Genomic DNA, 247,172 nt, shown 5'->3' with positions numbered 1-247,172 from the left:
CGGTTCAGCTCTGCCCGTTTTTTCTCTTCCCCATCCCCATCCTGGGGTGACTTCCTGGTTTCCTCCTGTCCAGAAAGCTGGTGTCTTGCCTTAAATAGCCATTTCCCGGTGCTGGGAAATGGGGCAACGTGAGCTGGCCCCGACGAGGCAATGACTGTGCTAGAGAGGACGAGGCGGGGGGATCCCTAACACAGCACCTAGACTGGCAGGTGGAGGGGAGAAAGGGTACGTGGCCTGCTGGGATCGGAATGTCCAGGTCTCTGCTTCCAACCCAGGGGGAGGCAGGAGCCACCAAACCCCATCCCCATGTTTGGGCCAATCAGGAGCCGGTGGGGAAAGGCACACGCCTCGGTCCCCATGCCAGCAGGAAAAGGCCAGCCTGTCCTCCGCCTCCTGCTGCAGACGGAAGAGCTGGGGACCAGCATGGTTTGCATGCCCTGGTAGGAACTGCGCTGAGACCCAGCAAACTCATTTAATTACGGGCCACTAAGTTTATGGTCGGAGCTCCCTGTCAGCCAGCGAGCGGCTGGGTGCAGCTCACCCAGGCCCCTCCTGCGCTGGTGTAACAACAGCCGCATCCTGTTAAACTTCACTTCCTGTCTCCGAAACGGACATTTACCCCCGCGTTTCGCCCGGCTCGCAGCAGCTAGTGCATTTGAGCACTTGGCTGTTTATAGGCCAGGCCCTCCGATGGTGGAAATCAGCCATAGCGCCACGGGAGCCAAGGGGGGGGGGGGGGGTCAGCAGTGCTCCATGAACCCTCATCAGGTCCCACACGTGGAGGCTCTGACTCCAGCACGCGTCTAGTCTGCAGCTTCGCGCTGAGTGTAACCGCAATGTTTGGGGCCTGCGAACCCGCCCTTTAAAGGCAAACGAACACGACAGCCAGTTTTGTATGAGTGCTGGGGGGGCAGAATTAAAACAGCAGTCCCCCTACTCCCTCCGTCTCCCACTTCCACAGGCAGAAGGCCATAAGAAACCTGCAAAGCCCAGAAAAAAAACATTGTCTCCACCGGCAGGGTTTGTGCAGGCTTGTACCAGAACAGCAGCTGTGGATGTCTTTCTTGTTGTGCTTCTCTCCAGGCAGCGTTAATTACCACCACAGACTTTGTTCTCTAGCAGCTGACAAATTTAGCACATGGGTGACAGCCTTATGGCTGAGCTGCAGAGAAAAACAACTCCTCCGTGGCACACGCCTGGCATGAAAGACTCCAAGCAGGTGGAGAAAGCAGCTTCTAGCGTAGCATGTGGCAAGGTGACGTGCGGCGAGCCTCAGGGGTTGTGGGACTGCGCGCTCAGCCAAGGCAGGGGGTGTTATTGCTAATAGGACAGACCTGCTGCCAGTGCAACTCAGTGTAACGAATGAGTTATTGTGGAATCCCCAGTCATGACCATAGAGCGGATTGTGCAAGGCGCTGTACATTATTCATTAGGTGTACTACAGTATCACCACTCATGGCCTGGGACACTCTGCACTGAGTGCTGTGCAGACATAGGCCCTCCAAGGTGACCCAGAGAGCCGTGCTGCTTCAGGGCCCGCTGAGGATCTGGCCCATGACATGAACACAACCAGACTGTCGGCCCTGCTAATGCTGGTGAGTCTCTTCCACTGTCTCTGAATGGTTGATAGCTGTTCATAGAGCCATGGGGCTCATTTCCCATGCTGTTAAACAAGCAGAACGTTTGGGTTTTTTTGGACTTGTCGGAGCAGATCAGGCTGGGGGGGTCTGTCCTGCCCATTCCAGCTGCTTCTGGGGAAGGTGCAGGGTCGCTGACAGAAGCCAGAGATGGGATGTTTTGCTACAGGGGAATGATCTCCCGCCTGCCCTGGGTTAGAAGCTGGCTCTTGCCATGGAGCTGCTGGAAGATTTAGGAACAGGTTCGACCAAAGTTGTCTCCAGCTTCTGCAGCGAGGACATCCCCACTAGCGTTGTCGGAAACGGGAAGCCTCTGGCATTCGTAAGGGCGTCTCCCCCCAACGCCTGGTTCCAGAGCTGCAGACCATGAGGTCGTTCTCTTCACCAGCTGGGCTCCCACGCTAAGGATTCTGCCCTTGTGGTTGCTGACCTGAGCTGGAGCTAACCCGAGCACGTGTGAGGAAGCCTCGTCCAGTGAGATCTGCAGCAGCAGCTGGCCGGAGGCACACCAGAACGTCCGGCTCTGACCCACACGCTGAGAGCCTGATTTCCACTTCACTCCTTCCACGCGCTCGCAGCAGCAAGAGGGAGGAGAATGAAGGTGGCGTTAGGCCACCTTTGCACGCCCTGTTTTCCAGGGCCCAGGGTGAGTCAGAGAATCACAGACGATGGGGGGTGGAAGGGGCCTCAGGCGGTATCTGGGCCACCCGCTGCTCAAAGCAGGACCAACCCCGACTAAGCCAAGTAAGTTACACTTTGGTTCCCGTGCCCCCCTACGGGCTCTTGGACGCTGAGATGTGCTGAGGAGCAGCGTGCCATCCGTCCCTGCCAGCAGGGGCAGGCTGGGGGTGGAGCCTTTAGGCCCACTCTGCCCCTGCCGGGGGGTTGCCAAAGGGCTCTTTCCACCCACTTTAAGGTCCCTTTGTGTGGCGGCCAGAGGCTCACAGAGAATCAGGCTGTGCGTCATCTGAGCTCCCCCCTCCCCCCTGTGACACATTGCAGAGGGTTTACACGGGCTCAAAGAGCACTGCTCAGCCGCCTGCCTGCCACAGCTGGGATGTAAATAATTCCTGGGTTCATTCGGGGCCGGGTTGTGGTCATGGCTATAAGCCCTTTTCTGATCGCAGCTGAACCAGCTGTGTGCTTTTCAATGGGCTCCTTGCGTTGGTGAAGAGCCGGCGCTTTGCACAGCCGGCACCGCTGGGAAAAGGGGCTATTTTCAAGTCGAGTTTCTAACTGCTGTTGTAGATCTCCCCCCCGGCGTGGGTGGCAGGAACGGGCTTGCGTCATTGCAAGCCCTGGGTATCGCTGCACTATAATTATTTTCAGTAAAGACTTTGGGGGTGGAGGGAACAATGTACGCTATGTAAGGAAGTAATCCTTCCCCACACATCACCACAGAGCGCTGAGCGCTCAGGGCCATGCTGTCCTCTCCACCTGGGGATGGTTTTTAAAACACACTTCCCAGAGGAGTAAGAAAGGGCAAGTTGGTAAAGTTGGGTCAAAAAAAAAATGCAAAAAAACCTCTGATCCTATTTCTAAAGTGCCGCCGCCCCCTCGCTCCCAGCTGTGCCCATTTGCTGCAAAATTATTCATGATGCACTCGCACAATACGTACCAACAGCCACAGTGAAATCGCCTTCCTGACACCAGGGGTGGCTTTTATACCCAGGGATTCTATAATCTTTGCTCCCATGTAAATATCGAAGTGATCAGCTCTTTGCTCTGCTCTGCAAGGGTGCAACACGTTTCACTTTACTTACTAAAAAAGCAGGAAGCAGGAGACCTGCTGGAGTCACACTGATTGTGAGAGATTGCAGCTTCTGTTTAAAAGATTGTATGTTCACTAGCCATTGTCTCCACTAGACTTATTATGCAGAGGGGAGTGCGGTTTTGTAGCAGTGCTGGTACCGCACTCTCTCTCGAGTGAGTTTTGTCTCTGTTCCAGTTACCTAGTAGATTGAACACATCAATCACCTCACCCCCTGGCCTTAGCAATCCTGCTGGTGTCAGTTTTTTATTGCGTGCAGCAATTTGTCCTGCCTCTGAAGAATCAGCAGCTAGGTAAAGCGTGAAACATTGGAGTCTGAGATTTTCCCCAAGTGTCTAAGGCTGTGTCTCACGCTGGGGGCTATCCCGGCATAGCTGGGCTGCCACAAACCCGGCGGCTTGATGCCGCCTACGCCAACAAAAGGGGTTTGTCCCCAGGCGTAGGAACATGCCCTCCCCAAGCTGTAGTAGGCAGGCCGACGGACACGTTCGTCCACCAGCCTCGCTCTGTCTGCACCGAGGTAAGGTTGGCACCGCTGCCTTGCTCAGCAGTGTAGCTAGGGGCATGTCTACACTCCAGCTCTTGCGCCGTGGCACCGTAGCGTAGACATTTCCTGCCGCGCGGGAGGAGGTTTTTCCATCGGTGTGGTCGATCCACCTCGCGCCGAGGCAGTAGCTGCATTAATGGAACAATTCTTCCTTCGACCCCACTGCATTTCCAGTGGGGCTTTGGTCAGCCTAACGAGGCCGCGCACAGGTTCACAGCCCCGAGTGCTGCAGCTAGGTCGCTCTAAGTGTGTGTCGAGCAGACCGCAGTGACTGAGGGCTGGACTGCACCCAGCCGCTGTCGCACTTTAACTGCACCTGCCTACAGCAGGCGTAGCCCATGCAGCAGAGTGTAAAGGTGCTTCTCACAGCAGCGCTCTACAGCGGATGGAGACTAAGCCCTAATGGTACCCGGCCCCTTTACACGGGGACAGCGAGCTCCATGCTGAGGACTGTGCTGATAGAACCATGCTGGTAAAAAATCACACACCCCACCTGACCTAGTTCTGCTGTTCGGGAGCCTGCAGCGCAGCGACCGTACACATCTCACTGACCTGCACTTCGGCTTGTGCTCCTAGGGCCCTGTAGGGAATCCAGCCAGGGCCCCCACATGGGGGAGGGAGGGAGGAAAAGGGTACACTTTACCAGGGCCCTGAGGCCCTGGGGGGCCTGGCCCAGGCTGGAACCCCTATGGGACGTGTGTGGGAGGGGGTCCATATTACAAGTTTGTACTGGGCCTGAGACAATTATGCCTGGTCCCTGAATCCAGCTAGTCCAGGGGAATGACCCACAAAGCACATGCTGAACTTTAAGTACATATTTAAATCAGCCGGACGTCAAAGGGACTTGCGTACATGAGGAAGGCAGCATTGCCTAATGGGTGGAGCACAGAACTGGGAGCCAGGGTTCCTGGGCTCTGCCACTGGCCTGCAGGGTGCCCTTGCTGTGCCTCAGCTTCCCCACCTGTAAAATGGGGATAATGCAGCTGCCCTCCTGTGTGGAGCTCTGGGAGGGTGAGAAGTGCTAGAGGAGAGGGGGTGGTGGCATTAATAGTGCTTTGCTGAACCAAAGCCACGGGTGGCCTCCATGAGCCTCCTTGTGTGCCCAGGGGGTGAGGGACTGGACGCTCCCTGTGAATCGGGGCAGAGGGACAGGAAGGGGAGCTACTGAGACTGGGAGGGAGGCATAAGAACGGCCAGACTGGGTCAGAGCCATGGTCCATCCAGCCCAGCGTCCTGTCCTCCGACAGTGGCCAGTGCCAGGTGCTTCAGAGGGAATGAACAGAACAGGCAGTCGAGTGACCCAGCCCGTTGCCCACTCCCAGCTTCTGGGAACCAGCTCCAGGCCGGGAAGGGGCTTTCCAGTTGTTCCTACAGCCACTTCCCCTGTGGCTGGGGCCCAGGGAGTCTCACCTGCTCGCCCAGTGCCTGCTGCAGCCTGTCCGCTGCATCCCCCTCTCACCTCCACAACGTCCCCCGCCCAGGCGCATGAGTGCGGGGTGGGACAGAGCTGGGTTGCGGTCTTGCCTCTGCAGGATACTGGGGGGGGGTCATGAAAATACTGGGGGGTGGAAACATAGATCCACCCCCCAGTATTCCCACAGTTCATGGAATGAAAGGATTGGGTTGAGGTTGCCTTTGTTTATTGATTGTTCAGGACTTTGACACCCTAATGCCCAGGTGGTTTCTGAGCGGGAGTAAATCACTGAAAAAAAAAAAAAAAACACCTTTGCTTTCAGCTCACCCCAAATCTCGCCCCCTCCTGCCCCGCAGTCCAGTCCAGGCAGCGCTCGCCGTGTCCTGCCGCTGAGACGATCTGATCCTTTTTCCTGTTTTCCTGGAAAGCCGTTCCTGCGGTTTGTGTAGTGGGATTTTGTGGCCATTTGTAACTGGCCCTGGCTGAGAGCCAGATGAAGAAATGATCGTTCCGTTTTAAAGAACACTGGCTCTGGCCCAGGAGCAGCCTGCAACACGAGCGGAATCACTTCCCGACAGCTCGGCTTCCGAAGGGGCAGGAAGTGGAGATGAGGGAAGAGTCCTGGAGCTGGAATCCCCTGACTCCAGTACACCTCCCCCACCCACAGGAGCCGCATGCCCTGCAGCCTTCACCGTGTTTATCCCCCCAATGCCTCTGTGAAGTATAACCCCGGCCCTGGCCGAGCAGCAGCACTTGGCGTCAGCGCCCAGGCCGGTCTCTCTCACCAGCAGAAGTTGGTCTCACAACAGCTATTATCTGCCCCGCCGGGTCTCTCTGACGTGGCCAAGGTTGCAGAGGGAATCCGCGGCACAACAGGGAACTAAGCCGAGTTCTAGGTCTCACCCCAACCACGGCCCCAGGGGGCTGGATTCCACCACTAATCAGGCCACGTGTGTTCATCCTTTAAAGACGTGAGCCGAAGTAATCTCCTCTTTCTGAACTGCCAGTCCCTGGGCTCTCAGGGCCAGATTCTCAGCTGGGGTACGTAGAGGTCCCTCCATCAAAATCAACGGCGTGACACCAGCTGACATCTAAATGGAAACAGCTTCCCCGCCAGCGAATGCATTTCCCTCACTATACATTCTTTCTGCAGTTTGCATTTTAATTCGTCTAATTCCTCCCTGGCGCAGAGAAATCAGTGCCTGGCTTGGGCTCCACTCAGTGCCACTTCCGAGATGATTGTAGAAGAGCAAAGCCATCGACTGCCCCTATGCACAGGGGTGCATTTAGCCCAAAACGCGCAGAACTCTGGGGTCAGGTCCAACGAGCTAAAATTGTGGCCACAGAAAGAACAAACCGAGTGCGGAGGGAGGGAGAAATCATCTCCCAGCCCACGCTAGCCTCAAGACAGTGGCCAGTGGACAAGAGTCACCATTGCTAAATCAGCCGCAGCAGGAGGGACAGCTGGATTCTGAGCCAGGGTAAACAGATGTCGCTCCATCAAAATCAACAGTGCAACCCCAGTTTACACAGTTCAGTATCTGACCCTTCAATGTTAAAAGCGCCACATTCTTTTCTAAGTTGTCTCCTATAAAAGTGCCTAGGGACTTCCCCCTCTGGCACCAAGACCTCTGTACTCCACAGCAGATATAGAGTTTCTTTAATTTTATAATCCTCAAAGGAGCCTGTCTTTGCCATCCTCTCACTTCCTTCCACTTTGCAACATTTCTTGTAAGAACACCCAGGACTGCACCACTCTGGAAATCTCTCTCTTGACCCTAGCAGAGCTCTGGCTTTGATCCAGTCGGGTTTAGCTAGTACTGCTTATCCTTCCCTCCCCTAGCAAAAAAGCATTACTAGAACCTGTGTGTGATGGAGAGTGGGCGGAGGACTTGTTGGGAAATGTACAAAGTAGACAGATTGGAGTAAATTTTCTGTAGAGCTCAGAGCCTGATTTCCAAGTCCATCTGTGGCCACATTTTCCAAAGAGTTCCACTCCCCATGTGCTGAGTGCTTTTGGAAACCTCGCCACTGTTTTGGTGCCTAAACGGGAGCAGAGTTTTCTTGAAAATTCTGCCCTGATGACGGGTGCTGGGCCCTTGCCAGCCTGGTCCTGAGCGCTGCAAACTTTGGTCCGCACGCACAGACTAATGGAGGAGAAACACGGAAAAAGCCACCTCTGTCTGTAAGTGCACAGGCCCACACAGGTCCGGCTCCAATGCAAAAGGGTTACAGAACAGATGCCAACGAGCTCTTTGCTAAGAGAATCCTGGAGATTAGAAGAAGGTAAAGACTGGTGAGGTTCACATTTACACCGATCCTCGGCAATCAGAGCAGGGTCCCTGTTAACTATGCATTACCAGGCCATGGCAAGGGAGCTCTGCAATATGCTAATGGAGCAGCTGACACACGGGCACTGAACCAGGCACCTCCAGCACTAAGCAGGCGCCACGGGAGCTTGCCCTAAAGAACCAGGGCTCCGGTGCTCAGAGCCCCTGGGGCTTGGCAGAGAGGGCGACCTGTGACACACACTCCCCAGTGAGTTACACTACAGTTAAACATACTAAATCCATCCCGTCATAAGTCCGGAAACCCCTGGGCTCCGCACACTGCACATCAGAAGCTTCTCAATCCATGCAGCACTGCCCTGACGCATGCATTGCGCTTGAACTTTGATTTGGACGGAGTTAAGCACCTGATTAAAATTAGCCACAAATCCAAATGCTTTGCGGAATGGGAGCCTTAACAGTTAGCAGGAGCAGCAGCGGCACCAAGTGGCTTCAATAAGAAACAGAACAAACAGGACTGGCCAGTCTGGGTCGCACCCAACGTCCATCCAGACCAGTGTTCCTTATCCTGCAGTGGGCAGGGCCAGCTGCTGCACAGGAAGGGAGAAGAACCCCCCCAATAGCAGATGGGGGTAACCTGCTCCCCCCACACACACATTAGGTCTCACCCTGGGTCTCTAAGAATGAGATTGGCTGAAACCCTGAAGCCCAAGGTTCAAAATCCCCCCCAAGATCTGTATAGTTACATAGGAGAACTCTGGATACTCTTCCTATACTTTCACACTTCCAATTCCCCTTCGAATCTTGCTAATATCCCCTTGCCCTTCCATGACAAGACATGGGAGAACCAAAGCTCCCAATCTCCCCTCTCTACCCCATTCATTATTTTATCACATCCCCTTTATCACATCCCCTCTTACTGATCTCCTTTCCAAGGTCAATGATTCTCAGCTTTTCACTCTTTTCAGAGGGGGGTTTTCCAGGCAAAAGCATGGACCAGCCTTTCCTCAGGGTTTTCACTGGTTTGAGAAGCCCATCGGCAGAATAAACCGAGCCCACAGTCACTGCCCAGAGACAGGCCAATAATGCCCCTAACATGAGCTTCTCCAGTAATCACTAGAGCACCCAGTCAAGGAACACCTGAATTCACTGCTTCTTGGCTTCCCGTTAGGGTCCTGATACGGAAAAGTACGTGACTTTAAGCATACGCTTAAGTGAAGTCAACAGAATTTCAGCGCATGCTTAAGTACTGTGTTGAATAGGGATGTGATTGCTCATGGGTGATGTTCTCAAAAGCAGCTAAGCTCCTAAGTCACTTTGTCCTAGCTCCTCTAAGGTATTTAGACACTTCACACCCTTTGATTTCAAGACTCTTTTTGCCACTTGTAAGCCACTGAAGCAGCACTAGCTCTCTGCACAGGAATGGATTGAACTAGCGGTGAATAAGGGAGGCCTGGCTTCATATCTCCTGATAGAAACCAACACGTCACATCAAAACTAGAAAGGGACGCACAACGTAGAGTCTTTCCACACACAACTACAGTAAGGCAGTTTTATTCTAAAGTGCAACCATTATACTCACTCAAGAAAGAAAACCGAAAGCACACCACCACCTCATCGTCTTAACCCAGATCTCTTCCCTGCATTATCACCACATTTAAGTGTTTCCAGAAAGGAAAAAACATTGCAGTTTTCATCAAAAGTCACAACCTGGCACATAAAGTTTTAATTTGTGTGTGTGAGGAAACAGCGCCACACTGCAAAAATAAATATATTATTTACACATATAAATATATCTAGATAATAAATTTGTACAAGAAAACCCCATAGGTACTATTTTAAGTGACAAATTAATTGAGAATTGACAATTTTCTGAAATACATAACAAGCGAATGAAGGAGAGAACGTCTCTACTCAAAAACTGCAAACCTTTAGTGCAATAAAAAAATGAGGTTACATTGATGAATATTGATCTAAAAATATTCTTAAACCCTGAAAAATTCTTTGTTTCATTTTGAGCTGCTTTTTTTTTTTTTTTTTTAAAGCATTGGCAGAATCTGCATGTCCAGCTCTTGTCTGTAGCAAGGATTGCTGCGGCCACAGGTGCAAGTTAATATCTGAATAAAGCTAGTATTTTATTCTCCTTAACATCTTTTATTTGTTCTTTAACATCTGGAGTTATGTCAAGTGTTTCTGGATTCTGCATTTGCCCCATAAAAAGGCACTAAAAAGAGCCACATTGTAGTCATCTCCTCAACCGTCAACCCAGATTAGACCAGAGCAGATCGCTGTTGGCCAGGATACCCTGGGGTCCGAACAAGCAGCCCCCCTCAGTCACACACGCTGCTAGCCTGGGGCAGCCAGGAGCAAGCTTAACATTCAAACTCTTATTTTCCCGCCCCTCATTCCAGCTTTGCCACAAACTTCACCTCTTCAAAAACAAGGGGTTCATTTTCTCTTCCCGAGTTGCTCGCACAAACCAAAGGCGGGATCGCGCTGTCATTTTACAGAACACAACAGTGCTAGAGGAAGGGAAAAGGCAACAACTGGACTGAGCCAATGCTTCTTTTGTACCTCCACTCAGACTCCAGTGTAGCATTGTCCTCCTGCCCACCCAAGCAGATGCTGTCCGGTTAACAGCAAAAAGTCCTTGCTGGAGATTTAAGGAAGTCATCATATTTCCTAGAAAACAAAACAAAAAGAGCCTAATTAAATGATGTCCTTTAAACCTACAGTTACGGTTTCCCCCTTTGAGCTCTGTGGATGAGAAGTGCTGGGTAGGAGGTATTCGTTGTTATTACAAAGTACATGTGTTATAGCAGCATGTGGAGACCCAAGGGGAGACTGCTGCGGTCGTGCCGGTAAAACGTAGGGCAAGAGGCACTCACTCCCTGTCCCAAAGAGCTCAGAGTCTAACTATGCACCGGGCAGGAAACAGAGGCCCAGAGAGGCAACTCACCCAAGGCCACCCAGAACGCAGAGCTCCTGACTCGCCAGCCAGTACTCTATCTACTGGACCACGCAGCGCCCAGCCGGCTCTTGTTAAAGACGCATTGAGAGTGCAGAGAGAGTCAGAGCTGCAGGATGGATAAGCTTCAGTGTTCAACCTCCAAACTATTTGAGATCAGGGCGGAGTGGGGAGGGATTCACCCTAGAACCGGTGCTACTGGGGGAGCTTGACACGCTTGACTACAATCAACCACTTCCCTCTTGCTAGTTTGAGCCCCCTGTCCTGCTCCCTGTCAACTCTGTACCTTTGCTAACCTAACACAGGCTAACGCTGCAGCAGGAAACAAAGGCAGAAGAGAGAAAAGCCAGTGAGAAACGAGTGACAAAAAACGGACGCCGGTCACATGTTCAAATACCTGGCTGCAGACATGTCCAGCTGTAGCAGGTGTGCGTTCAGTTTTTACTTGAAAGCAATTCCTTCCTGCCTCACAACACACATACACACACAGGGCAGGGTTCATCTCCTTCAGCAGGGCCGGACACATGCACACGCACCCTGCAAAAGGGTAAATTTCACCCTCTACGCACAAGCGTCGCTGTAACCAAAAGCTGCCTGCAGTGACGCACACAAACAATTCACAACTTCCACTCCACTTCACTACAGAGAATTACACTGGATCAGATCTGTGGCTCTGCTGCACAGTTTGCATGATCAAAGACTCTGGAAGGGGTGGGGAGAGGTTAATTTTCAAATAGGATGTTGAGTTTCAGACAAAGCTGTTCCTTTTTTTAAACAAATTAATAACGTAAAAATGACCTTTTTACAGTTTTCTGCTGGGCCATGGCCATGCGCAGTTTGTCTCCACAGTTAGGGCAACGGGAATATGATTTCCCACTTTTCTTTGGGATATTCCAGCAGCTGAAGCATCGTATCCTGTACTTTTTGTACCTGGGGCGGAGAGGAAATCAGTTGGTTTAGTTAATTATATTTTTAGCAAAAAGTGGAATCATCCTTCCCTCCTTCCCCCCAGTCTTTTGAAATGTTTGCTTAGAAGATGGATATTTAGAGGGGAATTTATTTAGGAAAATGCCTTGGGCCAAGATTTTTGGAAATAGGGCCCAGATTCTGAAAGGTATTTAGGTGCCTTGAAATCAAGAGGAGTTAGGAACCTTGGAGAATCCGGGTCTGGGTGCCTAATGTTAGTGGCATTGCCAGCCCCACGTGCTCAAAACCATGAGTCAGACCCACCAAAAAAATTGAAGCGTTAGCTTAAAATCACAGAGAAAAAGAATAAAATGTTGATTTCTTTTTAATTGCTTTCCAGCTTCAAAGCCTTTATGAGGGACAAGGGTCACACTTTCAAGCTTTTCTCTGTGACCATTTTTTAAAGTTTCAAGCTTTTTTCTGAACCATTTTTCAAAAACTAAAAGTTTTGTGTAATCACATGACGCTGGGAGCTGGAGCTTCCAGAAAACACCCAATATCACAAGGTTCCCGATAAGATCACAAGAGCCGGCCCTATTGATTCAGATACCTAAATAAGAGCTTGGCTTCCCTGCCATCTTACCCCAGGCACTTACTTGGTTATCACCCAAATGTGGCTTCATTTTCAAAATTGCTGCCGTGGTGGGAATTGCTGCATGCTCAGAACTTGAAAACAAGCCGCTCATTTAGGTGCCTGAATATGAATTTAAGCCTCGATCCTGCAAGACTTACCCACGTATTTAATTTTGCACAGACCTTGGCCTGGCCCTTTGTGCACAGTTTCAGAAAGCAGCTAGCGGTACTACGTCACAGGTACCTGATGCCACAAGCATTGCAGAGTGGGGTCCCATCCTCAGCAATCCTCCACAGGGGGGTTTTCTTTGTCTGGCAGGAAGCACAACACTTACTACCTAAAGAAAAGACAAAGCATCAGACAAGGGCTGTGTGGTGGTTTTATTTCATAGTGTCATGGAGTTTAAGGCCAGAAGGGATCATGCCTTGAGTGCAGGGGACTGGACTAGATGACCTGTTGACATCCCTTCCAGTCCTACACTTCTATCTGACCTCCTATCTGGCACAGGCCATTACATTTTACCCATTTACCCCTGCATTGGGCCCAATAACTTGTGTTTGGCTAAAACATCTTCCAGAAAGGCCTCCAGCCTGCATACAAAGACCTCAAGAAGTGGAGAATCTACCACTTCCCCTGGTCGCTTGTTCCAGTGCTTAATCACCCTCCTTGTTAAAAATTCATGCCTAATTTCTAGTGTGCGTTATGTCACAACAGGACAAACAGCACTGGGGTGTATTAAAAACACAATTCCCAGGTATTCTAAACCAAGGGAAGGGCTTTGATATCTATTTTCTTTCTGGTGGAGAAATATGTTTTTAGTCTGTGGTGTAGTTGAAGAAAAGAAAAGAAAAGAAAAGGTCACAATAGATACTGTACTGTTGCAACTTTATTTTGTCATAGCTTTTCATATCAACTGTATCTCCAAAACTAATCATAGAATTAAATAACATGAATACAAAACTAGTGTTCCATCCTACAAGTACTTATTATGCTTACAACCATGAGCATTTGCTGTTGAAATGAAGGGAAATGAAGGGAACTGTTCACAGTAGTAAGCACTACACCTAGTAGTAAGTATATGTGAGAGGAAGCCCGTAAATGATAAAAGCCCAGATCCTCAGCTGGCATAAATCAGCAGCAGACTGCCTAAGGAGATTGTGGAAACTCCCTCGCTGGACGTTTTCAAAAGAGGGCTGGACAGCCATCGGTCTTGGATGGTTTAGACACACCAAATCCTGCATCTTGGCCGGGGGTTAGACTAGATCAGTGTTTCTCAACCATTTTGATACCAGGGGCTGGCTTCCTATACTGTGCCAGGGAGATCTCAGGGACCGGTGCTGGTTCACGGACTGGTCGTTGAGAAACACTGGACTAAGATGACCCTTGCAGTCCCTTCTAACTCTATGATTCTATGGCTGCCCCTAGTAGCTATGACTGATTTCTACCAGCTAGGATCTGGCTAGAGAGGAATTCAAGTGGAGTGTAGATCTTCTGCTGGACTCTGCATGGGACTGAATTTCTCCTACCAAGAGGAGAAGCAGGCCAATATCTGTATGCAAAGCTGGCCCAATCGTTTCAGAATGTTACCATTTGATAGTTCAAGTTTTTGTTTCTGAAAAGCAACCTACTCTGGACAGAGCGGGAGTCTTGATCCTCCTCAGAACTGCTGGCTCTGCAAAACGCTCTTGTTAAAGAGCTGTGACTTGGATTTGGTTTACGGCTTCTTTTCCCATACATCGCTCTGTAGACAGATTAGATGAGACAAATCTTACCAGGTTTCACACGACTTTCAGATAAAAATAAACAAACAAACAAACCAAAGAGCAAAAACCAGTGGAACATCATTTAAAAATCTTTCTTCCTTCCAAACAAAAATGAGTTACCAAGTTTCCAACCTTCTGCTTGTTGGGCAATCATGGATTCCTAGCAAAGTGGGCACAAAATGCTCCCAGACAGGGATGTGCACAGGAAAAAACCAGACCCCTTTTGGAGTGACACATTCTGTGCCCCCCTCTGTGGCCCCGGAGCCAGAGGAGCTTGTCCCGACCATTGTGGCCTTGTGGTCGGAGGAGTTCTGTGCCCCTGCTGATTATTTTGGGGGGGAGGGGGACATGCACGCACGTCCCTGCTCCCAGATCAACATGTAGTGTTTTACAGCCACGTTACACTGGTGTGAATGACAGTACAAGGTGCAGGACAGAGGAGCTGCAATAATGGATCTGACCCACGGTCTGCCTACAGCACAACAGATTCATAGATGATAAAGCCAGAAGGGACCATTGTGATCATCCAATTCCCCAGCATTCAAAGGCTGGGGAGGAAGCTGAGGGGAGATGGCAGGAACTGGGGCTGTGGTTTATCTAAGGTTTGGAGAAGACACAGACTCACATGTGAGAAACATGCAACAGTCATAAACCACGGACCCCTGCCCCCTTTGGTGTGACTCACGCCTTCCTCTTGCGTTCACCACTCTAGGAGAGTGATTGTGCACCACAACAGAGGTGATGAGAGAGCGCTCCCTAGGGAGATCTAGGGTGTGCAGGGGTGGATGGCTAAATAAGGTGTGTATCCAGGGAGGGAGGGTAACTGGTGTGCATGGGGATAGCTATATCGATGTGTATGGGGATAGCCAGCTAGGTTATGAGGATAGCTAGCTAGTAACTAGCTAAACAAGCGGTGAGCCCGGGATAACTAGCTAGATCCTGGGTGTGTAGGGCTAGTTTAATGGTATAATGGGTGCGTCTGGGGTTAGTTTAGACAGACAGACCGATAGACAGACCGAGCGCTAGCTGCCCACGCTGTCAGAGGAGCCCATACCTGCTGTAGCGGTGGCTGATGAGAAGCTGGTGCCCACCCGAGCCGCCTTGGCAAAGACACAGGCGCATGCGGAGGGTCACCCCCTGGAAAGCTGGGTCCCGGGGCTCAGCGCCCCGGCTGGGAGCCGGCTGCTTGCGGGGATTTCTCCTCCTGCAGCCCGGCTCAGGCGCCCCCAGCTCCCAGCCGCGCCCCTCCTGCCCGGCTGCTCCCGCCTGCCTGGAGAGGTCGCCAGCGAAGTGCGCGGGGAGGGCGCAGGGGGAACCTGCCCTAGGCTCGGCGGGGGCCGCCGCCCCGGCCACCAGATGCGAGCAGTGCAGGCTGATGAGACTCAGGGCGTCCATGGGGCTACAGGTGCCCAGCGAGGCGAGCGAGCTGGCGCCGGGCAGGGGCTGCGGGGCGCTGCGCCCTAGGCGCACGGCGGGCCCCGGCGGCTGCTGCTGCTGCGCCCTGGGCGCACGGATCGGCTCCTCGCGGCCCCCCGGCGCCCGGGGCAGGCGCTGGGCGGACTCCTGCAGGAAGCTCAGGGCGCTGCTGTCGGGCCCCTGCAGGCAGCAGGCCATGCTGGGCGGGGGCTCCGGCCGGGGGCGCCCCGCGGGCCTGCGGGGAGGAGAGCACGAGCAGTTATGGGCAGCTCCCCTCCCCCCTCGGGCGCAGATCCCCCCTCAACCTCGGGGCAGCGCCCCTCCCCCCAGCTGTGACTCACCCCCCCCGCCCTGCCCATTCCCAGGGGGCAGCTCCCCCTCAGCCCCCCACTGACCTCCTCCTCCCCGCCCCTAGGCTCAGCTCCCCGGCCCGGGGCAACCCCCCCCCCGGCCCGTGCCGCGGCCTCGGGATCCCGCCCGCTGCCCCCGGCCAATGACAGCTGGAGGCTGCGGCTCGCGAGCTGCCCGCCCAAAACAGCCCCGAGCTCGCGCCCGGCTCGCGGGCAGGTGCGCGGGGCGGCTCCGCGTCTCTCCTCCCTTCGGGGGCGGCCGCATGCGGCGGATCCCGCTGCCCGCAGCCCGGCGGACAGTGCACGGCGCTGATCCGGAGTTCACTGTCCATGCGGCTGATCCGGATCCCCGCATTCCTGGGGCTGACCTGGCTCCCCCTCCCGGGCTGGCCGGGGCTGAGCTGCCGGGCTCCGGCTCCAGGCAGGGCGGGAAGAGCAGCTGCTGCAGGAGGGAGAAGTCCGGGGGGTGCCCGTCCAGGAACAGCTCCCCCTCCATGGCCGGGCCGGGCCGGGCCTCGCTGCGGGGCAAGGACGCAGCCCCGCCGGGGGGAGGGGCTGATGTCCCGGGGGGGGCCTTAACCGGACACACCTGGGCAGCCAGGGCCTCGCCCTATAACAGGCTGGAGGGCAGGGGCCACCCAGGGCTCCTGCAGCAGGAGGGACGGAGCGTGCCCGGGTCGGGGGGCTGTTTGCCCTCCCCTCTCTCAGGGGGGTGATGGGCCTGGCCTGGGTGGGGCAGGAGGAGGTATGTCTAGTTGCGCTGGCACCTGGGGGTGGGGAGTTAATGTCTATCTGCCCTGGTAGTTGGGGGGCTGCCCCACTCTGCAGGGGGTTTGTCCGTCTGCCCCTTACATTGGAGCAGGGGCCCTTGCCCTGAACCTCCTGAGACCCCCCAGGACGGCTCTGCGGGGTGATGACCCCAAAGCTGCTCCCCTTGTAGTGAAGGGCTGGGGAGCCCTCCCTGCTGCCCAGGCTGGGTGGGGAAGATATGGCCACCCCATGCCCTGCTGCGGATGGAGCCTGCAGTGAGAGCTGCCTCTGGGTGATTCTGTCCCTGCCCCTCCACCCTTCCCTTTCCCTTGAGTGGGGCAGCCCCACACATAACCTGACAGGTGAGTGAATGCATCATGTGTGCCCCACAGTGGGGCTGGGTGGGGGGTGGACTGAGGACTCCCTTTCCTGCGTCCTGCTGTGGTTCTACAAAAAGTTAACTCGCTCAGCTTTGCCTCCCCTTCCCAAAGCTGCTGGGGGGGGGGGAGCAGCCCCGCCCAGGAGGGGGGTTTGATACAGCTCAGCTACTGGGAGCAGGCCTGGCTGGGCCAGCGAAGCCTGGGAGCCCCCCCGGGTGCAAGGTGCTGCCCAGGGAAGAGGGTCATGGCAGGGCTCTGAGGAGGGGGAGGTGACCAAGTGGAAAGCGAGGGGGTGGGGGCTCTGCCAGTGGGGCGCTGGGCCAGTCCCTGTGTCACCAGGCCCCCATTCCCCTCCTGTCTAGGGACGAGATCTGGGCTGTGCCCAGCAGGATGGGGCCCTGGCTTTGTGTGTGGTCCATGGGCCTTGCCATAATGGACTGACCAAGCCCGGGGAGCAGCTGCTGTGGCTGGGTTTTGGTTTCTCTGCAGGCTCTAGGGTGTGCATGGGGGGGCTGGTCAAGGGGAATCCCAGGGACTGGCCTCTAGCACCTGTTCCCATCCTGTGCTGGGGAGCCTTGGGGGCTGAGCAGCTCCAGCGAGTGGTCCTGGGGCCTAGGCTAGCTCCTGCTGGGTGACCCGCCTTCGGCTCAGGAATCACACTCCATGGAGCGAGCAGGTCGGGTCTCAACTGGCTCCTCTCAGCTGTCCCACTGTGCCACGCTACCTTTCATTCCAGGTACCAGGGTGTTCCCCCCACAGGCCACGTCTCTACGCAGAACAGCCGGGATGCTGGCCCAGCTGCCACACAGCTACGGGGGCTGGAACAGTCCCACTCTGCCCACACACAAGGAAAAAGTGACGCTGTGAAAATGCCAACAAGGTAAAAGGCTTCAGGTCTGACCTCCCATGCCGCCCCCCCACCCCACCCCCCCACGGGGGACTCTTCACAGCTGCCTAGAACCCTCCAGCTGCCCCCCCTCCCCCCCCCGGCTTTCCAGCCCTTCCGATGGTGGCAGAGAAGAACCCACTTAGACCAGCTACACACCTCTACTGGGGGGGCCCTGGGTTGTGCTTTAATAAATCAATGGGCAGGGCCCTGCACCACTCCAATGGAGCCACCTCTGGGGTGGGACATAGCAGCTGTTTGTCAGCCAGACAGCAATCGTTCAGCGGGGGGGGGGGGAGGCAGTGTCCTCTGTGCAGGGAGGTAAGTGTGAAGTGCTGGACGGGGTGTGGCTGGCAAAGCTGCTTTCCAACGAGCTCTGACCCCCTGGAGCTGGGGTGCCTGGTAGCACAGGTTCCCGGCAGCACCCTGCTAAATCGCTGAGTCTAGCACCGCTGTGAGAGGAGGAGTGCGGCAGCCACTTGTCGTGTGGCTCTCCCCAGTGCCAGCCTGGCAGCTCCTGCACGGCCAAGGGGGTCCCGGGAGGCTGGGTGTGGCAAGATGTGCTGCATCAGCGGGCAACCCTCATCTTCCCTGGCTGACACATTCAGCCCCCGCCACGGTACCAGCCAGGGCTGCAGAGGGGTCCAGGTGCTGAAGCTGCCTGGCCTGGAAGAGCCGCAGCCCCTCAGCCTGCAGTGCTGGTACCCACAGGGTGAATCTCTTGCCAGTGACCTGCCAGCAAGCCCGCAGGGGCCCCCTGCTCCCTCTTGCCCCGCTGTGGACAGGCACAGGTCGCAGGCCCCCATTATACAAATGGCAGCTTTAATAATGAAATGAGGCTGGGGAGGGACCAGTGTCCCCCATCCTCTAGTTACAGCACGACACGTCAAAGGTGCTGCCTTGCTCCCTGCTGTCACAGGGCAGAGAGAAGACGCCAAGGCCCCCGGTGTGTTAAAGCACGTGAGGAGAAACCGTCCCCTCCAGGCAGGGAGAAGGCAGAGTGCCCCCCACAGCCTGCCCTCCTTCCACTCCTGGCCCGGCTGCCGAGTTTGTTCACCACCAAACACAGGCTCCATGAACAGAACAAGTGCTGCCCTCGCCCTGCACCCTCCTCTGTTCCCCGCTGTCTCTGGGGCTGGGAGAGGCACAGCTGGGGTGGATGGGGGTGGTGGTCTAGCATCTGTGTTGCTGCCATTCCTCATCTCCCCTCTCAGGCGGGGGGCTATGGTGAGACCAGCTGCTGTAGGAAACTCCTTCACCCCTAAGGACTATAATGATTGACACCCCTTCTGCCCCCCACCCCCTGCAACCTCTCTCTGCCATCAGCAGTGCAGCAGGCCCTCAGGGGGAGCCTTCATGGCCCAGTCCCCCTGCTTTGGGCTCTGTAAGGCCCAGCCCCAGAGCTAGGGGCGTCCCAGAGGCTCCTCCGGCCTTCAGTGGGGCTTGGGAACGTGGCCGTCCACGTAGAAGTTCCTGGTGACTTTGGGCAGGGTGAACTCTGCCCCCTCCAGCTCTGGGGTGAGGAGGATCTGGCAGCCGAGCCGGGAGTTCTCCTGCAGCTGCGGGGCCATGTCCAGCATGTCTTCCTCCCTAGGAGAAAACAAGAGTCCAGGGGGACAACCACAGACTTAGCTGGCTCACTGCAATTGCCAGGCTGAGTGCAGGAGAGTGTTTCACTGAAATGTAGCCACTGCTGGGGAGGAGGGCAGCAGCCGCCCAGCTGTGCTACATGGCATTGCAAAGAGCAAGAAGGGGCTTGGGCTAAAACACTGGGATAGGCCCCAGTACCCCTGGGTTCGAGTCCCAACTTTGGTAATTCCCGCTGTGACCTGGAGGAAGGCCCGGAGTGGGGGGAACCTCGGTCAGGGTTTGTGCAGCACACACACATAGCGTTGGGCTCTTGCAGAATCCTGGCCTCCCGAGGGGGGTGGGGGCAGCAGGGCTGAGGTGCCCAGAGGCTGTTACCTTTCGTCAGGCACGGGGAGCTTGTCCACAAACTCCTGGCTCACGTAGACGTGGCAGGTGGAGCACGCCAGGGAGGCTTCGCAGGCACCTGGGAACACAACAGAGGGGAGGGTCAGGGTGCAGGTGGCCCCTGCAGGGCCCCCAGGGAAAGGGGGGAGCCCAGCTTTGGGCCTGTAAATTGAGGGCAGTTTTCCCCAGGGAAGAAACAGGATCCTGCATGTGTCCATCACCTTTAATGCCTCCCGCTAACTGCTCCTCCCCCCTGCCCAGCTCGGGGACACCCCCCAGCAGCCTGATGGCCTCAGATGCCCCGCTCAGCCCCACCTCTCCAAACGGACCCACTCTAGCTTCTCGTGCCTCCCTCTCATCCTCGGTCTCAGCTCCTGTTGGCTCTGAGACGGAAGAGGCGCTGGAGCTCCAGGGAAGGGGAGATAAAAGCACATCCTGGAGCTTTGACCCAGCCCTGCTCTGGCCTGGAGAGGCCAGAAGCCTTCCTGGCACCGCACCACCCCAAACCCTGGCAATTCCTCTGGGGACTCAGCAAACCCCCTGAAACACGGCGAGGAGAAAAGGGGAGATGGAAAAGGGGGGGAGGGAGCAATGAAGCATTTACAAGTGTTCCCACGGCCAGATCAGACGCTGGAAGCAGCCAAGGCCCCGGGCCTCTCTGGCTCACACCAGCCCATGGCGCTGTCTGCAGCCCCAATTGTGTACCACCAGCCCGCAGAGCGGCACAGACCTTCCAGTTCGATGCCATGCCTCTGGGCCAGGCGCAGCACGTCCTCCCCCACGCGGCCCTGCACGGGGACCCGGCGCCCCGAACGGTCAACGAAAACCACGTTCACCCTGGAGGAGGGAAGGGGGTTGGGAAACACAGTCAGACACAGCGACCACCTGGAAGCCGCAGAGGGTGGCTAGGGCTCAGCCGGACGGGGAGCAGGGCGGGTGGCAGGTGCAGCAGAACTCCAAGTCTCCGGGCACACGGTTATCCTACTGCTTCTCCCTCCCGCTGCAGCCCCTTCCACCAGGGGATCGACAGTCATTAGCTCCATGCCCCGCACAGCACCTGCCAGCCACGGGTGGTACAGTGCTGTGCAGAGGAAGGCCAGTCAGTATCACCCTGGTCATGTGACAGATGGGGAAACTGAGGCACAAAGCCAGAGACTCGCCCAAGGTCAGTGGCCAAGCCAGGAACAAAGCCCAGGTCTCCTGAATCTCAGTCCAGTGCCCTACCCACTTGCCATGCTGCCTCTTGTAGGGCTATAGAGCCCCCCCAGACCCCATTCTCTGAGCCCCCCCACAGAGGGACAGGAGCAGCATCTAGAAGAATTATTTGGATACACCTGGGCTCGCATCCCCGGCAGGTCTGATGCTCATTTTACTGACACAGCACAAAGAGAGGAAGTGACTCGCCAGACACACAGGGACTCGGTGTCAGCTCGGGGACAAGAACCCAGGTATCCTGCACCCCAGGGCTGTGCTCAGCCCACTACCACCCCAGGCTGCACATCCTTCTGGGCCGTGTCCGGCAGACTCCGAAAACAGAGACTGTCTTGGCTGAAAAGGCAGCCTGAATCCTGCAGCGTGGCGGCTGCGAAGAGAAGCCGAGTTCAGTTCCAGGTACTCACACGTCGCCCGTCGGCTCTGCCGCGCTGCCCTCGTCTTCTGCCTGGAACGACACTGGGGAAAACGTGTTGCAGCTCAGCGCGTGTCACGCAGCCCCAGCCTTGCAGCCCAGCCTGCGCGGGCCAGGGGCTGGCACGCACACGGGGCCATCGCCGCGCGCTGGGATGGCCAGCTTCGCACCCCAGAAGGTGGGGAGAAGGGCTGGGATCAGGGATTGTTCTCACCCTCCCTGCGTCCCCCAGCGCGCCCCGTTCACACCAGGACGGTGCGACGTGCACAGCGGCGGAGCAGGCCGGGCTGCAGGGCTGAAATCCACGGCAGTTAAGAACCGGGTTTCCTGTCGTACCCCCCCCGGTGCCAGGAGTCCGGCGGGTCTCAGCCCAGTTCGCAGGGTCCAAGCCAGCCCCCAGCTCCGTGGCTCTCGCTGCCCCCCGCCCCACGGCAGCTCGGCCCAGGCCAGAGACTGAGCCGGCTTCTCGCCGGGGCCGGGGGCCACGGGCTCTGGGGGGGCGGGGATCCCTCTTCCACCCCCCCCCCGGCGCGGGGGTGCCGGGACCCCTCCTCTACCGCCCCAGCCCCCTCCAAGGGTTTGCTCCCCCCGGGGGTTCCCCGGCCCGCCCACCTGCCGTGCGGAAGCCCCGCGCCGGGCGGAGCCGCAGCCCCCCGGCCGCCCCCAGCAGCAGCCGCCGCATCACGTTCGTGCCACCGGCGGCCACGGAGGCCGCCATGACAGGCGTCACGTGACGTGGCCGGGTCAGAGGTCACCGGGGGGCGGCGCCAGGAGGAGCGGATGGGAGGGAGGCGGGGGGGGAGACGTTGGGAGTGGGCGGGGGCGGGGTGCAGACGGGGGCGTCACGGTCGGTGCGGGGGGGCGGGGTGCAGACGGGGGGGCTGGGTCGGTGTGGGGGGGGCCGGGGTGCAGACGGGGGGGCTGGGTCGGTGTGGGGGGGCGGGGTGCAGACGGGGGGGGATTAGTGCGGGGGGGGGGCGCTGGGTCGGTGCGCCATGGCCGGGGGCCGCGTGCTCATTACAGCCCAACCCCTGGCGCGCTGAGCCCCGGCCCCCTGCCCAGCCCCTGCAGCCCGTGCCCGCGGGGGGGGGGGCAGCCCCCAGGCTGGGCGTGCAGGGCCCCGGCTTGGTCCGTGTCGGTCTGAGCCGGCCGCGCTGGCTTGCACCCGGCCCCGGCCGGCCCCTGGCTCCCAGCCCCACAGGAGCCCGGCCCCCGTGCGCGGAGACCCTGGCGCCGCACAGAGCTGGGGCTGCCTGGCCCTGGGCACACCTGCCCCCCCTTCCAGGGTGGAAGCTGAGGCACAAGCTCCCATGTGAGGCCCGCGGAGATCAGCACCGGAGAGCTCAGCCTCACCCCGCCTGTTCACAGCTGGGAACTGGGCCCACAGAGGGGGAGCAGGGCTGGGCATGGGGAGATGGGGGGCAGGGCTCTAACCACTAGCGGGCCCTGCCCCCCCCGTGCTGCAGTTCGCACAGGTTCACGGGGCTGACCTCGTTGCTGTCCCGCCCTGGGAAGCTGGCCCCATGGTTTAGGTCCATGAGGGGGCTGCCCTGGGCCAGCTGGGTGGAGCCACCTGGAGACCCGCACAGCTGCACCTGGGCAGGAGGCAGCCAGGTAACCAGCCGCGGGGAGGCTCCAGCAGCCGCGGGGAGGCTCCAGCAGCTGTCTCCACGAGCTGGCCGCAGGCACAAGCATCAGCAGGCCCCATTGGCATGTAGCAGTTAGTGGGAGAAGGCTTGTGCTGCTACTTCCCCCCCAGCTGTTCCAGGGGGTCTGTCCATGCCAACTGCAGGCGGCAGGCAGGAGGGCCAGACTTCCCTCACATCCTGGCTCTGGTTTCCCCAAAGAACGCACAGGGCAGGGGCAGCTGCATGAATCCACTGAGACACCCCCCCCCCACTTCCAGGGGGCAAGCTCCCCTCTTTAGTTTCCACTGCTGTCTGCCACCCCCACCTTGTCTTTTCAGGCAGCCGCTCCCTTTCTAATGAAATGCACCCCCACAACCACTCTGGGGTCTGCCCCAGCCATGTGGTTGCAATGTGTGTTGGTTTATCCTTGCCTCCCCCCGGGTTATCTATGTAGAGTGCAAGCTCACACTTTCTATGCAGTAGCTTTCAGCCCACGGGGGCCAGTTCTTGGTGGGGCCTAGACCCCCCCACCACTGAACATTACTAAGGATGAACTCAGGCTCAGGGAGGTCGTTACCATTTCTCTCTTTACTTAAAAAAAGTCACTTCAGCAAACAAAACACTCACATGGAGCCGTGGTCCCAGCTGAACCGTGATTCAGGCCGGAGCCCACGACCTGCTACCCATGTCCTATGCCATGTTCACACCTCTCCCAGCAACAAGCAAGGGGGCAGAGGTGGGGAAAGAGACTCAAGGCAAGGATGAAGTAAAAAGGAGAAAAAATGCCCAGCCAATGAAATGGGGGGGAAAAAAGAAATCACAAGCTGAGGGGCGGAAGGGAACTGGGTTTGACAGAAAACCAACACACCCCGGTGGACATGATCTATGGCTTTACACAAGGCGGCCTGTAGTATTAAGAGGGGATCGCTATCAGTGTAGCAAAGGGGGTGGCAGTGGGCCTGTGCTGCTCTGAGGTTGTAGGGTGCAGCATTGGAGTGATGGGGTTTGTGAATCAGCAGGACTGGTAGATCAGTGAAGCCTATATGGACACAAAGTTTACAGGTCTAACTCTTAGCTGGCTGGACACACGGTGCCTGTGTGATGAGATGCTGGTGTCACTGTGCTTTGCCCAGGGCCAAGAGAGACACGATTCAATCCAGCCTGCCTGGCTCACAGCCCACCCTCTTTTAGTGGGCTTGGTCAACGGCTCCTGCAGCTCAAAGTGGAAAGTGGCTCATTGCAGAAGCATTCAGAGAACAACACTTTTTTACGGCAAGTATAAAAAGGGGCCCAGGCATGATAGAAATATAGCTTTACTTTGGGAAGGCAACGTCCAGCTCTCGAGGGCTTGGAAGTCCCACAAATACAGCAAGCCAGACAGCATCTACAGTAGAAACATGGTAGCAACTTTATAAACTCCAAATCAAGAGAAGGAGGAGCGTCTCTATACAAACAGACCTGCAAATCCTCCCTAGGGAAAGCAGCTTATCATCCACCCCTCGCTGAAGGCCAGCACAGCACCATTCCCAATCACTGGACACTGGCTTGCTTTGCAAATCTGCAGCCTGCTTGACAATCTTGGCAGGTTAGCAGCTCACTAGCTACATGTAAAGCATTCTGTTCTCAGCAGCACACGGAGCTAAGGGCTTGACACCCAAAGCAGCTGGCTTCCATCAGCTCAGCTGCATGTCAGGCTGGATTAAAAATGCAGCTGGAGAGAGGGTGCGAACAGCTGGATGTCTAGTTCCACACAAAACCCAAGTGTGGCCTCGTACTGAACATCTCTATATATACACCATAATCCAAGCCCACGCTTGGTCCACAGCGGAGGAGAGGCAGATATGCTTCCTGGGAAGCAGTGTCCAGAACTTGCCTGGCTGCCGGGGAAGCAGGTCTGTTTGCTGGCTCCCGTCGCAAGACTCAGTAAAATAGAAATCAAGGGAAATATCTGACCCCTCCTTGCCCCTCAAAAGAAACTTCTAGAACAAAAGTTCATGCCCAGGAAGGAGGAAAAAAAAAAACAAAACAAAAAAAAAAAACAAGGAATGACCAGGCTCAGCGACTTTACAATGGACCAAGATTCCTGCTCCTAGCTAGTTAAAAAAGGAAATAAAAACCAAAGCATGAATTAAAAAGGCAACTTACAAATCTCCTCAAAACCAAAAAAAGTGTAAAATGTCAGCATCTGAAGTGTTTAAAAAAACAGGCAGGAGTCAAGCCCCCAAGCTCAGTGTGAGCCTCCCGGTAACACTGCATCCCAGACGCAGCTCTGAAGGCTTTGAGCAGGATGAGACCGGATCCAGGCAGATCCCTCTGTGTCCCACAGCATAACCAGAACTCTATGTGCGTCCAAATCGCTATTCCCCCAGCTCATCACCTCTGCACCTCCAGTTAATGTTACAGGGACAAGAGGGCACCTGCTGGCATCCAGTTACATTCCTCTCTGAAGCAGTGGTTTAAGGCAGGGAACATGCATCTCCTTAGGATTTGCTGTCCTTACTCAGGACTATTTGTAGGTAGGAAACATGATTCCCAGTTCCTGCAATCAGAATACAGCATGACTCCAGCAGACTCCTCCCCATGGGCCCCGAAATGCAGGGAGGTACTGAGAGCAGCAGAGACAGGGACCCAGGGTCAGCTGTGTTCTCACCCGCAAAGGCATGTTTTCCAAGCACTTGCCTCTGCTCCAGCACTTATGCTGCTCGCGATGCAGAGAGGGGCTGGTTCTGGAACGGGTGGTAATTGGAAGAGCCCATCCTCTGACAGGAAGCCCGTGGTGCTTCCCGCCCCGTGTTCCACCCTGCTCAAAGTCTTTCACAAACACTTAAAAACCTCAAAATCAAGACTAACATTAAAAAAAGTTTGTACAAGATTTACACGCAGAGGGGAATGATAGTGCTTCAGCAGGGAGGGGGTTAAAATATCCTCTTCCGCTTCAGGTAGGAGTCTGCATAGTGCCCCCCCAGGCCCTGAGAATGCTGTCCCACGTAGCCGCCCTCCGGGCTGGGCTCAGGGGATGGCAGCAGGTGGGAGAAGGCCCGTTTCTGGCCACCGATTGGAGTCTGGAAAAGACGGGGGAGGAGAGCATCAGGGACTGGCAGAGCACCCAAAGGGCTGGCAGCAGGTCGGCACCAAAGCTCTGCCTTGTGCTCAGAGCTACTCACCTTTGAGTGGGAGCCATGGGAGTGGCTGTTTGGTCCTAAGCCCAGGATACCGTCCCCGATGCCCAGAGGTGGCATCCCAACTGCCTGGAAGAGAGAGGAGTCGCCGCTGATGCCGTGTAACAGCAGCGTGCGTGGCCTGCAAGGCCCTGCAGTTCCGCTGGGTCTCAACACAGCCGCCTGCCATTCACGGAAGGGCCCCATCAAACACCAGTTCCTACCTCACACAGCTCTTCCCATCTCCCCCCGGAAGGGAACAAGGCTGCAGCTGCTTCTCCTGGCATGAGACTCTAGGGCTAGATTGCTGCATTCAGTGCCATGAATCGAAGGAATGAGCCCATTCTCCACCTTTGGGAGCTGGACCAGTGAGTCTCTCCGGAAGGGCTGGGCTTCAAATACCTGGCCATTTCTAATCATCACTGGCTGAAACGTCACCCCAGTGACCCCCAACCTGGGACCTTACCTAAATGCACTTAGTGCTCTAGCTCTGCCGTCCCCAAGCAAGCATGTCTCAGCCTCTGGCTGGCTCGCCCCATTTCCTCACAGGGTTAGGGGAAGCTAAGGCCTGGCCTTTTCTATTTTAAACTAAGACACCAGCACACGTCCATTGTAAAACCCAGGTTGTGCGAGAAGCCACCACAGCTGGGATCTCAGCTCACGTTCCCCACCAGGAATCACCAAACCTGCCTGTGTGGATCTTTGAGCCACTCTGACTCAGTGGAAGCCCGAGCGAGCTGCTGCCCGTTGCTTTGCTCCCCTGGAAACCAGAAGCACAGCCACCCGCCCCCCCACTGAAGTGATGCCTCACTTTGCTCAGGTGGCTTTGTTTAAGCCCGGCTTGAAGGCCACTGGTGAAGTAGGAGGTTGGGGACCCTGAGTAGAAGGGCGGCAGGGGGGGCCTCAAGCTGCTCCGCTCAAATCCGGGAGAGGACGACATCTGGAAGACAAGTGGCTCCACGTCACAAGCTGGACTGAGGCTCGGGTCAGCCCCCTGGAGGCAGAGCCTCCGCGCTCTGGAGCATGGAAACCGATCAACGGGTATGTGTCCACATTGCAATCAGAGACCCACGGCAGGCCCAGGTCAGCTGACTTGGGCTGTGGGACTGAAAACTGCAGTGCAGGCATTTGGGCTGGGCCCGGAAACCCCGTGATGGGGGAGGGTCTCAGAGCCTGGGCTCCAGCCGCAGCTCACTGCAATTTTCAGCCCCGCAGCCTGAGTCAACTGAGTTGGACTCGGCCCCTCGGGGTTCTTTACTGCAGTGGTACGTGCCCACTGAGAGCAAATTCTCTTTGGTACAAAGGCCATGAAACCCCCTCTTGCCCAGGGAATGGGGGCTACTGGGAGGGATCCTGAAGATCCTCCTTGAAACAGGCCCACAGGATTCATGGAAAAGCTAGAACATGGTCCGCAAAGGCCTCATCTAGGTCAGCACATGCAGGCATGAGGCTAGGTGCTGGTCTAACATACTGGAAGTCTAAGGCAGGGGGTACTGGAACCCCTAAGCTGGTGAAGTGAACACCCCTTCCCCCTGGCCGGCTGTAACTAGACTGTCAGTTACATTCCAGCCTGTCCCATCCACCCTGGACTTTTCAGCACATTTGCTGGAAGCACTGGCCAACGCGACCTGCCGCCGCCCCGTTAACACCCTAGTGGGACACGGCGAGAAGTTATTCTCTAAGCAGGGAGCAGACGTGTGTCTCAGCTTTCCCGGCCAGCCCTAGGAATTGTTTCTCCATTTAGCAGCTTGCACCCACTGAGGAGATCCACAAAGAAGGCCCTTGTTACTGATCCCTCTCAGCCACTGGAGCTATGAGCAGCCATGGACTCGTGGGACAGGCAACTGCCTGGTGCCTTTGAGGCAGAGGGGATAAAGATCAGCCGTGTAAAGGTGCTGGGAGGAGAAACAAAGCTATGCAGAGCTGCAGGACTCATGCCCCAAAGCACACATTGCCAGTGACTGGTGGGAGGAGCTTAGGATGGAATGCTCCTCCCATACCCCACAACCAGCCAATCCATGGAGCCCCTTTGGACCAGGCCACACCCCCAGAGAGGAAATGAGCAGCAAGCCAGAAGGGTGAAGAGCGGGAGAAGTGGGAAGGCAGAGACTGAAAGAGCAGATGGGACCTGGGTGAACCCTGCACACAGAGCCGAGTATGCGAGAGCTGCCAGTGCAGGCCAGTGCCCGGTAACCTAGACACAGGGAATCCAGCCGGTCACAGTCAGAACAGCTCCACGGCTCAGCCCCTTCCAAGCCGGTTAGAGCCGCTGAACACCAGCAGTGATTACCTTGTGCCTGCTGTGTACAAATCCGCCCAGGATGGGCCCAGCGTGGTCCCTCGACTGGGGATACATTCGGGATCCCAAGTCCTTCCAAGAGAAAGGAAAGAGAGCGCACGGCTCTTACACAGCCACTTCCATGAGCGATGTAACGCACGGCCCACCCGACCGCGTTGACAGGCAGGGAGGGGTTATTGTCTAAAGCAGACAAACAGGAGGCAGGGCACCTGGGTTCTGTTCCCTGCTCTGCTGCTTTAATACCCAGAGGACTCAGCTTGTCCCTGTGGAAGCCTGGGCTGGTGGCTCTTTCCTGTCCAAGGTACTTACCGGCTGATAGTCAAAAGCATAGTTGTCCCCTGCCAGCCCGGGGGAGGGCAGTGACGGGTCAGGCTGTGGAATTCTGGGATTGGAAACGTTCCCAAGCACTCCCGTCTTCAGATTAAACGCTTTATTGGCACCACCTGCAGATAGAGCATTACTCATTAACACCAGGGCAGCTAGCCAAGGGCAGGGCTGGGCTGCACTGGCTGTCTCATTACCCAACAGCACCGTTCTGCCCAGCCCTTCGCCCCCAGGGAGGGGCAGCTCTCCTTGGAAACTCTCAGCCCTAGGGATTCCCTTCCCCAGGATGCCCCATGCCTGCCCAGGGACAGTCCTGGAGAGTACCGTCACCCCAGCTTCGGAGAAGGGAGCTAGGCCTGTGGGGCGCTTGCAGTGCCCTGGGCACAGAGCCTGGCTTCGCTTTAGTGAGCTACACAAGGCAAAACCAAAGTCGTTTGTCCCTCCATCCTGCCATCCGCTGAGTTTAATCCCGAAGCTCAAGAGTCCCCGCTGTGGCGGGGACACGGCTGGATCTCCAACATACCCCTGAGGCAGTGCAGCACGGAGAGTCCCGGCTCTGACGCCGCCCGCCCCGGTGCCCTAGGCCAGTGACTTCACGTCTGAAGAGGGGATCCCTGACCCCAGGTCAGCAGATAGGACACGCAAACCAGCCAGTAAGCAAAGCCTGGCTCCCCCCCGCCCCATTCAAAGGGAGTCTCGGGAAGCTGGCCTCTGCCTGAAGACGCAAGCGGTAGGTGCCAGGCTGGCCTGGTAACTGCACTGGAGGCTCCTGCTGACAATCCCCCCTCCTCTTGTGCAAAGAAGGGGCTGAGCTGCAGTAGGAGTCTAGCCTCCCTCCCCCAGGTTTGCAGCCAGGGCTCTTCCTGTGCTAGACACCGTCTGGTCCCAGCACACACAGACCCCTGCCCAGCTCCAGCCTGTTTTCAGGGCACGCTTAGCTGAAGGGCTATGCTGACATCCACGCTGTCCCTACCGGCAATTTAAGGGGCAGCTCCCACCCCGGCTCACCTCCAAGGCTATTTGCAGGAAGAAGACTGTGCAGGTTTAAATAAGGGTTGAGAGGAATCTTGAAGTCTTTGGGTGGCTCTCCCAGCAGCGAGACCTAGGAGAGAAGGAGTCCCAGGGATTACGCCTGCCTGACTGCGTGCCCCAAGGCAGGCTGCCCAGAGGTGAGTCAGGAGGATGGGAAGAAGCACAAGCCGGTTGCTTTGCCAGGGCAGAAGAGGCTGGAAGTGCTGCACACTTAAGGACGCACTGACCAGATGAGGGAGATGTGCTTGTGCTCGGTGGGGCCAAGCCAGCAGGCTCTAGACACTGCTGCTCTGCTTACCCCAGATAAAGGAGGCCCGTTCTCCATCTGCTTCGGTTTCTGAAGTCCGCTGGCTGCAGATCCCAGGATGGAGGTACTGAGGCCTGGCAGGGTTGGTGGGGTCCCAGGAGATGAGGCCAGCTGGGGCACCTGTGTCCCCATCGCCGAGTTCTCTCTATCTGCTCCCACTGGTCCCAAGAAGGATGCCAGGGGAACGCTCGCGGAAGGCAAGATTGGTGACTTCACATGCCCCTGTGTCATGTCAGCAGGCAGAGACCCACCTGCGGAGAGGAGATGGCACCGCTTTACAGACAGCCACCCAGCCACGTGCCGGAGCTCTCACCCTCCCCTTCGCCCACATGGGCCTGCCTCTGAGCTGGAGAACAGCTCTGTCCATGCCCACACACCTGCTGCTGGGCGTGGATAAGTCTCCTCCGCAGGCTCATACGGATGGCTCCTACTCCAGAGGGTGTGAATACAAACACCCGATAAATCTTCACACACCATGCTTTCCTAAAGGGCTCTGCCCTCCGCCAGGATTAGCTGGGACCAGCTTCCCTTATCACTGCCACACAGGCAGAGCCGCCAACATGCCTGGGATTTAGACCCCAACTTCTCCCATGTCCCTGAAGCCAGTGCCAGCTGAGCAATCTGCAGTGACACGCACAGCAACTATTTCTCCATGGGACAGGTGGCCTGGTGAACCAGCAGCGCCCAGGGGGCAGGCAGACACCTGTTCTGCCACCTGTGGTGGAACTGCAAACCTCCGTGTCTGGGATGGGGCACTGTGCAGAGAACAGAAGCTGTCCTCGCGTGAGTCGCTGTAGCTCTGCCCAGCGCACAGCACGTGCTGCAGGAATCACGACTCCTGATCAATTGTCTCGCGCCACAAACCCACAGCGTTACCTGAGGAGAGTTCTCCCAGCAGCGAGTTTCCAGGCTGAGCCGGCGGGGTCGCCAACCCCAAGGCACTGTGCTGTAGCGAGCTGAGAGGACAGTCCCCCAAGATCCCAGGCTTCTGCAAACAAGAGGCAGGTTCAGGCCCAGGCGGAAGACACAGCAGGAAAGGCCGTTAGTATCAAAGGCCAGTGGCGCAGCCAAGCGGTGAGAGCATTGCAAGAAGCGAAGCCAAGCCAATGGGTGCCTACAGTGCGCTCAGCTCTTCGCACGTCTGGACGAGCAGTTAATGCACAGCAAGCGGGCGCATAATCTGCAGGATGCCAACCTGGCACTGCGCACGAGTTCCTAGAGCCCTCTGACATGCACCAGTCCCAAAACAGTCGATCCAAGCGCACCGTGGCAGAGTCCACGTGTATGGTCTGTGCACTGCGGAGCTACACCCCAGCTTGCCGCCCACTGACCGTGCATCTAGAAAGGCCCCTTCATGTGCACGGAAACAATCTGCGTCCACGACATCACCAGTCAGGTGGGCAGGGTGAATCAGCCCGTCGCCCTCCCCAGGGGAGAGGGACATTTCTGAAGAGCAGCAGGGGGGGGAGGCTGGGTCACGCCCCAATGCTGATTGCACCTGGGTGCCCTCATGCTAAGGAAGTCCTGCTATTGCGGTACAAGCGCACCCCTCCCAGATACAGGGGTGTAGAGAAGGTGGGTTCAGACACATTAGGGCAGAGCTTTGAACATTTTCAGATGGTGAGCTTGGGAGCTTCCCCCAGGAAAGGAAGAGAAGACCGAAGATCTGGCAATCTTTGCATGCTCAGGGACCGAGGAAACTGGGTTTGAAAGCTCAGCTCGCACTCGAGTGGTCTAAACGCGGCACATGCACATGGAGGATTCACAACACAGCTTGTTAGTTTCAGCTCAGTGCAATGTGGCAAAAGCACAGAGAGGAATACACCACAGCCGCTGCTGCTCTTTCCAGAGCGCTATCTGCATTCCAAAGCTCGCCCTGGAGGGGCTGACAGGGAGACTGGGGCTGCAGCAATTGCGTGGATCTTTACACAGACAAACCACGGAAAATAGAAAACCAGCTATTCCCACGCAAGTGCAGACCACTCACTTCACTGCTAGAATGAGGGGTGAGTCCTGCGCTGGAGCCGAGTTACTAACAAAGGGAGATGTTAACTTAGTCCAACAGAACTGGCGCTGCACGGCCCAAACGCGCCAGCCACAGGACACACCTGTGCCACTTATTCCACATCCCGGAACTCACTGTGCTTAAGCTGAATGCAGCGTGGGCCTGGTCCCCACACCCTCTGCCACTGGCAGAAGCCCAGCGTAGGGACCAGCACACGCCATTTGCTAAGCCTTAGCTCAAGGTAGGGAGGTATCTAGAACACTCTGGAGGGTTCTATCAAGCCCAATGGAGATGCTCAGATTATATGGGGCTGGGTTGTGACCCGTTACATGCCCACTCCAGAACCTCCTTACAGCCCTACACGGGGTACTTGAATCCAGGTGCATAGAGTGAAGAGGGCCACAGCCCTGCTTATTCTTTCCCCAAAACATGTGGGAGGGAGGGGAATGGCTGGAGACCTCACTACCCCCTAAATCATGGGGAGAGCTGAAGCAATGTCCTGCTGTTCTAGGCCTGGCTCCTGCTCCTGCAGAAACCCATGGACCAGCAGTAACCATCTCCCAGGAACAAGAAGATAGGAGAAATTGTGACACGGGAGCATCTGCCTCCTAGGGTGGTGCAGCAGACACACTGTTCCTTGCTCTGCATGTCACAATCGAGCCCTAAATGACACCAGACAAGGACCAAGGATGCACCTGGCACTGCGGTTTCACACCACACACACACACACACACACACACACACAGGACGCCCCCTACCACTCACATGGAATATGGCTTGGTTTTCCTTGTTCTGCAGCAGCTGTGTCCAGACTTGGTTCTGCAGTAACAGGGAGTTCCCAAGCAATGCCTTCTGGGGCAGAAAGCAAAGCAAGAAAGAGCAGAAAGACAGATCACTGAATAGACCCGGGAGGTGAAAGGAGCAGACGTTAGCGAACATCTAGAGTCAACATTTAACCAGCCTCCAACTGCTCAGATTTATACCAGCCACTCTGGGGAGGTGGAGAACGCCGTTCAGAGGCAAAGCCGGTTACATCAGGGTTAAGAGAGAGCAAGACAAACAGGGACAGTAAGAAGTGCAGCAGGTGCAATACACAGCTCCACTGACTGAGACGGCAAAGACTTCGGTTCAGTTAAGTCCAGCATTTGAAGAGGAGGTCACTGAGTGCTTGTCCCCAACCAGAGACAGCGGAGTCAGGCCCTGGGAATAGCTGGGCACACGAGAACCACAGCACACGGACATGAGTGGCCATTTCTGAAAGCATGCCTGGTACTCAGCTTGGTTCCCCACAGAAGGCATCTTTAAAATGGTGGGGAAGGGGGGCAGGTTTCTCCCCAGTTTCTACCTGCAGCTGGATGTAGCTGGAAGAGGAAGGATAACCTTGTGGTTAAAGCACTGCTCGGCGCTACTCCTGACTGCAGCAGGCTGCAGGTGCATTCTTAAACAAGCCAATTGGCGCCTTAGCGCCCAGTCTACAATACTTCCCCCCTCCTAGAGGGGCTGTAAAGACAGACTTGCTAGTGTCTTCCAGGTGCTCAATTGTGCTAGTGACTGGAGCTTTACAAATACATAGACGCAAGCAAAGGAAGTTATTAAGTCCGACGCAGAGTAGCTTCCCCGCAGTTCCGTGAGTGTCCTGCCTGAGTACCTGCTGTGCTTGGGTTTGGTTCTGCAGAGCTAGCTGAAGAAGGGCTGCGGAGAGGGCTGGGTTGGTCATGAGCGGCATGGATGGGGGGGCACCAAGGATTCCTGGAAAGAAAGAGGAAGAGACCATTCTGAGAGCACAGCTTGCACTGGCCGAGCAGAGCCTTGCATGGAGGGGGTCTGGCTGCAGGCAACTAGCCACTGTCCACACTGGGGGACAGTATCTTATTACCAGACTCTGCCCCCTCACTCAGCTCCTGTGCCTGTCTGCACTCAGACCTCTGCCTTGCTCTGCGTGTGACTCTGCCGCCTCCGCACAGCCAGGCCCTTGGCTGGTTGTTTGTAAAGCACTGTGCAAATACAAACAGGAAGTCATCTGTCTGCTGCTTCAGCAGCAGAGCTGATAATCGGAGTGGACCCACACTGGGGCTAACTGAGACACCGATAAAACCTGAACAGGTCTGGGCGCGGCTGGGCTCCTGCAGCTCCATATGAGGACGTGGTGCGGTGTGGCTGGATGCTGACCAGCCTCTCTGGAGCAGATCACAAGCCTGGACTTGCTATTGACCAGTTGAAGAGGCTGGGCCTCAATCCAGCGCTCTGCTCCCAACCACGGTCGGTCATTTCCTTACAAAGGAGCAGCGTAGTTATACAGCTATAGAGCGACTGTGACCATTGGTACAAAACAACCTGCTCCCACGGTTAGTCTGACTCATATCTAACTGCCTGGGGAGCTTTGGGCGTCCCTCATAGTAACTGACAGGCACAGGACCTGCAGAGCTCCAACTAACTACAACAGCTACATCAGGCCCGTTGCACCTCCTAAGAAAGCCAGTTACTCATTCTTACCCTGTTTTCCACCAGCAGCTCCGTGAAGCAGGGGGTTGAGTAGAAGCTGGATCGAAGCAGGGTTCCCCAGGCTGTTAAGAATCTGAAGGAAGTTTGGCTCTGGAAGAAGCCCTTTCCCACGGTTAAGTGCCTTAAAAAAAGTTTTCCACGTCAGAGTCTGAATCTCTCTCATTATTTCATTATGGCAGTGCTTAGAGACCCCAAGCAGGGCTGTAAACACAATGCCAGACTGACAAAGGGGTTTAGGCACCTGAAGATGCAGATACGTGCCTAGTGGGATTTACAAATACGCCCAAGTGAGTTATGCACCTGATCCCATTGATTTTCAACTGGAAATCAGGTTCCTTGCCTGGTAAACCCCACAGGCCCTATCGGCATCTGCAGGCGGCCCAATACCTTTGTCAGCCTGGCTCCAGGGGACCAGAAATTTGTTCTGAAAAGTGATTTGAAGGAGCTTTAAAGTCCTGAAAACGTCAGCCGAGGCGAAGGAATCTGAATTACAGTCGCACTCCACAATGAAACGGATATCTGGTGGTGACTGGGATCTGGGACCGAATGCCACTATGCTCTGAACAGAGACGGCACATCCCAAAATCAGATACTCTGTTGCCCCAGCGACCCAGTTACTAGCCCACTGTCTTTATGAACCTGACCCTGGATCCAGCTCTCAAGAAGACCAGCGCCCATTTTCTGTACAACTCCAGCACGGACACCAGCCTCACATCCCAGAGCCACCAGCGATTGATCACCTGGGAGCTCAAGCATCCCACTCAGCAGTACTTCCCCCGTGTTCTGGTGAGGATAGTTAAACCCCAGCCACTAATTCCTAGTGCAGACAGGAACCCTCCTGTATGGAGCAGCAACCATGGCAGTCACAGCTGTCACTACCCAACCTCCCCTCTCTGCCAAGAGGCACGTGTCTCTTAGTATCTGAAATGGCACAGGACATGGAGTATTTGTAACACGGAAGTTGCAGGACGCTGGACCAGAGGGAAAGTGGGACATTCTGCTTGCTAGAGAGGAACTGAAATTGCAGCGCTCAGGCCATTTTATAGTTCATGGATTAAGTGCAGAGAGATGGAGCAGACGTCCCGTCCCGTCCCCTACATGGGTGGAATGTGAGTATCAAGCCTCTTCATGCTGAACAGCCTGTTGGTTTCTGTAGCGACAAAACTGCCACATTAGATTTTGCTGCTGTAAACAGCAACTCCCACGTGAGCAGTAAGTTGATTCATGTCCTGTTCCCTTCAGCCCAGCTGAACGCTAGCAGTATCTACATGGGCTTCACACACAAGCTAACCCTTGTAACCAACACTAGATGCCCACAAACAGTAGCTGCAGGCTACAGAAGGAAGCTCTGTGAGCAATCAGAGTTGTTGGAACAGGGCCCTGTGCCAGGGATCTGAACCGGAACAGCCTGTTCTAGGCTAGAGAGCTGGTCTTGGAAAGGTGCAAGGAGCCGCCTCAGGGGCTCTGGACGGAGATGTGAACAGACTGCAGGACAATGAGGTTTGCCTAAGCAGGGCTGCATTGTGAACCTTACCGTCGCCTGTGCTGCTATCAGTGCAGCCAGCATGCTGCGGCCAGGAGGCCCTGGGGCACAGAAGGAGACGCGGACGTGGTTCCCAGCAAGTGGCAGGCCATCCGTGGCCTGCTGGACCATTTCTGCCATCTCTGCTGACTCATACTCCAGGACTGCAAAGCCTTTCAGCTGGCTGTCCTGACCATACGCCAGCTACACAAAACAAAGCCATGAAAAGGAGGCTTAGCACAATAGGGAGAGAGGACACTGGCTGCTAGCACATAAAGCCACAGAGGCAGAGAGGTGCTATGTGCTGGTCTAGGCGGACTGGGCTTTCAGATCCTTCAGGCTGTGAATTTTTCCAATCCACATTCACACGACTCCAGTTGGAAACTGACCGTGGCCGGAGCTCAGGCCTGGACACAGAGCTTACGACGGGCTCGAATGGAGCTCAGAGCCCTGGGTTGCGAACGGGAGCCTGCCAGCATGTCACCCCCTTCTGCAGGCAGCAGGAGACACCATGTAACCCAGGCACCTCAGGGGTTCAGGGTGGGATTTTCAAAGGGACTCGAGTACCTAACTGCCTTAAGCTGCTTTGAAAATCCCAGCTTTTAAATCCCATTCCTGCCTCACAGAGCCAGGCTCTGCAGTTTAAACTGCAAAGTTCTTCGCTTCACAATCTTTTCGGTTCCTTAACTCAGGGAGTCTCAGATCATTCCTTCCATGACAGGGAAGGGAAGAGAGCTGGAGGCGGAGCAGAATGGCACTTTCCCAACAACATGTGGAAGCAGACACGAGACTGATGGCACAAGGACAAGTCATTTCTACACTGGTCTCAGGGAGCCACAAGGCATTTTCTAGTGGGACACCCTACGGGGCACTTTCAGGACCTACCCAGACACATTGACACGTGTCGTCTTCCTAGTGAAAGGCAAATGCCTGAATCTTTCTATCACTGAAAGACCTAGGTAGGAGGGAGCCTTCATTAATCTTGGCTAGTTTACCCAGATAGTGGCCACCCCAGTTCAAGATGCAACCTAGCCCACTGAGGCTGGTCCCAGCAACCTGGAGGAAGCCTTGCAAAGGCAGCGCTAAGGTGCTGGGGTACAGACCGTGTCTTCCATCTAACGCCAGGTCTGCACTGGAGATCTTTTGCTGGTACACTAATGTCCACTGGGAGGGATTTTTGGACATTTTTATTCTAGCAAAAGCCCTGGCGCACACGCAGTCATACCAGAAAAAGGGCTGTTGCCAGTATCGCTTCTTTCACTGGGAGAAGCGGTGTAAGTGAGACTGGCAAACGCTCTCTCGCCAGCCTACACTGGGTCTCTCCCAAGAGGCTTTGCTAGAATAACCGCTCTGGCAAGGCTTTTCTAGGCCTCATCCTGCCCTGCCTGCTGTACGGTGCCAGGTCTCCACAACACTGTATGGATACGGCATCATGTACACACAGGAAACCCCCGGTGTGGAGCTCACTCACCTGGCAGAAGGTGGGGGCACAAAAAGTCGAGAAGACCTGCCTCAGCTCCTCCAGCTCATTGTAGTTGTGGGGTAATTTGTCCACACACAAGCACTTGGAATGAATGAGGTCTAGAGTCAGCTGGCTGGCATCGGTCCAGTGAACGTACAGAGTCCGGGTCCCCAGCTGCTTGCCCAGCAGGTCAGATTTTGCTCTGGCAGCTGAATCCTTTTTCATGTACTCGACAAAGCCATAGCCTTTGGAGTGGCCTGTCTTCTCACTGTACACCAAGAAGCAGCGCTCCAGGTTTCCAAAGGGCCGAACCAGCTCCTCAAACTGCTGCTGTGTGTACAGCTGGGGGAGGTTGGCGATGCACAGAAGGGCATCTGTGGGCTGCAGCTGCACAGAGATCTCCTTGTCCCGGAGCTTGCTCAGGTGGAATTTGTTGATGGCCGACTCAGCCTGCTCCCCATTCAGCAAGGTGACGAATGCTGCAAGCAAGGAGTCACCCAAATCGGAGAGTTATGGCAAGAAACCCTGCAAGCCGGCAGCAAGCACCCAGCTAGTGCATCACACCTTCCATGCCATTCACACACCAGCTCCAGAACCACACAACGTTGTCTTGTACCCAGACATCTAAAGTCACTAAACCACTGAGAGGAGAGGGATAGACTGCACACTGTTAGAGCATCTAGGTTATTGAGAAGGGCTCACTTCCCCATGAGGCAGTCAATTAAGGCCCAGACAGACAGCTGGCTCACAGAGTGTACTGGCACAGCAGACATTTTGCTCAGAAGATGGATCATGCACTCTGCTTTCTATCAGCTTTTAGGACAAGACAGAAGTCTTGGTCAAAGCACTGGAACATTGTAAACAACATTAACAGAAGATAATTACATCAGAGAATTCTAAGACTTTTCCCAGCAGGAAGGTAGAGGCTCATGCAGGGGGTCACACGGTCCCAGACGCTAGCATTCCATGCTCCTAACTCTCGTGGCTAACGGCCCAAGAGGGTGGAGACTGGGACCATCTCTCCAGTGATTGCTAGCGATGCCCAATACGGAATGGCAGTGAGGGGCTCAAACTATTTGTTCCAACCTCCACCCGGACACTCAGATGGAGGGGTGAATGGCCCAGCATAACAGCCACCTCATGCAACTCCACAAGCTTTTTCCATCCATGAGAACCTTTAGCTATACAGGCTGTGAGAGTGCCAGAGAGACAGAGTAGCTGAAAAGCCCTGCCTTGCAGACTCTTCAAGGCGAGTCAGGAGCTCACTGGATTGAGACGCCCCTAGTTCAGCACTACATAGAGGAAGCATTCCTGTGGGTTCCATAAAGCAACGCAACCCATGAGGCCTGGGGCTTTCAACCACCAGCCATCTCACTAATAGACCCAATGTGTGCAACTGAAGAAAGACCCTACACAAAGACAGAGTGTTCACAGCACTGCCAGAGAACAAGCCTGGCAAGCTGTGTTTACACGGAGGTAGATTAGCCCTCAGACAAAGCAAACCCACATTTTACCACGTCCCCCTCCAGAACACCAAGCAACAGAGAAGCTGCCCTAAGGTCCTGGGGTTGGGAAAAGGACACATTCACTCACCCAGGAGCTGAGCCAGAGCTGATTACTGGCATACGTTTGTTAGATTAGTCTCAGTCTGAGAAGATTCAACATTCAAACAAAACATCCCCTTCGTAAGAGACTAGCTCTCTACAAGAGAAGCTTTACTCACCAGTCCCTTTGTATTTGTCCACAAAACAGTATTTAAGTTCATAGTCGCTCAGCAGATCATGAACCTCCTGCATAAACAAAGTCAAAGAGAAATCAGCTTCCGTGGAGAGAAGGCATGTTACTTCTTGCATTTAAACAGCCCAAAAGCAAAGCATCACTTTCCCTCCATTCCCCAGGTCCCGTCTGGGAGCAGACAATCTGCCATGAGACAGAGAGATAAGGTATTAGGCATGTAGTACTGTCAGGACGTGTATCACTAACCAGGTAAACCTCATTGCTCAATTCAGAACGGGTTGAAATCTGGCTTGCAAGTGGTGCTCCAACAGAAAACGAAGGAACAGAGTATTTGGAGCCAGTCAGGATTGCCCAAGGACCATAATTAGCTAGTGGGAAAAAGCAGTGGGGTCCACCCCCCTGCCCCACACACACAGCAGAGCCAGGGAGAACAGAGTCCATCTCAGTGGCAGGGCTGATCACAAAAACAAAGATTAAAACCCCTACATAACAGGATCATTCCCACATTTCAACAGAGCTAAAAGACTTGGCATTTCCTGCCTCTGAAACACTTGGGCAGGGATGGGTTACAGCCCTGAGTAAACAAGGCCCAATGGAGCATGTCTCAAATGGCTCCAAGCCAGCCAGCTTTCCACAGAACCGGTTTCAAACAGCTCCCTCTGGTTTCATGGGAAGACTGAGGCCAAGGCAAGTCCTTGCTGCTGCTACTTAAGTCCTGTGAAAGCCAGGGCTGGTTGGGGAGCAGCCCTGGGAGCTGGGTTTTGTTGTGGAAGGAGCGGTTGGCATTAGTTGACATGTCATCTGTACAGCGAGTGGATCCGAGTCACTGGGAGGCACAAAAACCGATCCAACCCATCAAATGAAAAGATGATGCACAAACTGTGGGAAATCCTGCTACTGATGCCAATCCGTTTAAGAGAACAAACTGGCATGCGAGCAGCAGCTTGTTAAATACACACACTAACTGCAGCTTCTAAAACTGACTTCTAGGCAAAAGACAGCCTCAGACGACACATTCCAAGACCTCCCGATGAGCAAGTTTGTTTCTCAGGCCCCTAAGTACTGGAAAAGAAAGCAGCAGCGGAGCTGGTAGGCCTGAACATACACCCGCAAAGCCCTGCAGCCGACGTGCACCGAGCACTCACTGTGGCTGTTGTCTGCGCCCCGGAGGAACATCCCATGCCTATGATGCAGCATTTGTACTCTCTGAGGGGCACAATCTCATCAACACAAGCACCAGGCAGCCTATTTCCCAACAAGAATGTTGGGTGTTTTGCTGGAGCACTGTCCTGAAGTTACGCACACTTCTCCTTTCAGATAAGCATCTTCAAACCAGTGAGTTATTACAGCTGCCACAGGCACACTTTAGGCAAGACTTTGCCCTTCTCTAGCAGCTCTCATCTAAGCATCGCAAGTGACTTATAAACCTTGAGCCGCTCAGTCCCCGCCAGCAGGTGGTTCTCTTTATGCTTCCCTTTCTCCAGCTGTACAATAAAGAGATGACGTAAGTGGCCCTAGGTGACATGGCAAGTCCATGGTAGAGCTAGAAACAGAACCCAGAAATCCTGACACTGGCTCCCTGTCCCTGTCAGGAGTGGGGCTCCCTCAAATGAAACCCACATGCAGAAGTGGGTGAGTGTGAGCCTGTTTGCAGTGCTACCTTTCGCAAAAGAGACCTAAGCTGCCAGAGACATTCCAGAAACAGCAATGGATGCTGCCCTTCCAATGCAAGCCTACCGATCTGCAGGAGGGACTGCTGCTTGCTCAGTCTTTTGTGATACCTTTTACAAGTGCTTCTGGAAAGCCAGGCCACACCACTTTGAAGGCAATGGACAGCATTAGGAAGTCAAGTGATCCAGCGGAACAATGAGAGCAGGTCATGGGATCAAACCATTACCTGATGAGCTGATTCTGTGGAATGACAATAGAACTGTGTTCACAAGGATTTCCTGCACAGTCCCATTGTCCTTCCTAACAGCCAGGTCACCTCATCCTGGGAATAGGAACGTTAGCCGTGCTGAAAAGAGGACAAGCAAGCGAGGTGCTTTTATGGCAGAGGGCCCTGGGTTGCTTCTTATGCAGGAGACAGGCTACAGAGAACGAAAGGCTAAAGTTGTGTGAGATTTTGGAGCATTCGCTGAGTTCTGGGGGTTTTGCACCAACTTGAAATTCAGACCAATTTCCATGGAAGACCTATGACTGTGGAACAGTTCACTGTTTTGCATCGAAGTAATGCAACATCTCCAGTTTTGCCATGAAACGAGGCGCTTTTAACCAAGTTTCTCTTGGTATTTGACGATTCACTTGAAGCAGCTAGGCAGGTCATGACCCCATGAAATCCAACTGTTTGCACAAGCCTCTGAGAAGCAAAGTCAGATTCCCTATCCCCTCAACAGGATTGGGAAAGGGCAATCTGATTAGGTGAGAACTGCACCTCCTTCACAGTCCTTGGGAATCAGTCACAGCTGAATAAATCGAAACTAAGCAGCAACTAAGTTACGAGAAACACACTTGTCTACAAAGAAATATTCTATGCCACACAGGCATAGCCTGCACTATAGATCTAATTTCTTGTCTATAAAGTGAGAAAGAAAAGGCGAGTATAACTCGGGAGACATGAGTGGACTGCAGAAAGGCAGCCTACCACCAGATCAGAAGCAAACAGACTTGGAGACACAGTATAAAAACCCATTGCTACTGAGTCCCAAACAGAGTCCCTGTGGACTATTTAACTTTAGCAACAATTGTAACCCTTTAGCCACTATGATACCTTTAATGACCCAGAGTTTGAATGCTGGCTAACTTCCCCACAAGCACTGGGCAAGTCACTTCACCTGTCTGCACCCCACCTGTAAAACAGGGGAACAGCACTTACTACCTCCTGGAGTGGAGCTGGGGGTCGAGAGGGTTAGCGTGTTTATAAAGTGTTTTGAAGCCGCAAAGTCCAACTTTTGTGGGTGTGGAGGGAGCCAAGAGGTCAAACTCACGTCTCAGCCAAGAACCAAAGATGAGAGACAAGCCAACCAGGGCAGGATCAGCAAACAGCATAAACAGCCCCTTCTAATGTTGTGTCATCCAGGAGTTGTTTAAAGGCAAGATTCTAATCGCTGCATGAGACAGCAACTGAAGTTGCACAGATTAAACCAACAAGGAAGTAGGTAACAGCCACCTGAACATGCAGATGACCCTGGTTAGGAGTCAGGGATCAGAGCTGGGCACTGGGGAAAGGAGACACTTGTCACAGCCTTCAAACTCCCGACAACTTCAGAAAGTCCCTGACCCGCCGTTACAGCTGAGGAGCTGTTGGGCCAGTTCTGGATAAGATAAAGCGTCACCCATTTCTGGCTGTTAGACCCCAGCCCCCTCCTTGAATCCAACATCTCCCTCCCACAGCCGCACGATCACAGCCACAAGCAGCCTCGCCCCCGCCTAATGTTCAGTGAGCCCCGTGCCTGGCACCTGGCTGGCCCTACCTGCAGCCCAGCCCCCACATCCCTGGGAACCACCAACCCCAGCCTAGCCTGCTCTCCCCACCCCAACTAACGGGCAGTCGCGTCACCCCTCCCCCGCTTGGTCACGGTCACGGCCCAGCCCAGCCGAACACCAGGCCCGCGGCCCGGCCCGGCCCCACAGCCTCCTCCAGGGGCCGCGCTGGCGACGTTCGCGCTCCCCGGCCCCGCCCGCGGTGGGTCGCGCCCCTCCCGGCCCCCGTAGCTGGTTGGTCACCCCGCCGGGCAGCCCCGTCTCCCCCGCGGCCCCCCCGTACCTGGTTGGTCACGTCCCCGGGCAGCCCCCGGATCAGGACCTTGCGGCGGTTGCGGAACTGGCGCGAGCTCCGCTCCAGGCGGCTCCGCACCTCGGCCGGGTCCAGCGAGGGCAGCTCCTCCTCGGGGGCTCGGCCTAGGCCAGCCTCAGACTCCGGCTCCGGCCCGGGGGGCTCCGGGCTGGGAACCGACGCGGCGCCTGATACAGACGCCGCCGCCATCTTGGGAACCATCCGCCTCCTGAGACCATAGAGAGGAGGCGGACCGGGGAAAGAGCGGCACCAATCTACCGCCTCGCTATTGGGCCATTGTAACCCCGCCCATCCACCAGCATCCCTCACGCCCACTGGCCGGAGGGAGACTATCCCGTTAGCCCATTGCCCCCTCCCACCAGCATCCACACATCCCATTGGTCGATAAGAGCCCACCAACACTAGCATCGCGCTGATTGATTGGCCAGGATACTACGAGGGTCAGCCTTGAGGCGCTGCCTGGCCTGGCCGGCCCCGCCCCAGTGACCCGTCCGTGACCCCCCCTCACGCAGTCCCCTCAACCCCCGAGCAGAAGAACTGAGCCCCACTGCTCGGGGGGGAGGGGGGCGGGGCGGGGGCAGCTGCCCCCTTCTCCCGGCGGAGCCCCGCCCCTCGGCCAGGCTGTGTCCGCTGCAGGCGGCTCGCCCCCCGCCCCGTGACCGAGCCGCGCCCGGCCGGCGGTACAAACACCGCCTCTTCCCCGCCCCCGGCAGAGGCGCCGGCCGCCCATTGGCCGCGGCAGAGGGGAGGCCGAGCGAGGCTGCCCGCCAGGCCGGCGCACGGCCAGGTAAGAACACGGGCCAGGCAGGCCGCGGCCGAGCAGCACCGAGCCCCGGCCCCGGCCCCGCCCCGCTGCACGGGAGGATCGGTGTGCGCGGCACGCAGGGAGCGGCGCTTGGCGGATGGGCCCTGCCCCGGTCAGTTTAGGTCATAGTTATTTTGAGTAAAGGCAGGGCCCTACACCGCCATCACGGCTGTGCCCTTCCCTGACCGCCCCTAGAAACAACCCTGGCACGGGGGGCTGAGGGGGAAAGTGGGGGTGAGGAGAGCGGCAGGGCAGGGCAGGGTCCCCCCGCCCCCCACTGCCTGCAGAGGCAGGGAGCTGGGTGCCAGGGCTGGGAGCTCTGAGTCTGGGAGCCACCCACCGCACCGTGGGGCCCGTGGCTTAGAGCTCCGGGCAGCTCTGTCACCCATGGTGGTGGCTGAGTTCACTGGACCATTAATGTTGATTTCCAATAAGTCTTGGCGCACTGGAGAAGTTCCAAAACACTGGAAGAAAACAAGCGTTGCACCACTTCCAAAAAGGGTGAATGGGGTGAGCTGGGTAATTACATGCCTAGCAGCCCACTGTCAATTCCAAGCAAGATAATGGAGCAGCTGCTATAGGACTCAATTAATATAGAACTAAAAGGAGGGCAGTAGACTTAACATCACTCAACGTAGGTTTGTGGAAAACAGATCCTGCCAGATTACCTTGATATCTTTTTCTTGATGAGATGACAAGGTTGGTTGATAAAGGTAACAGTATTGATGTAATATACTTAGATTGCTCTAGACTTGGTACCACACAACATTTTGATTAAGAAACTAGAACAATATAAAATGAACATGTCTCACATTAAGTGCATTAAAAGCTGGTTAGCTGATAGGTCGTACAATGTAACTAAATGGGAATCATCAGCAAGCAGATGTTTCCAGTGAGGTCACACAGGGATCGGTGCTTGGCCCTATGCTAACATTTTTATCAATGACCTGGAAGAAAACATAAAACCACTGATAAAGTTTGCAGCTGACAGAAAAATTGGGGGGAGTGGTAAATAACGAAGAGGACTGGGTCACTGGTTCAAAGCAATGTAGATTGCTTGGGAAAATGGTTAAGCGAACAACATGTACTAAGAAAGCTAAATGTAAATGTATACAGCTAGGAACAAACAAAAAATGTAGGCCCTACTTACAGGATGGGGGACTATCCTGAGAAGCAATAGACTCAATGAGATTTGGGAAGCATGGTGAAGAAAGTCAGCTCCCAGTGTCACTCTCTGGCCAAAAGAGCTCATGCACTCTTGGCTGCATAAATGGGAATGTGGAGTAGGAGTACAGAAACTATTTTACCTTTGTATTTGGCACTGGTACAACTGCTGCTGGAACACTGTGTCCAGTTCTGGTGCCCACAATTCAAGAAGGATGTTGATAAATTTGAGTGGGTTCAGAGAAGAGCCGTGAGAATAATTAGAGGGTTAGAAAACATGCCTTATAGTGATAGGTTTAGCTCCTTAAGTCAAACCTATTCATCTTAACAAAGAGAAGGTTAAGAGGTGACTTGATTACAGTCTGTAAGTATCTACATGGGGAACAAATATTTAAGAATGGGCTCTTCATTCTTCCAGAGAAAGGTATAACAATCCAATGTCTGGAAGTTAAAGCTAGACAAATTCAGATTGGAATTAAAGTTTAAAAATTTTACAGTGAGAGTAATTAACCATTGGAACACTTTACCAGGCGTCATGGTGGATCATCCATCAGTGACCATTTTAAAATCAAGATTGAAGTTATTTTAAGAGATCTGCTCTAAGAATTATTTGGGGGAAGGTCTACGGGCAGTGCAGCTTTGGAATTTATGAATTTCCTCTCAATCCCATTTCTTCCAGCACTGGACAGATTTTGTGGGGTTAAAGACCCTTGCAAAACACAAGTCTCTCAGCCCCAAAGGTACAATACAGGACACAGCGAATGCAGCAAACCAGCAGCCCTAGATTTGTACAAATAAAATCCCCCACTAAAGACAGTCCCTTCATTATGTTCATGTACAGCACCTAGCACAATGGGGCTGGATCCATAGTTAGGGCCTCTAAGTGCCAACATAATACAAGTATTAAATCACTCCACCAAGAGCCTGCCCTTCTTCAACCATCTGTTATGGAAGCTGATCTATCTTACAAGCCTGTGCATGCAGAGCAGCAGCATTTTTAAAGAGACTCAGTACTTTACAGAGTAATTTATTTGAAGAAAATTTCAGGTATGGTACCAGCTACAGTTTTTTTTATACTAGCATTGCTAGATTAGCACAGAGACCAGTGATGTTCACATGAGATAAACATCTCTAGCTGTCCAATAGAAAAAAGTCTATGTACACACAGCAGCTTTGGACAGAAGCAAGGAAGCTGCAGCTTGTTAAATCACCCATGCTTCCGAGGTGAGAGAGAGGGAGTCACAGCTCCGGCACAACTGCAAGATGCAAGGCACGTTGCTGAAGTCCATTTTTGCTTTGAAGGTCTACACACAGACCATGGCGAAGGATGGCTCAATGCGACAGGCAGCGTGGCTCACTGTGGAGATTATTTCACCGACATTTACATAGCAGACAACAATAAATAAAGGGTGGGGAAATCAACTCTTACAGGTTAACAGCATCATTTTAGAACAGTAAATACAAGGCCTCCTTCTTTAGAGTGACTTTTGCTGAGTCAGGCAAAATTATCCTCTTTCCTTTACAAAAACATTGCACTTTTTCTAAACACACAGTTCTCCTCTCAACCCTTTTATTTACTTCGAACCAAGCCAACAAACTGGTCAGATGACAAGATTCCTCACCAATTGTCCAGTGAATGGGTCAGGGAAGAGGTGTGTATGTGGAAACACAGTGGCAAGATACAAGGGCAAGACGAGGTATGTTACAAATACTAAAGGAAGATTTCCTCACATAGCAGCTTCCTAGAAAAGCAGAGGTCAGGTGACCGCAGCTGTCCAATGTGGTAGCAGGCCGGCGATGTCCAATCTGTAGCCCTCAAGGGCCACTGCGTTATGAAAATGGATCTTTGATCCTGAATTGGAAGTGCATTCTCTGGCTGTGTCCAGTGATTTTTAGACTGAAGCGCTGGCCCGTTACTATGGGAGACCACAGGGGGAGCTACCTCCCCAGCAGCAGGTCTGATGTAAGCCAGGCATCCTTGGAGCTGCTGACATCCCTTCCCTGCTGCAGCCACGCAGCAGCTCTGCTGGGAGGGAAGGAATCAAGAGCAGCTCTGGCTGCTCCAATGCCTGCATCCTTCCGAGGCTGCGAGCACCTCAGGTGAGCAGGATCGGAGCTGGCATGACTATTTCCCTAGGTGCAGGCACTGTATCGACTTTGGCTCCTTGACCTTGTTGAAATCTGTTCAGCTCTGAAGCTGGGCCCCAGGTACTATCACCTGCTGTCTAGCCTGTGGCTACGAGACAGGAGCTTGAGGCTTAGGGGACTCCCAGAATCGCATCTGAGAGAAGAAGCAGTGGAGACACCCAACTACGAACATTTCTTTAGTAATTAAGTGCCACAAATATTTGCTTGCTCAAAGCCATCTTTCCTGGTGAGATGAGATGACCAACAGACCCCGAATGTTCTGCAGAGTCGGGGGGCTGGGTACAGCCCACAGCCTTTTCCTTAGGAACACGCACTCCAGGCCACTAACAGTGAGGGCTAAAGGCATGCTGGTAGAGTGGATGTTTGCAGCGCACAGATCCAAGTCTTCATTCAGTCAAGGCTTGAGCCAGCCCTCCACTCGGTTTTGAAACGCCGCCAAAGGGGGCGATGCAGACGTCTCTGCAGCGCATGGAGAATGAATCTGAGACAACCAAGACGAGCGCGCACGTGTGCACACCAAGTTTATGGAGCAGTCAGTCCCTGTTTATGAAGGGGGCATTCGAATGGATGCTGTTTGCGCTGCTTCTCTAGGCACGGCCCCACCACCAGGGCTGAAGAGCTCACGGGTTTTTTCAGGACAAGCCTGGCTAGCGCTGGCAGCTGCTCGGTGAGCTGTAGTTACCAGAGGACAAGGGTGAAGGCTGGGATTTGGTGAGCAGATAAAGGCATTTCTTGACTTGCGATCCAGAGGTGGTTTAAGGCCCGCAGACTCCACGCCCCCTGACCACATGATCTAATTCACAGTGTTGGCCCCTGGGAGAGGAGAGGCGGGAGAAGCCTTTGGTTGGCGTGTGGCCGGGGGCAGCAGCGTGAGTGGCATTGGTCCGTCCCTTTGCAGCACACAGCCACGGGGGCACCACGGCATCCGAGAGACGCAAGGGGATATAGGAGCTGCCTGTGCAGGGTGGTTGCCAGGGAACTGGGGCAGTAGCCAACACATGCTCCTTCTGGGCCCCAAGCTGCCCTGACAGTGGGGGAGAGGGCAAGGAGCTCCCCTTGTTACCCACTCACTTTGTGGGGTGACAGCCGAGGCTGCAGGAGTGGCTCGAAGGCTACTCCGGAACAAATGAAAGGCCTTTGAGCGAAGAGTCTCCAAAGCCCATGGGCAGATGCTGTGGAGCGAGAGGGGGGCTGTGCTGAGAAAGCCAGGCCCAGCAGACAGAGCCAAGAGGTGGAATCTCCATCCTTGGGGGTTTTTAAGGCCCGGCTTGACAAAGCCCTGGCTGGGATGGTTTAGTTGGGGTTGGTCCTGCTCTGAGCAGGGGGCTGCACTAGATGACCTCCTGAGGTCCCTTCCATCCCTAATCTTCTAGGATTGTAAGAGGGCAGCACCCAGCCTGCCTGCACCTGCCGCCAGGCTGCAAGCAGCAGTGCCTTTCGATGGGAAGCGTCTCTCCTCTCGAGAAGAGATGGGAGCAGAGGGGGGCATAAGCAGCCACACGGGGGGTTATAAAGGAAGCCAGCCACTGTCCCGGGGGCACAGCACCTCTGCCCATGCTCAGGGGTGGCCAGCGGAAGCAGGCACTGTGGTGCTTTATGGTACAAACCGGGCAGGAGCCGGAGAAGCTGGAGGATGGGCCAGAGCTCTCCCCAGTTCAGAGACAAAAGGTGTGGGACAGGCCCAAGACAGGCACGTTCCCCTGAGCTGCAAAAGCAACACGGAGCGCAGCATGCTGAGCGCGCCTGTCTGGCTGGAGGCGAGAGCAGGAGCGAGCCCAGTGTATCCTTTTTAATGATGCTTCAAGCTCTCGCTCAGCTGCTGTCTTAACAATGCGCCCTCCTCCTCCCCTTGCCCAGCTCCAGCTCCCTGCAAAGGCTTTCGGAGTTCCCGATGGTGACCCGGGATGCGGCACATTAGGCTCCAAGATACAACATCCGCCCCTTCACTGCACACCGTGCTCTGGCTGCACTGCTTTGACACGTGCCTCCGATGCCAAGGTCCAGAGGGTCAATGAGATGTGCTAGGAAGGCAGTTTGCCCTGCTTGGTAGGTAGCCCCGCAGCTTCTTCAGACTGCACTGTCCAGAAGGAAAGCCTTCCTTGTGCCGAAATCCACTTGGCTGGAGAGACTCCGAATCCAGCCAAAGCAGCAGGTCCAGATTTCAGATGTGGCAACAGAAGCTTCGTCATCCACCTCGACTTACATGGGGCTTATGGCGCTGGAGGTCTGCTGGAGGTTCCACGCAGCAGCAGGCACAGAGGCAGCAGGCAGCAAAGTCCCAACTGCCCCAGCATCTCACAGCAGATCTCTCTGTCAGAGGGTTTCCAGCTACCAAGTCTGGCTGCTCCACCATCAAGGCGTGGAGCTGAACAAGGCCGTGGTCCTTCCCCGAGCACGTTCCCCAGCGTCCCATTCAACACACGCTGAAGACCGAGGGAGCCTGAGCCTTGTATTTCTCGTGGAAGGTCTTCAGGACAGGGACGAGGTTCTTGAATGCTGGGCGGAAGGAAGCTTCGGCTTCCCAGCAGGTTTTCATTAAGCGGTAGATCTGCAGGGGGAAAGAACAATTAAAGGCAGGCTGGGCACAAACCAAACCCAGGTCTCCAAGCAGCTGTCCCCTGCCCTGAGCCAGAAGGCAGCCAGGAAGACACAAGTTGGCAGGCAGCAGCGGAACCACGCTCTTACTGACACGCACCATCCGCTGCGCTGAAGCCTATCAAAATCATCCCAGGTAGCAGGAACCAGCCTGGCTCATCTGCTAGCTAAGGGTTCTCTCTGCCGATGGCCACGGGCGTTGGAGGATATCGCCCCTGCACACGGCAGGGCAACATGCTGGTGAGACATCAAGCTTGCGGAGTCTGAGTGGAATCCCAGCCCCAGCAGTCTGGGACAGAGCTCTCACGGACTTCAGCCGGGCACTGGGTGTAGGGGAAAGGTCAGGCTGTTGCTTCCGTCCATGGTCAGAGTGAAGGCAGTCAGCACCTAGCCAGGATCTCTGGCTGTGAAGTCCCCGTTAGGTAGGCAGAGAGACTGCCTCACGAGGTCAGGCCCTGACTTGCACAGTTCTGAGCATCGAGGACCTGCCCAGGCCCAGCACTTTACAGTTGTGGCGCTCTCCCTGGCATCGTGGGGGACATGGAGTCAGTTCTGCCTCCCTGCGCTCCTGCAGCTCCAGTGGATGCTGCACTTCCTGTCCTGAGATGCTCAGCAGCTGTCACGTCCCACACGAGAGGTGGATGCGTTCCAGGCGCGGAAGAGGCAATCCCTGTCTAGTCTGTGAAGCACTTGGGGTCCCGCTGGGCTGAACAGGTATAGCACAGCGAGCGATTATTAACGGGCACCACTCTGAGCGGAGTACAAGGGCGCCAGCTCACCTCGCAAGGACAGTCCTTGGGGCTCGGGAGCCTCCTCCCCCGGTCCAGCAGCTCGATCAGCCTCAGCACCGTCATCTGCCCCTGAGTGGCGCCGATCATCTCGAGGAATTTCTGAGAGAGGGAAGGAGACCAAAGCCGGTTGGGGGGAGGGTCACGCCTGTTACTTGTTCAGCAAACTTGAACACAAGGAGCTACCTGGGGCAGGAGAGGGCCCCCCCCAGGTCAGTCCTCTCCCCTCCCCAGCGTGGAACTCACCACGGGTGGGCTCTGGCTGGAGTCACAGCGCGTCAGGAGCTCGTAGAGAGTGACCCCGAAGGACCAGACGTCGGAGGCGTAGTAGAACTTGCACTCCTTCAGGCATTCCATGGCGTACCTGCGGGGCCGGGCGGGGGACACGGGCACATCAAGCTACAGCCGCCACCACAGGGCATCAGCAACAAGGGACCCACAGCCAGGACATGACAAGAATCCCTCCAAATGGCACTCGAGCGCAGAGGGGCTCACAACGGAGACTCCGCACCATGGCACCGCACGATGTCTCTGAGCCACAGGCCAGACCCTGCAGGCCGGAGGACAGGATCCCCTTCCTCGGGGCCTCCCAGCCACGCCCTTGGAGTGGCAGAGAAGGAAGCTGGGAGTGGGACCCTCTCACGCACATTCGGCGGCAATGTCTGAGCAGACTTGCTCTGGAAGTCGCCGAGGGAGGTGGCGGCACAGATGCTGGTTATCCATGGCCATGCTTCAGACAGACTTGCTGGCCAGGGGATCCCCTCAGCGCCCACAGCCTCCAGGTGTTACTGAATTTGCTTTTTCACCACGGCTCTCACATGCCATGTGCGATTGTACAACGTAGCCTGAGGCCACTCACCTGTGGGTGGCTCACAAAGATTACAGGTCCCAGCGTGCAATGGTCCAACTCGAGCCATGCTGGGACCGGTAGTTTAATCCGGCCAACCCTCTCCATCAACAAGAGGCGGCTGGCTAGTCCGCTCTGCACAATGCACCGGGGTGGCTAGCAAGCTACCGGCGCTGCCCTCCAAGAGAAAGCATGGGGAGCCCCCAAAGCATTCCTGTTTGCCCACTTACCAGAAGACAGGGCTGTCTCCGTCCTCACAGACCCGGTAATATTCGTGCCCTTCGGGGATGGCTTTGGCCAGTCCGAAGTCACCGATCTTCACCACATTCTCGTTCTCCAGCAGCACATTCCTGGCGGCCAGGTCCCTGTGGATGTAGTGCAGGGAGTGCAGGTAAGCCATGCCCTGCGGAGAACAAACGTGGTTATCCCCATTCTGCAGCCAGGAACATGAAGCGTATGGAGAGATGGGGACTGGCCCAAGTCACATGGAAAGTCTGACAGAACTGGGGGTAGAAGCCAGGAGTCCCAGCTCCCAGGCTCCCCCTGCTGTAACCACTAGACCCCACTTCTTCCTCTTAACACTGCACATTCGTTTCCCCGGCACCCCCACCACAACTCCGGAGTAGCAAAGACATGGTGTAGCCCCTTCTCCCCAGGGCAGTGACAGCGTCAGCACCGGTCCCCCAGGCACTGCCTTGCTTGCCCCGTGTGGTTACCTCACAGATTTGCTGGGCAAAGAGGAGGACGTGAGCCAGGCCGACGTTGTGCTTGGGTAGGTAATCCCGCAGGCTGCCCAGGGGCACGTACTCCATGATGAGCTGCACGATCTTCTCCCCTGGAAGAGGAGCCGGACATGAGCAATGCACTCAGCTGGAGGAGCTGCTGCAGGCGGTAGAGCAGAGAGGCACGGCCGAGGGGAACCCGGCCACCTTCTGACTCCCCGCCTCAGTCCTACCAGAGGCTGAGCGCCCCCCGCGAGGCTGCGACGTCACGCCTGACGTCCCACGCTCCGGCAGAGCGACAGCTGCAGCCCTGACGCCACCCGCGTGCAGCTGTGCCCAGGCCATGCTGCGGCCTTTGTCAGGAGTGCTTGGGCACAGCTGCCGGCTGGCTGCCAGCTGCAAGAGTGCTGCTCTGACCTGGGTATTCGCCCGTGATGCTTAACGCCTGCAGCACAGGTGGGTCAGTCTGCAGAGGGCGGGGTGCCCGTAGCGCACATCCCTGGATTGTTTGAGCTCTACCCGGCTGGGGAGGGAGCCCGTACAGCTGCTCTCAGCCAGGCGGAGATGGGGAAGACAATGCTCTCTTGCAATCCTCCCCCAAGTGGCGCCCCCCAGGGGCAGCCGGGCTGTACCTTGCTCGCTGCAGCAACCCTTGTACTTGACGACGTTTTCGTGGTACAAGGTCTTGAGGATCTCGATCTCCCTCTTCCAGTTGGTGAGAAGCTGCTGGCTGCAGCCTGACTTCAGCGACTTCACGGCCACCATCTCGCCGGTGCCGTCGTTGGTGGGGTCGTAACAGCACAGGCTCACTTTGCCAAAGTGCCCCTGGGAGAGATGGGAACAGGGCTCTGAGATCCTGCCCCGGAGCAGGGAGTGGCCTCTGGGGGGACACACTAGCTGCTAGACAGAAAGCATGCTAGGTGAAATGTCCTCTGCCAGAACCGAGCCTGGGATCCAGACTGTGCCCAAGCACTGCTAGCATCACGTCCACAGCAGTGCCCAGCGAGCGCAGCTAGCCAGAGGTGGGCGTAAGCCCCATGCTGGGCTGGAAATGAACAGGAACAGCCAGGGAATCCCAGCTTCCCAGTGACAGGTCAGCACAGAGCGGGCCTAAAACTCCACGATGAATCAGGCCGGAGCAGACCCGTGGCCTGTCTCACCAGCTGTGGTGCAAGAAACCTCCCAGACAGCAATCCCGCCCTAACCTGGCTGCAGGGGAAGCGTTTTCCCCGCCCGGGACCTTAGCCAGCAGCGCTCTCTCTCAAGCAGGAGGATTTACACCTGCCTTCCACATAGTCTGTCCTCAGCCTCCATGTAAAACCTCTGATCCTTTGCCCAGCTCTCTAAGCCACTGCAGCGCTCGGGGGATGTGGCCACTTCTACCTCCCTTTGTCAATGCCTTGTCACGGGGTCTTGAAACCAGGGGCGCAGGTTGCTATGGATGCAATTTACCTCCCCAAGTTCTCGGATCTTCTTCAGGTAGCGTTTCTGAAAGACGGTGGGGTCAGACACCAGGAAGTCGGGACTCACCGAGGTGACATCAGTGAGGTCTGGAATGCAAGGAGAAGAGCTGTGTGGCTGACGGGACTGGCACAAGCCATGCGCCAAGGTGACGCTTCGCTCAGGAGCCACCTCTTCCAGCCAGCTGAGGAGCAGCAAAGGGAGCTGCGTCGTGGCCAGAAGAATGCGGGGCACCGGGTGCAAGGCAGCTTCTGGGATTCAGAGAGACACCCACACGCGTGGCCTCAGCCCAGGGTAACTGCACCTGGCTGGCTGGGCCCCACGGGGAGGCAGGTTTGTTTTGCCTGGGTCGCCCCGCCCACCAAATGCCAGGAAGGAGAAGAGAGCAGATGCCAGCATGGCTGCAATTCCAGGGGTGCCCTGACAGAGCGGAAAAGCCACCCAGAGCCAGGAAGTCTCCCTCTGTCTGTTTCCAGCCCCCACTTAAAGCAGCAGCGGGTACTCACTGCCAGCTGGTGGGGGGGAAGAGGCCTTACTGTGCGGCTGTAGCTGGGTGAGGTCCCGCAGGATGGTCCGGAAAGAGGGCCGCTCGCTGGGGGAGTACTTCAGGCACTGGCTGATCAGGGCGGCTAGCTCCTTGCAGGACGGCTCAGGCAGGCGATGCTTCTTCTCATAGAAACGCTCTTTCTGCAGGGAAGATCCCATTTAGCTCTCCCAGGCTGAGCAAGCCGCACCCTGGCTGCGATGAGCCGTACACAGCCACACAACAACCTGCAGCCCCACCAAGCAGTGGGCCTGCCCCCTCCAGAACACATAGCCCTCCGGTCTGCTGGAAGGACGTGGGGTGCTTTCAGCGCACTCCCGGGCCTCAGCAGACGGTTTTTGCTGCAGCCCCCCGGCTCCCAGAGGAGCACTGGGCTGCCACAGAACAGACTGGCCTCTTCCCAAAGAGGTTCAGGACCATGGATATTCAGACCGCTAGGCACATCCCATTCCCACTGTCATGCCGGCCTCAGCAGGAAAGCTAGAGCGTCTCCTGCCACGCCGGCTATTGTTCTGCCCTGCCGGATGGCAGCTTGCGGGCATAGCTGGATCATTACTTGGGGAGGGGGAGCGCCAGGCACCCAGGTGCTGGTGTTACCTCAGAGGGGGTGCGCTCCTTCAGCGGGACATCCGCGTCGAAGCAGATCTCCAGTAGGGTGGTGCCAAAGCTCCACTTGTCGGCTGCGGTGCTGAGACTGCCGACATCCTGGACACACTCGGGAGCGATCCAGGGGATCCGGTCCACTCGCTCTTTGGGGAAGAGGGAGGGATCAGTTGGGGCTGATGCGGGGACGCTGCCTGAGCAGGGCATGTCCCAGCAGGAGGTGACCGCACATGCCACCAGCAGCTCATTCTAGGAGCTCTGGCTTAGGGAGGTGAGTGGGAAAACCCGCTGCGTAGGCAGCGTTGGAGCTCAGGGAAGGGATGAGCACCAAGGAGTCAGGCAGCCCACTCCTGCTGTACGTGGAGGCCAGGATACACGCTCAATAGGAGTTCAGACAAAGTCACACGTGCAGCTCTGGCATGACGAGCTCCAGTGCCCAGCCCTGCTCGGGGGAGTGGGTTGGCAGGTGAGGCTCCTGGTTAGGCAACTCGCCGTTCCTGGGAGAGGACAAAGCCAACACCGACCAAAGAGAAGAAGCCCCACGAGCAGGGCCTGATAGCCAGAGTCACCCATGGGCGTCGCCCTCACCACTCTGTGCTCAGACCCTGCCACATCTCACGAGCACAGAACAGCCGAGCTGCAGGCTGGCCCTCCCCTTTGCATCAGTGCAGACCCCAGTGCCACGGTGCAACACTAGGGGGTGCTGTGCCAGCAGGGGCGGAGTCAGTGCCATCCCCAGTGCCCCGCCAGTGGCCAGGGTGCTATGCTACAAGCAGTGGAGTCGGTGGCTCTGCCCTGGGTGTTGGCGCTGATCTCAGTGCCCCAGCCCGGTGCTCAGGACTCTGACTAAAACATCCTGGCCACAGCTGATCCCGAGGCTCTTTTGGCCCCAGCGACCTGGCCAAACCCTAGCATGGATGGTCACATTCTGCATCCAGTTCTCCCAACCGTTTCCACAGAAAAACTATTCCTCCGCGTCCTGCCCTCAGCTGGTGTGGAGTGTTGCAGCTCAGCAGCAGACACAGCAACTCACTGAGCAGCTGGGGTGTTCGGCGAAGTCTGCAAAGCGCTCGAGGACCCTTGGGCGGGAAGGGGCTGCAGAAGGGCATCGCCTTCCGTTTGTTTAGGGGATCCATGCCAGAGCGGCTGACTCACGCAGCTCCGCTCAGGGAGCGCACAAGGCAAGCCTGGCGAAACGCGGCCACTCACTCAGCACAGCTGGTGCGCAATTCACACTAGTCACCTGCGCCATGCTGCAGAGCACGGCACGAAAGCAACACCTGCCTCCGGGAGACGAGGCGCGCTGGGCTCTCCCCCTTCATGGGGACAAGCCGGACATCTCAAGGGAGGGCGCTGTGAGCTAGGCCAGGTACCTTCTCGGGAGAGCACCGTGAAGCTGACCCCAGGGTCGCTCAGCTTCACGAAGGGCAGCGACCCGTCCTCCAGCCCCTTCCGGGCCAGCAGGATGTTCTTAGCACACACGTTGCCATGCACCAGGTTTTTGTCCTCCTATAAAACCAAAAGGAGATGTGAGGAGCCCTGGCGCTTCCAGATACTCCCACGAACTCTGCAGCGTCTCAAGAGCATGCATGGGAAGAGGATATTAGGACTCCTGGGTCCTCGTCACAGCTCCCACTTCCGTGCCCATCCCCTGCTGTGAAACAGACGGGAGCAGAAGGCTGAACTAGCCGTGGCGCAGCTCTCCGCTCGCCGAGTCTTGCCACCCACAGCCTCTGTGAGCATCTGTGGAGCTCGTGAGCGGCGGGCGGCTTTCCTAGATCAGGGACTGCGGGTCAGGTGCTGCCCGAGAACGCCTCACAATGTTTCAAGCCCAGCTGTGCACATTGGGGAAGGGGCTGGGCCGGGCCTCAAGAGCCTGGGTTCAATCCCTAGCCCTGCCACGGTCCTGCTGCATTACCTGGGGGGAGTCACTTGCCAGCTCTGTGCGGAGAGGTGCTGGCAGTGAGGGAGAGGATTTGAGACCCTACACAGATCAAGCTGAAGCTGGCACCCAGTCGCATGCTGGGAGATGGCACTCCCCGGGGGGCTGGGGCGAAAGGGGCCTAAACATGCCCACACTTCTCTGGAGCAGCCTCAGACGAACACTTCCTGTGGCGCACCCACGCCAGGGGCACATTCCAGCGACAGCGCGAGCCCAGTTCCCAACCACAGCTTCTCACCAAGTAGCTCAGGGCACTGGCCAGCTGCTTGGCCACAGTGATCTTCCAGCTGACCGTCACCCGGCCTTTCTCCTTCCGCAGCAAGACATCCAGAGGGCCGTGCTCGACGAACTCCTCCACCATGATATCTGAGAGGGCAGAAGAGGACGTTCCTTACAGCCTGGCTCGTTGGCACTGGAGGGCGAGACACCGCCACAGGCTAGGGGCACAGCTTAGAGGATGCTCAGGATTGAGACATGCTGGCAAGTCGCAGCCGGATCAGCTGGTGCTGAGAGGAGGCCCCTGCAGGGGCAGGACGGGGAGGCATTCAGGGTGACTGCTGCCCTCTCAGCGCTTCCCTGAGGGACTGGACAGGCAATTGGGGAGTGAGGTGAGGACACGCGCTGGGGCGCCATTACTCACTCTCGGAGCCCCGCACACAGACGCCGTGCACAAAGGCCAGGTGGAGGTGCGAGACCTGGCTCATGAGGCTGGCCGTCTCGAAGAATGCCTGCGGAGAGAAGCGGGGAAGTCACGGGAACACAGGCCCCAGGACACCAGCCGCCTCAGACCAGCGAAGCAAAGCGTGGGGGGCAGCTCACAAGCTGCTGCGAGCTGGTTTGGGGTGGCGCTTTCGCTGGCAGGGCTGGCACATGGCCATTTCGCCCCTCCGCACCCAGCCTCCGATCCACACCCAGGGCTGGCTCCCCACATTCAGATCCCCTCTTCCTCCCGGGGTCCCAAGGCTCATAGGCTGAGTACCCCCTTTCCAGCCCCTCCTCACCCCAAACCGTCCCCTGGCTCTGGCACTAGCTCGAGGCGCCCAGGCAGGGCTCCGGTCTCTCCGTCCGCACAACATCGCTGCAGAGCTCCGTCCATAGCCCGGCCCTGAGCCGCTGGAGGTGACCAAGCTCCGGCAAGCTGGGGTCAGCCTGGAGGCAGCTGGTGCCCAACTGCTCCCCCCACGCCCCTCCCATCCCAAGGGCTCGGCTCACCAGGGCGATGTCCCTATGGCTGGGGTCCAGGACCTTGAGCACCACGTGCATTTCGCGGCTGTTGTTGTTCTGCTCGGTGGAGAAGTACTCGGCCTCGTCATCCCCGCTGGCGCCCCCACACACGTGCAGCACGCCCTCGTAGATGTTGGTGCGCGTGCCCTGGCCCAGGTGAGCTCTCTGCAAGGGGAGGCGGCAGGGAGGGGTCACTCGGCGCCACAGGGAGAGCCCAGCTCCTGCCCCCCAATGGGAGGTCGTGCCACAGGTGGAAGCTCCCCTGGGGGGAGCACGGGGCCTGAGCCCCTCTCCTGACAGGGTCGCTGGACCAGGCCCAGAAACGCTCCCAGGTGCCCCCATTGCCCTGGCTTTCAGCTTCTCCTCCAGGACACCGCCCTGCCCCGCAAACGCCCGCGCTCTCTGGGCTCGCTCCAGCCTCCCCCCAGGCACCCGTCAGGGAGGCCAACCTGGGTCATCTCATTTTTCCGGATCTGGTGGAAGCTGAGCTGGGTCAGGCTGAGGATCTGCCTGGTGCTGTCCTTCACCTTCCGGGTGATGATCAGGTCTGAAAGCTCTGGGGAGAGAGGCCATGGGAAGAGGTCAGACACACCACCAGCCTTGAAACAAACCGTTTTGGAGACTCTGCTCTGGATTTAGGTCACTGACTCTGCACGTGGGCATTCTGGGCTGCTGCCAGAGTGCCATGCCCCAAACCAGTGGTGGGCTAGGGCCGCGCAGCTCATACCTCCTGGCTTCGGAGGACAGCATCTCCTCACGGTGAAGGTCTCGTCTCCAGACCTGAGCGTGCAGCCTTTGAGACCATCCATCAGCTCCCGCACGGTGGGGAACTCCCTCTCCCAGCCCTCCAGCATGAAGGAGTCACCTCGTTTCTGGATCCGGAACTGCCTGTACTTGGGGGCAGCCTGCATCCCGGGACCCTGCGGCGGAGGGAGGGACAGAGACACTCCGATGTGAGTGGGCAGCCCGCTGTCCAGGGCTCTGGGAACCCCAGCCCCGCTCAGCGCACACATACCACACGCACAGACCCTGCCTAAGAACCGCCAGTGACCTGCAGCTTCTCCCTTCCTAGTCGCGTGCTGCACCGTGCTCCAGGCAGGGGTGGTCATGCCCCCATGGCTACCCAGCGTCTCCCCACCGCACGCAGGCCAGACCGCTGGCTGCCTAGATTTCATCGCACGTGGGGAGGGTTGCACTTCCCCCAGCTCACCTCTCACAGCTGAGCTGGTCAAATCCCAGGCTCACCTGCCTGGCGTGGGAACTGCCCCACTCAGCAGGGCGCTGGGATTTCAGACAGCAAGTGTGCGAGTCTCTGCCGCGACTGCCCTGCGCCAGTCGTTCAAGCGCAGCCGAGAAAGGGAAGGAAGTGGCAGCCCGGCTCCGGCGCTTTGCTCCATACCTAGGTCAGCGTCAGCTCAGAAGAGAGCTCTCCCCCACAGCAGCAGAGGGACAGAAGGGCAGCCTGAACATGCCCTGCAGGTTACAAGGCAGGCTGAGGCTCTGTACCAGCTGCAGCCTTCCTCCCGGGGCTCCTGGCACTTGGCCTGCGTTCCTAAAACGCCTGCACAGAGGGTGGTGCCACATCAGGTTTGGAGGTTCAAGGGAAACGGAGTGTTTCTGCGGAAAGGCCTGTCCCAACCAGCAGGGGAGTTCCCAGCTGGCCCTGCCTTCATGGCAGCTGCTTGCTGGGACATGTGTGTTCTTGAGTGAGCCTGGGATTAATGAGATTTTCAGCCAAGACCTAAGGAACGGAGATGCTGCCTGGGCAGCAAGGCAAAAGGAGCTGGACTCCAATTGGCCTTGGGTCCCTCAGGGTCCTTGGAAAATCTCTGGGCTCACCCTCGTGTCTGCTCTACGTCTCCCTTTGCCCCACTGTTGTGTTCTGTGCCTGTCAGTTACCACTCTCCACCCCAGAGGTGGCTGCACATCAGCAGAGCCACATGTGCATGGAGGGGGAGATGGGTTGGGCTTCGTGGTGTGTCTGGAGCTGCATGGATCAGAAACAGAGAGAGCCAGAGAGCGGGTCTGCTGCGAGCCAGCACCACCACTAGGCCGAGCAGCTTCAAAGCCACATTCTCTGCCGGCTCCATACACTCCACCCCACAGTGGCAGAGCTACAACACGCAAGCCTGGCTCCCCTCTCGGACGCTGTTGCACCCCCAACACCGGCCTCACCTGGCTTCGGTCCCTCTTCACCACCGACAGGATCATCCTGTTGAAGTCGATGACGCTCCAGCGGATGATGTACAACCCGTCCTGCTCCTCCCGCTTCAGCTTGGCGAAGACAAACTCCTCCCTGGAGGAGGGAAAGGGGTCAGGTGGGCCCAGGTCTCTTGGAGCCCCCAGCTCCCCACGTGGCAGCAGGCGCTACTTACTGCATTGGCCCATGGATGCTGTTCAGGACACTCATCACCAGCCGCGGCGGGGCCACCGCGTGGCACAGGTAGTGGCTGGAGTCAGCCGTGAGCCTATAGTACCCGTCCACCAGTGACACCAGGGACAGGGCGGTTTCGTTCGACGGGAGAACCAGCTCCTGGGGGAAAAGAGCCAGGACACGTCACTACAGGATGGCCGAGAGGTTGCCTCGGTCTCGTCCCCCCTTCACCCGCCCAGCTCAGATTCTTGAACCAGCCAACGGTTCAAGGATCAACCCCAGAGAGCTCAACACACGGCCCTGGAACCGCCAGCGGCCGGGCACATCGCTAACAGCAGCGCACGTGAGTTAGCGGGAACTGGGACTGCGCTAGTGAGAAAGCCCTGAGATTCTGGTACTGACTGTCCGCTCGGCACATGACCCACGGCTTCCTTAGGTCCCCACCCCGGCGCCCCCCCGTCTATAGGGCAGAACATCCTGGAGATGGCTGGAGCTAGTAGCTGTTCCTTAGTCTGCCATCTCCCCGGGGCTGACTGTGCTGCGAAGGGGCAGGGCGATGGAAGGAGAAATACTCCCACTCACTCACACCATCTCGGATCTCAAAGCGCTTGACAGACATTCAGGGATTAAACCCTCACAGCCCTCCCGTTACCAGGGAATAGATGCTGCAGGATGGGCTTGGCTAAGCCCACACAAGGCGGAGCTGGGGATGAAACCTAGTTCCCTGCTCTAACCACTAGACCCCACTCAGAGCCAGGGACAGAACCAGATGTCCTAGATCCCAGGCCCCCACTAGACCCACTTCCTTCTCACACAGCCAGAGGAGCACAGCTCCTGCTCGAGACCCTGCTCACCAGGCACTTGTTGTCTTGGCGGTTGATGCTGACTTTGCAGTCCTTGATGACAATGTGTGTGATCTCCTGGAAGTCACAGAAACACACCCAGCTGGGCTCGCTCCTCTCCACCGGCTGACACAGCCCTTTGGGCTCCAGCTCTTTGGTCCTGGTCTTCCTCCCAAAATAACCCCTGTGCGTGTGGCTTCCTGCACTCTGCGGAAGCAAAGCAAAGTAGGGTCACAGCTCCGGCCCTCCACGCAGCCGGGCAGCACTGCCTGGTCTTTAGGGCAGGCGGAGAGGTGGCCAGGCCTGTCCTGCATTCTCCCGCCGACTTCCAGCCATGGCACTAGCACAGGTGAGAGTTCCTCCTCTCTGACGGCGGTTCCAGGCTCAGTCGTCAGCTCCTGCCCGCGAGCAGCGAGCCCTTCACACACCACAACATGCTCAGCTCCCCACCTGGCTTTCTACCCACTTCAGCTCCGACTCAGCCTTAGCAGATTTCTGATGCTGCACGCCCCTGGAAAACTGGGGCTCCCATCTTCATCCAGGGGCAGCACCGTCAGCTCCAGCCGCCACCAGCATCCTGCCCGAGCTGAGGCAAGACACTCAGAGCGTGCCATTTTCAGGGCAAACTCACACCACTTCCCAGGGCTAGCAACATGCTGTGTGAGCTGAGAAAGTCCCTGGGGTTAGCAGCGCTTAGGAACAGAACAACGGCCCGACTGGGTCAGACCCATGGTCCATCCAGCCCGGCATCCTGTCCTCCGACAGTGGCCCAGGGCCAGGTACTTCAGGGAATGAACAGAACAGGCAACTGAGTGACCCAGCGCATCGGCCATTCCCAGCCTCTGGCAAAGAGCCTATCCTGCCCTCGCTGGGCCTGTCCTCTGGAACGTATCCAGCTCTTCCCTGAGCCCCCTGATGGTCTTGGCTCTTACAGCGTCCTCGGGCTTGCGTGGCCCTGAACACAGCAAGCCTCAGACACTGGACCAATGCCCCCTTCATTCATGCCCTCTCTGCCCTGCCTGCAAGGCTGGGCTACTCCTGTGCCTTTGGAGACGGGTTTCCCAGGCGCCTACCGTTGACAATCACGCCCTGCCTCTTGCCTACCAGTAGCTCTCATAGGATGTCAGTCCCTTTACCCTCATTTTACCGATGGGGAAACTGAGGCACAGAGCAGGGACATGACTCACCCTAGGTCACGCAGCAGGCCAGTGGCAGCACCAGGAACAGAACCCAGGTCTCCTGAGTCCCAGCCCTGTGCTCTATCCACTAGGCCACAGTGCCTCTGAGTGAGAGGCAGCTCAGGCCTAGCCAGAATGGGGATCCCCCCACACACCCATCTGCATAGTGCCAGGTAGGTTCTTGTAGGAGCCAGAGGCCCCCGATGGCAGGGGAGCCGGGCACAAGCCTACCTCGATGGGGACGGGCCGCCACTGAATCCCGTCTGTGCCGGTGACCATGACCTCGTGGGTGGGGGGCCTGTCCCTGGGAGCCAAGGTGCAGGGCTCCTCCAGCTGCGTGTGCCCTCCGTTGACGTAGAGCAGCACCTTCTCCCCCTCGGAGGCAGTCTCCAAGGACAGGACCGGGAAGAGCTCGCTCCCAAAGCGGGGCGCCAGGTTCTCCAGGGTGGCCAGGTACTTGTACATGACGTCCTGCTCCGTCAGCTTCCCGGCACTGACCGTGTGCCGCTGGAAGCGCTGCACGAACTTCTTGAAGACGTTCCTCATGCGGAACTTGGTCAGGTAGTTGTTCTGCTGGATCTGCCGGCAGAAGGAGCGTGGGATGCAGCCCTTGAAGCTGCAAGAGACCCAGGGGAAGGAACAGCCCCCAGGAAGGTTAGCACTCCTGTTTACACAGAAGGTGGAGCAAACAGCCAAGTAGAGCATGCAGGAGGGATTCATGCAATGCCGTCCCACCACGGAGTCCAGTATCCTTCGCAGCACGGTGCGTCTGAGGCCCTACCCCCACCCTGGGTGCCGGGGGCTCGCTGGAGGAGAGCGCAGCCTGTGCACTGTATATCTAGCTGTGTTCGAGGGGAAGCAGTGCAATGTGAACGTGCGCTCTCCTTTCACCTCTGGGTTCAATTCCAGGCAGACACCTCCTGAATGGACAAGTGCCACGCTGGGCTCAGCTCCCACCCCCCAGAAACGAGCTCCAAGAAACATCTTATTTTAAGAGCTGTGTGAGGCAAGGTCTGCCCCAGAAGGGGCTGCAATTCAGCCTCCACACGAGCTGAACTGCACTGCACTGCCTGGAAAGGAGGTGGAAAGCGCAGCCCTGAAGCCCGTCCACCCAGCAATCACCTGGTTTTTTTGGCTACTTCCTCGAGAGAGACTCCCCGTTTGATGGCTATGTGAGAGAGGTGAAGGACGGCCATGCCTAAGCTCTCGTTCTTAAATCGGTGGATCTCCTGCTCGGTTTGAAGGTCTTTCAGAGATGCAACGTCATTAATGAACTCAAATTTCCCCTGCAAAGGGGACAACAAAAAGAGGGTTTTCCAAAGAGAAAAGGGGACTCAAATCACACGTGCAGATTTCACTGTCTTCCTCATGAGGCTTAAAGAGAGAGCCCTTCTGTCGGCTCCTACGGCTGTAGTGTATGCAGAGTAACTTTAAATTAAATGAGGCAAAACCTTAAAGATTTTCTTCGGTCTCGGAAAGGCTGCAGACCCTCCTGCTTCTGGGCACGAGCCCTGACCTCCAACTCTCAGGACATTTCCCTGCGGCTAGAGGGGAGGGGAGCCCTGCGCTGGGCCCATCTGGCAATTTCCACATCATTGTTTAAACCTTTCCCAAGCCCACAGCGTGGCGGCAAGGCGTCCTCCTGCCACTGAATGATGTCAGGCGAGTGCCAGCTCGGGGTATGGGGAAGCGAGAAAGCCTCCTGCCACTGCGCCGGGAAGCCAGCCCTGAGTCCCACTGTGTCCCTTGTCCGTTCTGTTCTACACAGGTTCCCATCCTGCGCTTGTCACTGCTGTAGCCGAGTATCATGGGGTCCAGTGATAAGCACTGATGACAGCTGCGCTCATCCCTGGGGAGACAAGGGCCTATTTGGAGACCTGTCCCTCTGTTTCCCAGTCTGTTAAAGCACTGGACCCACCCAGGGTTAACAGCTTGCCGTGAGGACATCTAACCATTGGGAAGCCAGCCCTCCTTAGTGGCAAACATCCCAATCATAGCACCATTCCAGGCCTGCTCACGCAGGCCTGCACCCCACCTGCTCAAAGAGATACTCGAAGGACGACCTGTCCAGCAGCGCGCCGCCCTGCAGCTTGTCCTCAGGGGAGTCGCTCTGCCGGGGAACGTTTCGGTAAACGGCCGGCTCCTTGTCACTCATCCCGTGCCAGTTCCGGAAGTAGTACCTGCAGGAGACAGTCACAGACAGCCTGTGGGAGGTGGAAATGGCCACAGCGAGCCCAGTGGGCACCTTCTGGAAGTAACATGGAGCCAGTGGCCCCAGCGGTTTCAGCAGCTGCCAGACCGATGGCTACAAAATCCTCCTGCTTCTGCTTCACATTCTGGTGCTCCTGTCTGAGTGAGTCCCCACCAAGCTGCCCCGAGTGGTAGGCAGGAGTCACTGGCAAGCTTTTTCCCCGTACGTCGCACAGCTGCAGGGCTCAGCTCTGATGGTCACTCCATAGCAGCAGCCAGCATTTCACTAGTGCATCTCAAAGTGCTTCACGGGGGAGGCCAGTATCATTACCACCATTTACAGATGGGGAAACTGAGGCAAAGGGTGGCGAAGTGACTTGTGCAAAGTCAGCCAGCAGGCCAGTGGCAGGCCTGGGAATAGAACTCAGGTCTCCTGAGTCCCAGTCCAATGCGCTATCCACGAGATCACACTGCCACCCCTCTGCTAAGGCTCTTTCCACATCAAAGAAAAAGAAACCAACCATTGAACACCTCCCGGTTTGCGAAGGTCAGGGACTGGCAACAGAGCCAAGCTGACAGGTGCCCGCTAGAGTTAAGCGCTGGCGCAAAGCAGCAAAGCTTCAGAGATTGACACCAGCAAGGACCTGCCCCTGCAGCCTCACCAGTGCAGCAGGGGAGCGCAGCAAGGAATGCGGGCCCTCCAGGTGCAGCGTGGCGTAGCATGGCCAGGCAAGTGTCTGCCTGAACAGCGCTGAGGCCTTGGCCCCTGCTGCTGGTATCCTACAGCTGCTGCTGTCTGTGCGGGGGCAGACTACAGGCCGCTCCCTTGGGGACTGCCGTGGCCTGGGGCACGGTCACAGGAATGCCTGCCCACGTCCCAGCTGGGAAGCGTATGAGCTGCGTCCCTCCAAGGTGCAGGTGGTTTTTCTCCCGCAGTGTCCATGCCAATGCAGTGGGCTGGGCTGGGCTGGGAGTGCCCCTACTGCAGCAGAGACACAGCCGGGACAGCAGCAGGGCAAGCCTTCCGGTCCATTTCCCCCCTTCTGCCAGCAAGGCCCGCCCTGGCCTGGAGGCGGAGTTCAGACTTCCTGGCCCATTCAGCAGAGACAAGCAAGGGGGGCAAAGCTGCGCCAGCCGGCCATGAGGAACAAGACCCTGCCCAAACCACTGAATGGGAGCGGCTCTCAGGTGTCACGGACCCGACTCCAACCAGAGCCTCGGAGGGAGAACAAGCCTGCATCCTCCGCCAAATGCCCCCAATCCTGGGCACCTCCCACGCAGATTTCCAGGCTGTTTGAGAGGCTGGAGGTTTCCAGGGGCGTGTTTTATGTCCAGAGGAACTTGCCGGACTACACTGACCCCTCAGGTGCAGCTGGCCTCCTGCAAGGGAATGCCCTTCACTGGCCTTGCACTCACTTTGCTGAGAGCACCTCCCTCCCTCTAGCCCCAGTGCCCAGCGTCACATCTACCACGCTCACACTGCCCTGGGGGAGCACAGAAAGGAGATGGTTTACATCAGCTGATGTTTGCACATGCTATTGGAATCAGAGGTCCCAGCCAGAGCAGATACGCCTCTGGGAGCTGAGGACTCCTGGGTTGTACTGACTCAAGCACCTTGGGGCAGGCTGCACCGCTCCTGTGCCTCTGTTTCCCTGCCTATAAAGTGTCGAGAACACTGATCTCCACCAGGGCAAGTTATCACCGTGCAGCACGCTTGCTCGCACAGGCAGTCACTCGGGGAGGCATCGCTGGCATTCAGCGCAAGTTGTCCCGGAGCCAGGCAAGCAGAAATCAGTACAGGGATGCTGTGCCAAGAGCAGTTCAGCATGGACGCCAGGACTCCTGAGCCGTTAAACAGCAACGGAATCAAGCAGCTGCCAGCGCAGCAAGCTACCGTCACAGCCTTACCCCCGCCAAACACCTCTGCACAGACGTCTCTGCACACAGGTGTTTGCAGGAGCCAGGCTCCTGGCAGCACAGAGGCGCCATCTCACTTGTATTGTCCAGCACCCAGCACAGTGAGGCTCTGATCCAAGACGGGTGCGTTAGGGGAAGGAAGCCTGTGGCATAGTGGTTTGCACCCAGAAGCCTGCTCGTGCTGGTGGTGAACAGATGCACAGGGCCAGTCTCTGCCCCAGACAGCTCACTGTCTCAAAGGAAAGATGCAGCAGCCGGGCTGGAGGGAGGCAACCACAGTCAAAGCACACTGTGCCAAGACTGGCTGCACGCACAATGTGGTCAGAGCGCTGTTAGCTCACCAACTCTCTCACGCACGCTCGTGGCTAGAGAGGTGTCCGGTCTCCCCTGCACAGTGCTCACGCTATGGAAAGAACATTTCGTATTGCACCCAGGACGAGGAGCCCACGGTGCTGAGCCCACACACCCATATTGGAGAGAGTCAGTATGGAAACAGTTCAGAGACAAACGCTGGCCAAAGCGAGTTTCTGTCTCCACTGCCTGGTCCTCCCCGGAACCCTCAAAGCCACAGCTCTGTCTGCAGCAACGAGCGCAGAGCTATTTTGGTGCTCGCAGACACGCGGGATTTCCTGCAGCCGCATTCAGCAGCGTTTGGCTTAGCCACCCCCCCTGACGGAGCGAAGAGCGTGACAGAGCTGCACCTAGCTGTGTCTCGGAGGGGAAGGAAACAGAGTGCTGCTGCTGCGGGGACGCGAGCCTTCCAACACGAGCCATTGGTAACCTAAGGGCCAACGGGACCCTTTCCATCTACTTTACCGGCCCTTGGATCAGGCTGTCCATTGTAATGTGCTCTCAGAGCCAGTGTCCAGGTGGCCATGCTTGGCCCAGCCCAGGGGCTCAGCTGCCAGAGACCTATGCTCTATCTGCACCAGACCGCACCCATCCTCACCTTTGGTAGAGATTGGGCCTATAGCGACTACGGGGTGCTGCTTACAGCAACACAAGACTACCTATCCCAGCATGCTTTGCCCCATCTCGAGCGGAGCTAAGCACACTGGGACATGTAGTCTTTGCAGGCATTGCCTCTGCGCTGAAGAGGAGGTTGACAACATGCTGCCTTTTAGAAGCCCAGGGTCCACATGCCAGTGCCAGGGTGATGCGTGCGGCCAAAGCCCTGCACAGACAGACAGACGCTTTGGCCACTGCCGATTTACAGGCAGTCAGACAGAGGGACTTCAACTAGTCAGTCTATTTCTAGGCAGCACCGGCCGCAGCGCTCGGCTCACCCGACAGGTGACCCCTTGGCCGCAGCGCTCGGCTCACCCGACAGGTGACCCCCTGGCCGCAGCGCTCGGCTCACCCGACAGGTGACCCCCTGGCCGCAGCGCTCCATACGAGATGTCTACAGCCAAACATTCCACTTTCTAATTAGAAGCACAAGTCACCAAAGAGGAGGCTCACATGACCTAATAAAATCCCAAAGCAAACAGGTTGGTGATCGCCCCTCACGTTTGCCTTTACTCTGACTCAGAGGCTGTGACAAGCAGCACTGAAGCCATTAACTGCAGCACGCTGCCAGCATGGACATCCGTCTCTTCCTTTGCTCATTGCCAGGGGATTTCAGAGCCTCACAGAGGCAATATGACTAAGCAAAGCTGGCGAATGGCTGCAAGTCACAGACGGGTCTTTTCATACCCAGAGACCTAGATCAACATGCTGCCCCGTGTCACAGGTAGAAGGCAGGTGGCCCTCAGCTCATTTCCCTGCGGACCTTTGTCCACGTCACCAGCACTATGTAATGACGGGACTGGTGGATTCTGCTCAGGACAAGCCTGAGTCCGGACTAGCCGGAGCAGAGCTGAGTGTGGGAAGCACAGACCGGAACAGCAGGGGATGTGGGTCAGGATTGAGGGGCACACGGGGTCCTGTGAATGGGAGATTCCACTGCACTTCCACCCCGCACAGCTCTTGGCACTACAGTCAGGCAGCGAGACTGACTGACAGCCTCTCACTTTCCCAGAGCTGCTGCCCAGTCGCTATCTGACCTGACGCCAACCTTTACCCAGGTTTCTTCATTGCTTCTGCTCGCCTCCCTCACCCGGTAACCAGACAAACCAGCAAGCAATGCCTCACTCCCCAGCATGAGTGTTCCCATGAAAACTCCCGGCATGTTAGCCCACACCACCACTCAGCTGCTGGCCATGGGGCCCTGCAGCCGGCAGAAGCGGGGAGCCATCCGTGACCCAAGGCAGCGATTCTCACCTCATGCGCAAGAGCAGATTCAGGTTGGTGTCTTTGCTGATTTCAAACACATGGTTGGGAGGGAACCAGATCCTGGTTTGCATGTCATAGAGAGCGAAGAGGCTGTAGCAGAGTGGCGTGATCCCTGTGGGAGACAAGAGAATTCCTGTGCAATGGTAGGGGTGCATTTCCCCACTGCCCCTGCTCTAAATCGCATGGGCTATAAGTGCTGAAAAGCGGCTCCTTTCACTGCCTTGCCTGGACGCTGTTTCCCAGTTCTCTCCTCCCTGTTACAGGATTTTACTGGTAACACCGATGTTCACTGAGTGCCAGCAGCAGGATTAGTGCCTGATGCTGCGGGACCGAAGATCTAGGTCCAATTTCCACAATGCAGGAATGGAATTAGCTGTCTATGAGCCACAGAGATACCAGGCTACGACTCATGCATTTAAAGGGACTTGTTAAAACTAACCTGCTTTTAAAAATAATCCTCATACCTAGCGTTTAAACAGCAGATCTCAAAGGGCTTTACCGAGCAGGCCAGTATCATTGGCCGTGTTTTATAGATGGGGAAACTGAGGCACAGGGAGGGGCAGTGACTTGCCCACCATCATCCAGCAGGCCAGTGGCAGAGCCAGGAATAAAACCCAATTAAAGCAGCGTAAGGGGTGGTGGGGGGAGGGTTTAACTGCATTAAGCAGAAGCCCCCACGATGGGAAATACTAATCCAGCCTGATTGGTCAGTTTACCGCATACAGGAATAAAGGGTGTTTCCAGCAAACCCGGGGTTAAAAAGCACATCACCTGCTCCCCTTCCCCTGTGGAGTGTGACATGGCCTCGCACAGACTCTGCTCGACTGAACCAGGCCTCCAGCGACATCCCCAGAGTCAGTAGCTCACCAGGGAAAGTCCCTGGAGAGAGGCAGAGGGTTTATTCGGTGACAATGCCAATGAGTCAGAGGCCATGTCACGGCTCTAGCTAGTCATCTCCACTAAATCAGCCTTCCAGTAACCAGCCGACAGCCGAGCATCGGGGACGCGACGCTCATCCTCACCCCAGGAAGGCCAGACACGCAGGAGATAGAGCCAACAGCCCTGACTGTTCAGAGCTACAGCGCTAAAGGAGACACAGCTGCTCAGGGGAGGTGAACTCTAAACAACACGCAGCAAGGGGGGCAGGGCGGCCTGGGCGGGTCAGGATCTTAGCGTGTTTGGCCTCTAGGTACCAGCTCCTGGCCAGGGACTGGCTGGCTCAGAGCAGGGAGGTGATCAGGGCCCTTTCACCTCTAGGGCCCCAGGCAGGGGAAGTGGCTGGACCAGGGAACTGGATATGTGGCCTCCAGCTCCACGGCACCAGCCCATGTGATTCATCCACATTCTGCAGGACCCGGTCCAATCCCCAGGGCACGAAGTTCTGTCGTCACAGACAGCACCAACCAGCGCCCATTACCAGAGAAGCCAAGGGCCGTGGTGGAGGCTGTTCTCCCCCTCACCCGCTGCCCAAGGCGCACCCACCCTGAGGGGCAGAGTGAGAGTGCAGGGCTGGCAATCCAGCCCTTTTCCCCAGAGCCGAACTGACAGTTTGGGGGCTGCGAGGAACGGAGAGGGGCCAGAATACAGCTCCTTGCAAGTAGAGTGGCTGTCCGGGGAGAAGCAGGCGCTTTAGAAGGCAGCACGGGTGTATTTAAGTACAATGCCCCTGCCGTGAGGAGCGGGCCCCAGCACTGACTGTGCACTTAGAGAGCTGCTGCCGCCCGCATGGCCGGGGGAGCAAGCAGTTGTACCCAGCAACACACAGCGTTTCCAGGGAACATGCCAGGGCTCCCTGGCCGGCCGGCCGTGCGGCTCTCTTCACACAGGGCAGAGGACGGCCAGCAGAGCAGGCTACAGCTAGCAGCCCGGGGTCACACGAGCTCATTGCTCTTGGTATCACGGGGGCGGCAGGGAAGAACAGGCTTCGGATCGCACCCCACCCGGCGGCAGCAGACGGGGCGGGGCGGGGCGGGGCAGGCAGAGAAAAGGGTTCCAACAATCCCCAGGAAGCTACGACGGGCGCTCCTGGAACGTCCACGCAGGCTGCCAACGCCACCGGAAGCAGAGGGATTCTGCCGCTTTGGGTCTGAAGTGAGAGACTGTGGCGCCAAGCCCCAGCTCAGGCCCCCTGCCCCCATCCCTGAGGCAGCGCTGGGCGGGCACCCTCCCGGGCACAGCTGGAGCCCGTCAGTCGCCCAGGGACACGCCAGGCCCCGCAGGCTGTCAGTGCTCACCGATTTTCTGGGCAATGTCAATGCAGATCTCCTCTGCGCTCAGCACCCCCTGGGTGTAGGCCTGGCACCGCTCCGCCTCGCCGCTCCAGTGGAGATAGACCTTCAGGCCCCCGCCCGCCAAGAAGCAGCAGCCCTCCATGTCCGACTCACTGTGCTTCACCGCGCACTGGCACAGAGACATCTCGCCGGTGCCTGTGGCTCCTGCCTGAAGGGAGAGAGGGGGAGGGAAGCGTTTGTGAGGGAAGGGTGGGCTGGTCTCCGGTCGGACTCGGGGCCAGGATGCAGGGGGCTCTGGCTCCTACAGCATCAAAGGAACATTGCTGCCTCGGCCGCCCAGTGAGATGCGTGGCTGCGGGCGCCTGTGTCCGAGATTCCTTCTGGGCCTAGTCGGAGCAGCCAGGGGACCCGTCAGGCCGCTGGAAAGGCCCTGCCATGGCTGCGTTCAGTTGAGCAGGGTCCCAGGAGGGCCCCAGACAGATGGCAGGAGAAGAAAGAGGAACTAGCAGGCCAGAGAGGAGTGAAGGTCCTCCACAGCACGAATGCCCTGAGCCGGTGGCCAACATTTGAGTGACCGGGTCCCTGTGGCATGCCCCTCCAGGGCGGAGAAACACCAGCCCCCCAAAACCCAGTCACCTCCCACTAACAACAACAGGGGCAAGCGCTGGCCCTCACTCCACAAGCCCATTACTCTGCAATAGCCGTGCTCGCTGCTCCCCGCTCAAACAACTTGGGGAAGCAAGGGGTCAGCGCAAGGAGGCTGGAAAGCAAAACTGCCCCCCCCCCCCCGTGCCTGCCCCAATCCTCACTCTCTGGGGGGGCTCTCTCTCATGGGTGAAATTTCCCAAATAAGACAGCGGGCCATGGCTCCACCGCTGCTCACACAACGAGGGATCCGTCAGCCTCGTGGGTAGGGCCCCTGCCCCACAGACAAAACCCAGCTTGGTCCAAGTCTAACAGCACTTTGCACAGGGAACACGCCACGTGGTACACGGTAGGTACAGACCGAAGACACTTCCCCAACTGAGCCGAGAGAGGAAGTGACTTGTCTAAGAACGCGCAGCGAGTTTGTGACAGAAATGGGAACAGAACCTAGGAATCCTGGCTCCCAGCCCCCTGCTCTAACCCACTAGACCCCACTCCCTTCCCAGAACTGGCAAGAACCCAGGAGTCCTGACTCCCTTCCCTCCTGTTCTAACCACAAGACGACACTCCCCTCCCACGTGTTTAAGCCAGGGCCCACTTTTGCTCACAGTTACAAGGGTGCTTCTCCTTAGAGAAGCCAGTGGGAGCTGTGTCTGCAGAATAAGCAGGACTTGGCCTCTGTTCTCAGTCAAACGTGCAGCCAAGCGCCTTTTGCTGACTGAAGACAGTTCTCAGCACACATCCATTGGCTTCTCTGCCAGCTCTAAACACATTATTCAGCAGGGAACTCCCACACAGGGCGGGCAGTACCCTGCCTTCCACAGCACTGAGCTGCACAAATTCACCACCAAAGCAAACCCCGCAGGACAGGAGGGGCAGAGGAGTCCTGCCCGCCATGCAGCCAACAGCAGCCCGAAGCGCGGCAGAGCTGGAGAGCCTCCTGAGCGCTGTACTGCTCCGCGGGGATGGAAGGGCTGAGCCACGCTTGGGGCGCACAGACGCCCCCCCTGCAACAGCAGCTTGCTGCCAGATTTATGGGGCTCGTCTCCAGAGCAACTCAGGAGGGGGAGAGAGACGGACCCCTTGGGTCCAGAGTTTGGCATCTCCAGCGTGACTCCAATTAGTATTAACAGCATGTGCACCCGCAGATCAGGACACGAGTGCAAGGCTCAGCTTTCATAGCTGACGCTACGCAGGTGCTCAGAAAAACAGGCCAGTCCCAGTGACAACAGAGAACACGGGACATGTGGCCGTGGATCCATAATCGGGCCTGGATATGCAGAAATTCGACAGGCTCGTGCGCACGCACCCTGCGCTGGAGATGGGAGCAGACAGAGCAACACGTGACTCTACATTCCAGAGTGGATTAAACCGCTCCAAAACACCACACAAACCCCGCGTTCTGGCTCCCAGGATAGTCTGGCTGGTGGCTCTGTTTGGGGGCGGAGGCAGCTATCAGTAAAGCAGCCTAAGAAAACACAGCTGTTTAGGTTTTTAAGCAAATACATCAGAGACATTGATTGCGACATGTCTCTCTGCTCCCTGGGAGCGCTCGGTACCTCTGACTGGCTTGCCACAGGAACTAGATGGGGGTGGAGGGTGGGGCGTATATTGCCTTTGACTGAGCAGGCAACCTCCAGAGTGCCCCTAACTCAATGAGGGAGCTCATCGATGTCCACGCACATGGCACACCAGCTACTGCCGGGCTGCTTCCTCAGGGAGCAGGAAGGTTAAAGGAAAAGGCACCAGAGGGGAAGCTATTGCCAGGCCACGTTCCTGCTATTGACTCAGCAGCGGTACACTGCACGGTGCAGACAGACCCCTGTGACTATTTCTGGAGAGGGGCAGTCTGGTTTTATTTACTCTTGCATGGGGAGGGGAACGGGGGGAGAACAGAAGAGGGTAAAATGTCCGTGAAAAGCAGCTTTCTAGGGATTCCTCATCTGTGCATGGCCAGAGACGAGAGAGATCTAGTGGAGGAAAGACGGGTTCCTTTGGCTTCCATCCTGCCGCTCGGAGGAAAAAGCCTCTCCAGATCCTCTCAAACCTAAATGTGTAACAGGATCCCCCCAACGTCCCGCCTCAAACACAGACAGATCCTGAAGCTAAACCTTGGCACGTTCTCCCCAAACCCCATGATCAGAAGGGAATCCGAAACAAACAGCTGAAAATGCCTTGCTTCCTCATTTCTATAAATCAAGCAATGTGAAGATTTGCTTCCCCCACCTTGGCTGTGCCCCTGCTCTCCATCTGCAGGATGGCTCAGCGCCTCTAACTCTAAGGAGCTGCAGGCACTCGGCACCAACACCCCACGCTCCCATGCACACCGCACCTCTGAAAACCAGAGCTTTCAGCAACCGACATATGCAGGCATCTGCTGGCCCAGCTGAGATGGTGGTTTTCAGAAGTCCATCATTAGAGGGAAGAGCTTGGAGGGTTTCTCCAGCTTTCAAGTTGCAATGACAATAATCTGACAAAGCAAAGTACAGGAAAAGCTTTGAGAATTGCAGGAGCCTGGGATTTGGTTTGTATTCATTAAGTTCCTTAACATTACAGAACAGAAGAGCTGGACGCAGTTTGCAGACCAGCTTGGGTTTCCATAAGTTGTGGGTTCTTGATTTAAGGATCCTGAAGGTGCCCAAGGGTTGTGACGACCCCGCCGTTCCCATATTGCTAAACAGAAGCATGGAGGGGTCTCAGAATGGAAGAAGTTGACAGCCGCTGCCCTAAACGTTTTCCTTTGGTTCCCCATTTTCACCTGTGGCATTTCTCCTGCCCCTTGTAACAGGGATAAGTGCTTCGAAATGTTTGCTGCTCTGGAGAGCAGGAAGCTTGTTGATTTTGGCCCCTAGACCTGAGGGCAAGAATGAAGCTGGCAGGACTGCAGGAAGCACACATCCTCCGTGTTTGCAGTTTATTTTCACCCACACAAAGACCCAGAGACCTCAGCCACCAGAGCACGCCCTTAGGGCAGCCAGGCAAAAATGCTGCATGCCACACACTGCAATAGTAGAGTCACCGAAACTGGGGAACAGCTGTGAGGCTGCAAATTATGGCTTATCGCGGCTTTCCCATCAATGCTAGAGATCTGCAGTGGTACAGCTACACCATGGCCACAACTGGGACACACCTCCAGTGCAAACAAATCCTAAGCAACCATAAACTCAAGGTTCATGGGGAGAGGAACTGGATGCAAGCTAAAGAGCAGACCACCAAAGCCGAAGGGGAGGGATTTCCCTTCTTCATGGGAGCATCCCTTCCAAAACCTAGGTTTTATCTACATGCAGAAATTGCACTGGTTTCACCTAAATGGGCTTTTAAACTGATTTAGTTAAGCCAGTACCTACCAGTGTGGACACTCTTAATTTGCTTTAAGAGTGGCTCATTTGGGCTTGAGTTTAACTGACTCGTAATTGACTTAAGCTACACCAAAATGAGCCCATCTTAAACTAACAGTGTCCACACAGCTTTTTGCACCAATTTAATCAAATCAATTAAAACCAGTTTAAGTCAAATGAGTGCAGTTGGGGCAGGTGGGCAAGCCTCTGTGCTCCAAGCTTCACGCCGGCTTCAACCTAACTGCCCCTGAGAGGCTCATCTCTGCAACACTACCTTGCCAAAGAGGCCCAAAGCCTCACCCGTCTTCAGTGACACCCAGCCAGGGTTACACACGCAGCACGTACACCTGAATCACCACATTTATACACTCAAACTCCTGGATGCACAATTGCCTACACTGAACACTCACGATCTTATCGCTCTACAAGCAAACCCCCCTCGTCCCTTTCTGGTGCAGGGAACAAGATCCAATGGCTGGAAGCTGAAGCTAGACAGATTCAAACAGGAAATAAGATGCCAATTGTGACCAGTGGCGGTAACTGGCCACTGGAACCACTTCCCGAGGGCTGCAGTGGATTCTCTGCCTATTTTAAAATCAGATTTGGATTTTTGCTCTAGCTGACACGGGAATCAGTTTGGGGACGTCCTATGGCCTGTGTCATACGGGGGTCAGACTAGAGACGGAAAACACTCCCCTCTGGCCTTCGAAGCAACAGATCCGTCCCATTTCGCTCTCACCTGTCAAGTAAGCTCAATAGATGCGAAGGCCAGAAGGGGCCACTGAGATCATCTAGTCTGACCTCAGCCTACCCTTCAGATGATAAGCTCCTGGAGGCCAGGACCACGTGTTGTCTGCACACGGGTGGTGTTACAAGGACTAGAGAATCAGCCTTCCATCCTGTCCCTGCTTTGGAAATTAAAGGAGCCCCAGAAAGGTTCAGACCACAAGGGGCTTGAAGGCAAAAGGCTGTTTGAAAGTGCGGCTTGTGCATCCTGCTGTGCTGAGAATTAAAAACAGAGCCAAGATGAGTCAAGTGTTCCCACGAGCCAACAGCTCCACCCGGGACAAGATAAGGGGAAGACAAACACAAGTGATGCCAAGAGCACCGTGCGCCTGCGGAAGGGTAGAGCAGGCGCAGGGCACTGACAGAGAGGGGGACCCTTGGCCAGACGGAGAGCCCCACAACGCAAAGACGTCAACGGGAAAGGGGGCGTCAGAGGCCAAACCTGGCAGCGCCTGGGCCCCTGGGGGCCGCAGCGGTTTTGCATTCAACAAGCGGTCAGCAGCAGAGGGGCCACGCTCCCTGTCCCGCTCCCAGCGCACAGGAGGGGAGTTGGCATCTTCCCCCTGCCCCGCAGACACCCCAGTTCTACCGCAGCCAGCCTGACACCCCCGCCCCGGTCCCGGTCCCCTCGCCCATCCCATGACCGCTGACAGCCAGGACGGCCTGATGGAGAAGGAGACGGGCTGGGGAGGGGGCATGGGGCTTTTCCCTCTCCGCGATCCCCTGCTCTTTCCAGCAGCAGATCCACAGACGCCTGCTCCCGCCGCCCCGACACCCCTCCCCCCAGCCTGCACCCCTCCCCGACACCCCTCCCCCCAGCCTGCACCCGCCGCCCCGACACCCCTCCCCCCAGCCTGCACCCCTCCCCCCGACACCCCTCCCCCCAGCCTGCACCCCTCCCCCCGACACCCCCCCCCAGCCTGTACCCCTCCGACACCCCTCCCCCCAGCCTGCACCCCGACACCCCTCCCCCCGCAGCCTGCACCCCTCCCCCCAGCCTGTGCTCCCCCCCTGCACCTACCCAGGTCGGGGTCGCTCCCCCCGCGCAGGCGGCCCCGGGCCCAGCCGCTCCAGCTCCAGCCACAGCTCCCGAGTCCCGGCCCCGCCTCCCTGCGCTCAGCCGAGAGGCCGCCTCCCATTGGGCCCATGAGACGCGCGCTCCCATTGGCCGTTCGCAGGTCCTGCCTCCCCGTTGGCCGCGGCGCCCCGAGTTGCCAGGCCCGGATAGGGTGGAGACGGGGGCGCCCCGCCCAGAGAGAAGGGCCGATACCCATTGGCTGCCACAGGCCCCGCCCCGCGGTCATCGCTGGCTGTGGGCGGGCACACTGGCAGGGCCACACATCTGGCCTCCCCCCTCCCCCCGCAGCCGGCCTGGCCACAGCTGGACTAGCTGCGCCTGCGCTGCCCCTCCACATCTGGATTTCAGCCGGGCCACCGCTGGCTTGTGCCCCTCGGGAGGCGCCTGAGCGCGCCCAGCGCCGGCTGCTGCCCCACCTGGGGCGGGGGGGGCGGCTGTAGACAGCGGCTGGGCCCCCCCGGCTGGAGATGTTCTCATGGGTCGGGGCTGCCCCCCCCCCCCGGCTCTGGGGACACAGACACACGGACGGACACACACACACACGGACACGTTAGTCCTGGTACCCAGCCAGCTCGCGGTCTGCCTGTGTCAGTTTCAATAAACACCCGGGCCAGCGGTTATATTATACATCCTTACACATGGCAACGGTACAAGATGAATTAGGCACAATCCCTTAGGAAAGGCTCGCAAAGCATTTTACAAACATTCACATCCAACCCCGGGCAGTCAGTGTACCCCTTTTACAGACCGGAACGCTGAGGCCTGCAGAAATGTCAGGAATTTATGCCAAACATGCCCCAGTCTGGCACTGGAGACTACAGCAGTGCAAACCACCCCTGGAACCCACCAACCCCGGGACGACACTTTGCTCTGAATTAGTGAGTCAGAGCAAGGAGTGATCAGCTGTTAAGGTGCAGCTACTATTTCGGGGGTCAGGGTGGATGGGCGGGAGCACTTAGTGAATCACTGAGGAAAGGAAGAAGGCAAATGGTTCCAGGGAGCCCTGCTCTTCAAAACACAAGTAGAGAAGTGAAGAGTCGATAGCAGACACCGGGAGAGGGTCATGCACGGGGTTAATAGTTCCATTATCATCAAGCTGTGGTGGAATTTATTCATTTGCTCACACTGCAAGCTCTGCTTAGATGTGAATCCACCCATTACGCTGCATCGCAGTGGCAGGAAAGTTCAGCAGAAGCACGAGAAGTGTGATAGTCACAGCCCTTAGAATCCCCAGCGAGCTCTGAATTAAGGACATTATCTATTAGCAGATTCTCATCCCTCAGGTCTTGGCTGTCAGCAGCTCCATGTGCAGCTTGACATTCAGACAGCAACCGCCACTGGCCCGTTAAAAAGGCCAGGACACATCTCAGCAGAGGCAGGATGTTAGAACCACCTGCATTGTCTCGGATAGCAATGTTCCTCCTTTTCTACCCCCCTTCCATGAGGTAGCAACAGAAAACAGGGTGGTTCTTCCCTTTGTGCACTGAAAGGGTGCTTCATTTTAAGTGATGGATACCAGCGTAACTGGGATTTAGACCCCACCCACCCCCTTGCCCATCATGGCCTGTGTACGAACCACCTCACAGCAAGCTCAGTTCCTTCACAGCCTCCGTAAGAATTTGCTTTTGGTCTCAGGCCTACCCAAAAAAATAAATAAATTGTGCGGGTTTGTTGAAATCAGTGTCAATCATGCTGAGCAGCAGAGGCTGAGTGTTTCCTTGTGCGCCCCTGGCTTCACCTGTTGGCTCCATTTATAGTGTCAGCTTTGGGGGGAAAGGGCCCTGTTTTGTTCTGTGTTTGTGCCGATCCATGGGCAGGGCTCCTAGATCCCAGAGCACTAGAAATAAAAAGACTAATAAGCCAGGCAGGTCTATTTTAAAGTCTCCAGCACGTTGATGCAGGGTCCTACATTCATTCAAAATCAAGTTCCCAAGACAAGACAGCTCCAGCAGAGGGGCTAGGCTAGCAGAAACGCTCATGCCGAAGGCTGGATCAGAGGATCAGCTGCTTAGCTAAACGCTAGCCCCAGCAGGTGAAAGAATGGCCTTGGTCTCTGAAAGAGCCTATGTGCGGGTTCGTCCCCTTGCCAGCTGAGTTATTCTTCCCACAGCTCCTAGAAACCAACTTTGGAATTAGGCCATGAATCATTCGAAACAGGGCTAAGGGCTTTCATAGTCATCCACTCATCGCCCACACGGCTGGCAAGGAATGCCTTTCCTTTCACATCTAGAGAGAGGCAGGGGGCACGCAGGGAACATTCGCGTAGGAGGGGTTATGAAAACACTAGGAATAGAATGAAGGGAAAAGTTGAAAGGGGAGGCACTTGTGATGCAAGCGAAGCAGTTGTGAACCTGAAGAGCAGGGGGCTGAAGTGATTTTGATTCTCTGCAGCCAGCTAGGAGCTCACAAGATAACAATGCAGCCTTCTGCAGAGAAACATCATCAGCTCACCGTCTGGAGCTCCCACAGAACGAGGTCTCAGCCCCAGCTCCCAGCAAACCTCATGGAAAAATCACACGAGGCCTTGACGAGTAGGCAAGCTGTCTTCCTTAGCGCATAAATGGAGAAACTAAGGCGGAGAGTGGCTCCAGTTCCACCAGAGACCACATCCCCAGATGAGAGCTGCCAGGACAGCTGCCCTCTGCTGGGATGATAATGCCCAGAACAAAGAGTATGAGAACACAGGACACAGGACTCAAGCCGAGTGGGTCCAGCTGTGGAACCAACTTCCAGAGGGATTAGATAAGAACGGACAGACTGGGTCAGACCAATGGTCCATCTAGCCTGTATCCTGGCCGCCCACCATGGCCAGTGCCAGGAGCTTCAGAGGGAATGAACAGAACAGGGAATCATCAAGGGACCCATCCAGAATCTGCTCCTCCTGCTGGGGACACAGCACCACCAGCAGCCCCCATCCAAAACTCCGTGAAGAGCTTTCTATAAACTCAGCCCGACGCCATGAAACCCGCTCTGGACTTGCCTAGTGCTACTCTACATTGCACTGAAGGCGCGCAGAGACAAAGGTGATGGGCATAGAATACTGTACAGCGCCCAGCACAATGGCACATGCCTGAATGGCACGCAGTGCAGTTAAATACACAGCTTAGAGGCATGACATTCACACCTGCCCCTTTTCTGGGCGGAAGCTCTCCCCTGCTGCTTCACTGGCCAGTCACTTGTTTCACAACCCCCTCTGGTGGCTGGAGTTTCAGCCCAATTGGTAACAGAGAGCTTCCCTCTCCTATGCAAAAGTCCCCTGCTTGTCAGTGGGGTGAGACTGCCCAGGTTTTGCAGGCATGAGGGCAAGCACTCTTTCTGTTACACTGGCTGGCTGGGCCACTGTTCTGCTTGCTCACCACTGCCACCCATGGTGAAAATCCTCCCGGCAGGGGTGTGTGAAGGTAGGTTTGGATCCCCTCTCCTAGAGCTGGCTGACATGCCACCACCAAGCAGAACCTCTTGCTCCAAGGACCAGAGAACTTTAAAAGCAGGCGTTAGTCCTCTGGGCACAGATCTTGCGACATGTTGATTTTTAGCACCGCGTGGCTTTCAGCCTCATACTGCAACGTCACACGTTGCACGGGGGCTTCATGCCCAGAAGTTAAGGTGAAGGGAGAGAATATTTTATCTCCATTTTACAGATGGGGAAATGGAAGACCAGAGAAGGGAAAAGACGTGTCCAGGGATGTGTTCCTCCTCAGGTATCACTGGTACCTCTCTGCCCCACACAAGCAATGGGACACACCACTTAACAAGCTGCTCAGTTTTCCAGCACTTTGCTCAGAAATTTCTATTTGTTTGTGCACCACAATCCTGTGTGTGTATTTCCCCCTCAACCTTCCTCCCTCTCCCATCCCCCTGCACTAGCTCTGCCTACACAACAGCTAGTGTATTTCGTGGTAGGAAGCTAGGGAATGGGACAAGAAAAGGCTTTATTGGGTCAGCAGAGTCCTCTCACTCCCCAGCAGCTTCTGAAAATGCAGGAAGTGAAGCATCCCAGCTAGAGACTCAGTGTCCGCATCTCATCTGCAGCCCACCAGCAAAACGAACACAGCAGATCTCCATCCAGTACATGCTGAGGCCCACTGGTGTGTATGCTGATTTTAGACTCCCATCTACCACTATGCCAGCTTGTTAACCCGACATGGTTCAAAGCTTCCCCGTGTCCATGGTCTGAGCGTGGCTCAACACCTGCTTGGCAGCAGCGTGGGAAGGATGCTCTGACAGACAGACAATCGTGCCACCTCTTCTCTCTCCAGCTTTTGCAGATGAGATTGTGCCTGCCCCCCTTTCTCGGCATTTTGGTCTCACCGCCCTTGATGCCGGCTGTGTGGGGGGAACAGAGGCTTCCAACAGGTCTTTGCTGCTGCGTGGAGCCTTTCTGTGCCTGGATCCCAGTCAACAAGCACTGGCCGGAACTAGCAGAACCTGGGCCTAATGCCCACGCCTTAGTGCCCGGCTCAAGGCAAAGGAATCACATAATGAAATCTGTGTGTGGAGTCAGCACAGCATGAGCCCTGCTGGACCAGTGCCAAACTGGCCTCTCCAAGCCCATTTATACTCTACCGCCTAGGCACTGCTTTGCCACACCCACACATGGTATTTACCTGTTAAAAAGGCAGGTGGGTTTTGCCTTGTGCCATTCTAACAGGGCACCTTGTAGGGCTGCCCCCACCTCTAACTGGGGCAAAGGAAGCTGGTTACCCACAGTCCTGATCGCAGGAGCATGGAGCCACCTGCGGAAGAATCAGAGCGTGGCACTGGAAAAGCTCACGGCAGCACCAGACATAACAGAGCCCTCAGGCACAGCGTGGCCAACCCAGACAAGCTCTGCTCTCATGGCTACCCAGGGAGCAGACAGATGGGAGGGACACAGCTGAGCACATGCATCCCTGGAGGGTGGCAATACACTGTCGTCCTGCAGCTTGGCATAGGCTCCATGCCCTGTGCACTACCCAGGCCTACCGGTGAATCAGTCAGCCATGGCCTCGGACAGTGCAGGGCAGAGACAGGGAAGCGCTACTGGCTCCGTTGGCCGGTATGGTAAGCAAGAGACTGCTTGCCCACAGTGCTGGTCAGCAGAGCTGGGCCTAAGCCCCACGCACATCCACGGCACAGCCACTCCTGCAGGCACCAAAGCACACACTGGCAGAGGTCCGAGGTGGCATAGGAGCTACCCCCAGATGCAGGGTGGCTGACACGTTTGCCTGCAGGCCCTCCACGGCGCCCTGGCAGACCGCAGAGTTTGTTTTGGACACCAAGGACTTCTGTAGCCTATAGAAGGCCAATTTGTTCAAAGGCAAGCCAGCAGCAAGACTCCCAGCACTGGGCTCCTGGGGAGAGGAAGACTTTTTGAGTCGATTTCTCTTTTCAGAAGCCACAACTAAAGCACGGCAGCTTACAACCCTCTGTGCCAGCAGGTCCACTCCACGCTCTTTATTAATGTAATAGCCTTACTGGTTACCAACAGCAAAGATACAACGGCACATTTGTAACTATTACATTGACTGGCTGGCATCACCAGAGCGAGACCTAGAACCTAAACTGCCATGCCAAGTCCCTTTCAGCTCCTGTCTCGATGGACTTCGCCGGTGGTAACACAGGGGCTTCTGGCTGCTCCCCAAAAGCAGCACAGGGCTTGGCGTTGGACACAGAGCCAGCCAGCAAGCAGCTCACACATCCACACAGTGTCTGCATGTGTAAAGCATGTGTCATCCTGAGGGATAATCTGGCAGGAGGAGGAGGGAGGGGGCAGAATGGTGGCGCTGGGGGAGATGTGAGGGGCCAGTCTGCTTTACGCATTTCCAGCTAGTAGTTCAAAGGTTTCCTTTCTCCTCCTCGCTGCTCTCCTTCTTGACCTCCTCGTAGACAGCCTCCGCCTCCTCGCCTCCCTTCTCCGCTCCCTCCGCCGTCTTGGCATTCGGCACCCAGAGCCCCGAATCGATGCAGCGCTGCATGTGGTATTTAGCTTCCTGGAACGCAGACAGTGCATGGCTGCTAAGGGAGGTTAGCACAGCCCTCACACCCCAGTGGTCTCCGCTTCCTCCCAGAACCCGCCTCCATCCACTGCACTGCAGCCTTCTAGCCAAGGGCCCATTACCACTTGGCTGGTTGGCGATTAGTGACTTGGGAAGAAGCCAACAGCTGCACAGGAAGACGTGTTAATGTGCCTGGGAACGGACCCCAAGTCACAGCAGCAGAAAGCAGACTCATCCCCTCCTGTGCCTCAGCCATGGGGCACTCTGGGCCTGCAGCTTGGGCCCCACATCCCATCCCCCAGAGGGATACTCACAGCAGGTTCCATTTTGCTGATTGCATCCTGCAGCATCTGAACATCTTTCACATCAAAACACTTTTGTAGCTCCTGGGGGGAGAAGAGGGGAGCATGCTGAGCTGGTCTGGGACAGGGCCCCTTCCATAGCCCCACACCTTGTGCTCCCACTCAGCTAGGAGCCAAGGTCTGGGAATGCAGCACAGACTGTGCACTTGGCCCAGACACCTGGGTTTGTTTCCCTGCTCTGCCAAACTCGGTCAAGTCAGTCTCCCTGTGCCTCAGTGCCCCTCCGCCCCCGCCTGTAAAATGGGGATAAGGCTTTCCTACCTTAGGGGGTGGGAGGATAAACCCATCAAAGCATGCAAGCTGCCCAAAAAATGGGGCAGATAAGTGCCCTACATGGGACAGGGAGTGGGCAGGAAACCCCCTTCCGTAGCGGCCAAGATGTGAGACCAACACCAGCTGCTCTCGCTTCGAGCTGCTGCTCAGCGATCAGGCTACTTACAGCAGGGAGGGATTCGTACACCTCCACGGGGTCCAGCCCACCGGGGCCCAGCCGTTTCTGCCGCTCCTCCTCTTCATACTCCTTCATGGCTTTCTCTATGCGCACCTTGGCGCGGCCTTTCACCCGCTCCTTGAAGGCCTCCAGCTCGTCAGTGAAGCCCTCCATGTACTGCTGGTCAGCCGTCTGCAGCGAGCAGGGAGGAGCAGTGCGGGGGAGTTAGAGGCCAGAACATTAACAAAGGAGCCAAGAGGGCACAGGACCCAGCCGGGCACGTCAGACGTGGCTGACCCTGGATTACGCACCCCTCTGCCCCGGCTAGAGTGAGCCAGGGTAGCTCCCCCACACACCCCCCATTCAGTCAGGCTAATTGCCATGCTGGGAGGGGCTGAAGTGCTCCCTTCATTAAAAGCCACCTGCTGCAGCAGGAAGGCATTCTCTGCTCCGCCGCTTCAGCACAGCCCAATGCCACGACAGCGAGCACAGCCCCACATACGCAGGCAGGGGATGGCTGAGCACACGCAGCCAGGGGCACAAAAAAGTAGAGTGAGCAGGAGTGATAAAGCTTAAAGTCTGGCACGTTCTCTGCGCTCAGGGGCCCTCCAGGCACAGGCCTCAGAGGAGGCAGCTCCCCAAGTGTCTTCCAGAAAGCCCAGCGACAAAGGAGAAGGATCTTCAGTTTTAGCTGTTAGCCACAGCGGTGACCCAGCCCAGACTCCCACTACTGAGCAAGAGCGCTGCTCATGGGCAGCTGGGAGAGCCTCCGACTGCGTTGAAACCCGACTCCTCCGTGGGCCTTGGGCCATCTCTCTCCAGAGAGGTCAGAGTGAGAAAGAAGAAGGATGTCACCGCGTTGTATAGGAACTGCCAGACTGGCTCAGCCTGTAGCTCCACCTGCCCAGGATTCTTTCTCTGGCCAGAGCCAGCATCAGAAGCCGCAGAGGACAGCACAAGAAACGCCACAGGAAGCAGACGTGGGGTGATCTGCCCCATGAAGATGTCTTCTTAACAGCTAACAGAATTTGTCAAACCCTGACGCAGGTTTACACCCGTAACTGTTACAACTGGGATATTCCTGTAATCCATGGGTCCAACCCCTCTTGGAATCCTGCTAAATCCCTGACCTAACCAACATCCTGTGGCAATGAGTTCCACACTGTCGGCTGCTTTTATATTGACTTCAGGCAAGGAACCACCCAGCCCTCTCCCCCACCCGTGACAGGAGGAAAGGGAAAGAAAATGGCACAGGTGAGGAAGACTTTGAACTCACCTTGATTTTGGTGAAGAACTGCCTGAAACAAGCTCTGGGATCCACCTTCAGGCTCTTGGCCAGCTCTAGGATGAACTGCATCACGATGGTCTGATGGGCAACCTGCTCCATCAGGGCATGTTTCTAGAGGGGAAAGGGGAAAGGCACGTGTGGCTTCAAGGACGGTGGAGCCCCTGGATAGCATTCAGTTGTGCGGCGCATGCCAGGAGAGCGTGTGCATATTCCAACAGGCCCCGAGACGCCACCAACTGCAGCCTTGCCCCTCATTGCTCAGGGAGGCAGTGGGAAGAGGACACCGGCTGGCAGAGGGCCATTACAGCCTGAGTGCTTGGCCCATTCCCTTCCGGACTCAGCTGCTAGGATTCCTCAACTGTCAGTGCCATCTTTAAGCAAATGGAGGAGGCCATTGGTTAAAGAGACGCTGGCTCCCAGGAGGGCAGCTGGCTGCGAGACAACCTACACTGACTCAGTAAGAGAATGGATCAGATAACCGGCAGCGGGAACAACAGCATCAATGGGGGAAACGAATGCACTGGAATGGCATGCAGCCACGTGGGTGCACGCTTTCACGGCCCTGTTGCCACACTGCAATGTCTCCATTAGGAAAGGGCCTCTAATGTGAAAGCTTGACCCACCACAAATTTGAATGAGGCAGAACTCAGCAGGGCACACCGGATTTATCCCTCCCGGCTCTCAGGATTTCAGGGTGCACTCACAGCTCCTGTGGAAACACAGCAGCCTCACCTCTTCCACTTCCAGATCAATGCACCAGATGACCAGGTAATTGGCGGTCTCTTCACATACAAGATGCGGGTTATCAGACAGATACTTCTGGCTGTCGTCCCAGCGCCGTAGCATCCCTTCAAAGCAGGAGAGCCACAGTTAGCAGCAGACAGCCCCATTGCCACATGGGCAGAGAGAAGAGCCCACCCACAAAGCTGGTGCTTCACAGTTTCAAACCGAGTCTGGCCAAGGCTAGAGAGATCAGTGGTACTTTAAGAGGCAGGGTTACACCTGATCGAGGGGAAAGATGGGGGCAGTGGTCAGGGCACTAGCCGGTGACTTGGGAGACCTGGGTTCAATTCCCTCTTCTGTGGCAGGTTGTGGGTGTGACCTTGGCCAAGTCACTGAGTCTTAGGTATTTGGATAAATACCTTTGAGGGTCTGGGCCTTTGTGCCTCACTGCCCTATCTGTGCAGCTGGGCCAAGATGAATGTGTCGGTGTCTGAGCACCTCCCCATCTCCAAGGTCAAGGGGCCAAATAAGTACCTAAGACAGATAAAATGCACAACAGTGTTTTGGATTAACTTCTTCTCATGGCTGCATTTCACGGCAATGGGCCCTACTCAAGGCAGGTTGCGCTGTCATCAGGTGGGGCGGTTGGGAGGGAAACAAGTGACTGTGACAGGAAGGTTGCAGTATTTAGCTGAAGAACGCCCAGCTGAATTTACCAAGTGTATTTATTAGAGGCCTATTACTTTGGTATCCAAGCATCAGGAGCATGAAGGAAGAATCCAGGACAGGACTCAATGATGTGGCAAGACAGAGCTAATCTGCTGACTCACCTGGCCAATAAGAGCAAGAGGGGCTCATAAAACAAGATGGGTCAGTGGCTAAGGCACTGGACTGGAACTCAAGAAATCTGGGTTCATTTCTTGGCTCTGCCAGACTCTGCATGTGACCCTGGATAAGTCACCTCATCCTTTGTACTTCAGCTCCAAATCTGCAAAATGGCGGTAATGCTTCCCTACCTCAGAGCAGCTCAAGAGTTCTGGTGAAGGGCATCTTAGAAAAGCTCTAATTCAGGACTATTAAGATAGTGAAGAGTTAGGAGGCATAGAAGGTCTAGCAAAGTCAGGGGTGGAACTCAAAAAAAGAGCCAGTTCAGGAGCGAGCCTACATGCTATAGTTTGATGATGGTTCACAGAGTCCTGCCTTAGGGCTTTGCAAGTGAAGTTAAGGAGAAAAGCCAGTCCCAGGAGGAAGGAAATGGTGAGTGGGCTGTGTTAGGAGACCACAGGCCTTTTACACATGCATCTGAAAGGAGTTCCACAGATAGGCCCCCCAGCTGCACATTCTTTCCTTTCTAAGTCTACTGCAGGGGGAAACAGATTCCAGGGAAGCCAACTACGCTGTGATCACATCACACACTTTGCTGGGAGAGTCTCACACAACCCCGCTAACCCAGGGCCCTTTTCTAAGTCAAAAGGGACTTTTGAAGCTTTCATTCCCATTGCCCGAGAGCCCTGCCCTTGCAGCTGGCTAACTCACCAAAGTGTTTGATCTGCTTCTCATACTTCTCCACAAACGTCTTGTGTTTCTTCTCTTTTTGCTCCTCTGATTCTTCCTCCTCTTCAGGTTTGACGTTGAAAACACTCTGCAAGAGAGCAAAGGAGGCTGGTTCATGGAGCTGCTGCATTGCCCGCTATAGCTCCAGCACTACAGCTCTGATGCCATGTTTGCAAGGCAGCTTCCTCGGCCAGAAACCCACCCTGCTCCTTCCCTCTCCCAGGCACAGTTCAGACCTACCTTGCTGAAGCCATCTTTGCTCAGGGTGTCCACATTCCAGGGCATGTTCTTCTCCTTCTTCCTCAGCTCCTCTATCTTCTTTTCCCAGCTCTTCTCTTCTTTTTTCAGCTGCTGCACTTCGGTCTGAAGTCTCTGCAGCTCCCCTTTCCCGCTCTCCGCATCTGTCACCTGCAGATCTTTTATTTTCTTCTGGCACTCGGCTAGTTTCCGTTTGCATTCCCTGCACCCCTTATCGAGTTCTTCTCTCTCCTTGTGAAACTGTTCCATCCTCTCCACTCGGGCCTGCAAACATCAATTTACAGCTTTTTAAAAATACTCTTCATCACTTACTCTTGGAATAGAAGAAACAACTAATTTACTGACAAAGAGGAGAGTGCAGACTGTTTGAGTAACACCGGAAGCCCCTCTCCTCGCCACATGTACCACACACAAGAGACGATCATTGGGATGAGTCTAAGCCTGATAGGATCTAACAGAACAGTACTACACATACCCAGCTGTATGTATCCAAAAGTCATACCACCAGGGCAGTATCTTCTATACCAGAGAAGGGTTGGTTCCCATTCACTTTTTTGGAGGGCCCATCTCATCGGCTGGGACTTTTTGCTTACTCCCAATATCACCAAGTGTTTGGCCAGTTTCCTGCCTCTGTAGAGAGCTGAACTCTCAACCACTCACTCATTTAGCTGCTTGTATATGGTTTAAACAGACTTTTTAGCTGTGTGTCTCCTATCCTATACTGACATTCACACACACACAAAGCTAGCCTGTGCTGCTAAATGAGAGTTACTAGTTAGGGTTTCCAGAGGGCTTGGCACACCTGCATAGACTCCAGTTACACTCGACAAAGCATGTGGTGCGAGAAATCAGTAGTAACCCAGAAGCCACAGCAGGGACACAGAATGGAAATGACTGTTCCTCTCCTCTGCAATAGCAATTTGTAGAAGCTGAAAATTAAGCGGTGGAAGAGTCCTACTGATCCCCGTGACATCTGCCCTGACAGGCCAGGGCAGACTTGTTCTCTACCATAAAATCTCTAGGCCTCTGTCTAATCTAGGTGCAACTGCCTCAAGCAATGAGATTTCTACCACATCCCTTAGGATCACAGTGTTGGAGATTCCCTTGATATTCAATTCAAATTTCCCTCTGTTCTGTTTCAGTCTGTGTCCCCTAGCTATAGCCAGCCCAACGTCTTCCTTCCAAAGCCCCCACAGTCAACTACTGAACACACGCTTGCTGTGTTTCCCTTACAGGCTAATGTTTTCAAGAGAGTTCTAAGATCCTTAGGGTTTTGTTTGCTATAGACTGCACATGGCTTTTGTTGGGCTGTTGGAAAACAATTTCTTCCTCCTCTGAGCCTGGAAAACAAGAGATGAATTCCCATTTTCTTCTCCCTGTGGAGAAAAACGTATTTCTCTACATGGAGCAGAGATCCTTCCTTCCTGTGCATGACATGCTAGTTTGGAGGGAGAACACCCTGGCTGAGATAGTTACTCACACTGCACATGCACTCTCAAAACAAGGATGCATGTCACTCAGGGAAAGAGGTTTTTAAGAAGATCACAGTTAATTTCTCCATTATCTCCCAGTACTTAGTACTTATGTAGCACTTCAGAATTCCAAAACACTCCACAGTTGGCTCCCAAGACTTCAGCCCCCAATCGCAGCTCCCCCTAGGAGGTATTATCCACACTTTTCAGATAGGTAAACTGAGGCAGAGAAGTGAAATTACTTTCTCAGCATAAGAGAGTGGCAGAATCATTATTGGACCTCAACATGGCACTCCCTACTCAGATCCCTGGAACACCCAAGGAAAGGACAATAGGCAAAGTGCCCTGCCTACATTCAAGAATCTTAGAGACTGGTCTTGGTATCTATACCACCTCTGCAGTTGAGGTGAAAAACCCCCAGCTTATCCAGAATAAAACTGGATTTTCCCAATAGTTTGACACTCATAAACAAGATCAGAACTCCCTGAGCCAGCAAAGTGTGTTCCCAGCCCCATTAAATGGTGACAGATCCTGAGGCAGGACTAAGTAAAACGAAGACCATCCCTGACAGGTGTTTGTCCATCTGTTCTTAAAACATCCCAATGATGAGGAGTCCACAAACTCCCTTGGAAGCCTATTCCAGAGTTTAACTAGCCTTAAAAAGGTTTTAGAATCCTAGAGGATTAGGGCTGGAAGGGACCTTAGGAGGTCATCTAGTCCAACCCCCTGCTCAAAGCAAGACCAACCCCAACTAAATTTCCCCTATATTTATACTAAATCTCCCTGGCTACAGATTAAGTCCATTACTTCTTGGCCTACCTTCAACAGGCATGGAGAACATTTAATCACTGTCCTCTTTATAACAGCCCTTAACATATTTGAAAACTTAACAGGTCTCCCTCAGTCTTCTTTTCTCAAAACTAAACATGCTCAGGATTTATAACCTTTCCTCAGAAGTCAGGTTTTCTAAACCTCCACCTCTGGACTCTCTCCAATTTATCTACAACTTTCCTAAAGTGTAGCACCCAGAACTGGACACAGTACTGCGCTGAGGCCTCACCAGAGCGGATAAGAGCAGGACAATTACCTCCTGTGTCTTATATACACCACTCCTGTTAATACACCCAGAACAATATTAGCCTTTTTGGAAACTGCATCATATTTTTGGCCCATATTCAATTTGTGACCCACTATAACTCCCAGACACTTTTTCAGCTACTACCACCTAGCCAGTTACTCCCTATTTTATAGTTGTGCATTAGATTTTTCCTTCCTAATGCAGTACTTTGTGCTGGTCTTTATTTAATTTCATCTTCTTGATTACAGATCAGTTCTCTAAAGCATCAAGGTTGTTTTGAATTCTAATTCGGTCCTCTCAAGTGCTTGCAATCCCTCCCCGATTGCTGTTCTCCGCAAACTTTGTAAGCACACTCTCCACTCCATTATCCAAGTCATTAATGAAAATATCGAACAACACTAAAACCCCCATTTTGAGAGCAAACCATTAACTACTCTTTGAGGGCAGTTTTCCAACCAGTTGTGTACTATCATATGGTAATTTCATCTAGATCATATTTCCTAACTTTGCTTATGAGAACATTACATGGGACTGTGCCAAAAGCCTGACAAAAAGTCGACTATATCACATTTACTGCTTCCCCCTATTCACTAGGAGAGTAACTATCAAAAAAAGAAAAGGAGGCTAGTTTGGCATGATTTATTCTTGACAAATCCATGCTGGCTGTTCCTTCTAACCCTGATATCTTCTAGGTGCTTATACACTGATTGTATAATAATTGGTTCCAATATCTTCCCAGATACTGAAGTCACCATATTGAAGTACCCGATATGTGCTCATTATTGCTATAGATGATGCCTGGTTAAGGTGAAGAAAAACCTCAGAGAGGAGATGGGTTTCCAGGGGAAATCTCACCTTGGAAGGAAGCAATCTCCCTCTAGAGAATTCCCTCATTTTTTGAAGGAGCCTCTCTTCTCAAGGAAGATCCATCTTGAAGTTAGGTGAGGGCTCCAAGGGAGCCCCGAACTGCCTGTCCCTGGCCAGCTGGCTTCCTCCTGCCAGGGACAGGAGGGAGACACCACTAAGAGTTGGGTTGATCTGGCTGAAATGGGATGTGTCCTTGGGGCCTCAGGAGCCCCACTTGTGAGAGCCATTTGGTAGAGACCTGGGGAGGGATCACAGAACCAGTTCAGGGAGACCAGAGGGAGAAGCCCCCAGCTGGAGGCAGAGTCTCGCTGGGGGGAGAAGAGGAATCCAAGAGGTATCCCAGCGATACACGAAGTTGGGTGGGGAAACATGTCAGCGGGCTCCTCTCTCAATAATGCCGTGGGGCAGGCTGGTCTGTCTGCCCCGTGTGGCTGCAGGGATCCTGACTGACGGGGACGCTCCCTCGGGGTCATGTCCCAACCAGTGCGGGCTCCCCACGGTGAAGATCCCGAAGACTCTGGGTTGGGAGCATGTTACCGGGGCAGGCGCGAGGCCTCCATACCGGGGAAGATCTTCTAAGGCAGGGGCCTGCCTACTGCTCGGTCCATCTAGGAGGAGGGGGCTGCTCAGGGTGGGGGGCCGCTCAGGGTGGGGGGTCTCCTTAGGACTGAACCCCACAACCCCTTGGTGGCTCCCCTCAGATCTCCGCAGGGCCGGGGAGAGCTCCCAAGGTCAGACACCCCCTTGGCCTGGCATCCCGGGGGGAGGGGGGGGGCTCCCAAGGCCGGGTCTCCATAGCGACAGGGTCCCCTCAGAGACGGGCCACCCCGGGGGTGGGGGTGGGGCTGGGCTCCCGGGGCCCGGTCTCCATGGGAACGGAGGGGGTCTCCGCACCTGGTGCCGCCACCGGAAGAGGCTGGGCGTGTCGATGTTGGGGTGCGTCTCGTCCTCATCGTCCGACACCTCGATGTGGTCCCAGACGCTGTAATCCACCATGGTGCCGCCCGGGCCGCGCCGGCCACGGCCGCTCCCGCTGGGCTCTTCTGGAACCCTCCAGCAGCCGCCGCGGCGCCTCCGTCCACTCCGCACGCACACACCCACTTCCGCCCTCATCCTGACTCACTTCCGGTGCCCGACAGGGGGGGCTTCGTCCGCGAAACTGCGCGTGCGCACAGGCCTAGGCCCTGGGCGCCAACTCTTGAGCAGCGGCCGATACGCATGCGCATCAGTGGCCGGCGGCTCTGCGCTGCTTCTACTGCGCATGAGTAGGAGGCCGACAGAGGCATTGGGAGCGCGAGTTCTGATCCCGCGTTCGCCCAGTGCGCATGCGTTGTGTTTTGTTTCCCCCCTCCACCCCCTCCGCTCCACGCCCAAAATGGCGTAGGCCTTAAAGGGCCACACACAGCAACATAACGTGAGGGGTAAGGGGGTGACAGCCCCCCCCCGCGATACGTACAGAGGGGGATGGGGAGCGCGAGGAGTAGCCTCTCAAGATGGCAGAGTGGGGGAGGGCACCCCCGCTGTTATACGCAGGGGGAGCAAAGCGGCACCCACAGGGGGCCTGGGTCCCCATTGTCCCTCAGCTGGCCCAGCCGGGCGCCCCTCAGAGGAGGCACCAGCTCCCCCCCGCTCTGCTGTGCGCTCTCGTGGGCATTACAGTCACCCTGCCAGGCCCCCGCTGCGCTGCGGGCACCCCGTTCTGCCGGGCGCTACACAGGCCCAGGCCGGGAGACGGGCCCGACGCCCTTACGCTCCAGAGAGAGAAACCAGCCAGCCCCGGGCGGGGGCTGCAGCAACGCCAGCCCCCCGCAGCTGGCAACACGACTCCCTCAGCTCAGCAAGCCATGTCTGAACCCCTGCTGTTGTCTTCTGTTAACACCCCAAGCTCAGCCCACTTGGGCAACGGGTTCCCTGAGGGGCAGCAAGGCCATAAACTTGGCTGCCGTGCGATCAACACCGCGTTCGTACTGAAGCTCCTTCTGGACTGCTTGGCTTGCACTCTTCTGACACATGGTGCCGCTGAGCCAAGTTTCCCTTTGAGGCTTAATCTGTTGCTTGGGGCCAAATGGTACAAACAGGCAAAGCCCCATTGTTTTAATGGAGGATAAACCCATTGATGTTAGCTGAGAATCTGGTCATCGGCATGAAAGCTGGCAGCTGCACACAATCCCAAGAGGAGTTAAGGTTTGTCATCTCCCTTGGGAAATGGAGCCGGAATTGGAACGGACTCCAACCAGGAGCTGGATCAGACCTCTCTACTGCCCTATAGCATGCTGCAGTATGCACAGAGAACTACACGTAACCCTGTAGCCACTGGGAGTCTCTCTGCCACAGAAATATGAGTGCAAATTTTCTCCTTGGCAGAATGGCTGTCAGATTCCTCCCCAACCCTAGAGGCCACAAGGTTCAGAGGTGGCCCGCAGGGTAATCCTTCCTGGCCTTCTCCAGAGCTGGGAAGTGCTAGAATTGACTCCTTTACTCTCAAGAGGCAAAAGAGGCTTCCCCATTCACACCCATACAATCACATAAGAGACATCGCATCGGAAAGCAAAGAGGAAAAGGTGTGCCTGACCCCTAGCGACAGCATCCTTCCATATAGCAGCTTGCCTCTAAGTCAGGAATGGACAGCAATGACCAATGGACATGGGGGAGCAAACCCCAAATACAGTGTGAATCTCCCACTTTTGACAAAGACCCAAGGGATCTGGCTTTTCCTTACACTTTGGCAGCACTTTGTACAGCTTGTCCTGCCAATGAAGTCACTGGAGTGAAGAGAGAGCCTCTGCCCAGCTCTGCAGTGAATTGTAAAGCCTATATCATGGGCTTAGTTCCCAGTCTCCCTGGCATGTCATGTGGTTATTTCCGCCACTGCCAGTTGCTGCCCAATGAGAATGGTGCAGGATTTTTATACTCACTTTGCATGAGTGCAAATGACCGCACAAGGTGCAGGGAAATGGAGACCCTGGCATGCTGCCTCGGCAGCACATCCGGACTGATAACCCTGGAATAAAACCAGAGGAGAATATTTTCTTCATGAGCGTCTGGATCCAAACATCGCTGTCCTTACCCAGGCAAAAATGCCTATCATTTTCAGTGCAGGCTTTGGTCCCAGAGTCTCAGCATCAAACAGCCTGTCTCCTTTCCTATCCACTCTCTTGCTCTCTCAACACCCCCGGTAACAACAATGCCAATCAAACACAGCATTGAACGCAGACAGCCTTGACTAAGCAACCTGTGAAGAGCTGTCAGCAGTGGAGCTGTCACAACCTCATCAGCTATGTCGGTAGCTCTGTATGGAAGGAGCCGCTGCTTGGTATTCTAGCCCTACACTGGGTGTCGAGACTTTGCTCTGTGCTTGGCAGGGAGATCTTTTCCTGAGCAGAGAATCTGCCTCCCAGGTGCCCATACTTCTTGCAGAGATTGGGGGGAGATGGATTGTGTCTAGGCTTAGCTGGTCTAATTGCAATTAGGAAAAAGGGTGCAGGGGAGAGGGGTGGAATTTACTGGTTCTTAGGAGTTTTGAGAATATAGGAAGTCAGACAGGAGGGATGGGCAATCCTCTGGTCACAAAACCATGTGGCTGATAAACAGATGCTGTATCCTGTCCCAGAGGTAGTTGCCTTTGAGTGGGGTAAAGTGATCCTTGTGTGGTCTAGCAGGCAGAGTGCTGGACTGGGGCACAGTAGATCTGGGTTCTGTTTCTGGCTCTGGTAGTGCCCTGCTGGGTGACCTGAGGCAAGTCACTTCCCCCCTCTGTGCCTCAGTTTCCCCATCAGTCAACTGGGGATAATGATAGTGACCTGCTTGGTAATGCATTTTGGGAGCTATGTAAGAGTAAGGTATTATGACATCCCAGACTGATGGGTAACTAATGCTTTGGGTGTCTCAGCTCAAAGCTGCTAGGGCAGCTCAGGCTTGTGTTATCCTGTTGACGTTGCTTTGTTTGGGGTTTTTAACTTTACCCTTAAAAATCACTGGCACTCTCTGCTTCAAAAACTGAGCCCTGTCTCCGTGATGACGCCTCCCTCCTTTCCTATCAGGGGCCCATCCCCAGATCTTCTCCACTCTCCTGATACGTCTCATTGCCCTGGAGAGGTGCCTTCGCAATCCAAGGCTCTGGCCCACAATTGTGCATGTTACAGTAGAAGCAGGTGAGTAGCCCTTTTGAGCTCAATGGGCCTGATTCTGAGGTACTCTGCATCTGGGGCAGGCATGGTGGGGCAGGGGAGATGGCTTTAAGTACCCCTTTGTGCTCCTGGACCTCCCTGGCTTCTGTGTAAGAACAGCTGCAGGGCTGCTCTAGCACTCTCCTCCGTAGCGCAGTACATGCCGCTTGCACCTCTGATCTGCCCTTATTCTGGGAGCAGGGAGGGTGCAGGGCCTTTATGCCAGCTCTGTACCAGTGGAGGAGGCCTCTTTGTGGGGACAGATACTCAGGGGGATGTGTTTCCACCCACTTTAAGGCCCCTGTATGCTGCCCAAGTGGCCTGTTGGAGCCAGAGTAGAAGTGAGGTTTGACCGCGCAGCAGCAATCCCATCAGTCCCAAGTCAAACACATGCCTAAGTCTTTCCAAGATTGTGCCCAGGTGTGTGACATCATCATTGTCTCCATGGTGACAAGCTGTGAGGTCACACATGCAGCAGGGCTATGCTCCCATTTCCCAGAGCAAAAGAACAAGCCTTGCATGTAAACTGTCAGCTGCCAATCTTTAAAGTAATGACTGCAGTTGGTTCCTGGGCTCAATCTCTCACCTGGCTTTTAATTCTTTCCTTCCTGCAGGGAGCAACGTGCCCTGAGAGAAAGCAGCTCTGTGATAAAGAAAGGAAACTTCATCTTGCAGCTGAGATGCCTTTAGAAATGGTCTCTGGGAGGACAGGGAAAAAGTTTTGTGCTCTGGTTCTCTGCAAATAGTCTGTCATTTTTTGATGAGGCGAAACGCATGCCAGGGCTGAGGAGGTGAGTAATACCCACCATGCCAGAAATGACAAGGAGCTTTCACATCTATTTTCTAGTTAGAAATGATCAAGTTAAACCCTCGGGATCAGCAGCTCAAACAAACAGCTACGCTCTGGGAGACTGGAGCTTACGGTGTGAGCCTGGGTTTGCTCCTTAACAAGCTTCCTAGAACTCTGCACATCCTTGCACGGGGTTAATTATTGATGGGATAAGGGGCAGTGTGGCCTAGATGATAGAGTGCTGAGACTTGGGACACCTGAGTTCTATTCCTGCCTCTGATGCTTATAGTTAGTAGAATGATGGTAGAATCAGGACCCTATTGTGCTAGGTGCTGTACATTATTCATGAGGTGTATTACGGTAGTGCCTAGGAGCCCCAGCCATGGCCTAGGAGTCCCTTGTGCTAGGCGCTGTACAGACACAGAACAAAAAGACAGTCCCTGCCCCAAAGAGCTTCCAATCTAAGTACAAGACAAGAGACAACAGATGGATACAGATGGGGGAGTACAAGGAGGCAATGAGAGAACATTGGTCAGCATGACGGGTAGTGGCCTCTGCACACCAGCAGCCAACCATTGCTAAGTTGTGTTGTTTGCTTGTTTGGGGGTTTTTTGCTGGATAATCTCAGGCAAGTCATGTTCCTGACCTGTGCCTCAGTTTCGCCCATCTGTAAAATGGGGGTAACGCTGTTTCTCCTTTGAGATCTACAGAAGAAAAGTGCTAGGTATTAAACCAGTTGAGTTAAATGGCTGGAAGCACTTGTGAGGGCACCTTTTTATTGTGGTTAAGGCCTTGGGAAAGTTGCACAAGTTTAACTTCAACTGGTTTTAGCTAAGCTGCCGCAGAGGGGCTGTGAGGTCGCTCTTAGTTCAATGTAAGAGCGACTTATTTTTGTTTAGCTTTCATCCCCAATTAACTCTAGCTAAACCACAAAGAGCCACTCGTAAACTGAATTAAGAGCGTCTACCTGGCTGTTTGCACCAGTTTAACTGAACTGGCTCAGCTCTGTATGTAGACAAGTGTGATTACAAAACTCCTGCTGCACTGCTCTCCTTTTTGGCACATCTGTACTGCTACTTAGATGGTGGGTGGCTGGGAGAGTCCAGGGCTCCGAGTCTGTGTTAAGCCCTTCATCGTGTGCTGGCATTTACACCAGAGCAAGATGCTCCTGTTCTGATCTGACAGCGTTTCCCACCCAGGCTGTCCTGGTGTAAGCACAGAGCAGCTTAGAATCATGCTCCAGGTGTGTCTGCAGACCCGCTAGGAAGCAGGAAGCTCAGTGATCAGAGGACACGTCCACCATCACAAAGCCTGCAGTCCCACACTTAGGGGTTTACATCCATGCAGAGCTGGAGAGGACAAGACTGGCTTTACAACCTCTTTACTGTGGATCGCCACACTAACATCATGTCCTCACGGAGGCCAGTATCTTCAATGTTGAGGCCCTGATTAACCAGCACCAGCTGAGGTGGAGTGGGCACTGTGTGCGCATACCTGATGCACACCTACCAAAATAATCCTTGTACACCCAACTCACCAAAGGAGAAAGGAAACAGGGAGGCCAAAAGAAGTGCTTTAAAGACACTCTCAAGACAAACATCGAGATGTGGCATTGACATCACATGCTGGGAGACAGCAACTCAAGACAGGGCTAACTGGTGAGGGTTTGTCAGAGAAGGAACAGTCACTGTTGAGGAAAATCACCTTGCCCTGGTTGCAGAAAAATGCCAGAAAAGAAAGGGCAGACAACTGTCATGCAGCAATCAGGGCCCAACCCTGCCTCCCAGCCATCTGCAATGTCTGCCAAGGAGTCTGCGGCTCAAGGATCAGACTCCTCGGTCACCAAAGGACTCATAAAATAAACACCTGTGTAAGATCATCCTCGACTCACACGGGAATGTCACTGCCAACCCTGGATTCTGGGCTGCTGTGGGGCAGAAAGACAGAGCAGACGGGTGCCCATCTGGCCCACCTATGGGTAGTGGCTCAGACCAGACTCCATGAAGCACCAGTTAATCCAGGCCTGCCCCGATCCGCCCCCAGCAGTCCCTTGCTGTGCTTGGGTGGGGATTGTGCCCAGTCCATTGTGCTGAGTTAATGGCCCATTGACAGGGGGCAGATTCCATGTCACTGTTAACAAGAGATCCAACAAGTCGGGCTATTTTGCTTCTTCATTTTTCCCTGGGTTCCTTTAGTGCATTGAGCGATTCTCCGTCTCTGAAAACCTTCACTGAGCACGCTGAGCAATGCATCTGCCACAGGATTCATACTCTGTCCTCGCCTCCCAGTGACCCCCCTGGCTCTCCTGTCACATTGCCGTTTGCAGGGGGCTTGCTGCGTGGGTAGCAGCTCCGCGCTTTTTCCTTGAGGGTTCACCTAAGCCTCTGTAAATGTCAGCCAGCCAAGTGAGGAGTACCAGCTCATAGTACCAGCAAAGAGGAAAGGCATCGTTTCAAGCCAGGCAAAGATCTGCGGGTTACAGATTTGACACAAGTTGAGCATGTCTGGCCTCGCCCCTGGGGGGGAATAAGGAGGTGGCTGGGGTGAAGGCTGTACTGCAAGCTGCTGAGGAGTTTGATTAGTGGACCAGAAGTCTGGATCTCCCGTGAAATTTTTCTGCATGCAGCCGACACTTATAAGGAAGGGGAAATGAGGGAAGCTAGCATAGCCCCCTGAGTGGGCCAGGGAGCAATGGAGGCAGCATGGTTAGTGGGTAGGTCACTGGCCCAGGAAGAAGGAGTTGGTTCTAGGCCCTCCTCTGCCACTGCCTGGCTGGGTGACCTTGGGTAAGTCCCTCCCGCTCTCGGTGCCCCTTTTTAGCCTGGAAGTGTAACCCATATCAGCCAGATACAATCCGCACTGAGCTGTGAGTCTGCAATAGCCTCCAGCTCAAGCTGTAGAGATACCTGGAGGACCCTGGTCCAATCCCCAGTGCTGACCTACTTGATAGCTGTCACAAAAGCCCTTCAGACTAATACTGTCTTGTGCATTGTCTGTGCAGCACCCAGCGCAGTGGGGGACGCCAGTCTTGGTAGGGGTCTGTGCAGTGCCCAGTAAAGTGAGGACCCAGGAGGGGTCTGTCCAGTGTCTGGCCCAGGATGGGGCTCGGTCGGGGTCCGTGCGGCACCTGGTGCAGGGCAGGGTTTCATCTTGCTTGAGGCCTCTAGGCGTTACCATAACCCACAGAATATCCAGCACCCTTTGTCTCTGTAAATTGTACACGTGGCCGCTTGCGTAAAGAGGTAGGGGCCAAAGACGTGCTCCTTTTCCCAAGGCCTCCACAGAGCTGCGCAGTAACAGTTTAATTGCATTATTGATCCCAGGTTAGGCCTGAAGCTGTTTGTCAGAAAGACTCTCTGCCAGTGAAACGAGACTTGATTGTCTTGGCTTGCCTCCTCATCAGTTGCACGCCCCCGCCTCGCTCTGTCCTCGATCGGTGCGTAGCATAGGCAGTCCTGGCTGCAGCTGTGCGGGTGGGGACTGTGGCACAGAGAGACCAAGTGACTTGCCCAGAGTCACACAAGGGAGTCAATGGCAGAGCCAGGAATTGAATCCAGCTCTCCTGGGTCCTGAGCTAGTCCCCAAATCCCCAGCCCAGCCTGCTGAATGCCCTTGCTGTTAGGGACATTTGTGCCATGGAGTCGTTCAAGCCCCCATGTGAGCTGGAGCAGGGGTCGGCAGCGGGGCTGGCCTCTGGCTCAGCCACCAAAGCCACAGCGCCTGGCTCCGCTGCTTCCCCCAGCTCTGGGAGGCGTGAACTCCGTGACCTTTTTCATTTCCTTGGGCTCCTTTGCTCTTTCCTTGGCTGGTTAGCGACTCCCACGTTGCTTTGACCTCCCTCCTCGCGTATGAGCTGAAGTTACTGCTGGTTCAATCAATTCTGTTCCAAGGGGCAAGTGGGAACCAGAGTGTTGTGCAAGCAAGGAGACCCCAAACGAACAGCGTCTCCCCTGGCCCTGGGAGCCATCCATATGGGGCAGCTGGGGCTGAGGATTGCCGGATGGGGAATGCCTCTGGCTGAGCCAGAGCAGTATTGAGAGAATCTGAAGTGGAATATTGCAGGGAAATACAAGGTGCCATCAACCTCCACTCACCCAAGCCAGGGCACTCACCCAGGCACTCTATTATTTGCAGCTGTGAGGGCAGCAGCTGTGAGGAAGGACAGCCCAGTGGTTAGGCACTAGCCAGGCACATGGGGGGAATGTCTCTGCTCCGCCATAGACTCGCTGCAGCTCTGTGCCTCAGTTTCCCCCACTGTACACTGGAGATCCTAGCCCTGCCTGGCCTCACACGGGGCTGGGAGGATAAATGTGCTAGAGATTATGGTGTGCTTAGTTACAAGTCAGCAGCTGAGAGAGAGGGACCCCACTGAGCATGTGGCCCCGTTGTGCCCTGCGGAGACAGTCCCTGCTCTGAATCTAAGCCCACATCAGAAGGGCACAGTCCAGTTACTCACCCACCCCGGTGGGCAACTTTCAGAGCCGGCGCTAGGCATAAGCTGACTGATTGCTTAGGGCTCTGAGCAGCTCAAGGGACCCCCCATTCGCTTTTGATTATAAGAACTTGCCTGTTTTAGTACTGGGGGGAGCCCCAATGGGCTAGCATCGTCTCTGCCAGCGTGGCATTAGCGTGTGTCATCCCCGGCTCCCTGGCCTCCGTGCTGGGCCTGGTAGGATTCTGCGTATTCCTTTTCCTTGCTTGCTAATTAATTCCCCAGCTGCAGAGTCTAGCTGATCAATGGCGGGGCCGGTTGTGGGGAATTCCCTCTGCCACTGCTAGTCACCGTAACTCCCACGCCGTCGCAGCTCCCCTCAGCACCCAGCCACACCCTGCCAAGGCCCCTCTGCTGCCAAACCAAGCTGGGGGCAGGTTGGGCTGTGCCCCTGGAGACTGACTCTTCTGCCTGAGCCCAGAGCAGAGGCAGCTGGGCTGTGCAGGGAGAATTCCCCCCCCCCCACCCCACCCCACCCCACCCCTGCCAGTGTGTCCCTGGCCGTGGCTGGCAGCGAGTGGTGTCTGCGGGGGCTCCTTTCAACCAGTATCCTGTATCCTACAGAACAGGGACATTTTGGAGAGATCCACCCCTGTCTTCCCAGCTTCTGGCAGTCAGAAGTTTAGGGTCACTCCAAGCATGGGGTTACATCCCTGACCAGCATGGCTAACCGCCATTGAGGGATCTATCCTTCATGGACTTATCTAGCTCTTTTTTTAACCCAGTTATGCTTTTGGCCATCACAACATCCTATGGCAGTGAGTTCCAGAGGTTAATTGTGCATTGTGTGAAAAAGTATTTCCTCTTGTTTGTATTGAACTTGTGTTTTATTTAACTGAAGCAGGTGAACCCTGGATTTTGGTAAATAATAATTCACTTTCTCCACACCATTCGTGATTTTGTAGATCTCTCACGTCCCCCAGTAACCTCTGTCTGTATTATGGCATCGTCTAGCTGTCCTGTCCTAGCTCAGGGTTATCCTTGTGCCAGGTGTTTTCCACATGCAACAAGAGACCAAAGGGCTTACAATTTAAGTAGACAAAGCAGAGGAAGGATTATAATCCCCTCTTTTCCAGTGGGGAAACTGAGGCAGGGAGCCATTAAGTGTTTAGGAGCTGTTTTGTTTTGGGAGGTGAGGCTAACGGGCTTAGCACTGAGGACCTCTGGAAACCTAATATCCCCTTCCTCCTCTGGGGAAAACGGGGCAGGCGCCAGTAGATCCTCACCCCCTAATTTTGTCACTGAGGTGGCCTTAAATGTGTGCCTGTCCCATCTGTGTCTAGGTGAGGCTAGCTGAGGCCAGGGGAAAGCTGCAGAGAGCAGCTGGCGACCTGTGACTCGGCAGACCTGGCTCCTCGTCCTGACTCGCCCAAGCTCGCTCAGTTGGCCAGTCGCCGAGTCACTTCTCTCTCCTGCCTCAGTTTCCCCAGCTGTAAAATGAGGGCGGTGGTGCTGACTGTACCGCCGGGCTAGTGAGGGAGCGCTGGGGCTGTGGCTGGGGCAGCGGGAGAAGCCGGGGGCTCGGCGCTTGCACCACCGCGAAAGCAGGGTGGGTGACGGGTGTGAGTGAGCGAGGGGCCGGGTTTTGGTCCCCCTGCCCCGCAGCGCGCTGCCCCGCCAGCCCCGGGCCCCTTTCGCCCTGCCCTGCAGCTGGGGGGCCGCCGCCCGTGCCCGCCGCGCCCCCCCGCGCCGGAATCAGCGCGCCCGGCTCCATTCATGCGCCGCGCTGGGGGGGGAGGCGGGAAATGCCCCGCTGCTGCCTCGCCGGCTCCGCGGGCCGGGCCGGACCGGGCTGCGCGCCCGGCCGTAAACAAAGGGCGAGCGGCGGCTCCGCCGGGCGGGGGACGCGCACGGGGCCGGGCTGCGGGCACGGGGCCGCCCGCCCAGAAAGGTAAGCTCGCCGCGGGATGCCGCCCGCCCGCCCGCCGGGGCGGGGTCCCCCGGGGTCCCCCCGCTTCTCGGGCTGCTGCTGCTGCAGCCTCCGGGGCGCGGCTGGCGGGGCCGGGACTGGGGGCGGGCAGCGCTCGGCCCCAGTCCGCGGAGCGTGTGAGTGTGAGAGCCCGGCGGCGACCCATAGCGAGTGTGAGTGTGTGTGAGTGTGAGTGTGAGTGTGAGCTGGTGTGTGTGTGAGCGGCTGCCAGCCATGGGCACACTCAGCTCAGCTGGGGGGAGCCGCCCTGGGGACATCCCTGTCCCCTGCGCACTGCTCCGCGGCTGCACACACAGCCCCCGGGGCTGCAGGGGGGCCCGACCCTGCCTCTGCCCCCCGCCCTAGGGCTGGGTGTGCCCGGGTTGTTTTCGCCAGGGCTGTGGTTCGCTCCGTTTCAAGGGGCGCCGTATCCCTGCGTGTGCGGGGGAGGGGGGGTTGTTTTTTTACTCGGCACTCACGGTGCATTCCCCCCCCCCCCCCGCTGCTGTGCCGATGAACTCCCATCCGTCACCCGCGGGTGTCAGTCTTCATTAGCCTCAGGCATTCCCCCGGGATCCAGGCCGCGCTGCTCCCCACCCGCCCCGCAGCTGGGCCGCCTTGGCGCCCTGTGGGGAAAGCCCTCCGCTTCCTCCAGCCGCAGGGCAGCGTGTTGCGGTGCGATGGAGTTCCCCCCTGCAAGGCAGGGCGCCCTGCCTCCCCATGTGCGAGCCGAGCCGTGTGCGCTGCAGAGCAGACATGACCCAAATCTGCCATGCCAGGGCGCAAGGGAGCAGGAGCCCTGGTCTCGTTTACAGTGGCACAAATCTGGAGTCATTCTGCCGAAGGGTCCAGGTGCACACCAGCATCTCGCCCTCTGTCCTGGTGGATTCGGGTCCCTCTTTACACGCCCTGTTTGGGTTGGGGGCCGGCCTAGGGGTCTCTGGGATTCTGGCCCAAAGCCAGCACCAGCTCACCGCACTGAGCGCATTTTGCTCTCCTCTCCATTCAGCGCAAATTCCCTTCCTCCCGGCAGGCAGGGGTTAATGCCTAGGTTTAGAATTCAGCTCACTGCAGGGGAAATGTACTGGCCGGATTAGAGCAGTGCACGAATAGGGCTGTGTAGTGATTTCATCCTAGCCACTGAAACCAACCACGTCTAAACAGATGTTTGTGCAACTGACTTTCCTGCCAGATTCTGAGCTGCACTTATTCTGTCAGGGAAGTCCTGGCTTCTCTGCAGCTGTGCTGTTTATTCCCCATATCAAGATGCTTCTCTAGCTCCATGCCTCAGTTTCCCTCTCACCTCTGTGCAATGGAGATGCACCACTTTGTAGGATTTCCTGAAGTTTAATTAGCTTTTGTTTCACTGCTTTTGAAAATAAAAAGCCCAATTCTCGGTTGCTTGGCATCTCAGAAGGTCATCTGTGCAAAGGGAGCCCGAGTTGCTGTGTCTTGTACCTCACAACTGCCCAAAGTGCAGAGCAACCAAGAATCTAAAGATCTGTGGCCAGCAAGCTCAGAAGGGATAGTCCAATCTGGGCTCCTGGATAATACAGGCTAGACAGCTTCCCACAGCAAATGCGCATCCAGCCCATATCTGATGGTTCAGCTAGCATTCCTTCAGTCAGTCATTCTGAAAGGCGTCCAGTCTTGATCTAAAGACTCCAGGCAATGGCGAATCCACCACATCCCTTTGGAGGCTGCTCCAGTGGCTAACTCCCTTCCAGTTAAAAATCTGCTCCTTATTTCTAGGCTGCATTTGTCTAGCTTCAGCTTGTCGGATGGATTAAAGCGCTATCGGGCCCCAAAGCACTGGAGTAAATGTTGTTGTTTATTGCTTAAAAAGCGTGTTTTGGTCCCTTTCCTCTCTCTTAAGTCTGGTCCTGTTTGTGTTGATAGTGATACAGGGTTGGAAGGCAGCTCCTGGGTCATGGAGTCCCATCCCCTGGTATCACAGGCCACCTCTTCATAGCATCCCTTGCATAAACTTATCACGCTCCATCTTCACACTAGACAGGTTCTTTGCCCCCAGTGCTCCTACTGGGAAGTTGTTTCAGAACGTCACTCTGGAGAGAGGGTTAGAAATCTTCTGGTTTCCAGCTTAAATTTTTACATGGCCACTTCATACCCATTTGTTCTTGTGCTAATGTTGTCCATTAGCTTCAGTAGCTCATCTCCCTCCCTGGTATTTACACTCCCAACCCCCACCATTGTATTTATAGAGAGCAGTCAGCTCCCCCAGTCCTCACAAGCCAAGCTCTTTCAATCTCCTCCGGTAAAATCAGCCCTCCATTCCCCTGATAATCCTAGCAGCTCTTCTCTGCATCTGGTCCAGTTTGAATTAATCTTTCCTGAACATGGGTGACCAAAACTGTACGTGATTAAAGCCTGGAAAAACCCTGATACAAAGAGGCTGAAGAGACTGGTGAATGTGAGGGGACGTGATAAAGAGACACAGAAAATCGAATGAGGTAGAGAAGGCGACTGGGAATCTCCATTTACAAGAGTAGAGAAACATTCAGTGAAATTGCAAAACGATACATTGAAAACAGATGAAAAGGTTTTTTTAGACAACACACCATTAGCCTGTGGAAGATTGCCACGAGGGACCATTGTCACCATGTAGTCTGACCTCCTGCATGACACAGGCCATAGACTTCCTGGATTCATTTTTGCTGGAACTAGAGAACATCTTTTAGGAAAAACATCCACTCTTGATTAAAAATGCCCAGTGATGGAGAACCCCCCTCTCCTTGTTAAGTTGTCCTAATGGTTAATTGCCTGCATTGTTAAACACCTGCATCTTATTTCCTCTCTGAATTTGTGTAGTTTCAGCTTCCAGTCAGGGGATCATTTTATACCGTTGTCTATTACAGTGAAGACCACTCTATTATTGCACAGCTGTTCCCCACGTAGGTACTCACAGTCTGTGGTCAAGTCATCCCTTAACCTTCTCTTCGAGAAGCTCAATAAATTGAACTCCCGAAGTCTCTCACTGGCAGGTAGGGTTTCCAATCCTTGAATCATTCTCTTGGCTCTTCTCTGCCCCCTTCCAATTTATCGACATCCTTCTTGAATTGTGGACACCAGAACTGGACGCGGTATTCCAGCAGTGGTCACACTGGCCAGTGCCAAAGTGGGGGTGGTTGTCATGCAAGAGCATGGGGCCATTTATCATCTCCTGGTGCAGGACGGTGCCTCTCGGCCACGCGCAGGACACTGTGGATGGATTTGCAGCAATGGGGTTTCTGAACTGCAGTGGAGATGAAAAGGGACCTCCCTAAATACGTAACCAAAGTGCTCTGCGTGGCCACCCCGCAAGCCCTACCAGGGAATGAAAAGCAGATGGCAACTCTCCCTCTGTTTGTTGTACCTCGGCCTCTGCTCATCTGAGTCGAACACTGGCAAGTCTTGTTAATGTGGGGATGGGCTGGGTGCCCTCTTCAGAAGGAATCATTCTAAGGAAAATGCATGGACACACTTCCCTGAGCTTCCTTCTCCTACACTGGGCTCATCCGTGCTCGCCTGGCGGGACTGGCCAGACTGGGCTGGAGTCTCCAACAGGTCCTGAGGGCTCACGACATAGCTGGATCCCGCTGCCTCCTTGCTCTTCACGACAGAGGTCTGCGTCTCAGGCTCCTCCACGGTGTTCTGCGGGCTGATGGTGGGGTCTCTACCGAGCATGGCAAGCCGCACTAGATCTGTTGTTGTCTACCCTGGCCTTTTGGTGTGCCAGGCGGAGTTCCTTGGCTTTCCCATGGCGGTGCTGCTGATCGCTGGTGTGCCGTTGCCTGCAGCCCCCGGGAAATCTACTTGTAGGGGCCCACGTTTCTACGGCTGGTCCATAGCTGTGCCTGCCCAGCATCTTCTCCCCACAGGCCCAGGAGATCCAACACGTCCTGTCTGCTCCTGACAGGGGCATATTTAGAGCATGGACGGCTGGCCAGGGGAGTTTTTCAAATTGTGACCAGAGCAGCCACTGTCGCAGGAAACAGGGCATTGTGGGACAGCTGTTGGAGGACTCTTGGGGTCAGCAGAGGTCATGTAGTGTTTATACTCACATGGTGTCGACCTCAGTAGGTCAACCTTGGCTCCACATCACTCGGAGAGGTGGTGTTACTGGGTGCTGTAACGGTGTGCTTACATTGACCAGGGCTAAATTTGAGTGTAGAGTTTCGCAGAAATAGGTCGATGCAAGTCAACTTACATCAGCCTACCATTGTAGTGGAGATCAGGCCTTAGCTGGACCTCTGGTCTGATCCAGCATGGCAGTTCCTGTGTTCATACCATTAAAAATGCACCTCTTCGTTCCAGTCCAAATTTGTCTCGCTTCGGTGTCTAGCCACTGGATCTCGGTCTGCTTATCATCTGCTAGATTAAAGAGCCTCTGTTATAAGAAATCTCCACCTCCCTGGCCCCACGTAGGCACTTATAGACTATAATCATGTCACTCTTCTGTCTCCTCTTGGAGCTAAAGAGATGGGGCTTCTTAGGTCTCTCATGGCGAGGCAGGTTTTCCAGGTCTCAGCTCAGTCTCTGGAAGTATCTTTGTTTGTAGATTGCCAGTGCAGGCAAGTCCAGATTCTCCCTGCCTCGGATGCACACTTGGAAAAGTTCAGTTGCTTTATTGCAATTTATTCTGTGCATATAAGGGTTAAATTCACCTCACAAGTCCTAGGCACCCTGAAGTCTTGCTCCCCCCCTTTAAGCAAGACTTCAGGGGTGCCTAGGTCTTGGGCAGCTTCCTCTGCAGCAGGCTGAATTTCAGAGCCATGCTGTTGCAGAGCCTGTCTCTGCAGCGGGGGCAAGAGTGTATTTCCTATCAACAGTACTGCCCTGGCCGGGTTGTCTAGAGAGCAGCAAAGCCCTCAGCCAGTCGCCCCCAGCTTTCAACTCCTCTGCCACCCACGCGGGCACAATTGGGCCACGTTTCCTGTTGGCACACCAGGCACTGGAGCCAAGAAAAAAGTCCCCAGAAACAGCATTCCTGCAGCCAGCCAGCTCTGTGCAAACAGCCCGGGAGAAGCTGAAAAGGTCTTTATATGGCAATTATTGTTCCCCCCCTCGTGTTCGCAGTGGGGGAGGGGGGAATAAACCAGTGCTACGTAAAATGATCAGCCGTGTTTCCCTAATAATGCCAGCCATGCATAACTAATGCCAGCGGCCAGGAGCGTTTGTTGATTACTTTCCATCTCAATCACTTTGCAGCATAGAAACCCGCTAGCCCATCAGTGCAGGTCCCCCCACCGCATCTGTCCCGTCCCCCAGTATTGTGCAGGAATTGTAAATGACAGGGGCAGCGAAACTGGGAGAGGTGAGATTGAAACTTTTGATGTTAGATAATGCTGTATCCCTCACTTGTCTCGCCTCTCTATTCTAGGGTTTGTCTACACAGAGACAGGCAAATTAATCCAAATTAATTTTTAAAGTGGATTAGTTAAACTGCATTAAATCCCTGGGTGGACGTTCTCATTCAAAATTAAAGTGGCCTGAATTTGGTTTAGCGTAATTCACTTTGGAAGCTAAAACAAATTAAGGCCACATTCATTCTGAATGAGCGTCCACACAGGAATTTAACATTTAACAAACCTTTTAGTTAATTTAGATTCATTTTCCTTAGTATCCCTGTGTAGGCAAGCCCTAGGTACTTAGCTGGCACCCCGTAGTATCGGGGCACCTCTCTAATGCACTGAGCCTCCCAATGCCCCGGGAGGCCAGGCAGTGTTGTTATCCCCATAATAGAGATGGGGAAACTGAGGCATAGATCCTCAGAGGTACTTAGGCTTCTCGCTTCCATGGATTTCAATGGAAGTGAGGCACCTAAATACCTTTGAGAACCTGGCCCAGAGAACATCAGGCTCTGTCTACACTGTAATTCCCAACTCGAGGGGACATAGCCACCCAGCCTGTGATCCAGCCAGGACACTAAGAGGAGCAGTAGCTAGCTGCCCTGAGTACGTGTCTCCCATGGAATCATACTATGGTACAAAGCTAGCAGGGTGCCCGTTCTCTGTGGTTTCCTCAGCACCTTGCCTTCTTGCCAAATGTGGCTTCTAACACTGTGAAACTTCCTGTCACTAGTGTAGAAATGAGGCCTGCCGGCCCCAGCAGCTTGCCCGGCCCAGGGTGCGCAGGGGCTGATTCATACCGCGGGTGCGGCAGGGGTGGTGAGTGGATTTCTGGGGGTTCCAAGCCTGGTATAGGTGGGCGCTGGACTCCATGGAGCTGCCCTGATGTAATGCATGGGCCAGAGACGGGAGCGCAGGCGCTATGGTCTCCCTGCCTCGTGCCGATGGAACTCACTGCCACCAGATGCAGTGGAGGCCGAAAGCTTGGCAGGTTTCCAAGCGGGGCTGGATGTTTAGAAGCAGAGCGGGACTCGCAGGAAGGAGAGTCGCTAATGTTCACACGTGCTGTCAGCGACGTAAAAACTCCTGTGCAGGCTTCAGCCTCTCTCAGACGTCAGGATAAGACCAAAAGTGTGGGGAGATTATCCCATCTCTGCCCGTTGCGGGTTTCTTGGGCTGTCTGTCCTCTGAAGCAGCCGGGGCCGGTCACTGCCAGGATGCTGGGCTGGCTGCGCCTTGGTCCTGATCCCACCTGGCGATTCCTGTCTTCACACCAGCTGCGGATCAGGCCGGTGGCTGTGCAGGGCGCTGTCTCGATTGTAGGAAACGGGAGGGCCCCCAACTCTGCCTGCCGCTCCAGCCCCTTCCCGTTTCGACACCCCTCCGGTGCCCTCCTGGCAGGACGCTCCCCGCATGAACGCGGGGCCCTCTAGGAGGTCGGGGCAGGCTGGGAAGTGGCGATCCCCAGCTCGGTTCCAGGTGGCCCAGGCCTGGCCGGAGGGAATGAATCACTGTCACGCTGTCCATTACCTCCATGGGCGGGGATGGACCCGGGGAAGACAGACGTGGGGGGATGGAGGGAAGCAGACCCGTGCTGTAGGGGTGGGGGATGGGTGTGCAGAGATGGGGGGGCAGGGATAATGGGGAGAGCGGGGGGCTGGTGGACCCTTGGCCAACCAGCCCTAGGTCTCTCAGGGGCCCAGGCACCATGGCAGCTCGGACTGGCAGCAAGCGGCCTGTGGAGCAGGTGCTTTTGGATCTCACAACTGGGCCTGGAGACCCTGCCTGGGCAGGAGGGGGCCGAGACGTAGCCAAGCCTCCAGCCAGGGAAGGAGCCCTGCAGCCTGGGTCTCAGAGGCCCCTGGCTCTGTCCCTCCCCCCAGCCTGGCTCCCTGCTGGGGGGCTCCAGTTGCCCCAGCCTGGCGGGGGGTGGGTAGAGCCAGAGCAGGTGGGGCACTCGGCTGGAGGGGTGCGGCAGGCTCAGGGCAGGGGTTGGAGATGGGCCCCCCCAGTGAGCTGCTGTGAATGTAGCCTGAGTCAGGAGCTACGGGAGCCCATCCCAGCCGACTGCCATTTGGGGACCCCCACATGCAGTGAATTCACCTGGTCTCAGCCCGGTTCCCATGGGGTGAGGGTGACAGCCTCAAACTCAGCATGGCACGAATGGGTCCCTGGCAGGGAAACTCAGCAGACTCCCAAGAGTGATGGGCCACAGGTTTAATGGAGAACGGGACAAGGGGCCGGTCCCTTCTAGGGGGTGCCATCTCCGATCCAGCCCCAAGGCAGGGGATTGGCTGACTCGGGGAGCAGAGAACGGGACCCGGTCCCCTCTAGGGGATGCCGGCTCCGAGCCGGCAGGGGGCTGCAGCCCTGGGGAGCAGAGCAGTGCAGGAAGTAGGAAAATGGCCTTAGTGGGAGCCGGATGAAGGCTGCCTGGCCGGTAGAGCCTGCGTTTCAGAAGCTCCGCCCGGCTATCGGCTGGGCTGCCTGGCCTGGCCTGGCTGTGCTCGGAGGATGCTCTGTGCTCTCCCGTGTCAGTTGTGGGAGGGGGGTGATGTCACCTTCAGCAGTGGTTCTCAAATTTCTGGGACCGTGCCCCCTTCTTTGTGCCCGTACTCCTCTACACCACACACATGCACACCCACCGCTCAGCTGGGAAGGCAGCGCCGCCACCAGTGCTCTCCTAAAGCGTCTCACAGGATAACAGCTCGGCTCCTGTCTGCCCTGGAGGGAGTGACTCAAAGGGAAGTGTCTGTGCTTTGGCGCAGGTGGTCCTGGATGGGGGTGTGTGGGCTGCAGCAGTCCTGCTCTTGCTGCCAGCCGAGTTACCCCTCAGCTCTAAGGGTAGAGGTCTGGGCCGTGCTCAGAAGGTCCCTCGGAGTGGGGTCTTTGCAGACTCAGAGCCAGACAGGGCTTCCTTGCCCCCCAAGAGCTGCTCCGTCTGTCCGTCCTTTGAAAGAGGGACCCGTTCTGCCGAGGAGCGCCACCAAAACGTGCCCGCTGCTGTTCCCTCCTCCTCCCCCCCCCCATGCATGCAGTCTGGTTAAACAATTCATTATTCAGCAGATAACTCCTCAATCTACTGCTTCATGCAGGGCCTTGATTCCCGCAGGAAGGCTCCTGGCCTGCTCCGCCCCAGCTAGGAGCTACCTGTGGGCTCGGGGCAGGGCTCGTTTTCCTGGCTCTATAATTGAAGCTGAGAGCTGCGCTGCTGAAATATTTATAGCGTAATAAAGGAGAGCGGGGAGCGGCGTGGTTGCTGCTGCGGGGTGAAAGTTTGTTCTCTGGGCTGCCGGCTTCCCTGGCACCACAGAACAGCCCCTGGGCAGGAGCTGGGAGCCCTGGGCTCTCAGGGGAGGAATTTGCTCTTGTGGCCAGCAGGGAGCAAGGGGCTAACCCAGCCCAGCCCGATCTAGTTGCTACTGTGATGTCACTAACAGCGAATTTGCCCCCCTCTGTCCCCTGAACTCCCGGGGCAGGGGCAGGGAGCCCCAGGGCCATTTGGTCTGACCGAGCCAGATCTGCTGATTTTCAGGACACCCTGCTGGAGTGAGGCCAGAGAAGCGGCTACAGCCTGGGCCCCTCCTCCTTTGCCCCCCTTGCTCTCTGGCTGACAGCTGCCTGGCCTGCCGCAGAACCTGACCCCGGCCGACCAGCTGCAGGACTCCCCGCAGCCCACGCTGATGTGGTCCCTCCCCCACTCCTTTGGCTCAGCAGCAGGGCCTAGGCGGCTCCCTGCTGGGCTTCCCCTGTTAGCCCCAGGCCTGCGGGGCCCCTTTGCCGGCCTGGCCTGTGCTGCCGGGGGTTAGAAACAGGCGTGGGAGCTGCTGGAAGGGGGGCGGCGCTGATGTTCTCCTAAGGTCCATCCTGCACTGGTCCCAGGCCCTGCCTTGGTGTCCCCCGTCTCTAGGGGTGGCCACGTGGGATGCCCTGGCCTCCAAAGGTGAGGGTGCCAGCTGAGGGTGGGTCTTGGTTGCAATGGCCCCTGGCACGCTGTAGGCTCTAGGGGAGGGTTTGGGGGGACCCTGGATGCTGCACCCATCTTGGAAGGGCAGCTCAGAGGCTGCCGGCTGGCCCCACCCGCTGCTGCTTGTGCTGGCTTTCCCCTGGCTGGAGCCAATTCCACTGCCACAGGCCGCAGCTCCCTGGACGCACTCGCACTCCACTGCCCACGTACCCAGGCAGGGCGTGCCACCTGTCCCCCTGCGCGCCGCGCTGCAGGGCGCGGTCCGAGCGCTTCGCGCAGGGATTCCGAGATAGACACTTCTCCAGCGCTGGCAGCGACCTGCTGGTTAAACACAACCCCAGGAAAGCGGGAAGGACTGTAAAGATTGAGCAGCTTGGCACGGCCACTGCTGGCTGGGCGTGATGCTGAGGGTGACATCTCGGCCGTACACAGATACTTTTCTTGCCTTCCTCCACCCCAAAGCCCAGCTGATCCCCGATTGGGGGTGGGACAAGAATCCTCCAAAATCCCAGTGACTCCTTCCTTCTCGGGAGCCAGGTGATGTTCTTAACTATTTCTATGATGGTAGCGCTGCCCTGACCCCGCCTGAGATCAGGGTCCCACTGGGCCGGGCGCTGCCCTGACCCCGCCTGAGATCAGGGTCCCACTGTGCCGGGCGCTGCCCTGACCCCGCCTGAGATGGGGCCCCTTTCGGTACACAGTGCCGGGCCGCCCCCAGCTCTTTGCCTTGTGCCTAGCTATGGATCTTGTGGCCATTCTGTCCTGACTGCTCAGGAAAGCGAGCGCCAGTTTCCCAGGAGCTGGGGGGGCCGTGAGCGCATCGTAGCCTGCCTGCGTTGACAGCACGACCTGTGCTGAGCCAGCCCCAGGCACGTGAGCGCACTCCGTGCAGCGCGGCTATGCTCCACAATCCCCAAAGCAGCTGCCCGGGGCTCCCTTTCTGCTCGCGCTGCCCCCTCTCGGATCCAATTAGCCCATCCTCGCTGGGCGTGCGAGCGGCGGGGAGAGGAGAGGGTGGATTTCCCAGGGATGCTCGCCTGGTGCAGGGAGGAAGCCGGGGTCTTGCGGGGCACCAGACTCTGGGCACTGCTGCAGCAAGTGTGTCAGTCCTCAGGACTGCTGGAGTGGGTGTGAACTTCAGGGATACACGCTGTGCACAGTGCGGGTGTGCAAATGTGTGTGCCTTCAGGTAGTTCAGTTACCCACCGGGTGTGTGCACGGTGTGTGCGTGTACACGGGGGTTGTATGGTGTGTACACGTTACAGAGGAACATGTGGACTGCACAGCACACCTATCCTGCTGGCCCTTCCCACAGATCCTCTGGGGCAGTGTAGGGGTTAATTAACCCTTTCGCTCCCTGGCTGTTGTGAATGTGCCTCCCCTTTTTGCACAAGGGTATTTTACCATGTGACTCATAAACTCCCCGGTGCTGGGTAAGGCCCGGACTCTCCTGCCCCCTCGCACAAGCCCGGGTCATTAGCTCATCAGATCGCCTGTTTGGGAGGCTAGGCATGGAGTAGAGAGGGACGCTGGGGGTTGGTCTGAATTCAGCACACACCAGACAGAGGGTTCCTGTGATGTGAGCAGCTCCTGCCCCTCCTGGGTCTGGCCCGGCTCCCCTCAGAGCTGGGGGCTGGGAGCCAGGCCTTCAGGGGTCTACCCCCAGCTCTGGGAGGGGAGTGTGGTCTAGTGGTTAGAGTGTGTGTGTGTGTGGGGGGGGGGGTAGTGCTGGGGGTCAGGATGCCTGGGTTCTTTTCCCAGCTGACTTGATGTTTGAGTTTAGGCCTGTTGCTGCCCTTCTCTGAGAAATGCCCCCATCTCCTCCCTGCTGGAGCCGAGGGTTAATTCCAGCAGGGCTGTGGCCCCAGGCACCTGATGAAAGGCCTTGGCACCTGCGGGACATTCCCATTAATAATGGGGGGGGGTAGAAGCTCTTTTCCAGGCACCGGCTGTGCAGCCCCGTTAGGAGCGTGGTCCAGAGGAGGAGTTGCTGCCTGGAGCAGCGGGGGGTGGGCTGCTCTCAGCCCCAGGGGAAGATTGCTGTCCCCGTGTAACGACAGCCACTGCCGGGGTGCTGGCCCCACGGAGCCTGGGAACGTTCCTGGGCTGGGCTAGGGGCCTGCGGGTCAGGAGTGAGGGGCACCGGCAGAGCTACACCTAGGACGTTCATGCAGGGCCTGCCCTCGCTGCTCACTGTTCACAAAGCCCTAGGACTCCCCGGCCAGGGTTGAAAACGGCCCCTTTAATCAAAGAAACATTGAACCGAGGAGGGAGTGTGAACCGTGGGGGAGCCTTGGTTCTGGATCGGGAGCCACGGGGGGTCAGGAGCGATGCCGGAGCGGGGGATGTGTGTGGCTGTGTTCCTGGGAGCTCTGCCCAGCCTGGCTTTTGTGCCAGACCTGGGATAGAGCTGGATGCTGCACTAGGTGTTGTGCTGCCGGGGCAGCTCCCTGCAGGAGGAGCGATCGGGCGAGGCGGGCACAGGCTGGGGAGCAGTGTGCAACATGCTCAGAAGAGGTGACACGGAGGCAGAGCTTCCTGAGGGGGGATGGGTGAGGCTGGGAAAATGGGAGAGGGTGTGGCAGGGACCCTGTCCTAAGGGACTGGTCTCCAGGGGGGCCTGGTGCTGGGGAATTATGTGGGGGGGATGGAGCAGCTGGGATCTAATGGCGTCCCCGTCTCCATCACTGTGTTTCAGGCTCCAGGGGAGCCAGCGGCACGCAGCCAGGAGAGAGCAGCCGTTTAACTCCTGCCCTTGCCCCGTGTGAGCGGCCGAGAGCGGAGGGGACCCGGCGCTGCCAGGCTGGACGGGGACATGAAAAAGAGCCAGAGCGTCCTGGCTGTGACAGCGGATGAGGTGAGAGCGGCACCGGGGGGGTGAGCTGTCCCCACTATTTGAGGGAGAGGGGGTCGGCCTTAGGGGCCTGGCTAGGCCTCTGCTTAGATGCAGGTGTTCAGCTGTGAGCTTGCACTAGCACCGGGCCACGCGCACGGGCCTTGCACTGGTGCTGGGATGCGCGCACAGCCTTGCACATTGGCACACCCGTGTGGATTGGTGTGTTCCCTGGGCTGGCCCTGGCCTCCGGGACAGCAGGGAGGGCGCAGCCCTGGGAAAGGTGGTGCAGGGGCGCCCTCTGCCGCCCACAGAGCAGGACACCAGTGGCTGCTGCACCTGTCAGTCCAGCCCAGGCCAGCTTCTTGGGGATACCTGCAGCGGGGGGCAGGGCGGGTGGAGAATTCGGGGCTGCGTCGTCGCCGGCTGTTGGGGCGCGTGGACGGATGGTTGCTCACAGCTCAATGCCAAGCCTGGGCACGCTGAGCTCCGCCAGGCATGGGAACCCAGCCTGCGCTGATCGTGCTGTAACGACCCCCAGGAATGTTTGCCCGACGAGGGTGCGGGCAGGCTGCTCTGCATTGCCATGGCCCGTGCTGCGCCATGGGACGCCAGGACTCCTGGGTTCCAGTCCCAGCCATAGAATCACAGACATGTGGGGCTGGACAGGACGTCAGTCATCGAGTCCAGGCTGCTCTGTTGGCTGTGCCCAAGGACTGGCATTCCCAGCTCCTCGGGGTGCTCTCTGCACAGGGCAGGAGCTGCCGGGAGGATGATTTGTGAGGCAGAGACGTGGGCAGCGCCCGACACGACGGGGCCTGGTCTCGGTCGGGGCGTTGAAGAGCTGTTGTAATACTGACCATGCGAGGAGATGGTTTTTGGCTGCTCGCCCTTCTGTGGGAGCCGGGGAGCTGCCCCCTTTGCTGGTAGATGTCCAAGTTTCTGTCCTTGGAGTATTTGTGTGCCTCTGGCTGCGGATTCGTGCTCCGTGGGTCTGTCCTGGAGCTCAGCTGGTTTGTGGCCTTGGTATCTGGTGAAGTCATCGATGTCCCAGCCTGAGCTGCTGGAGAATCCTTGCTGGCAGTGGGAGGACTAGGACACACAGCTGTTCCCAGCTGTAGAGATATGAGGGACTGGCGACACTGGAGAGCCGCGATTCCCATTCAGCCCACCAGAGGGCAGCGCTGCCTGTCCGTTCTGCCCATTGATCATCTTCCTCCCCCCCCCCCCCCCGGTCTCTGCCGCTTAATTTCACTTTCCAATTAAAACGAAGCGTTCAAACAGGGCGGGACGGGGAGCGCTCGGAGGGAGCGACAATAACCTGCCTCAGTGCCCAGCAGAGGGGCCGCAGCCAGCCCGTGTCCCCCACGAGGGCCAGCAGTGGAACCCAGGCGTCCTGGCTCCCCCCGCGCTAACCCACTGGACCCTGCGCCCCTCCCAGAACCAAGGAGAGAACCCAGGAGTCCTGACCCCCCGACCACTGGACCCCGCGCCCCTCCCAGAACTGGGACCAGAATATCCGGCAGCGCTGCTGGTGCCCCCATACCCCGAGCGCCTGGTGAAGAAGCCCAGTCACCTTGCTCCGTGCCTCCCTCGCCTCCGCCACACCCTGGGAGCTCCCAGCTGCCTGTCGGGGCTCTTGTCTGCATCATCCCAAGAGCCCTGTGGGGTGGCGAGGGGAGCCAGCACCCCAGACAGAGGGGGAGGCAGCTGGCTGCTTGGGAGCATGCGGCGACAGCCCTGTTGCTACATGCGTAGCCAGCGGGGAAAGGAGCCAGTGTCTCCCCCACTCTGGCCAGCCCTGCTCAGCAAATAGGTCCCCCAGGGTGCGGCTGCCCATGGCCCAACATTGCACGAGGCTGTTGGGTCTGTGCCCGACGCAGCCTGTATGCTCGCTATGTGTGGGGCAGTGAGGGCTGGGCCCCCAGGCCTGGGATTTCCCCTCCTTGCCTGGCCCCGCTCTGGCAGGGCGCCAACAGATCTTCCCTGGTCTGGGGACACAACTCCGCGGGTGGCCTCCCTGGGCAATGGCCACCCAAAGGTTTATGGGTCCGTAGGGAGCCCTCCGCTCGCTGAGCTGATGTTGGCTCTGTGGGAGCCAGGGGCGCGCTGCCACCCAAGGGCCCCTTCCAGGCACTGAAGAGCCCCGGCTACGCTTTTTATTTGCACCAGAGTCTGGCTGAGAATCCAGGCCAACGGGGAAACAGCTTCCTGGACACCTCCGGCCCTTCCCCTCACCTGCCGGCCCTTCTGCCCTCATCCACTGCCCCATAAGTAGCACGTCCCCCCAGAGGGGCTGCCTGGGGCTGGCTGGCACCAGGGCTACCTGCCGAGGGCTTTGGAATTCTCTGGTGCTGCCTAGTCTCAGCTTGCTGTGGGGCAGCACCTGCAGAGACCCTCTCGAAGGGGGCAGCTCTGCCCTGCAACTGGGCCTGGCAGAGTCCGAGAGCTGCCTGGGCCTGGGGGGCTAAGGGGAGGCTCTGTGCTTAGAGACTTGCTCAGAGGCAACATGCCCCTCTCCACAGAGCCCCCTGCAGCTGGGAGCCTGGGCTGGGGGGGCATAAGCCGCCCTGCTGGGGCAGGTCTGGTGTATCTCGGCGGGGAGGGGAATCAGGCCCTCTCAAGGTCAGAGTACAGCAGCCAGGACGGTCGCCAAACCGTTGCCCTGGAGATGCCAGCCGCACCCCCAACGGGGAATTTCACGCCCATTTGGACTCTCTTCGTGACGGTTAACTCCATCACTGATGGCGGGATCCAAGCCCATGGCAGCTCCTGCTCTGTGCTCCATCGCAGGTGCCGGATGGAACACGGGTTGCAACAACGTGCTCTTGCTGCAGGCCAAGAGCCGTGCAGTGGCTCAACGGGAACTCCAGCTTAGCCCCAGGAGCAGGCGTTTTAGGAGCTGGTTAACCCCTCAGTTGCCTGTTAAACACAGCTGAGAAAGGGTCACGGGGCCTTTCCCCTCTGGAAGCCACTAAGAGCCAGCTGCTTCCTGTTGCTCTGAGCTGGCTTTTTGGAAACCTTCCCCATGCCAGACCTCTCTGAAGAGACGGCCCGAGAGCCGCCCTCTTTAGCGCGTCAAGGCCGCTAAGCGAGAGCAAGCTGCTTCCTCAACAAAGCCGTCTATTTCCAGAGAGCCGGGAACAGCGGACCTGGAGCTGAGCCCCAGCACATAACAGCAGCTGGTCAGGCGCGCACGGCCCCTCAGCTGATGCCTGGAATAACAATGACACCAGCCGGGGGCACTTCTCACTGCTGTCTCTGGGGCAAGGAATCCCAGGTTCCCACTAGAGCTGATTGGCCTGGAGAGGGGGGCAGGAGGGACCCATGAGCATGGTCAGAGAGGAAGGAGGGATCCGCCGCCCCCTGCGATCCCAGCCCCTCGATCCCAGCCCTGGGCTCTCCCGCCCTCCCCCACACACCCAGAACTGCTGGCAGACGTGCTGCTGGGCAGTCAGCAACGAGGCCGACGAAACCCCTCCGAGGATGGAGCTGAGCTCGATCGATAAGACTCACTTGTTGAAGTCGAACTTGGCTTTGGCGCGTCAGAGGCTGGTGCCTTGCTCCCCTCTGCGCTCTTTCTTCTTCACCCTCTCGTGCCCTGGGGTGCTTAGCCTGTCCACCAGCTTCCGCGCTCCGTTGCAGGCTGGGCTGGGCTGGGTCGGTGCTGATCACGCGACTTCTCCAAAGCCTTTCAAGTCTGTGGACGTTGTTTGCTGCTTTTCGTATTCGTTGCTTGACATCGAGCAGGGCGTTACCATCCAGGCACAACCACGGCCTTCGTCTGGCGCTTCCCCATCGTTACAGCTGGAACACTGAAACCTCAGATGTCACCGTCCCCTCCCGATGAACAAACCAGCTTGATTTGCTGTGTCTTTCCCTCCATCGAGCGAGATGTTGAACTGAGCAGACAGCGCCCTCAGCCCCAACCAGCAACCCCCTCCCTGCGGGACATGGAGACGGGCCCCCACGGGAGAGGAGCATGTCAAAAATCTGGGCCCTAAGTGCCTCACCAAGGGCCTACGGTGGGTCAGTGGCAGAGGCAGGACCAGACCCAACTCTCCTGGCTCCGAGCCCGGTGCCGGAACAAGCCGGAGCAGCCCTGGGCGACATACTCTGATGTGGGTCCCAGTCTCCTGCCCAGCAATTCATCTTGGTGGCTCCCGGCGCTGTCAGCTGTGCTGGGCCAGAGGGAATGAGGGACAGGCCCGGCTGGCTCTGCCGCTAGGAAAGAGGGGGCGAGAGGGAGCTGCGGCTGGGTCGGTTCTGGCAGCCCCACGAGGACCAGCCAGTGCTGGGAGGACCCTGTCCAGAGCGGCTCCCCTTGGGAGGCTCCCTCCCTCCTCGTACCCCAGCCTGCCTGTTCCCCATCCCAGGAATGCCAGGAGCCCAGCTCCGCCCTCGGCCTCTGCACTGAGCCTGCTGCTGCTGAGGGAGAGGCCAGGGTCACTGACTGGCCGGGATGCCAGGTTCTGTTCTGGGGTCACCCGTGGGCTGAAACCGACCCCATTTCCCACGACCCAGCACAGCCCCCCTCCCAACCGGAGGAGCAAGTTCTGCCTTCCAGAGGGGACAGGCCCTACGTCCCATTCCCGCCCCCTGAGCCAGCCCCATCCCTGCCCTGGGACCGGATCAGAGCCAGCGCCCCCAGGGGGACAGGCCCTACGTCCCATTCCTGCCCCCTGAGCCAGCCCATTCTCCTCTTGACACTGGCTCGGAGGCCCAGGTTGCTCAGCACAGAAGCCGAGTTGCCGTGTCCCTCTCCGGCACCAAGCGAAGGCCGATCCCTCCAGCGGCTGTGAGCAGCATCAGCTGAGAACCAGATTCTGTCCTTAGCTCTCCCCCTGCAGCTTCCGCCACAGCCGGAGCTAAGAGGGGCGGGGGGCTGATTAGCGCAGCCTGACCGTGCTGAGAGTAACCATCCACTTCAGCCACCCGCCTCCAACCAGCTGGTAAACAACAGCACAAAAGGTTGGGGCTCCCTCTGGGGGGTACCAGCTCCCATCCGGCCCAGTGCAGGGACTGGCTGGCTCCGGGGGCAGGCAGGGCCCAAGCATAATTTTTTTGGGCCCTGTACAAACTTGCGACACGGGTCCCTCCCACACACATACCCATGGGGGTTGCAACCTGGGCTGGGTCCCCCAGGGCCTCCAGGCCCCGGTAAAGTGTACCCTTTCCCCCCCCTCCTGTGTGGGCTCTACGGGCAGGGAATGGGGCACAGGGGCTGTCCCCTCTGGGGGGTGCCAGCTGCCATCCAGCCCCAGGGCAGGGACTGGCTGGTGCAGGGGGGCAGGGAATGGGGCAGAGGCCTGTCCCCTGTAGGGGATGGAGGGAGGGGAAAAGCCATAAGTCACTGTCCCCCCAGGCTGGCATTGCTCTGGCCCCTTGGCCTGAGGCTCACCCTCCCCTCTCTCATTAGCAGAATCCCAAGGACTCGCTAGACCCCGGGCGCTGCAGCTGCTCCTACACCGCGGGCAGCATGCTGGGCACGGACCTGCGGCGCAGCCGGCGCCGGCTCTCCTCCAGCCTGCAGGTGCCGCCGTGGAAACCCCTGGATCGAGCGCGCTCACCGGAGCCCGACAGCGTCCAGAGACCAACCACCTTGCCCCTGCGCATCCCGCCCCGCATCGCCATCACCCAGGCAGAGCCGGACAGGTAGGGCTGGAGAGCCAGCATCGCGCGCCTGGGCTGGCACCCTGGGGAGGGCAGCTGGGGCTGTGGGGGAGGGGTTGGGCATCATAGCGTGTGCACAGATACACCAGCAGAGGGGCTGCTTATCGTGCCCTGGGTGTGCAAACACGAGGGGAGGGGGAAGCTGATTGTCATGCCCTGAGCCTTAGCGTGCAAACACTGGGGGAGGCTCGTTGTCATGACCTGAGCGTGCAAACACTCGGGGGGGCTGGTTGTCATGACCTGAGCGTGCAAACACCTGGGGGGGCTGGTTGTCATGACCTGAGCATGCAAACACCTGGGGGGGCTGGTTGTCGTGCTGTGAGCATGCATACACTGAGTGGGAGGCTGGTTATTATGCAGTGTGTGTGCAAACACTCAAGAGGAGAACTGGTTGTTGTGCCCTGAGCGTGCAAACTCGGGGGGGGAAGCTGATTGTGCCCTGAGCATGCAAACACTCGGGGGGGCTGGTTGTCGTGCCCTGAGTGTGCAAATATCCAAGGGGATTGGTTATCATGAAATGAGCGTGCATACACTGGGGGGGCTGGTTATCGTGCCATGAATGTGCACACACTCGGGGGAAAGCTGGATTTCATGCTGTGGGTGTGCAAACACCGGGGGGCTGATTGTCGTGCCCAGGACTGCGTGTCCAGAGGGGGCAGCCTGTGCTCTGCCCACTGGTGAAGTATCCTGGCTGTGTGAAGGCACAGGTGGGGGGTCTCTCAGGGCACTAATCAGGGGGTTGTGATGAAATCTGGGTCTGGAGAACATCTGCACTCAGTGGTTTATTCGACTCAACTCGCGATTCTTTAGACACGGTGGAAACCTCCCTCAAACCATCATCTTCGCGCCCCCCACCCGCGTGTAACCCCAGCACGAGCCACAGCCTCTCCCAGGGCTGTGACGGGGGTGAGATGGGCACCTGCTGGGCCGTAGAGGCTACCTCTAAGGCCTCAGAGGTAACCCCCATCGCACCCCACTCAGAGGAGTGCAGCGGGGGGGGAGAGGGGGGGCTCCCAATCCCCTCACGCCTGAGGGGGGGACGCACTGAAGCCGGCAGGGTCTGGTTCCTCCCGCTTCCTCTTTTGTGCCTCCTCCCCCGGGGCTAGGCGAACCTGCTCCCCCCAGCAGGTCTGGGACCGGGATTCTGCCGCGCAGTTAGCGACGGCCGCAGGTGTGGTGATTGTGGCTTCCCCGTGCAGGCCGGAGGGCGGCGCTCCACGCATGCCTGGTTTTAGCAGGGTGGGGGCCCCCGAGATCGCTGGCTCAGCCCCGTGAACCCCTGCTAGCTTTCGGCTCCCAGGGGGATTGGGCTGAACTCCTCGTTCATCACCTGGGACTTGTCTTTTGACACCAGAGAAGTAAGATCCCTGTTCCTGCACGATTCCCTCTTTATTCAGACGTCATTTCACCTCCCCGGGAGCAGGGCCAGCAACCAGTCAGCGGCATTCCCACGCCGCAGCGAGGTGCACTTCATGCTTCTTAGCTCTGGGCTTTTGTCACTAGCTCAGACAGGCCAGTTGAATCTCCTGCCTCCCCTCCGAGCCCTGGGCCCCAGGCCTGGTTCGGCTCCGATTCGGCTAAAGAAAGCCAAAGAAAGAGTAACTCTTGGTTTACGGCCCTTTTAACCAGCCTCTGGCAGTGAGGGGAGGTGGGCGCTGGAGGGAGGAGATGGGGGGACGGTGCCAAAGGCAGGAGCTTTCTGAAGAAGGGAGTTTGGGTCTAGTTCCAGCGTTTGGTGCCGTGGGGGCGAAGGCCCTGGACTGTGAGTGCCACGATCAGTTCCCAGCTCCACCCCGACTGCTAGTGCCACCTTGGCCACGTCTTCCAAGGTCTCCTCCCCCAAACTCGGAGCTGGATTTCCCCAAGAGCCCAGCCCCTGTTGGGATGCTCCTGGCCAGGTCTCGTCTAACCATCGGACTCTCATCTCCTGCAAAAATGCTCTGGGTTTCCTCTCCCTGCATCTCTGGTCCCTGGCTGCACAGCGTCGCCCCGGCCTCAGCAATCTGGAGACCGGCTTGAAAAGGATGCTAAAGAAGAGGACTTTTGGATTTGCCTTCTGCAACTGTCAGGGGCAGAACTGGGTGAAATTTTCCATATGAAACTTTTTTTTAGTGAAAAATGCAAATTGGGCGGCAGTGAAGCATTTCACCGATTTGCGTGTGTTTCACCTCCTTGTTTCAGTTGAAAAGAAAACGACAAAAGAAATGAAAAAAAGCAGAAAAAATGGGAAGTTTGGGTTGAAAGGACACTTTGCTTCAGCATTTTCTTTCATGTTACTTAAAAAGAATCACAAACGTTTAAAAAGGGTCAAAATGGAAACCAAATGTTTAGTTCAACCCGAAACAATTGTTTTTCAACTTTTTGATTCGCTGAAAATTTTGAAAAATGTCTTTTTCGGTTCACCCTGAAACGCAATTTTGACAGAAGTTTTCAGAATTGCTAGCGAACCAGAAAATGTGATATTCGCCTGCTTTGATTAGGGGCTGTGTTCCCGGGCTTTTCTCTGCAGCCAAAAGGGCCAAAAACCAACTTAGCATTTTTCAGGGCAAGCTGAGATTTTCAGCTATTCACGTGACTCCAGGAGCTGGGGCTTTAAGAAAAGCACCCGGTGTCTAGAGGCTCATGAGAACTGCCAGCACTGATATAATTGACTGCCTTGGGGCTGGATGGATCTGTGCTAGAAGGGGAGCTGTCCGGCCAAGAGGTGACCATTCGAACCGTACCACCATTCATTTTCAAAGTCGAGTCTCAGCTAATTAAGCCAAGTTAACATTGTGCTGAGCGTGCGTGCAGTAATTGGACCCACGGTGCTGCTCAGGAATTATAGGCAAGATCTCAGAAGCAAAATGTCACCGGAACGAGTCATTAGAGCAGCCATTTCTCAACGCTGTTAGTTCTGCACGACAGCCTGTTTTGACTTGATGGCGTGTAACCCCAGCCTCCCCAAGGGCAGCAGCCCTGCGCTGCACCCCCAGGGAAGAGCCCAGTGGAAGATTGGGCCTGGGACTAAGGGGCCGGGCCAGGCCGGGCCGCAGGAGGCATGGGTTTAATTCCTGTCTCTGCTGCAGATTCTCACTGTGACCTTGGGCCAGGACTTAGGGTCCAGGTCTCAAGGGTTTAGTATCCACAGCAGGGACTGGATTTCCAGAGGCTGCAGGGCAGCTCCTGTGCTGACGCTTGCGGACGGATTTCCAGGCCAGCTTGCCACCTGCTGGGCTCTTCTGGAAGCTGGCGGCTAATTCTGGAGTCCAAATGGGCTTGGTGCTCTTTTGAAAATGAGGCAGCTAATCTCTCTGAGGCTCATTTTCCCCTCCTCTGCGGCGGAGATAACAACCCTGCCTGTGTCTGGCATGTCTGCCAGGCTGCCTTGCCACGCATACACCCACCTGGCCCGTTGACGCTGCAGCTGGGAGCTGCCTCCTGGCCCGGGCTGACAGACACGTGCTAGCTCGCTTCAGAGGAGAGGCTGGCTGCGGCACAAGGGCCAGCTGTCCAAGGCCAGGCCCCGGAGGTTGGGCGGATTCATACTAAGACGGCTAGCGCTTGCTGACGTCGCTGGGAGCCCTGGCTTGCCGGCTGGCAGGGGAAATTAGACTGTCTGGCATGGCGTGGCACAGCCATCACTGTCCCGGAGAAGAGAGGGCAGCGGGGAGGGAGGATGGGCTAGTGAATATGGGCACGAGCTGCCTGGCACTTGAGTGAGCTGGGCGCAAGTCCTTGCTCCTGAAAGCCTTTTCGGCGACCTCTGGGTGGCGCCGTGCTGCAATTCCCCATCTGGACAGTGAGCTAAAACCCGTCTCACTGGGGTGCGCTAGTGGCCAAGGGCCAACCTTCTTGTCAGGACCCCGGCTTCTAGTCCAGCCCTGAGCTGCTGTGTGACCCTGCCTCGCTCTCTGCCTCAGTTTCCCCTCCTGCCCTTTCTTTGTGTCAACCAAACGCTCTGCAAGGCAGGAGCTGGCTCTCGCTCCAGGCAGTGCCTGGCCCAGTGGGGCTCATATGGTCTGAGAAACACCTGCTGCTGTCCTATAAATGACAGCCCCTGGAGACGGACAGTGCGAAGCAGAGCCAGGCCCAAGCAGGGCCGTTTCCTTCTTCCTTGCAATAAACTCGGCAAAGCGACTGGCATGTGATAAATGGGCACCTCTGGCAGAATCCCAGCTGAGAGCTTCGCAGAGCGAGAGCTGCGGGTTCCTGGTTATTAATCAGAGCCCGGGCATAGGTCCTCCCTGTCACTCTGGGGCTGGGGCTGGCTGGGAAGTTGAAGCTGTACTTTCACTCACTGCTGCAGTGTTTGTGTGTGTGTGTGTGTGTGTGTGTGTCCTACAGACAGGGCACTGCAACGGGAAGTGTGGGCTGGGCAAATCCTGCTTTGCAAAGGCTCAGGGTCAGGTTTGCTGGGAGAAGGTCTCGGCAAGCAAGAAATGAGCTGGAGCTGGAAGCTGAGATCTAGTGGGCAGTGGACCGGACTGGGCTCCAGGAGAGCTGGGTTCTATTCCTGGTTCTGTCACTGACCTGCTGGGAGACCATGAGCCAGTCACATCTCTGCTCTGTGCCTCAGTTTCCCCTCCCACCCTTTGTCCTGTCCATTTAAACTGTGAGCTGGGCAGGGCAGGGTTCATCTCGTGTTATGTGTATAGCTGTGCAGTGCCCAGCACAAGGGGCCCTGCTCTGTGCTGGGACCTCTAGGACCTACCATAACACACACCAATAATAATTGTCTATTTAGGACAGGATTTCTTTGCGGCAAGGACTGTCTCTCCCTCTGTGTCCGGACAGCGCCCGGCCCAACAGGACCCTGGTCAGAACCTCTAGGTGCTGCCATAATGACAGGGCTAGGAGCAAACCGGCATCGTTAAAGCTGTGGGAGACCCCAGCAGTTTTGTTTTCAGTGCAAAACCACCCACCCACCCTAGATCCCCTTGAAAAAGTCAGGACTTTGCACCTGTGGGGCCAGGGTTGGTGACCTCAAACTGAGTGAGTTTCACACGATCGTAGGGTGTAGGCGTGGCAGGGGTGCGCCTGTGTGTTGGTGCGCGTGTGTGTGCGCGTGCTTTCACACTGCTCAGTTACAAAGCTCCTGAACCCTTGGCTTAGACCCTCTGTCCCCTGTGTAACCTCCAAGTCTCGGCAGTCCCCAGGGAACACAGCCTGCTGCGCGAAGCCCAGAGCTTTCCTTTTCTTTTCTGAGTCCTCCGGGGAGTAACTGGTTGGCATATCTTCTGGCTAGGTGGAAAGGGGGGAATCCCTTGCCCAGTTGCGAGGGATCACAGGGAAGCAGCTTTTGATTGCTACGAGGATTGGCCCCCTGGGTGGTGAAGTGACTGGAGCAGAAGCGCGAGCAGCGGGGCTGCAGGAGGACGCAGTGACCTTTCGGAGTCCGCTTGTGGCAAGGGAAGCGGGGAGGAGGAGGGAGGGAGAGCCGCCTGCGTGCACAGAGGTTCTGTGCTGGGTCTCCTGCTGCCAGGGAAGGGCTGCCTGGGGCAGTGGAACTAGCTGGTGTAGTCGGTTGAGGCAGGGATGCAGGAGCTCTGGGTTCAAATCCTGCCTCTGTGACGGGTGGTGAGTCCCTGCATCTTTCTCTTCCTTCCTCCCCGTACCGCAGAGCTCGCGATCCTGCCTGACTCTGGAGACTCTGACTTCTCTGGGCAGCGCTCGCACTCGTTAGCTGCTCCTGTAACAGCCGCCATCTGTGGCTCCACGCAGCCGTGCCTGCCTCTCGGCCGCAGCAGTTCTGCCCGGAGCCGTTCTAGGAGGGCTTGGCAAGCGATCAGAGGAAGGAGTTGTGGAGGTTGCCGCCTCTGGTGTCAGTTTCATTCCACGGCTTGTCCCGGAGATAATTTGCTGTAATTATTGTGCCCTTTCCCCCCAGCCGCCCACTCAGCACTGTACAGAGCCATGGCTCTGCGTGGGCAGAGGGCCCCGGGGCACTGGGCTGTCCTGGACCACCGGATGCCACACAGACCTCTATGCCATCTGCAAAAGAGGAGTGGGACAGGCAGGGCCCAGACCTGTCACTGACTCCCATTGGCTTCCATGCCCCATTTACAACAATGAATGTAGCCACTGCCAGCCTGGATCAGACTGAGACATATCCAGCCCCCCCCCCCCGCACAAGCCCAGGGCCCGTCTAGCCCTGCTGATGCCCTCCTGTCCCACTGGAGTCGAGGCAGCTGCTCACGTGTGCAGAGAGCCAAGCAGGAGTGTAGCTCTTTGCAGGGCCGGGCTCAGATCGTTAGCAATACAGCTGGCTGCAGACTGCAGGCCCGCAGCTTTGGTTACACTCAGGCCTCTGGTGGGGGTTTCTTTGCCGCTATTAGGGATTTGAAACAAGAGCTGAGGCTGAATCTCTCTCTGCAGCCCGAGGCGGGCTGGGAGGCAGAGTCCACAGCTACGAATTCACGTGGCCCAGGCTGCCTCCCGCTTGCCAGCTGCTGTTTCGTTACTGGGTTTGTTCCAGGCCCTTTTTATTTCCTTTGTCCATTTAGCCTAATAACTTCGCCTTGCTCCCACGTAACCCGACCTCTCAAGTTCCCTCGGGTGCAGCCAGTCCGCTAAGGATGGGAGATGTTTTGCAATTTCCTGAGTCCTGCGAATGAACCAGTAGGGCCCAGTCCCGCACCGAGCGGTGCCTCCTTGCAGACGGTGCGCAGTCCGGCCAGGATAAGGACACCCAAACAGCACAGCCAGTGCATCTCTCATTGTGCCCCTGCCCATTTAGCCTGCCAGTTACACTGGAGTTTTAATTATCAATGAGAACACTTCATAATCTACTTAGTGGAACGATCCCAAGTATATCTTGTAAAAAAGAAAGAGGTGCTGGTAACCTGGCAGCTTTCCCAGAGGCTGTGCTGGTTCAGCCCAGCTAAGACAGGCTCTGTTTTGCGTGTGGAGGTTAGAAGGCTTGGAGAGTAGCTAGCTATGCTTCCTAAGGAGGCAGGGGTGGTGTAGCTGAGTGAGCCAAGCACAAGCCTGGAGATGCAGGTTCTAGTCCTAGTTCTGTGGTGTGCAGATCTGGGCTCCCTCTGTGCACCGCCGTTTGCCCCTCTGTGTAGTGCTCCAGCGCTGGAAAGCGGTTCACTTCAGATTAAAGTGGGGCATCTGCACAGGGTGTGAGATTGGTCCTGTCACTAGCAGCAGAGGCGGCATTTGGCTTTGAGACAGCAGCAGAAACCTGGCACGCAACGATCTCCCCGTCAGGGTTGGCTGCGAAACAATAATTCCATTTTGCAAAAGGTTTCAAAGGTTCACAATTGGGGGGGCAAGAAAGTGAAGCCAAAATAGGAGAAGATCAGGTTACAGACAGGTGAGATGCTTAGCTGTGTTAACGTCAGCAGGGCACGTGGAAATTCATCCTTGGGTACAACTGGCTGAAGCAATCTTGGAACCGTTAGCAATTATCTTTGAGAACTCCTGAGGGCAGGTGAGTTCCCAGAGGCCTGGAGAAAGGCAAACATAGTCACTGTCTTTACAGGGGGGAGCACAGAGGACCTGGAGAACTGTAGACAGTCAGGCTAATTTTGATATCTGGAAAGGTACTGGAACAAATGATTAACCAATCAGTGTGTGAGCACCTAGAGGATAATAGGGTGAGAAGGAATAGCCAGCACGGCTTTGTCAAGAACAAATCAGGCCAAACCAACCTCATTTCCTCCTTTGGCAGGGTTACTGGCCTCGTGGGTAGCCATGATGTGTCTGGGCTTCAGGCAGGCTTTTGACACAGTCCCACGTGACGTTCTCAGGAGCCAGCTAGGGAAATGGGGCTAGAGGAACTTACTGTAAGGTGGGTGCCCAGCTGGTTGGAAGAGCGCATTCAATGCATAGCTTTCCAGGGTTCGCTGTCAAACTGGGAGGGCGTATCTAGGGGGTCCTGCTGCGGTCAGTCCTGGGCCCGCTACTAGTCAGGATTTTCAGGAATGGCTTGGATAATGCAGCGGAGAATGTGCTGATAACGTGTGCCGGGACAGGCTGGAAGCAGTGCGGATGACAGAACGACCGTGACCAGTTGGAGAATTGGTCTGAGACCAAGAAGATGAAATTCAACAAAGACAAGTGCAAAGGGCTTCACTTAGGAAGGAAAAATCAAATGGCGATTCCAAAGTGGGCTGGGGAATAACTGGCTGAAAGGAGCCGGGGTGATAGCGGGTCACAAACTGAAAATGAGCCAACGATGTGAGTCAGTTCGGTTGCGGAATAGACTGTTGTCAGTCCGGGGACGGGTGTGAACAGGAGGCTGGTGAGACAGAGGCGGGAGGTACCTGTCCTGCTCTACTCAGCGCTCGGGAGCCCTCGGCTGGAGTCCTGGGGCCCGTTCTGAGCACCGCCCCTAGAGAAGAGGTGGATAAACTGGAGAGTCCAGAGGAAAGCAGCCAAATGCTGAAAGGGTCAGAAACCCGAGCTAGGAGGGAAGGTTGCAAACCCTGGGCAAGTTTAGTCTTGAGGAAAGAAGGCTGAGGAGGGAGCTGAGAAAGTCTCACCTGTGCGAAGGGCTGTTCTGGAGGGGACGGTGCTCAGTTGTTCTCCATGGCCAGGGGAGACAGGACAAGAAGCAATGGCTTCATCTGTAGGAGGGGAGATTCTGGTTAGATAGTAGGAAAATCTTAAGTAACCATGAGTAACAATGAGTGGTTTCAGGAGGGGTGGGGGGACAGAGACCTAGCGGGGAGAGCTGAGGACCGGTCTGTGGTGCGGACTCCCTTCTGTGTACCTTGGAATGGCCCGACCGGATCAGAACGTGGCCCATCCAGCCCAGCCTGTGACAGTGGCTGGCACCAGCGATTCAGAGGGTGCCCTCGCAGTGTGCCCTGGGGCAGGCAGGCAGGGCCCAAGCATAATTTTTTCAGGCCCAGTACAAACTTGTAACACGGGCCCCTCCCACACACATACCCATGGGGGTGCAGCCTGGGCCAGGCTGCCACATACACTCTGGGTGACCTTGGGCACATCCCTGCATCTCCCTGGGCCTCACTTTCCCTGTCTGAATACAAGCGACTGGGCACGGCATAGGGCAACTGAGCGAAAGTGGACAGCTGGCAATACCCAGGAGGTCAGATGGAGACTGTCATGGACCCCGGGGGTACTGCCTGCTTCTTAGCACCTTGATAGGACCGGGGCAGGTAGGGCTTTTCCATGACATGGCTTTCGCCCCTTGTGTCCTCCTAAATCCGTTACCGAGCGGGAATCCGTTTCATTTGTTCCACTGACGAGCCCTCGGTCACAGGTGGTGCGTGCAAAGCAAAGAGGCTCTAGGAGGCCCAGCGGCCCAGGGCCTGGCTCGGGGGAAGTGTTTGTGCTAAGCAGATGCTGATCCAGGTTGGGGTTTGTGGGCGATTCCTTGTTTTCTCTCTGTCCGGGCTGCACGCTGTGAAGCTGGAGCAGCTGGGGCTCGGGCTGGGTAGGCGGAAGGAGGGAAGGTTTGGAGATCTCTGGAGCGACGGGGGGATGACTCCTTGCTGTTGGTTATGTGACAGTAGCACGTGGCGGTGCCCCGAGATCAGGACCCCGAGGTGCCTAGGCTGGCCACTCACAATGCTTGGCACACCGGCCAGGCCAGTCCTTCCGGGGCGTGGCACGACCCCTCCCACTTGGTGTGACTTCGCACGGGCTGCCACTTTGAAAGTTTGCCATCCCGCCCCCGCTGGCGTGACCTTGCACGCCCAGTGTGTTATGGCGCCACCCGTCCCACATGCCTGGTTTTGTCTCAGTTCCAGATGGAGGACACACGTTAGAAAAGCAGGAGTGTCCGGGTTAAAACGATGAATGGCCTGTCTGATTGTGCCAGGTGCTGCACAGACCCCGACGGAGAGGGGGGCTCCGTTGTGCCAGGCGCTCACAGACCCTGATGGAGACCAGGGCCCCTTGGGCCAGCCAGGAGCTATATTGCTGGAACAACCGCCAGAACTGGCCAACACAGCCGGGGTGAACTTGGCGACTGACAGAGCTAAAAGCATGAGTCACAATGGCTGAGCTAAAGAGCCAAGCTCTGCAGCTGGGGCTGTCACAGACCCCTGCCTTTCTGGATAGGGCGCAGAGAGGGACACATCGCACACGCACTCCCTTGTGGGTTGCACAGATTATCATCTTCGTTTTACACGTGGGGAGACTGAGGCACAGACAGATTTCGGGGCTTGATTCAGCGAAGGCGAAGCTCGGGGCCCACTGTGAGTGGGCGGCGCTTTGCTGAGCAGAGATGGGGTGACTCACAGCCACAGCTTCTGAGCCCCACGGACAAAGGGTGGGAGAGGAAACAGCAGCCCAGAGAGGAGGAGGATGGAGCCAGGTCACAGGCCAAGCCAGGAATAGAGGCCCGGTATCCTAATGCAGTGCCCTGCCTTAGGGGAAGCTGCAGGGAAGCACTAGCCTGGTGTATGTGTTGTTTGAAACGTGTCTTGGCGGTCACTGATCTCCTTCCGTCTCCTTCTTCCCGTCCTGAGCCAGGCAGCCTGAGGCGAGCGCCACGTCCCTGCGGTTGTCCCTCCATAGGAGACAATTTCAGAATCCAGCCTCCGGAGAGCCAGGTTCATAGAGCCAAAAGGCCACATGGACTGGGCCGTACCAGGCTGCCCCCGGAGCCCGGGCCAGTGCACAATGAATCATCAGCCCAGCCTCGCCAGGTGCCTCCCCCCATGCTGAGGCGCCAGGGCTTGTGCATTTAATCCCCTGCCTTCCGAGTGCATCCCGGATGGCAGAGCAGGTGTGGGAGACTGCAGGGGCTGGGAGGGGAGACAGACACACGCTGCCTCTTCTGCAGCCGACGCTGTCTTGAGCGGCGCGGTTGGCTCTTGGGTGGGCGTCGCTCCAGTGACGCTGTCAGGGGGAGAAAAGGAGTGAAACCCGATGTGAATAAAGAGTTTTGCTTTAAAAAATAACAAAACAAGCTCTTAGAAGCGAGCCCTGTTTCGTGGCCTAACAGCAGGCTGGGGCCAGGACTCCTGGGTTCCGCTGCCAGCTTGGGTGGGGCGTGGGCTCCAGGGCTTAACGCAGGCTGGGGGCGGCTGGGGTCAGGACTCCTGGGTTCTGGCCTGACCTTTGACGCTGCCTGACTCTCCGTGGGACTGGTGCTCCTCCAGCAGGCAGGGAAGAACCATCCCTATTTTACAGAGGGGCGTCAAGGGCAGGGTGTCTTGCCCGGGGTTAGAGCTGCTGGGGCACAGAACTCAGCTCACCAGCTCTCAGGCCCACACCTCACTCCCTAGGCGGCTGTTCTTGACTCTCTGCCCCCCTGCAAAATGGAGCTAACGTTCACCGGCTGTGTGTGTGTGGGGAGGGGGGAGCATTGCTACAGGCCAGCTTATGACTGGATCCCCCTTCGTCTCCCCCTGCAGATGACGGGGTGTGGAGGGATAAGTGGGTACCCTGGCACAGAGCAGGGCAGGGGTGGGGAGCGAGTGGTGTTTTGGGTCTGCCCCTCTTCCTTGCTGGACAGAGCATGGGCAGGAGTTGTGGTAATTGTAGCAAATTGCTCTTCTCCACCATGCCAGGGAAGGGTGTCTCTGAGTCACAGTAACCCCCTTGCGCCGGGCTGGGTCTGAAGCCCTAATCCAGCCCTCAGCACCCGAGCAGCTCCATGGCACCCAGTCGCAGAGCTTCCTAGCGGGAGTGTTTAAACCATTGTTAAGCGCATTCCCCCCGGAACGAGCCGAGAGCTGGAGTTAGGGGAGGGGTAGGGCAGCTCCCGGGCGGGGCGCAGAGGGCACGGCCCAGCTTGCTCCCCTGGCACTGTTACAAGGCAGCTGAGATTGCAGGTTTCCCCTGCGAATTGCGGCTTGCTCTGGGGGGGGGTGCTCTGCTGGGAGCCAGGCCTGCTGAAATGTGCACCTGTTACTCTGGGCAGAGCTCAGCCATCTCTCCCGCCCTCCTGCCCCAGCACTGCATGTGCAAAACTTGCCAGGCCCTAGAGTCCCAGCCAGAAAGTGGTGTTGGGCTCCCCCGCGCTTTGTTTTAATTTCTCCTTCACCTCTGGGCGCCTGCCCTGGCGACAGCAGATAAGCACTGCGGCGGAGGAAGGGTGGAGGCCTGTGTGTAACTACATGGGTTGCCCGCCCCGTGGACTGGAGCTCCTTGGAAAGCTGACCGTCACAGAGGAGGGGACCTGGGTTTTCTTCACTGAGAAGAAACCTCCGTGTGCAATCTGTCTCCTGCCAGGCAGAGACGAGCCGTGTCTGGCACACGGGCGGGCCCGGGGCCCTTGGCGGCGAGAACACGGTGGCAGCCTCCTGACCCCAGGCCAAGGGCCGGCGCACCAGCCTGGCCCTGCATTCCAGCCCCGCGGAGCTGCGCGGAGGTTCGCAGCCCGGGGCCCGGCTCCTACCAAGGACCCGGTGCTGCGCGAGGCATTGGCAGCCGGTGACTCACGGAGGAACCCAAATTAGGCTCCTGCGAGGCTGGTGGGAGCCACGAGGCTTTTGACTTGTTTACTCCGCCGCCAGCCTTCGGGGAAGGTGGCAGAAAGCTCCCTCCTGTGCCGCCGGACCCCCCCCCAGCTGTGCTGCAGGGCCAGGCGGGGCAGGTTAGAGCGGACAGGACCGCGGGGGGCTCAGCCGGGCCGGTCCGACCCCCGCCTGCGGCGAGGCCTGCAGCCAGGGCCTGCCATGGCGGGCGGAGTTCGGCACTGCCCCGCCCGCCGCTGGAGGCTTCGCAGTGCCGGCCGCTGCCCCACGAGCTGCGGGTCCGCGCCCACCAGGCAGGGCCGGGCTCCGCGCAGGCTCCGGGTGTCAATGCACCAGGAACGCACCAGGGTCCGGGTCCGGGTCCGTGCCCGCTGCCCGGCCGGTCCGGCCTCTCCCAGGTGCCTGCCCCTGCTCTAGCCCCAGCCTCTGCGTGGGGCTGGCTACCAGGAAGGCCGGGACCGGGTCCGGGGCTGGCCTGGCCGTAGCCATGTCTGGGCCCCCCCAGGCCATCGTGCAGGCCCGTGAGCGGCGTCGCAGGCCGGCCCCTGCCCTGCGCAGCAGCTGGGCCCAGGCCGGGCGGGCCCAGGCCGGGATGGCAGCCGGGGCGATGGGGCCGGGCTCGCCCAGTGCGGCGGGGCTCGCCACTGCCAGCCTGCCTGTCGCCCGCTAGTGGCTGCGGCGGGCAGGACGCGCCTCCTGGGGCCAGGCCAAGGGCCCAGGCGATGGGGGGCAGGGGGAGCCCCTCCTCTGGAGCGGGTGATGCAGGGCTCGCTCTGCGCGGGGGGAGCCGGGGCTCGCTCTGCTCGGGGGGGGAAGAGGGGAGCCGGGGCTCGCTATGCGGGGAGGGGGGAGGAAGGGGGAGCCGGGCTCGGCGCGGAGTGGGGTGAAAGGGGGGAGCCGGGGCCGGGGTCCGCCATCGGAGCCGCCTCGCTCCCCCCAGCTGCTCCCGGGGCCCAGCGTCCGCAGCCGGGGGGGGCCGGGCCGAGCCGAGCCGAGCGGCGCCCGCCATGCGGAGCCCGGCGCTGGGCAGAGCCGTCCCGGGGGGGGGCTCCCGGCCCCCCGCGCCTCTCTGCGCCGCCCCGTGACATGCGGCGGCGGCGAGACCCGGCTCCGAGCAGCCGCCGCCCCCAGCCAGAGCCATCCCGGCGGCCGGCCGCCCAGCAGCTGCCCGCGGAGCGGAGCGGAGCCGTCCCAGCCCCCGGCAGCCCGGCCATGGAGAGGGCGCCCGGAGCCGGCGAGCTGGGGGCTTGGGGGCGAGCTCGCCTTTGACCCAGCCCGGGGGGGGGAGCTTGTGACTCGCGTTGGCTCCCGCCCCGGTTGCCGCTTGTCACGGGGATCCCTGCCGCCGCCGCCGCGCCCACAGCCCGGCCCCGGGGCGCGCCGGGCTCCGCTCTCCGCAGCCCCGGCGCCCCGAGCTCCCCGCAGCCGGACACGCCGGGGCTAGGGCGCCCCGAACCCCAGCGCCCCGCCCCGCCTCGCCTCGCCCGGAGCGGCTCCGCCGCCGAGCCCTCTCCGCGCCGCGATGGAGCCGCCGCCGCCTGGCTCCAAGAAGAGCCTGTCGCTCTCCTTGCCCGTGCCCCGGGAGGGCCAGGCCACCCTCAAGCCTCCCCAGCACCTGTGGCGGCAGCCCCGGACCCACATCAAGATCAAGCACCGGGGCTACTCGGACACGGACCGGCACCCGCACCGGCAGATCGAGAGGGCGGACGCCATGGACACCAGTGACCGGCCGGGGCTGAAGAAGTCCCGCATGTCCTGGCCCTCCTCCTTCCACGGGACCCCCAGCCACGGCGGCAGCGGCGGCAAACGGTAGGTGCCAGGGACCCGGGCACCTGCCCCCAGGCACCTGGGTGGGGAGCAGAGCAGAGCACTGTGGGGCCAGGGAAGTGTGTGCGTGGGGGGGTCGCGTCGGCCCGGGTTGGTGTTTGGAGCAGAGCCCCCCGGAGTGAGAGCCAGGCTTGCGGAGCATTGCTGGGAACATCTCTGATCCTCCCCGGGGTGTTTCTAGCCCTCGCTCCTTGCGGTGGTGTGACAGTCTGGGGGGCTTCGTGCATCCCAGCAGGGCCCAGTGCCAGCATCTCCCTCCGTGTCCTGCCAGCAAAGCTCGGGGCGTGTGTGGTGGGACACCAGGCTCCAGTGGCAGCGCCTGATGGATGGTGGCTCACAGCCACCCCCTGCTGCTGCTGCTGCTGCCGGCGGACCTACCGTCTCTGCCAGAGCTACTTTCTTGCGAACTAATCCCGAGCCGCCAGACACAAAGCGGGAGGGACTCTGAGACTTGCAAAATGGTCCCAAAGGCGGCGGGTTGTTGGGTGCCTTTAATCTTCAGGATAGGCAGGGCAAGGAGAAGTGAAATTATAGAGGGTCTGGTCCGGCTCTCGCTTTCCAGTGCAGTAAATCCAGCGTCGCCCTGCCCTGCTCAGAGGATTTACACCACGGTGAGGGCAGATGCAGGCTAAATGTTGTGACTGAAAAACAAAATGCCGAGTCCTGGGAATGGCAGGATCTCTAGGGTAGTCCTGGGGACCTGACGGGAGAGAGCCCAGAATTCATGTGCTGAACAATGCCTTGCCATCTTGCCACACAATTATTGTGTGTTTGTGCGAATCCGCCCCTTTTGCTAAAGCCAGCATTGTAGGCAGTGCTTGAAGGGGTCTGAAAAAAGTGTGTGTGGGGGGGTCTGAAATCTGGGAGCAGCGCCTTTGGTCTGTGGGTGTGTGAAGTGTGCCCCCAATGGGCTGGCTCAATTGAAAAACAAGACAAACAGCAAGCTGGTTCTGGCTGCCTCTGTGACCCTTCGCATGGCCTCCCCCTCCTGTTTTTAAGCCCTGCCGGCTGCTCCTGTGGGTCTGTGTTCCTGTGGAAGGTTTGGGGGTGAAATGGACGCTCAGATCTGGTTGGTTTTGTCCCTTTCGTCATGTTTGAAGAAAGTGAAGCCCGCTGCTATTCCCGAAGAAAGTGCTGCAGAGTTTGGGAGTGACCAGCAAGGAGCTGGGAAATCCCATCACCCTTTGTAATAGGCTGGGAGAGGGAGACGCCGTCAGAAAATTGAAACCCATCTTGCAAGAGGCAATAAGTCATCTGTGGGTTTGTTGTTTTGAAGTGTTTCCTCCCAGACATGGGTACGACTGAGTCCCCAATCTGCTATCGTGTTTCAGTGAACCGGAGCTTGCTGGGGGGATTGCAGAGTGCAAAGGGGTGTCACCAGGGCTATTGCTGGCACCTGGGATTTTGGCGCCTTGTCCTGGTTGTACTGTGACTTTGCTAACTCGGGGAGACTCTCCTTTGCTCAGGCCGTGTCTGCGGGAGAGCGTTGGAGTCGCTGAACTAAGGTGTGATGTAGTTGCAAAGCCCTGGCAGGATGCTGCTGTTTTGAGTTGAGTGGCTTATTTCAGCTTCATTTAAATTGATTTGGCGTCGGTGTAAACTAAACTGAAATAAGCTGCTGTTAAATCAGAGCATCTGCGCAGGGGTCTTGTTGGTTTCCTTGAGTCAGTTTGAAAACTGGTTTCACTTCAGTTCAGCCTGGTGTAACCGTGCGGTGTAGTGCGGCTCGCATAGGGCTGCGTCTGCGCGGCACATCCAAAGATCGTGGCCCAGCCAGCTCTGGGCAGTCTCGCAGGGTGGGCAGTACCAGCTGTGCTTGTTGTGTTCCATTGGGGCACCTGTCTTGGCATTTCACACAGAAAGGCCCCGTATCTCATTCCCATCCCCCTCATCCAGCCAGTCCTCCAGCTGTAGGGCTGGAGTGGAGCTGTCCCCCTCTGAAGGAGGAAAGGGCTTATGTCCCATTCCTCCCCGCCCCCCCAAACCAGACAGGCGCCCTTTCCCCCCCACACACCTTGGGGTCAGATCAGAGCCCCTCCTCCCACAGGAAAGGACGCTTATCCCATTCCCCACTCCTGAGCCAGCCAGTCCCCCCACCCTGGGGTTGGATCAGAGCCATTGCCCCCTAGAAGTGAGAGGCCCCATGTGCCATTTGCGGCCCCCTTGAGCCAGCAAATTCCCCTGCCCTGGGGCCAGGTCAGCTCTTGTGTCCCCTTGGGGGAAGAGGCCGCTTGTCCCAGTGCCCTGTCACCTGTCCGCAGCCAGCCAGTCCTTCAGATCTGCAAGTCTTGGAGTGACTTACGCTCTCCAAAATGGATGCACCATCAGGCTGGGGCTGGCCGGAGGCTTCTGGCTCTGACTTTCCTGAAAGGGGTTGTGCTGCTGCGGTCACTGGCTGGCCTTTGAAGGCCGTCAGGCTTGCTGGCCGGGACTCTGGCTTTGATTTTCCAGCCAGTTGTTTAGTCCTTTGCTGTATTTCTGTCTCTTCATTTCTCCCAAGGGCCGAGGGCTCTTTCTTGTCACCTAGAGCAGCGGTTGGTGTTTAAAAAAGAAACCTTTGAAATCTCCTGCCCTGGGCTAACTAATCTGGGAAATGCACTACCCACGGAGAGTCACTGGATAGAATACCAGTGCATTGCGAATGTGTCGATTCCTGAGACCAAAAGAAAATTAAAAGGCCTCTAAGTTTCTTTTCAAGTCCTACCTTTCAGTAAAGTTCATCCAGCATTTCAGCAGCAAATCACAGCGGGGTGGAAATCGTACGTGGGTATTAGCACGTTACCTCCCAGGGCCATTATTAACACTCTCCCTGTGATTAATTCCTCACTGACTGGCGGCTGCCTCTTCGTCTCTATTTATGGGTCTTTGACTGCGTTTTCCTTTCCCTGTGCATGAAACTCGAAGGCCCGCCCGCTTCTTGCATGGAAGGTCAGACACTGGAGCAGCTAATGGTGTTTTCTGGCCTTAAAACCCCTGGGGTGGAACTCAGGTCGCCTGGTTCAAATCTCAGCTCTGCTGCAGGTGGGGCCTTGGGCAGATCACGTCACTTCTTGGGGCTCTAGTTTCCCTCAGCTGCAAAACGGGAAGGCCAATGCTTTCCCGATCTCTTGATGCCCATGTGGTGTGGTGACTAGGGGCACGGCTTAGGACTCGGGGCACCGTGGTTCCAGTCCCAGCTCTGCCAGTGCCCTGCTTTGTGATGGTAGACTGGTCATTTCCCCGGCCAGCCCTTGTGCAGTTGGCTTGTGAGCCCTTTAGGGCAAGGACCGAGGGTCCAGGGCCCTGATCTGTGCGGGGCCTGGGGTGGCTACGCGTGAGTGTGATACACCTCCGTAATAAGAGCAGATGTTAGGTGCCTTCCGAAGGCTGGACTCATTGGATAAGCCAGGTGGGCTGGGTTAGCTGCAGAGAGGATTTCCCACCCCTTCCCCACAAACCCCTCCCTTGGCCTCGGGCGCTGGGGAGGATGTTTTTGTTGGAGCCGCGTCAGTGGCTCGTACAGCGCTCGCTCCAGCAGCCCTCCCGCGCGTGGATTGAAGTGTGCCGAGGCTAACGTGAAGCAGCATCACTGCGCCCTGCTCTGCGTCGGGGGACGGGGGCTGTCTTTCCAAGGTCCATGGGGCAAGGGATGTCTTCCCAAGAGCTGCAGGTGGGGAGGTGCGGGGAGCCAAACAGCTGGTCCATCTGAACCGAGGCCTGACTGTTCATCAGCTGGCTGTGGTGGGGGCAGGCAAAGGTGTTTAATCTAACCTAATCCCCCACCTCCCTGTGGAGCAGGCGTTGCGACTGGGTGATTAACTGCCTCCCATCCACAGCTCTAGCGGTAACGCCGTGCTGCCGCTCAGCGCCTCGCTCGCTGGTGCTAAGTGGCCACGAAGCCTCGCAGGGATTAATAGGCGCCAGAAGCCATGCGTCACTCCTGGGACGCGGGCGGCTTTGCAGGCGCCGCTGCCGCTGCGAAGAGCATGCCACCGAGCGCCGTCGGCATTGCTGGAGACATGCGGGCAGCGGATCGGGTTATGCTGAGGGCAGTTCCCGTCTGAGCGGAGGCAGATTGAATGGAGCGAAACATGCCGGGTGGGTGGGTGGAACCGTGGCTGCCTCCCTCGTGCCTGGCTGCCTCCCCCAGGGTGCACGGGGCAGGGCCACAGACGCCTCTTCGGTCCAGACCCTAGTGAATTAGGGAGAGCTTGGCCCTGTCTCCCAGCAGCCCGACTGTTCCTAGTGGCTGTGCTCAGCCAGGACGCCTGGGTTCTGTTCCGTGCTCTGCCCTGGCTCTGGCCCTCCCCCGTTTCTGCCCCGACAGGTGGGAGCTGCCCAGCTCAGTGCCTGAACTAGCCGGAGAAGGGCTTGTCCGTGAGGGATTCCGCCAGGTCTCGTGCAGGGGTAGGCTGGACCGTCGAGTGGGATGCAACAGTCACGCCAACCCGTCTGCCATTGTTGTTAAAGCTAGCATGCTGATGCTGGGGTTAGAGCAAGGCACCGAATCAGGGCCTCTGAGCCCCCCACTCTCCCCCGATCACAAGCCTGTTGGGGGCAGAGACTTGCTTTCTGCTCTGGGTCTGTACAGCACCTTGCACAAGGGCCTCCTGGGCAGGATGGGCTCCAAGATGCTGCCATAATGCAAATAATTCACAAGAAGAAAGTTTGGAGACTCCCCGTGCAAGCTAGCGGTAAGGGGAGGGGTGCCCCAGGGTGCTGCCGGCACTGGCGGGTGGAGCTAGGAGCTCAGTGCAGATCTGCCAGCAGCCCCCTGCCATGGGGGGGGGGTCCACTCAGGACTGCAGTGTCACTGCCCCGTCCCCTTTCTGCTCTCTCTGAGCATAGTCCCTCCTTTGCCCCTCCCGGGTTGGAGTCCTGCGGCTCCCCCCCAACCCCCGCGTAACCAGTGGGTCCCACTGGGCCTGGCGCCCTGCTGTGGCTCCGCAATGGAGGGATCAAACGGCCTGCTCAAAGCCGAAGCGCTGTTTATTTAGCAGTAGGAGCAGAGCACGGAGACAGGAGGGATTTTAAAACCACCAGCCTCTTCCCACATGGCTCCCCATCCCCAATGGCAGCCTGGGCCGGCCTAGCTTCTCCAGACCCCCCAGCAGGTCCCACGCGTCAGGCTGGTTCCCCCAAACCACACCCCCTCCCCCCTAGTTAAACCTGCCCCAGGTCTTTGGCTCTCCCAGTTTCCTTCCTGCCCCGCCCCACCCCCACCTGGAATCAGCTCTCCAGAGTTTGCTGAGACCTGCCTGATCTCCAGCTGTTCTTCTTCTTTCCTGCTGCTTTTTCCTGACAGCCCCTATTAAAGGGAACCGATATATTCGTACAGCGAATATCCCGAGCACCAGGCCAGCCTGCCGCTTTCACAGCTCCAGCTCCATCACAGGTTCTGCCCAGGCTTATCTGTACTAATCTCTTGTGTTTCTCCAGTGGCTTCGGTCCAGGGGATAATGCTTTACAGCCAGTTAATTAACCAGAGAAGTGTTCTCACCCCCTCTTGTGTCATGGCTGGGAGAACAGATGCAGAGAGAGGAAGTAACTTGCCCCAGTGTCCCACAGTCACTGGAAGAAGGAGGAAGAGAACATGGGAGCCCTGACTACAAGACCTCATTTACTCTAGCACTAGCCCCCACTCCCCTCCCACAGCCTGGGGTGGAACCCAGGAGTCCTGGCTCTAAGCCACTAGACTTTCTCTTCATTAAACAAGAACACTGACTCGCCAAGATCTGATGCATCTTCAGGAGAAATTGTGCTGATCCCAGTTCTTTCGAGCTGGTGCCTGTGTCTGCAACCCCACTGCAGCCAGAGAACAAGAATTCCTTTGGTCCCTCCCAGAGCCTGCTGGCTTCCCCCAGGCGGTCGGAGGGCAGACCCACGGTGGCTTGCATGTGTGCAGGGAGCCTGCCCGGCGTGGAGAGTTGGCTGTTTAAATGGCTACCGATCGCCCAGTTACTGCTACTTAATGCCATCCACCTCAGTGTTCTTCCCAAGATCTTCCCCTCCACTGCCTTTGCCAGTTGTATTTAACAACATCAGGGGCTTGAGTGGCAGCAGATGGTTTCTCTATGTCCCCTTCCTCCCCCCCTGCTCCCCCCCCAAAGCCCAGCTGCGATCTGCAGCCTGGCTCAGTAATTTTAACAAGCGTCCACCACGGGCTGGTGGTACCAGAGTTGCAGCTACCATCAAAGCGATTGCACGACAGCGAGGAGAGAGACGAGAGCCCAGCTGTGCGTGAGGGAATGCCATCTGCCTGTGCTGGATCCTGACCCTCTCCGCCCTCCGCACGCCTGTGTGCTTGGAGATAGGCTGGCAGCAGGAGGCCGGACACACTCCAGAGCAGAAAAGGCTCCTCTTGTGTCTTTCGTTTGCTCTGGAGCTTCCTTTGATGCTTCTCTGGCTATTGATTTATTTTAGCAGTGGGGAGAGGCTTGGTAGGGAGAAGTTCTAGTGTCTCAGTGGGAGAGAGCCGTTACTTTGAGTGGACCAGGGCAGGGGATTCCTGGCTTCTGTCTGCCCCTCTGGAAGGAGAATGGGGTCTTTGGTTAGCGAGGGGCTGGGAGTCAGGACTCCTGGGTTCTCTCCTAGATGCAGTGTTCTGGCCTGTGTTAGAACAGGAGGTTCCCCTGGATGGTCACAATGGTCCTGCCGATCCTTCAAGCCCTGATGGGAAGGGGCAGCGATTTCCAAACTGCTAAAAGGAACCGTTCCTTCTCACGAGGCACTGTTAGCCTGTGGAACTCCCTGCTGCTGGACCGGAGCGGGGCTGAGCGCTTAGCAGACTGCCAAAAAGAACCAATATTTTGTACAGGCAGCAGGTGTGTCCAGAGTCAGAATAGCCACTACTGACAATAAACAAGGGGTCGGAGAGCTGCCCTGGGGCAGGTTATCCCATCGCACCTTTCTCTGCAGCAGCTAGGGCTGGCGCTGTTGGAGACAGAACGCTGCGGCAGATGGGGACCTGGGCTGATCCAGGCTGGCAGTTCTTATGTGCCTGTGTTTGTTTTTTCCCTGCTGTGATTCTATTTCCATTCCGTTCCTGCAAATGGCTGTTTGGCCTGTCCCTGATTATATGCGCGCCCCCCCCCCGACACGGCCGTTCAGTTTGCTCGGCGAGAACACGCCTGCTCCTTAGCATTGATAAAGCACTTTACATTTCCAGAGCACCTCGCGGTGACCTGCCCATCAGTCTTCGCTCACCGCCAGGCCAGTCCCACTTCTTGCACAAACCTCCCTAGTTCCAGGAACTAGGCCCTGGCATGCCCTTCATCCCGGGCCGTGTGCTGCTGCTTGCCCCTGTGCTGGGAGCATCACGCGCAGGTTTCGATGGCTGCACAAGCTGCAGAGAATCAGGCGTCCAGAGGCTCCTTGGAACTAGGAAAGGGCACCAGTTTAACTGGACTGATTTAAAATCCTAAACCGATTTAGCCAGTGCGTTAGGGGTTTCACACTCACTCAGATCAGCTCGGCTTGCATCGCAGGCGCGGCTCAAGAGAACTCCTCCACTCTCCTTACACTCCTGGGTCTGACTTTCCAGCTATCCTGGAGTAAAAGGCTTGTTTCATTTGAAGAGGGGGGCTAGTGCGTAGGGCAGGTCGGGGTCACAGCCATGCCATATATAGAGGGAATAGGACCTCCCTATTTGCAAGTCCCTGGTTCAACCCACCCAAGAGAGTCCACACACGAGCGTTACATCAATGTAACTAAACTGATCTAACTCAAACTGCTGGGTGTAGACAAGGCCTTAGTCCTTTTTATGTCGATTGGGAACAGGTTTAAATTAAACCAGAATAAAACCTCTTTGGAACCAAAATCAGAGCATCCACCGGAGGGAGAGAGGAGGGGTCACATGAGGCTAAGGGCTTGTCTACACCGGGATGCTCAGGAAAATTAATCCAGATTAATTTTCCAAGTGGATTAGCTAAACCATATTAAATCCCTGTGTGGATGCTCTTGTTCCGAATGAAAGTGGCCTTAATTCATGTTATTTTAATCCACATCCAAAGAGAAGCGGTATATAGGCCTCGTCCAAGCCACGCCACTCTGGTCCTTCCACGGTAACTCTGCCAGTCCTCTGCTGTTGCTCCTGCTATCTCGCCACACGCTGCCTGCCCTCCCCGATGCCAAGGCCTCACTCCCTAGTATTCCACTGAGGCCACTGAGCCGGAGCCCAGGGAAAAATCAAGAACAGCTGGAGAAACGGATGAGGCTGAACTGTGACAAATTAATCCTTGGCAGCTTCCTTCTGTGCTTGTGGGGGAAGTGGGGGGGGGCACCCTCCAAGCGAGGGAAGATTTCTAGAATCCCACCCAGCTGGTCTGGGATGCAAACCCCATCCTGCCCCCCAACACAAAGGGCCCGATTCCCAGTGAGGATCAGGACCCTCTGGGCTGCTCTGGTGGGGTTGGAAAGGGCCCCTGGGATTCCCCTGGCTGGTACAGCGCTGGCAGAAGGCCCTTGCTTCCATGCCTGGCTGGCGGGGGTGGATCTGAGCATGGCTGCGGCTATTCCCTGCCCCCCTGAGCCCATAGCTGGTGGATTGAGGCAGGGCTGGAGTGAAATGCTCTTCCCTGCAGCGGGTGACTGAGAGCAACCTGAGGCTGGTCTCGCTGGGGGCTGGGTGGGGTCCCAGAACAGAGGCAGCAGTTGAAGCTGCCGGCGCTCCCAGAGACCAGGCAGGCTGAGAATCGGACACCTGGAGTGACACTGATTTACACCAGCCTTGCAGCCTGCCCCAAACCCTGCTCCTAGACCCCCACCCCCATCCTTCCCCACCCCCTACAACGGTCTTGCAGCCAAAGGCAGGGGACAATGATTCTGACTCACTCCTCGTCTTCCCTGTTTACCAAGCCTCACTTCCGGCAGTCAGCTCCCCCCCTTCCCCCAGCCAGCGAGGCCTCGTCTCCTTGCAAATCGAGTTCTGGGAGTGAGTGCGAAGGTGTCTCTGGAGCATGAGAAAGCCTCGGATCCCCATGCGCACGCACACGTGTCCACACGCACCCTCTGGTGCAGGGAGCAAGGTGAAAAGTGAGAGTTGGGTTCAGGGCAGACATGGCTCCGCGGGGTTCAGAACCTCTCTCGTGCCAGCCTCTTCACCCACACCCCCCCGATTCTGCTCGGTGCTGCCCTGGGTGAAGGAAAGCTGCCCAGCAGGTTCCTGCCCCTGGATGTAAAAAGGAAGCCGATCATTCCGATAATTATGACGATGAAACTGGAGTATTGTGGCAGCCCCCAGCAGCCCCTGAGGCAGACCAGGCTGTGCTGTGCCCGGCGCCGTACAGACGCAGGATGCAAAGCTGCCGTGTGTGGCCGTGACGCTCTTTCCTGGCTGTCACCACCGCAGTTAACTGCAAAGTGATTTATGTGATGTAACCTGTAATTTCATTTAAGGTCCATCAATCGCAGCCTAATTAAAAATAAAAGCAGCAGCCCCCCTGTTTCCAGGCCGCACCGATGCTTTGTGGGGTTCCAAAGCTGCCTTTAATTTGATGCCAGGCATTTCAGAGACTGGCTCCCTGGTGCGGGACCGAGCTGCCTTCCCCAGGCCCACCCGTTCGTTAGTGCAGATGTACGTTCCGGGGCATTCCACCTTGGTTTCCAAGGCATAGCAAGGCAGGGCTCTCCTGCCGGGATACCCAGGGGGCCTGACTCCTCGGTAATAAGGACATTCACGTTTTGTCCAGGGCGTCTCTCTCTCGGGGTAATGAGACGTGAAGGCGCTCGGAGGGCGCTTCTCAGGAAGATGGGGCTGCTTTGTTCTAGTTGTTCATTCTCCTGCGCGTGGGACCTGGAGGAACAGACTTCAGCTGCAGCTGGGGGGATGCTTTGAAGAGGGATCAGGGATGTTTGCTTTAGAAAGGAGACACGTCGGGGTGCTGGGGGGAGGAAGTGTGGTCACGCGGCTAGAGTGCTGGCCTGGGGAGCAGGAGACCTGGGCTCCAAGTCCCAGCTCTGCCACTGACCCCCCTGGGTGACCTTGGGCAGGTCCCTTCCTCCCTTTGAGCTTGTTTCTCCTCCCCCTTTTGTGGGCTCCTTGGGACAGCAGTGCAGTGGGACCCTGGCACACGCAGGACACACGCTAATGAATAGGAGAGAGAAGGTCGATCCCGAGCGTCCATTCACTGTCTATGAGGCAAGAACAAGGGGCCAGCTAATGGAGGAAGTTTAAATCAGAACTGAGGGAATACCTCTTCCCCACGCAAGCGGCCGTTCGCCTCTGGGACTCATCGCCACAAGATATCAGCGCAGAGCTCGCCAGAAAGGGCTGGACGTGTGTATAGCTAACAAAAATAATCCAGAATTAGGGACTGCTTCTGCCGTTGCTGTTGAGACTCACCCCCATGCAGAGGATTAGCACACGGGCTGGACACCTCGCAGCTCATTCTGACGACATTTGCGGATGACGGCAGTACAGAGTGGTCTGGATCTCCTGGGAGGTTGGGCCCGTTCAAGCACAGTGCGTTTTCAGACAGCCACAAGCAGAGTTGTGCATCTAGGAACAAGGAACGCAGGCCTTCCCTGCAGAATGGGGAACTGTGTCCTGCAAAGCCATGACCTTGAAAAGGATCTAGGGGTCATAGCAGACGAGCGCCTGAGCATCAGCTCCCAATGCCACACTGTGGTGGAAAGGGCTAATGCGATCCTTGGCTGGATAGAGGGGACTGTTTTCCCCCAGTGTGCTACCATGGGAAGAATCTGATCTTCAGCTTTCGTGTGCCGGAGACGCCACCGTTCTTCCACCGATAAAACCTCCCCTTCCAGCCAGGACGTGCGCGGGGAGGGGTGTTGCCTCGTGAAATTCACCAGCCAGCCTGCAGCTGGTGTGCAGGGACTCTACTGGGGCAGTGTGATCTGGTGGTGAGAGCAAGGCACTCAGACACAACTCCTCTGGTTAGAACAGGAGAGAAATCAGAGCTCCTGGGTTCCATTCCTAGTTCAGGGTATGGTCTAGCAGTGCCAGGCAGGCACTGGGAGCTCACCCAGGACTCCTGGGTTCTCTTCTCGGCTCTGGGAGAAGAGTGGTGTCTAGCGCTTAGAGCAGGGGGCCTGAGTCAGGTCTCCTGGATTCTATTCCTGATGACGGGAGACAATTTAGGGTCTAGGGGTTAGACCAGGGGAACGGGAGCCAGGTTCCTGAGTTCTAGTCCCAGCTCTGGGGGCAGCTGAGTCTGGCAGTGAAAGCAAGCCACTGGGAGCCGGGACTGCTGGGTCCTAATCCTGTAAAATGGGGGGGATGATTCTCACCAACCCCTGGGGCAGTTGTGAATTAACTAGTGAGCAGGGAGCAGTGCCCTGCACTGTGGCCGTGTTTCGTTGGTGCCCTTTGCCAGGCGTGCCGGGATCAGCTGCTGTCGGCAGCCTGCCCGGACTTTTCCACGTCCCCACGCTGCTCTCGCTTCCTAGCTGCCGTGTTTCGCTGCCGATCTCAGGGTGGTGCTGGCAGCTGTGAAACTGACTCGCTCCGGAGAGCGCAGGGCAGAGCAAACCCGGCTGGGGAACGGGACCCCTCACACCCCTGCCCCTCTCCCAGAGCTCAGAGATCAGCAGCGGCCACTGGGCCAGCTCAGCCAGTCCTCAGAGAGGAGGAATCAGTTTGTGGTCAAGGTGCTGGGCTGCGTTCTGGGGGATCTGGGTTCAATTCCTGGCCCTGTCATTGACCCGGCTACGTCCCTGCATCTCTCTAGCTGTCCAACGAGGCGACTAATCCTGTCTGTGTCTGTTTAGACTGAGCTCTGTAGCTGAGCAGCACCTGGTGCGCTGGGGTCTTGGTCTTGGTCTATGCAGCGCCCGGCGCTGTGGGGGCCCCAAGCTCGATGGGGTTCTGCGCAGCGCCTGGTGCCGCTGCATTATTATTGCAATGTGGGGAGAGGGGAGGCAGGAATTAGCCGTGCTGGACCCTGTGCTGCGGGGGGGTCGCTTAGCGCAGCCTGGACACTCCTCTGGCAGCAGCTGTCACAGTGGCACCCAGGCAGCGTGGAAGGTCAGTGGCAGCTGATGCTGCGGAAGGCAGGCAGGGAATCCGGCAGCCCTGCTGTGGTTCCATGGCCAGCCCATTAGCGGCCGTGCACGTGGGAGCAGCGGCATGGCACCGTTCCCAGCCTGGAAGGCAGCCTGCCAAACGTGCTGAGAGCCCCAGGGGAAGGCCCAGAGGTGCTGCCTGGGCATTAGCAACTTGCGTGGCTAAGCATGGCACATGGGCCACGTCCTCTGCTGGTGCCAATGGGGGCGGCACTGCTGAAGCTCTGCTGATTAACACCAGCCTGGGGCGGGGGCCCTGGACACTCCGGCTACAAACCAGCAGCTTGGACAGTCAGACATGCCGCAGTCTGAATAATTAGCGTCTTTCATCTTAGCACCCAGTTCCCCAACCAAGATCCGTGTCCCCTGTCATGCCGGGCGCTGCCCAGACTCCAGCCGAGCTCCGGGGCCCGTTGTAACAGCAGCTGCCCAGACACGCCGTGCCTGCTCCAAAGGGCTCAGCCTGGACAGACAGTACAGACGGAGGCGGGGAGAAAGGCAGGCTTATTATCTCCATTTGATTATGGGCCTGATTCAGCAGAGCATTCAGGCATGGGCCAGGAATTCCATTGAATTAAGTGGTGGTGAAGTGAGCGTTTGCAGGACAGAGGCCGCAGACGAAGCCCCTGTTTTGCTGACTTGGGGCCTGGCTCCTGGGAGGATGTTCCCAGAGTTTGCTTCCCTGTTTAAAAATGGGGGCGTGGACCCAAGTAGATGATAGAAACACTTGCATTTGATGCGGGGAGGGAGCGTCTGGTAAGAGTCGCGGACTTAACGTCAGCACCTGGAAAGGACGGTTGCCCCCTGGCTGGGGTGTGAGCTTATGACTCAGGGGAGCCGGGCCCAGCTCCATCACACACTCCAAGTGACCTTGGGCAAGTCACTTAGCCTTTCTGTGCATCAGGCCCTGCCCTGCCTCCTGGGGCTGTGAGGATAAATACGCTAGGGGCTGTGAGGTGCTCAGCGGTCATGGTAACAGGTGCCAGTGAAATAGCAAAGCCAGAGAGGCCATATTCCAGCATGGGTCATTACACTCAGCAGCGTCAGCTCCATGTTCTTTGCTCCCTGTGCTAATTGCGCTGTTGTGCCCTGCTGCCAGGTTCTACCCCTGAGACAGCTGCATTTCAGAGGTGCTGGCATGACCGCCTACCTGCCAAGGTAGATGAGTGTTTGTCAGGAGGTTTTCAGGGCTGTGATGAAAGGTGCAATTATTTCTTGTTTCTGTAATTTAATATTTATATTTTTTGATGGTGCCGGGGGAACCTGAGTGCTGCCCTGTACACAAATGAGCTAATCTTTCTTAAAAGGCAAAATGGGATCCTGGACGTGAGTGCTGTGTGCACGCAGGTAAATCACCAGCGCCCGCATCGCCTCTGCCTATTAACGATGATCTGCTGCAGAGTGGGTGAGTCATCGTGGCCATGTTAGCAAGGAGAATGCGCGCGGGGGGATCTGGTTAAATGAAGGTTTGCATTGACTGAAATAGCTTGTGTGTGAGAGAGAGCCCACGAGGACAGCGGTTCCGTTTGGCTTTAAATTGTCACTTTCCAATGAGTTGACTGGGTATTCAGGACTCCTGGGTCCCCGCCCCAGCTCTGGGAGGGGAGGAGAGGGGGGTTTAGTGGGTTGAGGGGGCTGGGGAGGCAAGATTCCTGGGTTTTTCTCCCCAGCTCTGGGAGGGGAGGGGAGGGGGGTCTAGTTGCTAGAGATGCAGTGTCTGAGCTTCTGACGGCTATTGTGAACGTAGAGCCAAGAAGTACATTGCACTATGGTTCTGGCGTCTGAGGGCTTCACTGCGCCGGGGCTGCATCGCTGACAGGCAGCCCTTTCTTTTCGGGAGCTCCTTCTCTGACCGCACATGGCACTCCGAATGCTCTTCCCCCGACGGGGCCCGAGCTCTGCTTCCCTCCCGAGACATTTGTTGTTTGCAGGAAAGGTGAAGGTTGGAGGCATTAATTCAGCCTGTGATTTCATATCCCCGTGTGGGAGCTCGGTGTCTCTCTGAGCAGCTAGTGCCATGTTAATTCCAGATTACTGGCTAATTGAGGGGTTTGATGGAAGGCGCGTGTTATGAATCCCAGGGATTAGCCTGTGCCTCTCACAGAACACAGCTTCCAGTCTGCAGCCTTTCTTTGATTGGGGTCGGGGGGAGCTAAACAGCGTTTGTGCTGCTGGCTGACTAGCGGAGTCCTCTGCTTCAATGTGAACTGCCTCGCTAGGGAGCTTGTGGGGAGGAAAGAAAGGGGGTTGATCCAAAAATAGGTTTCCCTTCTTCCAACTGTTCCCTGTCTGTGTTCGTTAGCCTGGCTGCTTGTTATTAGTCACTTTAATTAGTGCTATTGCTTGTAGGGATTGTAGGGTCCAAACTTTGCTGCTAGGCCCATTTTATGGATGGGGAAACTGAGACGGGGACATGTGACTCCTCTTTCACTTGTTCTGTGTCCCCAGACTATGCAGTGCTGGTCAGGGTTGGGCGTTGAGTCCAAGGGGAGAGCACCCCAGTGCTACACTGGGGCCAGCAGTGGCTGTGAGGGGAGCGCACCCCTGCTCCAGGATCTTTCCAGCTTTTGGAGCTAGGCTGATGGGTCAGTCGTTCCCCAGGTCCCCTTTGTTCCCCTTTTCAAAGCTAGTTGCTATGTTTGCCCTTCTGCAGCCCTCTGGCACCGCACCCTCCTCCAGGAGTTCCTGCAGACAACGGCTAAGGGCCTGAGCTAGCTCCTTCATACCCGAGACTGAAGTGCATCAGGCCCTGCTGCCTTGAACACATCGAGCTGATCGAAATATTCTTTAATCCAATCCGTCCCTCTTTTAGCTTCCCTTTCTTCCCTCTGATTGTCACTATTAATTGTGCTGAGTGTATGCTCATCGTTAACCTTGTTAGTGGAGACTGAAGCCAAATAGGCCTGAAGCACCTCAGCTTTCTTGATGCCATCAGTTATTTGCTCTGCTTCCCCGCTCAGAAGAGGACCTGTGCATCCCTTCACCTTTCTCTTGTGCCTGATGTCTTTAGAGAACCTCTTCGTGTTGCCTTTTATGTCCCTTGCCAGGAGCAACTCAGTTTGTGCCGCCGCCATTCTGATTTTGTCCCTACACACTTGTGCTGTTCTTTTTACTCCTCCTGATCAACACGACTTTGTCTCCAGGTTTTCTAGGATGGGACCTGATCACAGAGCTCTGAATGGAGCCTCTTACTTCTCTTCTCACCTGCCCTTTGCATGGGATGCTTTGCAGCTGCGCATTGTTGGGGCCTCATTTGCTTGAAGTGTATCCCAGAGCGGGGCCCTGTCTGCACACACATGATGAGATACAGCTCCTGCCTCGAAGAGCGTGCAGTCTGAATAGGCGGAGTGGGAGGGGAGAGTGGCCCAGGACAGGGAAGGTACTTGCCCAGGGTCATCCAGCGGGGCGGTGGCAGAGCCGGGGATAGAACTCAGGTGTCCTGCGTCCCCCAGGCAGGTGCAGACATTTCAAAACTGCCCCCGGGATCTGGAGGCAGGATTCTGTTTAATTTTCAAATGGGAACAGGGAGACTGAATTCTTCTTTGCCACCCTCTGCCCTGTGAAGCAGCCAGTGGCCCTATGTGCTGTCCCGACCCCTCCAGCGTGGCTCTCCCCTGCCTTGGATTGAAGCGCTGGTGGGATTCTCGGCAGCATCCCACCTCACACCTGCAAACCGAGAGTCGCTCGCTCCTAAGGCTCGGCTGCTGGCCTTAAAAATTCTAGCTGCAGCGTTGGGACTCTAAAACCAAACCTAAACGTCGCCGAGCTCAGAGCCTGACAGAGGCAGGGCCGCGGGTCCTGGGCACGGGCAGGACCATCGCATTCACCCTGCCATGGCATTTCGAGCAGGCCGGCCTTTGCTGATGCTTCACCGTGGCCTGCCAGGAAAGGAAGCGGAGGAATGGCAAAGGCATACTGGGAGGGGCGTGGGGGCTAGTGGTTGGAGCGGGGAGCTAGGGGCTAGGCCTCCTGGGGTCTATCCTTGGCTCTGGGTGAGGAGTGAGGGCTAGTGGTTAGAGCAGTGGGTTAGCGGCAGGATCCCAGTCCCAGCTGTCTGAGGGAGGTGGCAGAGCAGGGGCCTGGGAGTTGGGGCTGCCGGATGCTAGCCTGAGCTCTGTGTGGGACCTGGGGGCAGGTTTCGGTCTCGGTCTTGGTCTCTGCTGGCGCTGGAAGTGTTCTTCCATCTCCAGCACTAGGGCCGACCAAGCTGGCCTGCGAACAGTCACTGTAGCTGGGCAGAGGTGGGAGCAGCGCCAGGGTACAAGCCCCCGTCTGAAACCTGAGATACCTTTTGGGCAGCTCACCCCCCTCCCACTGCCCATTGCTAATTCGGGTGCAGGTGCAGCTCCAGGGCAGACACATCATCGCTCACCCCTTCTCGAAAAGGGACCCTTAACTCCTGCCTGCTGCATCTCCTCCTTGCCGGGATTAATTAATAATCACTTCTCATTGACCCGCCTTTCGCATCCGCAAAGCGCTGTGCAAACAGTGAGTAATTAGTGGCTGTTTGTTAAGTGCGGTGCCATTCTGGTGAAGTGAACCAGGGCTAACACCTCCCTTACACCTGGCCTGCGAGGTTTCCTTAGTGAATATTTGCGAAGCGCTTGGATGCTGGAAAGTGCTACAGGAGTGTGAAGTTTTGTCCCTCAATAACGGAAGGTGGAAAGCGCTTTAATAGCCGTAGGCCCCTGCGCTGCTGTGCAAAATGCAGCACTGCTGCATTTCAAAGCTGCCTTCCCCTTGTCTGGAACAGCCCCAGCCCCTGCAGCATGGCTACAGACGGGGCAGGGAGCAGGCTAGGCTACAGAACGGGTCTGTCCCACCACCCATTTCCTGATCAGTGCAATAAAATGTCTCTGGGCTTTTCCATTCTCCTGGCTTCATGGATCAGGTCAGATGGGATCATTCTGGGCGCCTGTTTGTGAGTCAGGGCGGTCCCAGGGCCTTAGAATCTAAGAATCTGGGACACAAGCCGAAGATCTGCCCAGTCATTCTTGCATCCAGCCCGTAGCTTGGGGTTGAGCCAGATGCTGTCTCCTGGGAAGATCCATCAAGCCTTGACCTAAAGACACCAGGTGATGGAGAATCCACCACAGAATCCTACGGTCCCTTCCTGCCTCCTGATCTCTGGTATGTTACTTGTGCCCTGATCTCAGGCGGGGTCAGCGCCCGGCACAGTGGGGGCCCCCCGTGTGCCGGGCGCTGATCCCGCCCAAGATGGGGGCCCCCGCTGTGCCAGGCGCTGACCCCACCCGAGATCGGGGCCCCTGCTGTACTGGGCACTCCGCAGACCCGCAGACACAGGCCCTGCCCTGAAGAGCTCCTAGTCTGAATAACCAAGACAGATCGACGGCTGGGGGGAAAGGCAGGATTATTATTCCCATTTTAATGGTGGGAAACTGAGGCACAGAGCGACAGGGCAGGGTTCAGCAACTTCTGTGGAGATGATGCAGAATCCCCACCCCCCAAAGCACTTTTTGAAATCGAAGTGACTTGTCCAAGCTGCCAGGAGGACCAAGCTGGGTCCTGGTCCAGTGTGCCGCTGGCATCCCGTCTGTTCGGCTGTGTCTGGAGCGACCTTGAACTTTCCTAAACCGCTGGCAGTAAATTCTCTAGGGAAAGATGGAAGGACTGAGGTTAGGTCCCAGCAACATGGAACTCCTGGCACAGAGCGGTGCAGTGGGGTGCTGCCCCGTCTCACTCTGGATTGGGCATCGTTGTCTAAAAGACACAAGCTCTTCGCCGCTCCTAGGCTGCGAGGTGATCGGCTTTGCCTGTGCTATGCCTGGCCTTGGCATCTTGAGTTTTGCGATGGGAACAGGACGGGGCCTGCACACCGGAAGAGACGGTGGTTAAACGGGGCCGGAACGCGGGTATAGGTGGCTGGACAAAACGGCGTCGGCCCTGCAGCCAGTTCGTTCAGAGAACTGGGGCCTAACTATGAGTCGGTTCTGGCTCGTTGCTGCCCCGAGCTCTGTGGTTTGGAGCGCGCCGTGCTGGGTTCGCGCCGTGGCGGGGGAGGGGAACCGTTTACAGATATTATTTATTTGTAGCAATTAGTTAAATCGGGCAGAACAATGGGGTGTGCTGTTCTTATTGAATAGCGGGTACCTGGCAAAGAATGGGCTCTGTTTACACCCAAGGTGGCTTCTGCGGCTGTTGATAAGAGGTGCCAGACTGTACTTTGCTTTCCGCTACAACGATGTGTGCTCTGGGGGAAACTCTAATAACAGACCCTGCTCTGCCTTGTAGCTATTCGGTGTAAGGAATTCTTCTGCCTTGCCTTTCTCAGGAAAGGTGTCATGCCCTTCCCCCCTGAACTGCCAGTTTGTTTCATTGAGCTTATCTTCAGCCGGCGCGGCTGGTAATTAAAATGAGCTCGTTTGCACTAATTAAGTCGTGCCATGAGTACAGTATAGCTGTGCAGAGCTGGAGTTGGTTCACCAGAGATCCAAGATGCTGCCGCAGGCCGGTCTCTCCTAGGCTTCGCCCCACAGAACGGCCGGGGAATCGTCCTGCCACCCCTTGGTGGCGCAAAGGCTTGTGGGATGTGGCGGGAGGTGTAGCCGTTCTGGGGGGTGGAGCATGGGCCTCGGGCCTGTGCAGAACCGATCCCCGGGCTCGCCACGAGGGGCGCGGCCCATGGAAAGCCCCGCTGGCTTTTATAGCAGCCTCTGAGGCCGGAGCAAGACACCTGCACTGACGTGACGAGCTCTCCGCTGAGACACACGGACGTGTCATTTACTGAACTCCGTTGCCGGAAGGGCCTGGCTGGGACCAGCCTGAATCCAGGGCAGCCCAACGATGCCCTCCTCACTGGGGCCTCCCTCAGTCCGACGCAGGCTTTCTGCAGAGCTGGGTTTGTGGCTGAGACCCAGGACTCCTGGGCCCATTCCCAGCTCTGCGACCTTGTTAGTATGCACAGAACAGCAGGACCTATGGACCCCCACCGAGATCGGGGCGCTCCCAGAGACAGAGGCAGACCAGACAGCAGAAGGATTTTTATCCACCTTTTACAGGCTGGGCACTGCAGCACAGAGAGACGCAGGGACTTGGCTGGGGTCCCACAGGGGAGAGCCACGAATTGAATTTGGATCCCCTGGATCCCAGTCCCTGGCCTTAACCGTGCCTCAGGCCCTCCCTTGCTTAGCTACAAACTAGCTGCTTTGTTTCCCCTGCTTGCTCAGGGCCCTTTGTGCCAGGTGCGGCACAAACACCGAAGCAGAGACCGTCCTGCCCGGAACAGCTCGCCACTCACATCCTATAGCCGGGCCCGTCCTGCAGCCGGTGGGAAGGGAGCTGGGTGAGCGATCCCTGCGCATGCGAAGGAGACACCGGCCCGGCCTGGCCCAGCCCCCCAGCCCTCGGGCGCCAACGTCGATAAATTACCTGCGCAGACACAAACCTAATTAGATTTGCTGGGTTTCCTAAGAGCTAATTTTCTGTTTCGGCAGCACTTTGCAGCTGCTAATAAGTTCTGCTGGTGCCATTTCCGTGCGCTTGCGGCCACGTGCCAGCTTGCCAGGGACGCCGCCTTTTTGCTGCCAGCTGCCCATCCCTGCTTCTGTCACATCCCCCTCCTCGGAGGGTCCCCGGGAGTCAGGGGCTGCGGGGGGGTCCCCAGCCTCTCTGGCAGGGGCGTGGTTGAGTCGGGAGCCAGGCTGAAAGGCGGGCAAGGAAAGCAAGGCAGGCCTGGCCGTGGCTGCGCTGGGAGGCGGGGAATGTTCCAGAGCTGGACTGCACTGCAGGACCGGGGGGGAAACGGACACCGGGGACTCCTCAGGGACTGGGTCATGCCAAGGAGCAGCTGGAACAGTGCAGGGCTGAGCTGGGAACAGGGCGGGAATTTGGGCCTTGCCCAGGGTTACACAGGCAGTCAGTGGCAGAGCCAGGAATGAAACCAGGAATCCTGGCTCCCCGTCCATCCTTGCCCCAACCACTAGACCCCACTCCCCTCCCAGAGCCAGGATAGAACCCAGGAGTCCTGGCTCCCAGCTCGCCCCGTTCTAACCACTAGACCCCACTCGCCCCCCAGAGCTGGGATTAGAATTTAGGAGCCCTAACTACTTTGTGTGTGTAGGTTCCTTTTCTTTGTCGCGAAATCGCTTGGTAGCACTTTGGTGCGCGCTAAACTGGTGCTGGGATTGTGCCAACGCCAGGTCATTGTGGCTAGATGATGTGTTTTAATACAAGCCCTCCATAGCTTTCCCCTGCCTGCTCTGATCCCCAGCTAATGGCTGTGCTGACAGCGGCACAGTCAAGTACCTGGGACAATAATTGGTTTCTCCCGTTTCATTCGTTTCCTTTTTTTTTAATTTTTGCATCTGGCCCAGCTGAATGAGAGTCTGTCATGGACCAAGCTCCCGCTGGAGACGGACTAGATAAAACCCCTCGGCATTTAGCACATTGCCTTCATCTTCCTCAAGCCCAGATGAGTCACCTGCGTCCATTAAAAGCGATTCCCATTTGTCTGAAGCTCCCGGGTAATATTCAGTTTACTAGAAAATCCCACGCCTGCAGGCATAACGCACACTCGCTGCCTTCCATAAATAGCAGCCGAGGAGGAAGGCGCGCACTGATATTTCCCCTCTCACCCCCACGGCTCCCTGCTGCGTGTTAACAGCGCCGGATGCTCCCATGTACGGTGGGAGTTCTGCAAAGTTTCCTTCAGGAAGTTGCCGCGTGTGCTGAAATGGGTTGTCAGGGTGATCGGCCAGAGCGAAATCAGTGTTTTAGTTGCAGGCACTTCAGCTCCTGGCCCCAGCCCCTCTCTGTGCCCCAGTTTCCTCATCTGTATTACAGGGCCACTGACACGGTGTGAATTGCTTTGCACAGTGCTTTGAGATCTGCTGACGACAAGCACTGGATGGGCACAAGATATGTGGTGACGTTTTAGGCTCTAATGCAAGCCAGTGGTTCTGGCTAAGAGCAGACACCCCCCAGCGCGAAACGTCAGGAAAGCTGGAATCTTCTTGGTTCAGGGTGAGACTTGGTATTCAAGGTATTATTCTTGTTTAGCCTTTATAATGCAGTAGCATGTAGAGGCCCCAGCCCGGGTGTGCTAGGCGCTGTACAAACACACAGCACAGGCCCCTAGTCGAAAGACGGTATGAGACTCGAGACAGGAGGTTGACACAACAGCACAACGTAGCAGGGAGACAATTGTATTCCATAAATTAGAGTCTGTTACATGGTGGTAGCGGTGTGGAGATGCAGGAGACTTGTGTTCTAGACCCATCTCTGCCACCGACCTTGGGCCAGTCATCTCTCTCTGCCTCGGTTTCCCCTCCTGCCCATTGCAGGCTTCTGAAGGCAGGGTTTTGTGTGTGGACGGACTCGTGTTAACTCTGCAGTGGAGCACAAGTGCCCCCCTTCATAAGGAAAGGTTGGGGAATGGGAGTGTGAAAAATCACGGCTTTGGAGCAGGCTGTTGGGATGGAGGAGGGAGAAACGCACTGGTTTCATGGCCCCCCTGGGGAGCTTCTGGGACAGGAGGAAATTAGAAAGGAGCTGGGGAAGGAGGAGATGAAACAGGGAGAGAAAAGACAGAGGTTGTTTCTCTCCCCAGCTGCTTCATCCAAATCCTCAGCTCCGGATTCCAAATAACACTTGCCAATCTCGTTAACTGGAGTTAATTGGCAATCAGTTGACTTGAGTCACAGCAATACCAAAAATCTGGATTGTAGATGAAACCTGTGTCTGGGTGTGTAGACAAAGGCCAGCGTGGTCTAGTGGGTGGGATCCTGGTCACAGCCTCAAGAGACTTGGGTTATCGTCCAAGCTCTACCACCGACCCGCTGCACGTGCCTCAGTTTCCCCTCCCATCTCTCGTCTCGTTAGGCTGAGACTGGCTGCGCAGTGCCCAGCACAACGGAGCCCCAGCTCTGCTTCCACCACAGGAGCACATGGACTAATAGGTTGCCTGGGAACGGGCGTAGATAGCCAGAGGAGCGTGCGGTTCTCAAAGCAGCTTGCGATCCTGTAGCAAGGAGGAATTAGCCTGAACTCCTGTTAATTAGATTAATTGACTCATTTGTGGCTTGACTGACCTGCACAGTTAGCGGCACCCTGATTAGGGAGCAAAAGCTACTAACTGGTGCCTTTCCTCGTCAATCCGCATCCCTGGGAGCTCCCAGCAACTTCTGTCTGTCTGTCTGTCCATTGGCAGGTGGGGGGGGGGAGGGGACACTGGCAGTTCTGGAGCCTCCTTGCGAGCCAGGCTGGCCTCAGGACACCAGGGAGGAAGGGCGATTCCCGGAGGGTGTACGGCACCCCCGGCTCTGCAAACATGGCAGCGCTGCTCCTGCATTCCTGGGATCTGATCTGCTGGTGCCTGACACCAGAGTGGGCGCTGCTGCAGCTGGTGTCTGGTGCAGGCAGAGCCTCTAGTCTGGGGGCTCTAATTTCATAATGAGAAGAAAAATCTCCCGCTTTTCCTAACTGGCGTCTTTAGGGCCAGATGCCATGGTGAGGAGTGGCTGGATCTGGAGTGAATCCAGAGTGATGCCCATTGAAATCAGTGGAGTTACTCTGGATTTAGGGTGGCTGAGCTTGCTGGGACGCAGGACGCCTGTGTTCATTTCTCAGATCTGCCCCAGACTCCCTGCGTGAGCCAGACTACAGCCAAGACTAGTGATGTCGGAGGCATCTGCCCTCTGGTAACTCTCCAAAACTGGATGTGCCCAGAGTAGCTCTCGGGAAAAGCTGGCCTACAACTCGCTGTGCCTCGGTTTCTCCATCTGATGCTAATTCTCATGCAGGGGTAGCGGGGCAGTCCGGTGCTGGGGGCCAGGGGTGTGGGTGGCACCTGGGCAGGTACCCGAGGTGGGTATCTGTCCGGAAATGGAAAGCACAAAGCACAGTTGCTCAGCAGAGGCAGGTACTACACGGGGTTTGCCAGCGAAGCCTGGCTTGTCCTTCCCTTGTGCTGGAGGCAGCCACCCTATGCCAGGCTCCCTCCACGTCCCCCGCCAGTGATGCCACCCTGACCGTGGTTGGCGCTGCAGAGTGTTGGGCCCGGGCGCGTGGGGGGATCGTGCGCCGAGTGGAGGGACGTCTCTCCCACTGCAGACGCGGTCGTTGCTGAAAGCTCCGTGCAGGAGGCCCTTGCAGAAGCCCTGGGTGGCCCAGCTGCCGCGTCCCCTCTGACCAGTGATTTGTGAGGTGTGTCGTCGCTGGTGCTATGCAGCACCTCTCCGGCTGGGCGGGGAGTCCTGGCCAGGTTCTCTGCTGAAGGTGCCCCCGGCTCTGGTTTCTATCCCGCTGCTGCCTGCGTCCCCGGGGCCCCAGAGAAGGGCTGGTGCCCGGGCAGCCCAATCCCTGCCTCGCGCCAGAGTCCTGCTGCTTGCCCGGTGACCTTGCGCTTATTCGTGCGCCACCTTGTAGCGGCGCGGCCACAGCCGTCTGCCCTGGGGTGACTCCACCCCTCCCCGGATACGGCCATTCCCAGGGCCTTCCCCGCAGCCTGGCCCCTTGGGCTTTGCTTCTCCACTGCCGTGGGTAGGCTGTGGTAGAGGCCAGCATCCCGCGGCACTGCCCGTCTTCTGGCTGTGTTGGAGTTCCGCTCCGGCTGCTGTCGCTCTCCCTGGTCTAGGCCTGGCACCGTGGCGCGGGTTCGCTAAACACGGCTTTTCGGGCCCACAGAGTCTCCTCAGGTGGCTGTCGTACAAAGAGCCGAGGGCACGGCTCCCTGGCGCTTTCGCATGAGCCATTTACAGCAGTGCAACGCCTGTGCGAAACAGGCCCTGGAAGTGAGTCACGTGTGGGCAGACGAGCGTGTGAAGTCCCTTTGGCACAACCATTTATCTTGCAAACAGGGAAGAGCCAGCCTGGGAAACGGCTGCTTCCGCCTTTCCCCCCATCCCCCGCGTGGGACGGAGCCTGGGCTGGCAGACAGTGCATGGTGGGAGCCGGGGAGGAGAGGCTGCCACCCAGCTGTCATCCGTGCCGTCACCTGGGCAGGGCTGGAGAGGTTAATAGCGTGCTGCGCCCTCCTGCCCGCGGACTCTGCCCCGCGCCGTGCCTGGCTGGCTCTTTATAGTGCGCTCTCAGCCCTGGAGGCTCTGCCGGAGACAGGCTGAGACGTATTAGCCTGCCGCCGTGGTGCTAACCTACCACCTCGGCCCCTGCAGTTCCCCCTTGGCTTTCAAGTGATTTCTGGCTCTGGTTCATGATGGGCAGCATGGCGGCAGGGCCCCGTTGTGCCAGGTGCTGCTCGGACCCGCTCTCTGCCCCCACAAGCTCACGGTCTAACTAGACAAAGGAGGGGAGGGGAAACTGAGGCACTGAGTTGGGCTGGGACTAATCCAAGGAGGAGCCAGGAGTGCAGCCCAGGGGTCCCAGTGTCGTGGGCTCTCCTTGCCTCTCGGACGGGGGCTGAGGGGCCACTCCAGGGACATCAGTGCAGGCGCTCAGTGGGGCATAGCAGGGCGTAAGTGGCTGGGATCATTTTCCTTTGGGAGGGCTGGCGGGGCTTTTCCCCCAAGGGCTGGCCTCGCGCTGGGAGACTCCCAACCCGCCCAGCTGCAGCCTGTCAGAGAGACCCGGCTCCCCCGAATCCCGGCTCTGGAGGTGTGTTGGTGCAGCCACCCCTTGAGGCACCAAGGAGCAGCAGGTGAACTGCTCCGATCCCAGATTGTCCTGCTTGCTCCGTCACCACCTGCTCCCGGCAGCCCTCCTGGCCCCCAGCCCGTCAGAGCTGCGGGGGTGGGGGGACCAGTCCTGCTCACCGTGGCGATGTGTGAACACCCCAGAGAGCAGACACAGCACTCACGCTCATGGGAGCTGGGAATAGAGGGAACCCCCCACTCTAACCACTAGACCCCACTTCCCTCCCAGCGCTGGGAGCGGCTGAGATTAGAACCTGTCTCTCCCCAGTGTCTAGAACCTTCCAGTCCCTGGGCTGCCAAGCAGGCCCCAGGATCCGAGCGCTGGGCACGGACCGGCAGCTGCAGCCCTGCTGGCCGCTCCGCAGCTCTTGGCGCTGACATTAATATTTCAGTTTGCAGCTTATTGTTCCTTCAGCGATTTTAATGAAAGTTACCCGAAGCTTAACCAACGGCCCCGTCTGTTCCCTGCCCGGCTGCTGGAGATAATGAACAGCCGCATGGTTAGGCGCCTTGGGATGGATGGATGGCTTACCCCCCAGCCACGGCCTGGGCTAGTGTGCACAGAGGCCGAATGGCCAGCAGCCTGGCCTGGCCGTGTGCCGCTGCTGGAAGGGAAGTAGGTGCAGGGAGGCTCCGTGGGTGGAGGCCAGCGAGGAGGGGGCAGGAGACGCTGCACGGAGACGCAGTGAGAGACCGGCTCCACCTCAGAGAGCCCACAGGACAGCTAGACAAAGGGTGGGAGGGGAAACTGAGGCCCAGAGAGGAAAAGGGACATGTCCAAGGTCACCCGCATTGGCAGAGGTGTCCTGAGTCCCACTGCCCACTGGGCTGCGCTGCCTTGGCTTTCCTTGGGGCAGGACCTACGGGAGTGTAACTGGGGGGGCGGTGCCGGGGCAGCCAAGCTCCCACCAGCTCCCACGGGGCGCGATTGGCTCGGGGCTCCGCCATGCTGCCTGAGGAACGGAAACGCGGGCTAAAAGGGACCTTTGGCCCCAGCCGGAGGAACAGCTCCTGCCCACGCACAGCCTGCCGGCTCCTCGGGGACTGGCAGTGAACTGGGCCAGACCGGCTTGGGGGAGGGGAGCCCCTCCAGAGCAGCAGCTGCCCTGCTAAGCATGGCTGGGTCAGGGCTTGCATGGGAGAGTCCCTGCGCCCTAGGGAAAACCCCCGGTTCTGCAGAGAGCAGGTGGGGGCACAGCAGGAGATGCTGACCCCCGTGCCCAGCATGGTGCGAGGGGCGGTCAGTAGGGGGCACTGCAGAGAGTGAGTTGGGGGGCCAGTGGGGGGCGCTCTCTCCTCCAGGTCTCGTCAGGCGCCGTGGTCCTGTCCCCATCCTCTCCTTTCCCAGCACAGGGCTGCTGCTCCCCGCCCCGAGAGCGTCTGACCACTTACCCGGCAGCGTCTCAGCTGCCTTTTCCCAGCAGCGAGCACTGCACTGCGCTGGGGTGGCTCAAAGCCCTGGAAGATGCTGGCCAGGCTCAGAACGGTTGCGTGGGACGGGGAGTGGGCGAGGGGAGACGCGTCTTGCCGTTCAAATGCAGACCTGGCCGTCTCAGAGAAGCTGGACTGGCATGGCCCAGGGCAGAGGGAAACACGGAGGTCCCTCTGCCAAGGGCTTGGGAGCTGTTTGCAAGGCCTCCCTTTTTCTGAAGGGGGGTGTGCGACCCGTCCGTGCCTAGGGCAGCCACCCGAAAATGCCCAGGTCAGGGCAGGCTGCAAGAGGAGAGCAGATTCTCCCAGCACTGGTGGGTGAGGCTGCAGTTAGCTTCACCAACCGGTCACGAACCGTGCTACTGATCCCCACGCTGGGCATCAAGAAGCTGAAATCAAGAAATACACAGTCCCCTTTATTGTGTTTCAGTCTCCGGCTCCCACTCGGCCACTAGGTCCAGTAAAGAGAGACGTTATTAAAACTCTCTTCCCTTCACCAAAATGTTCTCCGGACCCCGAAGGGTCAGCCACATTGCCAGAGCAATAGAAGTTTGGATCTCACCCCAGATCCCGCACTGCCAGCCAGTCCTTTCGTGCCTAAACTAAAGGTTTATTATAAAAGGAAAGAAACAAAAAGAAGAGAAATCTGAACTGGTCGAAGCAGCCAGGCGCAGACAAGTGACTGGAACGCTGGTCTGTATCGGATTGTCAGCAGAACGGTGGCGTTTGCAGCTTGTCCAGTCCCTCTGGTTACATCCGCTCCCTGGCTGGTCTCAGGCCTTCGTTTCACAGCATCACTTGCCGATGAGTTGATCCAGGGGTAGGAAGCAGGATAGGAATGAAATGACTGAAGTTGCCTGCGGTGCAGCTACCGTGGCTGTGCCTTTGCCCTGCTGCTTGGGGAGTTTACAGAAACAGGGTCACCTGGGCAAGTCCTGGTGGTTCATAGAGGTGTTGCCCTGGCTTCTCTCCCTGGGCTCCTTGTTCCTGTGAGTTTCCCTTAATGGGCCATTAAGCAGCTTATTGCTGCTGCCATCCTGTCTGGGTGACGCCCAGACACCCAGCACAAGTTGAAATACAGCTCTATCTGACGCCTCCATAACTTACTAAATCCATGGTAACCTGCACATAAACAATACCCTGACACATGCACATAAACACGTCTTCCTGCTTCGCAAATGATAACCTTTGCCTGACATGGCCTGTCTCTCATGAGTTATTGATGTTAAATAATATCAGACATGATCCCCCTGATCCAGACAGCGTCACAGGAGAGACACGTTCTCCAGCCCGCAGTGCAGCAGCACAGGGATAGCCCAACTCAGACCCCAGATGGTCAGCACCAAAGCACTTGCCTCTGTTGCCTGGCTAAAGGAAAAACTCCCTTAGCTTATCAAGGTAGTAGGTTGTTATCCTCTCCATCGACCAGCCACTAGCAGAAGATACAAAACACATTTTGCGAGTGGTCTGGTGGGGAGGGCACTGGTCTGGCCTGCAGACACCTGGGTTCTGTTCCCAGCTCTGCTGCTGCCCTATTGGGTGACATTGGGCATGTCCTGTCCCTGCTCTGTGCCTCAGTTTCCCCTGTCACCTTTTGTCTTTAGACTCTGAGCTCTCTCAGGGCTCGGTCTCATTCTGTCTGTGCAATGCCCGGCACAATGGGGGCTTGATCTTGACTGAGGCTGGGATGCCCTTATCTGTCCCCAGCTATCTGTCGTGTGGTGTTGCTTTTCATTTCCTGTCCTAAACTGTCACAAGAGTCCCGCGCATCACATCCCATCACACTCAGTTCCTGCTAAGAAGCTGGAGCTGGAGCAAAAGCATGTTGTAATTCCAATAATCCTGAGTTTGTTTCTATTCCCTGCTCACTTGGTTCTCAGAACAGCTGGACTGGCTTATACTCAGACTTCCCTCCCTAAAAAATGAACTGCCCAGCAAAATAAGTGAATCCCTCCAGAGGGGGTTCTCGAGTGTTGATTGACACCGTGAGATTCATCCTGGTTCCACTCCCCCCCGCCAGCAGGTCTCGCTGCATTCTCATTCCAGTCTAACCCTGCTGGGAACAGGCCTTATTACAGGAACTGGACTGGTGTCACAAGGGTGGTTCTGTACCAAGGAGAAATAAGAGCAGCTTGGACAAAATGTGCCTCTTTCCCCAACTTCTGTTTCTTGGCGTTCTTGTCTGCTTCCAGGCCGGCCTGGCAGGGCGTAGTGTCTGCAGAGCCATGTCCACCGGCCGGCTGTGCCCACCCGCCCCTTCCCCGGTACCAAAGCCGTGGATGAAGTGTACACAAATGAGGACGCAGCTCACGGCATCCAACACGGATGCATATTTTGAAGTGGATCAAGAGGTACCCTTAGCAGCTGCTAAAAAAAGAGTTGTCAGAGGAATACAACCTGACAAACCCGAACCAGCGAGGCGGTGCACGGCAGCGTGACTCACAGCACGAAACAAAGTGGGGAGCCGGCATCTCGTCTGGTTTTGATGGTTAGCTAAGTAGCATCAGAAGGTTATTTCAAAACAGCCTCTTCTCCAGCCCTTATCTCTGCTAGTGGGCTGCCGGAACCCATCCCAGCCGGGCCCATTCTCATGTAAAGTGCTAAGACAAGACGTGTGCAGCGATTTCCGAGCCGTCTGTCAGCCGTGGTGGCTCAGTTAATGGGTTCCATTTGCATATTTCCTCCGTGTCTGATAACACCAGCCCTGGCGCTTTATAAACTTCCTGGCGGTACTGCTAACAAAAGGACGAGTTAAAAACAGCGCAGCCAAGCGTGGCGGTTCTCCTCCTCTCCCTCCGTTCCTTTACAAAGGGCCTTGCGGGACGGGAGAAGGGGGGCAGCCTTTCCCAGCCCCAGAGCCTCCAGTTCAGCACCGAGGCTGGGATTTTCACAGCAGCCTGGGGGATTTAGGTGCACAGAGCCCATGGAGTTCCAGTGGGAATTAGGCACCTGGCTCCATTAGATCCTTTGCAGATCCCAGCCTTAAATATAGTCAGCCCTGGCTCCATTGAGGCAGTGGGGGGAATCTGGCCCGCCTGGACTCAGTGGGAGTTTTGCCACTGAGCAGGGTGTGCACTTACTCAGTGTCTGCAGGCAGGTCATTCGTCTGCTGTTGTGCCCCCCTTCTGATCAAACGACACCTTCGCTTGAGGATTTATTCCTCTGTGCCTTACGATAGCACCGAGATCAGGGCCCAGTGGTGCCAGGCACCGCATGGACAGAAAGCCAGTGCCCTAGGCAGCTCAGGGTCTGGTGAGGCCAGACAAAGGAAAAGTTATTTTCTCCCTTTTACAGCCGGTCCCTAGAGATGCCGGGACTTGCTGAAGGTCAAACAGGGCGTGTGTGGCAGAGCCGGGAATTGTACCTAGCCCTCCGGGGTCCCAGCTAGGTGCCTTATCTTCCTGGCCACCCTTCCCGCCAAGGGTGAATTACATCCGCGTTTCTCTTTAAATGCTGAGACGTAGGCGCAGTTTCCTCGCCCCTTCCTTTCAAGAGAGAGCTTGCAGCAGCCCAGTGCTTTGGCTTCCAAAGCTGCATAGAGCAGAAGTGGGAGCCGGGGAGATGCCGGGGCTGAAGGCAGGCCGGGGTCAGTGTACCAGGGTGCTTAGCAAAACGGCTGCACACCAGGATCCTTATTGTGGCAGCAGAGACGTGCGCGCCACGCGCTCAGGGTCACTGGCAGAGACAGAACATGGTGTGCTCCCAGTGCCAGCTTGGCGAGGGGGCACGAAGTCCTGCCTCTTCTTCTGCCACCGGTTTGCCTTTGATGCTGCTGGCTTTTGGTGCAGGCAGCTAGATTTGGCTGGGTTTCTAGGCACCAGCCGGCCAGGGTGCCGGATGTGGGCGTGGGGCGCTCGGCAGGGGCCGTCCTCTGGGAGGGCTTGAGAGATCAAAGAACTTCACCAGCTTAACATGAAATTGCATCTTCTCCTGGATGATCCGGCTCAAGCGCAGCAAGGTGCTACTTAAACACGGGGCCGTGACTCAGCCCTTCTCTGCGGTGGCTGATGAGGGCTTCGTGCAGATGGCAAGGGTAGCAGGGGTGTGGGTCTGCGTCGCCGGTGGATGTGAGCTGGAAATGGAAGCTAAACAGAGTCTCCTTTCTTTCAGGAGGAGTCAGGACTCCTGGGTTTTGTCCTCAGCTCCTCTGTCCTTCTGCATTACAATAGCACCAGAGACCCAGCCCGAGATCGGGCCCCGCTCGTGCCAGGTGCTGCACAGACCCAGCCCGAGATCGGGCCCCCCTCGTGCCAGGTGCTGCACAGACCCAGCCCGAGATCGGGCCCCCCTCGTGCCAGGTGCTGCACAGACCCAGCCCGAGATCGGGCCCCCCTCGTGCCAGGCGCTGCACAGACCCAGCTGATTGTAGGCAACCTCATCACACCGTCCCCTCCCTCAACACGTCCAGTTCTGTTTGGTGAGTTGCCCTCACTGCTCCCTTCAGAGGCTGGTCCAGAACTTCTCTCCAGTAGTGCTTTGAAACCTTTGTCTGATTTCAAACCTAAATGTGTTGATGGCCAGTTTATGTTCATTTGTTCTTGCGCAATGTTGGCCCTTATCGTAGGTAACTCCTCTCCCTCCCTGGTGCTGTGTCCTCCGATGGGTCCCTTGCTGCTTTGAACTAGATCCTCTGTAACTGGAACTCTTTAAATCAAGCTCTGAGGACGTCAGTAACTCAGCCAGAGGTTGTGGCCAACTCCAGGCTCTGTGGCCAAGCTTGGAGTGAATCCAGTTCTCTGAGCTCCAGGCGGGTGGCCTTTGCCGTGAGCTAAACTATCTCATACCCACCGCGTTAATGTGCCCTTATTTTAAACCAGTTCCTCTCCCTCGCCAGACTTGTCCTGGGCTGAAACCAGGGATGGGTCCTGTGGAAATGAACCCTGCTCCCAGCTATGTTTGCATCAGTGAGACTTTGTGTCGTTAGTCAAATGCCCCCTTGCTTTTGGAGCAGCTCCTGTCTCCAGGATGGAGGGGGTGTGAGGGGATGATGGCCAGACCCATTGTGTAAGGCGCTGGACAAACCCAGAACCCTGGTTCTTCAAAGCCTCTTGAATGTAATTGTTGCACCAGTTCCCTGGTCCAGTTCCGGTTGTGGTTCTGGTCCCTCGAGCTGCCGGTCACCCCTGTCTGCTGGGAATGAGACGGGTTTGCACAGAGAGCAGCGTCCCTGGAAATAGATAAACTCCCAGAGGACTGGGGATGGGTCAGCAATAAAGAGGAAGGGGACGGGGCTGGATCTCTGGGCTGGTTCCCGCCTGTGGTGTCATGTAGCCGCTGCTAGGGAGGGGTCCTCAAGAAATTCACCTCCTTGCCTGAAATGTGTAAAGGGGGCAGGCGGACTTTATCTCAAGGGGACGTGAAACGCTTTGGGAAGTTCCCCTCTCTCAGTAGAGCAGCATCCCAGCCCAGGAGGCCGAGCACTGTTTAGAGCAATGCCTGCACACACAACCCCCGAGGCCTGTCAGAGCTCACGGTCCAGACATGTCTTATCCCCATTGTACAGACTGGGAACTGAGGCCCGGAGACCCTGAGTGACGTGCCAGGTCTCTGAGGGAGTCTGGGACGGAGCAGGGACCCCGGTGTCTTGAGTTCCCAACTAGCCCCCAAGCGACGGCACCATCCAAGCTAAGGCTGGGTCTTCACACCAAAGTCGTGGTGACAGCGACGTTGACGGTGTGTGAAGCCATGGCTCCATCCGGCAGTGCTGTGCTGACACAGCGTGCGAGAGGGTGCTGTTACTCCGCCTCGTGTCAGCACAAGCTGCGTCTACACTCGAGGGCTCAGCCGGCAGAGCTGAACAAGCTCCTCCTAAAGCCAAGGAAGAGCATCTGCACAGGGCTGTAAAGAGGTGGAGGTTAAGTGGAGCCGTTTTCCTGTGTAGACAAGACCTGGGGGAGCTCATGAGCTCCACTGCAACGACCCCCCAGGGGCAGCTTAGACTGGATCATCTGGAGTTAGACACAAAACCTGCCACCGCCAGCCTGGGGAAGGCTCCTTTCTGGGGGTGGGGGAAGGAAATCCCCTTTCAGGGCTGCTTTTAATTGCCGCTTAGAGATGGAGAAAAAAAGGTTCTTTCCCACCTCCCTCAGTTTCCGGCTCCCATTGCCAGGTGACCTTTCCTAGTCATGACTGGGAGAGGAAGTGATTGTGAGCAGCTGGGCTTCGCGCCGGAGCCGGGTGCATCCGCAGCTCCCTGCTCAGCGCGTGGGCTCTGTGCATAGGAAGCAGCTGCCGTCTCTCATCGCCGTTTAAAACCATCTGGGGCTGCTCTCCAGTGCCTTGCACCAGCGCAGAGCTCGTGCAGCAGACTTTGCACTGGTGACAGTGGCCGACTTGGGCTAGGGAACCCTGCTTCCCCTCCTGTCCAGTCCGCCGGCGTGGGCGCGCCCTGCTTCAGGGCATAAACCGACCCAACTAATGCAGGTCGGGAAGGAACCGTCCCATGGGGCAGGTTACCAAATTCCTGCCTACCGCAGGGAGTGGCCTGCCCCTGTTGGAGACAGGATACCGGGCTAGATGGACCCACTGGACTGATCCTGTCTGATCCTGCCATCTTTTCCACCAGTGCAAAAAAGTGACTGTGACCCGCTACTTTGCACTGGTGTTAATAGCTGTGCAGGGCGATGGAGACGCCAGCCTGCTGGATCTTCCCCTGGCTTCTGAATGTCACACTTGCCAAAGTTTCTTCCTGACCCCCATGACTTAGCAGTCACTTCGCGTCCTGAAGCATGAAGGTTTGCATTACTGGATCCTCTTTCTTTTCCCTTCTCCTCCTTTGTGCCTTCTGCAGTGACTCATGGGGCTGCCTGGAGATGCCATGGGAGGGGAAAGATTCCAATTATGCTTCTGGGAAGAAAGGAGTGAGTTTCCAAGAGTTGCTGGTGCAGAAACAAAGCCAGGGCTCCTTGCTGTAATAAAGGTCAGGAGACTCCATGGGCGGCTCAGTCTGCTGCACGGTGCGCTAATGGCTCCGCGTTCAAATGTGTGCCATTTCCAAGGGGCAGACGCTTGGTGATTGGCAGTTGCCTTTTGTGCGCCGTCCTACAGAACGGTTAGGGTGACGGGCTGCCAGAGCCGCGCGGGGTGTGCTGCTCAGTGTAGCATCAGTGTAAGATGTGTCTGATAAGAGGCTATTATGTCCGTGGGTGGTTTTTTTGTAAAGCAACGGTTTGCTTAATAACCGTGGTTTCCCTGGGCTGGGGGGGTGGTTCCGCCTGTTATCTTGGACTGTGAGCTCCAGAGAACATAAGAACGGCCAGACGAGCTCCGACCACGGGCTCCCGCAAGTCAGCACCAGCTGCTTCAGAGGAAGGTGTTAGAGTCCCACAGGAGCAGATGTGGGGTAATTTGCTCCCTGGGTTATTCTGACCCGGGATAATGAAATTGATTTAGACCCTGAAGCAGGATGTTTTGTGGCCCTGCCATAAACGGTGTTAGGTGTTGACTTCCGGATAGTCTTGCTAGCCACACGAAGGCTCGGCCCCTCCTGGGCTCAAGCTTAGTTCTTGGCTTTGCTGACATCGTGTGGCAGTGAGTTCCACAGGAAGCAGTGACGTGAGTGAAAAAGGCTCCCAGGGTTATACAGGATTTGGTGATGGGCCTCCACAGGGCGTGCTCCTTTCTGCTGAGATCAGGGCCCCCTTGAGCCAGGCACAGCGCAGACCCAACCAAGATCAGCGTCCCGAGGTGCTGGGCGCTGCACAGACTCGACTGACATCAGTCAGAAGCGTGGAGCGTGTGTGAGTGTGGGGGGGGGTACGGTGTGTGTTGCATGCATGTGCACGCGTGCACCTGCCTGCCTGGGCCCTGTGCGTGCGAGCATGTGGGATTTGCTTGGCATCGCTCAGAGCAGCTGGGTGGAAGGAGTCTGGAACCAGCGATTACCAGGCAATTTGGAATCCGGCTCCGCAATCAGCCGAGACGCTGAAGTGGAATGGCTAATTTCCCCGCGTGCGCCTCTGTGCGCACATGCAGGGGGTTGGGTTCGGAGGGTTTTGCACTGTTTTGTTAGGTGCTTCATCATTTCTGTTCTCAATCTGCTGCTTTTGCAGGCTCAGGATAAATAGATGCAGAAGTAAACAAATAAACAAGGACGCAGTCTGCTGCGCAACCTGTCCCTGTTGGAGACGCCTGGATCTGAGGGGGGGTGGGAGCCACCCCCGAGGCTCGGAGATGAAGGGGGCTGTCGATCTCAAAGTGCAACACAAAGGAACACATTTTACACTGGGGAACTGAGGCATTCAAAGGAAAGTGACTTGCCTGAGGTCAGTGGCGGAACTGGGGCTAGAACCCAGGAGTCCTGGCTCCCAGCCCCTGCTCTAACCAGTAGATCCCACTCCTCTCCCCAAGCCAGGGCCAGAACCCAGGAGTCCTGGCCCCCAGCCCCCCTGTGTCTCCTCCACTGCAGCAGCTGCCTCCCTTTCTTGTAGTAACTAGACTCCTGCTGAAGGCGAACGCTCAGGTTTCCGTCTGCGCTGCGGGGCTGCGGTGGGGGGGTTGCCTGGGCAGAGTGGCTGTGTGGGTCTGTCTCTGAAGAGGCAGGGGAAGCGGCTCCTCTGGGGTGAGCGCTGGCAGATTCTGGCCCTAGCGATGGAATTATTCAGGGCAGCGGCTGTGATGGTGACTGGCCGGAGCCTCCAGCCCCGACTGGCAGCTGCCAGGCCGAGGTGTTGGCATCTGGATGCCAGCGCTGGCTGGCAAAGCAGACTGCTGTCCTTCTCCTGTCTCCTTGCCTCCCTCCCGAGCTGGGCTGGTCACCAGCCAGCTCACACATGCTGAATGTGGGGCATGGCCGTGAGCACGGGCCTGTTTGCACTTGGGGCTGTGCTGGGGAGCCTGGGGGTCCCGGCTGTGTCTGGGGGAGTCGCTCGGCTGCGTTTCAGTCGATGTTGTGGAGTTGGGGGTTAAAAAAGGTCTGGACCAGACCCCAGCAGGATCCAGCTTCTCCCTGTGGGAAGGCTGGTCTCAGGCTGAATCTGCACTGCTGCGTGGAGCCTTGAGCTCAGGAGCCCGTGTGGGTCTGGCTGGGTGCTGGTCGCGATCCGATGCGCTGGCCCCGCGGCTTTCACAGCCACATGGCAAGAGCTTTGTGGATCCGATCCAGAAGGACAGGGTTGCTCCCTACAATCGAGTCCCTAGAGCCCTCTGTTAAACGACCCCATCCCTTCTCCCTCTCCAGCCATGGGGCCCCACCAGGACGCGATTACCCAGCCTGGGACGATCTCCCCGCATCACCCTCAACGTGTTTTCCCACCGCTTCGGAGCCAGCCGTGGTTCCGCCGAGGTGCAGGATTTCTCCTCCCTGCATCGCTCTTGGCTCTCTGTCCCGCTGGCTCTGACTCATCCCAGCAACGCTGCCAGCGCCGTTGCCAGGAACGTTGGCACTGCACCAGCAAACGCCACCGTGAGGAGTCACGCACACAAACGCCGTTGAAATACTGACGGACGCGCAGGGCTTGAGCAGGGAGAGCGAGCTGACCCACAGGAGAGCTGGGTCCGATTCCCAGCTCTGCCATGGACTCCCAGTGTGACCGTGGGCACGTCATTGCACTGCTCTGTGCCTCGGTTTCCCCCTCTCTAACATGAGGAGACTGATCCTGCCTCTGTCTAGATCGTGAGCTCTTTGGGCAGGGACTGGCTCAGTCTGTGCCTGGGCAGGGACCCTGATCTGCAGGGCACAGGTGTCTCTGGGATGTCTTAGGGGCGAGCCAACCCAGACGGGAGCCCCCTTGTGCCAGGGACTGCACAGACCTTCTAGTCTAAATAGACAAAGGGCAGGAGGGAAACTGAGGCACAGATAAGTGAAATGCTGGGACTAGAACCCAGTTCTCCGGCCTCCCTGCCTGCTGCGTTTCCTTCCTCCCCTTGCAAAGTTGGTCTGAGGCTTCCTTTGTCTCCTCCTTTCTCCCGAAGAACAAACACCTCCCTGTTCTCATCTACGCAAACGAGCAGGGCTCTGCAAACCCACTGCCAGGCTGCCCGGATTCAGGGGCGGGGGGGATGCACCGCGCTGTGCCATGCTGCTGTGGTGGACCTCAGCTGTCTTGGAGGCGGTTCTCTGGTCCGTTAGCCAGCCTGCTAACGAGGAGCTGTTTCCAAGCCCCCCACCCCCTTAGAAGGGGAAAGCTTTTAGGCTGTCAGGTGACGTGCAGCTGATTGAGACTAATGTCAGCTCTGAAGTGCGGGGGCTGGCTGATTGGCTGTGGGCTGGTCAGGAGACTGGGGAGCTCAGCTGGGAGTCCTGGATGTTTTTGGACAGGAAATCATGTGATGATAAAAGAGACGCTGAGTCCCCTGCTTGGCGGGCTGGCGAGAGTCTTTATCCAGCCCCCGTCACCATAGTATCTGAGCCTCACAATCTCAAATGTATTTACCCTCACAACCGCCCAGGAGGCAGGGCAAATATCCCCATTGAGCAGATGGGGAAACTGAGGCAAAGTGGCTAAGTGACTGGCCCAAGGTCACACAGGGAGTCTGTGGCAGAGCAGGGCCTTGACGCCAGGTCTCCTGGGTGAGCACCCTAGTCACTAGACCATCAGCAGTTGGTGCTAACTGAGCGCAAAGGCGCCCAAGTCCGTTCTCGCTGGGTGACTGCAGTGGGTGTGCAGGGTCTGCTTCGGTTTGTCCCAGCGCCTAGCACGATGGGGGCCGTGGCCGTGGCTGGGGCTCCCAGGTACTACCATAATACACCTAATCAGGAGCGTGCAGCGCCTAGCGCAGTGGGGGCCGTGGCTGGGGCTCCCGGCAATACCGTACTACACACAGTAATGCAGGACTAGGCCCCATTTAAGTCCCTCTCAGGCCCTCTGCCCGGGGTGCATTTCACCCGCAGGTGCACTTGGCGTCCAGCCCTGCTTTACCCCAGTTGGCGCCGTTGTCTCTGGGGCTGCTCATTAGCGCATTTATTTTCCAGCTTTTCTGCTGCGACTTTATCAAACCATTGCCTGTCACAGCAGAGGCATTGATCGGCCAGAGAGCACACCAGCGCCCATGTGGATGCAGTTTTGTTCTCGCTCCCGTTGGTGCTCGGCGGAGGCCGGAGTGTGGGCGACTACGTCTGCTCCTGTGCAGAGCTGCTCACAGCCCCTCGCTTAGCGGCCAGCCAGCTGGGGGGTCGGATCACTGATTCCCTCCTGCCGCTCAGTGTTTATGGAGCGATGCTGGAGCCATGCTGGCTGGGGGACCTTCCTTCGACGGCTGGCTGTCCTCGGTGGATTGCCTTTGGTCGCTCGTGGGCAGTCCGGGACGGGAACGGGAGCTGCTGGGCTTTTGTCCAAGTTCCACAGGCAGCACCAGGCTCCAGCATCCGTCTCTGTAATACAGAGACTTCAGAGTAGATGGTGTTTGCTGACCTGGTTAGAGCAGGACTCCTGGGTTCCATCCCCGGCTCTGGGTAGGGAGTGGGGTCAAGGGGTTAGAGCCAGGGGGCTGGGAGCTAGACTCCTGGGTTCTGTTCCTGGCTCTGCCACTGTCCTTCTGGGTGACCTTGGGCAAGTCCCTTTCCCTCCTTGCTCCTCTTTTCCCTCCCACCCTTTGTCTGTCTAACCTGTGGGCTATGGGGCAGAGACTTGCTTCCCCTCTGTCTGTGCAGCACCTGGCACATCGGGGCTCACACCTTGGTTGGAGTCTTTATGGGCTACTGTAATGTACTTAATCAGGGGTGAAGGTGCCCTGGATGTCCCTGGGGGGTGGTGCTCCGGGCCCCTGCAGGGGTGGCGGTGCTGGTGCGAGGCCAGGCCGTGCTACGCTTTGTTACCGTGCCGCGTCTCTGACCCCGCTGCTTTCTGTCCTTGTCTGGGCCTGCAGGCAGAGGAACAAGCCCTGTAAATTCAGGTGTAGATTCGAAGCCGTCGAAGTGCGTGGGGTGCCGGAATTTCACTTCCCCTCTGTGGGTGCAGGGAGTGGCAGGTATTTATGTGTCTGTGCCGCTGTGCCCCAGAAGCCAGACAAGCCCTTCCTGCTCCCCAGCCATTATTACCGGAGCCAGTGGGTGGGCGGGACTGACGGCTTTAATAGCACCACGCTCACTGGGGCAGCAGACGCGCTCCACGGGGCCGTCGTGACGTCGCCAGGGGCGTGACTGGGGGGCTTGATAACTGAGAGCGTTGTTATCTGCAGAGCTCATCACAAACGTCATCGGATTCCCCGCCCGGCTCTGTTTGCTCGACCTGACCCTGTCCCAGAGCTGGGACTAGAATCCAGGCGTCAGGGTGACTCCCTGCCCTAACTCCAGACCACATTCCCCTCCCAGAGCTGTGGTGTGGACAAGGCCGTGCAGGTGCCTTTAACACCTATTAACCCAGCCGAGTGTAGACAGGTTTAACACCCGCTAGCTCCATGCTCCAAATCCTCAGCTTGGCAAGGCCTGCGGGGAAGGGTGGGAGGGAAATGGAGGCATCCAGAGGGGTGGGGGACTCGCCCAAGGTCCCCCAGCAGCGTAGTGCCAGAGCCAGGAGTCCGGAGTCCTGCCTAGGGCCTGCCCCCCACCGGCCCACTTTGTGCTCAGTGCATGGCAATGCTCCCCTCCCGGAACGGCGCTGCCTGGCACCCCCGGGTGTAAAGCATTGCCCTGGGAGCCGGTGCCGGAGCAGGGAGCCCACGGTGCGGCGATACAGGTGTGGGGAGGGTACCGCCCTTCCTGAGTCTCTGGCCAGATCTCACTCCGAGCTGCTGGAGGGTTTCTGTGGTGCAGAGAACGGCGAGGCTGCTTCTCCAAAACCTGAAATAAAAACCATACTGAGATTTCTTGCTTCTAAATTTAAAGGCTGGTGAGTCACCCTCCCGATTCCTCTGACACAGCCGCGGCCTCCAGAACCTGTCCCTCCTCCCAGGCTGCTTGGGCGAAACTCTGGCTGCAGGAATCTCATCCAGTTGTTATTATTTTGTACTGTAACGCCGTCCGGCCACGACCCAGGCCAGGGACTCACCGTGCCAGGCCTTGCCCAGAGCCCAGCCATGCTCACGCAGACAAGAGGAGTGAGCTCAGCCACCCTCCAACTCCATCCACGCGGGAATCGGGGTGCAGCGGGGGACCAATGTGTGTGCAGCTGACTCAGGCAGGCGCACACCTCGGTAGCTGTTCTGAGAAGCCGGGCGCCCTGGCTCCCAGCACTAGGAATGGAACCCAGGAGTCCTGGTTCTCAGCCCCTCCCTTGCTCTAGGTCAGCCTGGCTGGGAAGAGAACCCAGGCGTTCAGGCTCCCAGCCCCTCCTTTAACCATGAGCCCAGTCTTTTGCAGCCCAAGCTTCTGAATCCACAGTGAATCTGCTGCTGCATCCAAAGCACAGGCCAGGCTTCGTACCCGCACTTCTGGGGTAGGGGTCAGCTTCTGCCTTCGAGCGCCCCCGCGCCCCCCGTCAGCCAGGCCAGCCTGCTTCCAGAACAGCCTCCCCTGCCCAGATCACGGAGCTGTTTGGCTTCTCTGTCTGCCCTTCTCTTGCCCCGGGCGCAGAGCTGAGTCACGGGCCCCCTGGGTAAGGGGAGAGAGGACCACGTCTGCCATCTTCTCAAGTGGAAGGAAACCCATCGAATTTGGCAGCTCCTGTCCCAGGAGAAGCCCTCTTTGAGTCCCGTCCCGTAGTTGGAGAGGTGAGCGGGGGGTGGGCTCTGGCACGGTGCTGGCCAGCACCCCTGGGGAGAGGGCACTGACGATCATGATTGATGGCATTACAGTGGCACTGGGCACCCTACCCGCTGCGGGCTGGACACGGGCCTTGCGCGCGACAGACCCACGCCCATTTCACAGCCGGGCACACCGAGGCACAGAGGGATGCAGTGATGTGCCCGAGGTCACACGGGGAGCCAGCGGCTGAGCTGGGATTTGGATCCAGATCTCCTGAGCCCTGTGTTCCCTCTCCCCTGGCTTTGCCCCAGGCCTGTGTCTGGGCAGCTGCTGTTGCTGTGCGGGTGCTAGCGTGGCCGCGATACGGCAGATCAGCCCCTGGATGCCTGAGGTTACGGCGCGGCGTGATCGTGATACTTGTAAATCACCCGCTTCGTCGGCGGGAGAGCAGCTGCTGCCAGCGCTTTGCCACGGGAAGGAATTGGGTGCCCGCTGCCGTTGCCTGCGGGAGCTGTGCTCGTCTCTCAGCCGGCCGGCACATCGCGTTGGCTCGGGGCTCAGGAGTTTGGCGCCGTGGCTGTCTGTCTGTCCCCATCCTCGGCTCCACAGCATGGGAAGGAGAAATGCAGCCAAGCGAGACGACTCGCTGCCTTGCAGGGCCGTTCCTGCAGCATGTGGACTGGGGCAGGGTCATGAGCAGGGCTCAGTGGGGTGCCGGAAAAGGTTCCCTCAGCCTTCCAGTGCGGCGAGAGAGCGCCCGTCTGTTCTACTCGTGGAAAACCCCTAGAAACATCCCAGTCCAACCGAAGTGAGGGGAGGGGGGTAGTGGTAGAGCAGGGGACTGGGAGCCAGGACTCCTGGGTTCCATCCCCAGTGGAAAAAATCCAGCCCTGATTTAGGTGCCCTAAATGGAAGCGTGGCATCCCCCAGAAGTTGTACAAGAAAGGAGAGAGTTCTGGGTCTAACCCGGGACCCCAGCACTTTGAGAATGGGGGGGCAGAATTCCCCACCCCCTGTTCCCAGCCTGGAGAACCCCCCCTTTTGCCTGAGCCATCAGCTGTGCAAAGACGCTCCAGCAATTCTCTCACTCCATTTCTGTGCTAATCTCAGCTGGGGCATTAGCTGCAGGCGTGTCCCAGGCTGGGCGGTGGCGGCTGAGACGTCAGAGGTTTCTCTCTGAGCGTGTGTTGCATTTTCTCAGCCATATGACGCTTGCGATTCTCCTGCCCGCTGGCTGAGCCGCCCCTGACAGCGCTATAAATGCTGCATGAAAAACGCCTCCCAAATGCCAGCAGACGCAGGGTTCAGGAGTTCACGTCTGCTCCTGCCGGAGCTTCTGGGCTTTCTCCAAACAGCAAGGGGTAAAACCGGCTGGGAGAAGGACCGGTGCCCGGCCTGCCAACAGGGCTTTGTGGATCCCAGAGTGCTTTGCAGAGGGGCAGAATTTGGGGTGCCTCACCCCTGCACAGAGTGTGAGGTCCAGGCTCTGCTTAAATCCTGGATTGTGAAAGGCCAGCAGCTCCCCTGGCTCCCGGGGGCTCTGCCCCATAAGGGCTGCCTGGGGCTTGTGCCGGCCCCTCTCCACGGGGCTGAGCTGCACCCCACAGAGGTCTGCCAGTTCATTAGGTGCGTTATAGTAGCACAGGGACTCCCCGACTGAAATCAGGGCCCTGCTGTGGCACAGACCCTAGCCAGGATCAGGGCCCCCGTGTACCGGCCCCGGGCAGTGGCAGTGCCAGCTGCTGGACTGCAGGGTTTGGCCTGCCTCGCCCATGCAAGCCTCGGGTCTGGTTGGCCCCGGTCGGCAGCACCTGATAAGGGCCCTGCTCAGGGTAAGGAGCGAGGGCCAGTGACTGACCCACTGGATGAGGGCCAGGTTCCCCAGGGGTGAAGGTGGATGAGCCACAGCTGGGTGCATGGGCCGCAGAGGGCAGGAGCTAGATCTTCGTAGCGGGCACTGTGCCTGCAGGGACCCCATGGAGCAGAAGAGTCCCATTATTGTAGCCTGGCTGGGACTGAACTGGGCATGAAACCGGGGTAGGTGCCTGTGGTTTGGGCTCCCCAGGTGAGGCCAGGTTGACATCATGTGCCGCCAGGAGCTCATCTGGTGCGGGCGCCTGGTTCAGTAACCATCGCTGGGCCCGGATTTCAAACAGGGAACGGGTCAGGAGGGAAACACTCAAAAATCGCCCCGGGTTCTCTGCGGAGCTCGGCCTGGAGACGTCTTGTCCCTCAGCCCTCGCTGCGTTTCCCGCTTCTCGCAAGCCAGGCGCCCGCCTGGTGGTGCCGTGAAATACACGCAGGCCGTCGAGGCTCACGGACAGCTTTAGGAACCAGGGCTTTTGGAAGAGGTCTTTGATATCTTAGTGGAAAAGGCAAATACCCAAGAGCACGAGCAGCTGAAAGGCATTTTCCGAGCCATGGCAAAGCCTGACCATGAGATTTGGCTTTTCCCTTCTGTGCCTCAGGTTCCCCCGGCCTATATAGATTTCAAGCCCTGGGAGCAGGGTCTGTGTCTTCCTCTGTGTCTGTACAGCACTTAGCACAGTCATGTCTCGCCGGGGCTCTCTTGGGGCTCCTGTCATTAATAATAATTAGCTGTTCCATAATGCTGGCGCTAACGAGATGGTATTTTGCAAAGCCAGGAAGATCGGTCCCTGGGTGTCGGGAATGTTTCTGCACCGCTGTTATTTAGAGAGTGGTTTTTTCGGGGATGACATTTTATAGGCAAACCCCTTAATAGCTGCAGGGCCCTTTGGGTTCTCTCTGCCCCAGCCTTCAGGAGCTGCGCGTTTTACAGGCCCATAAAACCAGCCTGCCTGGGAAAGATGCCGCAATAAAGTATTTTGCTAATTGGCAGTTTCCAGGAAGGGACAATTTCCACCCCCAATGCAGCTAAACTGCTGCTTATAGCGAGGTGCGCAGCTGGGCCTGCTCGCCGAAGTCAGGCCCGTGACTGATTGCTCTTCCTGCCCCCTGGCCTTGCATTGCTTTCGGCAGGCTTTCTGCTGCAGAACTGCCTGCCTCTGGTGTGTGTGTCCCCACCGGCTGGTCGTGGCATGCACACACAGCAATTAGATACAAACATCCAATGCTCTTTCAGGAAGGCTGCAATTTTATTTCTTAAGAGCCAGAATCTTAGCGCGGAAGAACCCAAAACCGAGAGAGAGAAAACAGGCTGCTCTGCCCAGGACCCAGAGCACAGGCTTCCCTCAGCACCCCTGCCTGCCAGCAGGATTGAAAGGGCCAGCTTGTCGTTCTGACCCCGCTTTCAGGACCCCACCCTTAGAGCGCCAGGAAGCTAGTGCTCCAGGCAGTCGCCCCGGTGCGGTTTTGGTTAGAGGGGCTGCTGCTGGTGAAGGGCTTTGGTGGCTCTCCTGGGGGCTGCTCAGGATCTGGGTGGCTTGGGTGATGTTTGCCCACCACGGGCCGGGGGTGCGGGGCTAGCTAGCTGATACTCGGAGGGTGCTTTGGGGAGGTCAGGCATGGGGCAGGCAGCGTCAGCGCATCCCACGCGGATGCCCCGGCTGTGGCCAGACAGTGCAATGAGATTTCCTTCAGCAAGGCCTGGCCTGGCTAGTCTTTGGTTGGGGAACGCAGCGGGATGCAGGGAGCGGGGCAGGGGCTCAGTGGGGGGGCTCTCCCCCTGGAGTCAGTGCTGGCCCCACTGCTCCAGCATGGCCCTCGGAAAGACAGAGCGAGGCCCGGGGCTGGGCGCTGCAGGGAGACACACCCAGACTGGAAACCAGGCACTTGTAGCGGGGCTGGGGTGGGGGGAGATGGCCCCAGGGTGTGGTGGGTGCTCTGTCACTGGGAGCCCTGCAGTCCAGACTGAGCATCGGGGCTGGCGGCAGCATCCCGGGCAGGGCCCCTGGCCTGGGCTATGCGACCGGTCACTAGCTGCTTTTCTCCCTGCCGGCCTGGGGCCCAGCCTCGGGGTGTGATTCCAGCCACGAGCGAAGGCCAGGTGCCTTGACGCACGAGTGGGGTGAGCGGCTGCACCCGGCAGGGCTGACCCAGGGCCGAGGCGTTAATCCTCTGTCCCCAAATCGCCGCAGCTCCCCCTTGCCCTCCGTCTTCCACTCGTGCCCCTCGGCTTGGGAATGGGCCGGGAGAGACGCCCTCGCCGGGCAAACGAGCTGCGCCAGCCAGACCCGTTGCGTATCTCCCGCTGCTTTAGTGCCCGTTTGTTCCGCCACAAGGAATGGGCTTTTCATCCTGCAAGGGAGGGTGGGACGGAAAGGGGGGGCTGGTCACAGAGTCCTGTGCCCCCCGTCCCCGCCGGGGGGTGATCGCCCAGGTGTTTGTTGCAACCGCGCTCCGAGCCGTCTCGCCAGCTAGCAAAGGGGCTGAACTGGTGTGTGCATATGAGGGGAGGCTGGGAAATGGATCTAATCGTCCAGGGAAGGGCTGGCCCTTACCCGTGTTCTCCCAGCCTGGGTCAGACCCCTGCCAGCCCTGGCCTGCCCCAGCTTCCCCCCAGCTAGGAGCCGACCTGTCCAAGGCCTCGCGCGCTGCATCCCCACCAGGCCCAAATTTCAGGGAGGGATCTAGGCACCAGTGATCTGGGGGGAGATTGGAAAAACCAGGGGAGGGAAGAATGGGGGGCTCCCAGAACCCCTGGCAAGAGGGAGGGAGCGGGGGGGATGGAGGTTCACGAGCTCCTGGTGTATGTGACCAGCTCAGCCAAGAGTCGTCAGGAAGCTGCGCCCCAGCTGGTGTTAACGGCAGCGCCCGGGCAGGGCTGTCTTCAGTGCCCAGAGCTGGGTGAGATGCACCGAGGCGCTGTGGTCTGCACCTTCCTGGAGCTCCTGGCAGCCCAGGCAAGCGCCAGACTGGGGCAGACCCTGGCTAGCTCCAGGGAAGCGCTTTGTCTTCTCTTGGGGTTTACACGGCGCTCGGGTGCAAACGCCCGCCTGTGCAGTGCGGACACGGCCTGGGGCAAACCAGCGCCTGGAGCGATTGTCCCGGGCGCTGCCCAATCACCTCTGCAAAGCTTTGAGCTGGGACTCAAGAGCTCCTGGCTCAAAACAACTGCAGCGAAACTAGCCCGGGACGCAGCCGGGCCTGCCAGCGAAGCACAGACCGTTGGGAGCAGCTCCACTGCCTGGGCAATGGGAGCGACCTCGCCGGGGGTGCACCAGGCTTAGCCAGGCCCAGCCGCGGGGCTCAGCGTGGAGAGGGGGGTGAAGGCAGCCCCTGGATCACAGCCCGGTGCCCTACCGGCTGGTCCACGCTGACTCCAGGGAGTGCCTGGCACTACTGACCAGCCCCGCTGTCCTGTCCTGCTCAGCTTCCTCCCGACCCGCTGGGAGCTGCGCCCCGGGAGCTCTCCAAGACCCTTCTGGAGTTAGGGTAGGGGCCGGTTCATCCCAGGGTGAAATCCACCCCGGCCGGGCAGAAGGCTGACGTACTGCTAACGCAGACCCCCACACCCCATGCGAGCCCTGCAGTAACCCAGCACGCGCTGCCCGGCGCCCATCGGCAAACCAGCGCCTGCCACCCCAAGCCTCCATTTGAAACCAGGCAGCAGCACGTCCCGTTCCCACCTCCTCTGAGCCCCCAGCCAGCTTGCGGGCGCCAAAGGGGGTGAGCCGGCAGCTGGTGAGCTCTGGGCCCACAGCCAGCACAGGGATGGACGTTGCTTGCGACCCGTCTATGCCCAGTGCGGGGAGCTGCGCGGCCCTGACCCTGCTCTGTGCTGCTGCTCCCGCTGGCACGTCCAGGCAGCCCTGAGTGGGCAGCAGAGGCAGGGATGGGGAGCGCCTCACGCCTCTTTCCCCTTCCCTCCGGCGCTTGCTGCCAGCGCAGGGTGCGAGAACGCCGTGGGGCCGTGGTCGCACTCTCCCTTTGCACAGGTGTCACCCAAGGGCCTGGATCCCCCTTTGCCCTGCACTTCCTGGCCATTATTTACACGCCTGCACCGCCGCTGCAAAGCTCTGCCGGATCCCCGCACACGGTGTGTGTCCAGGGGGAGCTGACGGGGAGGGGCGGGCATGGTGCAGCTGATCCCCTGCGTCGGCTTGCCGGAGGCCCTGCCCTCCGTGCCTCGGTTCCCCTTGCCATGCAGTCGGCAGCGGGAGAGGAAGCCCCAGTTCAGTCCCTCGCCTGCCACCCTTCCCGATCAGTTTGGGCACTGCTGCGCTTTTGGGTTTTGCCCAGCGTATCAGCTGCCCTCCTGTCAGGGAATCCGCCTCCCTGAGCCAGCAAACACGGGGGCAGGGGCAGGGGCTGGTTCAACCCCTGGGTGGGGGGCAGAGTCTCAGCAACGTGGGTCAAGCCCCCTAGGGCTGCAGAGCGGGGCAGTGCTGTGTGCATGCCCCATGGGGGAGCCGGAGCCAGGGGCGCCAGGCTGGCAGCTGGTGAAGCATGTCGTGGGGCTGGCAGCTGGCTTCTGCTTCCCCTTGAATCACCTTCACGCTCAGTTTCTCGCATCGACGGGCTTGTGATGACGTGTTACAGGAGCCCGTGTGGAGTCCGGGCGCCCCTTGGGCCGGGCGCTGCACAGGCCCGTTGCAGCTATGAGCCCCACCGGGAGAGACAGTCCCTGCCCCGTGCTGCTCGGGCTAAATAAAGCGGAAGCAGACACCCCGAGAAGCCCCTGGCGGAGTGGGGCCTGGAGCCCCGGGCCCCTGAGCCCATCTGGGCCTCTCTCCATTAGTCAGACGCCCTCTGCCCCAGTCTGTAGGGCTTTTCTGGGAAGGACCCGCTCAGGCAGCTGAGAGTTGTTCCGCCCTGCCAAGCCGAGAGGATTTCTGCCTCCCGGCACCTGGCCATGGCAGCCGCTTGTGCTGCTCTGAGCTGGGGCAGAGGAGGGAAGCTAACGAGATCAACTCATCAATAGTGTAATGACGGGAAATGGCAGCTAAGGACCCCAGCCCCGCGAGCAGCAGATTGCTAGCGCAGGGCGGGCGGGCTCCCGGCGGGCGCCCAGCGAGCGGGCCGGGCGAGATGCAAAGCTGCCAGCCTCACTGCATTAACCCGCAGCACGCGGGCTGGCCAGGGGAGGGCGTCAGGTGTGGAGGGCAGAAAGGACGGGACTGGGACTCAGGATTGGTCCGGTCCCAGCTCCGTCACTCACGCCCTGGGTCACCCTGAGTGGATCACTGAGCGTCCGGGCCCTACGGTCCCCATCTGTGCGGGGGGACAGTGAGCTGGGGTTTGTCTAGGCAGACAGCTCTTCAGTGCAGAGCCTGGCCGCTATGCCGGGTCTGCGGCATGCTCTCACTGGGGGCTGCGCAGCGCCTGGCTCGACGGGACCCTGATCCTGCTCACACTCCGGCCAGTGCCCTCCACAGTGGGGCTGAGCTCCACTGGGGCCTTTGGCAGGTTATTCGCCTGGGGGTTGGATGCTCAGATCCATGCCACAAGCCACGCGCGGCTAGAAGCTCGACTGCGTCTCCACGTCCAGCGATGGGGAGCAGCCTGGCTGGGGGGGGACGGTGGAGGGGGGGGGGATTTAGCCCTGCCAGGGACTGGGAAGAACCGTCCAATAGGGCAGGTGCGTTAACCCTTTCCACTGCTTCCTGCTGCAGCTCGCACGGGAACGGCCCCATCCCTTTGTCGCCAGCAGACTTCACGAAACCTGCAGCGGAAAAGAGGCCGAGGCAGAGCCCAGGGTCAGTCGCTTCCCGTCCCAGCAGGCGTCAGCGCAGCGAGCTGGCTGGGCCCTGGAAAGGTGGCGAGGTGGGAGGCAGGGCTGTGCACCGACCGGAGCTGAGAAGGGGGTTTCAGGGGCTCCCATCCCATCCCGAGCAGAAAGGCCCCAGGGAGCTGGCTGGGAGGGAACAATCTAGAGCTTGGTTTTAAGCCTCGTCAGAAAGGCAGCGCGGGCGGCTGGTGCTGGATTAAGAAGCAGCAGCGTCCCCTGCTGAGCCGGCAGCACAAACGCGTGTGCTTTTCCCGGCCGAGCCAAGCGGCTCGTTTGGCAAAGGGGCTGGAGGGACAGGTCCCAAGCGGGAGGGCCGAGGAGCACTTCGCTGGGGTCTTGTGAGCTGCACGTCTTAGAGAGGTCATCAGACTGGTTCCTAAGGTCTAAGGCCAGACCGGACCACGGTGATCCTCTGGTCTGAGGTGTGTAAGGCCGGCCGGAGAACTCCCCGAGTTCATTCTGGTTTGAACTAGCGCAGCTCTGCAGAAAAGCACCCGGTCTGGATTTCAAGATTGCTAGCGGTGGGGAATCCTCCACAACCTTTGTACGTTGTTAATTCCCCTGCCTGTTAAAAACAGGCACCTCTGCCTGGGCTGAACTGGTCTAGCTCCGTCTCCCAGCCGTTGGGTCCCGTACGACCCCTCCCTGCTTGGCTGAAGAGCCATTCTCAGACGGGAGGGGCTAGGAGCCAGGACTCCTGGGTTCTCTTCCCGGCTCTGACCAGGGTGGATCACTGAACCTCTCCCTGCACCTCAGTTTCCCGTGGCAGGAGATGATGACGATGTTCTTGGGGCATGCGTTGAACTCCCGGGAGGGAGGGCTGGTGCCGTTCGAAGCCTCGCACACTGGGGGCTACGGTCCTGGGGGAGGCACCATTTTTAGCTCCAGTCCAGCTCTGCTCCTGAATCGCTGCCCAGACAGGCTGACTGAGGGGGAACAAAGGCAGCACCTGTTCCCCACAAGCAGCCAGAGCGACAGTAATTAGAGACTGTTGCGTTAATTGCCAAGCACGGCACATTGCAGCCTTGGCAGTGAAATTGGCCATTGCTTCGCCGTGCGACCCAGAACTGCTTCCCCTCCCAGCGGGGAGACAATGGCTCGTTTCCCCGAAACAGCCCCAGTACTGCCTCTGCCTCCAGCCAAGAAGCAGCTGCAGCTGGGAGAGTGCAGAGCAGGGGCTGGGGTCAGGGCTGACCTGCTTGCTGCTGCGCTTAAAGAGCTGGTCTGGGCTGCAGCCGCCTGGGGACTAGTGCCGGCACCGCTGCTGGCTTCGGGCTCCCTGCAGTCTTCCTCTTTGGCTGCTTCTCTACCAGCTGTGTTCTCGGTCCGTCTGAAACACAGCCAAGGCCCATGACTGACCCCCCATCCCAAAACCTGCCTTAGCCCCAGTCACAGCTGGTCTAGCTTCTTCCTTGGCACTGGGAGCTGCCGGTCTCAGATTTCTGTTCCCATTTATAGCCACTCATTGAGTCGCCCGAAAGGGCTCATGCTCCTGGAGTCTATGGCCCTAGGGCCGGCTCTCTGACCCCCCCCAGGGCATCAGCATCCTCCTGGGACTGTGCAGAGAGCTCAGCTCCCAGGTAGGGCGCTGGGCAGCAGCTGGTTTGGAGCACGGCTTGCTGGGGTACCCGCGCTCCGAGTCTGTCTGGGCCACTAGTTCGTTAACAGATCCGGTGCCCAGGAATCCGGAGCAGACTGTGCCTTGCCAATGGCTGCTCCTGGCTGGTCGTCCCCTCAGCTCCTAGCCCTCGGCAGCTCCCGGGGAGAGCGAGCGCCCATGTGACGCTCCCTTAGATATCCGAGCACGCACCCCCGCTAATGGTGCCTGCGTTTTCACTAGCTGCGTGTGCAGGTGCACACCCACTGCACAAACCCTTTTGCAAAGATGGCCCTTGAGCAATTGCTAACTGCAGTCTCTTCTCTCTCATCTCCGCACTGCTTCCTTAGGTCCTGTTACCCGCTGGATAGTTGTTTTGTTCACCCCCAGTAACTCAGAGAGACAATGGGAACCAGCCCAGATTAGTCACAGATGAGTCAAGTGACGCCCAGGCAGTTGGACATTGATTTTCTGTTTTCCTAGGCCGGATTACCTAGTGCGTGCTGCAGTGCATGCAGCCGTGCCAGAGTCGGGCGTCTTCATCTTCCGCGAGCTGCCTTTGTCAGCGTGAGCACCTCCGTTGTGTCCTAGTGGCTTCGCTCCCTCCATCGCGCTTCATCCGAGGTCGTGTTTATAAAGGGTTCATAAATGACTGAGGCTGTGACCAGCACAGCACAGAGCCGAGGGGAGCGTCTTAGAGAGGTGATCAGACAGGTTCCTAGGGTCTAAGGCCAGACAGGACTGCGGTGATCCTCTGGTCTGAGGTGTGTAAGGCCAGCCGGAGAACTCCCCGAGTTCATTCTGGTTTGAACTAGCGCAGCTCTGCAGAAAAGCACCCGGTCTGGATTTAAAATTCCTAGCGGTGGGGAATCCTCCGCAACCTTTGTACGTTGTTAATTCCCCTGCCTGTTAAAAACACGTACCTCTGCCTGGGCTGAACTGGTTTAGCTCCGTCTCCCAGCCGTTGGGTCCCGTACGACCCCTCCCTGCTTGTCTGAAGAGCCATCATCAAATGTTCCCCCCGTCGATCTTAGGGCCACAAAGGGACTTGACGCTTAAATCCCAGGATTAGGCCACTGAGATCCACAACCCGCCGCTCATCGGCCAGTGGACCCGGTCCACACCTAGGAGTTTGTGGTAACAGCTCCCTTGGCAGCGCAATCCTCAGACCAGGTGAAGCTGGTGGAGGAGCAGCTGGCTCACTCGGGGGCCGATCTGGGGCACAGGGGTGGGGGCCTAATTTATAACCCAGAGCCAGGGTGGTGCAGTCACCCCAGTTCAGTTCTCCGCTCTGCCAGATGGGGGAGATGGAATGTGGGGCAGAATTTGCCAAGGATGGGACCCAGGAGTCCTGACTCCCAGCCCCACTCGCTCTAGTTCAATAGCCCCCCTCAGAGCAGTGGGGGGCCGGGCCTCTGACCGCAGGCGCTCACACACACACACCCACACACACGCACGTCTGGCCGTCGGCGCAGTACCGGGCAGTGGCCAGCAGGTGGCAGCAGTGGCTCAGTGAAACGCGTGGGTTTTTTCCCTCCTCCCATGTATGTGGATTTGGGGGGGGCACAGCCTTCACACCCCCCTCTGGCCCCGGGGCTGGTACGGCAGCAGGGCCGGTGTCCCCCAGAGAGCCTCATTCGGGCGGCACCCTCTGAGGTACACAAACCTGGGCTGTCTGAATCATTTCACCCAGGACAGTTACCTCCCAAAAGGGACAGTCCTGGCATGCCCCCATCCAGAGCCAGGCAGAGAACCCAGGAGTCCAGGCGCCCAGCCCCAGCTATACCCAGAGCCCTGCCTGCCTCCCAGCTCCAGCGCCTCTGCTGCGTGTCGTGCCGCCAGGCCCCGTGTGTTTACCCCTGGCTGTCAGCGACGGCTCCATGCAGCTCCCCTGCCCGCACGGGGATCCTGCCTCACCACGGGCCCCTCTTTCCCAGGCTGCTCCCAGCTTCTGGTGTGAGCTTGCTGACATCACCCATGTTCTCATAGCAACAGGCTGTGATGTCACTGGGGGGGAAAGAAGCTGGGGCAGAAAAGCCCCATGTCCCAGGCAGGAATCTCCCCGTCCCGGGGATGAAGAGAGTCAGGTAGGCTGAGAGCCCAGGTGAGATGGCTCCCCCCACCCCCCACCCCTTTGCTTGAAGAGCTTGCCCTCTAACCCTGTGAGTTGGGACTATTAAGTGTATTACGGGAGCACTTCCCCAGGTGAGAGAATTATTTATTAGGTGTATTATGGTAATGCTGGAGCCCCAGCCATGGACCTAGCCCCATTGTGCTAGGTGCTGTACGTTGTTTATTAGGTGTATTATGGTAGTGCCAAGAAGTCCCAGCCGTGGCCCAAGCCCCCATGGTGCCGGGCGCTGCACAGACATAGAAAAAGATGGGCCCTGCCCCAAAGAGCTTCCAGTCCTGGTGTAAGACAAGACCCCAGCTGAGTACAGACAGACAGATGGGCAGCAGCCAGTACTGCCCAGCACGGTGGGCCGTGGTCGCAGCTCCCCGTCGAGGTTTTTCTCGGCAGAGCAGGATTTTCAGGAGGGATTTGCAGGTGGACGAGGAGCTGGGTGGGTGTTTACAGGAGGCTCCTCCCAAGTGTGAGGGCAGCAGGGGAGAAGGTGCCAAGGGGCCGGTTTGAAAACATACCCAGTGGGTGCCGGAGGCGGGGGCCATGGGCCAATCAGTGGGTGCCAGAGGCGGGGGCCATGGGTCGATCAGTGGGTGCCAGAGGCAGGGGCCATGGGCCGATCAGTGGGTGCCAGAGGCAGGGGCCATGGGCCGATCAGTGGGTGCCAGAGGCGGGGGCCATGGGTCGATCAGTGGGTGCCAGAGGCAGGGCCATGGGCCGATCAGTGGGTGCCAGAGGCGGGGGCCATGGGCCGATCAGTGGGTGCCAGAGGCGGGGCCATGGGCCGATCAGTGGGTGCCAGAGGCGGGGGCCATGGGCCGATCAGTGGGTGCCGGAGGCGGGGGCATGGACAGGTGCTGACATTGTGGTAGTGAGGGAGGGAGGCTCAGTGCGGTGGGGCTAGGGCATAAATGGCCTTGAAAGCAAAGACAAGCAGCTTCCATTGGATGCGATAGAGAAGGGGAGAGCTGGGCAAAGCAACGGGCCAGGAGAAGGATCTTTGCGGCCGTGCGGGGCTGGTCCAGGCCAGGAGAAGGATGTTGCTGTCACTGTGATGATCAGAACTGGATCAGAGCCTTTTACCTTCTGTGCCGGAGGCTGGGACTGCGCGCCAGGGGCTGGCTTGCTCAGAAATGCCCTGCTGGGTTCATTCTCTCGGAAGCCTCTGGCACTGCCACTGTCAGCCAGCACAGCGGGCTAGATGGACGGTGGTCTGACCCAGTGTGGCCGTTCTCCCGTTGTGTGTGGACAGACCGTGTCGGAGAGCTGTTACCAGGACAGAATGGGTCGGAGCCAGAGCCCGGCTGTGAGGACCTAGCGAGGGGCACGTCGAAGGTGACGTCCAGTTTACAGGCTTGAGCTGCGGGCAGGATGCTGTGTGGTCCCAGGGACTGAGGAAGCAGGGAGCTAGCGGGGTCATCTGGGGAGAGAAGATGAGGAGCTCAGCTTGAGCCGAGTGGAGCTTGGGCTGACGGCTGGACACCGTGAGGGGGGGTCAGAGAGACGGGCCGAGATTTGAGTGTGGGCAGGAGGCAGGTCGGGAGGAGACAGAACCAAAGAGTCCCAGAACAGTTCGAGGAGTTCGCTGGGTTTGAGTTGGCAGGGCCTGAGGAAATCCATCCTCGGGAATGCAAGGAACCAGCTGAAGCCGTCTTGGAGCCGGTAGCAATGATCTTCGAGAGCGGGAGGACAGGTGAGGTCCCAGAGGCCTGAGCAGGCGAACGTGGTACCTCTTTACAAATGGAAACAAAGGGGCCTGGGGAACCATGGACCCGTCAGCCTAGCTCCAAAAGCTGGAAAGATCCTGGAACAAATGACTGAAGAATCGGTTTGCAGCCCTCGGAGGTTATAACAATCGGCAGGGCTTTGTCAAGAACAAACCGTACCACACCAACCTCATTTCCTTCTTTGACAGGGTTGCTGGTCCCCTGGAGGGGGAAGTAGCAGATGTGATAAATCTCGATTGTAGGCAGGCTTTTGACACAGTCCCACGTGACGTTCTCATAAGCGAGCTCGGGAAAGGGGGGCTCGCTGAAATGACCGTGAAGTGGGTGTGGAACTGGCTGTAAGACCGTACTCAGAGCGTCGTTATCCAGGGTTCGCTGTCAGACGGGGTGTTTCGAGCAGAGCCCACGGGGTCAGTCCTGGACTATTTAATGTTTTCATGAATGACGTGGCTAATGCGCTAGAGAGTGTGCTAATAAAACGTGCCGGGGCCGAGCGGGGAGGCGTTGGAAGCACTGTGGATTAGAATTCAAAACAGCCTGGACCAGTTGGAGAATTGGTGTGAGATCAGCAAGCTGAAATTCAGTAAAGACACTTGGGAAGGAAAATCCAAATGCAGAACCACAGACCGGGGGCCGCTGGCTGGGAGGCAGCTCTGCTGAAAAGAGTCGGGGGTTATGGCGGGTCACACGCTGAGTATGAGTCAACAATGGCATGCAGTTGCCAAAGGGTTAATATCCGTCTGGGCTGTCTTCCCAGGGGTGTTGTATGCCAGACACAGGAGGTAACTGCCCTGCCCCGCTCGGCGCTGGGGAGGCCGCAGCTGGAGTCCTGTGTCCAGTTCTGGGGCCGTGCTTTCGGAAACATGGGGACAAACTGGAGAGTCCAGAGGAGAGCAACGAAAAGCTCAAAGGGTCAGAAACCCGACCTAGGAGGCCAGGTCACCCACCCTGGGCAGTCTAGAGAAACCTGGCGACAGGCTTCAGCTAGGCTGGGCTGTTCTAGAGAGGATGGCGCTGGATCCTTCTCCAAGGCCACTGGAGGCAGAACAAGAAGCAACGGGCTTCCTCGGCGCTGGGGAGGTTTGGGCTCGATGCTAGAGAGAACTTTCTAATGGGCCGGGCAGTTCCGCTCCAGAACAGGCTCCCAGGACAGCTGTGGGTCCCCGCCGTCCCCAGGGGGGTTAAGACCAGATGGGCAAACCGCTGTTAGGCTGGTCTCGCTTTACCTGGTCCTGCCTCAGTGCAGGGGGCTGGACTTGACGACCCCTCGTGGCCCCTCCCAGCCCAACATTGTGATGACTGTTATCTGCAGGCCGTTGAATTTGGGTTCGTGGGGAGATTGCCCAGAGGGAGAAGAGAAGAGGGCCAAGGAGAGACCCCCAGGATGCAATGGGAGAGGTTGGGGGAGGCTGAGGCGCAGGGTCTGGGCGTTCCAGAAGCGCATGACTGACCGCGTGGAAGGCGCTGGGGGGCGAGGGGGCCGCGCTGGTGCACAGCTGTAGCTGGCAGAGTTTCCGTGGGGTGCCCGGGACAGACGCTGGGCTGGAGAAGGGCTCTGCAGGTGGCAGTGCATGTGCAGTGGGCTAGGAGGGGCAAGGGGGAGGGGATGGGGCAGGAGGCGGAGAAGCCAGTGGGGCAGAGGGAGGGCGAGATGTGGGCAGGTCGTATTGTGGGAGGAGGGGCCGGGGGTCACTGAGCACAGCGAGGGGTCCGGAGAGGAGAGCGGACGTCGCCCTGAGCACAGCCCGGACGCAGCGAGGGACAGCCCCCGCCCCAGTGCGCACACAGGCTAAACAGACAACGGGTGAGAGGAAACTGAGGCACCAGTTGGGAAAGGGGCTCGGCCCAGGTCATCCTGCAGAGCGGGGACTAGAAGCCAGGTGTCCTGGGCCTGCCGAAGAGCCTGTCGAGGGGAAGCAGGCTGGGCGCTAACCACCGGGCGGGCTCTTACCCCCCCCCCCCCGGAGAAACTGAGGCAGAGAGCGGCGGGGCTCTCCCCAGGCCGGTCACAGAGGGACTCACGCCATGGCGAGCTAGGAACTGAAGCGGCTCCTGCCCAGTGCCCGGCTCACGGTCCCAGCCGAGCCGCCGGGCCGGGTGTCTCCAGCAGGGGATGCCAGAGTCCCGGCCCTGGCCCGCCCCCGCGGGGCTGGTTGCTCGGGGCGGGCCGGGCCGGGCCGGGAAGTCCGGCATGGCCCAGCCCGGCCCCGCTCGCTGGCCGCGCTCGGAGGGTCCCTCCCGGCTAGAGCCGAGCCCCGGCCCGGCTCGCCCGGCTCCCTGCGGACTTGGCGGAGCCCGCCCGGGCTTTCCTGTTCCGGCTCCGGCTCCGGCTCGGCTGGGGAACCACCCCCGCGTCCCCCCGGGCTGCACCAGCCTCCCCTCCCCGCTGGCGCCTGGGCGGGCCGGGTGACGGGGGTGTCCGGGGCCCGAGCCCCGAGCCGAGGCGGCCCCTCCTGCAGCGCCGCTCCCGGAGCCAGTGGCCGGGAGCCTCGGAGCCGTTCGCGCCCCGGAGCGCAGCGCCCGGCCCGGCCCGGCCCCACGAGGCGCTGCCCGGCGGGACCGTGTCTCCTGCGCCGCCCCGGGACCTGCCGCCGCCGCCGCTCGGCGGATCCGCTGCGGGCGTCGGGCCATGGCCCAGGAGAACAAGGGCAGCGGCTTGCCCCGGATCCCGGAGCTGGAGCAGCTGAGCAGACAGGACGACGAGGCGTTTCTGCCCGGCTCGCCCGGCGCCCCCCACGGCCGGCCCAAGCCGGGCTCGGCCTCCAGGCCCCCCCGCTCGCCCGTCTTCTTCCCCAGCGGCTCGCCCACCTTCCTGAAGCGGCAGTGGGTGACCCGGAGCGGCCCGGAGCAGCACCGCAAGCCCAAGGGCGGGTAAGGAGCGCGCCGGGCCGGGCTGGGAGCTCCGCACCATCCTGCGCTGTGGCTTCAAGAGCCGGCCGGGGTGTGCGGGGGGGGCGGGCAGGGCAGGGCCCCCCCTCACATACACAGGCACCGCCAGGCGCACCCGGCCCTGCCCGCTCGGACCGGGTCTCCAGCGCCCCTCCGCTAGGGCCGGGGGAGCGATGGGGCTGGACCGGACACTCCGCAGCCCCCGCCCTGCTCGAGGGTATGGACCCGCACCCAGCGCCCTCTGCACCCAGCACCCTCTGCACCCAGTGCCCCTTCCCCAGCGCACCCCCCCACGAGCCGTGGTCTCTGGGCCACTGCAGCGTCCCCCGTGGTCTAGTTGTTAGCCAGGACTCCTGGGTTCTCTCCCTGGCTCTGGGAGGGGAGTGGAGTCTAGTGGTTACAGCCGAGGAGGCTGGGTCCAGGGCTCCTGGGTTCTCTCCCTGGCCTGGGCGAGGACCTGCTGTGTGATGGCATCAGTGGAAGGCGAAGTTAAACAGCGCATGTGAGGTCAGGCGGAGCAGACGGCAGCACCCCGGGGACTGCAGGGCGGCTTGGATGGTCTTTAGGGGGTTGTTGTCCCGTCAGCCACCCTGCAGGCTGCCAGCACGTCACCGACTTCCATGGAGCCTCTGTGTCCATTGGGGCAGTGGGGTAGAGGCACCATCCCCCATTCACAGACTGTGGGGAAACTGAGGCACAGCAGTGGTAGGACTGGGACAGACCCCAGGAGTCCTGGCTCCCAGCCTCTGCTCTGACCACTAGCCTCCATTCATCCCCCCGTCAGACAGCGCCTTAGAACGGGCCTGGCACTGCTGAGCCCTGCCCCGTGGCTCTGGGTGCAGACCGGCCCGGCCCTGCCCTGCGGGGGAGGGTATCCGGTCTGGGACACCTCTGATGCTCTGCTCCCTGGGGCTGCTCGTGTCCCTTTGTCCCCCTCCTCCCCTCAGCGCAGAGTCAGTTCAAAATCCAGGCCCCCGCCGGAAGCCACATGAAAGGGCTGTGGGAGCTCCCCTCCACCACGGCCTGGTGGGCTGCCCCGCTCTGTGCCTCAGTTGCCCCCCTGCCCTGTCTTGTTGGGCAGCCCCGGCATTGTCGTGGTTGGCACTGCCCTCGCAGGTGTCCCTCCTGCGTCAGCGCGGCCCCCCTCGCGCCCCCTCGCTCTCGGGCTGACCCGCCGGCTCCGGGCAGCAGCGCACGTGCGGCTCCAGATGTGCAGCTGCTGTGGCCAGGGGGCGGGAGGGGGAAACGTGCCTCGTGGGCCCTTCTGATGGGTCTCGCGCCATAAAAGGGCTGGGGGGAGAGCTGCTGTGTGGTGTGTAAACAAGACCGAAGGGAGTGGCTGGGGGAGGGCTGGCCCCCTTCCATCAGAGCCTGGGCCGGGCTAAGCACCCTCCCCCCAGCCAGTGGGGCAGGCCCAGAGCCGGGCCAGGGACAAGGGCTCTGGGGTGGGAAAAGCTGGGATTGGGGCTGCAGCCCCCAGCCTGGGGCACGCAGAGAGAGCTCGTCCGTGCCCCTGGCTGCTCCCTTGCTGGGGGGGGGGGCTGGGCTGCGACTCCAGCGCCCGAGTTCTGTTCCTGCCCTGCTGGCTGACCTTGGACAATACCCTTCCCTGCTCTGCGCCTCAGTTTCCCCGCCTCCTTCTTTAGAGTCTGAGCTTTCCGGAACAGGGGCTGTCTGTAGGTCTGTGCAGCACCCAGCAGGACAGGGCCAGCTGTGCCCCGTGGTGCGCTTGGGGGAGGGGGTGGAGAGGTGCAGACGGGCCCAGTGGTCGGACCAGGGCGAGCAGGGTTCAGGCCCCGAGCTCTGCCGCTCTTTGCGTCCCAGGACGGCGGCTCCGTGGGCTCAGTCCCTGTTGTGTCTGCGCTCGGCCCCTCTATAAATATCTCCCTGCACCCACCATGCGCCCGCCCGCAGAGCTGGGCAGGGGAACTGAAAGTGGCGTGAGGGCTCCAGAGAGCGACTCCCGCTTCCTTCCGCCAGGAGCCCGGCACCGCCACCGGCTCCTCCAGAGGGGCTGGGCCCCATCCTGCCAGGCTGTCCTGGGGCTGCTCGTGCCAAGCCCTGGCCCAGGCAGCCCCTCCCGCCACGCCCTCTCTGGCTGGAGGCTGCTGCGCTGAGTCACCTGGGGCTGGTTTCTCTGTATCTGCCCGGGCGGCGTTCCCATGCTTGGCTGCTGGGGGCAGGGGGGCAGTCATGGCACCAGCTCCGCTCCGGCTCCCCCTGCACCCAGTGGCTGCCCATCCCCTCACCGGGCACTGCCTTGGGTCCTGGCTGCCATTGCCCCACCCCCACGGGGACGCCGTGTCCCCAGCCACCCGGCTTATCGCCTGCGGGTTGGACTTGTGGCGGGTGACACAGGAAACTGCCGCGCAGGCTGATTGGGGCTGATAAGGAGCAGGGGGAAGCTGGGCCGGGCCGGGCAGCCCTGCAGAGCCAGCTGTCAGGGTCGGAAGGAGCCCTCGGATCCCTGGTGTGGCCTCTTTGCGGTCTCCAGTGGGGTCCAGAAAGGGTTCGAAGCAAACCCACCTGGTCCTACCACTAGAGACCCATGCCTGAGGCTGCCGGGGGAGCCGGGGGCTCTGCTCAGCCGGTGCTGTCTGGGGGCGCCGGTCGGGTTTCGGACAGGGCGGGTTGTGGGGACAGCCTGAGCTGGGTTTAATTTTTCCATCTGAACCATTTTCAACAGCAAACGGCATTTCCCCCGAAGAGCAACGTCACTGGGGCTTTGCCAAAACCGGCTTAAGCGCAGGTGTGGGGGGGCGGGGTCCCCAGTCCCACCCTCTTTCTCCTTTTCTATTCTGGCTGCTAGGAAAAGGGGAGGGGCATTGAATTGCCCCGCCCTCTTTTCTTGACAATCAAAAACATTTTTCAAGGGAATTTTGAGAACATGGGGTTTTTCTGCCCAGTTTTCCCAAATCCCCCCCCCCCCAAATAATAATGCCCCGCCCACAGAGCTGCCAATGAATGGTTTCTGAGCTGTTCTCGGTGCCCCCCGTGGGCGTAGCGTGACCAGATAGCAAGTGTGAAAAATCAGGAGGGTGCTGGGGAGTGATCGGCGCCCGTATAAGACAAAGGCCTGAACTTTGGGACTGTCCCTATAGGATCGAGACATTGGGTCAGCCGGACGTGACCCGGTAGGTGCAGCCTGGCTTACGCTGCTGGAGCAGGGAGGTTGGACCCTCGGTCAGCCTGGGACCCCGTCACTGTCCGCAGATTGGCCTTGGTTATGTAGGGGGAGGGGGGAGGCATGGGGGGGTCACCGGCTGGACTGAGCCGGGCCCTGAGCTGCTCGCCAGCTGTGCTCGCAGGTAGTGGAGGAGTGGGGAGAGGCCTGTGGGGTCCGACCCGGTAACATCTCTGCTGCTGGGCTCCAGGCTGCGGGTTTCGATCCCTGCCTGGGCAGCGGCTGCATGGACGGCCCAGAAGCTTGGCAATAACCCTCCAGTTGCTGCGACCACCTCAGGCCGGGGTTGTCGGGGGCTTGGGGGGGAGAGGGAGATAAAGGGGTTTGCAGGGCGCTCTGTGGGGTCGGTCCAGCCCCCCTTTTTTCCACCGCACGGACAGGACGCAGGCTGGGGTGAAAGAGTCTGTGCAGAGGGGACGGAAGGACAGACAGCCGCAGGTCCCCAGCCTGTGGGGATGGAGTGGTTAGTGCAGAAGAGGCTGGGGGCCAGGACTCCTGTCCCCCGCTCTGGGTGGGGTGGGGTGGTTAGAGGGAAGCGGGGGGAGCTGGGAGCTGTAGACCCAGCACCTGATCCCAGCCGCCCCGTGTCCCCTTCCCCGCCCAGCCACGCTGCAGTGCTGAATTGTGCCCACAAGAGGGCAGCGTGACCCTGCCTGCCTGGATTCCGGCGGGGGGGGGTCTCAGAGCACCCCCCCCCACATACAGTCAGGGACCGGGGTCAATAAGGGGCGGCTGTTTCTAACGAACGGGGGGCAGGAATTGGCCGTCCCGGGGCACTGCCAGCCTCGTGTTGGCGCTAGTGGTGGAGCTGGGATAGAACCAGGAGTCCTGGTTCCCAACCCCCCCGCTCTAACCACTGGACCCCACTCCCCAGTCAGTCCCGATGCTTCAGAGGCGCGCAGGGACTTTCCCACGGCCAAGCTGTTCACGGGCCGGTCGCTCTGGCTTTGGGCCCGAGGGCCGCGTGGCCTGTGCGTGGCTGGGCTCCTCCCTCTCCCCGGTAAGTACAGACCTTTCCCAGCCCGAGCCGTCCGCATGGGGGCAGAGCCCTGGGGCTGTTTCTGGCCGACTCTTCGGCAGCCTGCGGGGCCGGTGGGGGGTGAGACGGGCACCGATCTCTGCCCAGCCGGCTGTGCCCGGCCATTGCCTGAGCCCTGCGTCTGCCTTGCGGCTAGGTGTCCCGGGAACTTGGTGCCTGATGCACATGGGCGCAGTCAGGGCTGGGCGCGCTGAAGAGCCCAGCCCCCCATGCACCTGGCCCCCCAGGCTCACAGCCCCCATGTGCCCCTGCAGGGCAGAGAGTCTTTCCCGTTGCATCAGCACCACTCGCTGCTCCCCATGCTGGTGTGCCAATGTCTCTAAGCCACGCCCCCCGGCTCCCTCTGGGGCTGATCCCTGGGGGAGGGAGGAAATGCCTCCTTTGTGCTCGCCATGCAAGGGCCTGGCATAATCTAGAGCCACCCCAGGGCTGCTCTAACTCCTGCCCGGTGTCCAGCAGAGCTCTGAGGCCCTGATCCTGCCCACTGACCAGGGCAGCCCCGTGCAGAGGGGAGGGCTCCTGCGGGGTGTTTTCCACCCTCTTTCCACCATGGACCCTGGACCCCGCACCCGGTGGCCTGGCTTTCCTTGAGCCGCTTCCCAGCTGTGAGCCCGGGGATCCTGGGGCTGGGAGCGGCTGCCCCCCCACGGGGGACCCAGTTGGACAGTCTCCCCCCTGGGCCGCACGCTGCCCCCGACTGGTGTGGGGAGGGGGAGGGGGAGATGCAGGTTGGGCCCAGAAAGCAGAGGGGCCAGCAGCTAACTCTCTGCAAGCAACACCCAGGGGCTGCTGCCAAGGTTCCCCCAGGCACCCTGCTTCTATCAGGGGGCTTCTCCTGCAGCAGCTGTCCCCCCCACCCCCGGCTGGGGAAGTCTTGAGCCCGCTGACTCCCCTGCTCCTTCCTCCCCAGCTACAGCAGCCCGGGTCTCTCCCCCAGCAGGAACAAGCTGCCCACCCCTCCGCTCTCAGCTCAGGGCGAGGTGGAGGGAGCACAATGCCCAGGGGGTCCAGGCCATGGGGGCTGGATCCGGCCAAGTGCCAGGCGTCTCCTGCTGGGCCCCGGGGTCGCGCCGCAGGGAGGGGACGGCGGGCGTGAATCCCAGCCAGCTCCACAGCAGAGCCCTCTGCTCTGCACAGCTCCTGGGGGTTAGCCAGCGGGGAGAGGGGAGACGCTTCTTCCTCATGCTGCTGCCGTCTGTGCAGAGCCTCCCCTGGTGCCTTTGGGACCACACTGGCCTAGATACGCTGGCAGGGGGGTCACCCACAGGGCACCCGTCTGCTTTCCTCCAGCCCAGGGTGGGGGCTCCGGCGCCACATGCCCCGGGAGCCACGCACGGGGGAAGCGTGTTGTGTCTGCGCTGCCGTCCCGTGCCGGGGCGGGCCGTAGCCAGCTGGCTCTTGGTGCTGCCAGCTGGGGATGCACGTCCTGCCCTTCCCAGGAAGGAAGCAAAGCAGAGGCAGGTGGGACTGGGGCAGCGCGGCCGTGGGGGGAGATGTAACCAGCCCCATTGCTCACCCGCCGAGTTGGAGCATTAACCCGTGTTCTGACCCATGTCCCGGGCACACGGCTCCCCTTCAATTGTGTCCTAAAGCGCCGTGCAACGTTACCATGCGCCGTTGGGGACATGCCAGAAGTGGCTGCGTCTCGGGGTGAGGTTAATGGGCTCCTGGGGCTCCTCTCGAGAGATGGAGGCCGGGCCGGTCCGGTCAGGGTGTGGCATTTGGGCTGGGCAGATCTGGGCTCAGTTCCTGACCCCACGTGTGACCTGGGGCGAGTCTCTGGGCTTCTGTCTCCCCTGCTGCATGTGGGGGTGACCCTTCCGCCGGCTGTTTAGATTGCGGCTCTGTGGGGCAGGGACTGGCTCTCGCCTCTGTCTGCCCAGCGCCCGGCACGTGGGGTCCCTGATCTCAGCCGGTATCGGAGCAGCACAGCCTCCTGTCCCAGCCCTGCTCTCCCAGGGCGCCTCTTCACGCCCTCTCCTTAGCAACAGCTCACACCTCCTGCTCCAGAAGGCGGATCTCCCCCCCCCTCCGTACTGTGGGGGCCATGATTCATCTCGGGCCACCCAGGGGATAGGCTGGAGAGTCCCTGGCTCTGGGAGCTGCCCCCCACCCCTCCAGAGCCTGAGACAGCCAGTGCCGGGGCAGACAGCAGCAGGCCCAGCCCAGCGGCTGCTGGCACTGCCAGGCCAGTGGGAGGGAAGGACGTGGCGTGGGGCCAGACCCACACTCCCTTGCAATCAGTGCAAAGACGTCACTGACCCTGGGGGCTGGGATCCACCCTCTGGTTTGATCCCTGCCTGCAGAGGCGGTGCTGGGAGAAGTGGGTTTCCCAGCTGTCCTGGGACATGGGGGCTGAGCTGGGGGTTCGGGGCAGATCACCCGGTCCTGTCAACAGAGCGACGGCCACCCCCCTCCCACAGCAGCTGGGGTCTCCTGTTAGTCAGGAGTGGCTCATTCCTCTGCAGGAGCTGCGGGGCAAAGGGTCCTGGGTTGTTTCCCTAGCTCTGGGTGGGGGCTGGGAGCCAGGACACCTGGGTTCTGTTCCCCTCTGTTGCCAACTCTGTGTGAATGTGGGAGGTGTATAACCCCCCCCGCCCCAGTCTTGTGTGTCTCAGTCCCCACTCGCTGAAGGGTTGGTGCTTTTCGGAGGCGCAGGGGGCTCTGAGCACTGGCTGTAATAAATCCCTGCGGGGGGGGGGTCTTCTGTGCCCCGCATCCGACCTTCCGCCTCGCTCATCATCACAGGGACTGGCTGCCCCCGCCACACACCCAGGGAGGGGCTCACCGCACGGGTGGGGCTTGGTCAGGATCTTTTTTGTTAATAATATAGTGGGGTGGGGGGAGCTCTGGGTGGGTGTGTGTGTAGCTGTGTGTGCGCGCGGAGCTGTGTGTGTGTGTGTAGCTGTGTGTGTGCGCGCAGAGCTGGGTGTGCGTGCGGAGCTGGGGGCATGTGTGTGTGTGGGGGGGTGTAGCTGTGTGTGCGCGCGCAGAGCTGGGTGTGCGTGCGGAGCTGGGGGCATGTGTGTGTGTGGGGGGGTGTAGCTGGGTGTGCGTGCGGAGCTGGGGGTCTTGTGGGGGGGGGGGTGGAGCTGCGTGTGTGTAGCTGTGGGTGTGCGCGTAGGAAATGCACCGGGCCCTGCCTCTCCTTTGACCCCCCATTCCTATCTGAGCTAGAGGGTGGGGCGGGGGGGGTCCGGCACAGCCCCATGCCCAGTCTGGGACCGGCCCCCCGAGGACGCCCCATCTCCTGCCCACCTGAGTGTGACCTGGCCCCGGCTGCCGGGAGGAGCAGAGCTGCCCCCCCCCCTGCTATGTTCCCCTTCTCCTGGGGGTCACTGGGGAGGTTTGAATCCACCCCGGCCAGTGGCACCGCGCCAGATAGAAAGCGGAGCCCCCCCAGCTCTGGGAGAGGAGAAGGGCTAGTGGTTAGAGCAGGGCTGCGACCAGGACTCCTGGGTTCTCTCCCGGTCCCGGCTGGGGGAGGGGCGCGGGGTGTGTAGTGGTTACTTAGAGCGGGGGAGGGGCTGGGACCAGGACTCCTGGGTTCTCTCCCGGTCCCGGCTGGGGGAGGGGCGCGGGGTGTGTAGTGGTTACTTAGAGCGGGGGAGGGGCTGGGATCAGGACTCCTGGGTTCTCTCCCCCAGGGGCCGGGCGGGGCACCTCCCCTCCCAGGATCGGTGACGGTGACACGAGCCCCCCCCCGCGATCAGAGCGGCTCTGTCGTCACCGGTCAGTAAATAAGGGGGCGGGGCCGGGCCGCTGGTAAGAGCCGGAGGCTGGAGCGGCCGGTTGGGGTCCGGAGCCCCCGGGGGGGGGGGGCCGCCGGGCTCCCTCGATCCAGCCGTTCCCCTTCGCTCCGGGCCCGCTCGTCAGACATCGATCATCTAAACAAGCTCCGCATGCAGGAGACCCTACAATAACAAACCGTGCGCCCCTGGCCCAGCGCTGCTGTAACGCCCCAGCCCTCCTCGGCAACCCTACAATAACAAACCCCCGCTCGGCTCAGCGGCGGGCCAGGGCTCCGTCCCGGGGGAGGGGGGGAGATGCTGACCCAGCTGCGGGGTGCCCCGGCCCCTCCCCGGCCCGCGCCTGGCAGCGGCTCCTGGAGACGGGACGCGGCAGGCGCCTGGTTTTCCGGAGCGCCCAGCGCGGGGCCGGCTCCTCCCGGGGGGTCCCCGGCTCCGGGTCACTGGAGTCCCGGGCCGGGCTTTGCCGCCGGCCCGGCCCTGCCCGGCTCCGGGTCCGGCTCCGAGCCGTCGCCCCCGCCCCGTCCCCCCCCGAGCGCGCCGGGCCGGGCCCGCAGCCGGCCCCCGCATGCCGGCCCGGGGCTTCGCCTCGCGCGTCCCCGGACTGCGGGTCCCGGCCCCGCCCGACATGCATTTCCCCGGCCGCGCGGAGGACGTGGGGCAGCACCGGCTGCACACCGCGTTCAGGTCAGGGGCGCGGGGCGCCCAGCCCGGGGGGGGGTACACGTGTGTGTGCGCGCGTGTGTGCGCTTCGGGGGTGTGCAGCGAGTGAGTGTGTTTGCATTGGCACTTGGTGTGTGTGTACACGTGCCCTCACAGTCGGTGTGGGGGGTGTAGCTGTGTGTGTGGGTGTGTATACACGTGCACTCACAGTCGGTGTGGGGGGTGTAGCTGTGTGTGTGTACACGTGCACTCACAGTCGGTGTGGGGGGTGTAGCTGTGTGTGTGTGTGTGTATACACGTGCACTCACAGTCGGTGTGGGGGGTGTAGCTGTGTGTGTGCCAGTAGGGAAGGTGATGGTGCACACACACACACGCGTGTGCACGCTGATGCCCTGGGTGGTGCATTTAGGCCGGCGCTGCCCAGATCCGTCCCTGTGACCCGGGGTTCTGCTGTTGGCCCCCCCAGCCCAGCCCAGCCCAGCCGCTCCCCCCTCGGGATGGCCCAGTACGGGGGGCTGGGGAGTGGGGGCCGAGGGGCTGGATCCTCCAGCAGGTTCTTGCCTTTGCACCCCTTTGCTCGCCCCCTGCCCGGGCCGGGAGGCAGCTGCTGCCTGAGCGCCGGCAGTGGAGTGTCAAGCAGGAAAGGAGAGCGGAGCGGGAGCTAGATTTACACCTGGAGCCTGACATCGGTTCCTGGCTCAGCTTCCCCACCCGGGGCTCGGGTTGCTCCAGCCCCTGTTCACTCCTGGGCTTTTCCAGGAGCCCAGAGTCTCCAGCACCCCCCCTGGGGGGCAGAGCGCAGCGGGGGTGGCTGAGTTGGGGGGGCTGGTGCTGCTGTTGGGGTTGCTGTTGGGGGGGCTGGTGCTGCTGTGATGGAGCTGGGAGCTGCTGGAGGATGCCCTGGAACAGCCGTGCCCCCCCCCATCTCCCCCCGGCTGTGGCTGGCGGTGGGAGCCCCGCTTTGCAGCCCTGCAGCGGGCGCTGGACAGGACAGGCCCCAGGCAGGGGCTCCCTGGGCCCCGTGCGAAGAGCAGGGGAAGGTTTCACGGCAGGGCTGCAGGGTTAGCGGCAGCGTGGTCCTGGGGGCAGGCGCTGGGCTGGGGGCCGGGATACCTGGGCCCTGTTCCCAGCTCAGCCCTGACCACGGGCACATCCCGTCACCGCTCCGTGCCTCAGTTCCCACCTCCCTGTTTAGCTGGCGAGCGCTGGGGCTGGCGCTGGGGCTGTCTCTCACTCCGGGTCTGCAGCGCCCGGCACAACGCAGCCCTGAGCGCGGGCGGGGTCTGCGGGATACGATCTGTGTCTGTGCTGAGGCGCTCTGGTGTTTGAGGGCACAGCTGGACTCCTCTCTCCTCCCCAGGGAGCGTTACTGTCCCTGGCACTGAGGTGAGGGCAGCTGTGCCCGCGGGTCCAGCCCCTGCTACCTTGGCCTGGGCACCGTGTGCCCTCGGAGCCCGCAGGCTGCGGGCAGAGACCGCTTTGGAGCAGGGAGGAGCAGAGCGTGAGACGGGGCCTGCGCTTGTGTCCTGGCCAGGCACCAGGATGGGCTGCCAGGTCCCGGCTCGCACACCTGGTGCAGCGTCTGTACGAGCGCTTTGCACTGGTGCCGTGACATGGTTCCCGGTCCAGGCAAGCCCCGGCTGCGTTTCCCACCCCGCTCCCCTCTGCCCCGCGGCACTGGCCCTGCCGGGGGCCCCTGCTTGGTTTGTGGGGTCGGATCAGCCTCTGACGGCATGGGGGGGCTGGAAGCGCAGCTGCGGGCTGGAGAAAGTTTTGGCAGCAGCTTCTCTGGAAGCTCAGAGCATGTGGAGCGTCCTTTAGCGTGGGAGACGCCGAGCCCAGGATCTCCCCCCCGCCCCCTCCGTTCCCGCTTGTGCCTGGGGGGTGCCTGGTCCCCAGTTCGCTGTGTGGGTCTCTGCAGCTTTGAGGCCAGGTCTGAATCCCCTCCTGACTGGCAGAAGCCACCTGGGCCCGGTTTCCCCCCACCCAGATGCCAGGCGTCTGTGCTGCTTCTTGCGGGGTTTGCTTGCACCGTCCCTGCCCGTGTCCGAGTTATAGCCCGGCCTGCAGCCAGGGCCCAGGAGCGTGGACTGAGCCCAGACCCGGATCCGGCCCCCTGGGGCCCCAGGGAGGGGGTCAGTGCCAGGGCCCACGGAGGGGCTGAGGCCTGGGGGCTCTGAGCCAAATTCTTGTTTATCCTGGCTTCCCCTTTCATCCAAAGCCCTTTGCAAACATCAACGTGCTCGACGTCCCGGCTCCCCGCCCCCCAACCACCAGCGGTACCAGTGGGTCTGTTCCTGAGATGGGCGCTTTGCTGCTTCCCTGCGTCCTGTTCCTTCAACTCCCACCGTGTTTTGCTGCCCTGTCCAGGCCCCCGGTTCATCCCATCTCACCCCCTTCTCCCCGGCCAGCCGCTCAGAGCCGGGGGGAGCTGTGCTGGGCTATGTGAGGGGCCTCCGGGGTCCCACCGGGTGCAGCATGTGTGGGTGCAGTGCAGTGTGTGCACAGCCGGGGCCAGGCTGGCCCCTTGTGCCTCAGTTGCCCCTCAGCCTCCATCCCCCGCAGGTGAGGACAGGCAGGGTTTGATTTTGTTTCCTTTGCCTGTCATGAGCTCCCAGCACCACCCCCTATCCCGCACAGCTGCGGCTGGCCCCCCGCGCTGACCTGGCATGAACTCCAGCAGAAGAGCCCCTCCCCCCTCCAAAAACCTAACCCCACCCAGCCTGAACTGCAGAGCTGGGGCAGCGGGAATGCCCCCTTTCCGCTCTGGGGGGGGGGGAGTGGCTGGCCCGGAAGGCCCCTACCCTTTGCTTCCCAGCCAACCCACCCCTGGAGCCATGTCAGCTGCCAACCCACCCCCTCCCCCTGACCCCCCAGTCACCAGGGGATTTAGCCATTTTACATATGGGGAAACTGAGGCATGGAAAAGGGCAGAGACGTGTTCAGAGGCACCCGGCAGGGGGGTAGCAGAGCAGGAGTAGGTCTCCTGGGGCCAGGGCTGGAGGGTGGCTGGGGGGCAGTAGCGCCCTGCTCCTCCCGGCCTGTCCAGGGGCTGATAACGCCCCGCCTTATCTAATCGTTTACTGCGCACCCCCGCTGACGTCAGCGCCTGGCCTGCGCCAGCACCAGCTCCTGCGGTGACCTGCCCGCCTGGCCCCCGGCCCGCGCCGCTCCCCGCAATGCGGTGTGGGTGTGGGTGTGTGTGTGTGTGTGCGGGGTGCGTGCCCAGGCCATGCACTCCTGCGGGCAGCGTGCGGGGGGGGCTGCACACCCACGGGGGTGCCGGGGAGAGTAGCAGCAGAATTCGGGGTGAGCTCCCAGCATGGCAGCAGCCAGATGCCCCCACTGAGCTGGGCCCCATCGTGCTCCGTGGTGCTCGCCCCCCGCGGGGCCTGGCTGAGCTCGCTGCTGCCCGTGCGGGTGGAGGCACCTTTGGTGGGGGGGCGGAGGCTGCAGTGGAATCTGCCCCTCCCCCGGCAGTGGGTGGGCCTAGTGGGGGGAGAGGGAATCTCTGCTCATGCCCCCCCAGCCTTCCCCCCTTCGCCAGGAGCAGCAGGCCTGGCCGGGCGCCTTCAGCGGCAGCCGAAGGGTTAAACTGTGGGGCTGAGTCACTATCACCTGAAGCCCGGGAGCAGCTGCTGGCATCACCCCCCCCCCCCCGCCCTCCCCCGCACCAGGGGCCAGGCCAGCGCCCGTGGGGCAGAGTCACCCCGGGACGCCTGTGCCCTGGCAGGGGCTGTGCCAGCAGTGGAAAGGGGACAGCAAGTGGGGGGGACCCTCCGGCCTCTCCCCACCCCCCCGGCTCCCAGAAGCAGCAGCCAGGCTGACTCCAGGTGGGGGCAGGGGGGGCTCCGAGCAAAGAGCGTTGCTGGGACGCTGGCAGAGTTCCCCCCCGCTCCCGCCCCCCCAGCGCTGTGACAGATACACACCAGCTGGGTGGGTGCCCCTCACTCCGACCCGCAGCCCCCTGCCAGCCCAGCCCAGCCCTCACTACCCGTGGCAGGGTTGAGAGCCGCCCCCCCCGGAGCAGGATTCGGGTGAGCTCTGGTGAGGGTATCAGCCAGACCCCCTGGCTGATATTGGGGCTCCCTGGGGAGGGTCAGGCCGGCCCCGCCCCCACCTCCCAGTCTGAGTCCACAGGAGGGCCAGGGACTTGCCCCAGGCCACCCAGCCAGTGAGAGCTGGGGACAGAACCCAGGTGTCCTGACCCCCAGACCACTGCTCGGCCCCCACCACGGGGGAGCCTGGCCCATTGATGCCTGTGGCCTGAGATCTCCGGGTCAGGCCCCTCCCCGACAGGTCCAACGGCCCTGAGCCCCCCAGCAGGGTCCCCTGGTCCCCTCCCATCCCCTGCAGCACGGAGCTGTCCCAGACAGCCCCCTCCCCTTCTGCCCTGGCTCCCCCAGCCCAACGGGCGCCAGCTCCAGGCCCCCTGCTCCTTCCAGCCCTACACACTGGTGAGGGCGGCCCCTGGGTGTGGGGGGGCTGGGCTTAGATGAGCGCAGCCAGCCCCTCTCTGGGGGGCCTGATCCCACAGCTCCTGGGGGAGCCAGCGGCAGGGCTGTGGTGGGGGCAGGGGATCGGGTGAGGGGGCCTGAACTGAGATCCAGGAGCTGGCTCGGGCCCCACCCTGGGGACGCACAAATCCGGAGGGGGGAAGGAAGCAGGTGAAGAGTGCGAGCCTACGTGTGTGCGCACCAATGGGTGTGCAAGGGGGTGTGTCTGGGTGTGCACCACTGCCCTCTGCTGGGCACGCTCTGCCATGGCAGCTCATGGCCCCAGTGCAGCCTCCTCTGGGGAGCTGCGGAAAGACCACATTTGCTTTTGAGCCCAGGCCAGCGAGGGGCTGCGGGTCAGGAGTGAGGGGCCAGCGGAGCTGTGCTGGGGGTGGGGCCAGGCTGTGCTGGGGGCGGGGGCTGCATGGCAGGGGTCTGGGCTCAAGGCGCCGTGAAGCGCCCGTGGGGGAGCCGGGGCTGAGTTGGGGGAGCGTTGGGGAGGGGCACTGGGGGAGCAGGGCGTGGAGGGGGAGGCTGCAGGGGGGGGGCCTGCAGCTGCCTTCCTGCTGGGATAAGTGAAAGCGAAAGGTGGCGGGCGGGGGCGGAAGAAGCCCAGAGACTGATTCTTCCGGGGGGGGGGCCCCTGGCCTGGCACTTGGGGCCTGGGGCCCTTGCCCACCCCCACGACGGCACCTCTTCCTCCCGAGGGGAGGCAGGAAGCTGTTGCGACTTGGCGGGAGCAGCGGGGCGCCCCCAGGGCGGTGAGTCGGCCCCCATCTGGGGAGCCGCTGGGACCAGGCCTCCCCCGGCCCCCCCCAGCCTTTCCCAACCCGATTGCAGCAACTTCCTCCCTGTGGTGGGGGGTGGGGGTGGCCTGTCTCCTGCAGGGCTCTAGGGTGGGGAGCTCTGAGCCAGAGGCTCCCGTGCTCCTGGCGAGCGGGGACCCCGTGGGCAGCCCCCCGGCCGGCCGGCCCCCTGGGCCATGCTGCTCTGGCCATGGCCCTGCCCTGCAGATCTCTGCACCCCCGCAGGTGAGTGGGGCAGAGCCGGGTGCGAGGGACCCCGGGACTTGGGGCTGCATTGGTGGGAGGATCTGCTGGTGGGAAGAGACCCCCCCTGCACCTCCCCGATTGGCTGGGGGGCAGGAAGGGGGCTGATCTGGGCCATCATGAAACAGGGCCGCGGAAAGGAAACCAGCAGAGTGCGGGAGGGGGATAGAGCTGGGATCCGGGGGCAGCGGCGGAGTGTGTGGGGCAGGGCTGGAGAACAGGGGCTGTGGGTCAGGAGTGAGGGGCATCGGCGGAGTTGGGGGGCAGGGCCGGGGGAAGCGGAGGGAACACTGGGTGTGTTTATGGGGGGGCTCTGTCTGCTCCGTTGGGGGGCCAGCGGTGCTGGGGGGCAGGCCTGGGACCCCCTCTGCTCACGTGGCTTCTGTCTCCTCCTGCAGCTTCGATGTGGAGAATGGCCCCTCCCCGGCCAGGAGCCCCCTGGACCCCCAGGCCAGCCCCGGCCTCGTCCTGCACCCCAGCTTCCCGCCGGGCCAGCGGCGCGAGTCCTTCCTGTACCGCTCGGACAGCGACTACGACCTGTCGCCCAAAACCATGTCTCGCAACTCCTCCGTCGCCAGCGAGGCGTGAGTGCCCCCCGCCCCCCGCAGCCCTGCCCCGCAGCCCCGCGCCCCTCTGCGCCCCTCTGCCCCGCGCTCCCCAGCCCCGCCCCCGCGCCCCTCTGCGCCCCGTGCCCCGCCCCCCGTGCTCCTCTGCACCCCTCTGCCCTGTGCTCCCCAGCCCCGCCCCTGTGCACCCCAGCCCCTCCCCTCCACGCCCCTCTGCCCCACCCCCCAGCGCCCCTCTGTCCCTCCCACCTGGCGCCCTATGAGTGCTCCAGCCCCCTTGCGGAGTGGGGGGGCAGGGCATTCCTCCCTTCTCCTCCCCCATCACTGTGCAGTCAGAAGCCCCCTTCCCCCACCCTGTGGTTTGTGAATGAGGCAACAGCCCTTGTGTAACCCCCAGCGCAGCCCCCCGGGGCCGGAGCAGAGGCAGGGGGTTGGGGGGTCCCATCGCTCACCCCGTCTTGTTTCTCTGCCCCGCAGCCACACGGAGGATCTCATCGTGACGCCCTTCGCCCAGGTGGGTGCCGGCCCAGCCAGGGTCAGGGCCCCCCCCCAGTCAGTTAACCCCTGCTGTGCCAGGAAGCCTGGGGGGTCACAGGGGCAGCAGCCTAGAGCTGAGGCCAGCCCAGCCGGGGATGCCAGAGGGGGGCCCCACTGTGCCCAGCCATGACCCCCCCCAGCCACCTGGGGGCTGGGTCCCCAGTGCGAACGCAGCCCCGGGCATTCGCTCCGCACTGCTCTGCTCCTGCAGGAGGCTGGGAGGGTGCGGGGGTGGGGGGGAACCATGCCCCCCCCGGGCACCGCTCTGGTTCTGGCAAGACCCAAGTCAGTGCGTGGGACAGCCCCAGGGAACAGCCGGAGGGGGACAGGAGGGGCCCAGGGGGCCAAGCTCTGGTGCTGATCCGAACGCCGCAGGCTCCAGCCCAGAAGGCCTCATGGGTCACAGGGCGCTGGAGCCGCTCGTGGGCCACTGGCATGGGGGTGGGGGTTGTCCCCCTCCTGCCCCCCACCTCAGCCCTGACCCGTCTCCTCTCCCTGCAGGTTCTGGCCAGTCTGCGCAGTGTGCGGAGCAACTTCTCCATCTTGGCCAACGTCCCGACGCCAACCTCCAGCAAGTGAGTGACCCGCCCGGGGCCCCCAGCTCCCCCTGCTCCCCGCCCGGGGCCCCAGACCTCCTGCTCCCGTCCCGGCTGGGCAGTGGGCGTCCCCTGTGGATTTAGTTTCCCCTCCAGCAGAAATAGCCCGGAAGCCCCAGTAGCCTCGGGGCGAAGTGCTGCCCTCAGCTGTGTCGCTGCCCCCACTCCCTGCAGGGCATGAGGGGGCCCTGAGCCTGGCTGGGGTGAGCTGCCGGGGAACCCCCCCACCTGGGTAAATCACCTGCTGTTTGGGGGGCCGGTCCCAGCGCCCCAGTCGGGGTCCGGCCCCGCAGCAGGAATCGCAGGGGCCCCATGAGCCCCACTGAGCAGCTGCTGTGGGCCCTGTCACGTGGAAAGGGGGCAGAAGGGCCTGAGAAGCCCCCTCTGGGGAGATGCCCCCCAGGACGGCATGTGGCTGGCAATGGCCCTGCACCTGCTCTGTGCCCAGCCCCAGCCAGGGGGGCAGATGTGGGGCCCTGCACTGCCACTGTTCCTGCCCCCAGGGCCCATAGGGTGCGTGGCCGGGGGCTCGGGGCAGCGGAGGGGGTGGCTGAGCGTGTCTGTTCTTGCCCCCCAGGAGGTCCCCTGTGGGTGCCCAGCCGACCTTCTGCAAGGCGACGCTGTCAGGTAACCGTCACCCCTCGGGGACGGGGCTTTCAGGGTTAGTAACGGCCCCCCCAGCCCGGCCTGGGGAGCCCCGATTCCATGAGGCTTGTGGGCGCTCAGCACCACTTCTGTGGGATCCAGTCATTCACCTTCACTCTAGGAGGTGGGGGGAGGACAGTGGACTGATTAAGTGGGGAAACTGAGGCAAGGGGGTGGTGGGAAGCATCCTGGCTCCCAGCCATATGCTCTGGCTCTAGGCTCCACGGCTTCCAATGGGGCGTGGCGGTGTCTGCCCCCCCCCAGATGCCAGTCCCTGGGGAGTGTGCCCCCCGCCCTGTCGGGGGGAGGCGCAGGGGGCTCTGCTGGACGCAGCTGGGGGGCTCCCGGCCTGCCCGGTGCTCACGGCAGCTGTTGTGCCCTAGAGGAGACCTACCAGCAGCTGGCCCGAGAGACCCTGGAGGAGCTGGACTGGTGCCTGGACCAGCTGGAGACCATCCAGACCTATCGCTCCGTCAGCGAGATGGCCTCCAACAAGGTGGGGCGGGGGCCGGGGGGGTCGTGTGCCTGCCGCTGCGCTGCCCTGCCCCCTCCGTCCGTCCCCGCACAACCCTGTCCACTTGTCTGTCTCTCCGTCCGTCTCTCCGTCCATCCCCACACAACCCATCTGCCTGTCCATCCGTCCCTGCACCAGTGCGTCTGCTTGTCCGTCCTTCCGTCCATTCCTCCATCCATCCCTGCACAACCCCATCTGCCTGTCTGTCCGTCCATCTCCACACAACCCTGTCCACTTTTCTATCCGTCCGTCCCTCCCAGTACAAACCCGTCTGCTTGTCCATCCGTCCCATCTCATCCACCTCCACCCGTCCAAGTCCTTCCCCATTGTACCGCCCTTGCCTGCCCATGCCCCTCACCATGGCTACCTGGCTAGGAACTGGTGTCGCGTGTGCGGTGGCTTCTGGGTTCCCACTAGGCTGTATGCAAATGTGCAGGGAGGGGCGGGAGCCGTGCCTGGCAGGACCCCAGCGCGTGGGGTGGTTGTCTCAGCGCCAGCTCCGTTGTGGGGAGCTGTGGGACTCCCTGCTGCAGGACTCCCTGCTGCGTGGGGGCCCAGAGCCCAGATCTCTTGTGTGCAGTGAGGACCTGGTGTCTTCCGGGTAGATTTGGCTTCGGCAGTGATAGCTGGTGTGAGCGGTGGGATACTGTGGAGCTGCAATAGACTGAGCTGCTGTGGCAGGGAGCGGCAGACTGCGCCCAGCTCTGGGGCGGTCGTCGGTGGTTGTCGGGCTGGGCGGGAGGGAGATGGCGTCTGGACGGGCATGTGCCCTGCTTGTGCGGCCCTGTGTCCGGGTGTGCAGAGGCGCAAGTGTGCGTGCCTGTGTGTGTCCAGGGAGGAGTGTGCGGGGGAGGTGGGCATGCCCTCTGCAGTGACACACGCGTGGTGTCCCGGCCTCTGGCTGCTGCCCTCCAATCTCCTCTCCGAAGGGGAGTCCCCATTTCCATGCCAACACGCCCCCCGGGGGGGGCAGAGTCAGGGCAGGTGACCCAGCGGGGGGAGGGTGCGTGGCTTGGCTTGGTTCTGGGAGCTGCAGTGAAGGAGGCCGGGTACAGCTGGGGGGCTGGGGGGGGCACAGGAGGGGCAAATGGGAAAGGGGGAGGAGCCTGCTTTACTATTGGCCTGCGTCTTCAGAGCGCCGGGGTTCCCTTCCCAGCTAGGGGCCTTGCCCTTCCCCCCAGAGCTGGGGATAGAACCCAGGAGTCCTGGCTCCCAGCCCCGCTCTAACCACTAGGCCATCATCTTGCAGGGAGAGAAATGCAGTCCAAAATCAGGACTCCTGGGTTCTGTCCCTGGCTCAGGGAGGGGAGTGGGGTCCAGTGGTTAGAGCAGGATGCCTGGGTCCCATTCCCAGCTCTGCCCCTGGCCTGTTGCACAACCTGAGGGGGGCGAGAGTGCCTTTTCCCCACCCCTTGGTGCCTCAGTTTCCCTCTCTGCAAAGCAGGGCTGTGGGTTAGCCGGTTAAACCCCTCCCCCCATCCCCTGGGGGCCCCCAGCTGCTCCTGTCCCCCCCCCCCGCCAGCGCCGTCTCCTCTCCTTCCCCCCTGACATCACAGCCCCGCCATGCGCTGCAGTGACAGCCGCGCGCCAGGCAGGGATGCGGCTGCGGGAGGAGGCGCCGTCGCCCCGGTGACCGCTGCCCCGGAGACGGGAGGAGGCGGAGCGAAGTGCCCTGGTACCCGGGATGGCCGGTGCGCTCACGCTCCGGCCTGCTGCCGGCGGGTGGATCCCGCTCCTCCTCTTCCTCCCCCAGTGAGCCCCGGCCTTCGTCCCCCCGCCCCCCGGCTGGCGGGGAGGGCCCGGCCCAGGGCCCGGCGCCTGTGGGCAGCTCCTCTGCAGTCCGGGCAGCGCCGGCTGGCGGTGCCGTGAGTCGGCCCTCGGCCTGCTCCTGCCCAGGGGTGTCTGCCCCCCGTGCCCACCCCTGGCGGGGCGCCGGCGGAGATGTGAGGGGAAGCCCGGGGGCGCCCTCGCCCAGGCGCTCTCCCCCTCTCGCCATGCCAGGGGCAGAGAAGGCCCCGGGATATTAACCCCTTCCTCCCTGCCGGCCCCTCGGCGCGGCGCCTGGCCCCGAGGAGAGAGAGAGGGAGCGAGCGGACGGACGGACGGACGGACGGGCGGGGGCGCCCCTTGAGCCGGGGAGCCGCACGCGGCTGCCACCAGGCAGAACGGAAGATGCCCTTAGTGGATTTTTTCTGTGAGACGTGCGCCAAGCCATGGCTGGTCGGCTGGTGGGACCAGGTAACGGGGACACGGGGGGTGCAGGGCTGGGGGCCCCTCTCCTGTGCCACCCCGGCCGCAGCTCCCCCTGGCCTAGCATGGGGGGGTCTGGTTTGGGGGGGGAGTGCTGTACGGTCATGGAGCAGACGGGCAGTTCGGGGGGGGGGGAGCCGGCCGGGGGGGCCTGCGGGGCGCTGGGATGCGTGTGACGGGGGAGGGGTGGGGGTGATTTTGCCCTTCTGCCTAATCGACAATGTCACATTGGCGCAGCCGCTGCTCCGCGCACGAGTGCCCCCCGGCCGGCCTGTGTGTGTCTGTCTGTCCTGAACGCCCCTCACTGTGTGTGTGTGTGTCTGTCTGTCTGTCCTGAACGCCCCCAGTGTGTGTGTGAAACCTCTTTGTGTGTCCTTAACACCATCTCACGTGTGTGTGTGTGAGAGTGTGAAACCGGTGTGTGTGTGTCCTGAACGCCCCCTCGCTGTGTCTGTCTGTCTCTGTCCTGAACGCCCCCTCGCTCTGTGTGTGTGTCGGTGTGTGTGTCTGTGTGTGTGTGTGTGTGTAACCTGTGTGTGTGTCCTTAACACCGTCTCACGGGGGAGGTGTATGTGAGAAACCTGTGTGTGTGTGTCCTGACCGCCCCCTCACCGTGTGTGGTTGTGTCTGGGCGGCGGTCAGAGGGATGTTGTGGAGCTGTGTGTGTGTGTTCTGCTGTGTTGTGTGGCTCTACCCCACCCCTCTCGCACTGGGCCCCCTGCCCTCAGCCCTGCCGCTGGCACTGTCCCTGCAGCCCCAGCTGGGGGGGGTCGGTCCCTGGCACAGGGCTCAGCCCCTCCCCCCACCCCTGCCCCCCTTGGGCACCTGAGGCTGGTGCTGGAGCCTCAGGAGGGTGGGGGGTTCTGCACACAGCTAGGGGCCCCTGGGAGCTCCCCAGCCCACCCCTTTCCCGTCCAGTGGGCTGGGTCCTTCCTGATTGCAGGTCGCTGCCCCTGTGCCAGCTGCTGGGCACGGCACCCCCCACAGGGCAGGAACAGGCTCATGGCCAGTGCTGGGCCCCGCCGCGCACCAGGGGCTGCTCACCGGGGGTGGGGATCCAAGCCCCTGGGGCCTCCACCTCCTTTCCCCGCCTATTTCTCCTCAGCCTTTAAACCCAGCTCTGCTCACCTGCCCAGAGCTGGGGAGAGAACCCAGGAGTCCTGGCTCCCAGCCCCCTGCTCTGACCGCTAGATCCAGTGACTCCTGCCAGGCCAGGCCCCATAGCAGGAGGGGAACGGGCAGTCTGGCCTGTAGTTTGCGTTTATATTTGGGGCCTTAAAACTCCCCCCCCCCATCTGCTGGGTTATCCAGCCCTGCTCCCCTTCCTCCCCAGCACCCCCATTATCCAGCCCTGCCCCCCCAGGTCCTTCCTCCTCTGTCTCCCACCTGCCCTGGGTCCCAGGGTTGCCCCTTGGCACTGTCCTCCCTGCCATGGGGTGGGGGTGGGTGTTCCCATCTGAGCTGTAGCCCCCCAATCCTCTCCCAGATGTGGGGGGAGCTGCCCCATTCCCCAGCCTGCTGTGGTGGGAATCAACCCCCCCCCCCCAGCCCTTGGGGCACCCCCAGCCACGTCTCCCCACAGACAGAGACTGCTGATCCCCTGGCTGTGCCCCCCAGCTGTGCTCCAGCCCCACCCTCCGGCAAGGGAGGGAAGGTGTTTTCCGTTGTAAATTCTGACCTAATTTGCGGCGTGTAGCACCTGCGGCACCAGCCCGGCTTCGGGCACCTTGGGTTGAGACCTTCGCGCCAGCCTTGGCCTGCCCTTGCTGGGCCCCTGGCCCTGCCCATCCCGTCCGGGGCAGCCGTGGGGCCTGTTGGGATGGGGAGGTCAGTGGGCTGAGACCCGGCAAACTCGTCTTGCATGTGGCGGGGGGAGGGGGGATTGGAGCTAGTGTCCCCAGTTGCCTTGACACCCCCGGCATCGTCTCCCCCTGTCACCCAGAGCTCTTGGGGGGAGCCCAGGGTTGGGCCAGCCGAGGGCTGCGGGTCGGGAGTGAGGGGCACCGGGTGGGGCCGGGTGCATGAGGCTGGGATGGAAGGGGTTAATGCCCCCCCTTGGGGAGACCCAGCTGCCTTTGCACAGGCTGGCGATGGGGCAGTTGCTAAGGAGACTCCTGTCGCTATGGAGATTGGGCTGAGGCGCCCTGATTGGCTGGGGGGGGGCTCGCACGTCCCACTGCCCTGCTTTGGTTTTTTTCCTCCCATTTGTGGGTTTTTTCTGTGACGTGGGAAGGGGGGGAGGGGGTGGTGGGGGAGGGGAAGGGGCTGAGGGGGGAGGGGAGCTGGGTACGAATGCACGTGGCCTGAGCCGGTGGGCGCAGAGTGGGGGGCGGGGGTGGGGGTGGAGCCAGGACTCCTGGGTTCTCTCCCTCCCTGGCTCTGCCCCAGACTCCCTCTGTAACCTCGGGAGAATCACTGGGACTGGGGATCCCCCCACCCATGCTGTGGGGGCAGCGTGGTGACAGGGAGATCTGTGCCCGTTCCCATTCTGTGGCTGCTGAACCCCCCCCCAACCTCCCAGCACTGGGGCACGGGACCCCCCAGTCCAGGCCCCGATCCCGCTAGGCACACCAGCGCCGATAAAGCACCCCTGGCTCAGGAGCTGAGCCCCTCCCCCCATCGCGTGGCATGGGGGGATCGGGGCAGGGCGAGCCGGGGAGAGCTCCCCCCCCAGTGCAGCCGATGAGTCACCAGCCGCTCGCCAGCTCCGGCATCCGGGAGCTGCTGAAGGACAAAGGGGACTTTAACGTGGGGGGGAACAAATGGCAGAGCCAGGCCCTGACCCGCCTGCTTCATTCTGAGCCCCCTTAACGCCGCCATCAGCCCGCTCAGGACGCCTGGGTTCTCTCCCTGGCTCTGGGAGGGGAGTGGGATCTAGTGGTTAGAGTGGGCAGTGTGGGAGGGGCAGGGGACTGGCCAGGACTCCCGGGTTCTCTCCCGGACTCCCGTTGACGGCGGGGCAGGCGCGTTTCCCTGCTGGCTGGCTCCGCGGGGCTGCCCGTAGTGTGACCCCCCTCCCCTTGACTCCCCTGCCAGGAAGCCCAAGAGCCAGCAGCTGCCTCGCTCTCCGGAGCAGCCGGCTTCTTGCTGGGCTGCCTGGGAATCCCGGGGCACCGGGCCGGGCAGGGGATGCCAGACATGGATGTTCTCCGGGTCGAGACCGGTCCCTGCTCCACAGCGTGGGGAGTCCCCGGCCCCCGGCCATACCCTGCAGGCTCCGCGTAGGGCAGGAGGAGTTGGCCCCATGCCGCGCCTGAAACCTTTTCTGTCCAGCCAGGTAAGACCCTGCCTCTTTGGAGGGGGTCTTGGCCCGGGAGGGGCTCGGGGCTGAGTGAATTAGAGCCTGGATCCCCTCTCTTCTCAGCCCTACTGAGTCCCATTCTGGGGCTGCGATCGGGTGGCTGGGGCTGGCCAGCCCCACACCTCGCAGTCTGAAGGAGGCGGTGGGGGTGTCCCGGGAGCAGCCAGAACACCAGGCTCCGTGGCGCTGGGGCGGGGAAGAATGCGGGTCTTGGGGAAGCTGGGATGAACTGGGCACCTTGACGGGCCCCCAAAGCACAGAGAGAAAAGGCAGAGAAAGGGGTCAGCCGGAGGTCACAGACAGGCCAAGCCTTGCCAGGTGCTGTGGGTCAGGAGTGAGGGGCACCGGCAGAGCTGGGCACAGAAGTGCCAGAATGAGAGTTCCTCTCGCTGCCACATGCCCCAAATTCAAACCTCGATCCAAAACTCCCTCGAGTTTATTTGAACAATAACAGCAACCTCGGGGGGGGGGGGGGGATTTCTGGTCGCCCCCCATGCGGTGAGTGTTGAGTGGCCAGGAGTGAGGTGGGGCTAGGATCTCAGGGCACCGGTAGCAGGAAGCTCTGGGCGTTGAACTGCCTGCTCCTTAGCTCTGCAGCTCCACACGTGCGTCCGCGCTGGCGGCCCGAACTCTGCTCGCCGGCGAGGCGCTTGCCTGGTTGCGCTCACACACGGCAGCCGCAGGTGTTCACAAGCATAGTGAGGCAGGTGTGCAAACAGGTGCTGGACTCCCACGCAGGGACGTGCGTGCAATGGCAGCATCCCCAGACATGCACGGACACACAGCGGGGCAGCGTGGACACAATGCAGTTCACACTCACTTGCATGGGGAGGTGTGCACAACCGTGAGTCTTGCTCATGCAGCAAAGTGTGCACGCCACGGTGTGTGAAGCGTGTACGCTGCCTGGCCCGCTTGCTTGTGCAGTGGTGCGTGCACACCCACCCGTGCTAGGAAGCATGAAGCTCAGCTTGCACGGTGATGGGCACACCCATGCACGCTTGCTCACATGCAGCCCGGTCCTCTTCTTCTTGGCAGTTCAAGAGGATGCTCAACCGTGAACTCACCCACCTCTCCGAGATGAGCCGCTCTGGGAACCAGGTCTCCGAGTACATTTCCAGCACGTTCCTAGGTGAGTCCGGGGCTGCCGGGGGGCGGGAATGTCCCTGCAGGGCCTCAGGCCTGGGATGGCGAGAGGGGCCCCAGCCCAGCCTGCCTGTGCACCACAGGGGACTCAGGGGTTAGAGCAAGGGGTGCTGGGAGCCCGGACTCCTGGGTTCTCTGTCTCAACTCCTTGTGTCACTCTGGGTCCGTCACTTCCTGGGGTTGGGGTGCTGTGGACAGCTCCCTGCAAACACTGGAGCCCGTGCCTGGAGTCTCGGTGCCATACAGGCCCCTGTGCCCCCCCCCCGTCCTCCCTCAAACACCTGTGCACACACTCTGCCCTTCTGCACGCCAACGCCCCGCGCCAGGAAGGACGTTCTTGGTCTGCATCCTCAGCAGCTTCCCGCGGAGGCGACCGAGTCCCCGGAGCCCCACTGACGTCAAAGGACGTCAGCCTCCGGCCTTAAGCAACTGAGCCGGGACTCCTGGGTTCTATCCAGGGCAGGGGGTGGGGTCTAATGGTTAGACCCGGGGGGGGAGGGGCTAAGAGCCAGGACTCCTGGGTTCTATCCAGGGCAGGGGGCAGTCTGGTGGTTAGAGCGGGGGCTGGGGCAGGTTGCTGTGGGGGTGCCAGGGTGGACTCGGGGGGGGATGTGGGAGCCCCATACAGGCCCCTGGAGAGACCAGCTCTGGGTCGCTGTTGCCCCTGGGGCCCTGTGATCAGTGGCATCAGGATGTGATGCAAACAATGAAATCCTCTGCATGCTGATTGGCTGGGTGCCCTGTGATGTCACAGTGCAGCCCTTCCCCCACTTTGCCTGAGACCCACCCCTGGAGCCCATGTCTTGGGGTCCCCCCTGGCCTGATTCCTCGTCCCACCCTCTTCTCTGCAGGTACTTTGGGGGGGTTCCTGGAGCCCCCTGCTCAGCACCACCCCCCAGAGGGGACCCTGGCTCGCCAGCCCCTGGAGTGAGCTGCCCTGGGCTGGGGCCTCTGCACTGCCACCCCCAAGGGGGTGAGCGCCCGTTTGCCTGCCAGGCCGAGCCCAGCCAGGGTCCCCCCTCCTCAGCTTCCTGCCCTGGGGGGCTCCGTCCTAGTGCCAGGACAGGAGTGTGGGGAGGGGACGATCCAGTGCCCCAGCAATGCCCCCTGAGGATGGTGGGTGGGGTTTGCACACTCATCCCCCCAGGCCTGTCTTGCACACGCACAGTCACACTCAGATCCATACGCACACCGGTGCACTCCCACTGACAACGCGCAGCCTCTTGCACACTCACAGCACAGTCTCAGCCCCATGGCCCCACGTTCACGCCCCCCGGTCGCACAGTCCCACACGCGACCCCCCCCCCCCCCCCGCTGACTGGCTACTCCCCCCCAGACAAGCAGAACGATGTGGAGATCCCACCCCCCACCCCGAAGGAGCGGGAGAAGAAGAAGAAGCAGCAGCCCATGTGCCAGATCAGCGGCGTGAAGAAGCTCATGCACAGCTCCAGCCTGACCAACTCCAGCGTCCCCCGCTTCGGGGTCAAAACCGACCAGGAGGAGCTGCTCAGCAATGTGTGTGGGGGGACCGGGCCGGGCTGGCAGGGGCTGCGGGTCGGGAGTGAGGGGCAGCGGCAGAGCTGTGTGTGAGGGAGGCACTTTGCCCACCCCCTGCCTGACTCCGTTGTTCCTGGAATCAACCCTTTGCAGCGGGGGCAGAGCGTCAGCGGAGCCGGAACTCCCCGTCCCCCAATGGCCGTGGCTCTGCGGCCAGGACCGTCGGGAAGGGTCCCCCCGTGGGGCGAGGGCACCGTAGGACCCGCCTGGGCAGTGGGAGGCAGCTGCCAGGGCTGGGGCTGGCTGGGGAGCCCCTGCTGAGCCTCGGCGCCTCTGTCTCCAGCAGGTCCGGCTGACTGGGGAGCGTGGGACCGGCTGGGCATTGCCAGCTCTGGGGCACTCTGCCAGGCCTCGGCGCAGCCGTCCCCCACGGCCCCGTCCCCCCCATTCTCACACGCCCTGTTCTGCCTTCCAGGAGCTGGAGAATCTCAACAGGTGGGGCCTGAACATTTTCCACGTCTCCGAATATTCCAACAGCCGCTCGCTCAGCTGCATCATGTACACGATATTCCAGGTAGGGGCTGAGCCTGGCCGGACAGGGGTGCCTGCGAGGGCCAGCATCACCCGACCCACTGTACCGCACACAGAATCAGGCCAGGTGCCTGCCTGGCCAGGGATCCTCAGCACGAGACTGGGAGCCAGGATTCCGCCCAGCTGTGGGAGGGGAGTGGGGTCTAGTGGTTAGAGCAGCAGGCCGGCTGGAGCTGTGGAAGGGGAGGGGTATCTAGTGGTTAGAGTCCATCCCCAGCTCTACTGCTGATTTTTCAGTGTCTGTAGAGCAAGACCCTTCCCGGCTCTGGGCCCAGCTCTGGGGGATGGGCGTGACCCCCCTGAGTCCGGGGGGATTTGCCGTGTGTCCAGCCCTGTGGCGTGACTGTGCCTGGCCAGAAATGCCCCCCCTCCTACCCCCAGGAGAGAGAGCTACTGAAAACCTTCAAGATCCCAGTGGACACGCTGCTCACCTACATCCTGACCCTGGAAGATCACTACCACGCCGACGTGGCCTACCACAACAGCCTGCATGCCGCCGACGTCATGCAGTCCACGCACGTCCTGCTCTCCACGCCGGCCCTGGATGTGAGTGGGGGGGACAGAGCGATGGACCCGGATCCCTGGAGTCGGGGGATCTAACAGCTGTCCCGCAGCCTGTGCACCCCGCATGGCACGGCAGGCAGGAGCACTGAGCGGGGGCGGGGGGGTCCCGGGGCCAGGTCTTGCTCCCCCATAATGACGGGACGTTCCGGGGATCCAAACAGCCCCTGATCACCGGGGGAGGGACTGAAACGGGATTGAAATGAACTTGGATGAGCGGGCGCTGGGGCTGGAAAGTTGTCTGTGCATCTGTCCCCGCAGCCCTCGTCATCTGTCTGTCTGCCCGCCCTGGGCCAGTTTCTGCCATCGCTACAGGGTTCTGCCACCGTCCTTGGCAGCGGCTGGCATGGGTCCCACTCAGAGGCAGGATACCTGGGTGATGGGCCCCTGAGCTGACCCCCCGGCCAATCTAGGAAAGTCTCTGCAGCTTCCCTTCAGAGCCAGGCCCGCACAACTCCCGGCTGGGCCGATGCCGTGGCTGGGAGCAGGCCTGAGGGGACCAGCCTGGGGCTGGCAGCCAGGTCTCCTGGCGTCTGGCGCTGCCTGGCACTGTCCACCCGTGGGCGGGGCGCTGACTGTCCTGCCCCTGTCTGTTAGCCAGGCGGGCCGGGGCTGAGTTGGGCCCAGCCTCAGCGCCCTGCATGTGCCCTTGGCAGGCCGTCTTCACCGACCTGGAGATCCTGGCCGCCCTGTTCGCAGCCGCCATCCATGACGTGGATCACCCGGGTGTCTCCAACCAGTTCCTGATCAACACCAGTGAGTGCCCCGCGATGCCACGCACAGGGCGAGGTCCTGGGGGTCTTGGCACGCTCTGCCCGGCAACCCGGAGCCACTGGGGCGGGAAAGATCTGATTGTTCTCTACCTGCTCCAGCACACGCACGGTCGTGCACCGGGACACAGCCACGCCTGCAGTCCACATGCATGAACCACGGCACGCCTGCAGCGCGCACACGTGTGCACTGAGACATGCACACACCTGCAGCGCATGCGCGTGCACTCTTGCACACACGTAGCTGTGCACTGGGACACGGACGCGCCTGCAGTCCGCACACATGCACTCCTGCGCACACGGCCATGCACTATGACACGCACACACCTGCGTGCATGCCCCCCCCAGCCCTGCACTCTCCCTTGCACGCCAGCCCGGCCGAGAGCAGGGATCTCCCCGCTCTTCTGCGCCGCGCCTGGTCCGAGCTCAGGCTCGCAGCTCCCCTGACACAGACTGACCCCCCACGGCCGGGAGCACGCGCCGTGGAGCCACGAGGGAGGCAGGAACCGGGGCGGCTGGAGGCCTTATCCCCGGCACCCCCTGACCACCCTGCTGTCCCGCAGACTCGGAGCTGGCCCTGATGTACAACGACGAGTCGGTGCTGGAGAACCACCACCTGGCCGTGGGCTTCAAGCTGCTGCAGGAGGAGAATTGCGACATCTTCCAGAACCTCAGCAAGCGCCAGCGCCAGACGCTGCGCAAGATGGTCATCGACATGGTGAGCCAGGCCCTGCTGGGGGGAGCCGAGCCCTTGCTGCCCCCTGCCCCCAGGCAGCTCAGCCAAGGGCCCTGGCTGGCGCCCGAGGAGCAAGGGCTGGGATCGAATCCTGCTGCCGGGGGAGCAGAGTGGGCGGCTGCACCTGTGCCAGCTGCAGGGGCTGAGAGGCAGGAAGGAGGGTCAGGCTGGGGACAGAGTCTGGGCAGTCCCCAGCTCCGGAGGGGGAGGGGCCTGGGATCAGCCCTCTGGGGCTGTGGGGGAGGCCTGGAGCGAGGGGCATTGTCCTCGGACTCCTGGGTTCAGGGTGTGTCCCCCCCACCCCCCGCGTGACATTCTGGCTCCCGCCCCCCAGGTCCTGGCCACCGACATGTCCAAGCACATGAGCCTCTTGGCCGATCTCAAGACCATGGTGGAGACCAAGAAAGTGACAAGCTCCGGGGTGCTGCTGCTGGACAACTACACGGACAGGACCCAGGTGTGGGGGGGGGGACCCAGGTGTGGGGGGGGGCCCAGGTGTGGGGGGGAGCAGGACCCAGGTGTGGGGGGAGGGACCCAGGTGTGGGGGGGGGACCCAGGTGTGGGGGGACAGGACCCAGGTGTGGGGGAGGGACAGGACCCAGGTGTGGGGGGGGGACCCAGGTGTGGGGGGGAGCAGGACCCAGGTGTGGGGGGAGGGACCCAGGTGTGGGGGGGGAGCAGGACCCAGGTGTGGGGGGGGACCCAGGTGTGGGGGGAGCAGGACCCAGGTGTGGGGGGGGGGACCCAGGTGTGGGGGGGAGCAGGACCCAGGTGTGGGGGGGGACCCAGGTGTGGGGGGGAGCAGGACCCAGGTGTGTGTGGGGGGACCCAGGTGTGGGGGGGAGCAGGACCCTGGCAGACGGGGCCCAGGCGGGGGGGACGGAGAGGGATAGTGGTGCACAGGACCCAGGCAGGGGGTGGGGAGATGGAGGCCCCCCAGCCCCCTAGACCAAGCAGGCAAACGAGCCGCCCAGCCTGGCCCAGCCCCCGTCATTCCTTCTCCCCCCCCCAGGTCCTGCGCAACATGGTGCACTGCGCCGACCTCAGCAACCCCACCAAGCCGCTGGAGCTGTACCGCCAGTGGACCGACCGCATCATGGAGGAGTTCTTCCGGCAGGGCGACAAGGAGCGGGAGCGGGGCATGGAGATCAGCCCCATGTGCGACAAGCACACGGCCTCCGTGGAGAAATCCCAGGTGCGCCGAGAGCCGGGCTGGCCGCTGCTCCGCTCCAAGCCTAGCGCTGGGTGGGAGCTAGGCTGCCGGGCCCGGGAGGGGACCGCCCTGCCCACCCACCTGGTCCTGATCCGTTCCCACCTGCTCCAGCAACTGCTCAGCTTGTTGGGGTCCCGGCGCCCAGACCCTGAATGGCCCTGGCCAGGTGTGTGGGGCCAGCGCGGGGGGGATTCCCATGGGCACCCACCTCCCTCCACTCACTCACTCGTAGGCCGCTGTCTGAGTCCCTGCCACAGCCCAGGCCTCCAGGTCCTCTGGCCCACAGCCCTCTGCCCTGTTCTTACCCGCCTGATGGTAGCACCTGGGCTCTAACCTGCATCCCATTGTGCTGGGGGCCGAGATCAGGGCCCGGTCGTGCCGGGCGCTGCCCAGATCCCACCTGCTCCAGTTCTCTCCTCCCCGGCTCTGCCTTGCAGGTGGGGTTCATTGACTACATCGTTCACCCGCTGTGGGAGACGTGGGCTGACCTGGTGCACCCCGATGCCCAGGAGATCCTGGACACCCTAGAGGACAACCGGGACTGGTACCATAGCATGATCCCCCAGAGCCCCTCCCCGCCTCCGGACGATGCCGACAAGGACGAGGAGGCCTGCCTGGAGAAATTCCAGTTCGAACTGACGCTGGAGGAGGAGGGCGAGGAGTCGGATCAGTCGGACCGGGACCAGAGCAGCCCGGGCCAGGAGGACAACAGCTTCTACACCGCAGAGGAGCAGCCGCCCTGCCCGTGCCTGGCGGAGGAGGAAGAGGGCGGGCAGAACGGACTGGCACACAACACAGCCTCTGGGGCCCCGTGACTCTGGGCTCCTGCTCGGCCGCCCGGCGGAAAACAAAACTAAAACCACACACACGCACCCCCCGCCCTGGATTTTTTGGGGGGGAGGAGGGGAGCCAACAAAAAAACTGAGTTTTATTTTCATTTGGTTTCTTTGGGGGGATTTTTATTGTATTTTTTACAAAAACGAAAAAGGAAAAAAAAACCAAAACTTTTCAAAAACAAACCACCAAAAAGGGAAAAACACCCACAGTGCACACACACCCCACACGCACACACACCCTACATGCGCACACACCCCGCACGCACACAGACAGCAACTGTAGACGCCGCCATAGCAGGAGCTCAAAACACTCCGGGAACTTTCTGTTCTATTTGTTCGGGGGCTGCTGGTTTTTTTACTGATTTGTTCGGAGGATTTTTTATTTCGGGCGGACGGGCGGGGCCGGCGCCGTGGGTCGCTTTACGCTTTCCATCCGGATCTTTCCTCACCCAAAGCCATTTATAGATATATTTTTGTAAACAATCAGGAATGAGCGCAGCGCCGAAGGGGAGTGCCAGGGGGGTCTGACCCTGCGCCCCCCACCCTACGGACCGGCCTGGAGCAAGCACCCCGGCCCACTGCGAGGCCGGGCTGGCCGAGGTGTCTGCGCCAGGGCTGCCAGCGGCTCCGTGCGGAGCGCAGGATGACAGTGGTTATTATTCTTTTAATTTATTTGTGTGGGGGGAGGGGATGTTTGTGGGTTCTGGGTTTTTTTAAAGCACCTGGTAATTTATTGTAAATTAATTATTATTTTTGGAGAGTTGTGGGGGGAGGGGAGAGAAATTGTTTTATTTTTCTGTAATCGGATTTTTTTTCTCCCTTCACTGGGGGGCTCGTTCCCCTCCCGTCCCCCCCTTTCCCCTCCCCCACTGACGCCATAACTCCCCCGGGAGGATGGAGGGGGGGTTCACTTACAAAGGGAGGACACGATGCTGATGCTAATCCAAGCCCCCCCACAGCAAGCGCGCTCTGAGCGTCCAGCCGGCTACGTCTTCCTCTCTTCATTTTGCACAAATACGGCAATACGTTCGCATCCCTGGGCCCAGCCAGCTGCTCGCCCCCCCCCACCCCACTCCCTGAGCTCCCCCGCTTCGCTCTGCTTCGCTCCGCTTGGACGTTTGCCCCCCACAAGGTGGCAGCCCAGGGGCCTCGGGCACCGACACCGTAGGCAGGCGCCCAGGGGACAAGCAAAGGTGCTGAAGCCCTGTTCAGGGGTAGCTGGGCCCCGGAGCATCCTGTGGAGCTCCCGCGTGGCGCTAGGCGCTCAACCCCTGGGCAATGGGAGCTTCAGAGGGAAGCGGGCGGCATCCGTTTCCCTGTCGCGAAGGGGAACAAGGCCAGCGGGCAGCTCTGCAGCAAACGCCGCCAGGCAGGAGCAGGGCCGGAGCGCCCAGCTCCCCAGGGCTTTAACCCCCGCCGCGGGCTCCCAGCGCTGGCGGGAACACAGGCGACAGGAGCCAGCTGGTGACCAAACCCAAGGGGCTGGGAGCCGGCAGCGGCTTCATGGTGTGGGTGCTCTGGCCTGGCCGGTGGGGTCAGAGTGGCTCTGGGGAACCACGCTGGGCCCAGAGCCAGCCTGGCAGGCAGCGTTGCCGCACAGCTCTCCAGGGCCAGCTGGGCTAGTGCAGCCGTGGGACACCCTCCCCCCCCCCCGCCCCAGCAAATGGACCCTTATGGCTGTGGGATCTGGGCCCGCTAGCTGCTGCCTTCCCTGGGGGGCAGGGTTCCCAGGCTGGGCTGCTCAGTTTGCCCCCCTGCCACTATGCCCAGTGCAATGACTCTGACCCCCCCCCCCCGCCCCCCCGCCAACCAAGCTTTTGAGACCCTGGCATCTCCCCATAGGGTGGGGAAGGGGCAGTTTTGTGGCAAACGAGGCCTCCCCAAGGGGGGGGTGAGCGGCAGAAAGCCCCAGCCCCTGTGCGGGAGATGGAAGCAAGCTGGGGCTGGCAGGTACCAGCCTGCTGCCCCCAGCTGTGCCCCCCCCCCACTAGGAGTGAAGCAATAATGAGCGAGGTGCCCCCCCCAACTGCTTCGAGCTTTCGAACCAAAGCACTTTGAGGGGGTGTCGTTTCCCCCCCATGGCTCATCCCCCTGGGCGGGGGGGGGGGGGGGGGCTCGTCACCAGGTGCCTCGGGGGGGGGGGGGGGGGCAGGATGAGCAAATGGGCAGGGCCAACCCACCTGGCGGGCCACTGGCAGTGGGTCTCGGGCGGGCGTGGGCCGCCTGCCAGCCAGCGCCTGGGGGGCGGGGGGGGCGGGGGGGCACACCCTGCCCTGGCCCCTCCCGGGGACGGGGCCATGTCTGAGCACTGTACTGTAGCAATTGAGTTCTGTTTCCTCCCGCCCGGGTGCAGTGGGGGCGGTGCCCGCCTCTCCGGTGCCCCCCCCCCCCCCCCCCCCCAGAGCCTTTATTTTTGTACGCGGGTCGGTTCCGTGCGTCGGTCGGGTCGGGTCTGTTCTGTATATACTGTGAATAGCGGCTGTAAATGACACCCCCCCCCCCGTGTGGGCGAGAGGGTCGGGGGGGGGGGCTGAGCCCTCTCCCCAGGGTCTGAGCTCCCCTCTGCCCCCCCCCCCCGGCCCCTCTGCCCCGCCTATGTCGCCGGTGTAACATGTTCGCCGTGTCCGTGTGGTGGTTCTCGGCCTTTACCGGCGTCAGCTGCGGAACTCACAATAAAACCAGGAGGAAGCGACCCTGCCTCTGGCCTGCACGCGGGGCGCTGGGCTCGGGGGGGAGCAGCCGAGGATGGCGGGGGGGGGGGGGGCAGGCACCGGGGCATCTGCCGGGGAGCGAGCGGGCGGTGCCTGGGCCCCCAGGGCTGGTTCTGGAAAGGTCCGGCCACGTCTTGGGGCAGGGGGTGACCCAGGTACATGTGGGGGTGCTCCGGGCCTGGGGCAGTCGCGGGGGGCGGGGGGGGAGGCATCCACGGTTGCAGGGTCACCTCTCTTACCGAGACCCGCCCCCCCAGGTTCTGTGCAGCAGCCACCCTGCACCCACAGCTGGCCGGGGGGCACAAAGCCCAGGGGCCCCCTCGTGCTGGCGGGTGCCTGGTGCCCGCTCCGTGCCCTGTGGGGTGGGCGGGGGGGGGCAGCTGTTTGCCCCTGGGTGGCTGTGCCGGTGGGGGGGGGGGGCTGCCTGGGCCCGGGCGGGGTCTTTTCATTCGCCGCCTGCTTGGGGGAGGGGGGCCAAGGAGCCCGTCTGAGGCTTCTTTCGCCCCCACGCCGTCGGGGCTGGACTCGCCCCCCTCCCCGTGCCTCCCGGAGCTGGGGCTTTTCGGGACACGATCCCGGCAACGCTGCCCCCGAGGGGGCCGGGACCCCCCACGCCGGGACTGGGGAAGGGGCAGCCGCCCCCTGGCCTGAGCCCACGAGGGATGTTGGGGACGGAGGAGCAGCCTGGGGGGGGTCACTGTGAGGACCTCACTCCAGCCCTGGGGGCATCCTGGATGGCCCCCCCCCCCCAGCCGCCATGTGCCCCGCCCCTGGCGTACGGGCGGGGCCACCACGTGGCCGCATAGAAGGCCCCTCCCACCCCCATGCAGGGCTAGGCCACGTGGCTCTTGCACAGCCCCACCCCCCGCAGCAGGGCCCGCGCTGCGCCCTGTTCTCTGCCGCCACCTGGTGGCAGCGCGGCGTGAGAACAGCCGCCTGCGGGGCGTTGGAGGGGGGGGGGGTAGAACAGGAAGCTGCCGGCGCGGAGGGGGGCCAGGCTAGGAGTCCCCCCTTACTGCGCGTGCGCGCAGCCGCCAACTTCCCGGCTTTTTTTTTTTTTTTTTTTTGAAAAGCGGCGCGCGCCGGCCAGGCGGGCTCCGATTGGGCGAAGCGAGCGGCCAATCCGTGGCGAGCGGCGGCCGCGGAGGCCAATGGCGAGTTGATAGGAGGCGGGGCGGGAGACTAAGTCCCGCCTCTCCTCAGCAGAAGGGAGGGGGGGGGGCGGGGAACAGCAGCAACGGAGCTGAGCGGCGGCGCGAGGTGCAGGTGAGCGCGGGGCCCGCCCCTCCCCCCCCGGTAACCGACGCGGGGGTCGTGCCCCTCCCCCGGGGCGGGGCCGTGGGTCGGGCGGGGGCCGGGGCCGGTTCGGCTGCGGTAGGCAAAGGCGCGATGAGCCAGACACACCCTGACGCCGCCGTGCGAGGCAGGGCCCGGCCACAGCCACAGCGCCACCCTGCCTGCAGCGCCGAGCACCCGCTCAAAAAAGAAGGCTTGGGCAAAGCAGCGAGCCGGACAAGAGCTGCTGGCGGGTGTGGGGCAGCTTCCGTGCGCGGGGCGATCAACGTGCCGGGCTGCTCAGCCTGGCAAAGCGGCGCTGGGGGGGATCTGTAACATCAGGCTGGTGTGCAGCCAGACGGCGGCTCTGTTATTTACCCCTCAAGGACTAGGGGTCACCCAGTGAAACTCAGACAGCCGTTGTAAAACCAGCCCCGGGCAATACTTCACCCCGGCGACCTGTGGAACTCATGGCCACAGGATGGTGTGAAGGCCAAAAGTAGAAGCGAGTTCAAAAAGGTATTAGCTAAATTCCTGTTAGCCAGGGTGAGGGACGCAGGCAGCCCCGTGCTCAGGTGGCCCTAAACCTCTGACGGCCATGCACTGTTCGTTCCTGCTCAAGCATCTAGCACCAGCCGCTGTCAGAGGTAGGCCACTGGGCTGGCTGGCTGGCAGCCCTGACCCCGAGTGTGTTCTCACACGATAACCCGCGGTCCCCTGGCAGTGAAGACCCCCGTGTGAGTCATTACAGCGCTGGCGAGCCCCTTGGCAGGAGATGCTGCGGCCAGGTTGCGTGCTGTGGCCCTGCAGCAGTGAAGCCGTGAATGCCTTTTCTGCCTAACAGGAGCTGCTTTGCTAGCCAACGTGAGAACGATACCGCCCGTGGTTCATCGGGGGTGTGTGAAGAGGAGCCCTTTAAAATGAGTGTGGGGTGGTGGCTCAGGCCTGAGGGGGCCAGAGGGCACTGTGCGTAAAGGACTCGGTGGTGTGTGAGGGGCAGGGAGGCCACCGTGTCTCTCACCCCCTGCGCTTTTGCCTCAGTGCCTCTGACGCTGGGGAGCGACCGATGCCAGCCATGCTGAACGAACAAATGCAGGAGATGGAGGAGGTTAGCAAGGAGCTGCTGAAGGTGCTGGCGGCAGGCGGAGCCGGGAACCTGCTGAAGAGAAGCCTGGACAAACAGGAGAAGATGTTTGACAAGCTCCTGGATACGCAGCTGACCACAGCACAGCTGGTTAAAGGTAGAGGCTGCCTCCTTGTTCCCTGGGAGCCCAGTGGTTTGTAGGCTCTGTCCTGGCTGCAGAGTTAACTCAGGCTCCCCCCATCCCCACACACTGCCCTCTCACCAGAGTGGGGGGTGCATCCAGGCCAGGCTAGCTAGCCCCCCGGTAAGGTTAGAGCTGGCTGCTCCTGAGCTGCCCCAGTCCTGCATGCCTCAAGGCCGCTCAGCTCCTCGCAGCTCCTCCGGGCAGGGCGCAGCGCAGGGCTGCAGGGAGCAGTGTTGATTGGCTGGGGTCTCTCTGCAAGGGTCTCCCGGGCTCATCAGCCCAGCCGCTGGGTCAGAGGAGGGCACGTAGCATCGCTGTTGGCTGTGAAGGCTGCCTCTCCCCCCCTGCAGATCTGCTAGCTACGGAGGAGAAGGTGGCTCAGGAACTCCTCGACAGGGAAGAGGAGATGCAGAAAAGCCTCCAGAAGGTGCAGGCGCTGGAAGAGGCGCTGCGGAGAGCCAGCGACGAGGACACCAGGCTGAGGGCTGGCAGCACATATCCTTCCTTGCGTGGGAGCCTGGCACGCTGGCCTGGTTAGCTGCTGCCTGTAGCTAAGCCACACGGCGCGCTGCAGGTCCAGCCCACCCTGCAGAGAAGGTCAGGGTGGCAGCAGGCCATGGGCTGGGATAGTTTCTCTGGGGCACTGGGATTAGCCTGGCGCACAGAACGCCAGCTGGCTTGGGGGCGGGGAGAGTAACCTGTTAGAGACAAGGCTCCTTCACTCCCTTCCGCACCGCCGCGAGGAGAGAGCTGGAGGAACTGAGGGCCGAGATCGGGCGCGTGGAGGATGACGTGGAGGACGACAGTAGCGTGATCACTTCTGCAGCGTGAGTCCGGGGGGGGGAGGGAGGGGCCACTGCTACGGGCTAACGGGGGCTCCCATCCTCTGGCTGGGAAGTGGTACCCCTTGCTCAGACTCTGCTCGCTGAGTTGGGGGGGGCAGGCCTTGGGGGTCCCTCCACGCAGGCTTGGCTTCCCCTGCCATGTTGCTATAGGGCTGGTTCCTCCCCCCCGGTTGCTGGGCTGAGACCCACACAAACGGGATCCAGCCTGTGTAAACAATCAGCGGTGTCCCAAGGGCAGCCCAGGCACTGACAGGCTGCATTCCACAGGTACGTGGCTCAGCTCTACTACAAGATCAGCCGGATCGACTGGGACTACGAGTGTGAGCCGCCGCAGATCAAAGGCAGTATCCTTTCAGGCGGGCGGGGGCGGGGGCCTGTCTGGCTAGAAGCCACGTCTGTCATTTTCCTGAACCGCGGCTCCCCAGTCCATCATGGCCCTGCCATTGCTCAGCCCATCGCCATCGACGGCAGCCAGCACTCCAAGTGCTTCATCAGCGACTATCTGTGGAGCCTGGTGGACACGGCCTGGTGACCCCGGCCCCCAGCCTGGTGATGAGCTGGCCATGGGCGCGGCACGGCTGGCTTTACCAGCTGGCTAGCGACTGACCCAGATGCTAATCACAAAGGGATTTTTTATTCCTGTAACAATAAATCAGCGTTTGAAATCAGATCGTTAAAAGCAGTCTCCCTGCGGCCGGGCGGCAGCGTGAGTCGTAAGCAGAGACACCAGGCGCCGTAACGCACGCGGCTGTTCAGGAACTGCTGCCAATCCTCCAGCCTGTCACCGTGCCAGGCCTGCTCTGCCCAGTTCAGCCCGCGGCCGCCTGCCCTGCAGCACAGCCCGACCCCCTGGCTTAGGTGAACGCTGGGGGGGGGCATTCCCCCTTCCAGTAGGGGAAGCCCAGGCTGCTAGCCAGGGGACACTGGGGCCTGTGACAACTGCCGTGGCAGCCAGAGCTGACTGTCCGAGCCTCCCCCTGAGCCCGGCAGGGCAGGGACCCAGGGCATGGGGCTAGGCGGGTCACAGGAGAGGCTCCGCAGTGTAGGGATCTCCTGCCCCTTGGCCGGCTGCTGGGCCCCCAGTGTCCTGCTGGGGGGAGCGAGGCTGAGGGAGTCAAGAGGAGGCTGGGAAAGACCCCCCCCACCCCTTCCCATCTCCGCATGAAAGGGCAGACTGGGAGCCAGTCATGCCGTGCTGCGGGGGGAGGGGGAGGCGGTGCTGGAATGGAGGCAGGACTCCCCTGCCCCCTTGGCACTTGGAAAACCAGCTCCGGCCCCCTGGCAGAAGGGGGGCTCCCAGGCACGGCTGGTTAACACTGACTCGGCCACCCCGCCCAGCCAGGGCGGCGCTAGCAGTCACAGGCGTGCGGGTCGAGCTGCTTGCGGCACGGCTCCATGGTGATGGCCACGCCCACCCCGCTGCGGCCGGACGTCATGTGCGTCACCTCGGTCCACGTGTCGGTGGCGGGGTCGTAGCACTCCACGCTGTCCAGGAAGGTGTGACCGTCGTAGCCGCCTGCAGCCGAGAGGAGAGAGTGGCTGGTCTCATGCTGCCTGGCAGGGCAGGGCAGGGCAGGGCAGGGCCCCCCCATCCCCCACGCCAGCCACAGGGGTCAGCCCTGCAGCTGGAACAGCTGGCGCGAGGGGCAGGGGAAGTTGTCCCCCGGCACTCACCCAGCACGTAGATCTTGCCCTGGTGCACGGTGACGCCCAGCGCGCTGCGCCGGTGCCTCATGGGGGCGGCCGCGGCCCAGCTGTCCGTCTCCACATCGTAGCGCTCGGTGCTGTTCAGCTGGTCTGTGCCGTCATAGCCCCCCATGGCGTAGACGCAGTTGTTGAGGGCACAGACACCTGTGTGGGGGCAGCATGCATTGATCCCAGCCCATCACGGGGGGCAGGGACCCACACCCCTCTTCCTGTGCTCAGCTCCCTGAGCACCCTGGAAATGGGGACCCCACCCCACAGCACGGCTGCCACGCCCGGGGGAACCCTTCCAACGGCTGCCAGGCCCCCGCGGCTGCTGCCGGTCAGTGCCCGTCTGCCTGCAGCGCCAGGGTCTCCATGAGCCGACCCAGAGCCGCCAGGACTGAGTGGGCAGGGGCACCGCGCTCCCGACTCATCCCCCGGGGCGGGACGGGACAGCTGCCCAGAGCCAGCCCAGCCAGCAGCAAGGACCTTACTGTACGGGGCACCTGCCCGTCGCTTACCGGCTCCGCTGCGGATGGTCTGCATGGGGGCAATGGGGCGCCACTCGTCCCGCTCCGGGTAGTAGCACTCGGCCGAGCGGAGCCGCTCGGTGCCATCAAAGCCGCCCACAGCGTAGAGGAGGCGGTTCAGCACGGCCACCCCCACACCGATCCTGCGCGTCAGCATAGGCGCCACCAGCTGCCACGTGTCCCGGTCCGGCTCATACCTGCAGGGGGCCAGAGGCAGCATCAGACACCAGGGCGGGGCAGAGGAGTGGCCTAGACCCAGCAGGCGGGGGGGCTCCCCGGGGCAAGGCTCCCTGTGCCCCAAGTGCGAGGTGGAGGGGGATGGGGCGGCAATCAGGGACCCTATGCCACGGCCCGAGGGGAAACCCTGGGCAAGTCTCTTCCCCTCTGTTCCTCTTCCAGCCTTCGGCTAGGCCGGGACCCCCGCCGCCCTCTCACCGCGGCAGCCGGGACTCCTGGCTCCTGCTCCAGCTCGTGGCGCTCAGGATTCCTGGGTCCCAAGCCTCAGCTAGGCCCAGGGCCGGCCCCCTCACCTCTCCACGCTGTTGTGATGGACGCAGCCGTGTGAGCCGCCCACGGCGTAGATCAGGCCGTCGATGACGCCCACGCCGATGCGGTTGCGGGGCACGCTCATGGGGGCGCAGGGCGACCACTGGTTGGTCATGGGGTTGTAGCAGTCGATGGCGTTGGAGTCCATGTTGCCGTCGGGCGAGTTGTTCCGTCCCCCCACGGCGTAGAAGAGCCCCCCCACCACGCAGCCGGCCAGCCCGCTGCGGGGCACCTGCAGGTCGGCCAGCCGGATCCAGGAGCCGTCGCAGGGGTTGTAGGCCTCCAGGTAGCTGAGCGACTGGCGGTAGTAGCCGCCGGCCGTGTAGATCAGCTGGCCCACCTTGGGGGCGCGCGTGGACATGCCCGGGGTGGGCTTGTGCAGGGTGAGCTCCTGGAAGATCTGGGCCAGGTAGTCCTTGCAGCGCGCGTCCGACTGCAGGATCTCGCACTTCTGCAGCTGGGTCTGCAGGAAGTGGGGGGTGAGCGCGTGGCAGCGCACGGCCTGCAGCAGCGCCTGCACGTACAGCCGCCGGCTCTCGCAGTCGTACTTCACCCAGTTAATGCAGGCGTGGAAGACCTCGGACTCGCAGCGCACGTTCAGCTCGTCCCGGCTGATCAGCGTCACCAGCTGGCAGTGCGAGAGGTTGAAGAACTCCTCCTGCTTGACCACCTGGGCAGGGGGAGAGACAGTGAGTGGGGGGAGGCAGGAGAGAGCCTGGGGGGGGCAATGAGAGCCCTAAATGCACTTGCAGGCTGCAGCCACTAGAAGGAGCTGCAGTCCCATGCATGGGAGCAGAGCCTGGGGGCGGGCCCTACAATAACAATCCAGCATTGAGTGATCTTACACCTGCACCAGCAGGCCCGGGCTCTGCACCCCCAGCCCCACCTACGTCACCCTACAATATGTGCCTTCGCCCCTTGGGTGGGACCCCTGATAAACCAGACAGAGGTGACTCCCCCCCCCCCCCATGTGCTCATGGAGGCAGCTGGTGCACAGGCAGGGGGTCGGCCTCCCCCCCCCCCGACAGGAATTCACCCAGCCGGGACCCACAGATCCAACCGCCACGGGGGGCAGAACAGGCCCTAACCAGAGTCCTGCTCGCGCGCCACATGGGCCTCTTAGGAGCCGCCTCCCCGCTGACGTAAGACTCCCGTGCCCAGGTTCCTGCCAGCCACCCTCCAGTGACTCAGCCCTGCCCCAGCAGGCCTCACTGCAGCCCCCTTGCCCCAGGGGAGGGGGCCACTCAGCTAGGGCCAGACCCTGGAGGGAGGAATCACCCACTCGCTGCCACTAACCCCCAGCAGCAGGATCAGGCCCCGGAGCTCAGCCACCAGGCAGACACTGCAGAGCAACCGGCCTCTGGGGCAGAGCCCCACAGCGTCCTCTGCTAAATTCCGTGCCCCCTGCTGGTCCGGTGCCCCCCAGCGCCCCACGCCGGTCCTGGGGAATGAGCCAGGCAGGGTCCCTCTCCCCAGGGAGGAAGCCTCTCAAACCCCAGGAGCCGCCTCGGTGTCTCCCCAGAGCCAGTAGCAGGGGTGCTGCCCCTCCCCATCCACACAGCACCCAACGCCCCCCCCCTGCTCCTCCCCTGCGGCAGCCCCACTATGGGGGGAGGAGTCCAGGGTTTATTTCCACCCAGCCTGCAGTGGCCACCTGGGAGCCCCCCCATGTGTAGGAGTCCAGTTCCCATGACACCTTTAACTCTGAGCCTCTCCCTGCACCCCTCACCCCCCCCCCACGGGGCTTGGGGACATCCCTTAGCTCAGGCTCCACCCCGCAGCCTCACACCTCTGTAGTCTCAGGCCCCGGGGCAGCCCCTCCCCCAGTGACCCGGCGGGCGTGTTCGGTGCCATGCTGCTGACAGCCCGGCCCGGCTGTGATTCATGGGAGGAAGGAGCCTGAGGTGTGGGTCAGGGAACGGGGGCGGGGGGTGAAACTGACCTGATCCACCACGGCTCCCACCAGACAACAGGACTCCCAGGGACCGACCGGCTAATGCCCACCAGGGGGGAACGTGGGCAGGCAGCACACGGGAAGGGAACCGGGCCAGGCGCTGCAGGAGGGCCCGGGAGGTGACAGGAGGCTGGGAGGGGGGCTGGCCTGGGGAGGGGCTCAGCAGCTCTCCCAGGGACTGGACCCAGCTCAGCCATTCCCCAGCGGTTGGTCCGGGGAGCCCTGGCTTGGCCGGCTGGACCAGGTCTGGACCTTCGCTGCTCTAGGGTCTGCCTGGGGTCAGGAGCCAGATGCCGGGGGTTGCTGGTCCCTGCAGAGGGGCCAGGTCTCTGCCCAGGCGTCGGGCTCAGAGCTCCCGGGGGCAGCAGGAGGGCGGGACCCAGAGGCTCAGTCTCAGGGGCTGTGAAGGCGAGTGGGTCCCCGAGGGGCTCTGGCATGCTGGGGGCTCCTCTCAGGAACCGCTGGAAAGCCGGGGCGCAGCCCCGAGCCGTGGATCGAGCCCCCCTGCACTCACCTCCCCGAAGTTCATGTAGATGTACTCGCGGGCCCGCTGGTGCAGCTCGACGCAGCCGATCTGCTCGGCGAAGTTGGCGATCCCGATGGCGTTGCTGGGGTCGAGCTGCTGCACCAGGAAGTCGCAGCAGGCCTTGACCACGCTGTCGATCTGGTACATGACGGCGCCGTTCATGACGTGCACCACGCACTTCTCGCCCACCGAGATGGAGGCCGTGTAGGCGAACTCGATGAGCCGCTCCATCACGCGCGGGTGGATGCCCTCGATGGGCACCACCTCCATGGCCTGCTCCCGCAGCCCCGTGGTGAACATGGCCTTGAAGACGGGGCTGGAGGAGGCCAGCACCACCTTGTGGGCTTGGAAGTCGGCCGGGGGGGCGTCCTCATAGCGCACCCGCAAGGTGACGTCGCACAGCTGCTGGCTGAGGCGCAGCTGGTTCATGATGCCGAAGGCCTGCTTGGTGTGCTCCTCCAGGGTGTAGCTGAACGAGCGGTGCCCGTGGTGAGACGGCGTCACCTCCGCCTTGCACTCGGGCGCGTACATCACCGAGGCCGGCGCGGGCGCATCGCAGGGGGCAACGGAGCTGGGGGGATCGGACTACAGCGCCAGGGAGGGCACTACTGAGCCCTGGGACACCGCAACGCCACGTCTGCAGGGGGGAGAGAGAGACGGGCTTAGCCGGGACCCAGCCCCACCCACTCAGCCAGGGCCCCCAGTGTGGGAAGCAGCTGGGGGGGACCCAGCCCCACTTCCCACCCTGGCCCATACCGGGGGGCTCTCGCTGCACTGGGGAATCAGCAGCTGCAGCCCTGACCCTACCGGCTCTAGAAAACACCCCGCATGGCCAGCCGCAGCCCCAGAGGTCCAGGCCGGAGGGGGCCCCCCAGCTGGTTTGGTAGTGGTGCATTTAAGCATTATCGAGGAGGAATTGCTGCTAACGAGGACGCAGCTCAGCCGCAGGGCGAGCCTGGGGCTCCGGGCCCTGGCACAGCAGGGGATTCACTGCCCCCCAGCCACCCGCTCCCTCCCCAGACAGTCCCCACTTTTCTCAGCGATCCCTCAGCCAAGCCCCACTGCGCCCGGCCAGGCCCCCGTGCAGCTCTGGGCAGGACGCGGGAAGTGACCCTGGCTCATTCTCCACTAGCCGGCTCTACACACAAACCCTGGACGACCGACCCCGAGGCCAGTCCCTGACTGACTTCCTCCCGCTGCGGCGGAGGAGAGACGGACGTTGGCACAGTCAATACCCGGAGGGGACCTGCCCTGAGCACGAATGCAGGGCTGTTTGGGGCTGGATTGGGGGTGGGGAGGCTGCAGCTATCCAGGTAACAAGAGACAGACAAGCGGACACCCCCCCAGCACACCAGCCTCCATCTCATTTGTGTTAGACTCAGATCGGAAGCTCTTTGGGGCAGGGATCGTCTCGCTGTTCTGCGTCTGTGCAGCACCTGGCACCAGGGGGCCAGGAGCACAGCTGGGGGGCCTGGGAGCTACCTTAATATACCTAATAAACAATGTACAGCTCCTGGCACCTAGGCCATGGCTGGGGGGCCTGGGAGCTATCGTAATATATCTAATAAACGACCCTAGGCCACAGCTGGGGGGCTGGCAGCTAATAAATAACACCCACCTCCAAACAGACTGAGCGTCCCGCACACTGACGCTGGAGGATGATTTCTGCTCTCAAGGTCTCTGCGTCTCCCCCCCGCCCCCAAACGCCAGAGCTGCCCAGGGCTAATTGGCAACGCGGCTTCTCCACTTAAACAAACAAACACGGGTTGTTCTTTGAAGCCCAGGCCAGAGGCAGGGGCAGGATTTCCCCATCTCAGCTCCCACTAGTCTGTGCATTATGGTAGCGCCTGGAGACCCCAGCGGAGATCAGGGCCCCCCCTGTGCCGGGCGCTGCACAGACCAGGCCTCAAGTTCCTGCCCCAAAGAGCTCAGTCTTAGATATGGGGTGGGAGGGTAAACTGAGGCACAGAGACAGGCCATCACCCAGTCAGCCAGTGGCAGAGCTGGGGAAGGAAGCCAGAGGGACCCACCAGATCACGCTGAGTGCCTGGTGTCTCTTAGATCCTGCTTTGAGTGCGGCTCCTGAGGGGAGGGAAGTGACTGATGCAGAAAAACCGCAGCAGAGTTCTGGTGGGAACCTGAACCCTGCCCACCCCGAGTCTCTGCATCCTAGGGGCTCGGCGCGGCTCACCCGCAAGGGGAGCATCTGGCCACATCCCACCTCGGGCTGTTGCCATCCCACGTGCCCCACGGGTGCTCGGCACATCTGGGCAGCAGCAGGGAGAGGGGCCCAGGCCTTTCATGCTTCAGCTAAAGGGAAATTTCCCTTAGGTGTTAGCAGTGAGGGGCCTATGACACAGCTGAGTGGTTCTGATGCCATCCAGCAGGGGGCAGCAGGCTGAGTGGAGCCCTGTTCCCCACCTCTCTCTCACTAACGACCCCCATTTTATAGGTGGGGAAACTGAGGCACAGAGAGGGGGAGGAGTTTGTCCAAGTCAGGGGCAGAGCCAGGAACAGAACCCAGGAGTCCTGGCTGCCAGTGTCCCTCCCCCACTCTGACCCACTAGACCCCAGCAATCCTGACTCACCCCAGCCTGCACCCACCGAGGCCGGGCGGAGATGCTGGGGGAGGAAGCATGGGGAGGTGGGGGGGGGGGGGAGGCGAGCGTGTGGCCCGGGGCGGGGGCCGGATGCGGGGAGCCGAGCCACCCAGGCAACGTGTTGCAATTTCAGGGAGGCAGCCAGACATGGAAAAGATTAACCAGCCCCCCCCGGCCGGGCCCCCCCGGGACCCGACTAGTCAGCTGGGCTCGTAAACAAGGTCCGTGCACGTGAGCCCCGGCAGCTGGGTTCGCTCCTGCCCCCGAGCCACCGAATCGGTGACCCCCCCCGCGCCCGGCTCAGCCTGCCGGGCTCACACGTCGGCATTTCCTTGGCCACCTTCCCCTACGGGGGGGGCGGAGTTTCAATCCAGGAATAATCCCCCCTCCCACCACAAAAGCAGCCGGACCCCCCCTCGCCCCCCCGTGAGGAACCCATCGGCTCTTGGGGGGCCAGCGGCGAGGTAACAAGAAAGGCTGCGGGGGGGGCAATAGCACGGGATTAGCCCCCCCCCATCTAGGGACCTTCATTCACGCCCCCCCGTGAGAGCCCCACACGGCCCCCCCGGACAAACAGCTGGTTAAAGCTCCCGAGACAAAGCGCCACCGGCTCCCGGGGGGGGTCGGCCGCTCCCCGCTCAATGGGCCCCGCAAAATAATTCGTCTCCGGGCCCAGCTCCCCGCCCCCGCTCTGGGGTCTCCGCCCCGCCCCGCCCCACTTCCAGCCCGGAGACCTGGTCACGGGGGGGGGGGTCCCTGGCAACTCCGGGCGGGCAGCCCAGGCGGGGGGGCGGTCGGGGGGGTTCTCCCCCGGGGGGGCAGCTGGTCCCTGCCCTGGAGCCCGGCTGGGGGATCCCCATGAGCCCGGGGGGCGGGGGAGGGGGTCCCCTCTCGTCGGGGGGTCACTAACCCAGCCATGGCCCTGGCCGCTGCCCTGCTCGTCCGCCCGCGCGTCCCGGCCAGGCCCGGCTCGGCTCCTCCATGGCGCAGGCAGGAGCTGGGGGGGGCGGGGGGGGGAGTCACCATGACTAAGCAGAGCCCGACCGCTGTCAGAATAAGAGTCCCCGGGTTCCTCCCCCCCCCCGCCGGATGGAATGCGGCGCTACCGGCGTTCGGGTTCGAGAACGCGGCGGAGGGAAGCTGCGCATCCGCTCCGAGGCCGCTGAGCTCGGAGGTGGCGGGTCGGGGGGCACTGAGCATGAGCTGGGGGGGGCACAGAGGAGCACAGGGAAGTGGGGGCGGAGCTGGGGGGCAGGAGGAGGACTGGGAGCGTGGGGGAGGGGGGAGGATGAGGAAGGGGGAGACCAGGGGTTTTGAACTAGGGGTAGTGAAGATGAGGGGGGGAGGCTGGAGAAGGCGGGGGGGGGGGGGTCGTTCTGAGAAGGAAGTGGCTGGGGTGGGGAGACTGAACTGAAGAGGGAGGTGGCTGGGGGATGGTGTGAGAGGGGGTTGGGGGGTAGAGGGCTGGGATATGGGTCCCCCCCTTGGATTTGGGGGGGGCTGCATCTCCTGTCCCGTTACGGCCCCCTGGCTGGCTCTGAGCTCTCTGGGGCAAGGCCCCAGTCGCTCCTGGTTGCTATGAAATAATCCCAATCCTGGGGGCAGGTGGCGCTGCCCTTCGGCCTCCCCCAAGTGCAGCCCCAGATGCACTTGGAAGGGGACTTTGTACCCGGGCAGGGAACACGGCCCTGCAGCGAAGCGCTTCCAGGATCACCCTGCTGGGCCCCCTCCAGGGCATTTGACTGGAGGGGCTCAAATTAATGGGGAATGGGGGGGGGCCTGTCCCCTCTGGGGAGTGCCGCCTCCAATCCAGCCCCAGAGCAGAGGACTAGCTGGCTCAGAGGGGTGGGGCATAGGGCCTTTCTCCTTGGGGTGCTGGTTTAGATCTTGCCCTGGGAAGCAGCGACAGGCCTTTGTTCCTGTCCAGAGGCGCGTGTGAAATGAGTTTGCAAGGTCTCAGTCCCATTCGCAGCACTTCCAGCACAACGAGCACCATCTTGCTCCACTGAGGGACAAATAGGCCATGAGTCCTGAGCTCCCATGGGGGAGGGGGGATCTTCCTGGGGGTCAGGACAGGGGGGCTGATCTGTGCAGGGTCTGGATGTTTTACAGCCCCCCTCCCCCACTGGCACAGAGCAGGAAGCTCTAACACGCCCGCAGAACGGAGGTGGTGGGACCTGCCCTGTCCCGAGCACTCGCAGTCATGTGACTCCAAAAGTGAAGGGGGGGCAGCCAGGATGCCCCCCAGCCCTGCCATGGAGGGTCTCAAAGCCATTTGGGTCTCAAGTGAGCGACCCACCCAGAGGAGCCCTTCTTCCAGCCTTGAGCTCCGTCCTGTCCCCCCAGGGTAACTTCCCCATCACCCCAGACAGGAGCCTGCCCCATTCCACGCCGCGACCCATTTCCCTGCCTTCTGCTGGGCCCGCCTGACCCTCTTGAGAACCAACAGACAGGGCTGGGATTAAATCCCAGCTGGCCACGCCTGGAGGGGGATGGAAAGGGTCCCTCACTGCACCGATGGCAGAAGGACAGACTGACTGCTGCCTCTCAGCCCCGGGCGAGGGATCCCTGTATAACCAGCCCGCATGCTCCACCCCAGAGGCTGCTGCCTCTCGATAGAGGCTGTAGTGTAGACAGGGCGAGCGCCCTGTGGATGACCCAGGTCAGTGGCAGCAGGAGCTGTGTCCAGCCCCTGTTGGCTGGGGCTGGCAGGGGATTATTGGTCCGGGGGAGTCTGATGTTTCCCAGCTCCCTGCCTAGATACCTTGGTGACCCAGTCCTTGGCTGCTGCCCTGGGCTGCGTTTTCCTACCAAGCCTTGTGCCCCACACACATGGGGGAGCAGCAACTCGGGAGCCAGGACTTCATGGGGAGAGCTCCCAGCCCCCCTCTGCTGTGACCACTAGACCCCACTCCCCTCCGGGATCCGGGAATGGCCCGGTGGTCAAGCGTGAGGAGGAACAGGCGCCCTGCTGTATCCCTGTCTGGACAGAGCCAGTATCCCGTGATCCCCACCAGGGGAGCGCCGTGAGGAGGTGCGAAGCAAGAGCAGGGGGGAGTCTCCATGGGAGGAAGATTCACGCCCCAGTTCCAGGGCCTGGAAGGGCTGGAGGTTACCAAGCTGCACCCAGGGCTGGGGGCAGGTTTGGAGCACGGGGCAGGAGGTCACAGAGGCTGCAGCGGTTCCTGGCCCCCCAATGTCATTTCAGCGTCTCCAGCTCAGCCAGGCAGGCAACTGCGGAAGGGAGGGCGCCGGGTGCGAGGATGCATCACTGCACGGAGCAGCTGCGGGGGGCTCAGCACAGACTCCAGCAGTGCCAGGGCTCTGCCCTGGGAGCGGGGCCCAGTGAGTTAGAGAAGGCGGGGGCGGGGCTGGGAGCCAGGACGCCTGGGTTCTATTAAACACTCTCTCGCTGGGTGCCCCTGACGGGGGCCTCGGTGCAGGGTTCTGACTATGTGCTAGAAATCAGTGGGGGGGGCTCCATAGGTCCCCTGCCCCCCCCAGCCTTGGGTCGCCCTGCCTCAGCTAATCCTCTGGGACGACGAGGGCAGCACCAGGAGCAACCACCCGGCCCAGCCTCGGCTCACGCCAGAGCAGCTGCTCCCCACGGGCTGGGACCCCCTGAATTATGGGGTTCCAGATGCTGCCTCCCTGCCGGCTCCCGGGAGCACCCCAGCGGTTGGCGCCCCAGCTGCCCGTGTTCTCCTGCCGGTAACGTGGGGTGGGGGGACCCCAAAACGCCTTATCATTGGCCTGGCCCAAAGTCCTCCAGCCAAAAGGGCAGCGCAGCTGGGTCTGGTCTGATTCTGCGGGGCGAGTGCCCCCTGCTGATCCCCTGCAGCACAGCGCCCTCCAGGGCCGAGCTGGGGCACAGGCTGAGGCCTCCGTCAGACCCCCCAGGAGCAGCTGGGAAGTGAGAGACGGGCCCCACTGGCCCGGAATGACCCCATCCCCCCAGACTGGGCGGGGAGCAGGCCCCACGTCGGTGCAGTTCCCCCGCCGGCCACGAGAGGGCGCCGAGAGCCCTGCTAGAGCTCGGAGAGCTATGGGGCGCAGGAGTGGGGGGCAATTTATCCATGGGCCAGACCGGGGTGGGGGGGTGAGTTCACTCAGGCGGCTGCTTCCGACCCCCCCGCTCTGCTGCTGCCCCCCAGGGGAGCCCAGCCATTGGCTCCACCCCACTCTGCCAGTGCCCCTCAATCCTGACCCACAGCCCCTCCTTTCTGCCCCCCAGGAGGTGTTGGAGTCCTGGCTGTCTGGGCCGAGGGCCAGCCGTGGTCACCGGGGGCGAGTCCCAGGCAGCGGCCGGGCCAGGCTTACAGGACCCCCGATGCTCAAAGCCCCTGGGATCCCTGGCAGAGGCGGGCTGGGGGCAGAGACCCCTGTCCAGAGAGTCTGGGCCTAGCCACACCCCAGGGGGTAGAAGGACACCACTGGTGGGGGCAGCCAAAGCTGGGGACAAGTGTGGGAAGGAGTGGGGTTCCCCACCCCCACGCATGGGGTCTTTCCTCCCCCATCCAAGTCTCCCCTGAGAGGCCTGCCCCCCCCCTTCCCCCCCGCAGCCCCCAGCTGGGGCAAGGTCGGGGTAAAGCAACAAGCACCAAGTTGCCGCTGCAAAAGCGGAGCCTGCCTGCAAAGGTGGGTCATGTCCTGCCTCAGTTCCCCCTGCCCCCGTGCCGGCAGGGCCAGGGTCACCGCCTGGGCCCCACTGGAGTGAGTCAGTGCCAGGCAATCCTCCCCTCCCCCCACCCAGCTGCTCCGTGGCCCACTCAGGCCCCTCTGCCGAGGGAAGCCCTGGCAAGCTGAGCGCATCCCACGCTAGACACAGTCGGGTGCCCCTCCCCCCCAACTCTGGGTGCTCCCCAATAGTCCCCCCCCCAGCAGTAACCACTCTGGGTACCTGGCGTGGCAGCGCTGCCCACACAGGCCGTGCCGCGCAGGCTCCAGCAGGGACGGGGTTACGGGGCAGGCCAGGCCGGAGAGCTGGAAAGAGGCTTTTTATTACAAACCTGTTAAAAAAAACAAAAACCAACAACAAGGCAGCCCCAAGAGGCCTTAAATTATCAACAGCTGATTACGTGCGGGGTGGGGGGGCAGTCTGCGCTGGTCGGGGGGAAGGGAGCTGCTGTTCTGGGCCGCTGGGAAGGGGCACGGGGGGGGTGTAATCTGGTCCGTGCTGGTCATGCTGCGTGGGGCACAGGCCCTGGGACCAGCTCTGCACCAGGGGACCAGGGCGACTGCACTGGATCACTTTGTGGGAAGGGGGAAGGCAGCTTGTCTGAGCAGATTCAGGCGTTAATGCTGCGCGCCGTGCGGATACGTTGCCCGGACCAGCAATGAGCTTTGTACAGACCAGGCCGGCGGGGGGGTGCATGCTGAGTCACAGGGGCCCCCTCCGTCCCGGCTCCTCACCCTGGCGTGGGAGGAGGAGGGCTCAGTACTTGGCCCTGGGCACCAGCGCCTTGACAGGGGTGGGCGTCCTGTTGCCCGTGGACAGGCTGGTGTCGGGCCCGTCCGGCCGGTGGGACGAGCGCTCGGACTTGCTGGTGCTGCACTCCAGGATGGGGATCCCGAAGCGCTGGGCCGGGCTGTCCTCAGCCGGCCCCACCAGCAGGCAGCAGAGCAGCTTGAGGATGGCCCGGCGCATGTCCTTGCTGGTCAGCGTGTAGATGATGGGGTTGAGCAGGGAGTTGATCATGGCCAGGCCCAGGAAATAGTCCGCCTTGTAGAGCAGGCTGCAGGCCTGCACCTCGCACCAGACGTCCAGCAGCAGGAGCAGGAAGAGGGGCAGCCAGCAGGCCACGAAGGTGCCCACCACGATGGTGACCGTCTTGAGCAAGGCCATGTACTTCTGCGACCGCTTCAGCGTGCCCTTGCGCTGGCTGCACAGCCGCTGGCTGTTGCCCTTGACCATGCGGAAGACCCGGGCGTAGAGCACCGTGATGGACACCAGGATGGCCAGGAAGACGGTGATGCAGAAGAGGACGTAATGCTTGGAGTAGAGGGGCAGGACGGTGGAGCACTCGGCCAGCTTGTCGATGCAGTTCCAGCCCAGGACGGGCAGCACCCCCAGCAGCACCGACGCCACCCAGCTGGCCCCCACCAGCAGGAACATGCGCCCCTTCTTGTCCCCCTGGTGGAGCTTCATGCGGATCATGGTGATGTGCCGCTCGATGGCGATGGCCAGCAGGCTGAGGACGGAGGCGGCCAAGGTGATGAAGACGCCCGCCTCCCGCAGGAACCACAGCACCGGCGTCAGCTGGAGGGTGTTGGCGCCGGACATGACGATGTTGGCGATGTAGGCCACGCCGGCCAGCAGGTCGGACAGGGTCAGGTTGCCCAGGAGGTAGTACATGGGCGAGCGGAACTTCTTGTTCCTCCAGATGGCCAGCAGCACCACCAGGTTCTCCAGCACGATGAGGGCGCAGACGGCCAGGAACGCGATGGCGTCGGCCTTCAGGCCGCCCTGGTACTTGCTGGTCTGCAGCTTCCCCGTGTAGTTGTAGTGCAGGGCGATGAGCTCGCTGTTGTGATACTCCCGGTAGCGCCGGACCAGCTGCGGCGGGGACGCTGCGGTGATGAGCTCCATGCCGGCGGCTCCCGCGGGTGCTACATGACGGGGCCCTGGCCGGGGCAGGGGCGCTCTTGTGGTGCTGTGCCGGGGACGCTGGGTGGGGCAGGCCCCGCTTGCAGGGTCACGCCTGGCCGCAGGGCGCCGGAGTGGGGGGAGGCTGCTGCTGTGAGAGCTCAGCTCAGCAGCTGGGCGACGCTCGGGTGCGGGGCATTTTCAGTGCCCCGGGAGAGCCCTGGGAAGAGGGGCAGGAGGACATCAGGGAGGTTCAGAGCCCGGGTGCGTGGGACTGGCTGTGATGAACAGCGCAGGCTGTGCTGGGGCCATGGAAAACGCAAGGGGCTGGGGGGGGGGCATAGCTCCACTCAGGGGCTCCCTTGGATCCCCCCCCCCCCCGGCTGCCCCAAACCCCAGTTCGCCCATAGCTTTGATCCTGCATCTGCAACCCCCTCCCCCGCCGCGCCGTCAGTATCTCAGCCCCGCATCAGCTCCTGCAACCGCCCATGCGCACAGCCCCCGCACCCCCAGCTCCTGCCCCCCACCTCGCCCCCCAACGCCCTGCGCATGCCCCCCGCCCCGCCTGCACTTGGATGTCACACCCCCTCACATGCACCCTCCCCCGCGACTCGTGAACCCGGCGCTGCCTCCTGCCGGGATGCTCCCAACTCCCCTGGGCCTCCCGGCCGCTGGGAGAACTGCTGGTTCCCGGCTCGGCCCCGCGCCGCCCCCTCGGCCCCGCAGAGCAGCTGGGGCCGCGGCTGGTGCTGCTCGGGCCCTTCCCTCCGCAGCCATGTGCTCTCGGCCCAAGCATTCCCAGCCCCGGGCACTGCCCGCTCCTCGCCTGTGCCCCGCCTCACGCGGCCCGGCTGCTTTGTAGCAGCTGCTGCCCCCTCAGGCTAGCCGGGCGTGGGTGTCTGAATCCCCTGGGCAGCGCGATCTGATTGGCTGGGCCTGGCTGCGCTGTGTGAAATGAGGGGCCCCAGGGGGTCGCTGCACCGCCGGGGGGGGGGGGGGGAGGAGAGAGCCTGACCCAAAGCCCGGGGAAGGCAATGGAAAGTCCCCCCCCCGCGGCAAGTGTGGGCCATGCCTCAGCCCCGGGACAGGTGGTTACATACCAGCCACTCCCTGCGAACACCCAGCCCGGGGCAGCTCCCCGCAGCTGGGACGGCAGATGCCAGGCCTGCCCGGCACAGCGCCTGCCCCCATCGGGCTCCAGCCCCACGGCACCAAGCGGGCGAGGGGGCCGGGACCGGCAGGGGCAGTGGGGGAGGGCAGAGCTGGCACCAAGCCGGCGGGGGCGGGGATTTCCCGGTGCCTCTTGCAGCCGGGCCGGGCGCCGGGTCCCTCAGGCCCGTCAGTCCATCCTCACGGAGCGGAAAAGCCGCCCCACCCCGACCGCACGAGCCCGCGGGGCTGGGGGTCCGCACTGGGGCTTGTCCCAGTCCCGTCCGTCACCTGCACGGGTCAACTGGCTTCTAACCGCCCCGGCCCCGACCCCGGCCTGGAGAATAAGAGCAGCCCTCGGGGAGAGGACAGGCCGGGCCTGGGCCCGCCGAGCCAGCCGGGCTGGGCCCCTGTTCTCTGCCCAGCGCCGGTAAATCCTCCAAGGAGAGGAACCGAACAGGCCTCCCCGCCGCTGACCCTCCCCGCCCCACTGGGAGCGGCTCTTGCCGTGTGTCTGGGCAGCGCCGGGCACAACCGGGCCCAGATCTCAGACGAGGGGGACTGTGCAGCGCCTCGCACAACGCGGCCCCGCTCTCGGCTGACGCTACCATCACACGAACACTCCCCCCCGCCAGCTCCGGCCTACGCAGGCAAGCTTCCCGCTGCCCTCTCTGAGCCCGGTAACTTCTCACAGGCAGCCCCGATCCCCAAGCCCCGTCGGCCAGCACAAAGCCAGGGAGTTCAGCGGGGCGGGGGCGGGAGCCGGGCCCCAGCCCCTCTGGGGTGGCTGCAGCCCAGCCCTGCCCAGCCCGGCCCGGCTCAGCGGCCAGCATCGCGCCGGGGCAAGTCCGCGGGGCGGGAATTCCTGGGCGTGGGAAAGTTCCCAGGCTGCCTCCGCGCGCTGGTCAATATGGGCGCGTGTGCGCCCAGCAGGGCGGATCGGGAAGGACCCAGCTCGGAGCTTGGCCAGCCCGGGCATTTCCCGGGGGATGGGGGAGGGCCGGGTGTGGCCCCCACGGGGAAGGCGGGCAGCGCATGGGGGGCCTGGCCCAGCCCAGAGATGTCCCGTCTCCCCCCCCCCCCCCCCGCAAGCGTGTGCCCAGGTCAGGCCCGGCGTGGGGCGAATCCCGCGTGACCCCCGGGGCGGGCCGTGGCCAGGCTGGCTGTGCGCTGCCCGCAGGGGCAGGGGCCGAGCACCAGGGCCCGATTCTCTGCCTCCTTGACAGCCGCCCCGGGGCCCGCGGACACCACAAGGGGCCACGTCGCCCCCAGCCCGCCAATTCCACTCGTGAAGTTGCCCCTAAGAAGCAAAACCCCCGGATCGGGCCCGGCTCCACGCCGGGGGCTGCGGGGCTCGGCCCTGCCCCGGCGGCACTTACCGCGCAGGCGGCGGGACGGTCCGGCCGGGACCCGGGCTGCGGAGACTAACGCGCCCCGCTGCTGCGAGCTCGGCGCCCGGAGCTCGTGCTGGCCCGGTGCCTGGTCACGTGGGAGGCTCTCGTCCCCCCTCTCACCCCCCTTCTCGGCGGGGGGGCGGGGGGCGAGTCTGGGCTGCAAAAAGGGCCAGGAGCGGGGGTGGGGGGAGGGCAGCGCCAGGACTAGGGGCAGAACTGGAACCCAGGCGTCCGGCCCCCAGCTCCCTCCCCTCCCAGCGCAGGGACAGGACCCAGGCGTCCGGCTCCGCATGCCGGGAAAGCCTTCCCCGTGGGAAGAGCCCGAGGCTGGGACCCGGCCTCCCGGAGGTGGGGGCGGGAATCGCTCCGGGGCAGGGGGCAGCCCGGTCCCTTGGGCCCCCGCCTGGCCTCGGGGACGGCCCTGCCCGGGGGTCGGGCTAGCTCTGCCCCGCGGCGGCCCCGCACCCGAAATCCGGAGCAGCTGCGCGGCCCGGGGCCTGGCACGTCGCGCGGGGACCCGCGCCCCATTGAGATGCTAATTGCGGCCCTGGCCCAGCGCCAGCCGCCCCCAGCCCCGCAGCGCGGCGTGGGCCCGTCTGGGGGGGCGCGTCCCCGAGCAGCCGGCGCTGGGGGGAGGGGCCGGGCCGTGCCCCCTTCCAGGCTGCCCGCCGCCCCCTGCCCCGGCCACCCCCCCCCCCCCCCAGCGCCGCCGGCGCCCCTCCAGCTCCGCCCTGCCCTGCCCGGGTTTTCGGCGTCTCCGCACAGCCGGGGGGACCCAACCCTCCACGAGCCCGCGGATCGGCTCCCGGGGTGCGGGCCGAGCCCCAGCCTGGGGCAGCTCGGGGCACCCTGGGTCGCCGCCAGCTGCCAGGCGGGGGGCTCGCTCGGTCCCGTGTGCGCGGGTGGCATTGCCCGGCCGGAGGAACAATGCGCGATTCAGGCGGCGGCAGGCGCAGTGGCCGTGCCTAATGCGGGCACAATGGGCAGGGTCCCGCGGGGTGAATGCTCCCGGCACCGGGCAGGGCGGACGGGAGCCCTGGAAGTTCGCCCAGCCTGGCCCCACCCTCGCCCCCTGGCCGAGCTCGTGGGGCCCCTGCGAGCGGCCTGCGGTGGGAGGGGAGGCTCCAGCAGGGGCCTGGGGGCAGAGGGTTTCAAAGCCCCTCTGGGATGGGGGGGGGGGGGGGGTCCCACCACTCGCTGTTCCCAAAGGCACATGCGGGGGGGGGGGGCCGCGAGAGGAGCCAGAACATGGTCAGGACACACCGTGCCCGGCGCTGGGATGCAGCCCTCGCGCCCCACCCCAGAGGCAGCCGCATCTGAGCACTGGGCAGGGGTCCCTGGCTAGATCTCGCCCTCCCTGCCCCACAAGTGCAAGTGCATCTACCCCCCTTTCCCCGCAGGGCCCTGCCTGCCTCCCACGCTCTAGCCCTTGACCCCAGCCCCTTCCTCCTATGCCCCTGGCTTCTGCTCTGTCCGCCCCCCGATGCCCTCAGTGCCCTCCTGGTGCAGCTCAGCATTGGGCCCACCCTGCCCCTGCCCAGACATATCGACATCTGCGAGGGCCCTGGGAGCTGCCCGGGTGGGCAGGTGGGAAGATGCTCGTGGGCTGCCAGGATTCACCCACGTGGAAGCAGGCCGCCCACAGTCCCGTCTGCCAGCAGGGTGCACCCAGGGGGACTGGCATGGGGGGGTGCTGCAAGGATCGAGGGCTGGGCTGGATGGGGGGCCCCGTAGGTTGGAGGGGCCCAGGGGTCAGGCTGCACTGAGAACTAAGGGGCTGTGTATCCAGCTGGAGGTAACCGGCTCCAGGCAGGGCAAGGGGGCACATGGGGCCCACAGGAAAGTCTGTGGCAAGACCTTTGGGCGGGGCAGGATGGGCACGAATGGGGGGAGATGTCCCCTTTCCCCGGCGGATGAGGCATGCCAGGCCCCCTGGTGTACAGCAGCTAGTGACCCCTAATCCTAAGGACCCCCAACTGCTTCCATGGGGCGCCAGGGGCCAGTGAAGCCTTTGCCAGGCCTGGGGATGACCTCCCCCCCCAGGACGGGGTCCCACTTTCGGGGGTCTAGCACCATGCCCATTCTGGGGGAGCGTCTGCAGTGCAGCGCCCTCTTTCCTGGCCCCCAGAGCTGGGCACCGTGTTTCCTCTCAGGTGCTCGATGGGCCAGCTCGTACAGATCCTCCTGCCCATCTGGGGGGATCTGCCCCCCACAGGCCCTCGTATGGAGCCATGGGTCACACCCACAGCCCCATGGCCAGGGCACTAACCCTGCAGAATTGGCTCCCTGCTGCGCTGCCTGCCATCCGGCCCTTTATTCAACCAGTTCCTCCTCTCGCAGCCCCATAACTGGTCGCTGTGCCCTGTCTGTCTGTCTGTCTCCTCCTCCCTGCCAGGCAAGCCCTGACCCGCTCCTTTGGGTGCAAGCACCCAGCCGTTCCCACCCCAGCTGCCCTGCAGGGTGCAGTGATTCTGGCTTATTGGGGTGGGGCTGCGGGTCAGGACTCCTGGGTTCTCTTCCCAGTTCTGGGAGGGGAGCAGGGTCTAGGGGTCAGAGCAGGGGGCTGGGAGCCAGGACTCCTGCGTTCTCTCCTTGGCTCGGAGAGAGCAGGGGGGGTCTAGCGCATGGGGATGCAGCGTGGCGACCCATGGGAGCGACTGGCCGGGGAGGGAGCCCGGAAGCCCGCCCATCCATGCTGGGATGTGGGAACCGCCTGGGGCACAGGCAGCTGTTCAGGCACCATCTTACCTGTCAGGAGAGACAACTTGGCCAACAGCACCCGGGGCGGCTCTCGGCTCTCTGCACAGCAGCCCCGCCCAGCACGCCCATGGCAGCGGGAAGTGGAGCAACACCGCCTTCACGGCAGTGTGCACCCGCAGCACTGTGGGAGGGGCAAGCTGCCCCAGCCAGCCAATGAGGGCCGTTCACCCTGAAACCTAATGATGCACATTCCAGGGCAAACCTGTTCACTCGTTCACTGCTCTGGCTCCACCTGCCCATCTGCAAAGTTCTTTGAGATCCTCTGGCACAGGAGGGGCGAGGTGATGCTATTCCAAGGCCAGGATCCCTGCTGGCCCGATTCCCTTCCCACCCCACCGGCTTGGTGGGCCTCCCGCCAGCCCATCTGCTGGTGTGGCTTTGCTGGTTCTCAGCTGGCAGCGGCGACATCATGTTTGTGGCGGGCGGCGGAGCTCCCGCGCTGAGTCACAGCTCCGACCGGCGGAGAGGGGAGCACGTTGCCGATCTGCTGAGCCGGCAGCTCTGCGCAGCGTGAGCCCGGGGCACGTGTGGGCTGCAGGAAGGATTGCCCGGCCCTGCTGCCAGTCCATGCCGGGGGACTGGGGATTTCGGACCCAGTGACTCCGAACCAGGCCCAGAGAGGCTCCATGTTTGGGGTGTTCATAGGCCGTGGGGCAGCTCCCCGGCGCCTGATCAGCCTTCGAGCCAGAGAGCACTGGGACTCCCAGCCTGTCACCCTGCTCCTGGCCTCCCTCCCGGGGCTGCTGGTGGGGGGAAGCAGTGCTGGGGCGGGCACAGGGACCGCTCGGGGTTTATCGGAAAATGGGAATGACTCCTCCCGCGTCGAGCGCCCCTTGGGCAGCGCCCCCCACCCCTCGCGTCCTGCCCTTTGTGCCCTCCTGCCCACCCTCCTCCCGGCAGCCCTGCCCCTGGCGCATCCCGCCTTGAGCCTCCTTCTCCGGGCCTCGGTCTCCCGGTCCCGAGTTCAGGCCGGATCCAAAGCCCGTTGGAATAGTTCTGGGCGTCCGAGGTGAGCCAGGAAACCAGGGGATGGGTGGGTAGCACGGGCTACCCGCTGCTCACAGGTGCCCTTTGCGGTGATATGCGGCACCATGCAGCCCTGCCCTGCCCCAGAGCATTTTGAGAAGCAGAAGAGGAATACAGAGGCACAAAGCTCACCCCTGAAATGCAGCCACCTCTGGGGCTGGCTCCCAGCTTGCAGCAGCGCTGCACAAAAAGCCCAGGCCAGAGAGCTGAGGAGAATCCTGCACCCAAGGGAAATTGCAGAGGGACTGGCAGAGAGAGACCAACATTCCCCTGCGGGACCGGGCCAGGACACTTGCCCATGCCGGTAAGTGCTCCTTGGGCCCCTGCTTTGCCCTCTCATCTGAAAGATGCTGCCCCCCTGCAGCACAGCACCCCTGGCACCGTGGGGCTAGTGCTGACTCCCAGGGGAGAGCGCCCCTGCCGTGCGCGCCACCTACCTCCCTGCAGCCCAGCGCCCCTAGCACCTCTTTGGCTTTAGGTCCTTCTGCATGTGAAGGAACGGGGCCTTTGACACTGTTCTCTGCACCGAGGCGCCCTGACATGAACCAGCACCTCACGGTGCGGGCGCTGTCCATTATTGGGTGCATTACAGTAGTGCCAAGGCTCGG

General features: G+C 59.9%; 10 protein-coding genes and 1 long non-coding RNA gene across 21 annotated transcripts; 4 read left to right on the top strand and 7 right to left on the bottom strand.

The window, feature by feature from the left end:
• Window positions 1-9,195: 9,195 nt before the first annotated feature.
• On the bottom strand, window positions 9,196-17,651 carry ZGLP1 (zinc finger GATA like protein 1). Of its 2 annotated transcripts, none has more exons than XM_067560622.1 (6): window positions 17,549-17,651; window positions 14,983-15,579; window positions 13,794-13,906; window positions 12,409-12,502; window positions 11,424-11,555; window positions 9,196-10,339 (listed from the first exon to the last, which is right to left on the bottom strand). In XM_067560622.1, the coding sequence occupies exons 2-6, from the start codon at window positions 15,540-15,542 to the stop codon at window positions 10,291-10,293; spliced, it is 948 nt and encodes a 315-aa protein (XP_067416723.1). In that variant the 5' UTR covers window positions 15,543-15,579; window positions 17,549-17,651; the 3' UTR covers window positions 9,196-10,290. The 2 variants fall into 2 exon arrangements, with proteins under 2 accessions (XP_067416723.1, XP_067416721.1); XM_067560620.1 differs by lacking the exon at window positions 17,549-17,651 and adding an exon at window positions 16,063-16,197.
• LOC137161391 (uncharacterized) lies at window positions 16,344-20,377 on the top strand. Its single transcript, XR_010922065.1, has 3 exons — window positions 16,344-16,439; window positions 17,561-17,704; window positions 20,056-20,377. It is a non-coding gene; the product is annotated as an uncharacterized lncRNA (long non-coding RNA).
• FDX2 (ferredoxin 2) lies at window positions 17,905-22,054 on the bottom strand. The gene is made up of 5 exons (XM_067560623.1): window positions 21,924-22,054; window positions 21,304-21,355; window positions 20,415-20,521; window positions 19,676-19,763; window positions 17,905-19,300 (listed from the first exon to the last, which is right to left on the bottom strand). Exons 1-5 carry the CDS (start codon window positions 22,027-22,029, stop codon window positions 19,144-19,146), a joined length of 510 nt encoding a protein of 169 aa, XP_067416724.1. The 5' UTR covers window positions 22,030-22,054; the 3' UTR covers window positions 17,905-19,143.
• A 2,182-nt stretch (window positions 22,055-24,236) lies between these two features.
• Window positions 24,237-43,345, bottom strand: RAVER1 (ribonucleoprotein, PTB binding 1). 2 transcript variants are annotated; one of them, XM_067560618.1, is made up of 14 exons: window positions 43,054-43,344; window positions 39,274-39,340; window positions 37,560-38,029; window positions 36,101-36,292; window positions 34,558-34,687; window positions 33,713-33,813; window positions 30,936-31,047; window positions 30,051-30,310; window positions 29,729-29,822; window positions 28,706-28,839; window positions 28,388-28,468; window positions 26,909-27,037; window positions 26,104-26,187; window positions 24,237-26,001 (listed from the first exon to the last, which is right to left on the bottom strand). In XM_067560618.1, exons 1-14 carry the CDS (start codon window positions 43,282-43,284, stop codon window positions 25,855-25,857), a joined length of 2,232 nt encoding a protein of 743 aa, XP_067416719.1. In that variant the 5' UTR covers window positions 43,285-43,344; the 3' UTR covers window positions 24,237-25,854. The 2 variants fall into 2 exon arrangements, with proteins under 2 accessions (XP_067416719.1, XP_067416720.1); XM_067560619.1 differs by lacking the exon at window positions 28,388-28,468 and having other exon boundaries at window positions 43,054-43,345.
• Window positions 43,346-48,004: 4,659 nt separating this feature from the next.
• Window positions 48,005-71,150, bottom strand: TYK2 (tyrosine kinase 2). The gene is made up of 23 exons (XM_067560617.1): window positions 70,936-71,150; window positions 68,690-68,813; window positions 64,356-64,500; window positions 63,443-63,606; window positions 62,552-62,936; window positions 61,155-61,349; window positions 60,302-60,459; window positions 60,102-60,222; window positions 58,654-58,846; window positions 58,376-58,482; window positions 57,915-58,091; window positions 57,343-57,430; window positions 56,941-57,068; window positions 56,134-56,269; window positions 54,755-54,906; window positions 54,150-54,300; window positions 53,605-53,702; window positions 52,785-52,977; window positions 52,147-52,265; window positions 51,661-51,833; window positions 50,830-50,947; window positions 50,575-50,685; window positions 48,005-49,748 (listed from the first exon to the last, which is right to left on the bottom strand). Exons 1-23 carry the CDS (start codon window positions 71,114-71,116, stop codon window positions 49,614-49,616), a joined length of 3,552 nt encoding a protein of 1,183 aa, XP_067416718.1. The 5' UTR covers window positions 71,117-71,150; the 3' UTR covers window positions 48,005-49,613.
• A 10,414-nt stretch (window positions 71,151-81,564) lies between these two features.
• Window positions 81,565-91,901, bottom strand: CDC37 (cell division cycle 37, HSP90 cochaperone). Its single transcript, XM_067560616.1, has 8 exons — window positions 91,684-91,901; window positions 87,355-87,636; window positions 87,097-87,202; window positions 85,570-85,685; window positions 84,826-84,948; window positions 83,559-83,741; window positions 83,072-83,143; window positions 81,565-82,751 (listed from the first exon to the last, which is right to left on the bottom strand). Exons 1-8 carry the CDS (start codon window positions 91,783-91,785, stop codon window positions 82,596-82,598), a joined length of 1,140 nt encoding a protein of 379 aa, XP_067416717.1. The 5' UTR covers window positions 91,786-91,901; the 3' UTR covers window positions 81,565-82,595.
• A 9,963-nt stretch (window positions 91,902-101,864) lies between these two features.
• LOC137161383 (3',5'-cyclic-AMP phosphodiesterase 4B-like) lies at window positions 101,865-130,808 on the top strand. 5 transcript variants are annotated; one of them, XM_067560612.1, is made up of 4 exons: window positions 101,865-102,128; window positions 114,160-114,318; window positions 119,714-119,949; window positions 130,402-130,808. In XM_067560612.1, exons 2-4 carry the CDS (start codon window positions 114,277-114,279, stop codon window positions 130,487-130,489), a joined length of 366 nt encoding a protein of 121 aa, XP_067416713.1. In that variant the 5' UTR covers window positions 101,865-102,128; window positions 114,160-114,276; the 3' UTR covers window positions 130,490-130,808. The 5 variants fall into 5 exon arrangements, with proteins under 5 accessions (XP_067416713.1, XP_067416712.1, XP_067416715.1 ...); XM_067560611.1 differs by lacking the exon at window positions 101,865-102,128 and adding an exon at window positions 113,753-113,978; XM_067560614.1 differs by lacking the exon at window positions 101,865-102,128 and adding an exon at window positions 113,753-113,978 and having other exon boundaries at window positions 129,669-130,808.
• Window positions 130,809-133,351: 2,543 nt separating this feature from the next.
• Window positions 133,352-221,172, top strand: PDE4A (phosphodiesterase 4A). Of its 2 annotated transcripts, XM_067560598.1 has the most exons (15): window positions 133,352-134,162; window positions 204,351-204,536; window positions 204,996-205,032; window positions 205,557-205,630; window positions 206,229-206,278; window positions 206,680-206,792; window positions 213,397-213,490; window positions 214,841-215,019; window positions 215,477-215,575; window positions 215,974-216,138; window positions 216,810-216,909; window positions 217,487-217,641; window positions 217,994-218,116; window positions 218,672-218,854; window positions 219,310-221,172. In XM_067560598.1, the coding sequence occupies exons 1-15, from the start codon at window positions 133,876-133,878 to the stop codon at window positions 219,685-219,687; spliced, it is 2,223 nt and encodes a 740-aa protein (XP_067416699.1). In that variant the 5' UTR covers window positions 133,352-133,875; the 3' UTR covers window positions 219,688-221,172. The 2 variants fall into 2 exon arrangements, with proteins under 2 accessions (XP_067416699.1, XP_067416700.1); XM_067560599.1 differs by lacking the exons at window positions 133,352-134,162; window positions 204,351-204,536; window positions 204,996-205,032; ... (1 more) ...; window positions 206,229-206,278; window positions 206,680-206,792 and adding an exon at window positions 208,743-209,048.
• A 2,464-nt stretch (window positions 221,173-223,636) lies between these two features.
• SPC24 (SPC24 component of NDC80 kinetochore complex) lies at window positions 223,637-226,475 on the top strand. 2 transcript variants are annotated; one of them, XM_067560608.1, is made up of 7 exons: window positions 223,651-223,685; window positions 224,081-224,213; window positions 224,736-224,935; window positions 225,313-225,457; window positions 225,697-225,789; window positions 226,075-226,151; window positions 226,233-226,475. In XM_067560608.1, exons 3-7 carry the CDS (start codon window positions 224,761-224,763, stop codon window positions 226,337-226,339), a joined length of 597 nt encoding a protein of 198 aa, XP_067416709.1. In that variant the 5' UTR covers window positions 223,651-223,685; window positions 224,081-224,213; window positions 224,736-224,760; the 3' UTR covers window positions 226,340-226,475. The 2 variants fall into 2 exon arrangements, with proteins under 2 accessions (XP_067416708.1, XP_067416709.1); XM_067560607.1 differs by lacking the exon at window positions 224,081-224,213 and having other exon boundaries at window positions 223,637-223,685.
• Window positions 226,426-234,641, bottom strand: KEAP1 (kelch like ECH associated protein 1). The gene is made up of 6 exons (XM_067560604.1): window positions 234,560-234,641; window positions 231,038-231,686; window positions 228,554-229,239; window positions 228,015-228,220; window positions 227,482-227,658; window positions 226,426-227,323 (listed from the first exon to the last, which is right to left on the bottom strand). Exons 2-6 carry the CDS (start codon window positions 231,578-231,580, stop codon window positions 227,157-227,159), a joined length of 1,779 nt encoding a protein of 592 aa, XP_067416705.1. The 5' UTR covers window positions 231,581-231,686; window positions 234,560-234,641; the 3' UTR covers window positions 226,426-227,156.
• Window positions 234,642-238,629: 3,988 nt separating this feature from the next.
• S1PR5 (sphingosine-1-phosphate receptor 5) lies at window positions 238,630-242,896 on the bottom strand. Of its 3 annotated transcripts, none has more exons than XM_067560397.1 (2): window positions 242,764-242,896; window positions 238,630-240,455 (listed from the first exon to the last, which is right to left on the bottom strand). In XM_067560397.1, the coding sequence occupies exon 2, from the start codon at window positions 240,236-240,238 to the stop codon at window positions 239,084-239,086; it is 1,155 nt and encodes a 384-aa protein (XP_067416498.1). In that variant the 5' UTR covers window positions 240,239-240,455; window positions 242,764-242,896; the 3' UTR covers window positions 238,630-239,083. The 3 variants fall into 3 exon arrangements, with proteins under 3 accessions (XP_067416498.1, XP_067416496.1, XP_067416497.1); XM_067560395.1 differs by having other exon boundaries at window positions 241,336-242,890; XM_067560396.1 differs by having other exon boundaries at window positions 242,077-242,890.
• Between the last annotated feature and the right edge of the window lie 4,276 nt (window positions 242,897-247,172).

This window comes from Emydura macquarii, unplaced genomic scaffold (assembly GCF_026122565.2).
Source record: "Emydura macquarii macquarii isolate MOO-44397 ecotype Brisbane River unplaced genomic scaffold, CSIRO-AGI_Emac_v2 contig_2292, whole genome shotgun sequence".
Classification (NCBI taxonomy): Eukaryota; Metazoa; Chordata; order Testudines; family Chelidae; genus Emydura; species Emydura macquarii.
The sequence above is the reverse complement of the archived record's forward strand: the minus strand, read 5'-3'. Positions and strand labels throughout refer to the sequence as shown.

Coding starts and splice junctions, on each gene's coding strand:
- S1PR5 (XM_067560397.1), bottom strand. CDS start 240,238: ATGGAGCTCATCACCGCAGCGTCCCCGCCGCAGCTGGTCCGGCGCTAC.
- SPC24 (XM_067560607.1), top strand. CDS start 224,761: ATGCCAGCCATGCTGAACGAACAAATGCAGGAGATGGAGGAGGTTAGC. Junction 225,458..225,696: donor AGGCTGAGGGCTGGCAGCAC/ATATCCTTCCTT, acceptor TCCCTTCCGCAC/CGCCGCGAGGAGAGAGCTGG. Junction 226,152..226,232: donor GCCGCCGCAGATCAAAGGCA/GTATCCTTTCAG, acceptor GCGGCTCCCCAG/TCCATCATGGCCCTGCCATT.
- KEAP1 (XM_067560604.1), bottom strand. CDS start 231,580: ATGTACGCGCCCGAGTGCAAGGCGGAGGTGACGCCGTCTCACCACGGG. Junction 228,221..228,553: donor CATCACAACAGCGTGGAGAG/GTGAGGGGGCCG, acceptor GGCCCCCTGCAG/GTATGAGCCGGACCGGGACA. Junction 227,324..227,481: donor GGGCAAGATCTACGTGCTGG/GTGAGTGCCGGG, acceptor TCTCGGCTGCAG/GCGGCTACGACGGTCACACC.
- PDE4A (XM_067560598.1), top strand. CDS start 133,876: ATGGAGCCGCCGCCGCCTGGCTCCAAGAAGAGCCTGTCGCTCTCCTTG. Junction 134,163..204,350: donor GGCGGCAGCGGCGGCAAACG/GTAGGTGCCAGG, acceptor CTCCTCCTGCAG/CTTCGATGTGGAGAATGGCC. Junction 218,855..219,309: donor CCTCCGTGGAGAAATCCCAG/GTGCGCCGAGAG, acceptor TCTGCCTTGCAG/GTGGGGTTCATTGACTACAT.
- TYK2 (XM_067560617.1), bottom strand. CDS start 71,116: ATGTCTCTGTGCCAGTGCGCGGTGAAGCACAGTGAGTCGGACATGGAG. Junction 64,501..68,689: donor AATCTGCTCTTGCGCATGAG/GTGAGAATCGCT, acceptor TGTCTCCTGCAG/GTACTACTTCCGGAACTGGC. Junction 50,948..51,660: donor GGAGACAGCCCTGTCTTCTG/GTAAGTGGGCAA, acceptor CCGGCCCCGCAG/GTACGCCATGGAATGCCTGA.
- CDC37 (XM_067560616.1), bottom strand. CDS start 91,785: ATGGTGGATTACAGCGTCTGGGACCACATCGAGGTGTCGGACGATGAG. Junction 84,949..85,569: donor TTGATCTGGAAGTGGAAGAG/GTGAGGCTGCTG, acceptor TTTCCCCTCTAG/AAACATGCCCTGATGGAGCA. Junction 83,742..84,825: donor AGTTCTTCACCAAAATCAAG/GTGAGTTCAAAG, acceptor TGCTCGCTGCAG/ACGGCTGACCAGCAGTACAT.
- RAVER1 (XM_067560618.1), bottom strand. CDS start 43,284: ATGGTTCCCAAGATGGCGGCGGCGTCTGTATCAGGCGCCGCGTCGGTT. Junction 38,030..39,273: donor GGACAAATACAAAGGGACTG/GTGAGTAAAGCT, acceptor CCTTGCTTGCAG/CATTCGTCACCTTGCTGAAT. Junction 26,002..26,103: donor CCCATGGCTCCCACTCAAAG/GTGAGTAGCTCT, acceptor CGTCTTTTCCAG/ACTCCAATCGGTGGCCAGAA.
- LOC137161383 (XM_067560612.1), top strand. CDS start 114,277: ATGAAAAAGAGCCAGAGCGTCCTGGCTGTGACAGCGGATGAG. Junction 114,319..119,713: donor TGGCTGTGACAGCGGATGAG/GTGAGAGCGGCA, acceptor CTCTCTCATTAG/CAGAATCCCAAGGACTCGCT. Junction 119,950..130,401: donor ACCCAGGCAGAGCCGGACAG/GTAGGGCTGGAG, acceptor GTCCTGAGCCAG/GCAGCCTGAGGCGAGCGCCA.
- FDX2 (XM_067560623.1), bottom strand. CDS start 22,029: ATGGCGGCCTCCGTGGCCGCCGGTGGCACGAACGTGATGCGGCGGCTG. Junction 20,522..21,303: donor GCAGAGCCGACGGGCGACGT/GTGAGTACCTGG, acceptor TCCCTCCTCCAG/GGTGAACGTGGTTTTCGTTG. Junction 19,764..20,414: donor GCATGGCATCGAACTGGAAG/GTCTGTGCCGCT, acceptor TTGTGTTCCCAG/GTGCCTGCGAAGCCTCCCTG.
- ZGLP1 (XM_067560620.1), bottom strand. CDS start 16,190: ATGGAGGGGGAGCTGTTCCTGGACGGGCACCCCCCGGACTTCTCCCTC. Junction 12,503..13,793: donor AGACTCCCGCTCTGTCCAGA/GTAGGTTGCTTT, acceptor TCTTTTCTTTAG/GTAGTAAGTGTTGTGCTTCC. Junction 11,556..12,408: donor TGCAATGCTTGTGGCATCAG/GTACCTGTGACG, acceptor TCTCCGCCCCAG/GTACAAAAAGTACAGGATAC.